Genomic DNA, 276,809 nt, shown 5'->3' with positions numbered 1-276,809 from the left:
AAGCGGTGTACAGTAAACACAAAATAGCCTGATTAGCAGTGATTTTTTTTTTGTAGAAAAAAAGGTGCCGGTACTTATTGTGGGCGGGGTCACCACATATGGCTCCACCCCTATGATAGCCACACCGACATTAGCCAAACCCCTTATACCAGCCATGGCGCATATAAACAGACATCATTGAAAATATTATACTAGTATAGGAGAAAAAAAAATAATGTGATTTTTTTTATTATAAATAATTTCTGTAAACTGTTACAGCTCCAGTATACCCAGTGCAAAATAAGACAGCAGATGTAAATTCTCAAATTGGACATATTCCAAACACTAAAATGAAAATAAAATGATATTTTCTACCTTTGTTGTCTGGTGACTTTGTTTTTCTATCCATATTGGTCCCAGTCTCTGATTCTGCTGCTCTCTATCTGTTCTCTTAACTCCGTTTCCAGGGCTTCCTTTCCATTTATTTCTTTACTTTCCTCCTTTCTTCTTCATTTCTTGCCCTACATCCATAAGTAAAAGCTGGGTCCTCCTCTGTGGAATTGACTGGAGGAGGTATAACGTGGATCCAGCTTTTGCATATTTTCTCCATCCATGTGCAGTTTTTCTCCTCTCTTCCCTTTCCCTCACCTCCATCCATGTGCATCTTCTCCTTTTTTCTTTCCTCCCCTCCATCCACGTCCAGCACCTCTCCTCCCCTCCAGTGACTGGAGGAGTAGCCTAGTGGTTAGTGCAGTGGACTTTGATCCTGGGGAACTGGGTTTGATTCCCACTGCAGCTCCTTGTGACTGTGGGCAAGTCACTTAACCCTCCATTGCCCCAGGTACAAAATAAGTACCTGTATATATATGTAAACTGCTTTGAATGTAGTTGCAAAATACCACAGAAATGCGATACATCAAGTCCCATTTCCCTTCCCTTTCCATCCATGTCCAGCACTTCTCCTCTCTCTTCCCTCCCCTGTATCCATATAAAGCAATAATTCTCTCTCCTCTCTCTTCCATCCATATCCAGCAATTCTCCTCTATCCTCTATCTCCTGCTCTCCTCTCTATCCATTTCCAACATGTCTCCTCTCTCCCCTCCTCTCCCCTCTCATCCATGTCCAGCATATCATCTGCCCCCTGTACTCCCCTGCCATCCATGTCCACCAAATCTCTCTCCCCTGCCCTCGCCTCCCATCCATGTCCAGCAATTCTCCTGTCTCTCCCCTGCCCTCTCCTCCCATCCATGTCCAGCAATTCTCCTGACCTCCCCTCCCATCCATGTCCAGAAATTCTCTCTTCCCTGCCTTCCCGCTCCCTTCCGTTCATGCATCCGTGCTCCCTGACTCAAAATCTTTTGTTTACCCGAAGTCATGGTGAACCGGAAGTAAAAGCAGCAGGCAGGCAGGCACTGGCAGGCAGGCTCGCCTCCTCGTTGCTTCCCTTCCCTCTCAGCGCGTCCCACCCTCGTGGAAAGGAAAATATATCAGAGGAAGGCGGGGCACGCTGAGAGGGAAGGGAAGCGACAAGTAGGCAAGCCTGCCTGCCTGCTGCTTTTACTTCCGGTTCACCGCGACTTTGGATAAACAAAAGAGTTTAAGGCAGGGAGCCCGGGTGCACGAACGGAAGGGAGCGGGCAGGTGTGCCGGACCTCAGGAAAAAGGTGCAGATACAAAAAAAGCACTGCTGATTAGATACAACAAAGAAATGGAAATAGAATCAGTGAACTAAAATTCAGACTGGAAAGGAAGAAAAAAATAAAAAGATCACACTGTTGCTATATCCGCAGATTCTGGCATAACAGTAGCTTTTTCTCCCAAATGCTAGCCAAGATAAACGAGGGCATGGCATTAGCCAAAAGCTTTATAGAAAAGACATGTCTTGAGAGATATTTTGAACGTCTGGATTTTCGAAATCCAGGGGCTGGTGACACTGAACAGGGTATCTAAGAAGTTACAATGGATTGATGGGACTAGTAAAAGACTGTTCTGTGGTGAACAAAAGGGATGCAAAGTAGAGTATGGGATTAAGTAACAAGAAAGGAAAACTGGTTGCTCTTAATAGTGGATTTTTATATTATTAGGATTTTGTATAATATACATAAGTTCTATAGACAGCCACTGTTTTTCAGCAAGTCTACTATTGGAGATGGAAATGAAGAGTGTGGCGGATATTAAAGTATCAATGCTGCTTGCAATGTCACTGATGGGCTCATTTTCAAAACAGAAGGTCATCCATCTTTCGATATAAATCGGAAGATGAATGTCCTTCTCCCAGGGACGTCCAAATCCATATAATCGAAACCCGATTTTGGACGTCTCCAACTGCAGTCCGTCGCAAGGATGTCCAAAGTTCAAGTTCAGAGGCGTAGCGAGGATGGCACTTGGTCTTGCCTAACACTTGGACGTCCTTGACCCATAATCGAAAAAAACAAGGATGTCCCTGACGAATAGTTGGACGTTTTCACCCAGACATGTTTTTCTTATGAATAAGGCACAAAAAGGTGCCCGAAATGACCACCGGAGAGAATCGGGGATGACCTCCCATTACTCCCCCAGTGGTCACTAACCCCCTCCCACCTTCAAAAAGCATGTTCAAAAATGTTGTGCCAGCCTCAGATGACATACTCTGGTCCATGACAGCAGTATGCTGGTCCCTGGAGCAGTTTTAGTGGGTGCAGTGCACTTCAGACAGGCGGACCCAGCCCCATTCCCCCCCTACCTGCTACATTTGTGGAGGAAGCAGGAAGCCCTCCAAAACTCAGCACAAACCCACTGTACCCATATATAGGTGCTCCCCTTCACTCATAAGGGCTATGGTAGTGGTGTATAGTTGTGGGTAGTAGGTTTATTTTTTTTTTTGGGGGGGGGGTTGGGGGGCTCAGCAGACAAGGTAAGGGAGCTATGTTCCTGTGAGTATTTTATGAAGTCCACTGCAGTGCCCCCTAGGGTGCCTGGTTGGTGTCATGGCATGTCAGGGGGACTACTGCACTACAAATGCTGGCTCCTCCCACACCCAAATGGCTTGCATTTGGACGTCTTTGGTTTCGAAAATCGCCGAAAGTCAGAAACATCCATGTCTAGGGGACATCCAATTCTAAGGTATTTGACGGTATTTTCAAAATGAAAAGATGGGCGTCCATCTTGTTTTGAAAATACGGGTTTCCCCACCCCTGGATTTCGCCGTTTTGCAAGGACTTCCAAATCACAACTTGGACGTCCCTTTCGAAAATGCCCTTCTGACTTAACCTGAGAAATAATTTGCTAAATCTATAGCTGTTAAAGTATTTTGGGAATGATTTTTGGATTCAATTTCTAAAGTTTACCAGAATTGGGAGCTTTCTCCGAGTGCTTCTTTGCGTCATATATTTCTTTCTTATATAAGTATGCCATAGATTTGTATCTTTAATATAATTCTTTAGTTCATCGTTTTCTTCACTTACATTCATGGTAAGACAGGGACAGTGTTGGCAGTAATGTATTACTTTTAAAACTAAAGACTAACTGTAATGATTACCTTTCTGCAAATGTAATGAAGAACTCTAATCAGTACTTTTTTCCACTAATGAATAGGGTGAGTTTGGGAGCCATAGGTATGCATTGAAGAAAACAGTACTGGAGTAGCCTGTGTAAGATATGCTAGGTCAGCATCAGGCAGTCAGGTCTCCACTAAACATAGCATATAAGGGGATGGAATTTGATATTCTGCCTTTCTGTGATTACAATCAAAGCAGTTTATATATTATATACAAGTACTTAATTTTGTACCAAGGACGATGGTTTAGTGACTTGCCTAGAGTCACAAGACGCTGCAGTAGGAATCAAACCTGGTTCCCCTGGTTCTCAGGCCACTGCACTAGCAAAGATCCCAAAGCTGGCTCAGAATCAAGCATCTAATTAGAAATTGCTTACCATGAAGGGAGTGTATGTTAAGAAAGGCAATTTGAAGACAGGGCTTTGAAGATTGATTAAAATTAATAAATGGTAAGGGGAATTAAAGTTCTTACCTAAGGGTGAAGAGCAGGAGGACTCAGGTAATCCATGTCCCCAGATTACAGGAATGATGTGCAATGGAGGCATGTAAGACTGGATTCAAATTGTGCTCAAAATTTGACACCCAAAAACATTGACTCTAATTGACAGTATTCTACAGATAGTCACCTAACTCTACGAATAACAACAAAAAAAATCTGAGGGCAGATTGTGAATGTTCCTCCTAATTCTACAGCTAGCTGGTGATATTCTACAGATAGTCACAAAATTCTGAAAAATAACAAAATATCTGTGAGGGGAAGAGTATGGATGCTCCTCCTAACTCTACACACTGGGTTTGTGAAATTCTACAAATAGTCACCAAACTCAATGAATAACCAAACGTTTGCGAGGGCAGAGTATGGATGCTCCTCCTAGCTCTACACCAAGTTGATGATATTCTACAGATAGTCACCAAACTCTACGAATAACAAAAAGTCTGCGAGGGCAGAGTATGGATGCTCCTCCTAACTCTACACACTGGGTTCGTGAAATTCTACAAATAGTCACCAAACTCAACGAATAACCAAAAATTTGCGAGAGCAGAGTATGGCTGCTCCTCCTAACACTGCGTTGAGTTGGTGATATTCTACAGTCACCTAACTCTGCAGATAACAAAGAGTCTCTCCCAGCTGTCTGGATAGCAGCTGAATTTTACCACCCTCTGTATAGCTTGTGCTCGTCACCGCTGACTGGGTATATTCAGCCCTACTACTTCTATAAACAATTTTAGTGCTTGGCTGATGCTTACAACAAACACTGTTTGAATATCGACCCCAATATCTTTGTTGCAATATATTCTAATCGTAGAACATCTTATAATTTAATAACCTTCTCGGAAAATACATAAGAACTGCTTTCTATCACAGAAGAAACGTTTTGCACAAAATGTTGTACTTCACAGATACTGCTTTGTAAGGACAGATCAAATCATATAAATGTTGCATAAATAAACCTCGAACAAGGTGCAGCTACTCAGTTGCATTTACTGGGCAGACGAGATGAAAGTCCCAGAGAAGCCACACGAAGCCAGGCTTATATGTCTCATTTTCTCCCTGTAAATTTGTCCCAGAGGGACATTGTAATCCTTGTATTTTCATATGTCATACATCCTCGGCGAAGGTCTCTGAGAAGTGAAATAGAGGTTATTGGTTCAGTAATCTCCATGTATAATTTGAAACAGTGCTAAGAATTTCACTACTGGACTGTATTTCTGTCTCTTTGACCTTTTCTCTGTAGGCCTCCTGTCCATCTTCTTCTCCCACCCTCCCACAGTTGGAGGGCCTAGTTTCTTCAAAAATCACAACACATTTTCAAAAATATTTGTGTAAAAAATGCTTTACTGTGGAAACCGGCTTGTTGTAAAAGCCCCTATGTAAGCAAAGGGACATGTGCGCATCTTACAGCAGCATACCGTTCCCCAAAATAAGCAAAGGAGTTAGTGGGGAACTAACCGTGGGAGGTCTTATTTGCATGCTTTCTCTTGAGAAGTCATGTGCATGCATCTGAATTAACCCAGAAAAGTGTGTGAAAGATCCAATGTGAACGGAAGCATGTGAAGGGCAGATCTATAACTGAGATCCCACATTCACCCACCCCGTGTGGGCATAAATATACAGAAAGACTGTTACTGACACGCGGACATATATACTTAGACATGAAAGTGACAGTGGGCTGGCTAAGCACTATTCTGTAATTTATTTATTTATTAGGATTTATTTACCAGTTATGCATGCAACATCCAGAATATCGTAAGTTATGCGGGTTGTAAACGGGCCCGCTGCTCCAGTATGGGGGGAGGAAGCCGCATCCCGCGAATAGCTAGATCTTCATAAACTGCCACCAGGGGATACTTCAAAACATTCCTTCATTTTTCAGGTTAATGACCAAAACTTCACTCCAGAGCCCTGGGTTAGGGCTTCTCAGGCAGGGCTAAACACAAAGTCTGTGCCCCCTTCCCTGAGGGGGAGGCAATAGTCCATTTGAAATCCCTCCTTGTTGTCAAAATCAGTATCCATCAACAGAGTTCTACTCCATTCCATCCTCCGTGTGGTTCAGCATATACATTCATATCTCTCTTATTTCTCGACAGAAATAGGACTCCCACTGTTTCGCTGCTTCCTCAGGAGAAAAAAAATAAGAAAGAGTTTTTCTTCTTATCAATGTTTCTTCTTCTTATCAATGTTTGCATTGATAAGATGTCAAAATCAGTAGCAAACAAACAGTACCTGCCCCCAAGCAGGATTTCCCCCCCTTCATAAACAAGCCTTTCAAATTCAACAGAGTTTCTCAAAAAGGTTTGTAATTCTCCCCAGCAAACTTTCCAACAGTCAGGCTTTCTCCCAAAGCAAACAGGTCCCACAAAAGAAAGCAGGCTTCTCTATTTAAGCAGGGTTTAAACCAAAATAAATTCCAAACAATGTAGATTTGCAAACCTTCAGGTGCTGCCCTCCTCAGTGCTCTCAAGCTCCCATTCCATTGAGGTTTCTTCCCCCTGCTCAGCCTGATTAACCCCCTCTTCCATACAATCCATCCAATCCTCCTCCTGGTTCTCACCCCACCCCTCTCTAGTACAGGTGGGCGGCATGATATACTGATTGCGGGTCCAGGGGAACTGGGCTCCTTCATTTTCCCTCCCTCTTGTGGTCGGAGATGGTATATGGCCAGCTTGCCTATCCCCAGGGCTCCCCCTGTTGGGACTGGAAATGCATTCCCTTCTTTCATGATCACCCTCTACCTTCCCTCCTGCAATGACTTCTGTTAGATGTAGTTTAGTGTTTTGCTGTTTCATTCTATACATCTGGGATGTAGCCTTGTCACAGGGTCTCTGCCCCAGGTTTGTGACTGGTGTAAATGTTGACTTGTAAATGTAAAGCACGCTGGTGCTGGGTTCTTGTTAGTATTCTACAAAGGAATATGACATTATAGACCACTTGGCATTGTGAGCTCAATAGGGGCAGAGAAAGTACCTGCTAATATAAACCATTTTGATTATGCCATAGAAAAGGCCATATATCAAATCCATCACCTCGAACATTTAGCTTTTATATCGGTATCTCTATTTTCCCATCACTTGCACAACTCCATGCCCTGTTCTGCATCAACACTATTAAACATAGAAGTTTCCCTATTTTGGGACATTTCCATGTGTATCACCCTTGGCCTGATCTCTGATTTATAGGCCCTTGAACCAAGTGCGAAGCTAGACATTTAAGGAGGAGTGGCCTAGTGGTTAGGGTGGTGGACTTTGGTCCTGGGGAACTGAGGAACTGAGTTCGATTCCCACTTCAGGCACAGGCAGCTCCTTGTGACTCTGGGCAAGTCACTTAACCCTCCATTGCCCCATGTAAGCCGCATTGAGCCTGCCATGAGCAGGAAAGCGCAGGGTACAAATGTAACAAAAATAAATTAGGGCATCTCTATCAGCCACTAATTAGCTCTAAAAATAGTCTACTTAGGTCCATAGAGGGGAACCTACTAATACCATTAAAAAATAACACTAATAAAAAATTAATACTAATAAAATCTTAATATTAGCATAGCTATTCTATAACTAGCAATCTTACTGGACTTTAGTTTGTATATTCCTACTCCATTGGCAACTTAATTACGAAATCACCAATAATAAGATGCAAGCAGCAGTCCAGCAGCTAGATGGGGGCTATCTTGCCTTTTGCACTGAATGTCACATGTTTGATTATCTCCCAGTTGGTGAGAAGTCATATGTGTGTACATGGTGCAAACAGCTCCTAGCACTCAGGGAACGGGTCTGATCTCTGGAGGCTAGAGTAGCAGGTGTGGATAGTATCACACTATAGATATAAACATGGACCCACGCTAATGCAGAACACCTCCAAGGACACTAAGGTCCTCTCAAGGACTATCACTAACTACACCCTCTCTAAAAGACATTACACGATGTGATACCCGCAAGCGAGCCTTCTCTGGAGTAGCCCCCACACTCTGGAATGCACTGCCTGAAAAGCTCCGCTTAACACAAGACTATCTCTACACTAGCGCAGCCCATTTCTTGGTGCATTTTAGTAAAAGGGCCCCTACGTGCTTTGAAAATAAGCTCCACAGTAGCATAAGTGCTGAGCAGGGCTTTTTTTTAAGGGGGTACTTGGGCGTACTGAGTACCGGCACCTTTCCGCTGTCTGCTAAAATTGACCCATGGTCCCAAGATATAATGAAAGAGCTCAAGCTCTACACACCAATTCTGCCTTGTCATAGATTCTGTGACTGGTTGCAGGGGGCCTGGCTATTGTGGGATGGGTCCTTCAGTGACCACCCCACCGTTGAAGGGTGGCCTAGCATTTGAGTACAGGCACCCTCCTCTGACCTACCCACATTCATCCTGTTCACCCTCCTCTCACCTACCCACACCCATCCTGTTAGAATATCAATGAAATGCTTTGATGTCCCCATGCATACCTCCTACCCATTCCCACCCTGTTAGACTGTCAATGAAATGCTTGGATGTTTTACTTATATATACTGTCATCTACCACATTTGCTTATTTCCGATCTGACGAAGAAGGGCAACCTTCGAAAGCTAATCAAGAAATGTATTACGTTATGTCCAATAAAAAAAGGTATCATGTTATTTTCTTTTCCATGTTTTATTTTGAATGATTTCTATTGATAACCTTTAAGAGTGGACTAACACGGCTACCACGCCTCTCTGTTATCTGCTAAAATTGACCCATGGTCCCAAGATATAATGAAAGAGCTCAAGCTCTTCACACCAATTCTGCCTTGTCATAGATTCTGTGACTGTTTGCAGGGGGCCTGGCTATTGTGGGGTGGGTCCCTCAGTGATCACCCCACCCCTGAAGGGTGGCCTCGCATTTGAGTACCGGCACCTTTTCCATTGTCTGCTAAAATCGACCCATGGTCCCCAAGTTTTAATGAAAGAGCTCAGGCTCTACACACCAATTCTGCCTTGTCATAGATTCTGTGACTGGTTGCAGGGGGCCTGGCTATTGTGGGGTGGGTCCCTCAGTGATCGCTCCACCTGGCATTTGAGTACCGGCACCTTTTTTGCTAGAAAAAAATGCACTAGTGCTGAGTCTTGCATTTAACCAGCTATGAGTTAGCCAACTGGTGCCTAGACATGGCCCGGCATTGGACTTCCGGGTTTACCTTCAGCAGCTGAATATCGGACCCAAAGTAACCAGTTTTCTCCAGTCTGACTGAGATTCACCATGACATTCCTTACTTCATCCTTAAGGAAAATAAGAGCAGATGTCTGTTTTTGCATGCAATAATATGCGTTCAAAGACAATTTGGGTCTCTCCTAGTTTAAACAGTCTGAAATCATCTAGAAAATACTACAACACATAAAAGAAAATGAAAGAGTTTTCAATTTAAGCCATATGCTGATGATTTCATTTTAATTGACAAATAGAATGATAGATAAATCACATGACGAGAGGCATTTTGACAGGCAGTGAAAAGGAAAGCAGTCAAACACAGGATAAACGTGGATCTGAGCTTGTAGAAAAATTTAACTTAGCTGAATTCCTTAGTTGTATATCGTATTAACAGTTGAGGGTGGCACAAATTAAATTTCATGGTAAAATTAGATCCACATGGATTTTATACACTCTCATGAGAAGTATGCCAGGGAACGGTCCTTTCGATTATTAAGGACAATTCAGTCCATATGAGGATGATTTCTCCAGCAACTACAGTAAGTTGGATCGCTTGAGGGGGGGGGGGGGGGTGGGGGAGGTCTACCTTGACCTGAAATAAGTCTGTCACAGATCATTGCAGGGCTGGGTCACTCTTCTCTTTCCCAGGTTACTATTTCGGCATCTAATCCTGCATGTAGGAGCAGGACAGCTGGTAAACCTTGTTCACATTTCTAGTGGAGAAGCAGAGCTTAAGACAATGGATTCACTGCTGTTTTCAAAACTTTCTCCCATTCTGTGCCAACGACAAAAACTCAGCTGGTTATCTGATTTTCTTCAAGCAAATACAGTCCCAGTGAATATCAAATCTTTTCTGCTGCAATTCGCAAGTAGTTGGTACATTAAGGAATGTATTATTTATTTATTGGGTGGGGGTGGAGGCTTTTAGTCATTCATTTATAATGCTATCAAACATATAAATGGCGAGTGACCGTACTCACCCGCAAATGCGCAGTAGAGACTTCCCTCTCTGTCCCGCCCCCGCGTCAATACGTGATGACGGGGGCAGGACAGCGAGGGAAACTGCGTGAAGGGGAGGGAGGGAACCGCCGACGTCACTACCGCTCCCCCCCCCCCGAGGTCACCGCTACCGCTCCCCCCACCTGGAGTCGCCGCCGCCATCCCCCCTCCACCCGGCCCGAGCACTCTGTTCGCTATTGAACTTACATCGCCGACACGCAGCAGGCAGATCAGCTGAGCTCCCATCGGCCTTCCTTCCCTGCCTGTGTCCCGCCCTCGCCGACGTTACGTCACACGAGGGCGGGACACAGGCAGAGAAGGAAAGTCGACGGGAGCTTTGCTGATCTGCGTGCTGCATTTCGGCGACATAAGTTCAATAGCGAAGAGAGGAGCCGGGCCGGGTGGAGGGGTGGCAGCGGCGGTGGCGACTCCGGGGTGGGGGGACCGGTAGCGGCGACCTCAGGGGGGGGGCCCTGCAGCAGCGAGGGGAGGGGGCCTTGGAAAAAACCCCATACTAGCCCGTTTTAACGGGCTCAACGGCTAGTACTGTATAATGTACATGCTATATCAATCCGTAATTCTCAGATCCGGAAGTGGCAAACTGTTACTCTGGCATTATGTAAGCCACATTGAGCCTGCAAATAGGTGGGAAAATGTGGGATACAAATGCAACAAATAAATAAATTAATTTATGAATAATGTGTGTGTTCAAAAAGAAGAATGTTAATTTTGTGATCGATAATCAGCCAGCTCAATGTTTTGCTTCTTGCCACCGGCATTCTGCCTGGAAATTCAATGCTGGGCCATGTCCAGGGTTTGGCATTGAATTTTTGGGTTTTCCGAGCCGGCTAAGGGGCCCTTTTACTAAAGAGTTGCTGTGTGGGAACGGGCTTGTTGTGCAGCCACCCAGAATTACTGCCGGCCCAACGCGGCCTCCTGTAGTAGATCCATCTCAAACACACACCATTTCCAGCACAACAAATATATTTTTGTAATTTTTTCCATGCTAACCCGGTGGTAATCGGGCAGCACCGTGCACTGCCTGGTTACCGCATAATCCCTTACCGCCACCTCAGTGGATGGCAGTAGGTGATCTTTGTCGCATGGCCAGATTGTAAGAGTAATATTACCACATGGTCATTTTTGTTTTAACTACAGTGGGTAAAATGCCCCTAAAAGGGCCCTGGCACATGGGAAAAATGCCCCTGCTGCTACTGCAGGGCCCTTTTTACAGCAGCTTGGTAAAAAGACCCCCCCCCCCCCCATGCGATATTCACCCCATAACTGGCTATGGGGCACCACATAAAGATAGGACCGTATAAAAGTCAATCCTATTTATGTAGGTTTCCTCGACTTGTTAAGGCACTTAACCAGCTAAGTCCTGGACTACGTCCCTGGAATGTTCCCAAAATAGCCAGTTTTGAGTTGAGCGTTAACCAACCATTTTCAGTGGCACAAACCAGTTAAGTTCCCAAAACAAGTGATTTAACCAGCCAGGAGCTATTTCTGGCTGGTTAAATCACTTTGAATATCTATTCCCCCCCCCCCCCCCCTTTATTTCTACAGAAATATATAAATCTCTGAACAGTAGCAATCCACAGCTTTCTGCAAACAAATCACACATGGAAAGAATTAGGTTCCTGGTGCTTATGCACTTCATACCTCAAATATCAAACATTTACTGTTTTGCAAAATATGCAGCATTTTGTTCTACTGTTTAACTACTATCAGATACATGAAGCACTGTACAGATTCATCAGAGACACCTTACAGTCTACTCAAGAAAAATATAGATGACAAGAAAACAAATTCTAATAAAAGATGAAAAGATGAAAAGAGGTCACGAGGTAACAGCAACCTCAAAAAGGTTCATTTTACAGGGCCGACGCAACATGGTAAGTGGGGTAAGCATGGCAGGGAGGTGGTAATGTTCAGAGAGTGCCAAAAGCTACCCTGCTTACCTGTTGCACCGACCCTGCATGAGAGCACCATTAGCATAGGAGTGTGTGCTGTTTTTGTTTTCCACCTCCTCCTTCCCCCTCCCCCCATCTACCCTGTAGTTTAAAATCATCTGCAGTGCGATGGGAGCGTCTGTTTTGCTGCCACTGCGCTGCTTGCTTCCCATGGCGTCTGGCTGCTGGCACCACATTAGAGATTACTTGTCTAGGCATTCAGGACTTACACACTAACCACATGCAAATGAAGTTCAATGTTGACAAGTGCAAAGTGATGCATGTGGGTAAGAGGAACCCGAATTACAGCTGTGTCATGCAAGGTTCCGCATTAGGAGTCACAGACCTAGAAAGGGATCTGGGAGTCATCGTTGACAAGACGTTGAAAACTTCTGCTCAGTGTGCTGCGGCGGCCAAGAAAGCACACAGAATGTTGAATATAATTAGGAAAGGGATGGAAAACAAACACGAGGATGTTATAATGCCGTTGTATCACTCCATGGTGCGACTGCACCTCGAATATTGTGTCCAAGTCTGGTCACCGCATCTCAAAAAAGATATAAAGGAATTGGAGAAGGTGCAGAGAAGGGCGACGAAAATGATAAAAGGGATGGAACGACTTCCCTATGAGGAAAGGCTGAGAAGGTTAGGGCTCTTCAGCTTGGAGAAAAGGCAGCTGAGGGGTGATATGATAGAAGCCTACAAGATAATGAGCGGAGTAGAGCGGACAGATGTGAAGCATTTGTTTACACTTTCAAACAATAATAGAACCAGGGGACACAAGATGAAGCTAGAATATGGTAGATTTAAAACAAATAGGAGAAAGGTTTTCTTTACTCAGCGTGTAGTTAGACTCTGGAACTCCTTGCCGGAGAATGTACTGACAGCAGGTGGCCTTATGGAATTTAAAGGGGGTTTGGACAGATTCCTTAAGGAAAAGTTCATTGAACATTATTCATTTTTTTTTTTGGGGGGGGGGGGGGGGGTTGCCAGGTTTTTAAAGCCTGGATTGGCCGCTGTCAGAGACAGGATGCTTGGCTTGATGGACCCTTGGTCCCAGTATGACGGTGCTTATGTGCTAATTGGTAGGTGCACAGAAATGTAGCTGCATCTACTCTTTGCCCCCAAACATTCCCCAGCACTAAAAAAAAAGTATTTTTTAGCACATGCGAAGTGCACACAGATGCCAAAATTACTACAGGACGTCTGAGCGTGCCCCGCAGAAACGCTTACCACAGGTTAATAAAAGGGCCCCAAATTTAGCTAAATTGAGTTGAAAGAGAAATAACTAATACTGGTCATGTGAAGAAAAAGTGGGCACACTAGCACATTTGGGGCAGGGGCCCTTTTGCTAAGGCTTCTAGGCGCCTACACATGTACAACATGTATCAAATTAAAACTATTGATCGGCTACCATGTGCCCCGGGTGGTAATTCCATTTTTGACGTGCGTCCAAAACACGAGGAAGAAATTTTCTACCATGTGGCGCTTATCCGGCGGTAATTGGCAGTGTAGGTATGCTGGCAATTACTGCCCGGTTAATGCGCAAGACCTTACTGCTAAGTCAGTGGGTGGGGGTAATGTCTCATGCCGAAAGTGGACGTGCGCTGGTTTTAATTTTTGCCGCACATCCATTTTTGGCCAGTAAAAAAGGCCTTTTTTGCAGGCACACTGAAAAATGGACCTGTTTCCGTCCAAAACATGTGCCTACACCAGCACAGGCCATTTTTTGGCGCACCTTAGTAAAAGGGCCTCTTAGTATTTGCTTGTATTCATATCAAATTGTTCTGGAGAAAGGTGTGGGTCATCATAAGTCACATTTTTCATATTTATGAACCATTGACTTATAGTATTCTGTTGAGAATACTGACCATTTAACCCTACTCTTGTTTTCTATCCTTTAACCAGTTTTTAATCCTCAATAGAACACTACCTCCTCTTCCATTACTTTCCAATTTCCTGTGGAGTTTTTCATGAGGTACTTTGTGAAACGCTTTTTGAAAATCCATACACAATATCGACTGGCTCACCTTTACCCACATGTTTATTGGGAGTTATGCTTATCTTTAAGATATACTGGTGAACGCAGATTGCATGGTGCACACTATAAGGGAAGGGCTCATAAGACATAGTACTCTGTCTGCCTCTTCTAATTGACGAACATGTCCCACTGGTTCTGGACTGGTCTGGAAGTCTCAAGAAAGAAAATCAACAGGTAGGACCATATCTTTCCTTGCTTTATCTCTTGTTTGTCCTGTTTGTAAGCTCTGTCGAGCAGGGACTGTCTCTTCATGTTCAAGTGTACTGCGCTGCGTACGTCTAGTAGCGCTTTAGAAATGATAAGAAGTAGTAGTAGTAGTTCTGTGATCATTGGGTCTGATAGTGGAGTTAGAAGACCATCAAGGTAAATTGTTTAATCTGCTATTCAAATCATCTTACAACGTTGGAAGGATGCTTCCCAGTTCGATCATATGATATGGTGGAAAACTGTGTGTCTTACAGGGAAATATGAGCAAGGTAAATAAATTGAGGAGATATAACTTCATTTGGGCCCCTTTACAGAGCCTTGATCCTGATGTGTGTGACTTGGGGGGGGGGGGGGCTTTCCATGTAATTTCTGATATTTACTTTGCATTTTGCCAATAACATTGTCTTCTTTTGTTTTGAGCTTCTGTTACTGAGCATGTTATATTGTTCTTTTATTTATTTTTACTTAAAATTGTTAATAAAAAAAGATTGAACTTATAAAACACTAGTGAAACATGCCCGTTTCTTGCGTTAATGAAACGGGCGCTAGCACGGTTTCCTTCCGAACCTCCTCCCCTCCCTCCCTACTCACCCCTTTCGGCGTTTTGATGGCACTGGCTGCCATTGCTGCGGACCTCGGCACGCCACCTTCAATCTGCTGCGTCGTTTGTTGTGAAGCCACTGACGCCATTGCTCCGCCCTCGATGTCATCACGTTTGACGCAAGGGCGGGGCCCAAACACAGTGTTTTCAGTGGCTTCACCACCACGAAGGCTTCAAACCAGAAAGAAGTGCCCGGAGGACCTGACAGTGACGTCAGTGTCCTCAGAACGTTGAGGTTGAGTTTTATTATATAGGATGTCTTCCTAAGTATTGGATAAACACAGTAAATGGTTGAATTCACACAGTTCTGAAGCTGGTGAACAGAGGCACAAAATTTCCAAAGTTTAGCCCCCATTGCACTGTAACTTCTATGTAAGACAAAATTCCAGTATGAAGATTTTTTGAAAAAATAAACCTTGCCATCATCCTGTTTTCTTGAGCTCCTCCTTGTCTGATCCAAGGAAGTCAGGTTATATCAGGCAACGGTGTGGTTCTGCTAAAGGTCTCAGAAGTTGACAAACTGAACATGCAGCTATTGTGAAAATGTATTTGATTTTAAAACCGTTCACGGCATGTGGCAGGACTGCTTATATGAATCTTAAATTAGGAGCTCAAGTAAATGAGAACATTATGTCGTGAAAACCTTCTAGAAATGTGCTGTGCGATTTACTCTGAGCCCTGTCTGACGCCTGCTGAAGTGGTTTTCAAAGTGCTAAAGTGATTGCTGTGGTATAAAGGATTTTCTCATCTCGAACCATTGTATGCTGTAATGCGTTTCACATAAAGTGAAAACAGCTATTGTTGAAGCTGTGTTTGTATGCATGATTGTGTGTGTCTGCATGGGTAAAGCTACGTGGCCATGTACAATCGAAATTCATGTACAATCGAAATTCATGCTTTAAAAAACAAAAAGAGAAGTACAGTTACAATATAGAAAAAGGTTATCAATAGAAATCAAACAAAATAAAACATGGAAAAGAAAATAAGATGATACCTTTTTTATTGGACATAACTTAATACATTTCTTGATTAGCTTTCGAAGGTTGCCCTTCTTCGTCAGTTCGGAAATAAGCAAATGTGCTAGCTGACAGTGTTTTCACTTATATACACTTATATACACTGTCAGCTAGCACATTTGCTTATTTCCGAACTGACGAAGAAGGGCAACCTTCGAAAGCTAATCAAGAAATGTATTAAGTTATGTCCAATAAAAAAGGTATCATCTTATTTTCTTTTCCATGTTTTATTTTGTTTGATTTCTATAGATTCTACATGGAACGTTGCTATTCCACTAGCAACATTCCATGTAGAAGTCGGCCCTTGCAGATCACCAATGTGGCCGTGCAGGCTTCTGCTTCTGTGAGTCTGACTTCCTGGATGTACGTGCAGGACGTCAGACTCACAGAAACAGAAGCCTGCGCAGGAATGTTGCTAGTGGAATAGCAACATTCCATGTAGAATGTCCAATAGTAGCAACATTCCATGTAGAATCTCCAATAGTATCTATTTTACTGTCATAGTAATGCTTGAATGTTTTCACTTATATACACTGTCAGCTAGCACATTTGCTTATTTCCGATCTGAGGAAGAAGGGCAACCTTCGAAAGCTAATCAAGAAATGTATTAAGTTATGTCCAATAAAAAAGGTATCATCTTATTTTCTTTTCCATGTTTTATTTTGTTTGATTTCTATAGATTCTACATGGAATGTTGCTATTCCACTAGCAACATTCCATGTAGAAGTTGGCCCTTGTAGATCACCAATGTGGCCGCGCAGGCTTCTGCTTCTGTGAGTCTGACGTCCTGCACGTACGTGCAGGACGTCAGACTCACAGAAACAGAAGCCTGCGCAGCCTTCTACATGGAATGTTGGACACTAGCAACATTCCATGTAGAATCTCCAATAGTAGCAACATTCCATGTAGAATCTCCAATAGTATCTATTTTACTGTCATAGTAATGCTTGAATGTTTTCACTTATATACACTGTCAGCTAGCACATTTGCTTATTTCCGATCTGACGAAGAAGGGCAACCTTCGAAAGCTAATCAAGAAATGTATTAAGTTATGTCCAATAAAAAAGGTATCATCTTATTTTCTTTTCCATGTTTTATTTTGTTTAATTTCTATTGATAACCTTAAGAGTGGACTAACACGGCTACCACACTCCTCTAATATAGAAAAATAAACATAAAAGCTACAACTGTGATGAAATTTAGAAACATGCAAAACAATCAGCAGTAAAAAAGGTAGGTTTTAAATGTATAACCTAAGGCATCAATGCCAGAGAACAAAATAATGTAATGGATTGCAAGGGAGTCTATAGGACGCTGCCACTTCCTCACAGCGTCAGGGCCATCTTAAAATCTCTGAGCCCGCCTAAGAGGGAAGTGACACGAGAGGGGGTGGAGCCAGGAGGGCATGACCCAGGAAGTATAAAAGGCTGGGACAGAGCTAGGTTAGAGGCCCCAGAAGAAAGCAGCAATGACCACTGCAGATGCCTCCACCCTGAAACTGAGAAACTGCAACAACTATGTTCAGGTAGGATAAGCTCTGCTTGTGTTTTGACCTGGCCAGCTGTAGGCCAGACTTGTGTGCCTGCTGGAGACTGGGCTGGTAACTCTGGAGCCAGAGACCTGGCCAGAGACTAGTAAGAACTGCTGCTGAGGAGAAAACATTCATACATGTTGTGGACTTGCAGGTGCAGGGCCACCCAAAGATGTTGTTGTGCTTATAAAATTACATAGTAACATAGTAGATGATGGCAGAGAAAGACCTGCACAGTCCATCCAGTCTGCCCAACAAGATAAACTCATATGTGTTACTTTTTTGTGTTACCTGACCTTGATTTGTATCTAGATATCGTAATGAAGCTTGTAGAATATCACTTCTGTTTAAACGACCAATCAAATATGAGATATCTACATATATCAATGTGATATGTTCTTTAACGGAGGAAAAGCCTCAACTAACCGCTGGGACACTCCTTTGTTAATGTTAATCAACTCTAAATGAATTTATAAAGAAACTTAGCTTTCCAGCCATCCAGTTGTACATTGAAACTCTACCAACTACCCACAGCTCGACTTTGGCCAAGGTTTCGATCTCTGTTTCAGGGTACCGCGGACTCCAAGTGGTATCTATAAAAGAACATAAGTCAGTCTTATCACAAAGTCTTATCGACATAACCACATTACTACTTCCCTCTTGGCAGTCTATTACTTGTTTAACTGGATCTGTACTCTTGCATCCATCGGGACACACAAGATGGCATGCGATTAAAAAGCTTTTGATCACACGCCTTCGGCTTTTTAATCGCATGCCATCTTGTGTGTCCCGATGGATGCAAGAGTACAGATCCAGTTAAACAGTTTCTTTGTTGTGGTCCATTGTAACGCTGAGTATTTTCAAGCTGTCTGAGATAGGAAGGGTGTGATCTGAGGTGTTGATACTTGTGGGGATGTCTGTGCTGTGTTGGGATGAGAGGATGAGACAATGAGTTTTTTCTTTATTGAGTTTTAGTTGAAATGCATTTGCCCATGAATCCATGATGTTCAAGCTGAGCTTGATTTCATTGGTGATTTCTGTCAGTTTGGTTTTGTAAGGAATGTATATTGTGACCGCAAAACCAAATGGGGTTCACAATGTATATTGTGACATCATCTGCATATATGAAAGGGTTAAGGCCATGGTTGGATAAGGACTTGGCAAGTGGGGTCATCATTAAGTTGAATAGGATCGGTGATAGCAGTGATCCTTGCGGTACACCACAGTCTGCTTTCCATGGTGATGATATGTTTGAATTTGATTTTACTTGATATGTTCTTGTGGTTAGGAAGCCCTTGATCGAGTTAAGTATGTTTCCACCAATCCCATAACTCCCATGCTACTGGGGCAGCTCCACCGGACAGTGCTCCCCTTTCCTGCTGCCGTCTGAGGAACCGGCGGGCGGGCGATGAGGAAGAGCCGGGCGCACGACTGCTTCCACACAGCCCGTGTGGTCCCCCCGTGGGAGAGGCTCGATCGTCTCTCCCTGCTCTGGGTGGACGGGTGGGTGAGGAGGCAGAGTGGGGCGCGCTGCCTCATGCAGTCCCCCGTGGGGAGAGGTTCGGATGCCTCTCCCTGCTCCGAGGGCGACAGCGGAGAGGTTCGGATGCCTCTCCCTGCTCCGAGGGCGACAGCGGTGCCGTTCGCCGGACCTGCATGGGCTCCCTGAGTGCTGTCTGCTGCTTTGTGCAATTCAGACTGGTGACTGATTAACTCAACACAGGGCAGCTGTTTTGCTTAACTTTATGCAATTGTTTAGATGGTAAGTGCAGGCTTGGAATTACTGCAGGCAGTGGAGAGGGGAAGAGGAGAGTATCTGAGAGGTTCAGGAATTTGTAAGACAAAGAGTCTTCATTGACCATAACCATACCTTGGAATGTAGCCAGGGGAAATGCTTAGTAATTTGTTTTTTAAAGTCCAGTATCTAATATTTAGCAGGCACTTCTGTTCATTAAAGACATGCAGCAGATGGATGTGTTTCACTCCTGTGAAATTATTTGGAAGTTTTAATGCTGAGGAAGCTTCAGCAAGATAACAGAGCTTTAGAGGTAGTATAAGTTATAGATATGAACATTAACTCAAAAGTTGTAGTGGTGGTTTTAGTTAGCAGTTTCTGATCCTGGTGTCCTTTCTTCCAATTGATGCAGATCTCTGGAGGTTTTTCAGTTGTAAATCCAGCTTATTTCACAAGCAAAGAGAGTCAAAGATCAAAGGCTTCCAGCAATAGAGAAACAAATGGCTGTACTTAGCACTTCTTTGTGAATTTCTTTGGAAACTTAATGCAGGGGCTGATGGTTGACTTTAATTTTAAGAAATCTAACAGATTCAGAGTTTTAGAAATAGTTATGTGGTTAAAATAAAACTTTAACTCACGGATTGTAGGTATGAACTTTATAGTTTCTGGTTCTGATATCCTTGGATGGTCCAATTGAAGCAGGTTGCTGTAGGCTTTTTCTTTGTTGTCCAGGAGGAGGGTTAGATGTAAATATCGATCCAGTACCGGTCACAGGGCATGAGGAGATTTATTTGCAATATGAAGGGAAGATAAAAGTTCTTTTCTCCAGCCAAAATAAAAGAAAAAGTTCAAAGTAAAATTGAGGACCAGTGCCTCAATACAGACTGCGCAGAAGTCACTAAAAATGTGGGTTGTAAATAAGCAAAAAGTGTATTATTTGCAGAGCCTCATGTGAACCCAGCCACCCAGTCAGGCAGCTTCTTTTCTCTGTTTTACAGCCGTAATGGAAAAAAAAGAAAATTACTAGGGTGAAAACTTCAACGTTTTGGTCCAGACCTGTTTTTCTAACATGACACAGAAAGGTGCCCTAAATGACCAGATGACCACTGGAGGGATCAGGGATTACATCCCAGTGGTCACTGACTCCCTGCCACCCCCCAAAAAAATATGACTAAAAATAGTACTCACCAGCCTCTATAACAACCTCAGATGTTATAGCCAGGTTCATTAGAGCAGTATGTAGGTTCCTGGAGTAGACTAGTGGTGGGTGCAGTGTTCTGTAGACAGGTGGATCCAGGCCCATATCTCCCCCAACCTGTTACACTCGTGGTGGAAACTGTGAACCCTCCAAAACTCACCAGAAACCTGCTGTACCCACATATAGATGCCCCCTTCACCCATAAGGGCTATTGCAGTGGTGTACATTCTGCAATTCAGCGGAATAAGAGTGGTGTTTTTCTGTTTCTATTTTAGATCGATTGTCCAGTGATCCTGAAGCAGAATTTGTAAATTCGAAACGCTGGCCGCCATTCATCACGGTCAATGTTAACAGGAAAACACAGAGATCCACTAAACTAAGCTAATTTAATTATTTTTGGCTGAGTCTAAAGTTGGATATTAAAATAGAGTGGGTTTTTACCCCATATGGAGGTTTTTCTGGTGGATGATGAGGAAGTCCAGCTCCCTATAGACCTTTTTATGTGTCGGGAGGTTTCTCGAGGCCTTTCCTCTGAATATTAACAAGTGTGTTTGCTACACGTACTGAGAAACTCTTATATCAAACATACAAATGGTGAGTGACCGTACTCACATGCAAATGCGCAGTAGAGTCTTCCCTCTCTGTCCCGCCCCCGCGTCAATACGTGATGACGGGGGCGGGACAGAGAGGGAAACTGCGTGAAGGGGAGGGAGGGAACCGCCGACGTCGCTACTGCTCCCCCCCGAGGTCACCGCTACCGCTCCCCCCCCCCACCCGGAGTCGCCGCCCCCCCCTCCACCCGGCCCGAGCACTCGCTTCGGTATTGAACTTACATCGCCAACATGCAGCAGGCAGATCAGCTGAGCTCCCATCGGCCTTCCTTCCCTGCCTGTGTCCCGCCCTCGCCGACGTTACGTCACACGAGGGCGGGACACAGGCAGAGAAGGAAAGCCGACGGGAGCTTTGCTGATCTGCGTGCTGCGTTTCGGCGACGTAAGTTCAATAGTGAAGAGAGGGCCCCGGGCCGGGTTGAGGGGTGGTGGCGGCGGCGGCGACTCTGGGGGGGACCAGCAGCGGTGACCTTGGGGGTGGGGGGGCCTTGCAGCGACGAGGGGAGGGGGCCTTGGAAAAACCCCATACTAGCCTGTTTTAACGGGCTCAACGGCTAGTATATATATATATATATATATATATATATATATATATATATATATATATATATATATATCATTGTACATGAATGTCCATTCCTAAGAAACATAAAGGTGTGGTAGCCGTGTTAGTCCACTCTTAAAGGTTATCAATAGAAATCAAACAAAATAAAACATGGAAAAGAAAATAAGATGATACCTTTTTTATTGGACATAACTTAATACATTTCTTGATTAGCGTTCGAAGGTTGCCATTCTTCGTCAGATCGGAAATAAGCAAATGTGGTAGCTGACAGTGTATATAAGTGAAACATCGAAACATCTAGCAGGGTGGGGGTGGGTATGAGGTATGCATAATAAAAAAGATATCATCTTATTTTCTTTTCCATGTTTTATTTTGTTTGATTGATAACCTAAGACACAGAAGAAATCTGGCCTACCTTGCAGGCATGAACATTTATACCTGATCACAAAGAGGTGTAAATGAACATCCCTAGATTATTCAAGCACTTATTTATTTATTATTTGGATTTTGCTCACATCTTTTTCAGTAGTAGCTCAAGGTGAGTTAACTCCAACTTGACGTGCGTTGGCCGTGCATAGACGCCTACGCGGCTTGTAAAAGGGCCACGATTTGTCTTTATGAAATAAGGTAAAAATAGTCATCTTCTCAACCTTAAAACCTAGGAGACCTTTCATTAAGTTAACCTCCACTTGGTCACTGCTAAATAGAGAACTTCTCTTGAATAGTGGCCCATTTATATCTACTGGCCAGGCAAAGGTCTACTTTCTTTGTTACTCATTGTTTAATTGTAAAATGAACTGAATTTTGGGAGGGTGATAATGTGGGACATAAGAATAAATAAATAAAATAAATCTTCAAAGTAATTGTAAGAAGTGGGAAAATAAAAAAGTAAAAAGTCATCATTAAAAAATCATAAAATTAATGGAATACAATATCCATTCTGGTCTCCGTATCTCAAAAAAGATATAGTAGAATTGGAAAAGGTACAGCGAAGGGCAACGAAAATGATAGTGGGGATGGGACGACTTTCCTATGAAGAGAGGCTGAGAAGGCTAGGGCTTTTCAGCTTGGAGAAGAGACGGCTGAGGGGAGATATGATAGAAGTGTATAAAATAATGAGTGGAATGGATCGGGTGGATGTGAAGCGACTGTTCACGCTATCCAAAAATACTAGGACTAGAGGGCATGAGTTGAAGCTACAGTGTGGTAAATTTAAAACGAATCGGAGAAAATTTTTCTTCACCCAACGTGTAATTAGACTCTGGAATTCATTGCCGGAGAACGTGGTACGGGCGGTTAGCTTGACGGAGTTTAAAAAGGGGTTAGATAGATTCCTAAAGGACAAGTCCATAGACCGCTATTAAATGGACTGGAAAAAGTCCTCATTTTTAGGTATAACTTGTCTGGAATGTTTTTACGTTTGGGGAGCGTGCCAGGTGCCCTTGACCTGGATTGGCCACTGTCGGTGACAGGATGCTGGGCTAGATGGACCTTTGGTCTTTCCCAGTATGGCACTACTTATGTACTTATGTACTTATTCCTTTCATACATGTTTCTTAAATTATATCAAAAGCTCTGTCTCTCTGTTTTGCTTGGCTACGTACATTAGAGGAAGCTGGTTAAATACCTCTTTTTTGTGTTTATTTCCACTAGGTGGCTAGCAAGCACTGTGTTTAACTTACAAATGAGAATGGAAACAGGCAGCCTTTCCCATTTTAAACAGATGATATATAGTAGCACCAGCACTGACCAGCTGAATGTAAGCATTCAAATGTCAACACATAATTTACAACAGGAGGTTCATAAGAGGATTAGGCATAGTTATACAATCAAATCCCTCTCCCCTCCCTCCCCCCAAGCTTATCAGATTAAGAAAAACCTGCAAATGTGGCTCCTTTTCAGCCTGCCCTAAACCCTCTCCATGAAATCCTTAAGGCCATTTCCAGGGACCTGGCATAGGACGCATCTACGATTTCATCAGCATTGGTCCAAAATCTCCAGGCAGAACAATAACACCTGAGTTAAAAAAGCAGAAAACTACATACTGAATTTAGACATATTCTGTGCCAATAACCAAAGAGAGGGTGATTTTCAAAGTGATTCATGCAGATAAAAAGCACTTGTGAAAATTGCCCTGTTTTGAAGTGGTTGGAAGCCCATCTCTTATTCCAAGACCTGTATACTTTTAAATCTATGATTTTTAAATAGATTAAAAAAAAAAACTAAAATAAAAACACACTGAAGTGAGAAGAAGTCTTATATTGGAGGAGGAAAAGTATACACATACCACCAGATTCTATATAGGTCACCCAAATTTGGGTGCAAATTGGTGATTGGCATTCATTTGGGTTTATGCACTGATCTGCCGTGTACCCTAATCTATAAAATATGCACCTAAATTTTATAATGCACAACTCAAAAGAGGGTGTGGCCATGGGAGGGGAATGGATGGGTTAGGGATGTTCTACCCCCATATTCATAGAGGCAGGGTGCATTGTTATATATATATATATTTAATATGTATTGTTTGTATTCAATTGCATTGTCTGTGTATAGATAGCACTGTGTACTGGGGCTTCTCCCCCCCCCCCCCCCCCTATAATTTGCAGTGTCCTGTGATTGACCCCTTGTGAGCGTTCCCTGTTGGCTGTTAGCTCTGATCTAAGGGCAGCCCTCCCTCTCTTCCCCTGGGAGCTGTGTGAGAGTGTCCCAGTGTTCCAAGCATGCCTTTATGATCAGCAGCTGTTCTAGGGGCTGATCCCTCCTGAATCTACTGTGATTCCATCAAAATTATTCACCATTTCCCAGGACATTTTCTCAAGGCGTTTCCTGGGTTATTTTCCCCTTTGAGTATTACAGAATTACCTCTCAGCTGGGCCTTGCCTCGGATGTGACTAGATACAGAATATGTGCAGAAGGCAACAATTCTGTTCAAGCAACTGAATTTTAAGTCGATTTTCTTTGCTTGCTATGATTGCTACATTAAAGAAGAGTTGGATTAAGAATTGAAAGTCTGCTGGTAAAGTTTTTACTTGGGAATGGTTTAGCTGACTGTTGAAGCTTTGTCGCCTCAGCTAGCCTAGAGCAGCGTAGGGGATGTTCCCAGCAATTAGGCACAATGTTATAGAACAGGATCGTTTACATGTCCAACTGACATTCATTGTGCACCAGCATTCACATCAGGTTTCAGAAGGCATAAGACCCACTCCCAAAGTTAGGTGTGAGATCAGTGCTAAGCTAGTATTCTGTAAATGGCGTTCTGTCCATAGCACCCTTTGCAGAACACTGGTTTAGCGTGGATCTTCTCAGTACCTGTGGGAACCAGTTATAGAATTCCTCCTTTAGAGGTCACCTAGGTTTTTGAAATCGATCATGTACCTATTTTATAATAACACATAAGGGACTATCCTGCTTATAATCGAAATAGAAAAACGCCTATATTGTGACCCAAATCGGGAGATAGACGTTTATCTCACAAAAACGAATAAAGCGGTATAATCGAAAGCCGAATTTGGACGTTTTCAACTGCACTCCGTCGCGGATGCGGACAAAGTTGATGGGGGTGTGTCGAAGGCGGAACTGGGGCGTGGTTATCTGCCGATCAGAGATGGGCGCCTTTCGCCGATAATGGAACAAAAATATGCGTTTTTAGCGAGAATTTAGGGCACTTTTCCTGGACCCTGTTTTTCCACGAATAAGGCCCCAAAAAGTGCCCTAAATGACCAGATGACCACTGGAGGGAATCGGGGATGACCTCCCCTGACTCCCCCAGTGGTCACAAACCCCCTCCCACCACAAAATATGCCGTTTCACAACTTTTTATTTTCACCCTCAAATGTCATACCCACCTCCCTGGCAGCAGTATGCAGGTCACTGGAGCAGTGGACTTCAGGCAGGTGGACCCAGGCTCATCCCCCCCCCCCCCCCACCTGTTACACTTGTGCTGGTAAATGGGAGCCCTCCAAACCGCCCCCCAAACCCACTGTACCCACGTGTAGGTGCCCCCCTTCACCCCTTAGGGCTATAGTAATGGTGTAGACTTCTGGGCAGTGGGTTTTGAGGGGGATTTGGGGGGGCTCAACACCCAAGGGAAGGGTGCTATGCACCTGGGAGCTGTTTTACCTTTTTTTTTTTTTTTTGTAAAAGTGCCCCCTAGGGTGCCCGGTTGGTGTCCTGGCATGTGAGGTGGACCGGTGCAGTACGAATCCTGGCCCCTCCCACGAATAAATGTCTTGGAGTTATTCGTTTTTGTGCTGGGCGTTTTCGGTTTCCATTATCGCTGAAAAACAAAAACACCCAGCTCAAAAAAAGATAAATGTCCATGTTTTTTCGAAAATACGATTCGGTCCGCCCCTTCACGGACCCGTTCTCGGAGATAAACGCCCATGGAGATAGGCGTTTCTGTTCGATTATGCCCCTCAATGTGTCCTTACTTAATTACACTACAAAAGCTGCAGAAGTTGTGGCTGTTATAAAGTTGCATACTACCACAGGATCTGGAGAAACGCCCCACTCTTAATTGTGATAAATACTCAATACCAAAACCAGTAGGGTAACATCTATTCACAATTGACCTTATTCCTATTAACTGGAGGTAAAGGCCTCAGTTTCTGCTGAAAATGCATTTTCCTTAATGCTGATACACCTTCTATTCCAGTTTTGAATGCATCCAGCCATCCACTTTCAATTATTGGCCAAAAAGCCACCAGATAGGTCTTAGTTTTCTTATTAATTCTGTCCAAAACTTTTTTTTTAATATACTTTTAATACATTTTTTAATGAAAACCTTTTGTATGTGTGTTAAGATTCCATAAAGCAATCACCACATCTACTTAGCACTTGAACACTTCACTTAGGTATTTACGTACATATTGTCCATTTAATATGCAGAAAGAGAAGCACTTAACTTTCAAAGACGATCCCAATGGGGACCTGTTTCACCCTTAGATTCTTCAGGGGATCTTCCTTCGTGCTTCAACTTTCTCATTTACTTATGTGTCCCGCTTCATGCAAGCTCAAAATGGCGACCACTTATGAATAGGAAAGAGACAGCAAAATTCAGATATAACACAGTAACACAGTGAATGATGGCATTTAAAGACCACAGGGTCCATCCAGTCTGCCAATAAGGTAGCCAGAGCCCCACTCGCCACTCTGTGCAGGTTATAGTCATTCGTGATTAAAGACTGGTTGGCAACCACCTATAGACAGCTAGATATGATGCAGATGTTGCTAATTTCAACATTATGATGTCTTCCCTTCTCACTTGAGATGCATAGTGGCCTACGATAATAAAGTGATATACAATGTACAGATTTTATCTTCATCTGCCTTTTAGCCTTTGCTTCCCCCAGGGGTCTGTGCTGGTACCACTGCTTTTTAACATATTTACAAATGATCTAGAAATCTAGAAATGGGAATAGCTAGTGAGGTAATGAAATTTGCTGATGATACAAAGTTGTTAAATTGGAAGAGGATTGTGAAAAATTGCAAGAAAACCTTACGAGACTAGGAGACTACTAGGGCTAGATATCTCAATGGCAGATGATGTTTATTGTCAGCAAGTGAAAAGTGATGTATGTAGGAAAGAGGAACCCAAATTATAGGTACATGATTCAAGGTTCCACATTAGGAGCCACCACCCAGGAAAAGGATCTAGTGTCATCGTTGATGATACTTGAAACCCTCTGCTCAGTGTGCAGTGGCAGCTAAGAAAGCAAATATGTTAGGAATTTTTAGGAAAGGAATGGAAAACAAAATTGAGAATTTTATAATGCCTTTGTATCACTCCATGGTGCAACCGCACCTTGAATATTGTGTGCAATTCTGGTCACTGCATCTCAAAAAAGATATAGTGGCATTAGAAAAGGTACAGAGAAGGGCAACAAAAATGATAAAGGGGATGGGGTGACTTCCCTATGAGGAAAGGCTAAAGCGGCTAGGGCTTAGGAAAGAGATGGGTGAGGGAAGATATTATAGAGGTCTATAAAATACTGAGTGGAGTGGAAGAGATATAAGTGAATCGCTTGTTTACCTTATCCAAAAATACTATGTCTAGGAGGCATGCAAGGAAGCTACTAAGTAGTAAATTTAAAAGAAACTGGAGAAAGTTTTTTTTTCATTCAACATATAATCAAATTCTGGAATTTCTTGCCTGATAATGTGGTAAAAGCAGTTAGCTTAGCAGGGTTTAAAAAGGGTTTGGACTTAGGAAAATTCACTGCTTATTTCTAGGATAAGCAGCATAAAATCTGTTTTACTGTTCTGTGATCTTGCTAGGTACTTGTGACCTGGATTGGTCACTGTTGGAAACAGGATATTGGGCTTGATGGACCTTCGGTCTGTCCCAGTTCTTTAGAGAGACTGGACATTGTGGTTACTGTATTGTAAGCATTATTGTAAAAAAGCGTTTCTTAAAAGTTCAGCAAACTTCAGGATATGACGGATTAGAATTAATGAGACACCTTAAATGCTACATACTTAAAGGTTGCCTAGGGATTGGCTAGTGGCAAAATAGGAAACAGTGACATTTCACCATGAAAATGTCAAAATTACTTGAGAATTAGTCAAAGGCCTTTTATGGTTGTTACACAGCAGAAAGGTTGCCTTTGGGACTCAGGGTGAAAAGGTTTAAGTAATTGTGAAAGAGTGTTAATTGCTCAAGCACCACACATTCCATGGCTGTCCCAAATAAACTCCATGGAAATCCATTCATAATTGCATGGAATGCTTTTGTGAGCTGAATCCTTTCTTGCATACATTTCAACACTTGTCCACTCATCTCCTGGGACTTGCTCGCCTGGTCAACTGTCGGTGTTATATGTCTGAATAAATACACGGTCACTTTGCTCAGAAGGGTTTTAATCTGTGCGATAAACAGGTGCAAGTGACATTTTCATACATTCATTCTAAAGTACCAAACCTTTGGAAGAAATGATTTTTCAGTTTCATATTATTTGCCTTGGACACAAAAGCTTGTCACAACCGTAAAACCACAGTTCTCAGTAAAAAAAAAATAAAGAGAATATCATGAGCTGCTCTAAATGGAAATAATGTAATATAGAACCAATCTAGACTGACCCAGGAGCGCAAGAAGGAGACCAGGATAAAGTATAGAGAACAGAGAGTAAAGAGAGTAAAGAGACAACAACATTCAGATAAAAATAAATATATGTTTCTTAAAAGAATGACTTATCTACATACAGTTTGCACTTGGCCATTGTAGAAATATCTAGAAGCACGATGTATTGAAGGGAGATCTCTTTACATGTGGGAAAGAGGAACCCGAATTATAGCTATGTCATGCCAGGTTCCACGTTAGGAGTCACGGACCAAGAAAGTGATCTAGGGAAAGGGATCTAGGTGTCGTCGTTGATGATACGTTGAAACCTTCTGCTCAGTGTGCTGCTGCGGCTAAGAAAGCAAATAGAATGTTAGGTATTATTAGGAAAGGAATGGAAAACAAAAATGAGAACATTATAATGCCTTTATATCGTTCCATGGTGCGACCGCACCTCAAATATTGTGTTCAACTTTGGTCACCGTATCTCAAAAAAGATATAGTGGAATTAGAAAAGGTACAGAGAAGGGTGACAAAAATGATAAAGGGGATGGGATGACTTCCCTATGAGGAAAGGCTAAAGCGGCTAGGGCTCTTCAGCTTGGAGAAAAGGCGGCTGAGGAGAGATATGATAGAGGTCTATAAAATGAGTGGAGTTGAACGGGTAGACGTGAAGCGTCTGTTTACACTTTCCAAAAATACTAGGACTAGGACTAGAGGGCATGCGATGAAGCTACAAAGTAGTACATTTAAAACGAATCGGAGAAAACTTTTCTTCACTCAACATGTAATTAAACTCTGGAATTCGTTGCCAGAGAATGTGGTAAAGGCAGATAATTTAGCGGGGTTTAAAAAAGGTTTGGACGGCTTCCTAAAGGAAAAGTCCATAGACCGTTATTAAATGGACTTGGGGAAATCCACTATTTCTGGGATAAGCAGTATAAAATGTTTTGTACATTTTTAGGATCTTGCCGGGTATTTGTGACCTGGATTGGCCACTGTTGGAAACAGGATGCTGGGATCGATGGACCTTTGGTCTTTCCCAGTATGGCAATACTTATGTACTTATATGTACTTTATCTGCCATCTTCTACTACTGATCACCAGAGGAAAAGAGGGAAGGGGAGATGCTTAATGCCCAGGAAGGGAGAGATGCTACACACTATGGGGAAGAGAGAAGGAAAATGAGATGCTGGACTATGGAGAAGTAAGGAAGGGGTGAGGGGAGGGCCTTGAGTCACCCGGGGGGGGGGGGGGGGGGGGGAGCACGGCTGAATGTTTGCCTAGAGCATCAGGTACCCTTGGGTCAGCTCTAGGGTGACCATTTGGGAACACAGCTCAGCCCTTTTAAGATTTGGAGTAATTACATTAGAAGCTATCTGGATGGCAATAATCACACTTATGATGTCTGTCATTAACAGTCTCAAAGATCCAGCATCCATCCACCACAAGCTAAACCCAAATTCTTGAGATGAAGTATAGTCACAAATGAGCAACAATCATGTCTATAAACACAACAATCACACTAATATAACAATTTATGATGTACAGCGCTGCATATGCCTTGTAGCGCTATAGAAATGATAAGTAGTAGTAGTTTCCAACCATGTGTATTTACTTTTAACTTGATTTTCTTGAAGTCAAATTTTAAAAATGTTTAAACTATGATTTGAGAAGCTTCACTATTTACTTGTACTATTAATGAACCACTTGGAATCTTTGGTATTTTTACATAATTAGATGTAATGCATCTAAGCTGCAAAGTACAATTACTTAGAGATTTAACCCTTTTCCTGACTTTTTTCTTTTTTAATGTTGCAAAGTGCCCTCTTTGTCAGAATATATTGCCTAAACGATATATTGTCAGATTTGATAACTGCAGACAATAAACACCCCTTGATTCCTAATTCTCATGGGATGTGCCATGGCTCGAATTGACACAGTCAGCATTGTTCATTTTTCGCAAGTGGCAGAAAATGTATCTGCTGTATAGCAGAGATTATTAGTCATGAAGTTTTCAAAGACTGACAATCGCCTTAGGAGAAATGTCATAAGTCTTGTAGAAAAATAAACAGATATACAGTACCCATAGGAGCAGAAGTTTCATGCAAACATTTTAACATGTTCTAGTTTTGCCAACTTAGGGATATGGTGTAAATCCTGTAATCTTACAGTATATACATATTTTCAGTCCCACCTGTCCATTTACCCATCCCCTCTGGGTGTAACAACCTAAGGCTGGGCCTGCAGCACTTTTGCAGCAAGATGAATTTCCTTTGGATCAGACCTCCTTGTCTGTCCATACTCCTCTCCTTCAAAAGAGTTCCTCTCCGGGATACCACCTTTGGCTCCGAACAGGATCTTTCCTGTTCCTGCTCCCAGGCTGGGATCCCCGACTTCCCACCTGCAGCACTCCTCCACTTCACGGTTAATGCTTTATTGGCAGAAACCTTCCTCTTTGACCAGCCTTAGTTTCTCGAACCCATCCAGGACACCTCCCTCTTTTCAAGGTTCCCCACGGGGGTGGGGGGGTAGAGGCAACCAAAACCTTTCTACAAAGCCCAACACTAATATTTATTAATTCTAAACTCCTCCCCTACTGTCATTCAATAACTGGAAACCTCTCCCTCTGCAACAGGAACCCAGCCTTTACCACTCACAACCTCAGAGCCCTCCCCTCAGTAACTCAGTAACGCATGGGCGTTTCAGGGGCATTCTGAAAAGTCACATGCGTTCTGACAGAATACTGCCTCAATGTACTTATCTTGGGTGCCAGAATTTACACCAGGCTTCAGCAGGTGTAAGTCCTGGTGCAAAAAGTTAGGTACAGGAATTGATGCTAACCCCTGGATTCTCTATAGCACGCCTAGATATTCACGTCAAAATCCAAGCATATTCTGTAGCAATGCGCCTAACTTAATTGGCTTAACAAGCCAATCCGCATTGGTTAACAGCACATAACAAGCAATAATGAGCACTAATTGGCAATAATTAGAATTTATGTGCACAACTTCTAATGTGTGAAGCCAAAAGGGGTATAGTTATGGGCGGGGGAAATGGGCATTTCATGGGCGTTTTAAACTTTACACGTGTAGTTAATGAATATGGCCCACTGCACCTAAATCTATGCGCCGGGATTTACGCCATGTTTTTGTTGGTGTAAATGGACACATGTAGTTTTAGATGCTGGGATATCAACTAAACATTTTCTATGTACAGCGCCTAAATCTAGGTGCCGCTTATAGAATACGCTTAGCGAAAATGTTTTCTGCACTGATTTTTTAGTCACAATTCTAAGCGTGGTTCTATAAAGTGTGCTCACCCTTTATAGAATCGCTCTTGAGCACCATTTATAGAATCCCCCCCCCCCCCCCCCCCCCCCCGCTTTAGACGCCAAGTTATAAAATTTCCCTTCATGTGCTTTGCAATAATGTGCTATTGGGGGACGTCTTTTGCAACAGAACCTCTCGTTGCTCTTGCCTTGATGTCAGAAGTAAATAAAGGCGAGTGGTTAAATAGGCAAATTTGAGGTTTGGCCTTTGCTCACTATTTCAATAACATTTTTGGCATTTCCTAATCCCCCTTTCGATCTTCCAACAACTTAGTGTTGAGATCTACGTTGATACATCTCTAGACCTAATGGACAGATCATATTTCATTGCTTTAATATTAACTGGTTTATTAAATGACTGAACATGCGATAACAAGGTTTGACAGGGGAGATTAAAGCTATACTCACATGTTAAGAGATAGTTAACTAATTGGAAAACACACATCAAAGCAACTTTGTGAAATGATTCCTCCTCCAGCTTGCTGGAGAGCACATTTCTGACCCCTGTTTCAGTCTGTAGCTCTTTGTGAAGTGTGATCTGTACCTTGTACTTAAAACTTGGCTATTACTTTGAATATTGCATAATATTTGACAATCATATAGAACTTCTGTCTGTAGATTTTAAATATTTAAGACTGATAAGTGCTGTAAATGTAGTTATTGAAGATGTGCATAAGGAAGATCTGTCACTAGGATGGATAACACAGATCAACCACACATACTCTATTTTGACCTTAAAATATCAGAGCTGCATTTGATCCACAAAGTCTGTGGTGTAGTGTGAAAGGAGGAGGAAGAGGTGATACAGAAAACTGGACATGATCCTAAACTGCAATGAGAAAATAAAACACGCGTTCCTCATTGTACAATTTAACAAGAATGCAAGGAAAAGCTCTTCATATTTCAGCTAGATGGTTTTTATTTAGTTCTTCGTTCATTTTTAACTAACCATAGAGGGTGGATGTCCACACAAGTCCATTTTACTACTACTAATGAAACATTAGATAAGCACACAATTAGAACATTCAAATGTATACATATAAAGTATCACATACCATGTAAAATGAATTTATCTTCTTGGGCAGACTGGATGGACCGTAAGGTCTTTATCTGCCGTCATTTACTATGTTACTATGTTACTCTTTGGGGTTCTACATGGAATGTTGCTACTAACTGGGATTCCGGAATCTTGTAACTCTTTAGGATTCCAGAATCTTCAGAACTTTTAGGACAAGAACAGTACTGGACAGACCTCTACTGTCTGTGCCCTGAGAAAGACAAGGACAAATCAAGCTCGGGTATACATATAAAGTATCACATACCATATAAAATGAGTTTATCTTCTTGGGCAGACTGGATGGACCGTAAGGTCTTTATCTGCCGTCATTTACTGTGTTACTGTGTGTTACTGTGGACCTTACAAAGTGAGCTTACAAAGGTAACTTAGGGGTACTTTTACGAAGCCTCAACAAAAAGGGGCCTGTGCTGATGTCGGCACGTGTTTTTTGATGTGCGCTGAGACCCCCCTTTTACCACAGCGAGTAAAAGGCAGAGGTTTTTTTTTAAAGAAATGGAGGTACAGCAAGTGAAGTACTTGCCGCGTGCCCGTTTGGGGAGGAAGCACTTACCACCACCCATCGAGGGAGTGGTAAGAACTCCCACGCTACCCCGGCATGACATTACCCGATTACCGTCGAGTACACACTGGCACTACAGAAATATTTTGTAGCACCCGAAATGGTGTGCGCTGGGGGTGGGAACTAACACCTGGCTGCTGCGGTAGACCGGCGGTACTTTCCCTTTTAGCGAGCGGTAAGCTCACGTTGGGCTTACTGCCGCTTTGTAAAAGGGTCCCTTAGAGAGTTGTTGAAAAGAGCAGACAATGACACCGAAAATAAGTAAATCTGCAGGAAACGAGCTGCCTTCCACTGAACTCCGATTATTGGAAGATAATTGTTTGTCATTGTAGGAAGGAATTACTTCAAATTGGTTACTATGAGCAATAAGAACAGGCAGTGACATGTGAATCAAAGCATGCATGTAACATGTTTTCTATTCTATGCAACTCAAAGAGCATCTGAAATGAATCTGAAGGTTTCTGCTTGACCTGTCCTTGCACTTTCCTGATCTTCTGATGATCTCATATGATGTCCATTCTGAGAATAGGCCCACATAATTTACTATCTACCTAGAATATAAATGCCTTAAATAAGCAAATACATACAGCCACAGATAATGTGGTACAGTTAATGTCACCTCAAGAGGTGTAGCTAGCCAACTGCAGTGCAGTTCAAATTCAATAACAAAATGCACTCTATAGTTAATTGCAAGGCAAAATGCTGTGGATGACCTCAGAAGTTCATGAAAAGCTCTTGCAGCCATCAAGTTTGACAATTACTGAAAACCTTTGGCCCTGTCTGCTGCTAACACTATTTAATGAACATTTAAAAGATTTTAATGAATGTTAAATCAATGCTAAAAACGTGAAATGAAACAGTACATTCCTGTGGGAAATTATCGTGAAAAAATGTAGCAAATTACACTTCATCTAAAGTAAGAAGATGGACAGTTCATCATTCCTAACATTAGGATGTTGTGAGGAATATGTCAGGGAAATACCAGTGGTAACATCACACCTGCTATTTGTAGATGACTTGATGCTCTACAGTCCCAGCAACCAACATTTAGCAGACCGATTCTGTTTAGTGAAAATGTTTTTTTTTTCATATGACATCAGGATGACTTTTGGCCTGGACAAATGTGCTGAGGCAACCTTCCTAGGAGGACAATTGAGCAAAACTGAAAACACCTCTCTATGCCATCAGGGATCCTGAACATGGGAAGTGTATATAAATATCTAGAAGTCAAGGACGCAGCAGTCATCCAGCACAAAATACTGAGAAAAAAAATCAGCAAATAAAAACTATGGTAAAAAGCGCTCTAAAATCAAAGAAAAAAAAATACAAGTCATCAACCAGCTTTCCGATTCTTGTACTCTACTACTGCTACTACTACTACTACTATTTAGCATTTCTATAGCGCTACAAGGCGTACGCAGCTTTGCACAAACATAGAAGAAAGACAGTCCCTGCTCAAAGAGCTTACAATCTAATAGACAAAAAATAAATAAAGTAAGCAAATCAAATCAATTAATGTGAACGGGAAGGAAGAGAGGAGGGTAGGTGGAGGCGAGTGGTTACGAGTCAAAAGCAATGTTAAAGAGGTGGGCTTTCAGTCTAGATTTAAAGGTGGCCAAGGATGGGGCAAGACGTAGGGGCTCAAGAAGTTTATTCCAGGCGTAGAGTGCAGCGAGACAGAAGGAGCGAAGTCTGGAGTTGGCAGTAGTGGAGAAGGGAACAGATAAGAAGGATTTATCCATGGAGCGGAGTGCACGGGAAGGGGTGTAGGGAAGGACGAGTGTGGAGAGATACTGGGGAGCAGCAGAGTGAGTACATTTATAGGTTAGTAGAAGAAGTTTGAACAGGATGCGAAAATGGATAGGGAGCCAGTGAAGGGTCTTGAGGAGAGGGGTAGTATGAGTAAAGCGACCCTGGCGGAAGATGAGACGGGCAGCAGAGTTTTGAACCGACTGGAGAGGGGAGAGGTGACTAAGTGGGAGGCCAGCAAGAAGCAGATTGCAGTAGTCTAAACGAGAGGTGACAAGGGTGTGGATGAGGGTTTTGGTAGAGTGCTCGGAAAGAAAGGGGCAGATTTTACGGATGTTGTAAAGAAAGAAACGACTCTCATATAGCTTTGAAGTTGTTTACTGGTCTCTTAAATACTATGAAAAAACTTGAATGCGAGAAGAAGAAAACTACTCCATGCTCACAAAGTAGTCTATAAGAATCAGTATTTGCTGAAACTGTACATCCTTAGAGCCAAAGGAGCCTCTAAGGCTTACCACTCGCTCTTCTGGGACTACCACCGGCCCAACGTGGCCGCCAGTGGTAGTCCTGCTCCAAGCGCACACCATTTCCAGGGGGGAAGGAAAACCCCCATGACTTGCACAGCGGTAACCCGGTGGTAATTGGGCATCGCCACACGCTGCCCGGTTACCACAGGGTTACTGCAGGAGCCCTTGTTGCCACCTCAATGGGTGGCAGTAAGGGTCCCCGTCGCATGGCCATGTGGTAAATGTTTTCTTACCGCATGGCCATATGTGTCTGGGGACTATTTACCGCTGCAGTAAAAAGGGGCCTGGCACGCAGGAAAAACATCCCTCGGCGCTAGTGCAGGGCCCTTTTTCCCATAGCTTAGTGAAAGGACCCCTTATAGAGCTACCATCAGGCCTTCAGACCTATTGAACAACATTAATGGGTCTAAATACACACAATGTTTTGATGTATGAAAGTATATGTCCAGAATCAAGTGCTATCATTAAACGTGCGCTAAATGCTAGAGATGCCAGTGTATTCCTATGGACGTCTCTAGTGTTTTGCATGCACCTATTTTTAGCATGTGCTAAAAATGCTAGCATACCTTAGTTAAAGACCCCCAGACTTGCCCAAGATCACAAGGAGCAGCAGTGGGATTTATTTGTTGCATTTGTATCCCACATTTTCCCACCTATTTGCAGGCTCAATGTGGCTTACATTATGCCGTAGTGGCGATCGCCATTATCGGATTGAAAAATACAGAGTGATATTGCATTAAAGTTCATAAGTGACAGAGTACTTTAAGCAGTCTTTAAGTACTTTGTCCTTGTGCATCTCTGAATGTCAATATGGCTGCTCTAACCACTAGGCTACTCCTCTACTCATCCAACAGTCATTCATCTCATAGCTGGCTGTCAGTCCTGAATGCAGAAACTTTCTATACAGGAAGACACATCTCATTCATTGGAAACTTTGTAAATAATACAACATCACTGTAACGAAAAAAACCCTTGGGATCCTGACCCTAAGTCAATCATGGAGAATGAAGAGGTTAAAAAAAACTGGATACAAGGAAACTGGACATAGTGGTTAAAGGAACAACAACAACAAAAAATCTCCACAAAACAGAACAGCATTGATGTTTGAGGTATCAGCCCCAAGGAACTACTCTGTGAATCATGTAGAGAGACAGAGAAGATCCTCAAGTACCAAGAAATGCAGTATGAAACCAAACAAAGCGTAAAATATATATATTTCCCATTGTTTTAGGTGCCACAGGCTTGATTAAAAAGAATTTGTGAGCATACCTTGAAAAGCTGCCTAAACATGTTATACCCTACACGTTCCAGAGGGAAGCTCTCTTTGGTGCAATGGAGGTAGTGGGTAAGCATTAGCAGTAAATTTAAAAGGCTGTGATCATACTCCACATACCCTGGCTTAGGACAGAGATTTATTACTGTCACAAAATGCACAAAACTAACCCGTTTGGAGAAATTGCCCCTGAGAGAAACTTTATGCTATAGTCTGAATATAAGTACCTAAGTATCTAAGTATTGCGACACTGGGACAGACCAAAGGTCCATCAAGCCCAGCATTCTATTTCCAACAGTGGCCAACCCAGGTCACAAATTCCTGTCAAGATCTGAAAAAAGCTCAATACATTTTATGCTGCTTATCCCAGAAATAAGCAGTGGATTTTCCCCAAGTCAATTTAATATTGGTCTATGGACTTTTCCTTTAGGAAGCCGTCCAGACCCTTTTTAAACTCTGCTATGATAACCGCCTTTACCACATTCTCTGGCAACGAATTCCAGAGTTTAATTATATGTTAACTGAAGAAAAAGTTTCTCCGATTCATATTAAATTTACTGCTTTGTAGTTTCATCACATGCCCCGTAGTCCTTGTATTTGTGGAAAGATTGAACCAATGATTCACGTCTACCACTTATGCTTTCCCTTTTCTGTGGAGTGGAGTGGAGGAGTAGCCTAGTAGTTAGTGCAGTGGACTTTGAGCTTGGGGAACTGAGTTCGATTCCTACTGCAGCTCCTTGTGATTCAGGGCAAGTCACTTAACCCTCCATTGCCCCTGGTACAAAATAAGTACCTTAATATATGCAAACTGCTTTGAATGTAGTTGCAAAAACCTCAGAAAGGCAGTATATCAAGTCCCTTTTCCCTTATGACATCACAACATCAGAAGTGAGCCAAGTATCGGGCAATCAAGCCATTGTGACATCACTGATGAGGTTGGCTCTTATTGGTGGAATGAGTGGAGGAGTAGCCTAGTGGTTAGTGCAGTGGACTTTGATCCTGGGGAACTGGGTTCGATTTCCACTGCAGCACCTTGTGACTCTGGGCAAGTCACTTAACCCTCCATTGCCCCTGGTACAAAATAAGTACCTGAATATATGTAAACCACTTTAAATGTAGTTGCAAAAACCTCAGAAAGGCAGTATATGAAGTACCATTTCCCTTCCCCTTCTGTGGCTAAAGGTTTTAAAACGGAAGGTAGAGCCAGTTTCCACTTATGGAGATTGATGTAACATTCAAAAATTGACTTGCATAAGAATTTTTTATTCCTTCAAACTGAGTTGGCCACCTTCTTTTCTGTATTTCATTCTTCATTAACCACAATTTTTCTGTCCACAAAATTTTAAAATGATCAAACTGTAAAATCCAAAATAGAAGCATAGGATTTTTATCATTACGTTCTAAAATTTGAAGCCTTTCCTTTAAGCAAATATAAACCTGGGAGTCATCCAAAAGACACAACCTGGAGACCTCATTTTTTGCATCATTTCGCTAATCACCAGAAGGACTCATTACTCATCATGTATTAGCTTTGCATTCATGTTTATATACTAAAGAGTTCTGTTAATATTCCTCTGAGTTTTATATACTAAAGGTTTCCATTATTTTACTTTCAAGATACCTTATCTCAGTAGATAAGGGGCTTTTCAGTTTCTTAATTCTCTCTTCTAAATCTTTTATTTGTCTTGAAATCATAAAGCTCTTTATTATTTTTCTAAGAGCTAAATGGATTTTTTTTTTGGTAAATGCCAAGAGATTATTTTTTAATCTCTTGGGTGATACACTATTTATACCCTAATCTTCCCCCATGACTTCTCCGGAGACCAGACTGCCACACATGCTCCTCCAAACTCCATCATCGACTTACTACCTCATTGTCTCAAACAGCTTTACCCACATACTGCAGGCATGTCCGGATCTGAAGTGGAAAAAAAAACCCACAAGAAAATAAACTACATTCAGTGATGTGATTATTGTTGTGGACTCTCCAAATACTGTCATATGTCCAGGCAAATAAAATTTGTTCTTAAAAGTTTGATATGTTATTTTTTTAAACATATTAATGTCAATATGGAAATGCTCAACAGTTGCACCAAGGATTCTGCATTGCCTTGTGCCAGAGTAAATTGCTTAGTCTGTTTGGGAAACAGAATTCACCTGATTTCAGCTCTACCACTGAAGTTAAATTGCACTAGAAGTGTAAGTACTTCCCCAATATGTCCCTTATTCTATGTGCTGGGTGATATATAACCATAGGGCTCCCAAAAGCTGTGAAAACAATCCACGACCACTTGAACTTCAGGAAAACACTAAAAACCAACCTTTTCAAAAAGGCCTACCCCAACGACCCCACGTAACCCTCTTCACCTACCAACACAGCATGACTATGATCGAACAGGACATCACGCAATCTTCATTCATTCCAACCCTCCACTTATACCTCATACGATCACTATACAACTTTGTATTTGTTAACCACCGACTGGGCAAACGCCTTTGACAGTACTATGTAAGCCACATTGAGCCTGCAAATAGGTGGGAAAATGTGGGGTACAAATGCAACAAATAAATAAAATAAATAAATTGAAATTGAAATGTGAGAGCCTGCTATCCAGATAACTGAAGTCTCTGCAAGTAGCACAATGTACTACGGGGTGTGTACTATGTGGATTTTTGATAATTGATAACCCTTGTATTGTAACAACTAAAGAGGAAGGGGAAAGAATAAATGAACTTTCTACCCAGTCTTCAGCTAAAACAAATAATGATTTATTTTTCACTGTAATGTCTATGTTGTACAGAGCTGAGTGTGAATTATTTGCAGGGTTTTTTTTTTAATGCCTACGAAATAATTGTTCATAAAACCTCACTAAACTTACTGCTGGAGGTAGGGTTCTGAGGCTTTTTCTTCTGTTTTATTGTTTAATTTTCACTTTAGCTCTGTCTCTGAATTGTGGTATTAGGCATAATGAATGTGGGCAAATTAATAGGCCCTGCCTAGTTTGCTTTTTGGTGACATTGGGAGAGTTTTCAACATTTGATCACATTTTGATATCTTTATTTATTTATTTAGATTTTGCTCACACCTTTTTCAGTAGTAGCTCAAGGTGAGTTACATTCAGGTACTCTGGATATTTCTCTGTCCCAGGAGGGCTCACAATCTAAGTTTGTACCTGAGGCAATGCAGGGTTAAGTGACTTGCCCAAGATCACAAGGAGCAGCAGTGGGATTTGAACTGGCCACCTCTGGATAGCAAGACCGGTGCTCTAACCACTAGATGCTTGCACTGGTTACCAGTTGAGTATAGAATCCAGTATAAAGTATTATTAGGTTTTTTTTAAAGACTAATGACGGACATAAGAACATAAGAGGAGGTTAGTGGTTACGGTGGTGGACTTTGGTCCTGAGGAACTGAGTTTGATTCCCACTTCAGGCACAGGCAGCTCCTTGTGACTCTGGGCAAGTCACTTAACCCTCCATTGCCCCATGTAAGCCGCATTGAGCCTGCCATGAGTGGGAAAGTGCGGGGTACAAATGTAACAAAAATAAAATAAGAGTAGCCATACTGGGTCAGACCAATAGTCCATCTAGCCCAGTATCCTGCTTCCAACAGTAGCCAAACCAGGTCACAAGTACCTGGCAGAAACCTATGTTAATTTCCTCATGTCATCGTTTATATCAATCATTCAGGTCTTTACGATCAGCCTTTTCAAACGTATTTCTTGTTCTCTCTTTTCAGCTAGTTTGATTAAAGGAATACAGAATTATGCTTTCTACATTGCTGCACAAAGCTCTGGAAGGCCTCACCTTCCTCTTTAAGATCTAGGAGGTCTCTGGATATGTTCAAAAAACATTTCAAGAATGGATAAAATCTGACATCAGATAGTAAGTTTATAATTTTAATTAATAATATTAATATTTTGTGACGTTTTATTTCTTTTTAAGTTTTTATTATATACATATATTTCTTTTTATCAGATGCTGATGATTGTAGATTGAGTGGATTATACATTTTTTTTGAAAGAATGAATAAATAAATAAATAAAGTTTAGCTGGGTCGATCCAGTGATTCTCCAAAGACAAGCAGGCTGATATTCTCACAAGTGGGTGACGCCACGTCGGCCCCGGAGGATTTTAAAGCAAAATCTCAAAATCTCTTTACGGCGTTCCGTCGCGCAAGCGATCATACTGCGCATGTGCGCACACCTATTCCCGCTCGCCGAGCGGACACGCCCCTCAGTTTTTCTTTTTCCGCGTCTGAGGAGACACGGAGTTCGTTAGGGCTTCGTGTTTTCTTCAGGTCTTCGGAGTAAATCTCTTTTTTTATTTTTTCATTTGTACTTTTTATGGCAGGCTCATTGTGGCTTATATATACAGGTATTTTTTGTACCTGAGGCAAGAAAAAATTTAAGTAATTGCCAGAGTCACAAGGGGCTGTGCCTCAACGAAGCATATAAGCTTCTCTTTTTCTTTTTTCTTCAAAAGTGCTGGTATATTGTTATCTGTGGGCTAGCCAGCAAATAAAACAAGCCCACATTTTTTGATCCATTTATTAAAACTTAAACAAATTGCTCTCGAGAGCTGTGAGAGCCTGCTTCAGCACTACTGTCTTTGAGCCTCACAAGTGGTGAAGGTGTATGTCACAGGAAAAACCAGGAACCTAAGCAGGTGCATCCCTGGTTAGCCACTGAATGGGCAGCCTGGTGACACAATATCAGTGGTGTAACCTTTGAAGTGAGTCTCCACCCGTCTCGGCGTCTCCTGCTCTGCAGGTCATTCGGACGCATCGGCGGAAGTGTCTTGGGCCGGATCATCTCCCTGTGAAGCGCAAGTAGTGTCTCAAAGTACCGAGACGTATTCTACTCTGCCAGGGATGCCCAAAGGACCGGATCATCTCCCTGTGAAGCGCAAGTAGTGTCTCAAAGTACCGAGACGTATTCTACTCTGCCAGGGATGTCCAAAGGACCGGATCATCTCCCTGTGAAGCGCAAGTAGTGTCTCAAAGACGAGACTTATGCTACTTGTCAGGGATGCCCAAAGGAGTTTCTGGAGTCCGACAGAGACCGATGCACGCTGGGTATAGTTATGCATCGAGTAGGTCTCCACCTGCCTCTGCGCCTCCTGCTTGGCAGGTCATTCGGGCGCATCAGCGGGTGTCGGTACCATCGGTGCCCAGAGCTTTGCTCCCTCTGTTATGGAGGTATTCGGGCTTCAGACATCAGTCGGTGCCGAGAGCGTTGCTCCCTCTATTATGGAGGTATCCTGGCATTGGACGTCGATACACCGCACCCATGGCGCCCGGTGCCGATGGTGCTCGGCGCCGGCGGTGCCCATGGCGCCCGGTGCCGATGCTCCTCGGTGCCGGCGCGCCGGTGGCATTCCGCGCCCGTGGTGCCGATGGTGCTCGGTGCCAACGGTGCCGGGTGTCGTCAGTGCCGGGTGTCGTGGGTGCCGTCGGTGCCGGGTGTCGTCGGTGCCGGGTGTCATGGGTACCGTCGGTGCCGAGTATCGTCGGTGCCGTGGGTGCCGTCGGTACCGAGTATCATCGGTACCATGGGTGCCGTCGGTGCCGAATGTCACCGGTGCGTCGGTACCGAGGAGTATCGGTACCGGGAACATTGGTACCATGGTCGGTGCCATGGGTCCCGTCGGTACCGGTACCATCGGTACCATGGATTCCGTCGGCACCGGGTATCATCGGTACCATGGGTACCATCGGTGCCGAGTGTCTTCGGTGCATGGGCACTGTCGGCACCAGGTATCACCATCGGCATCAGATATCATGGGCACCATCGATCACAGGTATCATCGCCCATCGGTACCGAGTATCACGAGTACCATCGGTATCGGGTATCGTCGGTACCATGGATAGTTATCATGGATACCGTCGGTACATGAGTACCGTCGATACAAAATATCATGACCAGGTACCATCGGTACCATGGGTGCCATTGGTACCAGGTGTCTTGAGCACCGTCGATACCATGTGTACCATAGGTACTGTCGGTGCTGTTGGTGCCGAATATCATGGGTCCCATCGGTACCACATGTCAAGGGTCCCTTCGGTACTAGGGTATCATGGGTACCATCGATACCAGATATCATGACTATCATCGGTACCAAGTACCATGGGTTCCATTGGTACCGGGGGTCATCGGTCCATGTGTATCATCGGCACCGTCGGTGCCATGAGTACTATCAGTACCATCGGTCACATCTCTGTTATGGAAGTCATCTGGCAGTCTGGTTTCGATTCCCTTGCATTGCCAGATGTTGTCCTAGGCTTCGAGACCATGGGTACCATTGGATGCCATGGATGCTACCGCCTCCCGCGGCATCTAGCTTTTCAACTGGTCTCCTTCACCGATGCTGCCTCTGGTATGGGTGTTCGCTCGTAGAACTTACCGCGCCTCCATACCTTGGCTTCCAGGCCCATAAATGCATGTTAAGAACAGCCATTTTGCTACAGGAGAACATATTTTTCCATAGCTGTTCTGTAGAATTGTATGTATGACAGTTGCTCTATACTGGTCAATGTTTGCATCTGAGCTGCTCTGTTTGAGTAGTTGGCTCAGTTCAATGATGGTTCATCTGATGAACATGAAGGTCATGGGGTTTTCTCTGCTGAGAATCCTCTAGATCCTCTATTTGTCTTGACACATTACAATAGAGATTGTCAATCAGCCCAATGCCAGATGCTCGAGGTCCTGGACTACCATCTTCAACTCAGAACTGATAGCAGTTCTAAGAACTTGCTTCGGCGCCCCCGAGGCCAGAGCATACATCCTTAGCCTCCTTTGGAGAATGGCGTACCAGGCTGGCATGATCGCGTCCAAGACCAAGTCCTGCCAGATCTTTATGAACATTCCCACCGGAGTAGGCTACATCTTTTTTTCCAAGTGTCACAAGTTCCTGTCCAATGACGTTTTCATCACTTGTATTGTAACACCTAGATTTCTGCTCTAGGTATGGTGATGCGCAGACTCTCATGACTGTGTGCCTCTCACCTGGAGGAGGAGACTCAGCAGAAAATTGTTGATATGCTGTGCATACACTTCCTCATCTCGGAACTTCTTTAAAGAGATCAGCACGCTCGTTCTAGTCAGCGGCGTGCACCTAATCAGGCTCCTGCAGCTATTCCGCAGGAACCAGAGAGGGGTTTTGGAGTGGCTCCAATTCAGCATAGCCACTATAAAAAAAAAAAAAAAAAAAAACAACAACAAATGTCCGTACCGGCCAAGCTGCCTGTCGGGGGGAAGTTCAAATATTCTCCACCACAGGTGACTTCTATATCCTCCAACCGGGGGTTTTTTTCAAATAGTCCGGTTAGGATACATTCTCAATCTGGAATCAAACCCTCCACATTGTTCATTGGAAGTTTAATCCTTTAGCTTCCATCAACAGTGAGTACTTGCAGAGGAACACTCTGCCTTTCTCAGTACCAATGCAGTCGAGCCTGTTCCACAAGGGTAAGAAGGATTGAGTTTCTATCCCAGGTCCTTCCTTGTGGGTTCCGTCCCATCATAGACATAAGGGGCAGGATGATTTCCCTGGGCATCCTTCTTCCCATACTTCAGGAAAACGAATGGTTATGCTCTCTGGGCTTACAAGATACTTCTACTCACTTTGCGTCCAGAGTATGTTTTTCCTAGTGCCTAGCTGTTGTTGCAGCGTATCTTCATGGACTGGGAGTGCAAGTGTTCCCTTAACACGTTGATTGCCCGTCTCAACAGATTACAGCACAGTAATATTGAGACTTCTAGACACATGGCTTCCACAGTTCACGTCACTCCCTTGACACTTTTGCACATCTAGAGGATGTAACCCAACTGTTCGCCAGTCTTCGGAATTCCCCTCAGAGGTGGTTAATTCTCTCCATTTTGATTCTCAGGTGTCCAGTCCACCTTACTCAGTCAAAAGCTGCTGACGAAGGTTGCATCCCTCCTGGCTATCCAACCTAATTATTTTAATCAACCACACAATCGGGTTGTGATGTACTCGATAACAAAGGAGTACTGGATCTTGTCCTCTGCGTCAAGATGCCATGCAGATGTAGCGGTGGGCTCGCCAACGCGGCTTGTTTTCTCCAAGCCATTTATCTAATTGGCGTAAACAGCAGTCTGGCCGACAGGCTGAGCAACTTAGTTCAATCACAAAGTCCCTCAGTTCTGTTCCAGGCTGCAGGTTCACGGCAGACTACCATCGGTTGCCTTTCTCCTTCTTTGGGGGACAAGTTTTCTGTATGCGTATCCTACCATACATCTGGTGGAAAAGACTTGCTGATTCTCAAGCAAGATTGTGGAGCCATGATTCTCATTGCTCCTTTCTAGCTACGTCAGATATGATTCCCTCTTCTTCTGGAGTTGGAATGTTTTCCAGCTCTCATTACGCAGAACGAGGGGGCACTTCTACAGTGGGGGAAATAAGTATTTGATCCCTTGCTGATTTTGTAAGTTTGCCCACTGACAAAGACATGAGCAGCCCATAATTGAAGGGTAGGTTATTGGTAACAGTGAGAGATAGCACATCACAAATTAAATCCGGAAAATCACATTGTGGAAAGTATATGAATTTATTTGCATTCTGCAGAGGGAAATAAGTATTTGATCCCCCACCAACCAGTAAGAGATCTGGCCCCTACAGACCAGGTAGATGCTCCAAATCAACTCGTTACCTGCATGACAGACAGCTGTCGGCAATGGTCACCTGTATGAAAGACACCTGTCCACAGACTCAGTGAATCAGTCAGACTCTAACCTCTACAAAATGGCCAAGAGCAAGGAGCTGTCTAAGGATGTCAGGGACAAGATCATACACCTGCACAAGGCTGGAATGGGCTACAAAACCATCAGTAAGACGCTGGGCGAGAAGGAGACAACTGTTGGTGCCATAGTAAGAAAATGGAAGAAGTACAAAATGACTGTCAATCGACAAAGATCTGGGGCTCCACGCAAAATCTCACCTCGTGGGGTATCCTTGATCATGAGGAAGGTTAGAAATCAGTCTACAACTACAAGGGGGGAACTTGTCAATGATCTCAAGGCAGCTGGGACCACTGTCACCACGAAAACCATTGGTAACACATTACGACATAACGGATTGCAATCCTGCAGTGCCCGCAAGGTCCCCCTGCTCCGGAAGGCACATGTGACGGCCCGTCTGAAGTTTGCCAGTGAACACCTGGATGATGCCGAGAGTGATTGGGAGAAGGTGCTGTGGTCAGATGAGACAAAAATTGAGCTCTTTGGCATGAACTCAACTCGCCGTGTTTGGAGGAAGAGAAATGCTGCCTATGACCCAAAGAACACCGTCCCCACTGTCAAGCATGGAGGTGGAAATGTTATGTTTTGGGGGTGTTTCTCTGCTAAGGGCACAGGACTACTTCACCGCATCAATGGGAGAATGGATGGGGCCATGTACCGTACAATTCTGAGTGACAACCTCCTTCCCTCCGCCAGGGCCTTAAAAATGGGTCGTGGCTGGGTCTTCCAGCACGACAATGACCCAAAACATACAGCCAAGGCAACAAAGGAGTGGCTCAGGAAGAAGCACATTAGGGTCATGGAGTGGCCTAGCCAGTCACCAGACCTTAATCCCATTGAAAACTTATGGAGGGAGCTGAAGCTGCGAGTTGCCAAGCGACAGCCCAGAACTCTTAATGATTTAGAGATGATCTGCAAAGAGGAGTGGACCAAAATTCCTCCTGACATGTGTGTAAACCTCATCATCAACTACAGAAGACGTCTGACCGCTGTGCTTGCCAACAAGGGTTTTGCCACCAAGTATTAGGTCTTGTTTGCCAGAGGGATCAAATACTTATTTCCCTCTGCAGAATGCAAATAAATTCATATACTTTCCACAATGTGATTTTCCGGATTTAATTTGTGATGTGCTATCTCTCACTGTTACCAATAACCTACCCTTCAATTATGGGCTGCTCATGTCTTTGTCAGTGGGCAAACTTACAAAATCAGCAAGGGATCAAATACTTATTTCCCCCACTGTACATCCCAACCTCCAATCTATGGCTCACACGGTCTGGATGTTGAGAGTGTAGGTTTCGTTGACTTTTCCAGAAGAGTGTCTCCCGACTCTTGCCTGCTTCCAGAAAAAGATTTCACAAAGAGGTGTTATTCTTTTCATGGAAGAGGTTTACCGTCTGGTGTGACAGCGAGGCCCTAGATCCTGCCTCTAGTCTTATACAGACCTTGCTTGAGTTCTTTCTCCACCTGTCTGAATCTGGTCTCAAGACCAACTCGGTCAGTATTCATCTTCGTGCAATAAGAGCTTATCATCAACGTGTAAAAGGTCAGCCTTTAGCTGTCCACTTCATGACGTTTACTTCTCCCACAGTATTGAGAGAATTCCTTGTATGTGTCTAAGGGGGATTATTTCTGTTGGGCTTAGCACCCCCAATAATTTTTACAGTTGGCTCTTATGCTTCGGTCAGAGCCCCTATCACTCCTTATTCAGTATCTTGGGGTCTCAATGTCGTTTTCATCCAGCTGCTGCAAGCTCAATTCGGGCCACTGGATTCCTGTCATCTGAAGTATTGGACCTGGAAGGTCATTTTCCTTGGTGGCTGTTCCTTCAACTCGAAAGGTCGGTGAGCTTCAGACTCTAGTAGCTCAAGCTCCTTACCTTACTTCTCATCTTAACAGAGTAGTTCTTCGCATGCAGCCAAGGTTCTTACGGGCGCTGGTATCAGAGTACCATCTGATCCAGTCAATTGTCTTGCCAACATGCTTTCTCCCTCATCTTACAAGCCCTGGCGAAAGCAAGCTGCGCACTTTTTGCGTGGAGCAGACGAGCTCCCTCGCAAGGTCCGCCCAGTTGTTTATTTCTTTTAATGCCAGTTGCTGTCGGAAACCGCATCATTTCTTCTTAACTGGCAGATTGCATCTCCTTCATTTTTGTCCAAGCTGGACTGACTCTAGCCATGGCTGAATCGGTGACTAATCTAAAATCAGTCACTATTGAAGGGATCTGCAAAGCTGCGGCGTGGTCATCAGTCCACACATTCACATCTCACTACTGCCTTCAGCAGAATAGCCGACGCGTCAGTCGGTTTTGGGCAGTTGGGGCTGCAGAACTTCTTTGGGGTTTAGAATCCAACTCCAACCCTCCTAAGCCCATGTTTGTTCTGTTCCAGGCTACACTCATTTAGATGTTTCTTCTTTTCAGGTCAATTTTTATTCTGGCCTCGCCGTTGCGAGACTCTATTGACCACTGTTTGTTGTGTAAGCCTGAAAGCTTGGGATACCCCACTTGTGAGAATATCAGCCTGCTTGTCTTTGGAGAAAGAGTAGTTACTTACCTGTAACAGGTGTTCTCCGAAGACAGCAGGCTGCATATTCTCACAAACCCTCCCACCTTCCCCTTTTGGAGTTGTCTCCTCCATCTTTTGGATATAACTGAGGGGCGTGTCCGCTCGGCGAGCGGGAATAGGTGTGCGCACATGCGCAGTACGATCGCTCGCGCGACGGAACGCCGTAAAGAGATTTTGCTTTAAAATCCTCCGGGGTCGACGTGGCGTCACCCACTTGTGAGAATATGCAGCCTGCTGTCTTCGGAGAACACCTGTTACAGGTAAGTAACTACTCTTTTCCAGCCAAGAAGATTTAATATGACAGGAGCCGGCATGACTTCAAAAAGCTGAGGCCATCTCCTCGCCCAGCAGCCATATTGGTACTTCCAAACCAAAAGCAAGGAGGCTTATCAGCTGCTGTATCCACATTGTCATTGTTCATTGTTATTTTATGACAATTATTTTTAGAAACATGCTGGCTTGTGCAGCATACCGAGAGCTGTGAATAAGGACTTATGATGGCAGACCCCAGCCCTACTTCTGGCAGAGGTACAAGTGTAAAGGTACAGGAGGAAAGTGTTGTATCAAAAAATAAATATCAGAGCTCTTTGCTCCTATCCTTGCACTCTTCTTCTCCCTCCCCCCCCAAAGTCAGAGGAAAACTATTGTGTCCTGCCCCGGGTTCTATGGGGTATTAGCAGCACATTCTCGTAGCGCCAACCCTCTTTCTCTTTCCATGCAGTATTTTGAATTCCACATGGAAAATAGTAAAAGACCACTTAAGAAGCTAGATAGCTTTCAAAATTGACGATGTGCACGTCTAAGGTTATGCTAGGTATTTTTGAGCGCTTTGTACCATAAAACTCCATTTACTGTTTAATTGATCTTGAAAAAAACTGGAAGGATTAGATTCATCTGTTTTCCCTTGCTGTTCTGATCCCTGAAATACTTTATTCATCTTCCGTGAATAACACAAAGAGGCTCATTTTCAAAGCACTTAGCCTCCCAAAGTTCCATAGAAACCTATGGAACTTAGCCTCCCAAAGTGCTTTGAAAATATGCCTCAAAGCCTTCATCTAGTTTGAGAACGATTGTCACAAAGGGGTCCCTGGTAAAAGGGGCCCGGTGGTGACATTGGTGCACGGGATTGTCATGAACCGAGGACCCCGTTTACTGCCATTAGTAAAAGGCTTTTATTCTTTTAAGGAAGGAAATGGCTGTGCAGTAAGTTAAACACTTGCAGTAGGGCCATTTCCTGGGGAATCCCTTACTGCCTCCTATTTAGGAGACGGTAGGGGTTCCGGCAGTAGCCCAGCAGTAACCGGGCACTGCCTGGTGCTGTCTGATTACCTCTGGGCATGCCCCCAGCACTAGAACATGAAAACTTGGAGAAGTACTTAGCAGTCCATATTGTAAAGAGTATGTAGGACAGGCCCCAAAGGAACCCTGGGATAGGCCAGAATACCCCCGTTATAGGCAGGCATTCCCCAGGAAAAAACTAGAAATAAAGAACTACAACTCCCAGCATGCCCCAAGGGAGACCGGGAATAAGAGAAACTATGTGCATTCCCAGGAGTCTCCAGAGGAGGGCCGCAGGGGAAGGAATAAGGCTGATTCTCCAACCTGGTGGAAGAGGTGGTGGAACAGGTGGGTGGAGAAAGAAGAGCCACCAAAGAGCTTTAATGAAAGAAAGGGTGAGCAGCTGGGAGAAGGGCGGGGCGAGGAGAATATATATTGGGCTCCTGAGGAAAGAGAGACAGAGAGTGAGCCTTGCCCTATGGAGTTGACTGAACCGGAGAACACCCTGGAAGAGCCGATGGACTTTTCAGCTCTGGCTCAGCGAAAGCCAAGGAAGTAGCGGGGCCAAGCCGGGTCAAGCGGGAGGAGGTCAGGTAGGAGTATGACTGACCAAGAGGGTGGGACCCTAGGCTTTGAGCCCGCGCAGAGCCTCTGTGTTTTGAAAGCCTGGCTAAACTGAGCTGTGTTTTGCAAGCTTGGCTAGAACTGAACTGTGTTTTGAAAGCCTGGCTAAATTGAGCTGTGTTTTGGAAAGCTTGGCTAGAACTGAACTGTGTTTTGAAAGCCTGGCTAAATTGAGCTGTGTTTTGGAAAGCTTGGCTAGAACTGAACTGTATTTTGAAGCTTGGCTAGGAATGAACTGTGTTTTGAAAGCCTGGCTAAACTGAACTGTGTTTTGCAAGCTTGGCTAGAACTGAACTGTGTTTTGAAAGCCTGGCTAAATTGAGCTGTGTTTTGGAAAGCTTGGCTAGAACTGAACTGTATTTTGAAGCTTGGCTAGGAATGAACTGTGTTTTGAAAGCCTGGCTAAACTGAACTGTGTTTTGCAAGCTTGGCTAGAACTGAACTGTGTTTTGAAAGCCTGGCTAAACTGAGCTGTGTTTTGAAAGCTTGGCCTAAAACTGAACTGTGTTTTTTTTTTTTTTGAAAGCCTAGCTGGACTGAGCTATGTTTTTGAAGCTTGGCTAGAACTGAACTGTGTTTTGAAAGCCTAGCTGGACTGAGCTGTGGAAGCCGGGACTGGGAAACTAACCGGCTTGAGAAAGGTGAACAATAACTGTGCTTTATTTTGTGTTTTGGTGCCACAACTGAGGGAAGGAGGGAAACCCCTTTTAGGCACTAAAAAGCTGCATTGTTCTGAGGAGGGAAAAAGGAGCAGTACTGGAAGGTGTTCTTCAGGCTGTGGAGAGCTGCAACCGCCAATTGTAAAGTGGATCCTCTTTTCTCAGCGGTTGCAGCTCTCCACAGCTGCTGCCTCTCCCTCCCTCCTGGGGAAGAGTAGTAGCACATAATGAAAAAAAGAAAGAAAACAAATACCCTGTTCAGTGTAGCGGGTTTTTCCAAAACCCAGTTCAATTTTAGTCAAGCTTTACCAAAACACAGCTCAGTCCAGCTAGGCTTTCAAAACACAGTTCAGTTCTAGCCAAGCTTCAAAAACATAGCTCAGTCCAGCTAGGCTTTCAAAAAAAAAACAGTTCAGTTTTAGGCCAAGCTTTCAATACACAGCTCAGTTTAGCCAGGCTTTCAAAACACAGTTCAGTTCTAGCCAAGCTTGCAAAACACAGTTCAGTTTAGCCAGGCTTTCAAAACACAGTTCATTCCTAGCCAAGCTTCAAAATACAGTTCAGTTCTAGCCAAGCTTTCCAAAACACAGCTCAATTTAGCCAGGCTTTCAAAACACAGTTCAGTTCTAGCCAAGCTTGCAAAACACAGCTCAGTTTAGCCAGGCTTTCAAAACACAGTTCAGTTCTAGCCAAGCTTGCAAAACACAGCTCAGTTTAGCCAGGCTTTCAAAACACAGAGGCTCTGCGCGGGCTCAAAGCCTAGGGTCCCACCCTCTTGGTCAGTCATACTCCTACCTGACCTCCTCCCGCTTGACCCGGCTTGGCCCCGCTACTTCCTTGGCTTTCGCTGAGCCAGAGCTGAAAAGTCCATCGGCTCTTCCAGGGTGTTCTCCGGTTCAGTCAACTCCATAGGGCAAGGCTCACTCTCTGTCTCTCTCTCCTCAGGAGCCCAATCCATATTCTCCTCGCCCCGCCCTTCTCCCAGTTGCTCACCCTTTCTTTCATTAAAGCTCTTTGGTGGCTCTTCTTTCTCCACCCACCTGTTCCACCACCTCTTCCACCAGGTTGGAGAATCAGCCTTATTCCTTCCCCTGCGGCCCTCCTCTGGAGACTCCTGGGAATGCACATAGTTTCTCTTATCCCCGGTCTCCCTTGGGGCATGCTGGGAGTTGTAGTTCTTTATTTCTAGTTTTTTCCTGGGGAATGCCTGCCTATAACGGGGGTATTCTGGCCTATCCCAGGGTTCCTTTGGGGCCTGTCCTACATACTCTTTACAATATTCAGCAGGAGTTAACAGGATAGACCAGCCTTGACCCAGTGGACTCCTGATGACTAACTCCAGGCACTTAACTAACATCTGGTCAGATTGTCCTTGCACTAGCTGGAGCAGTCTGGGGGCAGAACGAGGCAGATATGAAAGCTATTCAGGGACCGCCGATATCGAGCACCAGTACTTAGCTAGCTATCCAGGCAAGTGAACTCGAAGAAGAAGCAGTCCCCAACTTGCCTAGGCAGGTATCTGGGGACTGGTGCTGAATATCGCTGGTCCACAAGGAATTTCTGTTGGCCACTAAAGAATGGGATATTCAGTGCTGGTATCAAGGTACAGGACAGTGCTGATCATGCGGGTCTAGAAACGTCTGCAGCAGCCAAGATCTGATTGATGGGCGGATAGAGTATTATAGTTTTGCTCTGTAACTGGCTACTTTTGGATGTGTAGTTTTGTAAAATTCAACATTTATGCACATGTGTTGCAAAAGAGCCCTTACTTTGGTGGTGGCAAAGATAATGGAGAAGCTGCTGAAGGAAGTGAACTTTCTACAATCCAGCTGGTTGCAAGATCTGAGGCAACATGACTTTACCAGAGGTAGATTGTTCCAAACAAATTAGAAAAGGTACAGAGAAGGGTAACAACAATGATAAAGAGGATGGGACGACTTCTCTGTGAGGAAAGTTTAAAGCGGCTAGGGCTCTTCAGCTTAGAGAAAAGATGGCTGAGGGGAGATATGATAGATGTCTACAAAATAATGAGTGGAGTGGAACAGGTAGACCTAAATCGCTTGTTTACTCTTTCCAAAAATACTTGGAGTAGGGAACATGCAATTAAGTTAAATTTAAAATAAACTGGAGAAAATATTTTTTCACTCAACATGTAATTAGACTCTGGAATTCATTTCCAGAGAATGTGGTAAAAGCAGTTAGCTTAGCAAGGTTTAAAAAAAAGGTTTGGCTAGCTTTCTAAAAGAAAAGTCCAGGGGAAAATCCATTGTTTATTTCTAGGATAAGCAGCATAAAATGTATTGTACTGTTTTGGGACCTTGCCAGGTACTTGTGATGTGGGTTGGCCACTGTTGGAAACAGGATACTGGGTTTGATGGACCTTCAGTCTATCCCAATTTGACAGCACTTAGTTCTTATCTAATTGATTTCTTTGACTGGGTGACAAAAGAAGTAGATCAAAGACATGCACTGGATATGGTGTACTTATATTTTAGCAAAGTATTTGATACCGTTCTTCATATGATGCTCATAAATAAATTGAGCAGCTTGAAGATGGAATCCAAAGTGGTTAACTGGATCAGAAATATGTTGATTGACAGGCAACAAAGGGTAGCGGTAAATGGAATTTGCTGAATACAAAGAAATGTGAGTAATGGAGTACCTCAGGGATTTGTCTTGGGGCCGATTCAATGTTGTTGTTTTCAAATAGCATTGCCGAAGGGTTGGAAGGAAAAGAGTGCCTTTTGCAGATGCCACAAAGATTGGCAACAGAGTGGACACCTCAGAGGGAGTAGAATGCATAAGATGCTATCTACAAAAATTAAGACATGCGGGTGATTGCTTGGCAGTTAAGCTTTAATGTGATGCCTTTGGGGTACAGAAATAGAAAGGAGCTGCATACAGTAAGAAGTGAGAGGCTGATGTTCATTGACCAGGAAAGAGATCTAATGGTGATACTGTCTGAGGATCTCAAGGTGATGAAACAGTGTGGTAAGGTTGTAGCCAAGGCCAGAAAGTTGCTTGACTGCATATAGAAGGGCATAACCAGCAATAAGAAGGAAGTGATAACAGGGGCGTAGCCAGACAACAGATTTTGGGTGGGCCTAGGCAAGAAGTGGGTGGGCACCAAATGTTCTCCTCCCCCCCTCCCCCCCCCCCCCCCCCCCCACCACCAAAAAAATATCTCAGTTGGTGGGAAAACACTTCTTTCCACCTTGGCAATCTGCAGCAGGCATTCGCTGAAAACTGAGTATGTACCGGTATCATGGACAGTAGCATTTTTGTTACCATCAGGGGGAAGTCTTTAGGTGGCAGAGCTTGAGATCCCCACCAGCTACCACTAAATGTGTGCTACCGTTAAGTGGGCCTGAACCCTAAGTAGGTGGGCCCTGGCCCACCTGTAGCTATGCCACTGAGTGATAATACCCCCGAACAAGTCTTTACTAAGACCACACTTGGAGTACCATGTTCAGACCTGGACGCTGTAAGATGTAAAGAGGCTCAAAGAGGTTTAGAGGAAAGTAATCAAAATGGTATGGGGTCGGCAGTAAAACATGTGTGAGAAGAGACTTGGAGGACAGGAGGGAGAAGGGAGAAGGGAGCTATAATACAGATATTTCAATACTTGCAAGGTACAAATGAATAAGCAGTATTTTTTTCGCTCTCCTAACTTTAGTCATTTACCTAACCATTTAGCCTTTTGAATATGGCCAATATCTTGTTAGGCCCCAGTCCCTCCCGTGCTCCAGACAAGCTCCACCCATGGACTTCACTGGCACTAACTGGACAGTGCAAGGGTGGTCCGTGGTGATATTCGTGGCACTGTACAGTTAAATGCTGTTGAATATTAGCATTTAGGCCATAAGATGGCGACTGAACTAGGCAGGAGCCTCTTACCTGTTGTGTATATATGACTTGTGTTTATGCTGTGAAGTTCACATTCAAAAAGATACAGACTGGGAGCATCGGGCTGAATCTTGGTGGCTCGATGCTCCCAGGCCACTGGAATGCTGCTGCTTGATAGGTGTGTCTCAAGCAGGTGACTCCTTTGGTAAATCAAAGTGTGGTAAAAGCCCATCTTTTACCTCACTTTGATAACTTCCTCTTAAATCTCACCCACGATATTTCACCATTATAGCAGTTTTGATATAGATAAAATTAAAACTAATAATGTTAATTAGATGTAACCCCTGTAAAGCAGTACATCAAATCCCATCTTATTTCCATAAAACAATGGCATCATATTCAAAAGGGTACATAAGTACATAAGTAATGCCACACTGGGAAAAGACCAAGAGTCCATCGAGCCCAGCATCCTGTCCACGACAGCGGCCAATCCAGGCCAAGGGCACCTGGTAAGCTTCCCAAATGTTCTATATACGTTATTCCTGGAATTGTGGATTTTTCCAAGTCCATTTAGTAGTGGTTTATGGACTTGTCCTTTAGGAAACCGTCCAACCCCTTTTTAAACTCTGCTAAGCTAACCGCCTTCACCACTTTCTCTGGCAACGAATTCCAGAGTTTAATTACACGTTGGGTGAAGAAAACTTTTCTCCGATTTGTCTTAAATTTACTACACTGTAGTTTCATCGCATGTCCCCTAGTCCTAGTATCTACCCTAGTAAGGGTAGATAACATTATATATTGTAAACCACATTGAGCCTGCAAATAGGTGGGAAAATGTGGGATACAAATGCAACAAACAAATATATATATATATATATATATATATATATATATATATATATATATATATAGTTTCATTATCATACAAGTGAAGACTCAGATTGGTTTGTAATGTAAAATGGTATCTAATGAAAATCTTTCATCATTCACATGTAAAACTTCTTCAGAACAAAAGTATGACAAAGAGCTTCAGTTAATCAAATTTATCCCATAGTCACATCGTTTCATCTTTGTCAGCCATTTTTTCCTCCTACAAGTATATTAGAAGGGGAGATTTAGAAAGGAAATCACTTGGATTCATTACTCCCACCATCATATAAAGGCCTTTCCATTTCTGAAAATAAATAGTCATGCGTTACACTGCCAAGCTTTTAATTCATTTTGTGGGAAAATATCTTTGGTTTTATTCTTTGTCTTCAAAGTTAATTTGAAATAGGAATATGCAAATAAAAGAAACTTTGCACTTGCTAATTTTCAGAAAATAAAGTTTTAAAAGTGAAAACCTGATCCCAAAATGCTTAATGTACTGATAAGATTGGTTTATAGATTTACTTCCTAAATCTCAATCACTATTGATCTACCCAAGAGTCTTATGTAACCTTAATCAGTTTTTTAACAACTGTTGAGTTGACCTGTTTCATTCATCTGTTGACAAGAGATCAAGCCAAAGGCCCTCGACATCAGACCGCATTGAAAGAATCTGAAAAGGACAATTTCCAGTTATGTGTTGCAGGAAAGGATTTGAATAATGCGATAAAAGCCAGGGGTCAAGGGTTAATCCATTCAGATGGATTCTCTCAATTATATACAATTTGCTTTTGAAACTCCCAAGTTAAGATAAGACTGAGATGCTATACAGGTTCTTCTCAGCCACAAAGAGAATTAAGATAGTTAAGAAAGACTGTGGTCACTTTGAGGCCAATTTTAAAGCAATGTAGTCAGGTAAACTGGCCTATCTCAAAGCTGTGAAAAGTATAATTCACAGAGACTATAAAACTAACGATAACATTACTTGTTTATATTCTATTTTAAAACTACACCTACAATGTCACTAAGGTCCTCCCAAGGAGTTTCCCTAACCACACAACCACACCCTATCCAAAAGACATTACACGATGTGATACCCGCAAGTGAGCCTTCTCCAGAGTAGCCCCCACACTCTGGAAGGCTCTGCTTAACACAAGACTACGTCTACTTCAGGAAGCAGGTGAAAGCTTGGCCCTTCCACGAGGCCTTTAACGGAAGACGTAAATGATACCGGCTGCACATATTATAGCAGTATGTGTTTATCGACTCCTACCTTAGCTAAGATAACATTCAAGCACCTTTCTGACCTCATTTGCAACTGTCTTTAATTAGTCCCTTATTTTCTTACTCCTGTTACTCTATCTTATCTGTCTATGTTTCATCTTTGCTTACACCCTATGTTGTCTATTAAAATGTTTTATTATGATGTTGGCATTGTACTTTGTATTGTCTACTGCTTGTGTTTGACTTATTCTTCCTTGAGTGAATTCATTCAAAAAGGTGGTAATTAAATCCTAATAAATAATTGTTGCTAATTAAATTCCCTTGAAGGTCCTGCCATAAGTGAAAATCTGTTATGAATTCCACTCGGAATATATAACAGTCATATACAATCATCAAAATCTTGTACTGACGATCTGACTAGTGACAATCCTGCTTTTGATATAGGTCAACATTTCGCTATAAAGCATCATCGGGAAGACTAACTACCGTAATTGTATCCTTCTTCTCAGCTGCGCTAGAGCAATGCCATCCATGGTCTTCTTCCCTGAACTCCAGGCACCCCCCAAAGCTGTTCACTGTCCAGCTAAAGAATGCAGGACATCAGAAACAGAAGGAAGCCTTTTGCGAGAAGAAGAGGACCTCGGCGGGCGGGGGTTGGGGTTCCCTGCCAGCAAAGGCAGGCGATGGAGGGTTGGCGGTGGGAGGGGGGGTTGGGCGGGTCATCGGCAGGGGGTACAGGGCCAAATCTACGGGGGCCTAGGCCCCCCCAGGCCCCACATAGCTACGCCACTGGTTTAGCCATCTTAGATGTGGCTCTGCTGCTTTTCTGGAGAAAAGGCATGTGTATAATGTATTGTTATGTTGCAGAATTCTCAGGATGAAGAGAGTGGATAAATCAATTTGACAAAATATATTTTGTGGGTTTGTTTACCCTGTAGTTTGACATTAGCTGCATGTAATTAGTAGGTGTGATACTGTGAGGCTCATTTTCAAAAGAGAAAAACATCTATAAAGCGACATAAAACAGCAAATGCCTGTTTTTCTTCACAAAAATGTCCCAAACTGAATTTTCGAAGCCTATTTTTCAGACATTTTTCTATGCTGTTCTTCTGCAGTGTATCCAAATCTCAATGGGGCATGTTAAGGGTGGGATATGATCGTTTTTAAGACTTAGATGTTTTCAGGCATAAAGGAATAAAACAAAACCGTCCAGGACTAAGCCTAAGATGTTTTGAACTAGACCTGTTTTTATAACATATAAGGCACAAAAAGCTGTCCTAAATGACCAGATTGCCACTGGAGGGAATCAGGGATGACCTCCCAATAACCCCCTAGTTGTCATTGACCCCCTCCCACCCACCCCCAGCTTCTATGACAGCCTTAGATGTCAAAGTCAGGTCTATTAGAGCAGCCTGCAGGACCCTGGAGTAGTGGAGTGGTCGATGCAGTGAAGTATGGAGTGGGGGACTCAGATCTCTATCTCCCTCTACCTGTCTGTCACACTTGTGGAAACTATGACCCCTCACTAAATCACCAAAACCCTATTGTACCCACATATAGGTTCCCCTTCATCCATAAGGGCTATTGTAATGGTGTACAGTTGGTGGTAGTGGGTTTTGGAGGGCTCAGGGGACAAGATAAGGGAGCAAAGGTGAGATGTGTACCTGAGAGTGTATTTATGAAGTGAACAGAAGTGCCCCCTAGGGTTCCTCATTACTCTCCTGGGATGTCTGAGGGACCAGTCTACTAAAAATGCTGGCTCCTCCTACATCCCAATGGCATGAATCTCTTCGTTTTGCACTTACCAAATTTTTTTTTCAAAAATGGATCAAAAAACAAAACGTCCAAAGCACAAAACCTTGTTCGAAACAGCATTAAAAAAAAAAAAAAAAGACAGACATTTTTTTCTTTTCCGAAAATGACCTTCTTTCCTATTCAAACTTTGGACGTCCAAAATCAGACTTAGACGTCATATCAAAAATTCCCCTCTGTGTATTACGTTGGCCTTGTTGAACTATTGAACTATGCCTAAACACACTCAGACAACATTGAATATGTACTATGATGGTTTTTTTCTAATGAAGCTCAAATGGACTCTGCTATTTATTCAGAGGATTTTGAGAACTAGTCATAGGTGTTATGATGTTCCTGTAACACTGCATTAATTTCAAAAGTGGACTATGTTATGTACCCAGGGAGTTTTTTTTTTTAGTTCTAATTATGTACTCCTTGACTTTGAATTCAGTGTTATGCTGCCCCTGAGATATAACCAAAGTGGGTCATGCCTTATAATGAAAGTTTTTTTCTCTCTTTAGTGAGACCCAGCGTATAATGTTGCTTCTGTTCCACTGCTGTCCCCTAAGGAAGTCAAATTGCATTTTATTATACTCTGTAATTCTATTCTTTGTTTTCAGTTGTTTGAAACCGGTAGGTGAAATTCGGTGACAACACCTCTGGGGTATGTATTTGTATGTTATACTGATGGTTGGCATTTATTTATGTTTTTGTATATGGTCTGTGTTTATAACTGATATTAATTTGATTTTATTTATACTAATATTTTTTAGATTTTTTTTAAATACTAATATATTTATTGTCAGTTCTGTTGCAAGTCCCTGACGCAGCCCTTCGAGAGGGTGAAACATACTCATGCTGGGCTTTTAGTTATTTATATGTTTATTATTTTAGTGGTGAATAAATTGGACATTCATATATATTTTTTTGGCAGTCTGCTTCTTTTGGCTCCATGCTGGATCTTGTAGATCATCTGCCAACTTGTTTTCTTAAAACAATAGAGGGCATTGGGCTCTGTTTACTAAGCCGTATTAACGTTTTTAGCGTGCGCTAATGCTAGAGACACCCATATATTCCTATGGGTGTCTTTAACATTAGCGTGTACTCATTTTTAGCAAACTCTAGCGCACCTTAGTAAACATTCCCCATTGTCTCTTCTTTAACACTTCAGAACTCATAAACAGTTACACCCTATTGGACTTTGACCATCTACATATTTACCCCTCAAAATAAAGACCCTTTACTAATAAGACCGCAGAATGAATGCATTCAGTAGACTAGTTTAATTCATATCCTGACAGTTGTGAAAAATTGTTACAAACAGAATCCCAGAAACAGTTTGGAACTGGACTGACACCCTTGTTCTATGACACCATTACAAATATTTAAGGTGGAATTCTTTATGCACGATATATCAGTGTCATTGAGTACAGGTCTGTATTTGACAAAGAGAAAATACTGCGCTATGTGAATTAAAGCTTACAGGTCCTACATTTGATAGATAACATCTGCTGTTGGGAGGAGAAATACCAGTTGGCAGCAGAGTCTGTGAGAACCTGAACATATTTTTTGGCTTAACATTTCTTGTGCAGGATAATCATAATTTATCAGAGCGGAGTTGCCTTCTCCATTTTTAAATCGTGTAAAACAAAAACAAATAAAAAGTGTCATATTTTATCCAAGATGATCTGGGGTAAGGATGGATTCAAACATATGTGTCAAAATTATTAATATGTTGTTGATGTTCCCAGTGAGCAGATGTGTATTCAAGTAGCAACTGGTCCTATTTCTAACATTTCTCCACTGACAAGAGAATGGGGAAAACCTTCGGAGAATTTTTATGCTTGAGAACATTTGCTAACTAGATATGTCATACCAAATGTGTCCTTCCGAACATGTAGCTTAACAAAATCCTCTAGAATAGCCGTGATTTTTAGTTCCACCAAGATAAAATTTAGGCCACCACACATGTCAGTGTTGATAGAGAGATTAACTATCCCCTGAGAACGTCACTTTTTGACTTATACCAAGGTTTAGTCAGCTGGAGAAGAGTCGGAGGGTTCACTGTCATGAAACCATATGGGTCTTCTTTAGTAATTCACAACTAACAAACACCACCTCACAAACATGAGGTTACTGTTCTAAACTGGAAAATAGGTGTTCTTAGCGGCCTTCTTACTAAGCCGCATAAGCGTCTATGCGTGCCCAGAACGCGCGCCAAAATGGAGTTACCGCCTGGCTCTTGCAGTAATTTCATTTTTGGCAAGCGTTCGATACGTGCATCTGAAAATCAGACGTGCGTATTGGACATGCGCCAAGTGGCATTTGATTTGTGTAGGTCATTACCACCTAGTTACCGCGTGAGTTTTTACTGTTAGGTCAATGGCTGGCGGTAAGGTCTCAGACCCAAAATAGATGCGCAGCAATTTTGATTTAGCCTCATGTCCATCTTCGGCAACATTTTTAAAAAGGCCTTTTTTTTTTTTTACAGGCGTACTGAAAAATGCATTGACGCGTGCCCAAAAGCCACGCCTACACTACTGCAAGCCATTTTTCAGCACACCTTAGTAAAAGGACTCCTTGGTAAATACTGTTACTTTAAAAATAATGGTTATGGTAGTCAGCCAGCACCGCTCTGGAAAAAGTGGCGCTTCATTAATTCCATATCTGGTGTGCGGCAGTGCTAAATGAAGGTACAATGAGGTCAGCAGGCAGACACTGCTATGACGAAGTTTAAGTTGGACCTGAGGACATGGCTCTTCAGAGAAGCATGTGGGGGATGATTTCCCCCCATCTGTAGTCCCTTCCTTCGCTGGCCTGGGGGGGGGGGGGTGGGGGAGTTTTAGGGTTTCTCAGTATCTCCATGTCTGCTTAACATAATGCTTCTTTTTCCAGTCATTATGTTTATGTTTTATTAAAACTTGATAAACTGCTAAACTTATACAATACACAGCAGTTTACAATACAGATAACAAATCATTAAAAAAAGAACTCCATTAATTCTTTAGGAAAGATGATACACTCATACCAAACACAAAGAAAGCAGAATATAAAATTACTCTAATTTGAGCTTGTGTTCTGCAGATCCGCTGGTAAATGTTCCCCCCGTTATCTAATCACCAAAGTCTTGTAATTCTTTTCTGTGCCTTCCTTCTTTTTTTAAATTTGATAATATAATTGTAAACCACTCAAAATGGTTTCTAATTGAGTGGTGTATTAAACTTGGAAACTTGCTGTTTAGCTGGCCTAAACTAAACAGATAACTTCTCTGGCTAGTGGCTGAATATTACCACTACTAGAGTGATTTCATGGCCCACCCCCTCCCTCTGCTTCTTTCCTATACAGACAGTATGCGATGTCCAGATGGATTTTCGACTAATACTTTCTGTAAAGATGCATAAGTTCACGGACAGGGAAGTGGTGTGTTGACTGGTTGCAGATGAGCAGGTAATATTTTCTAAGCATAAACCTGAATATAAACTACTACTACTACTTAACATTTCTAGAGCGCTACTAGGGTTACGCAGCGTTGTACAGTTTAACAAAGAAGGACAGTCCCTGCTCGAAGGAGCTTACAATCTAAAGGACGAAATGTCAAGTTGGGGCAGTCAAGATTTCCTGAATAGAGGTGTAGTGGTTAGGTGCCGAAGGCGACATCGAAGAGGTGGGTTTCGAGTAGGGATTTGAAGATGGGCAGGGAGGGGGCCTGGGGTATGGTCTCAGGGAGTTTATTCCAAGCATGGGGTGAGGCGAGGCAGAAAGGGCAGAGCCTGGAGTTGGCGGTGGTGGAGAAGGGTACTGAGAGGAGGGATTTGTCCTATGAGCGGAGGTTACGGGTAGCAGCGTAAGGGGAGATGAGGGTAGAGAGGTAATGAGGGGCTGCAGATCGAGTGCATTTGTAGGTTAGTAGGAGAAGCTTGAACTGTATGCGGTACCTGAGCTCAATAATGTTTGTTTTAGCATCAAAACCCACCACTGGGAATTAGTTTCTAGTGAATTTTACAAAAAGTAGGATTTTTAAAAATCTCATTACCAGAATATCTGTATGCTGTTACCTTTTTTTAAAATCACTGTCTATGTCCCGTCTCCTTCACTGTGCCACAGTACCATAAGTTATGATCTGTTTCCATTTTCTACCAACATCATCTTTGCTCTGACCAAATCGTTTTGGCAGTGTTAACTTCCAAAATCTGGTCCAGAAATTATCAATTTTTGAACTTTGAGGCAGGTCAAAGAGAAACTGCCCACAAATCGTCCATTGAAAGGAGAGAGTTGGCAGGTGCAATGAGCGGTGAAGTAAGTCAGCATTTTTTTTTTACCTGAGCAGTTTTCAAATCAATTTCCACTACCGAATAGCATCATTTCCATGGAGGTTTTACTATATATTTATATATTACTCACTGTACACACAGAGTGCAATGTCATTCCTACTTCGAATCACTGGAAGGGGAAGCATTTCTGAGGGTGGATTTTGGGAAGCGTTTTGAATTTTCAAATATACGCATGTATTTTAATGTGGAAAAACCATCTACACCAATTAGTATGTTAATATGTATGTGAGTACATCATTTTCCAAGTGAAAGCATGCTCACACTTTGAAAATTCAGCAATGCCTGAGAAGTGAAAAAATATGCACATTCCATTCACCATACAGGCAGCTACAAAATTACTTCCTGGATATATTAACACCCCAAAAAGATATCAACATTTCGATTTGGTTTGTTGACCTTTATTTCCAACTTTTTCTTTATGAAAATGTCTTTCTGAAAACTATAATAACCCCCTAACTGTATGAAAGTCACCAAAAATTGTGTGTGGAAATTTAATTGAATGAGCTAATTAGTACCAATAATTGGCTTTTTAACAAGCAATTAGCACTAATTAGATTTAATTTACATTTGTGCATGGTTTGATAAAGGGGGCATGGATGTAATGGTGGCATTCCTAAAATTAATTGGCACCACGTTTCAGTTGGTGCAAATGGCCACATGTGCAAAGTTAGGCACAATTCCCAGGCGTAAGCGCTATTCTGTAAAGCACACCTAACTTTAAGCGCAGCTTATAGAATACTGCTTTTTTCAGTGATATATATAGAATCTATCAATAAATGTGTAAGGACCATATGAAGAAGTGAATTGAATTACTCAAAAAATGTGCCAAAGCGACAATATTGTTCAAAACACAGCACTTAACTTACTATTCAACAGGACCACAGTTTCACCCATTTTTCGGCTTCCTCAGAAATTTATGCTGCTTATCACCAGAAATGTGTTTCTAGTTTCGGATGTTCTCTCAAAATGGTGCTGTTTTTGCCTTGCGCTGAGGCCCTTTTTACCACAGCGGGTAAAAAAGCTGAAAAAGAAATGGCCATGAGGTAACATTTCACCTATCGCCTGGCCATATGGGGGGAGGAGCAGGGAGAGCACCTACCACCACCAATTGAAATGGCAATAACCGCCGGGTTAGTGTCTGCACAGATATTTTTAAAAATATTTACGCTAGAACCTGAAATCCCACACGCTGGGGATGGAACTACCTCTGGCACCAACATTGGGCAGTGATAGCTCCAGATTGGCATGCGTTAAGCCCATGGTGGAAGAGGTTCTTGAAAAAAATTAACAAATAAATGGTAGCCCACATTGCAAACTATGCCCGTTAGATGGTTTCCAAATATGCCCATTTACCGTATTTTTCGGACTATAAGACGCACTTTTTCCCCCCCCCAAATTTGGGAGGAAAATGGGGGGTGCGTCTTATAGTCCGAAGGTAGAGATTTGGCTGGCTGGCTGGCAGGCCGCCCGCCCTCCCTCCCTCCGAGTTCGGGATCGCCCTCCCCCCGGCCCTGTCACCACTTCTCCCCTTACTCACGCGATCTTCCCTGGTGGTCTAGTGACGTCGGGGCAGGAAAGAGCCCCCTCTTTCCTGCCCAGCGCGCTGCTCTCCATCCTCCTGTATGCAGCCTGACGGTCTCGGCGAGATTCAAAATGGCCGCCGAGACTTCAATTCTCGGCGTCCATTTTGAATCTCGCCGAGACTGTCAGGCAGCAATGCATACAGGAGGATGGAGAGCAGTGCACTGGGCAGGAAAGAGGGGGCTCTTTCCTGCTCCGACATCACTAGACCACCAGGGAAGATCGCGTGAGTAAGGGGAGAGGTGGTGACAGGGCCGGGGAGGGGGGAGGAGGTAACCCTGAGGGCGATCCCGAACTTGGAGGGAGGGATTCGGACAAGACGCACCGGAGCACCTAGGTTTTAGAGGAGGGAAAAAGCAAATTTTTTTTTTCCTATTTCCCTCCTCTAAAACCTAGGTGCGTCTTATGGTCCGGTGCGTCTTATAGTCCGAAAAATACGGTAGATTGTGCCACTGATTATACTACCTAAGTACCTCTCCACTCTCATCTCTCCCTACGTTCCTCCCCGGGAACTCCGTTCACTGGGTAAATCTCTCTTATCTGCACCCTTCTTCTCCACTGCTAACTCCAGATTCCGTTCCTTTTATCTTGCTGCACCATATGCCTGGAATAGACTTCCTGAGCCGGTATGTCAAGCTCTATCTCTGGCCGTCTTCAAATCAAAGCTAAAAGCCCACCTTTTTGATGCTGCTTTCAACTCTTAACCCTTATTCACTTTGTTCAGAACCCTTATTTTATCATCCTCACTTTAATATTCCCTTATCTCTTGTTTGTCCTGTTTGTCTATCCTAATTAGATTGTAAGCTCTGTTGAGCAGGGACTGTCTGTTCATGTTCAAGTGTACAGCGCTGCGTACGTCTAGTAGCACTTTAGAAATGATAAGTAGTAGTAGTAGATACTTCAAGCTATACCTGCTACTTGCATTGGCCACCTAGATCTATAACTTATATGATTAGTGGTTGACTATCAATATTCAAAAATACAAGTTATGCAGCTAAATGGCACAGCCTCAGGACATCCCAAATCCCACCTACTATTTGCATGGCTAACTTCGGGCACATAGTGATTATACATCCAGAATTCACTGTTCCACTGTCTCAGATTTTAAAACATTACTGCAGTTGGTGCCACCAGTAGCTATGCAACTACTTTTGAAATTCGACAGGAATTGCTGTATGCATGTGTTATGGTATAAGCCAATCATCAGAATTAAATGTGTAGCATGATGTTGTGTTGGATCAGATACATATATATACAACAATATATTTGTGCAGCTTTTAAATATATATATATTTGACAGTGCAGCAGAGAAAATAGTCTCATTCCAAAAGCCCTCTTCCCTCTCCCTTTGGGGAATATTTACAAGACAAAGGTACTGCTGCAGTGGCAGGGACCTCACCTTGCCTTTTCTCATTCCTTAAACAAAAGACTTAAGACTGCTTTAAAGTTTTAAATTGACTCTATTTCTCTGATCAACACAACAAAGATTGGACCTAACCAGAGGATGCAAGGAGACAGGCAGGGAAAGGTGTGAAATCCAACTTAAAGACAAAGGGCACCTGCTGGCTGCCCCAGACAAATCTTATGTATCACAGAGAATCAAGCAGGAAGCCCTGTACATCAAAAGACCATTTGTCAGCAAAATCCAGACAGCAAGTCTCGTGATGTCATAAGACATGAGACCAAGACTCAGGGGTCGTGTGCAAACATGAGACCAGGACTCAGGGGTTGTGTGCAAAAAACCAGGAAGCCAGCAACCAGATGCACATGGCCTGCTTCCCTGCAAAATAAGAGTATAAAAGGACAAGCTGTTTCCCAAGAGTCAGATTCTCTTCAGCTGCAAGCAACTCAGATCCATTCACTGCAGAAGCCCTCCTGTCCTAACCATGTGCTCATCAATCAGCTGGACCACAGCATGCTTGTAACAAGGACTTGTAAGTTAACCTACCTGCTACTTTGTTCTATTTTATGCACAGATTATCTGTAAAGATCTCTTAAAACCTACCTCTCGTGTGCAATTGTATATTAAATCAACCTTTTTGAAGCTAAAAATACGGTCTCTTTGTGTTCTGAGTATATGGTATCTTTTATATATACTTAATTTATTTAATTTATTGCAATTATCACCTTTGGTGATTGGTGGAGAAATTAATATCCTAAAACTTATAAATACAGCACCTGCTCTTAAATTATAAACAGTAGCGAGTGCTCTCTAGAGCTATTTTCCCCAAAATAAATAATTTCTTGTAACACATGCACAAAACAAGGCTTAGTGGAGAAGATCCAGCATAAATTTAAGAATCGAGTTGTGAATTAATAATCTATTTTTACTAACCTATTTGAAGTTATAAGGCAACCATGTGGAGAGGGTGAATTGGTCACCAGGATGTATCTGGATCTGATAAAGTGCATCCGGACAGATGTCTGAGGAAATTAAAAAATCATGAGATAGAAAGCAATGTCCTATGATTGATAACCGGTTAAAGATAGGAAACAGCAGAACTAAACTAAAAACAATCTTGGAGTTATTATTGGAATCCTCAACTCAGTGTACTATGATGATGAAAAGAGCAAATATGATGTTAAGAATTGTTTGGAAAACATAAGAATAGCCAAACTGGGTCAGACCAATGGTCCTTCCAGCCCACTATCCTGTTTCCAACAGTGGCCAATTCAGATCACAAGTACCCAGCAGAAACCCAAGTAGAAGCCAGATTCCATGCCACCAATGTTGGGTACAGCAGTGGATTCCCTCATGTCTATGTTTCAAGGAGTATAGTAAGAATTCCACCTTTTCTGGAACATTAGTCTAAAAGGTGCCACCTGCCTCTGTTACAGCTTTGTGCACAAATATTTTGATTGCATGATGACAGTCTAAAAGATAAACTATGATAATTTTCTAAAACCTTAATTATATTAACAATCCTCATGCTACTTCATTTCAAAGGATGATACTGTGCTACCTTATAATTTAATGAGAAAACAATTAAATAACTGAGAAGACTGTTAGAGGCCCTTTTACAAAGGCACGTTGAAAAATGGCCTGTGCGCAGAATCATTTTTCAGCACACTTGTAAAAAATGCCTTTTTAAAACTTTTGCCGAAAATGGATGTGCGGCAAAATGAAAATTCATGCATGTCCATTTTGGATTTGAGACCTTACCGTCGGCCATTGACGTAGTGGTAAGGTCTCACGCGGTAACTGGGTGATAATGGTCTACGCGCGTAAAATGTCGATTACCACCCGCACACCAGAAAATAAAAATAGTTTCTGGCGCGTGCAGCGGACATGCATCAAAAATGAAATTTCCACAAGGGCCACATGGTAGCTGGGTGGTAGCCCAAAATTGAAGCACGTTGGCACCTACATGGCTTAGCAAAAGGACCCCTCCATGAGGAAAATAGAGAGGGCAAAACTCTTTATTTGCTTGTTTGATTGTGTTCACCATTAAAAAAAGCTGAATACTAGCTGTTTATTTGAATAAAGGAAGGCAGACCCATCATGTTTGCCTTTCTGACTCCCCACAATTCTTCCTGGAACCTCATGGAAACATACTGTAAGGCAGTGTTTCCCAAGTCCAGTCCTGGAGTACCCTTTGCCAGTCAGGTTTTCAGGATATCCACAATGAATGTGTGTGAACTTGATTTGCATACACTGCCTCCATTATATGCAAATCTCTTGCATGCATATTCATTGTGGATATCCTGAAAAGCTGACTGGCAAGGGGTACCCCAGGACTGGACTTGGGGAACACTGGTGTAAGGAAAGCCAGAAGAGCCGACATAAGCTGACCATATTATCTGCCTCATCTTCGGAGCGTGAGAACCTGCCAGTTCAACAACCGTCCCTGTGTCTCACACAATATCCACCTGGCCTATTATCTCCAGATTGTTTTTGCAGACTCTCTTCTGTTTGGTTTTGTGTCAGGAACAAAAACTCATGGGTATTCAGAAAAAATTAGCATTTGTTAAAGGAGAGTTTTAGACAAGTCTTCAATGCAGAAGACAAACATGAACGTCAAGTAGACTTTCTCCTCAGATACAGGAACTTGTTGAGAGTGACGTCCTGTGCTTTCTGAAGTAAGAATGATCAATTTTCTGATCTGTGACTAAGCAATGGAAGTGCCTATTTGTAACTATAAATGGATATTCAGCATTCGTTTAAACACCAGGTGCTCTGGATATTCAGCAGCTGTATCTGCATTTTTTGAGACATTTCTTATACTGCTCTTCATTTACCATATCAGAGCGGTTTGCATAATACAATGTAAAAACTGTAGACTAGTTCTAAGGAACAAATAAACCTGCAGAGGACACACAGTAGGAGGGAATGCTTAGCACATCAATATAAACCAAAAGATATGAAAAAAACTATGACATATAAAGGATTAAAAACGATACTGTGATGTAAACTCATCTACTATAATGTCAACGTCTATAAATTAACATAATAATCAAACGTTTCATTCAATGCTGTGATTCGAAAGCCTGTCCAAACAACCACATTTTCAGTCCTGACTTAAATTTGTATTTATTTTGGTTTTTATTTTGGATATTGGTTGCCCCTGGGTTTAAAAAAGGTTTGGACAAGTTATTGGAGGAAAAGTCTATAGTCTGCTATTGAGATAGGCATGGGAGAGGACACCGCTCGCCCTGGGATTGGTAGCATGGAATGTTACTACTGTCACCCAGGTCTCACCCGGTTCTAGTTCCAGACCTGGGCCACAAAAGAAATTCACTATCTTTCTCACTTCAAACCTCACAGTCTTCACTTTTACAAGGGCCACTCTTACCTCAATTCCAGTCCACTTGCAGTCGAGCTGAGAGTGTGTCAATGGTCCGGAATAGTGAGCCAGGGGTTTGGGAGACACTTTGCAAGTTCAGGGGCTTCACTCAGCTCTTCAGTCCAAGGACCACACAGCACTCCAAAGACTTGATAATAAACTCAAATTTATTGTTAAGTTCTCCAACAGGCAGAAAAAACGTGAATAGATCAACACAGTCAAGGGTATAACTCTCATATAAATTATCCTCTCTTCTGTCATTCTATGAGGAACACCTTTACCACTTTCTTCGCAGGTATATGTACAAGGATATATCAGGACTATTTACATATAGACAAATGCTCCCATCCTGGGAGGCAGTGGTAAATTGCAAAGGCTGTTTTCTCCTCTCTCAATCAATTTTCTCCAGCGGGCTCAAACGACCTTTCTCCAGCGGTGATCCCTCTCTAGATCCACCCTGGACTTGCGATGGAGCTCTCCCTGGCTCTAATCCCACTGCTCCCTGGCTGGGACCCTTCTTTGCCCACCTGTAGTACTATTAATCCTCTGGTTGCCACTTTGTGTAGTAACACCCCCCTCTTTGTCAGCCAAAGGTTCTACTCCTTCCAACAGGAATCCCCTCTCTCCTCTAAATCTATTGGCAGGGGATTTTCAGACAACCAAAAAAACCCAAAGGAACCATGTGCTCTCATATACATTTTATTAACTCCTAACTCCTCACAGACCTGTCACTTACCCCAACATGGGCACTACCTTTTTCCATTTTATTCCATAAACCCTCCCATGGGCTGGACTTCCTCCCACCCAGGGATCTCCCAGCCATTGTCTACCAGGGTTCACTCTTTTCAGTAATCCCAACCTAACCAGGGATTACACTACTCTTTGGGATTCTGTCTGGTACTTTGGCCATTGTTGGAAACAGGATACTGGGCTAGGTGGACCATTGGTCTGATCCAGTATGGCTGTTCAAAAGTTAGATTTAATTATTTATAATCCACCCTTATCCAGGGCAAGGTACATTATACATAAATCAAAGAAAAGAAAACCTATCAAGAAAACAAAAACAGAATCTAACCTACATCAAAGTTCATGGATGGACATTCCAAGATGTTCAAAGTATCACACACAAAGTTTCCGCACACTCACCAGCAGAGTTCACATCACCAACCCATGGCAAATGTTTTTTCGCTAGTTGGTATTATAGAACTGGCCACTCACATGTGCAAATGGCTATTAAAGCAGGTTTCTGCTGCCTAATCTAGGTGGCTTCTGGTACAATTACCTCTATATGTTTAGAATCAGGAGTTGAATCTCATGCCATGACCTAGTCACAGACCCCAGCGTGGAGCCTGTTCAGGTTGATAGCTGTGGCCATATGGCTGCCCCTCTCCCAGAATTCATGAGCAGATGGTGGTGGGTTGGGTGGGGGGGGGGGGGGTAAGAAGGGGTCAGACAGGTGAAATGGGAGAGAACCAGTGGCAGGAATTCTTTCTACCACTGTAGTCATTCATGTGGAGAATGATTCAGTAGTAAGTTTGAAGAATTTCCCCTGAAGCAGAGTGTTTTTGAAACACTAGCCATATCAGAGGGAAGGAAGATTGACATTGTATTTGAGAGATCTTTGCTGCAGTTGCAAGTTTGGTTTTTGTGAAGCTGCTTATTTTGAAGGACTGCTGGCTGCTGATGTATGTTAAATTGAGCAATTGTTATTTCTGAATTCTATTATTGAAGAACATTCAATGGCTGAAATTGCACTTTAAAAATAAAAACATGTTTGGGGGCAAATGATGCATGAATACCTTGTCACAGCTTCATAAATCAGAAACTAAGAGTAATTCTATAAAGCAGGTGCTGACATCAGTGCACCAGTTATGCGCATACGTGTTACTGAAGAAGAGTACATGTAACACACGTATATATGCCACTATCCTATATAACACTCTCATCCTCCCTGTCTCATCTGCTCATAACCTTGGGGTCATATTCGACTCCTCTCTCTCTCTTTCTCTGCACATATTCAGCAGACTGCTAAAACCTGTCGTTTCTTTCTCTATAATATCAGCAAAATTTCCCGTTTCCTTTCTGAGCACACTACCAGAACCCTCATCCACACTCTTATCACCTCTCGCTTAGACTATTGCAACTTGCTTCTCACAGGTCTCCCACTTAGCCATCTCTCTCCTCGTCAATCTGTTCAAAATTCTGCTGCACGACTAATATTCCGCCAGGGTCGTTATTCTCATATAAGCCCTCTCCTCAAGTCACTTCACTGGCTTCCTATCCGTTTCCGCATACAGTTCAAACTCCTCTTGTTGACCTATAAGTGCATTCACTCTGCAGTTCCTCTGTACCTCTCCACTCTCATCTCTCCCTACATTCCTCCCTGGGAACTCCGTTTACTGGGTAAGTCTCTCTTATCTGCACCCTTCTCCTCCACCGCTAACTTGCTGCACCGCCCCAATCTCCCTCATCCTACCTAATGTTTCCCAGTGTATGCACCGTATATGAACCATATTCTACCACAATCACACCTTATACTTGTGCACACTAAATATTTGTTCAGACTGGAACCGGTGAATGCCGCTACGGTACTATGTAAGCCACATTGAGCCTGCAAATAGGTGGGAAAATGTGGGATACAAATGTAACAGATAAATAAATATGCCCGGAATAGACTTCCTGAGCCAGTACGTCAAGCTCCATCTCTGGTTGTCTTCAAATCTAAGCTAAAAGCCCACCTTTTTGATGCTGCTTTTAACTCCTAACCCTTACTCACTTGTTCAGAACCCTTATTTTATCATCCCCAGCTTAGTAATTCCCTTCTCTTATTTGTCCTGTTTGTCTGTCCTAGTTAGATTGTAAGCTCTGTCGAGCAGAGACTGTCTTTTCATGTTCAAATGTACAGCGTCCATGCCTGTTTGATTTGGTTCAGGGTCTTTCTTGTCGGGAGGCAGCAAGAGGTCAAAGTGGGACTCAGATATTGCCTCTGTTTTCTCTAGTAGCAGGTGTGTCCCAAGGTTCTGGGCTGTCAGCTGCACTGTTTAATTTATATCTGGTTCTGTTGTGTTAGCTCTTGAAAGAGCTGGATGTACATTATCGAATGTATGCAGATGACATCCGGTTCTTTTTTCCATTTGACACCACCGTTGAGGAAGTGGAATGCAGGGATGTGAGATCTTTGTGCATATAACTAGCTGGATATATTATAATAAGCTTGCTTTGATTGTTGCTAAAACATAAATCTTACTTGTTAGTCAAAGGCTTTTGTCATCTCCATCCATGCAGATGATGGCCAGATGATTCCTGTCTCTCAGCAGGTTAGATATCTTCAACTTTTGCTGGAATCTGCTCTTATTTTAAAGGCTGATGTGCAGCAACTAGTAAAAAGGTTGTTTGTTTTTCTTTCTTTGCATTTGTTGAGGAAATTGAAGCCAATGTCAGCTGCATTTGATTTTAGAACAGTTGTACAAAGTCTTGTGTTAGCGAAAATTGACTATTGTGATTCACTAATTTTAGGGCTCCCAACAATTACACCATTACAGATTGTACAAAATGCAGCTGAACATTTGATGAGAGCTGTTTCACAGTTCCTTAAAGTGTTACTATTTGAGCATCAAGCATTAAATTAAAAGCACCACATTATCTGATGAAAGTTTGGACTGCTTATACACCAGGACACGCATTGAGAACTGATTACGTCCACTTGTTGGTTTGTTCCTTCTATCAGGAATTTTCATTTTGCAGAGACAAGAAAGTGTACATTTTAATTTGCAGGTCCTGTGAAATGGAATCACCTTGCAGGGTATTTAAGACTGCTGTCAGATACATCTAGCTTTAAAAAAAAAAAAAACACCTTAAAGCTTTGTTATTTATTCAAGCATGTGGTGTAGATGTTTGGAAGATTGTGTTTGGTTATTGCACTTTGCCAATTTCCAGGATGTTTTATAAGTTGTAGTTATTATTGTAATCCTATATAATAAAATGCACCTCCAACGTTCTGAAGCCGAGAAAGTGAAGACTTCAAGCCTTGAAGCTTTCCTGCAATGTTCCGGAATTATGTGTCGTCAATTGAGGAGATGGAGCCTTACAGAGTGCATGAATGCTTCAAGGCTTGAAGGCTTCACTTTCTCGGCTTCAGAACGTCAGAGGTGCATTTTATTATATAGGATGTGCTCGGTGCTTTTCTGTAGCACATAGGGGGAATTTAATATATGCTGATTAAAGTGGAGGAGTGGCTGGAGGGGGAGCAGGGGAGATAGGACAATCGCTGGATGGCTGGAGGGGGGGACAGGGGACACAGGAGAATCGCTGGGTGGCTGGAGGGGCGGCACTGGAGAAGAGAATCGCTGGGTGGCTGGAGGGCGGGGCAGGGGAGAGAGGAGATTCGCTGGGTGGCTGGAGGGGGGGGCAAGGGAAAAAGGAGAATCGCTGGGTGGCTGAAGGGGGTGCAGGGGACACGGGAGATTCACTGGGTGGCTGGAGGGGGGGCAAGGGACACAGGAGAATCGCTGGGTGGATGGAGGGGGGCAGGGGAGATAGCACAATCGCTGGGTGGCTGGAGGGGGGCAGGGGAGGAGAATCGCTGGGTGGCTGGAGGGGGGACAGAGGAGACACACTTTCACCCAGTCTCACTCTCTCTCTCAAAGACACACTCGCACCCAGTCTCACTCTCTCTCGGTCACACATACACACTCGCACATTCACTCTCTCTTTCTCACACAGTCACTCTCACACACATTCTCTCAAACATACACACTCCGAGGAAAACCTTGCTAGCGCCCGTTTCATTTGTGTCAGAAACAGGCCTGTTTTACAAATGTTTTTATAATTGTGAATGTTGTTGATGTATTCCTGCTTAGATAAAAATGAGCTATAAGTAATTTAATAAATAAATACAGTATTCATTGTTATTATTGAAATGGTTTGTTGTAATTGTTCATTGAGTAAAAGTCCTTGAGAATGACCACTCTTGTGTTTTAATATATAGAGAGAGAAACAGATTAAATTCCTGAAGGTTAAAACAATCGATGTAAACCTGGTGGACCCTTGAAATCAACATTAGAAACCAGGCTACAGATAAATGCAAGTGTTTTACCTAAAGAAACAGATTAATTTGGTTTATAGCCCCAGTTGCTACTAACATATTTTAAATAACAACAGACAAGACTTACATCGAATATTACATGGCTCTGAAACTATGAGGGCACGTGAAAATGATTTTGCAACACAATTTGTTTTAATATCTGTGAAAGACAATTTAAAAAATTTGATTCATTTTCCTTCAATCAGCATTGACAGATGGAAGTGGAATTTTGACAGCAAGGTAGGCGCAGCTCATTCACTAAGCAGCGAAAGCTGATGTGATATATAGAGTAGGATCTGGAAGCAATTGTTTTCCAAGAGATGACACTTGAGAAATAACAATCTGTTTTAAGTAGAGCTGAGGATTCATTATTTATAACACATTCTACAACCCATCCTGCACTGTTGGAAAGGTCAAATTCACTTTCGTACAACAAAATGTTAACCGCCACTAAAGCAGACTGTTCTGCCCATCACCACGGCCGCATTCCATACGGGAAAGAAGAAGGAAACAGGAACCAAAGAGAAGTAAAGGATGACACAAATGACGACCAATCAGGGGAGGTGAATGTTAAAAAAGCATGCATTAAAAAAACTATCTACTTGTCAACATATAACACTTGAACTGCTGATGTAAAAAGTGAAGTTAAAACAACACAGGGTCCTTTTACCAAGCTGTGGGAAAAAGGGGTCATGTACTAGTGGTGGGGGCAGTTTTTCCCTCGCACCAAGACCCTTTTTACCACAGTGGTTAAAAAGGCCCCAGACAAACATGGCCACGCAATAAGATAACCCTTACCGTGTAGCTATGTGGCAGGGAACCCTTACCACCAACCACTGAGGTGGTGACAAGGGCTCCCGTGGTAATCCGGTGGTAACATAGAAACATAGTAAATGACGGCAGATAAAGACCTGAACGGTCCATCCAGTCTGCCCAACAAGATAAACTCATTTTACATGGTATGTGATACTTTATATCCGAGTTTGATTTGTCCTTGCCTTTCTCAGGACACAGACTGTAGAAGTCTGCCCAGCACTGTTCTTGTACTAATTTCTGAAGCTAATGTCAAAGCCTCTTAAAGTTTACACTCCAGCCCATCCCTATCTATTCAGTCACGATCAGGGCATAGACCATAGAAGTCTGCCCAGCACCGGTTTTGTTTCCCAATTACCGGCGGCGTCACCTAATCTCCGCTAATATTCCAAAGATCCATTCCTTCTAAACAGGGTTCCTTTGTGTTTATTTTATTTTTTTTATTTTTTGTTATATTTGTACCCCGCGCTTTCCCACTCATGGCAGGCTCAATGCGGCTTACATGGGGCATTGGAGGGTTAAGTGACTTGCCCAGTCACAAGGAGCTGCCTATGCCTGAAGTGGGAATTGAACTCAGTTCCTCAGTTCCCAGGACCAAAGTCCACCACCCTAACCACTAGGCCACTCCTCCTCCCACGCACGTTTGAATTCCATTACCGTTTTCATCTCCACCACCTCCCACGGGAGGGCATTCCACATCCACCACCCTCTCTGTGAAAAAATACTTCCTGACGTTACTCCTGAGTCTGCCCCCCTTCAACCTCAATTCATGTCCTACCACCTTCCAGTCTCCGGAAAAGGTTCGTTTGCGGATTGATACCTTTCAAATATTTGAACGTCTTATCATGTCACCCCTGTTTCTCCTTTCTTCAAAGGTATACATGTTCAGGTCAGCAAGTCTCTCCTCATATGGTTTGTAACTCAAATCCCATACCATTTTTGTAGCTTTTCTTTACACTGCTTCCAATCTTTTTACATCTTTAGCAAGATACGGCCTCCAAAACTGAAAACAATACTCCAAGTGAGGCCTCACCAATGACTTGTAGAGAGACATCAACACTTCCTTTCTTCTGCTGGTTATACCCCTATGCAGCCTAACATCCTTCTGGCCATGGCCATGCCCATCGCCTTGTTGCAATATTTCTTCACTTTCAGATCCTTAGACACCAACACCCCAAGGTCTCTCTCCTGAGTCGAGCTTACTAATCTCTCTCCTCCTATTTGGTATCTCTCTTTCGGGTTTCTGCACCCCAAGTGCATCACTTTACACTTTTTGGCATTAAATGTTAACTGCTAGACCCTCAACCATTCTTCTAAGGTTCGGAAATTCCTTCTCATCATTTCTACTCCCTCCAGGGTATCCACTCTATTGGCCATATTTGTGTCATCCACAAAAAGGCATGCCTTTCCTTCGAACACTTCAGCAATATCTCCCACAAATATATTAAAAAGAATAAGCCCCAGCATACTGCTTGAAATATAATGTGGACTGCTGATTAATATGATATATATATATATATATATATATATATATATATATATACACACATCAACCAAGTCTAAATATCATGCATTCATGGGCAGATGCATTTCAGTTGAAACTCAATGCAGAAAAAACCCAATGCCTAATACTTACCTCTCAACATAACACGAACAAATTCACACCCTAAAAATTCTTGGAGTCACCACTAATCGACACCTGACACTTGAGGGCCACGCGAAAAATACAACCAAGAAGATGTTCCACTCAATGTGGAAATTAAAAAGAGTAAGACCGTTCTTCCCTAGAACTGTCTTCCGTAATTTGGTACAATCAATGGTACTCAGTCATTTAGACTACTGCAACGCAATCTATGCTGGCTGCAAAGAACAAATTATCAAGAAACTTCAGACAGCCCAGAACACGGCAGCCAGACTAATATTCGGTAAAACAAAATATGAAAGTGCTAAACCCCTACGAGAAAAGCTACATTGGCTCCCTCTCAAAGAATGCATCACGTTCAAAATATGCACCCTAGTCCACAAAATCATTCACGGAGATGCTCCAGCATACATGTCAGACCTGATAGACTTACCACCCAGGAATGCTAAAAAATCATCCCACACATTTCTTGATCTTCATTTTCCCAACTGCAAAGGTCTAAAATACAAACTAATGCACGCATCAACCTTTTCCTACTCGAGTACACAATTCTGGAATGCGATACCGCACAAGTTAAGAACAATCTATGAAATAACCAACTTCCGCAAACTACTGAAGACCCATCTCTTCAATAAGGCATACCACACAGACCAATAATTGTGAAACCTCTATATGCTTTTCATTACCATGTTACCAAAATCCTTCTGTAATTACTAAAAGCTATTTCTTATATACCTCCATTATTCATGATAATTGTAAGCCACATTGAGCCTGCAAAGAGGTGGGAAAATGTGGGATACAAATGCAATAAATAAATAAATATTATTGATGGATTTGACAAGTACATAGTTCTTTTAATGCATGTTTTTTTAATGTGTTTGCGTTATATTTATTGATATTTATCCTTTTTGTGTAGTTTTGATTGTGACCCCTGAGGAAATCGGTTGTGTCTGTCAAAAACATGGCCCATGTCAGGTCCACATTCTGGTGCTTTCATTAAAGAACTTTTAAGATTCACCTCCCTGGTTGGTCATCATTTGCATCGGCCTCTAATTCTCCTTGGCTTGTGTTGGATTTCTGTAGAAGTTTCTTCCTATTTGTGAAAATCATGCAAATTATTTGGAAGCATTAATTTGACATTGTCAACGCTCTTCTTTTTCATAATCCATGAGTTATTTCAAATTAATACAAAAAACATTTGTACACACAAAAATACTGGAATTCAATTATGAAAGGTTAAATTCTACATTATGTACTTATTATATATGAATAATCCATCATACTGGATTGGACAGTTGTTATTAAACAAACATGTTTTCCTTAAGCATAGCCAGAGTCAGTAAATGGCAATCCGGTTTAGATGCTAATCACTCTTCTATAAGGGGCACTTCGGGCTGAGCACGCTATAGAACAGAGCTTAGAGAGGATTCCCAGCTGAAACCTAGTGTGAATCCTGGAATGCAAGCAGGGCATGTAACCCCGGTAGTCTAGAACACTGCACCTAAATATCTGGAACACCCCTGACCAACCCATGGCCAACCCATGACCATGCGCATGAGACATTTTGGATGCACAGCATTGTAGAATAGCATGTAGGCAGATGTGTGCATAAATCCAAATTAGTGCTAATTACATAGTAACATAGTAGATGATGGCAGAGAAAGACCTGCACCGTCCCTCCAGTCTGCCCAATTAATTAACCCCAATTAATGTCAATAATTGGTTGTGAGCATTCGATTGACTAATAAGTTTCTGCATGCATAAGAACATAAGAATAGCCATACTGTGTCAGACCAATGGTCAATCTAGCCCAGTATCCTGCTTTCAGCAGTGGCCAATCCAGGTCACAACTACCTGGCAGAAACCCAAATTGAAACAACATTCCAGAACCCCAAAGAGTAACAAAATTCCAGAATCCCAAAGAAGAGCAAGATTGTAGAATGCCAATTAGTAGCAACATTTCATGCTACCAATCCAGGGGCATGCAGTTGCTTCCCCATGGCTATCTCAATAACAGACTATGAACTTTTCCTCCAGGAACTTGTCCAAACCTTTTTAAAAGCCAGATACGCTAATCACTGTTACAACACAAAAAGCCTATGAGCAACACATATAGAGTTCCACAGGTTTTTTCAGGTTGAAGCAATTCGTATATTCTGTGGAAACGTTTTTATGTTTTGTAGTGATCTTTGTTCCTTTACGAACTTTTCTGTCTCTCCTATTTCACCATTTAAATCACTCTTCCCTGTGTATCTGCTCTCACATCTGTTTGTAATACTGGCTACTGGATCTTCACCATCGTTCCCTTCTCTTTTCACTATTTCCTGAAGATTTTCAATTGCTTTCATTAGATGTTGGAACACTGTGTGGTGATTAATTGTATTGCTCCACTGAGGTTTTTAAAATGTTCAACCTCAAGCCGTCAACAGGGAAGGATTAAAGCACAGGTGGGGCAACGGCAAACAAGTGCACTGGGCTCTAAACAAGAACAGAAATGCATTTTTAAATGGCTCTAAACTTGTGGGAACTATTACTTTAGACTCAACATCTAATTATATCACATTAGTGTGCGTGCAGCGCTATAGAATTTGGTATATCTCTGCCTAATTTAATTTACACCAGGGTTATTGGTATAAATCCATACATAGTAACGTGAAAGGGCATATTCGAACGGGGGCACCCATCTCTAAGGATGGCCCCGTAAAGGGGCGTCCCCGACCGTATTATTGGAACAAGATGGGCGGCCATCTTTCGTTTCGATAATACGGACGGGGATGCCCAAATCTCAACATTTGGGTCGACCTTAGAGATGGCCGCCCTTGGTTTTTGCCGAAAATGGAATCCAAAGACGCCCATCTCAAAAACAGCCAAATCCAAGTCATTTGGTCATGGGAGGAGCCAGCATTTGTAGTGCACTGGTCCCTCTCACATGCCAGGACACCAACCGGGCACCCTAGGGGGCACTGCAGTGGACTTCACAAATTGATCCCAGGTGCATAGCTCCCTTACCTTGGGTGCTGAGCCCCCCAACCCTTCCACCCCCCCTAGGTCCGCCTGCCTGAAGTACACTGCACCCACTACAACTGCTCCAGGGACCTGTATAGTACTGTGATGGACCGGAGTATGGCATTTGAGGCTGGCAAAAAAGTATTTTTAACCTGTTTTTATGGTGGGAGGGGGTTAGTGACCACTGGAGGAGTAAGGAGTGATCATCCCCGATTCCCTCCGATGGTCATCTACTCAGTTCAGGCATCTTTTCATGGCTTGGTCATGAAAAAAAATAGACCAAGTAAAGTCAGCCAACTGCTTGTCAGGGCCGCCCTTCTTTTTTCCATTATTGGACGAGGACGCCCATCTCCTAATCACGCCCCAGTCCCGCCTTCGCTACCCTGCCGACACACCCCCATGAACTTTGGTTGTCCCCGCAACGAAAAGCGATCGAGGGTGTCAAAAAAATCGTCTTTCGATTGTGACGATTTTGGCGGCCTTGCGAAAAGGGTGCCCATCTCCTGGATAGTAACATAGTAGATGATGGCAGAGAAAGACCTGCGTGGTCTATCCAGTCTGCCCAACAAGATAAACTCATATGTACTACTTTATGTGTATACCTGACCTTGATTAGTATCTGCCATTTTCACGGCACAGACCGTAGAAGTCTGTCCAGCACTAGCCCCGCTTCCCACCACTGGCTCTGCCACCCAATCCCTGTGCTAAAAAATTAGGCACTGAGCACCATTTCTAGAATAGCAGTCGGTGTGCATTTGTTTGCTGCCCAAATGTGGGCATCATTTACAGAGGCGAGTCCCTTGTGTCTGTATAGCTACACCCTGCTTCCTGCTCCTTAGGGAGCTGCAAGTTTACGTTGGGTGGTTTTGACCCTAGTGGGCCAACAGGGACCAGAAAGCACTGAGAAGCTAGTGAGCAATGGTAGCTAAGAGCGTGCAGTGTTCACGAAGATTGGGCTTCATTGTGTTCTTTTCAAAAGAGTGCATGGTCTTTCCAGATAGTGCACGTGTTTGATGGTTCGTGCACTTTTTCTGAAATAGTCACGCTCTCTTGAGAGAGTTTGCACTCTACTGGAAGAGAGCGCACTATTGACGGACGCAAAAGAATACAAGATCTGGAACTGGATGGGCAGGAACTGTACAGGTAATTCACAATCACTACCAATTAAGTCCTGGGATTATTTATTTATTTCAGCAAGGGCTGCACCTCATTATCTGCCATAACAGGGTGCAGGTACATTGGTGATGTGCAGTATGGCTCTAACCTGTGCTGTAAATGCTGCGCAGATGCCGGGCGTGTTCCTTGCATTTGCCACACAGTATACTTACCACACATTCATTTTGCCTGTTTTTATGCAATAAGTGTAAAACGTATGAGTAGAGGAGTGGCCCAGTGGTTACAGCATCTCTCTTGACATCTTGAAGTGGTTGGTTCAAATCCCACTGCTGCTCCTTGTGACCTTGGGCAAGTCACTTAACCCTCCATTGCCTCAGGTACAAACTTAGATTGTGATCCCTCCAGGGCCAAGGAAATACCTAGTATACCTACATAAGTACATAAGTATTGCCATACTGGGAAAGACCAAAGGTCCATCAAGCCCAGCATCCTGTTTCCAACAGTGGCCAATCCAGGTCACAAATACCCGACAAGATCCCAAAAATGTACAAAACATTTTATACTGCTTATCCCAGAAATAGTGGATTTTCCCCAAGTCTATTTAATAATGATCTATGGACTTTTCCTTTAGGAAGCCGTCCAAACCTTTTTTCAACTCCGCTAAGCTAACCGCCTTTACCACATTCTTTGGCAACAAATTCCAGAGTTTAATTACACGTTGAGTGAAGAAAATTTTTCTCTGATTCATTTTAAATTTACTACATTGTAGCTTCATCGCATGCCCCCTAATCCTAGTATTTTTGGAAAGTGTAAACAGACGCTTCACATCTACCCGTTCAACTCCACTCATTATTTTATAGACCTCTATCATATCTCCCCTCAGCCGCCTTTTCTCCAAGCTGAAGAGCCCTAGCTGCTTTAGCCTTTCCTGGATGTAACTTGCCTTCAGCTACTACAGAAAAGGTGTGAGCAAAATCCAAATAAATACAATAAAACTTACCATACTTTAGCGAGAGGGTCCCTTAGAGTGCTGGACTCACCTAGAAGTTTTTGCTTTAGCTCTGTACAAAAGAAGATTGTAGCATTCCTCTATTTGCATACTAGGCCCCCCCTACCACGCTCCTTGCCTTACTTTATTGTCTGCTTTCAGATTTTCTCTAAGGACATTCTTGTTCCTCTTCCAACTAAACCGTTTCCAACCATTGCTTGCAGGCTTCCTCAGGATTTAACTCTTTATGTATCAGCCTCCAGTTGTAAGGCAACAGAAAACGCATTATTGTTAGAGGAGAGAGAAGTAGCAATGGCAGAAATTTTATATCTGGTGCTGAGTGTCAGGCACTATTTTTGTGTTGAACTTTCAGCGCGGAAAACATTCTAATGGATGCAAGGCGATGAAACGGGACAGAAGTGGCAGATCCACGTGAAAACACAAGCATCCATTTATAGAATAGAGTCTAAGTTTTTCCACATGGATCTGCAAAGGGGGCATGGCCATGGGTGGTTCTGCGGCATTCCCTTAAAATGCCCGCAGTGTTGTAGAATTCAGGGGATCTATGCCCAAGTTTCACGCCAGGATTTAACTCTGCCCCCTCCCTACCCATCTTCAAATCCTTGCTCAAAGCCCACCTCTTCAATGTTGCGTTCGACACCTAACCTTTATACCTTTCAGGAAATCTAGACTGCCCCAATTTGATTGCCCCTACTTGACTGACTGTACATTTGTCCATTAGATTGTAAGCTCTTTGAGCATGGACTGTCCTTCTATGTTAAATTGTACAGCGCTGCGTAACCCTAGTAGCGCTTTAGAAATGTTAAATGGTAGTAGTTGGTAGAACTCCTCTCTCCCAAAGTTGAGAATAGATCCCGGCTTGATGCGTTATTCTATGAAGTACATAAGTACATAAGTAATGCCATACTGGGAAAAGACCAAGGGTCCATCGAGCCCAGCATCCTGTCCACGACAGCGGCCAATCCAGGCCAAGGGCACCTGGCAAGCTTCCCAAACGTACAAACATTCTATACAATCAAGCCATTGTGACATCACTAATGAGGTTGGCTCTTATTGGTGGAATGAGCCACTATGACATCACAATAGGTTAAATCACTGCTCTATGTAATAAAAGTGAGACAAGTAGAGGACATAAGTACATAAGTAATGCCACACTGGGAAAAGACCAAGGGTCCATCGAGCCCAGCATCCTGTCCCCGACAGTGGCCAATCCAGGCCAAGGGCACCTGGTGAGCTTCCCAAACGTACAAACATTCTATACAATCAAGCCATTGTGACATCACTAATGAGGTTGGCTCTTATTGGTGGAATGAGCCACTATGACATCACAATAGGTTAAATCACTGCTCTATGTAATAAAAGTGAGCCAAGTAGAGGACATAAGTACATAAGTAATGCCACACTGGGAAAAGACCAAAGGTCCATCGAGCCCAGCATCCTGTCCACGACAGCGGCCAATCCAGGCCAAGGGCACCTGGCAAGCTTCCCAAACGTACAAACATTCTATACATGTTATTCCTGGGATTTTGAATTTTTCCAAGTCCGTTTAGTAGCGGTTTATGGACTTGTCCTTTAGGAAACCGTCCAACCCCTTTTTAAACTCTGCTAAGCTAACCGCCTTCACCACTTTCTCCGGCAACGAATTCCAGAGGGTGCCAATACTGGAATGCTCACTATGGAATACCGTTCAGCACTGAATTTTGAGCGTCACGTATAGACTTTCCCCTAATATATATTAGAGATAGTTAAAGGGTTCAGTCAACGAAACATAAGCAGCCCAATGTCTCAGACTTTGAGTCTACACATCATGAGCAGGACAAGCAATTATAGCCTGCACAATACTAGCATGAACCTTTGGGGCCCTACCACTAAGGTATGCTGAAAAATGGCCTGCCTTGGTGTATACATGTCTATTGGACGCAGGCAGGTCCATTTTCAGTGTGCCTATAAAAAAGGCCTTTTTTTCCAAAAATGGATGTGCAGCGAAATAAAAATCAGCGCACGTACATTTTGGACCCGAGACCTTACTGCCACCCATTGGCTTAGCGGAAGGGGCGTCCAGAGCCCGAGGTGAAGGGGCACATTTTAGCCTCCCCTGGCACCACCGACTCCCCCACCATTGCCAACACCCCCCCCCCCCCCCCGCTACCACTACCACCAACTTTGACCCCCTCCCCCGCCGCTAACCTGCCATGCAAGACGTCAGACTCAGAAACAGAACGAAGGAAGAAGAGGACCTCGGCTGGAGGGGGTAGAGGTCCCCCACCAGCAAAGGTAGGTGACAGCGGGTTGACGGCAGGAGGGGGGGTCGAGAGGGTCATCAGCAGGGGGGTCCAGGCCCAAATCTACGTGGGCCCAGGTCCCCGTGGCCCCACATGGCTACGCCCCTGCTTAGCGGTAAGGTCTCATGCGTTAAACGCATGGTAATCGTCAGTGCACATACACTGTCGATTACCTCCCAGTTAACACCACAGGCGCCTACAATCCTTAGTAAAAAGGTTGCTTAGTAAGCCTTCTCAAGGTAATTCTGACTCCAAAATGGCCTGCACTTCCTAATGAGCTCCTCCTACCAGTTCTTCAACTGAGGTCTACAGCTGCCCCAAATCTGACTTACTTGCTAAGCCTCACACTCTTTTCTCTGCAGATATGACTTTTAAATGGTCTATGCCCATCAATATTTGTTCATCAAATTCAACTTAAGTTCATGTTGTTCTTCCCTTCATGTGTGCTGGCTCTTTTCTCACTGCTTGGCACCAAAGAACAATGGCATGTACAGCTGCGGACCTGAAATAGAGTAACCAGCTAATGCTGAAGGGAGGGGCTGACTATTATTTCGAAGCTCAACAATGTCCCAGTAACCCCTGGAAAGGCCATACACAGCCTTGAGGAATTTACATAAGGCATACAATCAATAAAAGCATTACCTCTTTCAGATTTCCTATAATTATCTAAGTAATAGCGATAAAATTATAGCATACAGGCTGTGTTTACTGCCAACCAAGAAGAGAAATGGAAATGGAAAATTATAAGACTAAAAACAAACTGTGATATCATCTGTAGACTACTGTAATTATGTAATTACTGCTTTCAAGAGCAAACCTTTCATTTCTAGCATTTTGATGTGGTCAACTGATATTTCTGTTTATGCCCAGGAACTCTATAGTAACAGACTATAGAATCTCTGTTATCACATAGCCTCTTACATGCTTAGAAATTCAATCCATTTCTGCTGAATGTTGAAATCTAGTCCAGATCTTCTAATTTGCTGTGGTCCCAGGAGGTCTGCTGCTGTATGAAGCAATATACACAAAGAAAGAAGTTTGTCTTTTTAGATTGTAAGCTCTTCGAGCAGGGACCGTCCTTCCATGTTAAACTGTACAGCGCTGCGTAACCCTAGTAGAGCTTTAGAAATGTTAAGTAGTAGTAGTAAGTTAGGATGGGATATGCACAGGGAAACAAATTTCATTCTGATTTTGGATTTTGGGCCTATTTTCCTGGTTTTCAGACTTTTCCAGTGAGAGTCCAGATTTAACTTGGAATCTAGTAGAATTGCCTCTGCTACCTCAGATTTGGAAGTTAGGAAACACCATCCAGTATTAGCAAGTCCAAGAAGCTACCAACAATTAATAGCTGGGTTTTATTGTTAACAGAAACTCATTTCCAGACCTCTGCAAGGCAGTCATTTACACTTTGTGTAGTTCTTTCTCAGTTCCTAAACAGAAAAACCTGAATGTTGTCAGCGGAATGCCGGAAACTAGATTTTCTAAAGATACCCATTAAAGGTCAGATTTTCAAGGTATATTTGTTTCTCTACCAGTCTTGGCAGTGGCGTACCAAGGGGGGGGGGGTGGTCCGCCCCGGGTGCACGCCGCTGGGGGGTGCCGCGGCGCGCGCCTGCTCCGAGTTCGCTAAACTTCTTTGCTCGTTCACTGCAGCTCCCTCTGCCCTGGAACACATTACTTCTTGTTCCGGGGTAGAGGGAGCTGTAGCGAACGAGCAAAGAAGTTTAGCGAACTCGGAGCAGGCATGCGCCGCGGCACCCCCTCCCCCAGCAGCGTGCACCCGGGGGGGTGTCATTTCGCCTGAGGGGGTAAGGTGTAATTTAGTGGGGGGGGGCGCTGCACCCGGGGGGGTGCATCGGTGCTCCGCCCCGGGTGCCATCCAGGCAAGGAACGCCACTGGGTCTTGGCAAATGCCTAACGGTCCTATGTAAGCCACATTGAGCCTGCAAATAGGTGGGAAAATGTGGGATACAAATGTAACAAATAAATAAATAAATATGCATAGATCTGAAAGAGTACATATAAGAAATAAAATGCTTGATGCTATCTCCATGTTCACAAAAACCTGGTAATAATTAAAGATAAAAACCTGGGGCAAAGCTGGGTGATCTCAGTAAGCAGTTTTGCTGGTATAACTTGAAGTACATGTAATGCTAAACTACATCAAAATCCCTGCTCTCCGGTGTCAGTTGCCAACCACCTCTTACAAAAGCCCTCTCAAGACCTCCATCTGCTCTCTCACCAGGCTGGCAGCAGTCTTTGACATCCTCCATAAAGAACCTGCACTGCACTCAGCCAGGCTGACTAGATTATATGTCCCTGCTAATTATAGCCTGGAGCTCAATCGCCTCTGGCAGCAGCTCCTGGAGATCAGACACAGGACTGCAAATACCATGTGTACAGAAACAGCAAAACCTAAGGGGTTCTAGAAGCTTTTGCATTTTATATTTCCTACAGGAGCCACGGTTTTAACTATTAACACCTTCAATACAAACACAGTCATCTAAAATCCCCATTCACTCATTTATTTATTGCATTTGTATCCCACATTTTCCCACCTCTTTGCAGGCTCAATGTGGCTTCCAATACGTCATGAATAGTGGAAATAAGAAGGGAATAGACGTTTGGTATTACAGAAGGATTTTGGGTTACATGATAATGAAAAACATGATAGTAATATAACAAGAGAACATTTTAAGACAGTTTTGGATACACGTGGGGGAGTTCACATGTGTTAATCTTTGTGGTATGTCCTGTTAAAGAGATGGATCTTCAGTAGTTCTCTTTCACCCTTCCGTGCATGGCTTTGAATAATCAAAACTGCATATGGTGTTACACGTTCCCCTTTCTCCACTCTAGAAACACCTCTACACAACGCAGAGGAAAACAAACATTGTGGAAGGTGCATACCTCTCCTTTTATGAAAATAGGCAATTTGCATGAGGAAAGGGATCTTTCAACCAGAAAAAAACCCTCTACAGCACAGTTATAGCCCATGAAGCCTGTATCGAATGCCTGTGGATTGGGTTGACCAATCTGTCTGTGCAGAATCAGGTAGTGAGGTCAGAGGGGGCAATTAAAAGAAAGGAAAGGGGATGGAATTTGTTTTACCACCTTTCTGTGGTTACAATCAAACAGTTTACATATTACATAGCAGAGCAGCAAAGAAACCTAATGGTTAGTACATAGCCTGGGGGGGGGGGGGGAGTACGTTCAATTCCCACTGCAGCTCCCCGTGACTGAGGAAATTACCCAACCCTCCATTGACCCAGCTACAAAATACGAACCTGTATATAATACGTAAACTATTTTGACTGTAACCACAGAAAGGAAGTATATCAAGTCCATTCCCCTTTCCCTTTTTTTTAAAGGTACTTATTTTGTACCTGGGGCAATGGGGGGTTAAGTGACTTGCCCAGAGGCACCAGGAGCTGCAGAGGGACTTGCAACGCCGATTTGTAAAAAAGGTTCCAGAGGAGATCCGGGAAATTATAGACCGGTGAGTCTGACGTTGGTGCCGGACAAAATGGTAGAGACTATTATTAAGAACAAAATTACAGAACATATTCAAAAGCATGGATTAATGAGACAAACTCAACATGGATTTCGTGAAGGGAAATCTTGCCTCACCAATCTACTACATTTCTTTGAAGGGGTGAACAAACACGTGGATAAAGGTGAGCCGGTTGATATTGTACATCTGGATTTCCAGAAGGCGTTTGACAAAGTACCTCATGAAAGACTCCAGAGGAAATTAGAAAGTAATGGGATTGGAGGCAATGCCCTATTGTGGATTAAAAACTAGTTAAAAGATAGAGTAGGGTTAAATGGTCAGTATAGTCAATGGAGAAGGATAGTTAGTGGGGTTCCCCAGGGGTCTGTGCTGGGACTGCTGCTTTTTAACAGATTTATAAATGACCTAGAGATGGGAGTAACTAGTGAGGTAATTAAATTTGCTGATAACACAAAGTTATTCAAAGTCATTAAATAGCGGGAAGATTGTGAAAAATTACAAGAGGACTTTACGAGACTGGGAGACTGGGCGTCTCAATGGAGGTGACCTTTAATGTGAGCAAGTGCAAAGTGATGTATGTGGGAAAGAGGAACCCGAATTATAGCTACCTCATGCAAGGTTCCAAGTTAAGAGTCACAGACCAAGAAAGGGATCTAGGTGTCGTCGTTGATACGTTGAAACGTTCTGCTCAGTGTGCTGCTGCGTCTAAGAAAGCAAATAGAATGTTAGGTATTATTAGGAAAGGAATGGAAAAAAAATGAGGATGTTATTATGCCTTTGTATCACTCTATGGTGTGACCGCACCTCAAATATTGTGTTCAATTCTGTTCGCCGCATCTCAAAAAAGATATAGTGGAATTAGAAAAGGTGCAGAGAAAGGCAACGAAAATGATAAAGGGGATGGGAGGACTTCCCTATGAGAAAAGGCTAAAGCGGCTAGGGCTCTTCAGCTTGGAGAAAAAGTGGCTGAAGGGAGATATGATAGAGGTCTATAAAATAATGAGTGGAGTTGAACGGGTAGATGTGAAGCATCTGTTTACACTTCCTAAAAATACTAGGACTAGGGGGGCATGCGATGAAGCTATAATGTAGTAAATTTAAAACAAATCGGAGAAAATGTTTCTTCACCCAACGTGTAATCAAACTCTGGAATTCGTTACCAGAGAATGAGATAAAGGCGGTTAGCTTAGCGGAGTTTAAAAAAGGTTTGGATGGCTTCCTAAAGGAAAAGTCCATAGACCATTATTAAATGGACTTGGGGGAAAACCACTAACACCACCATTTCTGGGATAAGCAGTATAAAATGTTTTGTACATTTTTGGGATCTTGCCAGGTATTTGTGACCTGGATTGGCCACTGTTGGAAACAGGATGCTGGGCTTGATGGACCTTTGGTCTTTCCCAGTATGGCAATAAGTCTATGTACTTATGTAACCCACTCCAAATTACTGGCTAGCAAACAGTAACATTCATGCACCTGCTACTTGTATGGGTGATTGGAGCGAGAGAGGGATGAATTAACCTGCATATTTTAGGAAATCTCTTCTGTGCATACTGATTTACTCCCCCAACTTAAATACACTCCCAAGAATGCCTCCCGTAAGCTCTTGCAGTCCTCCCTTGTTTTTAGGTATTTTCTTTATATTCATATGTAATCGCAGAGCTCCATATTGCAGGAAATAGGCAGTCAGGCCTGCTTTTATTTTCAGTGGATTCTGAAACTCTGTACAATCTCCCCATTCACATTTTATAACTGTGTGCATGCATGAACAGTAAAGGGGTCATTTATAAAAGATTTTCACAAGCAAATGCCAGTAAAAATCCCTGTGATAAAATTACCCCCCCCCCCCCCTCCCTTGTCCCCGTCACAACCCAGGTGTAGGCCTGTTTGCAGAAGTCTGGGTGGAGTGTGAGCATAGCATAGATTTACATTCAGGAGTAATGTCAGAAAATTCTTTTTCACGGAGCGGGTGGTGGATGACTGGAATGGCCTCCCGAGAGAGGTGGTGGAGAAAATAATCTGTGACGGAATTCAAAAAAGCGTGGGATGAACACAAAGGATCTCTAATTAGAAAATAAATGGTATCTCTACATCTTCATAACCTCTTAACCACTAGAAATATGCAAAACAACCTCATAAATGGAAAACTACGATGCATACCTCAATCCCGCAAATACCACCTATCCCCCCTGTATGATATGTAAACATAGTCTATGCTACTACTGATCATTTGTATTAAGTGATACATATCAACAAACCAAAATTCTGTAATCTTCCCTCTTGTACTATGTAAGCCACATTGAACCTACCAAAGGGTGGGAAAATGTGGGATACAAATGCAATAAATAAATAGTATAAAAAACAAATCTTAAAGGGTTGCATATGTGTTTGCATGTCAAGTGGTGCCTCGATGGCAACCCTGGCTGTATCAACTAAGGCCAGTACTGGGCTGGCTTGTACGGACTGAGTCCCACTATTGAAATTTGATTTAGGATGGGCTGGAGAGAGCTTTGATGGGAACTCCAGTAACTTGGAACTTGAGGACAGTGTTGGGCAGAATTTTATAGTCTGTGCCATGCAAATGACAAGACAGATTCAGGTTGGCTGGAGTGGGCTTTGATGGCAACTCCAGTAGTTGGAACGTAAGTACAGAACTGGGTGGACTTCTATGGTCTATGTCCCAGAAGCACCAAAGAAAGATCATGATCAAGTATATAATATCATGTTCATTGTTGATTTAATCATGAACTGATAACGAATTTGACTGTTGGGCAGACTGGATGGATCAATCAGGTCTTTATCTGCCGTCATCTACTATGTTGCTATGTTTAAATATTCCTGAACTGACAGTCCACAGTGAGCAACATTTACAACCCAGGAATCCAGACACTGTAGAGATATGGAGAGACATCCGTTTCAAATTCCTGAGCCTAAGCACAGAATAATCTGCGAAATGAGGCAATTAAACCCTCACATTGTACAATCCTTTATTTCAAAGTACATTTACAGGAATACTTTAGAAAATGCTTAGCTCCAATCTGCAAGTCACAATAATAGTAACTGCTGTTGATTATTTTGGGTGGCTCGAGCCACACCTGGAAAAACCTGTACCTTCAATCCAGAAACAAATGTAGTCTGTCTAAAGAAACTTCTCAAGACATAGGCATAATCCAAATCAAAAACAAAAGTGAACAGTCAGACTTGCAACTTTCCTGATGACTCTGAAAAAAGCACTTCCCTGAGAAAATCCGATTCCCATAACCTAGTTTTTGTTTTAGGTCAGAATAGAGTTAAAATGTAGCTACAAGAGATTTGGCCTCCAAAGGACATTTTAGTATTACCAATAGATAAATATTTCCTTAGCAGAGATTTGTTTCATTTTAGGAACATTTATGAAAACAGCAGTTTTTAGTAAAATTTTCCAAGTTCTCAGTTTTAGTATGAAGAAAAAAAATTATGCTCACTCAAGACCATCTTGTAACACCTTAGTTGTTTTCTCTCCAAAGAGTCCAATCTGTGGTTCCATTTCCTGATTTATCCATGATGGAGAAGTTCAACTTCCAGCCATGGGGACCCAGCTGTGCAGCTAATCCCTTCTCTGGCATGGATGTGCAAGAACGCACTCACAAATAACACGTCAATGATAGTGCTTATGCACGCACTTTATGGACATGTTTATGTTGATGGCCGATGACAGCTTCTCAAAGCTACCGACAGCTACTGACCACTCGTAAAATTAATCACGTTAAAGATGTGCGATCCTTTGTTTGCATCACCCGTAGATGGCTGTGCATCGTGCGTTGCGGTTATTTGAATGAGAACCAGCTAATTGGCACACATCTGCATCATGTTTTCGTTGTGTGGTTGCGAGTGCGGAAAGCTGATCACTGTAAGTCTTTGTGCATTCATCACTGAATACCGTGATCGCTAAACTGGCTGGAACTGGTTGAAAATGATCGTTGCTGGCCCGGTAAGTTTTGTGCATCGTGGACTCTGAGGCCTAGACTTTCCCAGTAACATTCCACGTCTGGAACAGAATTAGGAAGGCTGCCCCAATCAATGGTTTATCAAGAGCTATCCAGATGGCTAAAGAAAGGGGAACACTCTAAATGCATTGCTCCTGTAATGGCAAAAAGGCCAAGAAAACCTGAGTAAAAGAAAAACTCCCATAAATGATGCAGGAAAGGACATGAAACAAATTCTGTGCACATTATCATCTTCAAGGTGCCTTTGGGAGGAGAAGGGGAGTTGTTAAGGTCTGGGGGTATAAAAATGTGTTCACCCAGCATTTACTGTTTCAGGGGCTCTTTAAGGAATTGGACTGCGTACTTTAACATGTCAAAGTTAGTTTCCATTCCAGTTCTTTTACAACTTAGGAGTGCATTTTTTGACTTTGCCAGGAAAATCATGTATGGAAGTTATAAGACACGGATGGAAATTGGCACAGTCCATCTGGTTTCATGGCTCACAGTCCAACAGTGAGGGAGGTGGGTGGTGACTCTCTGCTGTGAAGTGGCCAGCCTGTTTCTTGCTAAGCTACTGGAGCCTGAAGGGATGAGGAGGGAGAGGAGAGGCCTCAAAATTCAACCAACCACCTGTCTGATGAAAACGCAAAGCTTTCCTCTCACACAGAGAACTACCGGAGGCTCTTAGCTCTTTCTGTGTTGCTCACAAGCACAAAATCACTCTTTTCATCTCAGATGTAAGTGCTTGAAATTCGGGCTGTAGCTAAAGACACTTTTGAACGTATACTTTTTCATTCATACTTACATTTCTGAATTATATTTTCTGTTCCTTTTATGCACCATATTGTAATTTGCTTCCTACTTTCTTACATTCACTTTTTTCAGTAACTATGGAAAGTTGAAGTAGAAATAGCATTAGTGTAAATTATAAAGAATGCCTCTGCCTTTCATGGTTTTTGTCTTATCTAACTCCCGGGGAGATATATATTAATCATTTTGTCTGTTTCAAGTATAATCCAAGTATCGTCACAGCAAAAAGTATTCACTCTTCTCGAATGTACATTTGCACAATTCATTGCCAGATAGAATTAGAATAACGTCTTTAAAAAGTAAAATTTCCTCACAGATATATATACTTTTTTATTGTTACATTTGTACCCTGCGCTTTCCCACTCACGGCAGGCTCAATGCAGTAGACAATGGAGAGTTAATTGACTTGCCCAGAGTCACAAGTAGCTGCCTGTGCCAGGAATCGAACTCAGTTCCTCAGGACCAAAGTCCACCACCCTAACCACTAGGCCACTCCTCCACTGCTGCTACTATTTGAGATTCTACATGGAATGTTGCTATTCCACTAGAAGTCGGCCCTTGCAGATCACCAATGTGGCCGCGCAGGCTTCTGCTTCTGTGAGTCTGACGTCCTGCACATACGTGCAGGACGTCAGACTCACAGAAACAGAAGCCTGCGCAGCCTTCTACATGGAATGTTGCTAGTGGAATAGCAACATTCCATGTAGAATCTCCAATAGTAGCAACATTCCATGTAGAATCTCCAATAGTATCTATTTTATTTTTGTTACATTTGTACCCCGCGCTTTCCCACTCATGGCAGGCTCAATGCGGCTTACATGGGGCAATGGAGGGTTAAGTGACTTGCCCAGAGTCACAAGGAGCTGCCTGTGCCTGAAGTGGGAATCAAACTCAGTTCCTCAGGACCAGAGTCCACCACCCTAACCACTATATTTAATTTCTGCTTCAGAATCTACCATCATTTGGCAGATAGAACAATTTTTTATTTACTTAGGACTCCTTTTACTAAGCTGTGATAAAACGGGGCCTCAGCAGGTGTCAAAAAACATATGCTGAGGCCCCCTTTTTCCACAGTGGGTAAAAGGCTGTCTTTCTTCAGGAAAAGAAATGGCCTTGCAGTACGTGAACCACTTGCCATGTGGCCATTTTGGGGGGGGGGGGGGGGGGGGCTCTTACCGCCACCCATTGAGGTGGCAGTAAGGACTCCTGCGTTAACCCGGCGGTAACCAGATTACTGCCAGGTAAGCAGCAGCATTCCTAAATTAAAAATACTTTTGTAGCACCAGAAATGGTCAGACTGGGGGTGGGAACTTCCACTGGACTCCTCCAGTAGCCCGGCGGAGTTCCGGATTGGCACGCAGCAAGCTTGCTGGCACATGCCAACCCTTTAGTTAAAGGACCCCTTAGTTCTCAAAGAAACTTGTCATCAATGAGATACCTGAAGTGTGGTCACGTGAAGGGCAATTTACATGCATGTTACACGTGTAAATGTTCAGACTACTAACACTAACTCTCATATTATCTAATCAAATACTGGTATTTTTATTCCACTTTACCAAAAGAGGTTTCAGGTCGATTCCATCAGAAAAGAGAAGGTCAGTGAGACAATTCCTCATTATTTATTTATTTATTTATTACATCTGTATCCCACATTATCCCACCTCTTTGCAGGCTCAATGTGGCTTACAATTCATCATGGATACTGGAGATAGAAGAGAATATACATTTGGTTTTACAGAGGGTTATGGGTTACATGGGGGTAAGTTACAAGAGAGTGTTAAAGCAAAAGGCATTAAACAACATTTCTGGATATATTAAGGATAGTACAGTTACATGTGTTGATCTTTATGATATATCTTGTCGAAGAGATAAGTTTTCAATAGTTTACGGAAATTGGTCAATTCATAAACCGTTTTCAGGTCACGTGGCAACGCGTTCCAGAATTGCGTGCTCATATAGGAAATGGTAGATGCATGCATTAATTTGTATTTCAGACCTTTACACTTGGGAGGATGCAAATTGAGGAATGCGCGAGAGGATTTTTTTGCGTTCCTGGGTGGTAGTTCTATTAGGTCTGACATGTAGGCTGGGGCGTCACCATGGATGATTTTATGGACTAGGGTGCAAAGTTTGAACGTGATGAGTTTTTTGAGTGGGAGCCAGTGTAGTTTTTCTCGTAGGGGTTTCGCGCTATCGTATTTTGATTTGCCGAATATAAGTCTGGCTGCCGTGTTCTGGGCTGTTTGGAGTTTTTTAAGTATTTGCTCTTTGCAGACAGCATAGAGTGAGTTACAATAGTCCAGATGACTGAGTACTAATCATTGTACCAGGTTGCGGAAGACAGTCCTTGGAAAAAATGGTTTAATTCTTTTTAGTTTCCACATTGAATGAAACATCTTTTTAGTTATGTTTTTCGCATGGTTCTCAAGTGTTAAGTGTCGATCAATGGTGACTCCAAGAATTTTTAGGGTGTCCGAGACCGGTAGATTTAGTTTAGGTGTGTTGATGGTGGTAAATTTATTCTTATTGTATTGCGAGGTGAGTACTAGGCATTGGGTTTTTTCTGCATTAAGTTTCAGCTGAAATGCATCTGCCCAGGAATTCATGATATGTAGGCTTTGCTTGATTTCGTTGGAGATTTCCCTTAGGTCTTGTTTGAATGGGATGAAGATCGTTACATCATCATCATATATATATGGGTTTAGGTTTTGGTTCGATAGTAGTTTGGCCAAGGGTGTCATCATTAGGTTGAATATGGTCGGTGAGAGGGGGGATCCCTGTGGAACTCCGCATTCAGGTGTCCATGTAGCTGATGTAGTCGAATTTGATGTCAGTTGATATGAGTGTGTAGTTAGGAACCCCTTAAACCAATTGAGCACGTTGCCTCCAATTCTGAAGTATTCAAGGATGTGTAATAGAATTCCATGGTCAACCATGTCAAATGCGCTCGACATGTCGAATTGTAACAGTAGTATGTTGTTTCCGTTTGCTATCAATTGTTTGAATTTGGTCATGAGTGTAACTAGTACGGTTTCAGTACTGTGATTAGAGCGAAATCCTGACTGGGAGTCGTGTAAAATTGAGAACTTGTTTAGATACTCTGTGAGTTGTTTGGTCACCATTCCCTCTGTTACTTGAAATTATAAAAAAATACTTCCATAATAATTGTCCTAATTCTGTAAATCAAACCCCTGTCAACTAGAAGATAAAAAGAATCCTTTAAATGCTCTCCTAAAAGCATTGTAACAGGTAACACTTGGAATATTACATGGCAGTTCATTCCAGGACATCAGACCCCTACCAGTTAAAGTTCTTGTTTCGTTGGAATAAACTTGCTTTGTTGAAATACACTGTCTAACTTCCCGAGCAGAGCATAGCACCCTAGAAGGCAAGTAAACAGTGTTTATATCTTGAAGACATTCTGAAGTTAAACCACATAAAATCTTTAAAACAAACATGAACAGAAAATGTATCCGTGCCTTCACTGGCAACCAGTACAATTCTATAAGCATCGGAGTAATATGATCATTGCAATTTCTTCCCTAAAATCAACTTTGCAGCCGCATTCTGTTTAACTTGCAGTCGATGTAATTGTCTTTTCTGGCAATCCTAACAGAACAATATTACAATAATCAATCTATCTTAATACCATAGATTGCATAACATGTCAACAAATGGTTTAATCTGACATAATAATTTCAGTTTTAAAAAGATTTATTGACTATTATATTCACTTGTTTATCCATAGCTACTCCAGAATTTTTACGTCTCTCAGAATTGGAACCTCTGCTAAAGACAGTTTAATTTTCTCTCGTGGCAACTTAGCATCTTTACTTTCTACCCTTAGACTGTTTTGTCTGAGTTAATTTTTAAACCTTTTGCAAGCATCCACATTGAGACTACTACTACTACTACTACTATTTAGCATTTCTATAGCGCTACAAGGCATACGCAGCGCTGCACAAACACAGACTCAAACACCTCCGACATCTGTAACACAGTGTCCTGAAAACTCCTCAGTACTGGAAAGATTAAAGAAATATCGTCTGCTGAAAAAACATACATTACTTCAAAGGAGGTAACCTCATATTGCAGTTCACTCAGATATAAATTAAAAAGGATAGGGGACGACGGTGAGCCTTAAGGGATTCCCCAAATCATTTTCCACTCTGTTGAAAAAGATTTATTCCATACTACTTTTAGGGGTCCTTTTGCTAAGGTGTGGCCTGTGCTGGTGTAAACGTGTGTACTGGACGCGCGCAGATCCATTTTTCATTGCACCTGCAAAAAAGGTCTTTGTTTTGGGCCAAAAATGGACATGCAGCAAAATGAAAATTGGCGCGTGCCCATTTTGGGCCTGAGACCTTACCCACTAGCAGTAAAGTCTCATGCGTTAACTGGGCGGTAATTGTCAGCATGCGTACAATCCTGATTATTGCCCGGTTAGCGCCGCACATCAGACATTTTTCAGAGCACATAGTGGGCACGTGTAAAAAATGAAATTATTGCCCAGGCCACACAGTAGTTCAGAATTGATGCGCATAGAACGCACGTATGCACCTACGCGGCTTAGTAAAAGGGCTCCTTAGAGAACGATACTTCAAAAAACCCCGAAAACCACTGTAAACCAGTGTCTGATATTCCAGTTTGAGGTATTCTATGTAACAAAACATCACAATTGACCAAATTGAATGCAGTTGAAAGATCCAACTGCATAACCAATGTTGGAATAGCCTTATCTAAGTTTATTCTCAAATTTGTCATCAGTGCCAGTAAAACAGTTTCACTACTGTAACTGGGATGAAATCCCGATTGTCTAGGGTCTAGTTTTTGAAACTGAGAAAGATAGTCCTGTAATTGTAGACACAGCACTGCCTCTTATCATTTTAGGCAAAAATGGACTATTGGCTACTGGTTTATAGCTGGAACAAAGATTTTGATTAACATTCGAGCCCTTTAATAAAGGAGTTAATAAAATATGTCCCAATTGAGCTGGTATATCCCCTTCCTTCAAAAATCGATTGATCAATTGAGAAAACAAAAAGTTCCAAATGGGGAGGCAAAGATTTTAAAATTTTAGCAGGGCAGGAGTCCAGTTGACAAGAACCCTTTAGTGAATTTTGCAAGTAGTTTCAGTATAAACACCATCTACAGGAGAAAAAGTATTCCAAACTCTATCAACAGGAATTCCTGCAGCAACTACAGCTCTCTGCTCCCTAATAATCTATCTTTCATTTACAGTATCGCTCTCGATATTATAATGTGTACAAGTACCCACGTATGTGCTAGGGTCTGAATATGGGAAGGGACAGATGTGTCTCGCACTTGCATGGGCAACTTACTGTAAGTTATGCGTGTACTTGCCACATTTAAGCGTCCCTGTGGGAGCCTCAATATTAGACATGCTGATACTGGGTTATGTTACTATTCCATAACACAACATAACGTGCTTAAAATAGACTCCTACTGCCTGCCCTTGGGGCACCTAAATAGAGGTGACTAGTTACAGAATTTCCCCCAAAATGGATGCTATTAGGTGTGACCTTTGAAAGATATAGAAACATAAAAAGACCACACACCCCATCCAGTCTGTCCATACACACCATTCACTATATTTCCTCTCCCTCAGATACCTCTTGCACCCACCCAAAACCCTCCCAAACTCAGACGCAACCCCAATCTTCACTACCTCTACTGAGAAGCTGCCCCATTCATCTACCACATCTTCCACAAAGATGTACCTCCCCAGACCACTCCCAAAATGCTCCACAACAAACGACAGAAGCCTGCCCCTTGCACATCCACGCTATAGAGAGCAGCCATCAAGCTGTGGCACAGCTACAACACACATTATCTGTCAGAGCTTCACATGAGGCATGAAGGCTTCAAGGGGAAAGCTGGAGGATGTTTGTGTTGAACTTGTGACCGCTATGGCATGTGAATGGCCAAATAAGGTGACTGCCATCAGTTTACAGGTACAGGTAAAGGAGAATGTGCATGTCTGTTCTGCCTACCCAGCCCTACACATATATCCTTGCTTAACCTCTGTCTTCTTTGGACATCCATGGCAATGACCAGGAATTGTGTCTTGCTTGATAGCTGGTAATTGCGTTTGGTGTCTATGCAGCTAATTGTGGGGCCCTTTTACTAAGCCGCATAAGACTGTATGCACGCCAAACGCGTGCCAAAATGGAGTTACCGCCTGGCTACCGTGTGGCTCTTGCAGTAATTTCATTTATGGCGTGCATCCGATACAAGTGGCCGAAAAATAATTTTTATTTTCGGACACACATATCGGATGCACGTCGAGTGACATTTGGCACGTGTAGGTCATTACCACATAAGACATAAGCATTGCCACATTGGGACAGACCAAAGGTCCATCTAGCCGAGCACCCTGTCTCCGACAGTGGCCAATCCATATCACAATCACCCAAGATCCACGGAGCAAAGCATTTTGTACTGCTTGTCCCAGGAATAGTGGATTTTTCCCTACATCTATTTAATAACATTCTATGTCCTTTTCCTTCAGGAAGCCGTCCAAACCTTTCTTAAACTCTGCTAAGCTAACCGCCTTAACCACAGTCTCCGGCAACGAATTCCAGAGTTGAATTACTCGCTGAGTAAAGAAATATTTTCTCTTATTTCTTTTAAACTTACTGCAATCCATCTTCATCGCATGCCCCCTTGTCCTAGTATTTTTGGACAGCGTAAACAGACGCTCCACATCTATCTTTTCCACTCCTCTCATTATTTTACCGCATGAGACTTTACTGCTAGGTAAATGGCCAATGGTAAGGTTGCAGACCCAAAATGGACGTGCAGCAATTTTGATTATGCCACACCTCCATTTTTTAAAAGGACTTTTTTAAAGGCATGCTGAAAAATGGATCGGCGCGTGCCCAAAACCCTCACCTACACTACCGCAAGCCATTTTTCAGCACCCCTTAGAAAAAGGACCCCTGTGTTTGAATTTGCATCCATGCTCATTACCCTGACTTGTCAAAGGTTCAGTGCACTTGCACACAGGCCTGATCGTGATTATTTATGTACACAGAGTGCAAATAAAGATCAGGGTAGGTAAATAATGAGGCAGAACAGAAGAAAGAATGAAAACCTAATTTTGTTTAACAGATGTTTCTCCACGGTATGAAAGATGGTTGTCAGAGGAGCTTACAAGTATCAGTTGCAGCAAAGGCTTGAACAGCAGGGGTGGCCCCTTTCGATTCACCTACCTGCAGTAAACCTCTTCATATAGACACCAGACATTGCCCGAGCCCCATCCCCTAAACCACGTTTAGGAAGCCAGACACACACCTGCCGCTGAGGATACAACATCCCCAAGCTCAAAATGTTGGCCCAGGATCTGATCTTTGGACCAGAATCCTCAGTGCTCGATCTGCTGAGGTTGGCTGGCTACTGTGGGCAATAAGCACATATCCCCTAACTCTAATAAATCGGGCAATGAAATTTGTAACTAGCGCACAGATTTGTGTGTTATTTATTGAATATGGTCAGTTACTCATATAAATTAATTTAATAACTAGATGCTAATTGAACTAAACTAACAATTCTTGGCTATAATTGGTTTGGGAAAGTGGCCCTGGAAGAGCTGGGTAGGTTCTCTGATGGGATGTGGGAGCTGAAAAGAACCAAGGAAATCGGTTTTTACTGGTCCATTTCTTTCTTGCACATGCAAGACAAATAGAGTGCAATCACAGGTACGACCCGACACGGACCGTGTTTTGACACTACTGCCTGCGACTCTAGTTGAAAAGAAATATAGAGCAGGTAAAGGTGGTAACTGCAACAACCCCTTCTGTGACAATCTCAAAGCTTTGCATATTTAGGGCCAGGCAAGCTTCTCTCTCAAATGCGGAAGGTGACCTCTATAAACAGCTGAAGAGACCCACACAGCAGCTTCAATTTTACTCTAGCAATAACTGGCATCCATTGCGAGTTAACCTGGCCCCATCTCTTTCCCTCTATCAGGGCACAATAGCAATCATTTCAGAAAGGAGGACTGCAATAATCTAGGCAGCTAATCAGATAAAATAAACAATAATGAAATTTCTCCTCAAACACGCCCTAAGTTGCCCAAAACATCCAAGAACTTCTATGCAAGACATAATGACTAGTATATGTGAAAGAACTATTGTAGTCTGTCTGCCAAGTGGAGAACTGCAAATCTGAAACCATAATTAGAAAGCTATCTGAACTGGCAAAGTCAGTAAATCTGCAGTTCTGGGACCTGCACAGCTCCGTCGCCTGTTTCTGATTTCTTTTTTAAACACGTTTTGCCATAGTGATTTTCCTTAACACAACAAACTCCCTTGAATTGTAGGCCCATGTGTTCAGCTTCAGCTACCTGTGATCTAGGAGTGAACCAGATTTCTCTTTCATGCAGCTGTGATTAATTTTGCTTGCCACAGACCTCAACATTAATTTTTATGACTTGAAATAGAAATAAAAAGATTATTCTCCCCAAAGGCAACTTTCCTATGAACCCCTCAAGACTAAGTAATTCAACAGAAGCACTTGGATGGAAAGCTTATATGGGCATTGCATTGTGCTAATGTTCTAGGAGTTTGCTGAGTTTATTTTGTAGATAAACAACATTCTGTTTAGTCCTACTACTAAACATTTTTAAAGCGCTACCAGGGTTACGCAGCGCTGTACAATTTCAAACACAGAAGGACAGTCCCTGTTCAAAGGAGCTTACAATCTAAAGGACAAGTTATCTAAAGGCAAATGGGGCAGTATAGGTTTCCTGAATAGAGGTAATTGGTTATGTGCCAAAAGCTAGTGAAGAGGTGGGCTTTGAGCAATGATTTGAAAATGGGCAGGGAGGGGGCTTGGCGTATGGGCACAGGAAGTTTATTCCAAGCATAGGGTGAGGCGAGGCAGAAAGGGCGGAGCCTGGAGTTGGTGGTGGTGGAGAAGGGTACTGGTAGGAGGGATTTTTCCTGTGAACGGAGGTTACGGGTAGGAACGTACGGGAAGATGAGGGTAGAGAGGTAATGAGGGGCTGCGGATTGAGTGCATTTGTAGGTTAGTAGGAGAAGCTTGAACTGTATACGGTATCTGATTGGGAGCCAGTGAAGTGACTTGAGGAGAGGGGTGATGTGAGTATAGCGGTCCATGCTATACTCAGTGGGTTTGTAAATAGATTTGACCTAAAAATGTTTGCACAGAAATACATCTCAAACTAGTTTAAAACCAGTACTGCAGGAAAGTTAAATGAAATCTTGAGCATGGCTTAGTGCACTGTGGAGGCCTTTTACAAAGGTACAGGAAGGACCAATGTACGTACACCGTGCGCCATATCAGCACTATTACCCAGCTAGTGCGTGAGCAAGGTGGTAATTCCAAATTTGGCACATACGTAATCCAGGGGTGTAGCCAGACTTTGGTGGGAGGGGGGTCCAGAGCCCGAGGTGAGGGGGCACATTTTAGCCCCCCTCCGGTGCCACCGACCCCCCCACCACCATTGCCGACCCCCGCCGCCACCACCACCACCAACAACTTTGACCCCCCCCCCCCCCGCCGACAGCCCTCTCGACCCCCCCTCCTGCCGCCAACCCTCCCCTGCCGTCGCCTACCTTTGCTGGCCAAAAGGCACGCTCGCACTACTGCAGGCCACTTTTTACATAAGAGTAGTCATACTGGGTCAGACCAGCGGTCCATCTAGCCCAGTATCCTGTTTTCCAAACAGTGGCCAAGGCAGGTCACACATACTTGGCAGAAACCCAAACTGTGGCATAGTAAAAGAACCCCAGTACATCAACAATTGTTAAGAGGCCTTTCAAGCTTTGGTACATAAAACCAGTATGTTCTCAGAATAATTAAAGGTTTACCACAGAATTCAAGCAATGAAGTATTTAGAGAGCTTCTTAGTGTATACAAAGAAAAGTGACATCTAAAGTTTGTCATTCAGAAAAAAAAAACAGTTTAGCAATGATACAAGCCTTAAAATCATTTAGCTGCTTCCTTTACACTCATAAAATATTGTTTATACAATTAAAGTCCCAATAGATATTTTTCCTTGTTACGTTAAAATTTCTGTAGTACATGAAAAGTCATATGGATGCCCCTATGCAGTTTTATTTATCTGTTTTATTTATTTATTTGGTACATTTAATATACACCCAATGGCATACGTGTCGAGGGCCATTGTTGATATGACGTCTAAGTCGGACTTTGCACATTTTGCACTAAACATCCCAAATCTGAATAAGAAATATGGATATTTTCAAAACAGCAAAATATTTATTTATTTTTTTCAAAAATGGCCACATGCAAGATGTTTTTGAGCTCTGTGCGTTTATCTTTTAGGTTATTTTCGAAAAAAAAAGTCCAAGAAAAAAATGTAGAAAATCAAGCCATTGGGACGTAGGAGGAGGCAGTAGTAGACTGGCCACACAGACGTCCCAGGAGAGTAATGGGGCACCTTAGGGGGCACTTCAGTGGACTTCACATAAAGCTCCCAAGTACACATCTTGCCAGTACCCTCTTATACTATACTGTAAAGAATGCACATGTAAATGTGAGCGCTTAGGGTATAGAATTGCTCTTCACATATACAACTACGTGATTTAGGGGACCTTTTATTAAATGTGTTAAAAATGGGCTTAGAAGATGTGAAGAAACTGTGTGTTTTAAGCCTGTAAAATCTATTGGATATTTTCCTGCATTGACTATGTTATGAAGTGTATTTCTCCTATTTGGCCAGCAGGTGGTGTTTCTTTGCTGTAAAGCTGTTACAGAGAACTGAGGGACCCTTTTACTAAGCCGTGTAGCTGCATACACATGTCCTATGCATGTCAAATTTGAACTACTGTCTGGCTACCACTTGGCCCATGCAGTAATTTAATTTTTTATGCATGTCTACTAAGGATGCCGGAAATTTTCTGGTGCACAGCGCTAACCAGGAGGTAATTGCCATTGTACATGCGTAGACTATTACCGCCCGGTTAACGCGTGATATTTTACCACTACATCAATGTGTGGCAGTAAGGTCTCAAACCCAAAATGGATGCACGACAATTTTTATTTTGCCACATGTCTATTTTCGACCAAGAAAGAAGGCCTTTTTTGAAGATGCGCTGAAAAATGTACCAGTTTGCGTCCAATACACACGTCTACACCAGCGCAGGCCATTTTTCAGTGCACCTTAGTAAAAGAACCCCTGAGTGTTTTTTCTTTAGTTTGACACAAACAGGAAGCAAGAAGCATTATATATTTGAAATCTTGTTGACTGGACTCTGTTTGGCCTAAGAGCTCATCTAATTTGGTCTGGTTTTGAGTTCAATCCTAGCCAGGAAGAGAGCAGAATCTCTTTGCTGAGGCTCAGTAAACAAACAGTTATATATCCTGATCTTCCCAGGTACTTTTCTAGGAAGTATGCAAATATTTAGTTAGTATTATAATTGATCCATATTTCAGTTGCCTGTTTGCTAATTGCACATTTTTTGTTCAGTATTCAGTTTTTATGAGAACAAAATTGTTTGTTTGCTCTGCTTGTCTGGACTGATAAGGAATCCTGGTGGTTTGTGTGTTGGGTCTGTGAGTGCTTTCTGGGAACTGGGACAACTAGGAGTGTCACCCAAGTAACCTGGAAATCACTGGGGACAATTTGAGAGCAGGATACTTGCCCAGAGGCGGTTGTGACCCAGTCGATGGGAGGAGGGTACTAGTGTAGAACACAAGTGGCAGGTGCAGACAGACCTGAGCTGTGCTGGGGATAGACCCTCTAAGTGGTCATGGGGTAACCCCATGCAGGTGGCTAGGCATTTCGTGACAGAAGGTTTTAACATTGGACTTTCCCATGTGCTCAGCCCATTTTTGCTGCTGCAAAACAGGGCTTTTTTTCATTTTTATTTTTGCAGGTCCTGTACTAATTTCTCCATTAGCAAGCAAGACCTGCAAAAAATTAAAGTGGGATTTAATTTAGGAGGAGCTAAATGATCCTGCGTTAACTCTGCATTAGCGTGTGCTAATTGGAATGCACTAGCTGGTTAATGCAGACATGTCCAGTCCCCACCCATGGGTGTCCCCCTTCCAAAAGTATAGTTTTTAAATTCAGTAATGCACACTAAGAGGGGCATAATCAAAAGGGACACCCAGGTTTTCCTGAGGATGTCCTCGCAGGACGTCCCGGTGAAGGGACGGGGAAACCCATATTATCGAAACAAGATGCGCGTCCACCTTTCGTTTCGATAATATGGTCGGGGACGCCCAAATCACGAAATTTAGGTCGACCTTAGAGATGGTTGTCCTTAGAGATGGTCGTCCCCGATAATGGAAACGAAGGACTCCCATCTCAGAAACGACCACATCCAAGCCCTTTGGTCATGGGAGGAGCCAGCATTCATAGTGCACTGGTCCCCCTGACATGCCAGGACACCAACCGGGCACCCTAGGGGCACTGTAGTGGACTTCATAAATTGCTCCCAGGTGCATAGCTCCCTTACCTTGTGTGCTGAGCCCCCCAAAACCCACTCCCCACAACTGTACACCACTACCATAGCCCTTAGGGATGAAGGGGGGCACCTACATGTGGGTACAGTGGGTTTCTGGCGAGTTTTTAAGGGCTCACATTTACCTCCACAAGTGTACCAGGTAGGGGGGATGGGTCTGGGTCCACCTGCCTGAAGTGCACTGCAGTACCCACTAAAACTGCTCCAGGGACCTGCATACTGCTGTCATGGATCTGGGTATGATATTTGAGGCTGGCATAGAGGCTGGAAAAAATATTTAAAACATTTGTTTTGAGGTTGGAAGGGGGTTAGTGACCACTGGGGGAGTAAGGGGAGGTCATCCCCGATTCCCTCCAGTGGTCATCTGGTTATTTAGGGCACATTTTTGAGGCTTGATTGTAAGAAAAAAGGACCAGGTAAAATCGTCCAAGTGTTCGTCAGGGGCACCCTTCTTTTTTCCATTATGGGTCGAGGATGCCCATGTGTTAGGCACGCCCCAGTCCTGCCTTCGCTACGCCTCCAACACACCCCCAGGAACTTTGGTCATCCCCGCGACGGAAAGCAGTTGAGGACACCCAAAATTGGCTTTCGATTATGCCGATTTGGGTAACCCTGTGAGAAGGATGCCAATCTTGCGATTTGTGTCGAAAGATGAGCGCCCTTCTCTTTCGAAAATAAGCCTGTAAGTGCCCAGAAAAAATGACATTACTGTAAAAATGCTTCAATGTGCTTTGTGATAAACATTTTCCCACATGCTAAATACACATTAGGGCTTTACACCCTTTAGTAAAAGGGCCCCTTAATTTAGGAGACCTATATATATATTAGCAGCTAAATACGGCCACTGTATATAAAGCTGCCTGCGGTCGGTGGTCTCCATGTACAGTCAGCGCCTCTAGTATACATTTTAAAGAACTCACTGGCCTCCACAGCTGACTATATGCCTGATCGTTGTTATTTAACCTTTAAACCCTCTATATGGACAACATGCTCAGTCTGGCTTTTAAACTACTTAAATACATTTGTAATTTATTTTCCTGCATTAAAAAAAAAAAAATCCTGGTCCTATTACTTTCATACTACAGAGAAATACATTACCCGCTACAATCTAAACAAACCTAAGTTCATATATATATCAAAAAGGGTTTTGTTATTGTGATATTTGATGTAACATATTAGGTGTTTTTTTTTCTTTAAAAGATATACAGAGTGCACGTTTAATGCTCAGCTGAAAGGGGAAAGGCGTTTGGATCTCGCTCATGCAATTTTTTTTTCAGCTGTACCTCAAGGCAAATTACTTTCAAGTAAACTCGGGACATTCCTGTTCTCGAAGGACTTAACAATCTATAAGTTTGTAGCTGAGGCAATGGAGAGTTTATTTATTTATGACATTTATACCCCACAATTTTGAGTTCAATGTCACTAACAAGCTACAAGGATGCATTACAAAATATTAAATAAAATCCAAAATCTCAGATGTATCGATAAAAGAAAGAATCATAAGTACAGATATAATGGAAGGGAGAAACTAGGGCACCAGCATCAACTAAAAGAAAATTTTTAAAAAGGACTGACTTCAAAAACTTGCGGAAAACAAAGTAAACATGCTGGGATGTAATGGATTTTGGCAAGGAATTCCACCACTACGTAATTTGATAAGAAGAAAGCAGCAGACTTGTAGACTACTTTCTTACAGGTAGGAAGATGAAGACGCAGGTAAGGCTGCATTGCGAGAAGGCAAAGTTGCAAAAGGCAACATATAATCAGAGGCAGTACCACATAAAGTCTGAAATATGAGAGCACAGAGCTTGAAACAACCCCGGCCTTAATAGGAAGCCAATGCAAGAGCCCTTCCAACGCATGGCATATGCAGGACAAACCTGGCCACAGTATTCTGGGAAGCTTCCTTAAAATGGAAGCTTCCTTAAAATTCTGGGAAGCTTCCTTAAAATGCATTCTTTGCAACCAGCATAGATACAATTACAATAATCAAATTGGGTCAAGACTAGAGACTTGCCCAAGACCACAAGGAGCAGCACTGGGTTTGCACTACTCTGTCCTGGAAGCATATTTGGCTGTAGCTATAAGCTCAAGCCTTTGCAGCAGTAACTCGATGTGGGTTACATTCAGATGTGTTAGGTATTTTTCTGATTGCAAGGGCTCACAGTCTGACTTTGTACCTGAGACAATGTAAGGTTAAGTGACTTACCCAAGATCACATGGAGTGATTGTGGGATTTGAACCCTCACTTCCTTGGTTATTAGCCTATTCCTCTAACCATCAGGCTATGTTTAAGCTGCAGGGACACGAAACAATGCTGGTGGGGAGCAAGGGCTTTTCCGTTTGTCTTCCGCTCAAAATGGAAGATCTTAACCCCAGTGATTTGCAGCTTTCACCATTAAATACTTATTCTTTAATGCTCAGGAAATCCTAGCATCCAGTCGCAAAGGATTAAAGCTACCATACATGATTTTCCAAGCTGCCAGTAATGAGATCTATGAACTTCAGCAAGTTCCCTCATGGAATGGGTCCATGCATGGAAGCTCCTCACAAAGAGGTGTTTGTTGTGCAAATTCTTCTACCCAGGCTGCAAATATACAGAACATCCAATTATGCCTTACTTAAGGTTTTCCAGAGATCCCTCTCTTTCAGAGATCTTTTGTGGATTTTAAACTCTGCTAATTGTCAAAGGGCAGCTTAAAGTTTAAGCCCTGTACTTAGACTGTATATTATATCAAGTCCCAGGGCAAAGGAAATCAAAGTCCACAAGGCGCGTTCTGTGAGGCCGACAGATTAATGAAAACTCTCAATTTCTTATCTAGGGAGCATCTGATACAAATAAAATGGCACTGTTTGCACATCTGCTTCCTATATACAATATTGTTCACTTTGTGCAAATAATTTTAATGCCACACTCACAACAAAAGAATGCCAAAATGGCATGCACCTGAACACATGAAGCTCGTTACTGACAATGAGAGAATCATAGTGAGAATGTGGGAGGCAAGAAGAAGCACAAAAGAAGCATTTGGGAGTCACGGGTCCAGTTAAATTTTCTGTATTGAAAATAAGCAATTTCATTCTTCTGAAAGTAGTGTTGGCCTCATAGGGCCCTTTTCCTAAGGCGCATTGGTGCCTATGTTCATCCAACGCACGTCAATTTGGAACTACCTACCAGCTATCGCAAGCCCCGGGCTGTAATTCCAATTTTTACATGCATCCAATTCACGCAGCAGAAAATATTTTTTATTTTCTACCGTATGGCGCTAACTGGGCAGTAATTGGCAGTGTACGTGCATTGATGATAACTGCCTGGTTAATGCATGAGACCATTTTGTTAAGTCAATGGGTGGCAGGAAGGTCTAATTGAAGCTATTGCTACACCATGGTGCTCTTCTCTGTTCTGACAGTGACTCCTGAAGAAGGCGCGAGCTAGCGCCGAAACACAGCTGTGTTGAGTCGTCACTTCGCTTGCAAAGAAGAGTTGTTTCTTTATAGACGTCTCCTCCGGTTTTTAGAAGAGTCTACACATTTTAATAAGTATTTCAAACATTCAATATCTGAGATGTTATGTTAACTGAAAAATTCAAAAGAAGTGGCACCATTCTAATCTGCCATTCAACCCTTCTGGCGATAGTTAACATAACATCTCAGATATTGAATGTTTGAAATACTTATTAAAATGTGTCTGTTTAGGAACCTTAGAACTAAATAGTCCATAATTCCACAGTAATGCACTGATTGGCTGAGAATGAGCAAGGCGTCTGACGTAATTAGCCACATAAAAAGCAGCCATTTTCAGATACATTTGCCGTCCAGATAGTCACCCGTGCAGAGGTAGTAAGATCAATTGAAAGGTTGATATTTTTGGATGTCATAGATATGCTCACTAACGCCTGTCCCTTTGCACTAGATTTATGCAGACCACCGGACCCTGAGGCAGGTGTACGAAACACTGGCCATCGTAGGCCGTGGTCAGGAATCGAGGTGTAAGGAAGAGCACAAAGCGAAAGAAAAAGACGACAAATGAGCTAAGTTATTTCTATGCTTATATTGTCCGTTTGAAAGCAATAGAGCTATGTAGCCATTGCGCTTTGAAAAAAGATACAGTATACAATACAAATCTATAGACCTCGAGGTTTTTTGGCCAATGATGAAGCAGTCCAGCCCCCAAAGCTAAAAATCTATTAGCTGGGGGCTTCTTGAGGCCTTTTCCTCATAAAGCGGTATGTATCTATTACTACTGCAGAAGTCCGATACGCCCAATACTTATGCATAGGATCTCCCACAATTTGTAGATATTAGTGTTGAAGGACAGTAGGGGTGGAGTTCAGAGTTAATAAAAGTTATTGTCTTTGGTTGCCTTTGCCCCCACCAGAACCTGTGAGGAAAGGGGGTATCCCAGAAAGGCCAAATAGCCTAAGGCAGAGTAAAGGGGGAGTTATTGTAACCCAAAGGCAGTAACTGTTAAAAAGGAGAGTGCTGGGTGGGCAAGGGAAGCCCAGCTCATGAGCAGGAACAGGGAAGAGCCTGTTCACAGCCAGAAGGTGCAGCTCAGAGAAGTGCACAGCCCAAACGGATGGCTAATGAACTGAAGGAGTTGTAAATTTGTATATATTTCAGAATTTGCTATAAGAAACCATTTAATTAGGGGATAAGACTGTACCCAATAGTCTTGATAGAGAGAAAACCTCTTGAACTAAATGTTGACTGTACACAAGTAATTATGAAGTTTGGATTAACTGCCTAATGCAGAGTTCAGTAAAGTTTTGCTCCTTGGTGTGGTGAGTATTCCTTGAGAGACAGAGAGTGACGAGCTTGCTCCCAGACTGTTTGAAGGTACTTCGGATAAAGCCCAGCTTAACATCCTATGGCCTTCCGGATTTTATCTGGCCACGGCCTGTACCCAAGTTCGAGTGAGAAAGATTGAACTATGTGTGAAGACTGAGGAGTGAGTTACTTTTTTGGCCCAGATCGGACGGAGATGTGCTGGTCGGTGATACCCAGGTTACATTAATGACATACACAGTGTTCTTAATGGAGGTTGGGTTGTTATTCTTGCATCATTAGGTCTCGCTTCCATTTTGGTTGTTTAAGTAGCTGACATTGTTACAATTGTTGTTATTGCCACATTGGCATCCTTTAAGATCTTCAACAGTTTTCTATTTGTCTTTTTCAGGGGTGACGGTCTTTGCCATGCCATCAAGTTTTCCACGATATTTGAGATCTTTACTTTTAATTCTACTTGTCTCTCAGTGATCCAGAGCCCATCATCATTTTGTTCAATGTTCTCAGCCATCACATCTTCAGTGTTTTCCAACTCAACTGGTAATAAAATGCTTTTTACTTCTTTGCATCCTTAGCCAGATTCCATTGAGGATGGTGTGCTGTGATAATGGATGTACATTGCCATTGCATTTCTTGAAATTCTACAGCAGTGAAGACATTAGTACATCGAATAAATTATCATTGATCCATCAGCTATTGTTTGCTGATTTCTGAGTTCAGAAATTTGTTTTTCCAGATTTCATTTGATTTTGAGTAGAGAAGTTTGATTTTGAAAACCCTTGGTGTTAGGGTTTGATTCAAAGTAACATTTCATAATTGTATGATTTTCTTTGATTGTCCATTTTGTCCACTTTGTTGATTCTTCCAGTCACATAGAAACATGACGGCAGATAAGAGCCAAATGACCCATCCAATCTGCCCATCCACAGCAACCACTACCTCCTTCTTTCCCTAACAGATCCCCACATACCTGTCCCACGCTTTCTTAAATTCAGACACAGTCCTCATCTCCACCACCTCCACTGGGAGGCGATTCACACATCCACCGCCCTTGCACTCGTAGTCTGGTCCCTCAAACAAGCTATTGTTGGCTGGCTTCGGAGACCCTCCTGACAGCTACAGTACTGCCAGCATGGCTCTTGGTGTCAATGTGTACAAGCCAACTCATCGTATCAAGGTGGTGGTCCATGAGGGGTATTATTATTATTATTATTATTATTATTATTATTATTATTATTATTATTATATGTGGAAAGAGTGTAAACCAAGAATTCTTAATGTAAGACTCAAAAGTGGTAGTTTCTGGAATACGTAATTCCTTTCAGAAATGGTGGTAGATTGTATGCAATGACCTCCCATTTCTTTGTGTTATCGAAGCACTGTAGTATTTGGGGAGTGGAACCATACTCCTATTTGAATTCCTTAGGTAGTAAAGGTTCACGATTAGAAAGAGTACAGGTGTGGATATTTTCATGTTATGTATCTGTTCATAATATCTATGCAGTATTAAGGTCAGTGAAGTTCATGCTGCAGCTGTGGGACTGTGTATTATTCTTGCAAAATTGAGATTAATGGAAACTTAAATAAACTGAGGTCTGTTTTGATATCTGCAGCAACTGGAATGAGAACAAGATGTCAAACTGTTAAAGTCAGCTCAAAGGGACGTGCAGGTACCTTGTTATTTCTAAAGGGTCATTATTGCATGTTACAGCTTAAGTTCTGTTTATTTAGGAGAGTGTCGAACACACATTTGAAGAGAAAATAACATAATGACTAAATGATCAACAAGTAGCAGATTCAGGGCACTAATTGCTAAGGAGAATAATTTTATATCGGTCATCTAGATGGAGAAAGGGACATAAATGTCAGCCCTTTTAAAAGTATTCAGGTATTTTTTTAAAAGGCTTTCGTGCAGTAAACTGAAGTGGTTTCAATCTTTCTTTACTGATTGTTCATTTAAGGTACATGTAGCTACTTCTTTTTCTGCCTTCTAGTCCTTCATATATGGGGTCCTCAGGGGTCTATTTTTGTAGCTCAAAAATGTTTGTGCTGTATCATTTCACATGTTGTTTAGGGGAATGTTCTTTTTTTTTAGGGTTGTTTGGCATTTTTTGTTACAGAAGAAATGTCATTAAAAGAACATAAAAATAGCCATACTGGGTCGGAGCAATGGTCCATCTAGTCCAGTTATTAAAACACACGTGGACTGTGAAAAATTGCAGGAAGACCTTAGGAAATTGGAGAACAGGGCCAGTGACGGGCAGAGTTCTATGGTCTGTGCCCTGAAAATGGCAATGAGAAATCAGGAATAGACTTCCTGAGCCGGTACGTCAAGCTCCATCTCTGGCCGTCTTCAAATCTAAGCTAAAAGCCCACCTTTTTGATGCTGCTTTTAACTCCTAACCCTTATTCACTTGTTCAGAACCCTTATTTTATCATCCTCACTTTAATATTCCCTTATTTGTCCTGTTTGTCTGTCCTAATTAGATTATAAGCTCTGTCGAGCAGGGACTGTCTCTTCATGTTCAAGTGTACAGCGCTGCGTACATCTAATAGCACTATAGAAATGATAAGTAGTAGTAGTAGTCTTTGGGATTCCGGAATCTTTGCTAGTGTTTGAGATTCTGTACGGAATCTTGCTATTCTTTGGGATTCTAGAATCTTGCTACTCTTTGTCCTTATCCCTTATTTGTCCTGTTTGTCTGTCCTAATTAGATTGTAAGCTCTGTCGAGCAGGGACTGTCTCTTCATGTTCAAGTGTACAGCGCTGCGTACGTCTAATAGCACTATAGAAATGATAAGTAGTAGTAGTAGTACGATCAAGTACACGTATGTAGGATCACATCATACCTTATGCTATGAGTTAATCTTGTTGGGCAGACTGGATCTGCTGTCATCTACTATGTTACTATAGCTGATTTATGCTATCTATAATGGCATTTTGGCACAGAGATGTCATTATGAAATTGGAACTCTGCTCTCAGCATTGGCAAGTCTACCTCGAGATGTCCAGATATAGATTTACTCTCTCAGAAAAAAACGTCATGATTGAACAGATGTAGTTAACCTGTTACAAGTCATGGCAGACATGCATGTATACAAAAGCATTGTTGTTGAGTTTCTGGATGCAGAAAGAGCACAGCAAGCCATCTGCTAAATGAGAACAGATTCCTATGCAAAAGCCATGGCTGATTGTGGCCAGCTGCAACTCTCTGCTACATTTCAGCTGATGGCACAGGAAAAATTTAAAGAAAAATCTCAGAAATATGAATATTAAAATGAAGAGCAAACCATTATAGACAAAACAAGCAGTGAACGGTTTTTTAAGACGTTATAATCATTTAACTCCAAAGAGGTTTTTTTGCAAAGCTGAAAAAATATAGTTAAAAAAAAAAGCCTTAACATGTTTTCAAAAGTTTCCAACAGCATACTGGGTCAGATCAGAGGTCCATCAAACCCAGTGTGCTGTTTCAAACATTTGCCAGTTCAGCTCACAAGTACTTGGAAGGATTCCAAAAACTAGATAGATTCCACACTGCTTACTGCCAGGGATAAACAGTGCATTCTCCACGACTACCTGGTTAAATAATGGGATAAGGGCTTTTCCTCCGGGAACTTGTGCAAAGCATTTTTTTTTTTAACTCAGCTATGGTAAGTGCTTTACCACCTGCCTGCAGCAACAAATTCCAGAGCAAAATTATGCATTTGTGAATGTTGTTCAATATTCACCAGATCCGCTAAACTGAGCAGTAAAAACAGCTTTTTCTGAAATCAAGTTTACCAAACTTTTGCAATTTCACCTGTTAGAGGGAGGAAATCAGAAAAATCAGGCAAAGGGGAAGGGTTATGAAGGACGATCAAATGCACTCAAATTTATGGGAATTTCATGAAAGTAAACTTTTTATTTGGGGGGGGCCAATTAATAAGGGGAGATTCACTGTTTTCTCTGGTTCCTCCCCCATTCTCACTCCACAGTGTCTCCCCACCCAACCATTCCGTCTCCCTTTTTCCTTTTCTCTTTTCTTCTATGCCCTAGTTATTAATTTGTTTTTGTAAACCGCATTGAAGCCTTGACTAGGCCCCACGCGGTATATCAAGCATGTGAAATAAACAAGCAACTAATCAGCGCTGATAATTGGGAGATAATCAATTATCAATACTAATTATCAACACTAATTGGCAATAATTAGGATTTAGGTGCATATCTGATTCTATAACAGATTGCACCCAAATCCTATTGTGCATAACAATTTGGGAGTGTGCTTAGGGGTGTTCCTGGGGGCGTTAGGTATTTTATGCGCATCGATACAGAATCATGCCTAACTTAGGTAACAGCACTTAGGCCTGCAATGAGCTTACTGCTGCTTTGTAAAAGGGTCCCTAAGTGAATGAAGTGCTTGCCTTAGTTTTACAACTTTGTCCGGCTGTGTTATTTTGAAGGCCCACCCTCAACCCTCGCTCACAGTATCACGTCGTTCTAAACTACTCAAGATTTTGTAGACCTCGATCATATTCCCCCCTCAGCCATCTCTTCCAAGCTGAAGAGCCAGAAAATCTTTTTAGCCTTTCCTTATATGACAAAAATTTCATCCCCTTAATCATTTTGGTCACCCTTCTTTGAACCTTTTCTAATTCCACTATATCTTTTGTGAGATATGGCAACCAGGATCGCACACCAGGGGCGTAGCTACGGGTGCCCAGGCCCGCCCAATTTCGGCCCAGACCCACCCACTGAAGCGCACACAGTTGCAGGAGCAGCAGCACGGCACGACGACGGAGGAATCCATTCCAGCCTGATTTCGCTCAGGCCCGCCCCCCGCCCACCACCACCCAAGAGCACACACACACTGCTGCAGTCTGCAGCAGCAGCCCCGTCATGGTAGCCAGGCATCCGCTTAGGTCTTCAGGGTAGGCTCCGAACATCAGCCCACCGACGCCTACCTTCGGGAATGCACTGCAGGGCCGCGCAGGCAGCGCGCCGCGTCGTAGTTTCCCATCATGATTCCATGCGGATCCTACACGGCGGTAGCGGTAGTAGCAGTGGCGCTAATGACTGGACGTGCGCACGTGCATTATGCGAGGCGAGCCTCAGCCTGGCCCTGGACATGGGAATTGGCATCGGAGGACCTGGAAGTTCGCGAGAGATCACTCCAGAAGTTTCAGCAGTAGTGTCTGTCTCCTTAACTTTACTACCAGTGCCAAGGTAAGCAGCAGCTGCCTGCTGCCAGCAGCCCAGCCCAGCCCAGCAGCAGCCAGCAGGTAATAAAATTGCAAAAGCTTTTTTTTTTCCCATTATGATCATCATGTAATTTTTTTTTTTAATTAAGACTAGCTGGGGTCTGGGCACTATTAAAATTTATTGTTGTGGAATTTCTGGGTGGGGTAAACACTTCACTGCCTAGGGCAAAAAAATGTATATATTTAATGATTAAAATATACCTTTTTTTGCCCTGCAGTGAAGAGCCCACCCCGAAGCCCACCACCATGACCTGCCAGCATTTTGATTATTCTTTTGAAATCAAAATGATGGCTGTGGTCTGCTAGTGGGCTTCTGGATGGGGGGGGGGGGGGTAGACGTGCCAGTGTCTAGTGCAATGAGGAGCCCATCCCCACCCAAAAATTCTCCAATGATAAATTTTAATAGTGCCAAGCTAGCTTAATTTTTAAAAAGTTGTCTTTCTCTCATTTTAGTGGGTTTTTGGGTAGGGATGGTCTCTGCAGTGCCTAGTTTAAAATTTATTTATCTATCCATTTATATATATATAGTGCCCACCCATTTTAGCTCTGGGCCCACCCAAAATCTCAGGTCTGGCTACGCCACTGTCGCACACAATACTCAAGGTGAGGTTGCACCATGCAGCAATGAAGAGGCACTATGATATTCTCTCTCTTTTTTCCTATTCCTGTCCTAATAATTCCTAACGTACTGTTTGCTTTCAATGCCACCACACACTGGGCATTTCAGTGTATTGTCTACAAAGAATTTTTTTTTTTTTATTGGATGCTGACTCCTAAGGTGGAACCTATCAAATTCTTATTTTTCTTAATGTGCACCACTTCGTATTTGTCCACATTAAATTTCATCTGCCATTTGGATCCTAAGGTCTTCCTCCAATTTTTTTCACAGTCCGGATGTATTTTAACAATTTTGAATAGTTTCCTCTCTTCTGCAAATTTAATTACCTCATTCATCATTCCCATTTCGAGATCATTTATAAATATGTTAAATAGCACCAGTCCCAGTACAGATCCCTGTGGCACTCCACTATTCACCCTCCTCCATTGAGAGAAATGGCCATTTAACCCTACCCTCTGTTTTCTATGTGTTAACCAGTGCCTAATCCACTACAGAACATTAACTCCTATCCCATGACTTTTCAATTTTCGCAGGAATCTCTCATGCAGGACTTTGTCCAAAGCTTTCTGAAAATCTAGATACACTACATCAAGTGACTGACCTTTATCTACATGTTTATTTACACCTTTAAAGAAATGAAACATATTGGTGAGCCAAGACTTCCCTTGGCTGAACCCATTTATTTATTTATTATTACATTTGTACCCCACGCTTTCCCACTCAAAGCAGGTTCAATGCGGCTTACATAGTAATAGGGATTACAAAATATTGATAGAGAAAATATAAGTTAAGTATAACAGAATAATAAAAGAGAGAGGTAGGTAGAGATGGGCAAGGGTGAAGGGAGTAGGAGAGGTATGAGCAAGGGTAGGTGAGCATTGGAGGAGGGGTAGAGGAGTGCTCCACTTTCCAAAGATTTTAACTTCCTGTGTAGAGTCAATTTATCTCTAATCAGCAAAGATATATTGGAATCCACTTGTTTCATCTTCTCCTCAGTCTCCAATACATGCTTATCCAAACCAGAAGGATCTTGTCTAAACTGAGAAGAATTCCTCAATATCTGAACTACCTGATGAGAAAAAGTTGAAATTTAATCCAACAGGGATTGCTGCAATGTTTCAATGGCTAACCAGCTAGGCCCTAAATTCAACACAGCAGGTAGTTTCACTTCAAAGCAAGAGAAGATGATAATGGTATTGAGGCACTCACAACAGAAAATGTTGGTAGCTTGGTCCATGCACCACATTCATCTGAGATTCCCCCTTTCATTCTGAAAGCTTGAAATTGTGGTATTCCTTTCTGCAACACAGAGCCCTCAGCTTCTACTACCATCCAGGACTCTATCCTATTAAACCATATTTGCTTATGTGTTCAGTAATTTTATTCTTTATAATAGTTTCCACTATTTTGCCCGGCACTGACATCAGGCTTATTGGTCTGCCTGATAACGCTGGGTACACACCGGCGCTACAAAAATAGATATTTTTTGTAGCGCTGGATATGATGACATGCTAGGGGTAGGAGCCCAGCGGTAGTTCATTTTTAGCGAGTGGTAAGCCCACATTGGGGTTCTGAGCCCACTAGGGACAAATAAAGTACCTATATATTATAAATGTAAACCACTTTGGGTGTTCCAGAGAAAGGTGGTATATCAAACCCTTTATCCTTTCATTTTTCTCTTTTTTTTTATTGTGTTGGAAAGTGTCTACTCAATTAACAGCACACACACACACATTCTTCCAGAACAGACCACATTCCTTCAAAAGAGTTGTGTTCTTTCAAAAGCAAGAGGATATCAAGCATAACAAGAATATGAGATGATCTTTTATTAAACCCATGATGTAGACAACAGTAAAGTCTCAATATCATGGTGGAGACAGAAACCAAACTGGAATCTATCAAACAGATCATACACTGTTACAGACTCCTGAAGTTCATTTAAAATGATAATATCCACATTAACACCAATTTTTTTGAAGCCTAAAAGAACCCGTAATCAGTTGGAAATTAAATAAATGTACAAGTTATGAACACCTAAGAATCGAATCCACCATAATTATAATTCAATAATTTCAAGGATGAAAGCCCGGTGTAACAAGCCAGAGGAATGCTGGGAAATTGGGTGGGACGGATGCACGAATACTTTGCACATTAATTGTAGAATACTCTGAATTATGTGAATTAATCTATGTACAAGCATTTACATCAGCTCAATGGCTGGGATAAGTACACATGCATATTTAACTGGTTATACTGGTATTGTATAAACAGAGGTGGGTACTTAATAGGATAGGATCAAACTAGTCAAGAACTGTCCTCCAGAAGCTGTATGGGACAACACTTAGGGCCCCCTTTACTAAAGGGCTGCAGCGTGGCAACCCTGATCTACCACCAGCCCAAAGCAACTGCCGGCGGAAGTCCCTCCCCCAGCATGCAGCAGTTCCAGTGCTGCTGGAAGTTTTGAAAAATTAATACCACAGAGGTTAGCATGGGAACCCTTACCACCACCTCAATGGGTGGCTGTAAGTGCTTCCCCCAAATTAGCTGCTCAGCAAGTGCGAAGTATGTGGGAAATTCCTGCATTTGCAAGCGCTAAGCCCAGCTTTTTCCAGGGCTTAGGAAAAAGGCCCCTTAATGTTTAATTCAGGATATGATATAATGCCTCTTCTGAGCAAGCACATCAAGACACTGTATAATCTACACAAAAAAGAGCGATGAATGCCAATAATATGATTTGACAGGAAAGCAGAGTAAAAGAACAAGGGTATGTTGTATGTTTACTAAGGCACGTTAGCGTTTTTAAAGTGCCTTTAAAATTAAAGAGGGGCATAATCAAAAGGGGCGCCCAAGTTTTCCTGAGGACGTCCTCACAGGACGTCCCGGCGAAGGGGCAGGGAAACCTGTATTATCGAAACAAGATGGGCGTCCATCTTTCATTTTGATAATATGGTCGGGGGCCCCCAAATCTCAACATTTAGGTCGACCTTAGAGATGGTCGTCCCCAATTTTTGGCGATAATGGAAACCGAGGACGCCCATCTCAGACGACCAAATCCAAGCCCTTTGGTCGTGGGAGGAACCAGCATTCGTAGTGCAATGGTCCCCCTGACATGCCAAGACACCAACTGGGCACCCTAGGGGGCACTGCAGTGGACTTCAGAAACTGCTCCCAGGTGCATAGCTCCCTTACCTTGTGTGCAGACCCCCCCAAAACCCACTCCCCACAACTGTATACCACTACCATAGCCCTTATGGGTGAAGGGGGGGCACCTACATGTGGGTACAGTGGGTTTCTGGTGGGTTTTGAAGGGTTCACATTTACCACCACAAGTGTAACAGGTAGGGGGGATGGGCCTGGGTCCGCCTGCCTGAAGTGCACTGCACTTACTAAAACTGCTTCAGGGACCTGCATACTGCTGTCATGGAACTGGGTATGACATTTGAAGCTGGCATAGAGGCTGTAAAAATATTTTTTATTTTTGTTTTGAGGGTGGGAGGGGTTGGTGACCACTGGAGAAGTAAGGGGAGGTCATCCCCGATTCCCTCTGGTGGTCATCTGGTCATTTAGGGCACATTTTTGTGGCTTGGTCATAAGAAAAAAAGGACCAAGTAAAGTCGTCCAAGTGTTCGTCAGGGACGCCCTTCTTTTTTCCATTATGAGTCAAGGAAACCCATGTGTTAGGCATGCCCCAGTCCCATCTTCGCTACGCATCTGACATGCCCCCGTGAACTTTGGTTGTCCCCGCAATGGAAAGCAGTTGAGGATGCCCAAAATTGGCTTTTGTTTATGCTAATTTGGGCGACCCTGTGAGAAGGACGCCCATCTTGCGATTTGTGTTGAAAGGTAGGCGCCCTTCTCTTTTGAAAATAAGCCTCAAAGCCTCAAAGCGCGTTAAAGAAAGATAACATGGAGAAATCAAAAACAGGTGCACAGTCCCAGAGAAAAGGTCTACTCTAGGACTGCCTTTTATTATATTTCTGCTGGAAGAGGCAATAGAGGATTCAGTGACTCGCTAAGATTATGAAGAGCTGTACTGGGCTTTGAACCTAGCTTCTGTGGTTCTCTGGCCACTGCTCTAACTATTAAGCTACTCCTCCACTCCTGACATTGTACTAGCAATGACACTGCAAATTAGGTGGACTTTATGGACCTTTTTCTGTCAAAATTCTATGTTTCAGATCCAAGTCCTGAATCTAGCTGATGCTTGTTGGACTCGTCAGAACTGGGAATGCAATGGAGCCAGCGCTGACAGTCCTTAATAGGTCAGGGGATTGGGGAAAAAGAGAAAAAGACACCATAAAACATTGAAACATACTGACCAGGTGCCTACAAAGAGAGGGAGCTGGAATCATGTTTTCCTTGTTCAAAGATTGTTGCTGAGATGGTTGGGTTAGCACAGAGGAACGAAAATGATTAAACTGAGGAGCAACTTAGGAGACTGCTAATGAAGGCATGCCATCCTAGTCCATAGATACAACTTCTGATTGCCTGAAGTCCAGATGAGAAGGAGGGAGTTGCAAGACTTAAAAAAGTAATATCTGAAGAGGAATTAGAAAAGGTTCAAAGAAGAGCGACCAAAATGGATGGAACTCCTCTCGTATTAGGAAAGGCTAAAGAGGTTAGGGTCTTCAGCTTGGAAAAGAGACGGATGAGGGGAGATATGATTGAGGTCTACAAAATCCTGAGTGGTGTAGAATGAGTAGAAGTAAACTGATTTTTTACTCATTCCAAAAGTACAAAGACAAGGGGACACTCGAGGAAGTTACATGGAAATACTTTTAAAACAAATAGGAGGAAATATATTTGCACTCAATGAATAGTTAAGCTCTGGAACTCTTTGCTGGAGGATGTGGTAACAGTGGTTAGCATATCTGGGTTTAAAAAAAGGTTTGGACAAGTTCCTGGAGCAAAAGTCCATAATTTGCCATTGAGACGGACATGGAGAGGCAGCTGCTTGCCCTGGGATTTGTAGTATAGAGTGTTGCCACGATTTGGGTTTCTGCCAGGTCTTGGCCACGGTTTGGAAAACAGGATACTGGGCTAGATGGACCATTGGTCTGACCCAGTATGGCTACTCTTATGTTCTTATGTAGGAGGTTTCTGGTCTTTGCCTTCACACAACAAGAATATTATACAAAATATGCAAGTACAAAAAGGTGGCATTCTTCAAAGTGTTAGCCTAATGCCGTTTAATGACTTGTAACATCCAAAATAGTGAACACTGATGGAATCAGGTCTTTCAAGAGTGGTAGGTATGTGTGTCTAGACTAACAGATATTTAAAAGACAATTGTAATAATTGAGCCCATCTTTAATTATAAGGGAGGAGAACTAGAATAATCACTTGGTACTTAAGATGGAAATTCTAGGAAGAACGCTAGGAAATTCCAAGTACTCCGTTTGCACAAGCTGAGACTGGTGATCTTGTAGGTGAGGACACAGGAACAGAAATACATGTGATGTATCTCTACTTCATTCTGTTCATTCAGTGTGAATGCGCACAGTTCAAGGTTACTCTTCTATATATATAAAACTCACCCTCAACGTTCTATTTGCTCTGACGTCACTGAAGCCAGTCCGTATGTTCGAAGCTCTGAAGCCACAGAAAATCAGTCTCTGGGCCCCGCCCTCGTGTCAAGCGTTATGACGTTGAGGGCGGAGCACATTCAAGGAGCCAACTGCAAATCCCTAGCCGGAAGCAACCTGCACGTCCCTCCCGGCCGGGTGGCGCGCGGAGTAGTGCGGCGGTTGTGCGCGTGCACGAGGAGCATGCACAGTGGCTGGGGTCCGCAGCAGTAGGTACTGTAGCGCAGGAGAGAGGGCGGGAGGAGGAGGAGGAGCTGTTGGGTAGAAGAGCATGAGCTGCAGCGCGTGTTGTATCCAGTGAGTCCCCCCCCCCCCGGGGGATGTTGTCCTGCGCTGGTCCTACCCCCTCCCCCCCCCCCGGGGATGCTCTCTCCCCAGCCCCCCCCCCCTCCAGGCACCGAGCGATTCCCTGGGTGGATGGAAGGGGAGCAGGGGACAGAGGAGACTCGCTGGGTGGCGGGAGGGGGGCAGGGGAGAGAACAGCATCACTGGGGTGGATACAGGGAGGGGGAACCCTGGCACATACTCTCATTCTCACACACACACTCGCACCCACTCTCACTCTCTCTCTGTCACACACACACACTCGCACATTCACTCTCTCTCACAGTCACTCTCACACACGCTCTCTCAAACATACACACTCCGAGGAAAACCTTGCTAGCGCCCGTTTCCTTTAAAACAGAAACGGGCCTTTTTTTTTACTAGTAATATGATAAAGCACCATGGTTATTCATCCAGTCTGGTTGTTATGACTGACAAACCACCCTTTCTGTAATTCCTGCAGGGCCAGAATATGCAGGGAGCAGTAATTGATATCCCTCTGAGCAAATGTACCTGCGACATTTTAGTTTAAATGAAAAATAATGCTATTTGTTATTTTTAGGTGCTTGAGAATGAGACAAAATGTACTGCTTTGACTGTTCATTTGTCATCGTGGACACAACTCCCTTGTCCCTGCTCAGCTTGTGGTCCCAACCAATACAAAACAGGAGACAGAGGGCAGGTTATCATTTTATAACTCAGTGCAAACCTATCGCTGCTGCCTTTTCAGCAGTGATTGAGTCCAACTGAGCTGGAAGGCCAGAGGAGTGGGAACAAGATCTACTACTACTACTACTACTATTTAGCATTTCTATAGCGCTACAAAGCATATGCAGCGCTGCACAAACATAGAAGAAAGACAGTCCCTGCTCAAAGAGCTTAAAATCTAATAGACAAAAAATAAATAAAGTAAGCAAATCAAATCAATTAATGTGAACGGGAAGGAAGAGAGGAGGGTAGGTGGAGGCGAGTGGTTACAAGTGGTTACGAGTCAAAGGCAATGTTAAAGAGGTGGGCTTTCAGTCTAGATTTAAAGGTGGCCAAGGATGGGGCAAGATGTAGGGGCTCAGGAAGTTTATTCCAGGCGTAGGGTGCAGCGAGACAAAAGGCGCGAAGTCTGGAGTTGGCAGTAGTGGAGAAGGGAACAGATAAGAAGGATTTATCCATGGAGCGGAGTGCACGGGAAGGGGTGTAGGGAAGGACGAGTGTGGAGAGATACTGGGGAGCAGCAGAGTGAGTACATTTATAGGTTAGTAGAAGAAGTTTGAACAGGATGCGAAAACGGATAGGGAGCCAGTGAAGGGTCTTGAGGAGAGGGGTAGTATGAGTAAAGCGACCCTGGCGGAAGATGAGACGGGCAGCAGAGTTTTGAACCGACTGGAGAGGGGAGAGGTGACTAAGTGGGAGGCCAGCAAGAGGATCTAGGCAGATATACATACATACATACATACATGTTTTAAAGTCTGAATGTATTATTAAATAATTATTAAATAATTTAAATAATTGTCATCAACTTTTTCGCATAACTCTGCACAATGTAATCCATAACCAATCTGTAACAAATTGTATTTCTAACATTTAATTCATATTGTAAGCCACACTGAACCTGCAAAAAGGTGGGAAAATGTGGGATACAAATGCAATAAATAAATAAAAAAAAATTCTGCACTAAATTCCCTGTTAGGAAGATGGATTGACCATGAGGTACTGCAAAGAAAAAAAAAAGTCATTAATGCCACATTCCTTGGATACCGTATATATGGCAAAGTTAACGTCCATCTGCAAGAAAAAGCAAACTGATTACTTAATGATGCTGCTCAGACTTTTAATATGACAATTATGAAGGTAAATGGTTTCTGCCTTTAAAGTTTAAGGATGTTCAAACATGTCCTAGATAAGGCCCTTTGAATTGAGCTGGTCCCGTGGACACAGCTTCTTTTCAGAATAACTTTCCCTTTCCTCCTAAGCGAAAGCTGTGCCTCATTTCTTCTGCAAAGCCACACACTAGTCCAAAGGAATTTAAACTCCAAAGACAGCTACTTCCTAAACATTATTTTACAACTGCAGCACTGCACAAGAAGCTCCGTAACAGAAACACTTGTACTGGGACTTGAGGGATCCTTTTACGAAACTGCGGTAAAAGGTGGCCTGCGGTATTGTGGGCCCGTGTTTTTGGCATGTGCGGGGCCATTTCTTTACTGCTGCTGGCAAAAAAAGGCTTTTTTTTTTTTAAATGGGGGGCAGTAAAAGGCCATGTGCTAAAATTAAAAGTAGAGTTTACTGTCTGATCCCTTACTGCTACCCATTGACCTAGCGATAAGGGCTCACGTGCTATCCACACAGTACTCATGCAATGAGCCCAAATGTGGCTGCGCTGCTGATTACCATTGGGAACACCTCCCGCGGTAGAAAGTAGAAGAATATTTTCTACTGCGGAAAAGAGCGCGTGACAACTTCAAAACTACCGCCAGGTCAGTGCGTTAACTGGGCAGTAGTGTTGATTTGTTTGGCGTGCGCTACACAACTGGAGGCTCTACCTCTACTTTGTGAAAGGGCCCCTGAATTCCTTGTCAGCAGATCTCATTGAGACCCTTTTACAATGCCATGCAAATGGCGCGTGGAGATCCAGCTCCACTGCCAGGTTCCCGGGGAGCCTGGCAGTAGTTCCGGTCCCCCCCCCCCCTCCCATCATGTACCACTTCCTGACCGCACACAGTTTTTTTAGCGTGAGCGGCAGGGGTATTCCTGGCAGTAATTGGGTAGTTTTGCGCACTGCCTGGTGACTGCCAGGCTACCATAAGAGCCCTTACCGCCTCCTAAAGGGCTCCAACCAAGGAATGGCCGCACAGCAAGTGTTTCACTTACCACACTAAAGTGCGCACTGGGCAGCACTAAAATGGAGCCTCAGTGCGCGTCAAACCCTTGCATCAACGCCACTGCTTGGTAGAAGTGGCCCATTGTGAGCTCCACTTCCCCCTTCATTCCAAATTAATTCTAAATAATTCAGGGGTCCTTTTTCCAAACTGTGGAAAAAAGGGCCCTGAGGTAGCAACAGGGGCTGTTTTTGCCACACGCTAGGGCCTTTTTTTTTTTTTTACTGCACGGGTAAAAAGCCCCTAAAAAAGACATGGTCATGCGTAAGATTAGTCTTACCATGTGGGCGGAGGGGGAGCAGTTACCACCACCCATTGAGGTGGCAGTAAGGGCTCCTGCGGTAACCCACCACGCTAGAAATTACAGAATTATTATGCTCAAGGCAGAACTATCGCCGGCAGCCATGTTGAGCTGATGGTGGTTCCGAAGGGCATCTCAATTTCTGAATTTTTAATTCCCCTTCCTGAGTTAGTGAGAGTTATTCTTTAGAAAAACGTCTGGTATAAATGACTCAGAGTGAATGATTTAACGCTCTGATTACTTCATGTTCTGTGAGGAAACACAAACATGTTAAATGATGTTCTTTCTTTTACTTCACTAAAATAAATTACTTTGCCTGGATTTATATTTATAAATGCAATTGGGCAAATTGAATTCCACATAATGAGCTTCTGTTTATAACAGTAGACTGTGCTAAATTCCCAGCATCTTCCCCTCCTAAAGGAGTAATTATGCTAAACCACTGGAAAATTACAGGCAAAATGAGGGACATTTCAGGCTCAATTATTGGAGATAATGAGAAAACACAGAGGAGGAGGCTTCCTTTTTCTTTGTCTCTCACTCGTAAAATTCTAGATCCTTCCAGTGTTGATTTCTCTGTTCAAGTAACCCTCGTCTGTCACTCCTGGTTTATTGTCCACTAATTTTTCCCTCAGTAAGGAAGACCTCAGCACAGAACTTCTGATCATCCCCATTCTGGAACATTCACAGGTTGTGTTTATATAAAGAATAGAATTCTTTTCAAAATATTACATAAGAATTGCCATACTGCGTCAGACCGATGGTCCATCCAACCCAGTATCCTGCTTCCAACAGTGGTCAATGCCATATCTACCTAAATAGCAGTTTATGGACTTTTACTCCAGGAACTTGGCCAAATCTTTTTGAAACCCGGAAGTACTGTTGTAAAAGAGCTGCTAAGTCCCTTCTTCAGATATCAGTGGCCAACTGCACAAATCATCAGTCACAGCCAATGAGTCAGTTGGCTGCAGCCCTTGCACAGCCCCTGGACTGATATTGGTCTAAGAATTCCCTTATCTAGTTGGCTATTAGTTACCAGCTTAAAGTTCTTTTTAGGGCTCCTTTTACTAAGCCCCAGTAAAAAGTGGCCGGCGATAGTAAAGGTAGGTGTATTGGGCACACACCAGGCCAGTTTTTACCGCATCTACAAAAAATGGCTTTTTTAATGGGACGGGAAAAGGGCCTGCGGTAAAAATGAAACCAGCATGCGCCCAAAATCAGCCTGAGCCCTTAACGTCACCCATTGATGTAGTGGTAAAAGCTCACACACTGTGTGTGGTGACCTGTTGGCATGAGCCAAGTACCGATTAATGTCAGAACCGGCGTGCGTAGGAGGAAATAGATAAATAATTTATCCACGTGTTATGAGCGCTTGCCAAATCTGAAATTACTGCCTGGTGGTAGTCTCATTTGGGCACATGCTACACACTCGTAGAGTCTACCGCGGCTTAGTGAAAGGGCAACTTAATTAATTTCCTAAGGACTTGGGTCTGCAATTCCCAATCCAAAATCGGTCTAGATTTGCTTAAGTCTTGGCTGACTGACAGCTTATTTAGTCCATCAGTAAATTTATTGTGATATGAACAGGCTTTAATAATGAATTTTAGAGGGTCAGCTAAACCATCTATGCACACTTCCATAAGCATCAAAACGGAGCTTCCAGATGTAACTTTATCCAGATCTACTCTATCACAAATTCCAGATTAAGGGAGTAATTACTAATGTGTGTTAAATGTCAAAATCATAGGACTCAATTCTTTAAATTGCGCCCATCACAAAATGCCTAGTCACCCGCCTGGGGGTTACCCCATGGCCACTTAGAGGGTCTATCCCCATCACAGCTCAGGTCCGCTTGCGCTCTACACCAGCACCCTCCTCCCACCGACTGGGTCACAACTGTCTGTGGGTGAGTCTCCCACTCTCAAATTGTCCCCAATGGTTTCCAGATTACTAGGGCCACACTGTAAGGCAAAACATGCTATAGAATATGCAAATTCATGCAAAACAGCTCATTATTATGCAAATTCTGAATGTGTAGTTAGGTTTCATCCCAGAGCACAGACTTGCTGACAAGGGAACCAGTGATTCCAGGGATAATTTAATGGGGTTGGCAGTAGTGTGGGATTGTTCACATTAGCATCTGCTTTTCATGTTCTGAAAGACACTCTTTCACCTCACCATTAAACCACATTTGGCCTTCTTTTGTCTTTTTTTGTAAAGCAATGTATTTATTGTATTCAGCCATCCATAATATTATTTCTAAACATTCTTCATGCCTCATGCAGACTTTTGACCCTGGCACTCGCTTGTTTTAGTCTTTGATAGTTTCCTCATTTTTTTAATTGGTTCTTATAAATGGTGCAGCAGTGATTTCCTTCAGTGCCCTGCCTCCAATGATGACAAATTTGATTGTATTGTGAACGTTATTAATGATTGGCCTGAATACCATTCCTTCTTACTCCAGAGACTGCAATACAGTAAGGACCAGGACTAGCTGTTCCATGAAGCAGTCATTTGTGGCACCTAAAAATGTTACCTCCCTAGCAAGTACCAATGAGATCTTTATCCAAATGAAGCAAAATTACGTTGTTAATATGTTACCAAGGGCTTCTTTTATAAGGCCACGCTAGCAATAGAAGCCCGTTCAATTCCTATGGGAATTGCTAGCATGGCTTTCTAAAACAAGCCCCAAATTTCTTAGGCTTCCTAATTTCTATTTTCATTATCTGTCTCTTCTTCCCACACAGGTGAACAGGAGTCAACCCCCACCACTATACTTTTCCTCATTACACATGACATGTCTATTCATAAAGATTCTACATCACATTTTGCTTCTTGACGGACATTTATACTTTTTGATTCTATGTCATCCTTATCATATAGTTATTTATTACTGATTTTCTGTAAATATATGATTGTACGATGGCTGAACCTGGTATTGTATCTGTGCTATATGGATGCTAATGTGTTTTTATTTGATTTTACGTGTTTTTTAAATTGTACTCCACCTAGATTCTATATATCATGCCTAAAAAATCAGCGCTAAAAATATGTCTAGGCGTATTCTATACAGTATGCCTAAACGTAAGTGTGCTTTATAGAGTCCACCTAGCCCCCATCCGCATGACTAAATTTAGTCAAGGGTAGTTGTTCCAAGTAAAACTTGGAGTAAATGCTGACACCTAAATTAGGCACAGATCAATGAGCATAGTTTTTAGAAACGCCCATGACCCACTCATTCAACGCCCATGGCCACTCCCCCTTTTCAACTATGCGACTTAGAATGTATGCACATCATGTTACAGAATACAGCTAGACAGTTGTGTGTGTAAATTCTGATTAATGCCTATTAATGTCAATAATTGCTCATTAATTGGCAATTATCGGCCAATATGACCAAATTTGCATGCACAACTTAAGTTGAGCTATATAGAATCCAAGGGAGTATGGGTAATAAATGTTTTAAATAAATAAATAAATATTATTTCAATATAATTTTTAACCTGGTGCAATTCATGGGCTCTCCTTCTTCCACCGGGTCTCTGAGATGCCTGTTATGCCTACATCTTCACACAGAGGCCTTTTTACCAAAGTACAGCAAAAAAAAAAAAAAAAAGGCCTTATCACATCCTTGCATAGGTTATTCCCATGTGCTAAGACCCTTTTTACCACGGGGTAACAAGGCTGTTTTTTTCATTTTCCATATTAATGGCCACAGGCTTAATTTCCCATTGGTGTTTGGCCATTAGCACATGAGTCCCTATCACCACCCATTACGAGAGCAGGAAGGGCTCATGCGCTACCTGACCTGCTTGGGGCTCTCAAAGACCGGAATTGTCTACCCCTATTCTAGCACATTCCACAAAATGAGCTGCAACAAGAGACAGGGGGGCCTTAAATACAGCACATGATTTTAATAGTCCTTCAGAGGTAATAAAGCTGTAGCACTACCCACACTAGTAAGAGCTTTACCAGCATTTATGTGATGAAGTCACTGCTGTTGAGAGCTTTCAAACTGCATTTCTGTCAGATGAAAGATTGGACTTCTTCCCTCACAAGATTTTTGGTTCAATGTTTACTGAGTCTGTGTCAAGAATATGCCACAGTCTGTGGCTACAGTAGCCACATTAGAGATAATTGACATTTCAAACTATGTGAATGAATGAATGACAGATGCTGTGACCGAGGAACTTCATGAATTACTGGCGAGCTCTGCTCTCTAAGATCACAAACTTGGGTGATTATATAATGCATTTTCTGTTTGCAGATTTCTGAGGTTGTCTCCACCTTCTTGAGGAATCTTAATTAGGCTCTCGGAAAGTGGTGAAAAACAGCATTGGATAGCTCTAAATGACGAGGGAATTCACTGGGCAGAACTTCAAGGACCACAGGAATCCCTCCTCCACTCAAACAGATACTAAAAATGCAGCTTCAGACAGTAAGATCTGTAGGACAAGGATTGGAACCAGCCAACCTCAGAGTTTCAAGACAAAGCAGAGTGAAAGAGCAGCCAAAAGGGAAACACTTGCACATTCAAGACACAGTGTTATTAGTCTTGTTGTAAAGGAAGGAAAAAAAAAAAAAGGATCAGTGCTTTTTTTGGCAACTTGCAACCTCACTGGGTTTTGGTAGCTGATTGTGGATTTTGATGATTCTGGCATTATTGCTCACTTTCAGTTTTGTATCAGTAAAAGAAAAATGTGCAGAGATGCAGAATGCAGGAAACATTTCAAAGGGATTCTCTCAGGAAGAGATGTCAGATTAGAGACCTTGTCATCTGGTAATCTTAAGGAACTTTGCCCGCATACATCTTAAAGGTGACTGCACTGGTTGCCAATCGAAGAACGCATTGCATTCAAAATCTGCACCCTGGTTCATAAAATCATCTACGGAGATGCCCCGGGATACACGACAGACCGCATAGACCTACCAACCAGAAACACATCAAGATCAACATGAACATACCTAAATCTCCACCACCCAAGCTGCAAAGGACTCAGATACAAATAAACCTATTCATCCAGCTTTTCCTATATAAGTACACAACTATGGAACGCATTACCAAGCGCCGTGAAGACAACAAATGACCACCTAAACTTCCGGAAACTACTAAAAACTAACTTGTTCAAAAAGGCATACCCTAACGATCCTACTTAAATGCCTCAACCCTGCAACACAACGAAACCAAAGCTCCTACTGGACATAACTCTTCCTCCTTACGATTCCCTAACGTGTCTGTAACAGATGAACTGTACTCTACCACAACATCACTCTGTATTTGTTCATACTGGTATTGGCAATCGCCTTTACGGTACTATGTAAGCCACACTGAGCCTGCAAATAGGTGGGAAAATATTAGATACAAATGTAACAAATAAATAAAATAAATACATATATTTCTGTTTTTAAATCATCTCCTGATTTCCTAGTTTGTCTTCTTGGGCTTTCTCCAACTTCTGAAACATTTTGACTTGTGCTAATCTACGTGTTTTGAATGTCGACCTGCTGCTCCCTGGCCTCTCTCGCTCTGTACCTGTAGAACATCCATTTTCTAGGCATTAGTGGCCTGCATTCATCTAGCTACAGAGGAGAATTTGAACATATCAATACAGAATCCCAATTGCAGCCACATTGAGCCTGCAAATAGGTGGGAAAATGTGGGATACAAGTGCAATAAATAAAATATCACTGTTCAGAGTATACGATGTGCCATATCACACTCCACCACCGCCAACTCCAGGCTCCGCTCATTCTGCCTCGCCTCACCCTATGCCTGGAACAACCTTACGCCAAGCCCCCTCCCTGCCCATCTTCAAGTCTTTGCTCAAAGCCCACCTCTTCAATGCTGCCTTCGGCACCTAACTCTCACCTCTCAGGAAATCAAGACTGCCCCAATTTGACTACCCCTATCGGACTGACTGTTCACTTGTCCTTTAGATTGTAAGCTCTTTGAGCAGGGACTGTCCTTTATGTTAAATTGTACAGCGCTGCGTAACCCTAGTAGCGCTTTAGAAATGTTAAATAGTAGTAGTAGTAGTAGTAGTTATGAGAGGCACCACATGACCTGCAGGGAGGAGGTAATCCAGAGGCAGTAAACCCAGAGGACATCACTCTACGGGCGCATAAGTGGTTTACCGCCAGATTCTATATATCATGTCTAGCATTCCATGCTGAAATCTAAGCATATTCTATAACAACGCAGGTAATTTAATTGGCTTAACAATTGTTTTTAACAGCACTTAACATGCAATAATGAGCACTAATTGGCAATAATTAGAATTTGCAAGCATAACTCGCTAAGCATATTCTGTAATGAACTGTGCTTAAATTCTAAGCTGCATAGTTCAAAAGGGGCGTGGCCATAGGCAGGGAAATGGGCGTTTCATGGGTGTTCCCAAATTTATGCGCGTTATAGAATATGGCCTAGTCCATGTAAATATACGCACAGGGATTTTCGGCATATTTTCATCGGTATAAATTAAGGTGCAGAGTTTTAGGTGCTGGGATATCAAGTAAGCATATTCTATATACTGCACCTAAATCTTATAGAATACACTTAGGTGGAAATGTTTTCCGTGTGGATTTTTTAAGTGCCGTATAAATGCAGCTCCTTGTGACTCTGGGCAAGTCACTTAACCCTTCATTGCCCCAGGTACAAATAAGGACCTGTATATACTATGTAAACCGCTTCGAATGGAGTTGCAAAAACCCCAGAAAGGCAGTATATCAAGTCCCTTTCCCTTTCTCTAATGGAACTTCTAACATGGGACCTGTATGGAGAGATTTTTGAACACCCCCCAGTGGTTGCTCCATTAGAAGTTCCATTAGCCCACAGTAAAATCTCAATTAAGCCACAGGAAATGCAAATTTACCACGGCTTAGTAAAAGGGTCCCTAAATGGAGATTACTGTGTCTTTACCAAGGTGCTTAAATGTTCACAAGACTTGAGATATATACTTTAATGAGATCTTTCCTGTGCTGCCTCTGTCTCTTCCTTCCAGCACATATTTCACGCACTGCACCCAGCGGCTTTAATATTTCCTGCTGATCTGATAATATTTATGGATTAAGAAAACCTTTTCTTTCAGTTTCCTCTCAGAAATGAGGGTCCTTGAACACTTGTCAGCAGAAATTTTGTTTTTTGTTTCCTTAACCCCTACCTCACTTCAGTAGTGGAACCTTCCATCTGTGATTAAATTATCACAGCCCACACTCTATTATCTTCTATCAGGCTACTTCCATTACAGTTTGCTTCATTTATCCTCAGGATCCTACTCTGAAAATGCATCTGTTCCTCTCGGGAACCTCCCAAATTCTTTCTGCTTTCTCTTCGTATGACATTTGTCTCTCTTCTCATCACATACAAGACCTCATGTATAGAGCCCTGTGTCCTCTACAGCAACTAATCAAAGTCATTTCCATAAATCCAGTGAAAGTCTCATCAGGCAACACAGCCCCCCCCCCCCCCCCCACCACACACACAGACATCTTTCTCATAACATTGCCAAGGAGACTGACTGATATGAACATAAGAGTAGCCATACTGGGTCAGACCAATGGTCCATTTAGCCCAGTATCCTGTTTCCAACAGCATAGGAGCTGACTCTGTGGGTGCTTGAGCAACCCCAATATTGAGAACATTACTTGTATGTATCCAGGGAAGGGTTATTTGCACTGGGCTTAGCACCCCCAATAATTTTGAAAAGTTGGCTCCTATGACCATCAGTGGCCAATTCAGGTCACAAGTACCTGACAGAAACCCAAATCATGGAAACACTCCATACTACAAGTCCCAGGGCAAGCAGCTGCTTCTCCATGTCTGTCTCAATAGCAGACTATGGACTTTTCCTCCAGGAATTTATCCAAACCATTTTAAACCCAGATACAGTAACCACTGTTACTATATCCTCGGGCAAAGAGTTCCACAGCTTAACTATTCATTGAGTGAAAAAATATTTCCTCCTATTTGTTTTAAAAGTATGTCTATGTAACTTCCTTGAGTGTCCCCTAGTCTTTGTAGTTTTAGAACAAGTAAAAAAAAAATTTGATTTACTTCTACTCGTTCTACACCACTCAGGATTTTGTAGACCTCAATCATATCTCCCCTCATCTGTCTCTTTCCCAAGCTGAAGAGCCCTAACCTCTTCAGCCTTTCCTCATTCAAGAGGAGTTCCATCCCCTTTATCATTTTGGTTGCTCTTCTTTGAACCTTTTCTAATTCCGCTATATCTTTTTTGGAGATACGGCAACCAGAACTGAACACAATACTCAAGGTAAGGTCACACCATGGAGCAATAAAGAGGTGTTATAACTTTCTTGGTCTTATTCACCATCCCTTTCCTAACAATCCCTAGCAGTCTGTTTGCTTTTTTTGACCACCGCCACACACTGAGTAGAATTCTGGAGACTCCACCTTCAAAATGATATAAACAGGATAGAGTCAGTCCAGATGGCAGCTACTAAAATGGTCAGTGGTCTTTGGCATAAAGTGTATGGGGACAGACTTAAAAATCTTTATATATATACCTTGGAAGAAAGGCAGGAGAGGGGAGATATGATAGAGACCCTTAAATACTTATGTGGCAAAAATGCACAGGAGGTGAGTCAAAGGAATTTCTGGAATGAGGGGGCATAGGATGAAAGTGAAAGGGGATAGACTTAGAAGTAACCTGAGGAAATATTTCTTCATGGAATTGCCTCCTGGTTGAGGTGGTGGAGACAAAAAACAGTATCAAGATTCAAGAAAGCTTGGGACAAGTACGTAGGATCTCTAAGGGAGATTACTACTACTACTACTACTACTACTATTTAGCATTTCTATAGCGCTACAAGGCGTACGCAGCGCTGCACAAACATAGAAGAAAGACAGTCCCTGCTCAAAGAGCTTACAATTGGCATGGATGGGCGGACTGGAAGGGGGTGAAGAAAAGTCTTAACATGTAGACCAGGTGAACTCAAGGGTTTGATATTTTTGTGCCCTTAATCGCTGGTGCCCTGGGTCCAGAGTCTCATCTGGTCCAATAGTTAAGCTGCCCTGTGTGGAGGAGGCAATGTTCATAGCTTGGGGAGGAAAACTCTGTCATTACTTAATATCAGTACTTGGGTGTAAATTACCTGGATTCTGAGTGCAGATATATGTGATAGTCCTTGGCCAAGGGCAGGGCTGTGTGTGAGGAATGGAATAGGGAAATGCCCCAGGTAATTATAGATGAAAGGCTCATGGTGCCATCACCCAGCAGAGGCCATCTAGTTACTTTCTGTATATTAGACCTGGCTTGCTTTGGGATTTAGGGAAAGGTTGATGGGACTTGATAAACCGCTTTTCTGAGGTTTTTGCAACTACATTCAATGTGGTTTTACATATATTCAGGTACTTATTTTGTACCAGGGGCAATGGAGGGTTAAGTGACTTTCCCAGAGTCACAAGGAGCTGCAGTGGGAATCGAACTCAGTTCCCCAGGATCAAAGTCAGTTGCACTAACCACTAGGCTACTCCTCCAATTCCAGTTTCAGGCTGGAGATTTGGGGAAAGTCATAAATTTCTGGTGCATTAGGGGACTTGAGGCACTGATTTTAGGTAGCAGGATCTGGCACTACAAATCCCACACTGCTTTGAGATGTAAATTCAAAACCAGGGCTGGCCGATATGTATTCAGCCTGGAACTGGGTAACAGTGGCAGCTCTGCATAGGAGTCACTGTCAGAGCAGATACAGCTGTTTCCACCCCCCCCCCCCCCCATTAACTGTTCTCCTTTCAAGTAAATGTTAATTTAGAAAATATTTCTGAAATGAGTGACATAATCCCGATTCAATGTTTACCAAGTCCCAGATCAAATAATTCCTGGACTCAGCCCATCTCATGTTAATTTCACAGATAATATTATTATAAACGAAAGAGCAGCTGCACATGGGCTGCAGTGTGGTTCCTTCAGCTCTGCTGCTTATATTCTCTCCTCATGCTTTGAGAAGGGGGGAAAGTGAAGACTTTAAAAAATCTGTTTCCAAGAGTAATCCTGAAAGCAGTTTAAAGCTGTGCCCTGAGCCAGCGCCTGCACCAGGAATCCTCCCTTCCGAGCCCTGCCTCAACTTTTGGCAGTAAACACAGCAGGGTGACAGCTCCACTACCCTGCTGAGGTTGCAGAGAAGGAATGGCATGTGTTGCTTTCAATTTGCAAAGGTGAAAGGGGAAGTACCACTAGCTGCCGGGCAAGTCAGAGCAAAGGGCTGAGTCGTGGAGAAGGGAGGGTCCTTTTCGCAAGACAGATGAAGAAGACAACACCAAAAGGTGGAACCTCGCAATAGAAAGAGGAGCCTGGTGAGCGGGTCTTGGCTGGCATGGCAAGCAGAGGACCAGTGGCACCAGCAACCTGGGCTGCAAGAACTGAAAAGTGACTGCAAAGAAAGTCAAAGCAAGCGGTTATTGGAGCTGAGCTGGCTTTGGGGCAGCATGGTGTCTGTCAGCAGGATCTTAGCCTGGGCACTGTGTGGGCTGGCGCTGGACTTTTGTACTGGACCAGTTGCGTCGGATGCTCAGCAGCCCAGGCTGCGTCTCTCTCACAAAGGTAAGTCGAGCACCACCACCTACTGCTTGGAATAAACTGCTTAGCAGATACCGGAGCAATGGGCAAAGTGATGTGTGTTAAACATTAATGCAGAAAAGGAAAGGTACCGGTGCATTGTTATTAAATTTATAAGCAAGAGAAAAAAAGCCCAGTAAGGCAGCTCTGCAGTCCGTTCTCGGGATGCTACGAAGCCCGTCTGGTCGGTATTCAGTACCTGCACGTGGGGGGGTTACTGCTGTCCTGGGCACATGTTTCAAAGTGCAGTGAAAGATGCTTCCTTTGTGCAGAACTGAATTGTGCAGGAAAATGATTAAGACTTAGGTTATGAACCTCCAGGGACAGAGAAAGACCTACTGTGTACCTCAGTGTATTACTGCTGAAAAAGGCTGGACCCTAATTCCTAACGAATAAAACAGATACAAATTTAGCCCTCAGAGCCCTGAAACACCAGACCCCTGCCCGATCAGCCAGCTTGTTCAACTTCCACAGGAAAGAACCGAAGAACAAAGCTTGTGTTGTTTAATTAATAATAAAAACATGAAGCTGCCCATGCATGCATGCATTTGCTGAAGGATTCTTGAAAAAGACAAAGCAGAAGTTCCCAGGCCATTTGCAAAGCCTCCAGCCTGCACTGCAGTTAGTAAGCTAAGACAGCACGATGACAAGTCAGTTTACACTGCAAGACAGGTTGGCTTGTAAATAGCCAGGCATGTCCCGGTTATTAATGGAGCTGGAAGTGGCTTGCAGTGGGCTGGGCATTTGGGTGCTGCTGGTTGCATCTCCATTTGTAAGGAGCAACCGGGTGGCCACCTGGGAACTAGCCACCCAACCAGCTGGATGAGCTAAGACCAGTGAATTATGGCTTTATAGCCAGGCTGACGGGAGAGAAGCAGAGGTTACCATAAAACAAGAGAAGACAAGTCTGTGCAGAGCTGACTCAGCCCCGGCTTTTACTGGAGTGCTGGTACAGGTGTAATAAATTATTACTAGCATTATCTCTGTGGTTAGTTACAATTACTTTATGTTACTTCCTCCAAGCCTGAAGGCTCTGGAAGTGCTGTACATTTGGGTACAGTAGGCTTTTTTCTGGCCCCAGAGGGCTTGCATCTGAGCTGACACATATTTTGAACATACTGTCTGACGGGAAGAAGGCTTAAAGGCATCATTGTGAGGTTTCCATAGGGCTCTCCTTGCTTTAAAATCTGTGTGTTTGTTGTCCTTTACACACCAGAAATTTATGCTGGGAAGAGCCAGTCCCAGGGTAACTGTTTTTCTAACGGAGTCTTTTACTCAACTGCATTAGCATTTTTAGCTGACGGTAGAAATCAGCTGGCAGTAAATGCCGAGATGGCCATAGGGACATAATGGGTGTCTCAACGTTTACCGTCAGCTGAAAACGCTACTGCGGCTTAGTAAAAGACCCTCTAGGAGAACCTTCAGTCTGTGCCTTTCAAGGGGTGACTCAAGGCCCTACCCTTCCCCCAGGTGGACAGCACCTCCCCTACCCCTCACCCCTGTGACCAGCACTTCATATCCCTGGAGTGGAGGAGTAGCCTAGTGGTTAGTGCAGAGGACTTTGATCCTGGGGAACTGAGTTCAATTCCCACTGCAGCTCCTTGTGACTCTGGGCAAGTCACTTAACCCTCCATTGCCCCCGGTACAAAATAAGTACCTGAATATATGTAAACCGCTTTGAATGTAGTTGCAAAACCTCAGAAAGGTGGTATATCAAGTCCCATTTCCCTTTCCCTATTTAAGATTCTACATGGAATGTTGCTATTCCACTAGCAACATTCCATGTAGAAGGCTGCCCTTGCAGATCAGCAACGCAGCCGCACAGGCTTCTGTTTCTGTGAGTCTGACGTCCTGCACGTACTCAGCAACGTGGCCGCGCAGGCTTCTATTTCTGTGAGTCTGACATCGGGTGGATGAGGGCCAGGGAGATATGCATGGAGACAAGAGGGTGACAAAGGAGTACAATTTTATGGTTTCTAATGGGCTAGAAAATCCAGATCTTTGTTAAGTCCTGTCTTGTGGGTGTCAAAATATTTAATCATTCTGACTTCAAAGGTCTTACGTTCCTGTTATGTTTTAAAGTTCCCTTTCAGGATTCTTACCATGAAATCACTGGTACAGTGTCTCCATGCATATTTCCCTGTCCCTCATCCACCCGACTCTTCCTGTCTCTCACCTACCCACCGCCATCCTGTTAGACTGTCACTGAAATGCTTTGATGTTTCACTTATATATACTGTAATCTACCACATTTGCTTATTTCCGATCTGACGAAGGGCAACCTTTGAAAGCTAATCAAGAAATGTATTAAGTTATGTCCAATAAAAAAGGTATCATCTTATTTTCTTTTCCATGTTTTATTTTGTATCTATTGATTACCTTTAAAAGTGGACTAACACGGCCATAGGAGCCGACTCTGTGGGTGCTGTGGGTGCTTGAGCACCCCCAATATTGAGAAAATTCCTTGTATGTGTCCGGGGAAGAGTTATTTCCACTGGGCTTAGCACCCCCAATAATTTTGAAAAGTTGGCTCCTGTGAACACGGCTACCACACCTCTCTACTGTGAGCTAAAAACGCTACCATGGCTTAGTAAAAGAACCCCTAAGAGTGTATTCTCTTAGTAAAGATTGCACACTGTTGGGTTCTGCTCATTTTTGTTTGTTAATGACATACAACAACCATAGGCGCCCGGTATAAGAGGCTTGGGGAGGCTAAGCCTCCCCAGCCACAAGTGCGCAACAAGCAACAGGGGACCCTACCTTCTTTGCAGGAAGTTACCCCGTCTTTCTCCTCCAGTTCTCTGTTCTTTGCAGCGCCGCGGTTTCTCCTCTCCCCCCCCCCTCGACTACTTTCACTTCAGGGCTGGCATCTCTCCTGCTCGGCTCCCTTAATCGCTACTAGTAGCGGTACTGTAGCGATTACAGCAATGTGCTTCAGCGCCTCAGCCTTCCCTACCACGGCTCCCTCCCATCTCATTTGATGCAACTTCCTGTTCCGCAAAGGCGGTAACGCGTGGGGCCCATCATAGTAGGGAAGGCTGGCTGAGTTTGAATGCTGTTCCCAGTCTTGAATCAAATTGAAAAGAAAATTGTGGCATGTTGGATTTCAGGAGAGGCGCTGAGGCAGATTGCTGATCTCCTTACAGTACTGCTACTGGTAGCAGCATCGATGGTCAACTTCAAGGCAAGTAGAATGCAAGGGATCACTGGGCCATGGGTAGGGCGGGAAAGATAAAGACGCTAGAACCGCGATGGGGGAGGGGAGAGACAAGACCTGGCTGCAGGAACGATGGAGGCTAGAGGGAAAGAGGTGTAGTGTAGGTGCTGCTCCCCTGGACCTTGGGGGGAGGGGGACTTGGACAGATAGAAAGTGCTGTAGGGGGAGGGGAATAATAAATGTTGACCAGCTGGTGGGAGGGGGGAGAGAGGAAGTGTGACTCACAGGAGGAAGCTGGAATGGAACTGCTGGGGAAGGATTGAAGATCAAGATTGGTAAGTGTTCTCAGATCTCTTTTGTTTAAACATAACTAAATGGGCTCTAAGCCCCTAATGCAGTCCATTGGTTTTCTTATATTTTGTTCTTGTGATGACTCATCTCTATCTAGTCGTTAGTAGAAGGAACTCATTGTAAACACTATCCACCCTAATAGGTTGTTTTGTGGCTGTGCATGAGGAATTGTGATATTCTGATCCCTTGTTTCATATTGAAATATTGTTTCATATTGTAAGCCACATTGAGCCTACTGCTATGAGGGAAAATGTGGGATACAAATGTAATAAATAAAAAATATTGTTGATGGTCTGTGTTTACCGTATGGGTGGTGTATTGGTGTATTAGGGTCTGCCCAGTGTAATGTTTACAGTGCTGCCTTTTCATGCATAATGTTACTTCACTAATGTGACCATTTCATTTTGGGATTTTCAATGGATTGAACTAGCAGGGTTTAATAATTGATAACATTTTTGAATAGTATACATTGGTTAATATGTGCTTTGAACAACCACTTTATTCTTTGACATATGATACATATCTAATATCTAAATGTAATAAAAGGTATTAATTGTGAGTATTTTACTTTTACTTATTTTTGTTTTCCTGTGTGTTGTCAGACAATTATGGATATAAGCCCCATCCCCAACTCCGCCCCCTTTAGCCTCCCCAAACAGTTGGGCCACCGACCGCCTATGACAACAACATAGAATATATCATTTCCCATGTCATGACACAAAAGAGTCCTTTTGTACTGTCAGTAGCAGGAAATATCTGAGGGACCCAAACTGCATGAAAATGATGAAACGAAGGGATCTTCTTTAATCTAAAATCAACTCTAGAATTTAACAGCTTGATATAAATTGAGTTCCAGTTAGCCAATCTTAGCTACTGACTCCTACTGCCCCCATATCACATCCTACCTTGTAGTCTTCCTCTGATCTTCCCAATACGTGGTTTAGAAACACAAAAGCCTTAATACAAAACTTTGTGAATCCATCTATCCATTCAAACATTGCCCTTGTACATAATCCAGTTCAGTTTTCTTAGTAGAAACCAATTTTTTTTTTAACAGTGGAACTTCAAGACCCTTAATCAATTTATATGGCCAACCAACAGAAACTCAACTTCTAATCAACTGGTTTGAGTGATTTTCTAAAACTCCGCTATGCTGCCTCCTCAGTTCAGTAACCACTCTCAGATTTTGTATTCATTTGTGCCTCATTATGTAATTTGTCCATGTATATATGGTAATAAAATGCGACAATGGGTTTTTATCTTTCTCTGCGTGAGTTGAATTTGATGGATAGCTTGTTCTGTAGGATGTACATAACTACACCTTAGGAGAAGGTGCTTCTCCAGATTACGCTCTGGGTGAGCTCTTTTGTAACCCTCCAGCTTGTTTTTCTCACAAAGAGTTCCAAGCTAAACCTTATTCAATATATTTTTTTTGTCTCTTGCTGAAACTGTTTACAACTCTAAATCACAAAATATGAATATGACACATATGGTCGCTCCAATATCCATGACATCTCACCCTACTTTCAAAGTAGCAAACCATCTGTTACGGATTGCACATTTTTATTCCATTGGAGTGCTGGATTGTTTGAACTTTATAAATTAAGGATCCATATTATTAATGGGGTTTATGACACAGAAGAAAATCCATCTCTTAAATTAATCCCAGAAGTTGTAAGTTAATAAATATTGTAAAACAGCCTAGTGGAAGAATTAATGCTCTCATTAAATCTGGAGTTCTGCTTTTCATCAGCTAGAGAACCAGGATGAAGCTACGTATTCCTGAGAACTAGACCTACTATGTCATATAGTGAAAGATATGTCTTTAGTTACTGTACTTATCAGTAGCACAAATTGACCCAAAGAACTCAATAATATTTTCAAGACTGTTTTTTAAAATCATATTTAATACGGACTTTATCAAAGCTATGAATCAATTTTGATCGTTAATTTCCCTGTGACTTTGGTTTCATATTTACAGAGACAACAAAGTAGTCTGTAATGAAGAACGAGTATCAGAATTAAGATATTCATGGCTATATTTTCACTATAGAATATTACTTCTCTACAAGATAATGTAAGAACGCAAGCATTGCCATACTGGGAGAGTTCGAAGGTCCATCAAGCCCAGTATCCTGTTTCCAACAGTGGTCAATCCAGGTCACAAGTATCTGTCAAGATCCCAAAAGAGTAAAAACAGATTTTATGCTGCTTATCCTAGAAATACTGTCAAACGTTATTGGCTATGCTCTGCTCTTTTGACTATCGTCCAAACAATCATATAGTATATCCTAGAAATAAGCAGTGCATTTTCCTAAGACCATCTTAATAATGGCTTATGGACTTTTTTTTTAGGAAGCTATCCAAACATTTTTTAAACCCCGCTAAGCTAACTGCTTTTACTACGTTCTCTGGCAACAAATTCCAGAGTTTAATTACACATTGAGTGAAGAAATATTTTCTCTGATTTGTTTTAAATCTACTACTTTGTAGCTTCATTGCGTGCCCCCTAGTCCTAGTATCTTTGGAAAGAGTAAACAAGCGATTCACGACTACCTATTTCATAAAAATTTAAGGAGCAATAACTGTGGAAAATAACTGGGAGCGTAACCATAAACAATTCTGAAAACAGTAGTAAGGAGTTTGAACAAACAACATGCATAAATAGGGAGCCAATGAAGTCTTATCAAATATGGGGCAATGTTTTCATAGCATCACAGTCCAATATTTGAAACCAAGTATAGCCTCAGGAGGTTACAAGAATCAAACAAAGACAGATTGACAGACTAATGTCAACAAAAAGAAATGCTCTTGAGAAAATCAGTGCATAATGGGTTTTAATATTTTTAGTTTATAAAAAAACTGAGAGGCCCTTTTACTAAGGAACATAGGCATCTATGCGTATCAGGGGCGTATCTGGACTCCGGCGGTAGGGGGGGCCAGAGCCAGAGGGAGGGGGCACATTTTAGCCCCCCCCCCACCGCCACCGACCCCCCCGCCATTGTCAGACCCCACCGCCACCAATGACTCTCTCCACCCCCCTCCCGCCACCAACCCTCCCCCGCTGCCGTTGCTTACCTTTGCTGGTGGGGGGGGCCCCAACCCCCGCCAGCTGAGGTCCGCTTCCACCTGCCGCTGCCTTAAAAACAATTTCTTCAGCTGGCAGGGGACCCCAAACCCCCGCCAGCCGCCCCGAGGTGTTTAAAGTTCATCTTCGGCCTCCGTGGCCGTGCTGTTGTTGATAGGAGCTGTTGAATCCAGTTCAGAGTCTGACGTCGCAGCACTTTCTGCTACACGGCGCTAATCAGGCAGTAATCGGCAGTGTACGTGCGCAGATTACCGCCCGGTTAACGCATGAGACCTTACCGCTAAGTCAGTGGGTGGTGGTAAGGTCTCAGACCCAAAATGGACACTCGCCAACTGCATGTCTATTTTTGCCCCCCCCCCCCCCCCAAAGAAGACCTGTTTTTGCAGGCAGGCTGAAAAATGGACCTACGTTCATCCAGAACATGCGCCTACACTACCACAGGCCATTTTTCAGCGCACCTTAGTAAAAGGACCTCTGAAAGAGTTAATTTATTTAACTGAACCCTCATAGTAAGATGGGAATCCAACTATAATGCCCAAAATTCTCAAAGATGGCTCCAACTGCAAAACTGTGCCATTCAATACGGGCAAATTTAAAGAAGATGGTAAAGATGGGGAGCCAAACCAGATGAGCACAGGGGCCCTTTCACTAAGCCGCCTAGGTGGCTATGCACACCCAACCTGCCTCAAATTGGATTTACTGCCCAGTTACCACATGGCCCTTGCGCTAATTTCAATTTTGGTGCGCGTCCGCTACCCACATCTGAGGGGGTAGACATGATAGAGGTATATAAAATAATGAGTGGAGTGGAACAGGTGGATGTGAAGCGTCTGTTCACGCTTTCCAAAAATACTAGGACTAGGGGGCATGCGATGAAACTGCAGTGTAGTAAATTTAAAACAAATCGGGAAAAATATTTCTTCACCCAATGCGTAATTAAACTCTGGAATTCGTTGCCGGAGAACGTGGTGAAGGCGGTTAGCTTAGCAGAGTTTAAAAAGGGGTTGGACGGTTTCCTAAAGGACAAGTCCATAAACCGCTACTAAATGGACTTGGGAAAAATCCACAATTCCAGGAATAACATGTATAGAATGTTTGTACATTTGGGAAGCTTGCCAGGTGCCCTTGGCCTGGATTGGCCGCTGTCGTGGACAGGATGCTGGGCTCAATGGACCCTTGGACTTTTCCCAGTATGGCATTACTTATATGTACTTATGTAAATATTTTTTTATTTTCTGACGCGCAGAAGGTACATGTGTCAAGTGGTATTTGACGAGTAAAGATCATTACCGCCCGGTTACCACGTAAGACCTTACCACTAGGTCAATGGCTTGCGTTAAGGTCTCAGATCCAAAATAGACGCAAGGCAATTTTCATTTTGCCGCACGTCCATTTTCGGCAAAAATTTAAAAAAGGCATTTTTTTGTAGGTGTACTGAAAAATAATTCTGTGTGCCCCCAAAACACGTGTCTATACTACTGCAGGCCATTTTTCAGCATACCTTAGTAAAAGGACCTCTTAGTCTTTTCAGGATTCAATTTCAGATGAGTTAAGGTTGCCCATTCCTCAACCCCAAAACAACAAGATTGCAACTGGGGCGTTATGGCCAGGAGGGAAGAATCAAAAGGGAGTAATACGATAATATAATCAGCATTAGTAAGAGAACCCCTTATCCCTCCACCAATTCCCAAAGGTCACTGTCAGGAGATGGGGAGGGGGAACCAACTCATCCAACTCGGAGAAACACCACCATCTGCTTAACCAACTATGAATGATCACTTAAAAGCCACGAAACCAGGAGAAAATTCTTCCAGAAATACCAATAGAATCTAAAAAATATAACATCAGGCCATGGTCTACCGAGTTGAAAGCAGAAGAAAGATCAAACTGGAATAAGTATCGCTTGATGATCATGAGCTAATTGCATATTCATATCGGCTAATAAAGTTTCAGTACTAAAACCCTTCCAGAAAGCTGACTGCATGAAAAGGACACCTGCTCTTCCAAATAAGCTGATGGCAGTATTTGAGGTGCATTTTTGTTTTCCATTCATAGTAACATAGTAGATGACAGCAGAAAAAGACCTGCATGGTCCATCCAGTCTGCCCAAGACAAACTCATATGTGTATACCTTACCTTGAATTGAATTTGTACCTGTCCTTTTCAGGGCACAGACCGTATAAGTCTGCCCAGCAGTATTTCCCGCCTCCCAACCACCAGTCCCGCCTCCCATCACCGGCGCTGGTACAGACCGTATAAGTCTGCCCTCCCCTATCCTTGCTTCCCAACCACCACCCCCTCTTCCCCCCACCTGCTCCGCCACCCAATTTCAGCTAAGGTTCTGAATAATTCCTAACATTCTATTTGCTTTCTTATTTTATTCACCCCTTCAAAGAAATGTAGAAGATTGGTGAGGCATACATACTGGTTTAGGAGATGTTTAGGCATCAAAGGTTAGAGGTACGTAGAGTCTTTTGTGGTGAAGGAAGAGTTTCAGATCTGTAGCTCATAGGGATGTGCACAGAGCAAAATTGTTCATTTCAGTTCAGCAATTTTCCAGATTTTTCTTTGGATTTTCATGCCTTTGTGTTAATAAAATTTATTTAAGCTGCATATGAATGTTAAATGCAGGCAGTTTTTCTTCTTTTGGATTTAGCTTGCATCTTTCTCAGAAGTTTGAGGCAGTGGCGTAGCTACAGGTGGGCCTGGGTGGGCCGGTGCCCACCCATCTTGGACTCAGGCCCACCCAAAATTGTGGCAGTTACTGTGGCTGACTGGGATCCCTAAACCTTGCCAACTTAATGTTTCCTCCTCCTTGGGCAGCCAGCACTTGCCTCGAGCTGACGCTGACATTGGCCCAACTGGTGGGGTTTGGAGATCCTTACCATCTCAAGTATTTAATATTATGGGTTGGCAGGCGGGTGGAGAGTGGAGCTGGGGGGGGGGGGGAGACAAATTCCATGCCCATCCACCTTGGGCTCAGGCCCACCCAAAATTAGCCATCTGGCTACGCCCCTGGTTTGAGGTGAGTTACATTCAGGTATAGCAGGAATTTTCCTGTCCCCAGAGGATTTGAACCCAAGATCACAAGGTACCACAGTGGGATTTGAACCTGGTATCTCTTGTTCTCTGCACTTCTTTCTAATCACGAGGCTACTTTCCTATACCTTAATTAATAGGCTTTAATCTGTAGATTAAAATATGTTAAGTTGATGTGGAGCGTAATTTTATAATAGCGAATTAACCGACACACAAATAAAACATGTTTAAATGTCTTGAGTAAACATCAATGCTAGATGTACTGTACTATCGGACATTAACATCTATGTGTTAATATGTTTCTCAAAGGCAGTAGGTGTAATTAATTTTCCTCCCAGTGGCCTTTGTTAACTCCCACAGAAGACAATCCTCATACTTCCAAATTAAAATTAAGGCCTAGCAACCTCATCCCAGGATATCAAAGAGCTTATGGGCCACATCCCCCAATATCACTGACACCAAATGGACTAAACTCACCCCTCCAAAGAATTTCCTGAACATTTTCTGATGAAGGGAATTGGCTTCCCTCCTAAACAGAGTAATGCCAGTTGCTTACAACCTGACCTCCCGCCCTCCCCCCATACCAGAGCGCTATTTTGAAATTGGAGGGATGAATTGTGGTGGTGGGGATTAGGATCCGTAGGTCCTGTGATGCCTTGGGGGGAGGAGGAGAATGGTTAGAGACCAAATGTTCTTTGGTGTCTTGGAGGGAGGATGATTAGGTTGAGGGCTTCAGTGCTTGTATTTATCTTTGGGGACCAGGGGTAGCCTTTTCTGCTCCAGCAACTTGCCACTTGTATTAACTGGGCACATTTCTCATGGATGCTTAGCATGAACTACAGGGTGAAATACTAAACATGCTGGTGTCTACCTTTGATTTACTGTGATCACCTTAAAGTCAAAAAGGGGTTTGTTTTTCCTTGGTTTGGTATGTTGGCTGTTGTAGACAGTGTTGCATTTCTGTGATTGTTCTAATTCAGTTTAGTACCTGTCTTTCATCGTCAGCTTTTATCCAGCTTGATACTGATCAGTCTTTCTAAAATAAAGCCCCCTTTTCTTTATGTGAGTCTTCGCAGTTTAAACTGTATTAAATCCAGTCGCGATGAATTCTTTGATCTAACCCATGATTATGTGGTTATTGCTCTGTGTTCAGCTGCAGATGGCTCTCATTTATAGTTTGTCCCCGTTCTCACTCTGTTTATGTAAAACTCTGCACTGGTTCAGATGGGATTTGGATTTAATCCAAACTGCTTCATCCAGTCCCAGTTCGCAAGCTCTTCTTTTATGGCAGTTTCCCCTCCCGTGGCCTAGGAGTGACCTGTAGGATAGACTAGCACTCTTTCATTTTTTAAGACTAAGCAAAAGCTCCAGGGCGCAAGCAGAGAGCAGATCTCCTTTAGGAAGTTAGCTGGACTGGGAAGGAAAATAATACGATTAATTCATATCAATCAGCTTAGAAAGTGAAGCTGAAGAAGGGAAGTGGTGAGTGGGTAGAGAAGTAGGTGATTGATGGCCATTCGTGGTTTCCATCATACGTAGTCCTCCAACCCCCCCCCCCCCCCCCAGATTATATAAACTTGTGCATCTAACTTTATACTTAGCGCAGAAAGTTGTGCATGCAACTTAATAGAATAAGGTCAAATACACGCATAAATTAATGTAATGAGTTGATAATTGATGTTAACAAGTATTAATAGGCTGCAATTGGAACCAGTAAACATTTACGCATGCAATTGCTCTTAGACGGTATTCTAAAACATGTTTGTGCAAATTCTATTGAGTGCCACTAAGGGGTGTGGCCATGGGAGGGGCATGGGCAGTTCAGGGGCAGGCCTAGCAGTTATACACACGTTATAGAATACTAGCATTTATTTTTTATTTTATTTATTTGTTGCATTTGTATCCCACATTTTCCCACCTATTTGCAGGCTCAATGTGGCTTACATGATACGGTGATGGCGATCGCCAATTCCGGTATGAGAAATACAGAGTGGTAATTGCATTAAGGATCAATAAGTGATGGGGTACATTGGGTAGTCAGCAGGGGCGTAGCCAGACAGCAGATTTTGGGTGGTCCTAGACAAGAAGTGGGTGGGCATGTGTTCTCCCCCCTCCCCCACCAACTTAAAAAAATATCTCAGCTGGCAGGAAAACACTGTCAGGAGGAAGTCTTCAGCTGACGGAGCTTGGGATCCCCACCAGCTACCACTAAATGTGTGCTGCTGTTGGGTGGGCCTGAGCCCTAAGGCCCACCCAGGCCCACCTGTGGCTACGCCACTGGTAGTCAGGAGGAAGGGTTAAGTTTTGTCCAGTTCTTGTTTGAGTTTCGTTGTGTTGTGTGGTTCCGGTGTTTAGGTTGGGTCATTATGGTATGTCTTTTTGAACAAATTGGTTCAAAAAGGCATTTATGCACTAAACGCCTACAGATAGGTGCAAGTACTTACACCAGTCTTTCAAAGTTAGGTGTGTATAAGGTGGATTTACAGTAGTATTCTATAGAATCCATTCTTGTGCTGTATCCTGGCACCAAACGTTAGGTGCCCATTCTTTAATTTACCCAATTGTGCCAGAAATGATAGTGTAGATCTTTCTACCTTTCCTATAGGGAGACCTTCTAATGGGTACATTGTGATTTTTCAACACTGTCCAGTATAGCAGAAAACATTAACTTCCCTGCCCTCATACTAACCTGATGAGCCAGTGGCTCCCCAACCTGGTCCTGGAGGCACCTCAGTCAGTCAGGTTTTCAGGATAGCCACAATGAATATTCATGAGAGAGATTTGCATGCACTTCCTCCAACGCATGCAAATTTTTATAGCCATAGCAAGAAACGGCCTCCAAAACGGAACACAATACTCCAAGTGGGGCCTCACCAATGACTTGTACAGGGGCATCAATACCTCCTTTCTTCTGCTGGTTATATCCTTTCTCTATGCATCCTAGCATCCTTCTGGCCGCGGTCACCATCTTCTCGCATTGTTTTGCCACTTTGAGATACTCAGACACTAATACCCCAAGGTCCCTCTCATGAGCTATGGTTATCAATCTCTCTCTTCCTATCTGAGACATATCCTTTGGATTTCTGCATCACTCTCCACTAACTGCCAGACCTTTGATCATTCTTCTAATGTTTGGAGATTTGAACCATATAAATACTGTGCCAACCATACCTGTTTTTGTCTGCTGTATAAGCATGATGCTATGATCCACATGTTGAAGACTACTGAGTAATCATTAGTCCTCGGTCTTTTACAATTTCACTTATGACCTTCCTCTTTTCCCAGACTTACCTAAAGAAGGTTTTGTCACCTTGCTTTACAACTTTGGCCATTTCCTCTTCTATCTTCACTTTTAACTTTCAGATTCCTCTTTTCGTTTCTTTCATCTTGACTTCCTATGTTCCTTTTCAAATGGCAGCCTTTTAGCTCTTAGTTTGTCAGCTATCTCCTTGGAAAACCATAATTGTCATCTCTTCCTTTGGCCTCTATTTACTTTCTTACCATAAACATCCATCAGTGTTTTATAGCTCCTTTCAGTTTACTGCATTGTCCTTCCACTTCCCTTATCCTCTCCCACCCTGCCAGCTCAGCTCCCCTTTTAGGTATTGTCTCATTTTGTTAAAGATGGGCTGGGGGTGGGGTAATAGTGAGCCCACAGCAGTCAGCTTCTGTTTTAAACACTGGCCCTTGTAGGCTAATCAATACCTAGATAATCGGAGCCAGGCTGTACCAGGATCCAGCACTGGAATTAGGCAACCACTGGGAGCTGCCCAGGTATCAACAATATGCAGTGGCAGTGAACTGGTTAACTTATGTAAACTTTTTCCATGCAATGTTAACTGGGAATACCCTGATGCTGCCCAGACAATGTTGAGGCAATCTGCTTGAATTTTCAGTGGCTCTTATCTGGGTAAATGCCACTGAAAATCTGGGTTAGACCTGTTCAGCATGGTTTAACCTGGTAGAATCTCTCCTACCAAGGTGCATTCTTGAAGTCCTGTACTTTCAGCTTGGTGCATCTCCGTACCGGGTTAACTTTGAAATGAAACCATACCAATATGATGATCACTGGTGGCCAGTTGGGCCCCCAATCCAGACATTAGACACACTGGGGAGAATTCTAGAACTTGGTGCCTCCATGCTGTGCATTGAATACCAAGTTTCCAAGTTTAAATTTCCTATCCCACCCACTCTGGACCCACTCTGGGGCGGCTTTACAATCTATCAATAATAGAAGGAGAGAATGCTAAAAATGAGGAAAAGGAATAAAAATAAGTGACAAACAGAGATAGAATTAGAAAGGAGGGAAGAACTGCAATAATTTCAATAGGAAAGGGGGTGGGGCAAAACAGAAGGAAGTGAAAGACTCCGTAGAAAATCAGGATTTCTAGAACTGTGGCATCAATTAACAGAGAATACCAATTCTCCAATGGCATCTTGGCGCCAAGATTTTGCAGTAGAATACTACCGTAAGCTGGAATCGACATGCCTAATTTATTCGCCTCTACTGACAGTGCCTCTGACTTGTACTATTATTCTTCACGCCCATGCCCTGCCCATGCTGCACCCATGCATATGCCCACTTGATCTTATGCACGCCCATATAGAACAGCACATCATGCACCAAGGTGTGTGTAACTGCATGTGTCCAGTTATAGGATTGCCCTGACTGGCTGCATTTGTAAGCACAAGATCAAGCCTGGCACCTTCCTTCCTGGGATCCATCACCATTCGCATGAGTTTACCATGCAACCAAATGACCTGTATTAACAGTAGGGTTAATAATTCTCCATTTAAGCTGATTTTGTAGTTTGGGCAGACATAAGTCTTTAATCAAAGCTTCATAGACCCAGCAGGATCCCGACCGCTGCAGTGAAAACAGCAGGTTGCATGGTGTTGGTTTTCTCATTAAGAAATCGTGAACAATAGCGAGCAGGGATGCCGAAGGCTGCCAACACAGTAAGGCTTTGGCTTCTGTCTCTAAAGCAGAGAATCCCGCTCTCATCATCATTTATCATTTATTCATTTTATATACCGTTTCTTATTGCTATTGCAAAACAGAACGGTTTACATTAAAAAGAAATACTTCTCATACAAAGAAATAAGAACACCAATCGTTGATAGAAAAGCACAGCAACCCCCCAAAAAACCAAAGAAATACATTTGTAGTAGAATCTACTACTCCAAAAAACCCCCACAATTACCTAAAATAAATATAATTTATGAAAACTTCTACACCTTCCCTGCTATCATAAATTCTGTTCAATACAGTTTGTAAAAAGAAGTTTTCGAAAGTGAATGTAGGAATCCTCTAATCTAATCTCTTTTGGAAGTCCATTCCAAAGAGAGGCAGACAGAAAAAAGAACGCCGATGCACGTGTAGATTCCCATCGAGCCTTAGCCGGCGGCAGAATGACTAACCTATTATCTGTTAGCGATCTAAGAGTTTGCATAGGAGAATAGAGAATAGTCAGATTAGATAGGTAACTAGGAGTAAGTAAATGAAAAGCCTTGTGTCAAAATGAGTACTTTAAATTTGACTCTTGCTTCAATCGGAAGCCAATGAAGTTGGTATAATAAAGGTGTTATTCTATCATCCCTCTGAGCCCTACAAATCATGCGAGCCCAGTGGCGTACCAAGGGGGGTGGTGGGAGCGGTCCGCCCCTGGTGCATGCTGCGGGGGGGGGTGCCGCGCGCCGGTCAGCGTCGTTCGTTTCCATGCTCCCTCTGCCCCGGAACAGGAACCTGTTCCGGGGCAGAGGGAGCATGGAAACGAACGACGATGACCGGCGCGCGGCACCCCCCCCCCAGCGGCATGCACCCGGGGGGGGGGTCTTTCGCTGGGGTGGGGGGTGTTCTTTCACCAGGGGGGTCGCGCTGCACCGGGGGGGGGGGGGGCGCTGCACCCGGGGGGTGGGGCACATCGGCGATCCGCCCCGGGTGTCAGCCCCTCTAGGAACGCCACTGTGCGAGCTGCTGTATTTTGTATTCTTTGTATTCTTTTTAGTTGAACTTTAGTGATCCCTGCATAGATAACATTACAATAATCTAAGCGTGATGTAATATGCATGACCGTCAGTGTTTCAAGAGAATCTTTACTTATATTTCTAATTGAACGGAGCTTAAGTGAAAAAAAAGACTTTTTAACTACATCAGATATTTGTTCCTCAAAAGTTAGTGAAGAATCAATAATGACCCCTAAATATCTGAAGGGTTTAACTGTAGGAATGTATTGACCAAATAACAGTCCAGATTTCAAGAATGCATTTCTGAATAAGTTGAGAGGGAAGCCCATTAATTAATTCTTTCCCTAGATGGGCATGCCACCCTTATTTGTGATGCAATGGGATTCAAGGAAATAGATGATGATTTCCTTGCCCGGGGGGGGGGGGGGGGGGGGGGAGGCAGGCACTGTAAAATTGTGCGATATTAATTTACAGTGTGTTTTTCCCCATAGTAATAATTTTAAAGAAGAGCCACAAATTGTTTGGGGTTTTTCAATGTAACAGAAAATTTTCATTTCGTAGCAATTCAATTTGAAGAAAATCAGTATAGGATGTTACCAGTTTTTAAATGAGTTGTTTGATGGTATCTAAAAACTTTTCACAGTAATCTAGATCTAACCCACTACCATTAAACCATGAAATGATTTAGGGAGGAGAATATCACCTAAGATGTCTTATTTTACTGTTGATCCTGGTTATTAGTGTAATAACCCCTTACTGGAAGGTCCTAGATTCAGGGTCTAACCTGGCTGGAACATCCCAAAAGCTGTCGGTCTCTTACTCACTTGGTGCCCAGTGCCTCCACCTGGGGAAGAAAAGTGTTAACGGGTGGGATTACCCTCTTCTCCATCCAAGGACTGAGGTGCTTAGATGGATGTGATTGGAAAGGTGTGATAGGGGTTGTGGGGAAATTGAAGGGCTGTGACCAGGGATTGGAAAGATCAGAGCAGGGCCACTGAGAGGGGGGGCAAAATTCCCCAGGGCCTGGCATCCAAGAGGGGCCTGCTCGGTGTTAGCATTACTTCCTTCATGCCGCGTCCAAATAGCGTCTTTGGATGCAGGAAGAAGGAAGGAAGGATTCTGGTCTGTGGCGCTGCCGTGCACTGGAGCAGGAGTGCAGGACAAGTAAGCGGGACGGCGGCGGGGCGAGTGGTGGGTCCACCCGGAAAGGGGGTGGGCCCAGGGGGGGTGTTTGCCCCGGGCCCAGCTTTATCTCTCAGCAGCCCTGGATCAGAGACATCTGAATAGGGTGAGGGTGGGATGGGGGTGTAGCCAGACTGCCGGTAGCATGGCTGCACTTACCATGACCTGTTCCTGACCATTCTGGAATTATCTGGATAGTGCTGGGCACACTGCAAAAGTGAAGAATGGGTGTTTTACCTAACTTTACAGAAAGTCAGCCATATTTAGCCAGTCATTTAGGACAGCAGAAAGGCTACCCTAACTTCAATCTCATTTACAGAGAGCGAATACATTTTGCCACTTTTCATAGAGCTGGCAGTGGTCACCACCTTCCACATATATACAGCACCTTGTGCTATATAGATGGTAGTGATATATTTAAATTAATTTGACCATGCATGTTTGAATATTGAACCACTCCTGTCTTTAATATATTTCTTCCTTTCTTTACCCCCTTCCCTCTCTGTTTTGAGTTGTGTTATTCCTAAATTTACTACTACTACTTAACATTTCTAGAGCACTACTAGGGTTACGCAGCGCTGTACAAAATAAACAAAGAAGGACAGTCCCTGCTCAAAGGAGCTTACAATCTAAAGAACGAAATGTCAAGTTGGGCAATCTAGATTTCCTGGGTAGAGGTGTAGAGGTTAGGTGCCGAAGGCGACGTTGAAGAGGTGGGCTTTAAGCAGAGATTTGAAGATGGGCAGGGAGGGGGCCTGGCGTATGGCCTCGGGGAGTTTGTTCCACGCGTTGGGTGAGGCAAGACAGAAAGGGCGGAGCCTGGAGTTGGCGGTGGTGGAGAAGGGTACTGAAAGGAGGGATTTGTCTTGAGAGCGGAGGTTACGGGTAGGAACGTAAGGGGAGATGAGGGTTGAGAGGTAAGGAGGGGCTGCAGATCGAGTACATTTGTAGGTTAGTAGCAGAAGCTTGAATTGAATGCGGTACCTGATCGGAAGCCAATGAAGTGACTTGAGGAGAGGGGTGATATGAGTGTATCGGTTCAGGCGGAAGATAAGACGTGCAGCAGAGTTCTGAACGGATTGAAGGGGGGATAGGTGGCTAAGTGGGAGACCAGTGAGGAGTAGGTTGCAGTAGTCAAGGCGAGAGGTAACGAGAGCGTGGAATCTTCCATCATATCAATTTTACATCCGATACTGGCTAATCTCAGAAGTTTGGTTTTGGTCTGGTTTGACCACCAGTTAACAGTGGCACGAGAATTCCACTCCCATTGTTAGAAATGTTTGTTATGCAGAAGGAAGCAATATCCCTTCATAATCAACTACTTAAAGAGTAGTAAATCACCTGGACCTGATGGTATATACCCCGGGATATTGAAAGAACTCAAATATGAAATTGCAGATCTGATGTTAGTGATCTGTAACCTGTCATTAAAATCATCTATAGTACCTGAAGACTGGAGGGTAGCCAATATAAAGCCTAGCTTTAAAAAGAGATGCAGGTGTGATTCGGGAAATTACAGACCACTAATCCTGATGTCAGTGCCAGGCAAAATAGTGGAAAATATTGTAAAGAATAAAATTACTGAACACATACGCACCCATGGTATAATGGGACAGAGTCAACTTGGATTCAGCCAAGGGAAGTCTTACCTCACCAATGTGCTTCATTTCTTTGAAAGCATGAATAAAATTGTGGATAAAGATGTATCTAGATTTTCAGAAAGCATCTGACAAAGTTCCTCATGAGAGACTCCTTAGAAAATTATAAACCCATTGGATAGGGGGCAGTGTTCTGTTGTGGATTAGGAATTGGTTGATGTACAGAAAATAGAGGGTAGGATTAAAGAGACAATTCTCTCAGTGGAGGATGGCGACTAGTGGAGTGCCCCAGGGATCTGTTCTGGTACTGATGCTTTTTAACATATTTATTAACGATCTGGAACTGAGAAAGATGAGTGAGGTGATTAAATTTGCAGATGACACAAAACTATTCAAAGTTCTTGTTAAAACGCTTTCGGATTGTGAAAAATTGCAGGAAGACCTTAGGAAGCTGGAAGACTGGGCATCCAAATGGCAGATGAAATGTAATGTGGACAAATGCAAAGCGATGCACATTGGGAAGAATAATCCAAATCATAGTTATTTGATGCTAATTTCCACCTTAAGAATGAGCACTCAAGAAAAATATCTAGGTGTCACCATGAACAATATGCTGAAATCTTCGTCCAGCGTGTGGAGGTGACGGCCAAAAAAAGCAAACAAAATGCTAGGAATTATTAGGAAAGTGATAGAAAAGATGACAAAGAATATTATAATTCCTCTGTATCGCTCCACGGTATAACCACGCCTTGAGGAATGTGCGAAATTCTGGTCGCCGTACCTCAAAAAAGATACAGCGGAATTAGAAAAGGTTCAAAGAAGAGTGACCAAAATGATTAAGGGGATGGAACTGCTCCCAGATGAGGAAAAGCTTAAGATATTAGAATGTTTCAGCTTGGAAAACAGGGGAAGGGAGGGGTTATGATAGAGGTCTATAATATACCGAGTGGGGTAGAATAGGTAAACATAAATTGATTTTTTTACCCTTTCAAAAAGTAAAAAAAAATGTTTTTTATGGCCTTGGTAAAAATGGTCCCAATGCATGGGAAAGATCTGTGTAAGGGCAGGCTAAGGCGGTTTGTTATTGTAGGCTTAGTAAAAGGACCCCTTGGTTTATTAGTCTGACTTAAAATCACAGCGCACACTAAATAGATTTAGCTGTAAGACACATTTAAACATTTGCATTAAAGCATGAACCAAAATCACATTTGACAACTGGAATAAAAGTATTTCAACCAATATTTAACCTGAGTTGTTCTTCTACCATGATGATGTTGGCCTAGACATTATGGGGCCCAGGGCAGATGCTAGTAAGGAGAAGGTTGCTCGCAGGCTGCAGTTCTTTCAGCTCCCTGAAGGTTTGAGGCCCCCTATGACTCGAGAGCCCAAGTCAGTTGCCATAGTTCTCCCCCGTAACGCCAGCCCTGGGTTGGCCCATTGAGGCTGCTGGGCCAATGGGCCATGTGAATGAATAGAGGTTGCATTTAGATGTATCAGAGCCAGTGCATTTTTTCTAGCAAAAAAGGTGCCGGTACTCAAATGCGAGGCCACCCTTCAGGGGTGGGGTGATCACTGAGGGACTCATCCCACAATAGCCAGGCCCCCTGCAACCAGTCACAGAATCTATGACAAGGCAGAATTGGTGTGTAGAGCCTGAGCTCTTTCATTAAAACTTGGGGACCATGGGTCAATTTTAGCAGACAATGGAAAAGGTGCCGGTACTCAGTACCCCCCCAAGTACCCCCTCAAAAAAAAGTCTTGATCAGAGCCAAGAAAGCAGCCTCGGGCGAGAGCAAGGAAACTTGGTCATTATGCAGTTGCAATGTCTTGCAGCTGGATTTGAGGCCCATGATTTCACGAGGAGCCCTTCTGCCAGGGATGTTGCTGTAAAAAATGCACTAAAATAAGTGTGGAGGGGGAAGGGGGGAGCAATATAAGATAGGGAGAAATCCTCTAGTTCATTGGAAATAAAGGTGCTGACTGAATGACAAACCTAAAGAGCTGGGGAAACTGCCTGACCAAAAATGTTGAAACGAGTTACTTACGTAAACATGGATGTGTGAATGATGGTGTGAGGCAAAGGCCGGCACTGTTTGCCCTCCATTTTTCTGCAAGTCAGGTAAAACACTGCAAGTCCTAGAAGTGCAGATGGAGATTTCAAGTTACTGCACCTACTGTATAAATAAACCCCTAGAAACAGCTACTTGTGAAGGTCCTCCAAGGATTATTATTCAATCAATATCAAGATAAAAGAAAAACTTGAAACGTAACTGATCTGACATTTTGTTTAAATTGTTCTTATCTATACAGCGTAGACGTTTTCTCTCCTGCCCGCAAAAGTAAATGTTTCATTTTCAGAGATGCCCTTGGGAGCTGAAGAGTTTGCAGGAATCTTAAACTGACTCGGTGAAGTGTGAAGGATACAGTGACTATTGAAATTCATTTCTGCTACTTTCAGACAAGTAGTTAACACTTTCTCATTCCGTATGATTAATTCATGCCGTGGCCATGATTTGCAGGTTTGTACAGACTGGAGTGTTGACACAGGGATTATGGGTCTTAGATATCTTGAAATAGTGTTGCTGGTGATTAAAATATATAACACAAGTTGTGATAAATGTGTAAATATCTGCGTGAATCATCTCTGACTGCTAGAGGCGACAGACTGTGGTCCTTCTTCGGGGGTTCGCTTCCGTGACCTGTTTCAGTCTAGACAGGCGGGTCTCAATCCGATCCTCGTGACACACCCAGCCAGTCAGGTTTTCAAGACAGCCACAATAAATATGCGTGGGATATATTTCCGTGGACTGCCTCCATTGGGCAGATTAGTTGTGGATATCTTGAAAAGCATTGATTTTTCCCCCGACTCACTCTTAATTTGTATAGTAGTGGACAGATGAAACAACACTAGGACTCAATCGTATACGGTCAGAAATTCAGCCGGCGCTGTTATCCCCGGAAATCCAGTGCTGGGTCATGTCTGTGCTCTGCCATTGAATTTCCAGGTATATGCAGGCAATGTAAACATAGCTGGTTAAGGGGCGCTTTTACTAAGCCGCGTAGGCACGCCCCCACGCGTTAATTTTGAACTACCGCTCGGCTACCGCATGGCCCAGGCAGTAATTTCATTTTTCTACGTGCACCCACTACGCATGCCGTAAACGGTTCTGGCATGCGGCGCTAACCAGGCAGTAATCTGCATTGTATGCACGCTGACGATTGCTGCCCGGTTAGCATGTGAGACCTTACCGTCTAAGTCAATGAGTGGTGGTAAGGTCTCAGGCCCAAAATGGATGCGCACCAGTTTTCATTTTGCCGCACGTCCATTTTTGGGTAAAAAAAAAAAAGTCTTTTTTGCAGGTGCGCTGAAAAATGGACCTGCGCGTGTCCAATACACGCATCTACACCAGTGCAGGCCATTTTTCGGCGCACCTTAGTAAAGGAACCGTAAGTGCAATATTTTATTTTTGTTACATTTGTACCCCGCGCTTTCCCACTCATGGCAGGCTCAATGCAGCTTACATGGGGCAATGGAGGGTTAAGTGACTTGCCCAGAGTCACAAGGAGCTGCCTGTGCCGGGAATCGAACTCAGTTCCTCAGTTCCCCAGGACCAAAGTCCACCACCCTAACCACTAGGCCACTCCTCCAATATTCAGCACGTAAGTGGTTATGGTGAAACAGATAAAGGTAGGACAGTTCTTCGTGTGGTTCCGCTGAGTCAGTTTTCTTAGCCGGTTAAGAGATGACCATCAGGAGTTAACTGACTCCGGCCCATGAATGCCCACAAACAGGGGCATAGCCTGACCTCATGGTGAGAGAGGGCCAGAGGTGGGGGGGGGGGGCATTTTAGTCTGCCGCCTCGCCTCCCGCCGCCCTTCCGCACCCCACACCAGCAACCCCTGCCAGTAGAAGCCTTCTTCAGCGCCGATGTCCGGCGCTAGCACAGTCGCATTCCCTGCTCTGCTCTTTCTTCCTCTTCATGTCCTGCACGCTCCGGAGACCGGCACTGAAGAAGGCTTCAGCTGGCGGGGGTTGGGGACCCCGCCAGCAAAACCAGGGGCCCAGATGAAATTTGGGGGAGCCCAGGCCCCACCTAGCTACACCACTACCCACAAAATAGTCAGTTCTGGCGTAGGTAGGTGCTAACTGGTTAAGTGCCACTGAATATGCCCAGTTAGTCCCAGACAAGTAAACAGCCAGAAGCCATTTCAATATCTACCCCACATATATTAAAAAGGAAAGTACCCAGTTATCTGTCTAAAAATTGTCCTCCTCCCTCCCCCCAAGCAGGCAAGGGCTCATGTGCTTTTTTCACAGAACCCCAAAGCGTATTCTATAACGTGGTGCACCTGTATTCTAAGTTGCGTAGTTGAAAAGGGGTGTGGCCATTCTAAAATCTATGCGCATTATTATAAAATACACCCACTCATCAGGATTTATGCCAAGTAAAACGTGGCCTAAGTGGATGTGGCCAAATTTGGTCACGTGGAGAGACGCTCGGTGTATTGTATATATTGCACAGAAATTTAAGCCGATTCTATAAAATTTAGGTGTTTTTACAGAATACACGTAGGTGTGTTTTTTTTTACCGCATGGATTTTTTCAGAATCTGGCCCTATGTCCCCTGCTGTACTTATGTGTACCCTCATAGAAAAGTGTCCGGGGTGCTTTTGCATGTTCGTGACAATGGACCCAGCATTTATGCGTGGAAAAGCCCTGTAAGTGTGGATGTGCAGTTACAGAATTGCTCTGAGTGTGTCTTATATTCATAGGCATTCCGGAAAGAGGAGATGGGAAAATACAGGGGCAGGAACAGCACACAGAAGCTGATTCTTATCTGCACGTACACACCATCACATTCTAAATTATCCACCCAATATTCTGCCTGGCCTGTGACGCTCAGCAGTTGTAAAACTGATGACCGGCGCAGGCTGAATTCAAAGCCGGAGCTAAGTATCGACATCTTAAAAATGATACTGCTTTGTCGCTTTCTGACACCCAGGTCTCTCTCCCTGTTTCTTAACCCCACCCCCACCTGTGCTCCTTGACATGTCATTGTGATGTTTTCAGCTTTTACTTAACATATTCTGATATTGTCATCTTTTGCTCATATTGTTCTGACCTGAGGAAGAAGGTTCTGGCCTTTTAATGTTAGTCAAAGAATGTATTTCGTGCAATGGAGAAGGTATCAACTTGTTTTCCATCTGTTGCATTGTTTTATTTCTACTTATTAAGAAATAACTGCAGTCGCTGACCTCCTGTAAGGGCTTTGATTCCCGCACACCTGCTGGAATTTGGAGAATTGAGGTGATGGTTACTGTTCGGATTCTTGCAAATAAAAACCTACAAGTTTCAGTAAACAAACCTGGCTTTACTGCAAAGAAAGCTGCACTCACCATGAACTTAAAATATTGACTTGGCATGATCTGTAGTATTATACAGCCTGCTTAATTGGATACTTTAATTTCTGTGCTTAAAAATGCTGAAAGTACCCACCGAGTCTGCTGCGATTGAAAGCGCTGGCAAAAACAACAAATTACTTCACACAAAGTATATCTGATCCAGCGAGACACCAAAAACTTAGGCCATAAGTACATAAGTAATGCCATACTGGGAAAAGACCAAGGGTCCATCGAGCCCAGCATCTTGTCCACGACAGCGGCCAATCCAGGCCAAGGGCACCTGGCAAGCTTCCCAAACGTACATTCTATACATGTTATTCCCGGAATTGTGGATTTTTCCCAAGTCCATTTAGTAGCGGTTTATGGACTTGTCCTTTAGGAAACCGTCTAACCTCTTTTTAAACTCTGCCAAGCTAACCGCCTTCACCACGTTTTCCGGCAACAAATTCCAGAGTTTAATTATATGTTGGGTGAAGAAAAATTTTCTCCGATTTGTTTTAAATTTACTACACTGTAGTTTCTAGTAAATTTAAAACAAGCCAGTAACGCACCTTTGTAAAAGAAGGAAAAGGGAAAGGGAATAGGACTTTATATACTGCCTTTCTGGGGGTTTCATACTTGCCCATTGTCACAAGGACCTGCAGTGGGAATTGAATGCTGTTGTCCAGGATCAAAGTCCACTGCACTAACCATTAGGCTACTCCTCCACTCCAAAAGGAGGGGTTAGTCTGGCAAATAAGCTAAAATTGCATATGAATATGTAAATTCAGAGTATCAGGCTTTTCAAAAGGTTATTTTTGTTCACTGTCCTACTAGAATGGTTTATAATTCTCTCCACTGAAAATGGGCAAGAGAGAAGGAGTTTTCCTGAGTTGTTTTAAAGGAATTTTTTGCAGGCAAATGCAGACATGCCTACATACAGTCTACACGTGGGACCCTTCCTGGGTGACTCACAGCAATTAACTTCTTTATCAGACTGACAATGTGTTAATGAGGCTGAACACCTGCTGAGTGTAGCAGGGTCTCACTTGCATGAGCTACACAATCTTCCTAATCCCCTTTTGGTACTCCTCCAAAAAGATGATCCACCAGTGCCCAATGTCAGCTCCAATCTAAGATCTGGTTTGATTAAAAAGACCAGACAAGGCAAAAATCTGAAAATATATGACATTAATACAGTATCAAACTGTATCTATTTAAACTTCATTATGTACCAATTTCTTCAAAAAATCAAAAAGGCTTATGATTTTAAACAAAAAACTCCCAGCTCTCCTCTCCCCAATCCCATACTAAGACTAAACATAGTGGGAAGAACCAATCAAGCATCGACACTTGTAAAAAACACTCTTTAAACAAATCTTGATTGTAGCGATAGAATGTGATAACACCCAAAATAATTCTGAGGCAATATGAACGATATCAACTTTATTATAAATGAAGTGGGTTCCATGTTATTTCTTTCATGGTGGTACCTCTGTATATTCAGTGTAGTTACAATGAGACAAAAGAACATTTCTTTGTATGTGTTACTGCAGTGTAACCCAAAAGAATGTAAGACGTACTTGTCCATTAGACCAAAGGTCCACTGAGGTCAGCAACCTGTCTATGACAGTGTCAAACTTGGTAGCATGCAGAGAGCACATCTACTGGTTAACAATGTAAACATAAAGAAAAGAAGATAATCAGTGCCATACTGGGTCAGACCAAAGGCCAATCCAGGTCACAAGTACCTGGTAAGATCCCAGAACAGTGAAACAGATTTTATACTGCTTATCCTAGAAATAAGCAGTGGATTTTCTCATCTTAATATTGGCAAAATCCACCCAATGATTGAGGTAAGTAGTGGCTATTCAAGTCTATAGAGAAATTCTGTAATAGACCACCTAGAAATAGGTTCCCAGAGGACACATGGCAGGAGGCTATTCTCTATTAGATCATAGGTATCTACTTTCCTTTCTAGAATGCGAGCAATACCAGGGTATCTACACACATAACCATACAGCTGGGGTAAAAGTGAGTGTCTACATATGGCAGGTTTTCTGTAAGTTACGCTAACTAGGAAACCCACCTATGCCCCACCCCTGTGCACACCCCCTTGCAAATAGGTGTTATGTAAGTTAAGTGGCTATTTACTGATACATATGCTAATATTCTAAAAATTTGCACAGATTGGTCTGGATTCAGTAAATGGTGCTCAAAAATTTGCACCCAAAAAAAAATGGCGCACAGCGCTATACTATAAAGATCGCTCCAGGCTGAGCGCCCTTTAAAGAATAGCGGATAGCATTGATTCCTTCATCCAAATTTGCTGAAACCCGTGTAATTTCTGTGTCCATCCCTGGTATTCTATAACACTGTGCATGCATTATGGGAATGCCCCTGACCTGCTCATGCTTCTCCCATTGCTCATGCCCCATTTTGGGTTGCACGCTATGGAATAGAATTGCAAATAGCCAAATGCGCATGCTAATCCTAATTAGTGCCAATTAATGTCAATAATTGTTAGTTATGTTATGTTATACAGTTCTTTGATTCTATTATATTCCAAATAGATTCTAAGTGGATCACAAAAATATTTATCCTACACTCTAGGAGAAGTACAATACTCCTTCACATGCACAAAGAATGAGAATAATTATATAGCATTTACTACTACTACTACTTAGCATTTCTATAGCGCTGCCAGGGTTACGCAGCGCTGTACAAGTTTAAACATGGGGAAGGACAGTCCCTGCTCAAGAGAGCTTACAATCTACAAACAGTCTTCCAAACTTTTGTCCTTAAAAAGTAAGTTTAAGAGCCTCTCGAAAGGCAAAATGTCACTTAATTTGTTGGATGCTCAAAGGCAGTAAGTTATTCCAAACTTTCACTCCTTGGTACAGATATGAAGATTCTAAAAATTTACACTGTATATTCTCTGCAGATGGATAATTTAACTTCAAGCACCATTCAATACATGCTGAACAAAAAGCAGTTGGAAAATCCGAATAATAAATTAAATCGCTGGAATTATCTCCATAGAGACACTTAAAAATCAAACAGGCCAGTTTAAACTTTAGCCACATGACAATGGGCAACCAATGTAGTTCTTGCAAAAGTGGTGTAACCCTCTCAAACCTTTCTAACCAAAAAATCAATCTTGCCGCGGTATTCTGCAAAAGCTGTAGCTTATTGATCAATTTACATGTAATCTCTCTATATAAAGAATTACACTAGCCTGTGCTACACTTCTAAAAGCTACAAGGAGATAAAACTGAGGGTATTGCTCTTAACTGTCTTAATCCACAAAAAATATTTTTAACCAAAGCATTTACTTGCAATTCAAATAATAAACATAGTAGCATAGTAACATAGTAGATGAAGGCAGAAAAAGACCTGCACGGTCCATCCAGTCTGCCCAACAAGATAACTCATATTTGCTGCTTTTTGTGTATACCCTACTTTGATTTGTACCTGTGCTCTTCAGGGCACAGACCGTATAAGTCTGCCCAGCACTATCCCCGCCTCCCAACCACCGGCTCTGGCACAGACCGTATAAGTCTGCCCAGCACTACCCCGCCTCCCAACCACCAGTCCCGCTTCCCACCACCGGCTCTGGCACAGACCGTACAAGTCTGCCCAGCCCTATCCCCGCCTCCCAACCACCAGCCCCGCCTCCCGATCTTGACTAAGCTCCCGAGGATTCATTCCTTCGGCACAGGATTCCTTTATGCTTATCCCACGCATGTTTGAATTCCGTTACCGTTTTCATTTCCACGAGTCAAAAATGATCCCCAACACCTTAGAATGATCATCAGTTTGATAACACCTCTCCCATTCTAGATCTAGGTGTTTCCTTTGCAACTGGTCATATGCTGCAAGTCACACGATTTTTGTTTTAAGCCCTTTAGCTTTAGAAAGTTATCTTTTGTGCCACGGTCTTAACTATTACAACTTTTATCCATACCAAGGGATCTTGGCATTTATCTAATGCTGTACATAATAAAAAGATATCATCAAATGCTACAAATAAATAAATGGTCTTAAATAAAAATTTAGTACAAAGTGATCCACAGCACAACACAGAGAGGGTTCAAAGTACAGAACAAAGTCCAAATGTCAAAAGCAACCACCAGGAGCCTTCAAAATTGGGTCATTTTTAGAAGATAGTTGTCCAAGCTGTGTGATTAAAGGAACTTTTGTCCCGATTTTTAAGGGTGCTTTCATAGAAACATGACGGCAGATAAAAGCCATATGACCCATCCAGTCTGCCCATCCTCTGTAACCCCTAATTCTTTCTGTTCCTAAGCGATCCCACATGCTTATCCCATGCCTTTTAAAATTCTGGAACAGTCTTAGACTTCTCCACCTCCACCGGGAGGCCATTCCACGCCTCCACCACCCTTTCTGTGAAATAATACTTCCTTAGGTTACTCCTAAGCCTATTCCCATTATGACATCACAATATGAGCTCTGGTTACCAGAGACTGAAACACACTAAGGGGGGAAAGTAAGCCAAGAATAGGACAATTGAGCCATTGTGACATCACTGATGAGGTTGGCTCTTAGGCATTGGTGGAATAGAAACATAGAAACATGACGGCAGATAAAGGCCATATGACCCATCCAGTCTGCCCATCCTCTGTAACCCCTAATTCTTCCTGTTCCTAAGCGATCCCACATGCGTATCCCATGCCTTTTTAAATTCTGGAACAGTCCTCAACTCCACCACCTCCACCGGGAGGCCATTCCACGCCTCCACCACCCTTTCTGTGAAATACGTTACTCCTAAGCCTATTCCCTCTTAACTTTGTCATATGCCCCCTCATTCCAGAGCTCTCCTTCATTTGGAAAAGGCTCTCTTCCTGTACATAAATGCCCTGGAGATATTTAAGCGTCTCTATCATGTCTCCTCTCTCCCTCCTCTCTTCCAACATATACATGTTGAGGTTCATAAGTCTGTCCCTATAATTTTTGCATTCAAGACCGCTTACTAATTTCATAGACGCCCTCTGGACCGACTCTATCCTGTTTACATAGGCGTAGTTTGACCGTTTCATTTGGGGGGGCAAAAAAATGGGCGGAGCATATTAGCATATCATTTGCATATATACATATGCAAATGAATATGCTAATATGGAGGAAGGAAATGAAATTTACAGGCAAAATATCACAGATGCACATTTCAAAAAGCTGACACATTTCAATTAATAAATTATGAATAAAATAAACTTTTATTTACCTTTGTTGTCTGATCATGTAGTTTTTCTATTCGCTTTGATCCCAGTGTCTTCTGTTTTATGCAGTGTCTTCTTTCCAGTAGGCTTCCCTCTGCTCCCCACCCTCCCAGTCCCATCCATCTCTTGCTCCTTCCCTCTGCTCCCCACCCCTCCCAGTCCCATCCATCTTCTGTTCCTTCCCTCTGCTCACCATCCCTCCGTCCCATCCATCTTCTGCTCCTTCCCTCTGCTGTGCCTGACCTCTCCCAATCCCATCCATCTCCTGGTCCATCCCTCTGCTCCCCACCCCTCGCAGTCCCATCCATCTCTTGCTCCTTCCCTCTGCTCCCCACCCCTCCCAGTCCCAACCATCTCTTGCTCCTTCCCGCTGCTCCCCACCCCTCCCAGTCCCATCCATCTCCTGCTCCTTCCCTCTGCTCACCTCCTTTCCCAGTCCAATCCAATTCCTGGTCCTTCCCTCTGCTCCCTACCCACCCCTCCCAGTCCCATCCATCTCTTGCTCCTTCCCTCTGCTCCCCACCCCTCCCAGTCCCATCCATCTCCTGCTCCTTCCCTCTGCTCCCCACCCACCCCTCCCAGTCCCATCCATCTCCTGCTCCTTCCCTCTGCTCACCTCCTTTCCCAGTCCAATCCAATTCCTGGTCCTTCCCTCTGCTCCCCACCCACCCCTCCCAGTCCCATCCATCTCTTGCTCCTTCCCTCTGCTTCCCACCCTCCCAGTCCCATCCATCTCCTGCTTCTTCCCTCTGCTTCCCACCCTCCCAGTCCCATCCATCTCTTGCTCCTTCCCTCTGCTTCCCACCCCTCCCAGTCCCATCCATCTCCTGCTCCTTCCCTCTGACCTCCTTTCCCAGTCCAGTCCAATCCAATTCCTGGTCCTTCCCTCTGCTCCCCACCCACCCCTCCCAGTCCCATCCATCTCTTGCTCCTTCCCTCTGACCTCCTTTCCCAGTCCAGTCCAATCCAATTCCTGGTCCTTCCCTCTGCTTCCCACCCCTCCCAGTCCCATCCATCTCCTGCTCCTTCCCTCTGACCTCCTTTCCCAGTCCAGTCCAGTCCAATCCAATTCCTGGTCCTTCCCTCTGCTCCCCACCCACCCCTCCCAGTCCCATCCATCTCTTACTCCTTCCCTCTGCTCTCCACCCTCCCAGTCCCATTCATCTTCCCTCTGCTGCCCCCTCCCCCCCCGCGAGGTCCAGGATCGTGACTCCGTTTACCCCCTCTCTTCCTCCCTCCCTCCGGTGCAGGCAGCAGTCTTCTTCAGCCTTTCTGTGTTCCTGGCAGCGGTAGCGACGTACACGCTGCCTTCGGTCTGCCCCGGAAGCCTTCTCTTCAAGTTCCTGTTCCCACCTATGCGGGAACAGGAACTTGAAGAGAAGGCTTCGGGGCAGAGCTGAAGGCAGCGTGTACGTCGCTACCGCTGCCAGGAACAAGAAAGGCTTAGAGAAGATTGGTGCTGCCTGCGCCAGAGGGTAGGAAGAGAGGGGGTAGATTATAGACACGCTCGTCTCCGTCCGCTTCGCTGCTTCCCTGCCCTCTCTGTCTGCGTCCCGCCTTCCTCTGATGTCATTTCCTTTCGGGCGGGACGCAGACAGAGAGGGCAGAGAAGCAGCGAAGCGGACGGAGACGAGCGCGTGCCTGCTTGTTTTTTTGGTTTTTTTTCATTCTAGCGCCAGTCCACGTCATCGTCGTTTGGGGGGGCATTGCCCCCCCTCGCCCCCCCCAGTCTAAGCCTATGCCTGTTTATATCTTTCCGTAGGTGCGGTCTCCAGAACTGCACGCAGTACTCCAAATGAGGCCTCACCAGAGATTTATACAACCCTTTTGACATTTGTACAAAGTGATCCATCCAGATTACCTGCTCCCTTGATTGTTGGCCCACCAAACTGATTCCTCCTCCTCTATTAGTATCAGCTAAAAAAATCTAAAATGTGGCCCTCCTTATGTGTTACTTTATCCCTATCCATCTCTAGATCAAATTGTCCTAAATACTATAATCAGTTGATTCATTCTGGTTCTCTAACTGAATATTCACATCTCCTAAAATAATTCATCTCTTAAATACTAAGGCATAATGGGCTACAATGTCAAAAGGTTTTCCTCTGATTAAACTCCATTTCCTCCAGAGGTTTATAGATTAATAATGTACCTAAATTATCTTTTTCAAAAGAGTCAGAAAGTTGGCAAACCATTTCTTCCAAACCTGGTTCTACAATTTCCTCTAACAATCTAAGCATTAAAAAAAAAAATCTTTATTCACTCCAGCCAGCCCCCCCCCCCCCCCCCCCCTTTTCCTATCTAGCCTTGGGCAATGCAATAATTTATAACCTGACATGATTCCAAGACATGTAGTGAGTTGAGATCTGGTAACCACATCTCTGTTATAAAAGTCAAGCCAACCTGCCTGTCACTAATCAAATCTCTAATTAAAAAGGCCTTATTACATATGGGCCTCACATTAAAATATAGACATTCAATTGAATCAAACTCCTTTTCAATCAATATTAACCTACTTCTTAAAGGATACTCTAAGGACCTTTTTATATCTTTTTACTTTCTTCCTCTTTTTATTGCAATTATTGGCTCATTAACCAATTACGTTCCATGCACATCTCAGGATCATGCCCAAATTTTGGCATACAAATTTGGGTGACCTTTATAGAATCCAGGGGATAATGAACATGTAATTATGGAGGCAATTCTCTAAAGGATGCCAGAACTTAGGCGTCAAGATGCACTAATTCTATAACAACATCTAGGTGCCCAGGTTCTGTTCTAAAATACTAGCCTAAGTCAGCTTTTATGGGCCACGTCAACAGCAGGCATCAATGCACACAGCTAAATGTAACTTAAAGAGTATTCTGCAAGTTACACATATAAATATGGGACTCGCCCTTGTGGAAGTGCAACTGGTTCATTCAGTGTTAAGTGTTTAGCTTTTGCTCTTCTTAGTATGGGGTGATTCTCTTTCAACTTTATTTAATGGAATATTATAGCATCAGATGGTAAGTGGCCCATTAACCTGGAGTGTTACCAACCATAGAGTAGTACAGTGAGCTATTGTTAGCTCCATCAATCTCTGCTGATTTTACACATTGCCCTTATTGTTGCATTCAGTTGAGTCAACGTTTCACATAAAATACCTCTCGAGTTAGGTAATTCTTTAAGAACCCTTCAGCATTATTGGATACATAGAGCATTCACAGATCCATAATGCTCGGGGTCTCTGCTCTTGAACTTGTCTGATCTTAGAAGAATCTAGTTTGAGATGATATTAAAAACGTCTCTCTCTAACTTGATCGTAAATTGTCTTTAGTTATCTGAAATACATGATTTGGATTTTTTAAAAATGAGTTGAATTAACTCTAACCAAATAAACGTGATGCAAATATTTAGAACTAGCAACTTGGATTTGTTGACTTTTCTACCTAAGGATTGTCAGGTGTCATCCACACTATAGGCACCTATGAAAAGGGTTTTTGTGTATGTGTTTTGCAAGAGAGACAGCTGAAACAACTTGATTGAACACATCTGGTTTAGTAGGGAATTATGTCATGTAAATCCTCTAGATAATCTAGAAAGTGATTGAACTATACAGTTGAGGTCATTAATGCACATAGGGAGATCTTTTGATGTGTTTCACATTTTTTGACATACCACACTTCAGCTTACAGGTTAATAGGGTGAGGGTCCTGCGAAGTTCACAGTGAATAAAAAGTATTTTACATACTTCGGTCATGAAACGTTATGTGCCCTGCAGCACCAAAGCATCAGGATTCAAGGTTAAGCATATCTGAGGTCCTCTCAACTGTTTTTATAACTGGGGGAAATGTTCTGGATACTCCAGCTCAGACCTGAAAAAGGGTCCTGGAAATTATTATTGTCAAAAATAATTCTAACAGCCAGAAATTTCTCTCATCTTTTCCATTAGATGAACTTGGAAATTTTGTATCCGCCTGAGTTTCAAATGCAGTTGAGTCAAAGGATTTGAAATATAAATGAAATATATTTTGCAAAGTTATATTAATGGAGAATAGGGGTGTGCAATCAAAAATTAGCATATATCATTTACAGGATTTTTTTGTTTGTTTTATTCAGGGCTATTTTTTTATTGCTTTTCATTTCAGAAGCATCATCAATAGAACCAAAACAACAACAACAAAAAAAGAAGGTAACAATCTGCTTGAGAAAGTAGATGAAGATAAAAAAAAGCAGACTGGTTAAAAAAAAAAAAAAAAAAGTACTTTAATGAAACAAAACCCAGAGGTAGGAGTTAAAACAATACTCGACGTGGACACGTTTTCGCCCTCAGGCTGCGTCAGGGATAAAACTTTTTTAAAAAGGGGTTATGGGAATACACCCCTTAAAAATATATTATCTTAGAGCCTCTACGCTTGTTTCACTGTTCAGCATCCAACACTCCGTGATGCTGTGTGTTTTAACCCCCACCTCTGGGTTTTGTTTCATTACTTTTTTCTATTTTTTAACCAGACTGCTTTTTTAGTCTTCATCAGTATCATCAGTAGTGCAGTCTATTGTTCAAAACAGTGTATGAGTTCACACTAGTATACGATAGTGTGTCCACTGATGAACAATGTTCACCATTAAACCTTCATTCTCATTAATGATTGTGAGAAAGAGAGCAGGGCTTGATGGAGCTTCAGTCTGACCCAGTGGGCTTTGTCTCATGTTTTCCAATAATATAATGTGGACATGAGCATAATTGATTCATTTGAGGGAGGGGCAAAAGGTGGGGCTTGGTACATTTGCATATTCATTTGTATACATGCATCTCATACCTATTCATTATGACTATGTAAAACACACACACACACACCAGAGTAAAACACTGAATATGAAGCCAGCGTATCAAACCAGTGAAAATATATCTTTTTAAAACTGAAACGAGCCAGCACCATGGGAAATTTCTCTCATTGTGCCTCCTCTCACATTCACACAAACTAGCAGGGGGCAGTGCGCTTTTCCTCTCCCCCTCCCTAGGCCTGATACCAGCACCCTCCCATTTTCTCCTTCTGCAAATCCTAGCTCTTTCTCCCTTCCTACATAAGTACATCAGTATTGCCATACTGGGTAAGACCAAAGGTCCATCGAACCCAGCATCCTGTTTCCAACAGTGGCCAATCCAGGTCACAAATACCTGGCAAGATCCCCAAAAAGTACAAAACATTTTATACTGCTTATCCCAGAAATAGTGGATTTTCCCCATCCATTTAATAATGGTCTATGGACTTTTCCTTTAGGAAGCCATCCAAACCTTTTTTAAACTCCGCTAAGCTAACCACCTTTACTATATTCTCTGGCAATGAATTCCAGAGTTTAATTACACATTGAGTGAAGAAAAAATTTCTACGATTCGTTTTAAATTTATTACATTGTAGCTTCATCGCATGCCCCCTAGTCCTAGTATTTTTGGAAAGCGTAAACAGACGCTTCACATATACCCGTTCAACTCCACTCATTATTTTATAGACCTCTATCATATCTCCCCCTCAGCCGCCTTTTCTCCAAGCTGAAGAGCCCTAGCTGCTTTATCGTTTCCTCATAGGGAAGTCGTCCCATCCCCTTTATCATTTTCGTCACCTTTCTCTGCACCTTTTCTAATTCCACTATATCTTTTTTGACATACGATGACCAGAATTGAATGCAATACTCAAGGTGAGGTCGCATCATGGAGCGATACAAAGGCATTATAATATTTTCGGTCTTATTCACCATCCCTCTCCTAATAATTCCTAGCATCCTATTTGCTTTTTTGGCTGCTGCAACACACCGGGCAGAAGATTTAACCATATTGTTTACAAAGACACCTAGATCTTTTTCTTGGGTCTTAACTCCCAAGGTGGAGCCCAGTATCAGGTAACTATGATTCAGATTTTTCTTCCCAATGTGCATCAATTTGCATTTGTCCACATTAAATTTCACCTGCCATTTGGATGCCCAGTCTTCCAATTTCCTAAGGTCTCCCTGCAATTTTTCACAGTACACAAGTGTTTTAACAACTTTGAATATTTTTGTGTCATTTGCAAATGAAATTTAATTTCCTCAGCACATCTCATTACTACTACTTAACATTTCTAAAGCGCTACTAGGGTTACGCAGCGCTGTACAATTTAACATAGAATGACAGTCCCTGCTCAAAGAGCTTACAATCTAAAGGACACGTGAACAGAATCTCATAGATTCTTGCCTTGGCATATGCAGCATGCGATCCCCCCCCCCCCCCCAAAAAAAAAAAAATAGTTCTAATAAACTGATTTAATTGCTCATCTGTAAGAAGTCAAAAAGAGTCTGTTTAAAGCCTGTTTTATAAAGATAACACAAGTATCTATGTGCCTTCATAAACGAGGCTACCAGAGCAATTTGTGAGTAGATGAGTGGATTTCTTGAAATGTGCTCATCAGCATTTCGGTGTACAGGGAACTCTCTATCTTGCTTCTGCAGCACGATATGCAATAAAAGGATTTAAGAACAAACAGCAAAACACTGATAGTCCCACTAGGGCACAAGCTCAGCATTAGGTCACCTAATTTAATTATTAATCATCAAATTTAAAATGTTGAGCTGACCTAGGAAAGGAAGAATAATGTTGTATTTGTGCCTCACAGAGTTAAAAGAACAACTGTATCTCTTTTGCAGACAGTGGTAAGGCAGAACCATACGATTATAAGAACTGAAATGAAAGAGAATTAATGACAGGTGAAAGTAGAGGCAGAATCAGAACCAGCTGTCTGTGATTTGTTTAGTTCCATTAAATTTTCTTCTAAAGATGTTCAACTGATGGGGACAAGATGGCGACGTGAAGGGAACACTGTGTAGTCGCTTTGGTCCTCCAGAACTCTAATTTCTTTGAAGAAATTTTTTTCCTCTTAATTTATGCCGAAACGGAGAGAGAAACAGAGAACCTAACCCTGCAGTTCCTGCTTCCATGATAGTGGGACCTATGGATCGATTTGCGGTTCCAGGCAGTGGTGTGGGGCTTTAGACTTTGCTGCTGGGAAGGTTGGTGGCAGGTGAACCGCCCTTCCCACTTGAAGTGGGTACCACTCTCAGCCCTGAGTTGTTGATTCTTCCAACATTGCCAATAGCAGCTAAGCTTGACATCTGAGCCGGTGATGATGTGGGTTTGACGGTTCTGGAAGTAGGGTCAGACTGAAGCAATCATCAGCCAAGACCGGCCGCTCAGTTAGGAGTGGTTTGGGATGCCAGAGGCATTATGAGTGGATCAGCGGTGCAGGAGCGGCAAGGTGAAGAACCCTTGAAAGGCTTGGTAGCTCACTATAAAGTCCTCATTGCCTGCTCGTCCTTTAACTATTATGTTAGACTCTATTTGGGGCGCTTTGGTCTGCCTGGAATCTTCTGTTTCTCAAAAATGTTCAACGTTGGAGATTCAGAATCAGTCCCTGATGGATTAAGTATCACTTATTGAGCGGAAAGTTTCAACTTTGGAATATCATATAACTTAAACTTCCATAAATGACCTGACACAGGCCGTGTTTCGATGCACAGCGCCTGCGTCAAGGGTCAGATGTGTTATGATGTCTAATTAATACAATGTGCAGTAACAGGAATTCCTCCCTTGCAAATATATTCGGATCGAAGACGGTCATTGATTACAAGGCTAGTGTTGGGTCATTTATGGAAGTTTTATAATTAAAGGTACTTTGTCCCGATGTTGAAGGCTCTTGGGTGCTTTTTTTTGCTATTTGGACTTTGTTCTGTACTTTGGACTCTGTGCTGCTAAATTAAAGAATGGACAATGTGCACTTGTCCAAGAAAATTTATTGCTACAACCAAAGTTAGATTGAAAACACTGTGCTTTATTCATTTCCTGAAACAGGCATCTATCTATAACACCTTTGGTTACATTAAAAAAGCAGCTCAATGAAATTTTGCAGATGCCAGAACAATCATAACCCCCCCCCCCCCCCAAGATATATTATTTGCTGCCTTATGTAAGGAAACCAGTGGAGCAACAGATGACCTAGTGGGGCAGATATTCCTTTTGGTACATTAAGTCTAACTCAAACTATTGAGGATGATAATATTGATACAAACTGATACATTGATTATTGATTTTGTGTTGGAACCTGATCAGGACTGGATTTTGAAAATGTATTTTCCTCACCATCAAGAAACGTTTTTGAATCACAAAATTAGTGTTTTCCCCAGATATCTCTAGGCAGACCTAATGGAGGCGTCAATCCTTTTTGAAGCTTCGTTCAAGGGTCTTGCAGATAAGGGATCATTTTTGGTTTAACTTCCCATAAAAAATGCTGCATAACCACACATAAGTAGCAATCTGTCAAACATGTGTTTTTTTGAACCTGAGTTTTATTTATTTTTTTTTATTTATAACATTGTATCCCACATTTTCCCACCTATTTGCAGGCTCAATGTGGCTTACATAATTCCCTAAGCGGTGATTGCCAGTTCTTTCCTACAGTAACTTACCCCTGCATTTTCTGCTGGTACTGTTTTCAAAATTTGCATGTTTATACCCCCCCTCCCCCACACCCTCTCTTGAGAATGCTTTAAAGAAAATGCTATAGGATGGGCCATGTTCACCCACAGAAACAACCATTTATACAGGAGAGATAAATGACTTTTGGAAAATTACTCACAATAGGTTGGAAAGTCTCCTTTCTCCCAAAGAAAAGTCTAAAGCAGTCTGTACTGAATTAATCCACACTGAACACAACGTGCAGACACATGGGTCATTAGTTTCTGCCAAACTCGTTTCTTTTTCCTGTTTTACCCTGATTTTCTCTCCATTTCATTTTCTTTTCTACCTGGCTTTTATTGATTGATTGGGATTTATTAACCACGTTTATGAAGATTCACCCAAGGTGGTGTACAGTAGGTACAGTTTAGCATAAAACTTAGAATTTTGCTAACAGCATAATAGTAAAGTAACCAAAAATAAACTAAATACAATAAGGGACATGAGACTTGATATACTGCCTGTGGATTTTGCAACTACATATCAAAGTGGTTTGCATAGTATATACAGGTCCTTATTTATACCTGGGGCAATGGAGGGTTAAGTGACTTGCCCAGAGTCACAAAGAGCTGCAGTTGGAATTGAACCCAGCTCCCCAGGATCAAAGTCCACTGCACTAACCACTAGGCTACTCCTCAACTCATTCCACCAATAAGAGCCAACCTCATCAGTGATGTCACAATGGCTTGATTGCCCGATACTTGGCTCAGGTCTTTTTCTGCCCTCATCTACTATGTATGTTACTATGTTATTCTGGCCATTGCTGGTAACAGTATCACAACAATGACAGCGCAAATGTTTCATTTTGATTAGTTTCTTATGCCGTTTACAGTAATTTTCATTTTGTTATTTATATATATATATAATTTTTTTTCATTTTAGGGGTAATATTATTAATAGTTTGCATTCATCAGAAAGAGTGTACATTAGTTCATAATAGTGCGTACTGTGCTTATGCTATTTCCTAGTAGTGTGAGTTCTTTAAGAATAAATAAAAGTGTGCACTATTGAAAAACAGAGTGCACAAAGAATACACATGAAAGAATATAGGAAATGTTTTCCATGAATGCACATCTCTAATGGCAGGATGAGAGCAGGGCCCCCAGAACAGATTTCCCAGCTACCTTCTAAGACAAGCTGGATTTGGGGGAAAAAAAAAATAAGTGATACATCTCAGAATCCAGACAGGTTCTGGTCCAAATATGTGATGCTTTGCCCCATATCAGGTTACTTGTCCCTTCGAAATGATTCATGAATCAAACACCCAGTAGTTTTGAAAGGAGTTTGGATTTAACACAGAACATCTTGTGTTCAGTGTTAACCTGCATCTACTTTATAGGAAAGGATCCATTTATCAGCCTCCCAACCTTAGGTTAGCTACAGAAGCTGCTTAAAAGCAGGGAGACATCATGATAGGAGAAAATGGGGGGGGAGGGGTGTTGAAGGCATATATTTTTTTTATTATAGTTCCTTAAACACATTCTACGACCTTCAACATTATACCTTTTCTTTCCTAAGTATTCCTATTTAAACTTAAAATGATTTGGTTTGATCCCATCTGGAACAGCTTTTATAATTGCATCTCTCTCTCTGATTCATCACTCTACAATTTGGCATATAAAAACAGAAAAATAACATTGACATAGGGTAGTGTTTGGTTTGTACCTTACACGTGCAGATTTTTTAATAATTATTTAAAGCATACAAGAAAACATTTCTGTCTAGGTCAGTTTCTAGAAGGAAATTACTCATATTCACCATAATCCAAGTTTCCAACGTGAAATAAGATGAAACGAGGAGAATTTTATTTCTCTCGGATGGTTCCTTCAGAGTCTTTAGTTATAGCTACATTGCTCCATACAGAGCGTTAGCATTCTGCTGGATATTAGAGTTGACAGGTTGGGGCAGTGAGACGTCTCCTGAACGTATGAGGAATGCAGCAATGAGCGAGATTTGGCTGTGTTTTAAGAGGATACTGCAGTTTGAAAAGGCATTTTTATTTTCTGCTCTGGAACCACATCCCAAGTAAAGTTACCATAGTAGTGAAGAGACCAATCCAGTCACATCCATTACGCATTCTGGTCCATTTCAAAATGAAAATGTTTACAGCTGTTAATACACTGAAATATCAATTTTTAAAGGCATTTATCTGAAAACTTCCCTCTCCAAAACCAGAAAAAAAGTATAAGGGACTGCTACAGTGAGTGGAGTGTTAGCCAAGGGGAAAGAGGGGAGCCCTATGGGTACGTTTAGGTGAAGGAAGGACAGAGCTCCTTCTAAATTATGTCACAGTCGCCTTCGTTCTTACTGGGCACGCTGAAGGAGTCTCGTGGAATGGAAAGATCCTCTGTTCTTGCCCTGCAATGCTGAAACTATGAAATTCTTGCAGCAGGCCCGAGAGTCAGACATTGGGCCACAGACCCCCTTATGCAGCTTAGAAGGATGACAGCGAATGTGTGTGTGTGTGTCACCTGCAAAGATAGCAAGTGGAATATACAGACATACCTTTACCATGCAGGCAGTTTATCTTTGAACACGTTTTTGAAGATCCCACTGAAAAACTGATCGCTCAGTAGCAACTGTATGAGCTCTTTGAAAATTGGCCCTTAAAATGTAAACTTACTGCAAGATACAATGTGAAGTATCACTGTGAAAATAGTATTGCGATGGGATTGACAGCCCCTCCTCTGACGCAGACATTTATGAGGAGGGAGCTGCAATCTGCATACAATGGCCAAGCAAGTTTCTAAGGGGACTTCAATTCCTTCCTTCCAAAAGCTCCCTCCAAGCAATAGAAGGGCCTTGAAAAAGCCAAGCCACAGAGGCAGACGAAGAGGCAGCCAGATAAAACAGAGAGGAAGGAAGCACGGCAGTGTCTGTATCTGTTATATACATAATAAGTCAAATCTAGGATCTGTAACGTTCAGATTAATACTCTACATGTTGCACAGCAGTATAGAGCATTTCTAACAAGTAGATAAAGCACAAGCTTGGACATAACTGACTCCCCACTAATCCTACCCAGCTCCTTTACCTTCGCGACTCCACAGGGCTCTCTACCAGGGGCGTAGCCAGACACCCAACTTTGAGTGGGCCTGGACCCAAGATGGGTGGGCAGAAGAACCCCTCCTTGTCCCACAGGTCATTTGGTCTCTCCTTGTCTCACCTGCATGCAGTGGCGTAGGAAGAGGGGCGGGGGGGCAGTCCGCCCCTGGGTGCACGCCGCTGGGGGGGGTGTCGGCTTTGCTGGTTTACTGCTCTCTCTGCCCTGGAACAGGTTACTTCCTGTTCCGGGGCAGAGAGAGCAGGGAACCAGCGGAGCCGAGGCAGCTCCCAGCGACGATGTGCACTCGGGGCGGAGCGCCAGTGGTAAGAATGCACTCTGAGGGGGGGGGGGGGTGCACCTGCTGCACCTGGGGGGGGTGCGCAGCGGCGACCCACCCCGGGTGTCAGCCGCCCTCGCTACGCCACTGCCTGCATGCCTTCTGCTATTTACAAGGTATGCAGGAGGGACAGCTGTTGGGAGTTTTCAGCTGGTGGGGCTTGGGAATCCCTGCCAGCCACACCATAGGTGTGCTGCTACTGGGTGGGCCTGGTCCCACCCTTGGCTACGCCACTGCTCTCTCCTGCTCCATTCCTGTCTCCTGAAGCCAAACTCTCTCTCTGCACCACGACTCGCCAGAATTGGATTTTATGCTTCAAGTAATCTGGCTCTCAGTTACACGATAGACTGAAGCACCTCCTTTAAACACCACACAATTTAACATCCAAGGTAAATCACTTAGAGCCCTGTTTACTGAGCTGCGCTAGCATTTTTAGCAAGCGCTGAAATTAGCACACCCTAAACTCTAGAATCACCCATATGTTCCTAAGCAGCGTTAAGGGCGTGTTAGCATTTGTAGTGCACGCTAATGATTAAGACGCACTAAAAACGCTAGCGCAGCTTAGTAAACAGGGCCCTTCATATCTATTCAAATTCCTTCACTACTACTACTACTATTTAGCATTTCTATAGCGCTACAAGGCATACGCAGCGCTGCACAAACATAGAAGAAAGACAGTCCCTGCTCAAAGAGCTATGTAATAAAAGTGAGCCAAGTATAGGACAATCAAGCCATTGTGACATCACTGATGAGGTTGGCTCTTATTGGTGGCCTGAGGCATTATGACATCACAATATTAGCTCTGGTTACAAGAGACTACTACTACTACTATTTAGCATTTCTATAGCGCTACGAGGCGTACGCAGCGCTGCACAAATATAGAAGAAAGACAGTCCCTGCTCAAAGAGCTATGTAATAAAAGTGAGCCAAGTATAGGACAATCAAGCCATTGTGACATCACTGATGAGGTTGGCTCTTATTGGTGGCCTGAGGCATTATGACATCACAATATCACCTCTGATTACAAGAGACTACTACTACTACTATTTAGCATTTCTATAGCGCTACAAGGCATACGCAGCGCTGCACAAACATAGAAGAAAGACAGTCCCTGCTCAAAGAGCTATGTAATAAAAGTGAGCCAAGTATAGGACAATCAAGCCATTGTGACATCACTGATGAGGTTGGCTCTTATTGGTGGCCTGAGGCATTATGACATCACAATATCACCTCTGATTACAAGAGACTACTACTACTACTATTTAGCATTTCTATAGCGCTACAAGGCGTTCGCAGCGCTGCACAAACATAGAAGAAAGACAGTCCCGGCTCAAAGAGCTTACAATCTAATAGACAAAAAATAATTTTTTTTTGAAAGATTGGGCAGCAATAGGGAATGAGGGAGGGAGGGAGGAAGGAAGGAAGGAAGGAATATTGCCCCTTTATACCCCAGAACTCTTGTTTCAAACACTAGGTGGCAGAAAGGAGGATGAGAGATAAGAAGGGGTCATTAGCCCCTTCTAATGATATAAATACCCATTTGATTGTATTGTTTAATGTCCCTCCAGGAGTCAGTTACACAAGTAAATTAAGATACTAGACATTCAGATATCCAATGTCAGTTATCTCTAGACATCTCCCTGTGCATCAGATATCTAATTTCAGATATCAGGATATCTCGTGGTATCTCTCTTTTATCTTATATATCCAAATATTTCAGGTGTGTCTCAAGGTGTGCCTGTTTTATTTCAGCATAATATTGAACGGAGAAAATAAATGCAGCTAACTACCTCCTGTTTTGCCAATAATTTTATGACAGGAAGTTATTATGCCACAAACTTGTCATTATATCCCTTAAACTTAATTACTACTTACAGCTTCTGTAATTAAAAATGAATATAATAATTTCATTGCTGAATGATAATTACTGGGTTACGTGGGCCACACTGCATAATTGCATGCCTGGCATGAATAGGTTAGCTAAAAGGCTTTGCTGAGCTTCCGTTAATTTGCATATTTTTAAAACCACCTGATATCTTTGACATAATACCATGCATACTCAGTAACTGGAGTAGTTGATAATATATAATTTTAGTCAAGGACAATTGAACACCTTTATGGGGGTTGGGGAGGCCAAACAAACAAAACTCTGTCCCACCAACGAAGCTGTCAAGATGGCGAAGTCATGTGGGATTGGCCCATAGTCACTGTTCCTTCTCAACCCTGTCCTTGAGTCACACCTTGTCCCATCAGGTTTTCAGGATATCCACAATGAATATGTATGAGATAGATTTGCATACCATGGAGGCAGTGCATGCAAATCTATCTCATGCATATTCACTGTGGATATCCTGAACACCTGGTGGGACTAGGTGTGCCTCAAGGACTGGATTGAGAAGCTCTGCTCTAAGCTGTCTTGGAGTCCTTCAAACTCATTTCAACCAGTGGATGGTGCTGCTTCAATATTGTGTTTTCAATCACTAGAGACAGGAGTCCTGCAGAACTTGCCTGCCCCTTGCTATTGAAAAGGTGATGTTGAGCTGTTCTCAGAGGTTTTGGTTCTATTTCCCCAATAACGTTCTTGTACATTGCTGTATTTACTTGTTCAGCTGATTATATATAATGGACCTTTGGACTGTCCCAGTATGGCAATGCTTATGTTCTTATCTTGAAGCATCACCACCACTGGCAAGAATGTAGGTGAAGGACTCTCTTCACAGCTTAGAGGGAGCAGTGTCCATGGCCCCAGTGGCTTACTTTATTCTCCTACCTATGACTTTGATAGTCTTGGATTTAATGCTAAAAAAATGCAGAGTCATACATTTGGGCTGTAAAAATCTGAAGGAACAGTTCAGTTTTAGGAGGTAAATAATTTTGGGTGTGATTGTATGTGATGATCTTAAGGTGGCCAAAGAGCTAGAAAAGTTGATGTCAATAGCTAGAAGGATGTTTGGATGCATAGGGAGAGGAATGACCAGTAGGAAGAATGAGGTGATGATGCTCCTGTATAACACTCTAGTTAGACCTCATTTAGAATATTGTGTGTAATTCTGGAGACCGCAACTTCAAAAATATATAAACAGGATTGAGTTGGTCCAGAGGCGGCTACTAAAATGGTCAGTGGTCTTTGTCATAAAGCATATGGGGACAGATTTAAAGATCTCAATTTGTATACTTTGAAAGAAAGGCAGGAGAGGGGAGATATGATAGACATTTAAATACCTATGCAGCAGAAATGCATAGGAGGCGAGTCTCTTTCAATCGAGAGGAAGCTCTAGAACGAGGGGGCATAGGATGAAGGTGAAAGGGGATAGAATCAAAAGTAACATGAGGAAATACTTCTTTATGGAAAGGGTGGTGAATTCATGGAATGGCCTCTCAGTTGGAGGTGGTGAAGATAAAAGCAGTACCTAAATTTAAGAGAGCTTGGGTCAAGTACATAGGCTCTCTAAGGGAGTGATAGGGAGAGTAGATGGCATGAATTGGCAGACTGGATAGGCTATATGGTCTTTATCTGTCTACATTTTTCTCTGTTTCTCAGTGTTACTATATAAAGACTATTTGGTTAATTAAGGTTCTTTACATCTGTACTCAGGATCAACTGAAAAAGTAAATACAGCAATGGTTGGGAGCTCATGTTTCATTAATGCTGATATATAGTGGAGCATCTCTAAATGGATAACGCAGAAGATATTAAACGCAACATCACTTTTCTTTCGATTTAATGATCAGTTTCTTGTCTTCCTAGTGATAATTTGTAATATTTAAAACACTGCACAAAATCTAGTTAACAGAGCGTGATTTAACAAAGAAAAGGCTTTCCCTCAATAGCAGTAACCTTTCTGCATCACTGTCAAGATGTTAAAATACACAGGATGAGTGCTTGGGTAGTGATTTAATTAAACTGATTGCAGAAAGAATGTGCATTCAGTCCAGGAGACAAATTCCCATTTAATATTAAATTATTATCAGCAGCATTTCAAAGAGGGGTTTCCTCTTTTACACATCCTGCTGTTCTCCATTTACCCCCGTCATTCATGAGTCCCACATGTTGGGAAACATTTGTACCAGGCAGAACTGGGATAATGTTCAGAATCGCTTCCTTTTCTTCAAAATCTCATTTCTGAAAATTCAAGAGAGTCAGCCCGAGGTGAATTGGAAGTCAATTACTATACAATGTCTCTCTGGAATATTGGATTATGCCTTCCAGCCCCTCTGTGGATTCCAGACTTTTACTCAAAGGCAACCAAAGATATACATCAGGCAAACGGAATGCTCAGAAATATTCACTACTAAAAAAAAACAACCCTTAAAATGCCAGACATTCTTCCCTTCCCTTCCCTCTCCCTCTTCTCCCCTCCGTGGTGCAGGCAAAACCTAACCCTAATTAGATGCTGTTAAACTACACATCTCACTTCATTCCTAAATCAGGAAGTAAGAGAGTTAAGCTTCTTTGTCTTCAAACATTTTCAGTTCATTCAGGTTTCTCAAGTATTGCCTGCCTGCATTTATGTCTCTTCTTGATAGTTTATCTAGAAGATATTTTGCTACCTGTGCAGTTCCATAAGTACATAAGTACATAAGTACATAAGTAGTGCCATACTGGGAAAGACCAAAGGTCCATCTAGCCCAGCATCCTGTCACCGACAGTGGCCAATCCAGGTCAAGGGCACCTGGCACGCTCCCCAAACGTAAAAACATTCCAGACAAGTTATACCTAAAAATGCGGAATTTTTCCAAGTCCATTTAATAGCGGTCTATGGACTTGTCCTTTAGGAATCTATCTAACCCCTTTTTAAACTCCGTCAAGCTAACCGCCCGTACCACGTTCTCCGGCAACGAATTCCAGAGTCTAATTACACGTTGGGTGAAGAAAAATTTTCTCCGATTCGTTTTAAATTTACCACACTGTAGCTTCAACTCATGCCCTCTAGTCCTAATCGTCTTCCTTCCTCCTCACTAAGGTCCCTTTCCGGCCAACTGTGTTGGACTCTGTAACCTCTACTGGAAGTCCATTCCAGCTGTTCCTGCATCTTCTAAAGAGATAAACGTATTATTTCAACTTTCTTTTGATCCCTTCTTCTCTTCAGCTTCTTGGGCTACATTTTTGGATGCTTTGCTGAACCTTGCTATACATTTTAATACTTGTGGTATATCTCCCCTCTTTCTACACATCTAGAGTTCCTTCAGTGTCTTAGGGTATAATGTACGAAGGTTAGATGAAAAGTAATGCCTCACCTCCATAACGTTGGTTTAAAGATATTTTAATGAACAACAAAATGAAAATAATGCTTGAAACATGCTCTTTTATTACGTACATTTAATTTTCTACTTAATTGCCACCATTCATCACACATTTCTACAATGATGGACAAGTCAAGACAAACAGATGTCCCTGAAGGCATTCTTTCAATTTTGGAAAAAGATGGAAATCGCATGGTGCTAAGTCTGGGTTGTATGGCAGATGGGGTAAGATGTGAGACGCGTCTTCATAACTGCATCTGTGGTATTTCGTGTTGTATGAGCCCTAGAATTATGTTACGACAACATTTCCTTGTTGTGCTTCTGAACTCTTCCCAATTGTTCTTTTAAAGTTTTCAGGGTTGCAGTGTAAAACTGTCAGCGATCCTCTGATTGTTATTTTTGAGTTCATCAGTCTTTCTCGTGTGAGAATCATCTGTTGTCCTTTTGTTTAACACACAATCAGCCCTTCCTGATCCATTATCTTTATTTATTTCACTTGTATCCCACATTTTCCCACCTATTTGCAGGCTCAATGTGGCTTACAGAGAACTATCATGGCATAGCCATGTCAGGTTACATCATACAATTGGTGTTACAAAGAAGTTAAAGAAGGCAAGAGGATTTGTTCAAGCATTTGTAGGAAAGTACATTCTGAGTAAAGTTGTAAAGGTGTTGTATTATAGCTAGTTAAGGGTTCTCATGGTAGGCTTTGTTAAAGAGGTAAGTCTTCAAGGCTTTGCGGAAGTTAGTTAATTCATTGATTTTTCTCAGGTGAATTGGGAGTGAATTCCATAGCTGCGTACTCATATAGGAGAAGCTGGTCGAGTGAATTCATTTGTATTTAAGAACTGTGCAGCTGGGGAAGTGTAGGTTGAGATAGGTGCGGGATGATAGCTTAGCATTTCTTGGTAGTAGGTCAATGAGGTCTAGCATGTAGGTCGGGGCATCTCCGTAAATGATTTTTTTTTGTTACATTTGTACCCCGCGCTTTCCCACTCATGGCAGGCTCAATGCGGCTTACATGGGGCAATGGAGGGTTAAGTGACTTGTCCAGAGTCACAAGGAGCTGCCTGTGCCTGAAGTGGGAATCAAACTCAGTTCCTCAGTTCCCCAGGACCAAAGTCCACCAACGTAACCACTAGGCCACTCCTCCACAATCGTGCAAATCTTGAATGTGGTACATTCTTTAAGTGGTAGCCAGTGTAAATTCTTTCTTAGGGGTTTTGCACTTTCATATTTTGTTTTCCCAAATATGAGTCTGGCTGCAGTATTTTGGGCTGTTTGAAGTTTTTTGATGGTTTGTTCTTTGCAGCCGGCGTAACGTGAGTTGCAATAGTCCAGGTGGCTTAGTACCATTGACTGTACCAGGTTCCGAAAAATAGCCCTTGGGAAGTAAGGTTTTACTCTTTTGAGCTTCCACATGGAGTGGAACATTTTCTTAATTGTGTTTTTCACGTAAGTTTCGAGTGTGAGGTTTTGATCAATGGTGACTCCTAGAATTTTCAAGTTGTTTGAAACAGGGAGAGAAAAGTTCATTACTATTCTCCAGAAACAACAGTTTGAAACTTTAACCAAAAGACCTCGTGTATCAAGCATGACAGACTGGCTTCTCTACAGACATGTAGGGATCCACTCCATAGCCAGAGACAGCATTCTTAATAATTCATATGTCCCCATCTTTAATTAAACTTTGACATTTTTGTATATCAGGGAATTTAATGACGTTTTAACTTTGAAATATTTATGGAGCCTCTGGTCTTCACCTGCAATGCATTAGACCTCTTATAGACAAGTTATGGAATGCACTACCAATCAACGTGAAAAAAATGCGAGACCTAATCAACTTTCGGAAATCACTGAAGACCTAACTCTTCAACAAGGCATACCGCAAAGATCCCTCCTACGAACGTTAATGCAATACCGCTTTATCTCCCATTCCAAATTTGAATCTACTATGTCCTCAGCAAGGCATGCTCCAATGATCCATCCTATGAACTTTTATTGGAACACCGCTCTACCTCTTATTCTGAACACGAACTCTTTATACCTGATTGTTTAATCTACTTTGTTATTCATGATCTTCATGTAATACCTCTTGTATTTCTCACTCCGGAATGGCGATTGCCATGACGGAACAATGTAAGCCACATTGATCCTGCAAATAGGTGGAAAATGTGGGATACAAATGCAGTAAACAATAATAATAATAATATTAATAATAATAATGTTGGTTTTCTAAACATGTTCTCATGCTCTCTCTCTCTGCTGGGAAAAGTTCCTTTGAATTCCACAGACTCAACAGACATAAATAACCTTTTTTCATGTGACTAATGTGTTAAATGCTATAACAAGTAGTTTCTACTTCAACAAAATCTTCACCATGGCTTTGATATACACACCAAATGAATTCCTGTTAAGGAGGGTAGCCAGGATCACTTACTCCAGCTCCACCATGCTGCCTGCCAAGGTTACTCACCGATCAGTAATAGAATAATATTGTTTTCAGAATCAGAGGCAACGGTATAATTTTCATGTCTGGGTATAAGTTTTCTCACTCCTCATGGTGAAAGCAACACTTTCAGAGGGAAAGATCAATATCAAGCAATGTTAGTTCAACTTTCATCACTTTGACTTTGGCTGGGATTCAAAGCATATACAGAAGTGTAAAATACATATAGACCACAAGATTTGATTTTCAAAGTCCTCAGACAAAATGAACCAAGAGTGCTTAAAGAACAAGTTAGCCCTCTAAACACCTTACATCTAAAGTCCGCTCAAGGATCATCACTATCTGTACCCTGATCAAAAGATATTGCACATTGTGATACCCTCCAACAAGCCTTCTCAGTAGTAGCCCCCAAGCTCTGGAATTTACTCCCATAGGGGCTATGTCTAATTCGAGAAAGAAGGTGAAAGCCTGGTTCTTCTCTCAAGCCTTTAATACATAAGGTGACTGACTATACACTCACTCCACACCTAGACTAGCTTGCTACACAAACTGTAACTTAGACCAGCTCCTCATATCTTGTTGAACTGTACAAACATTTTGCCTTGAGCTTAGCCACTCATCTGTTTATCCCAGTTGACTCTGCACTACCCATCTTGTTCCCATCTATATATATCTGAACTTGGCCCCTCAGATGCATAGAAAAGCATTAGCATATTATCTATGTAATTGAATGTTCTATTGTGTTGCTTATTAGGTGTTTCATTGCTATTATGCTGACATCATATTATCTCTCTGTTATTTGAAAATTCTTCTGTGCTGTCTATTATGGTATTGCTTGTATTGTAGTGACATCATATTTCCAAGTTTACACCATTTATTTATGTTTATATTTGGTCATTTTACTATTGTTATGTTGTTAACAAAATTCTAAGTTTTATGTTAATCTGGATGTTCTGTACACCACCTTGGGTGAATCTGTTCATAAAGGCGTTAATAAAACCCAATAAATAAATAAAGAGGATCTGAGACTTTTATACAAGTGAGCATTTATTTGAGATGGTTGGTATCACAGAAAAGAGTTAGGAATGTGGACTAATAGTAACATAGTAACATAGTAGATGACAGCAGAAAAAGACCTGCATGGTCCACCCAGTCTGCCCAACAAGATAAACTCACATGTGCCATTTTTGTGTATACCTTACCTTGATTTGTACCTGTCTTTTTCAGGGCACAGACCGTATAAGTCTGCCCAGCACTATCCCCGCTTCCCAACCACCAGCCCCGCCTCCCACCACCGGCTCTGGCACAGACCGTATAAGTCTGCCCAGCACTATCCCTACCTCCCAACCACCAGCCCTGCCTCCCACCACCGGCTAAGCTTCTGGGGATCCCTTCCTTCTGAGCAGGATTCCTTTATGTTTATCCCACGCATGTTTGAATTCCGTTAACGTTTTCCTCTCCACCACCTCCCGCGGGAGGGCACTCCAAGCATCCACCACTCTCTTCATGAAAAAATACTTCCTGACATTTTTCTTGAGTCTGCCCCCCTTCAATCTCATTTCATGTCCTCTAGTTCTACCGCCTTCCCATCTCCGGAAAAGGTTCTTTTGCGGATTAATACCTTTCAAATAATAGCATCAATTCAACACTAGGTGGCAGAAGAGCAGGGATTGATTTCTGAGTAGACAGTGGAATATCGACTTGGCTGGTTGTTTGAACCAGTCAAAAATAAACCAACTATTCAATGTCGGTCACTGGAAATGGCTCAGCATTGACTATCTGGGATTAATGCCGACTGCGAGAGTTAGCCGGGCTAACTCACGCAGTCTGAATATCAGGCCCCATATGGCCTATTCAGTCTGTCCATCCATGCCATCTACCATCCCTTCCTTTCCCCTAGAATTCCTAAGTGGCTCCTTATAGAATTAACCTCTGTGGGTACCTAAAACAAGAGAGCACTCCATGGAACTAACCAGTAGACTGAAAGCAAAGTGTAGAAATTATTATTATTTTTATACAGCACATCATTAAGGTCTGGAATCTGTTGCTGGATTGTTTGGCCAATGTAACCAACATAGTGTGGGTTCAAATGATATTTGGAGAAGATCTTGGAGGAAAGGACCATTAAAAATGATTAGCTGGGTAGACTTGGAAGAGACTTTGCTGGTCCACGGAAATGGAATGATGGAAATAAATCTACTTTTTGGGACACGGTGGGTACTTGTGACCCAGACCAGCCACCATAAGAGACAAGATGCTGGACTTGATGGACCTTCTGACTCAATTATGTTCTTGCCTGAGATGGTAAATAATAAAAGTGATTTGTCCAAGGTTACTGTGAATATCAGTGGGAAAAGTAGGAATAGATTTGGCTTTATGAACTCAGGGAAGCGAGCAAAGGGCTCCATACTCTATCCCCTGGATTCTATATATGGAGTCCAAAGATCAGTCCTGGAATTTACACACAGATCTTTGCAAGTTAATTGGCTAATGGGTCCAATTATTGGTTAATTGGGTCAACTATTTCTGTTATGGGGGTTATGCGTGGATCTCTGATCCACACGCTTCGCTGTTCACTACGCCAAACTGACACATGTGTCTAAAAAGGTGGCCTGACCATGGGAGTAGCATAAGTGGGTCAGGGGTGTTCCCGAGATTTCCACACCCTTTTTCAGATTAATGCCTATCGGTGCCTAATTTAGGGCCCATTTTACCAAGATGCGGCAAAAGGGGGGCCTGTGCTGGCATTGGCATGAGTTTTCCATGTGCGCTGAGGCCCTCTTTTACCACAGCAAGTAAAAGGGAAATCTCTCTTTCCTGCTGGAAATGGCTGTGTGGCAAGTAAAGCACTTGCCACGTGGCCATTTCGAGGGGGAACCCTTACCGCCACCCATTGAGGTGGCAGTAAGGGCTCCCGCTCTAACCCGTCAGTAACTGGGCAGTTTTTGTAGCGCCAGATATGATGGTGCACTAGGGGTGAGAAATACTGCTGGGCTGCTGCAATAGCCTGTGGTGCTTCCTGTTTAGTGAGCGGTAAGTCTGCGTTGCGTTTACTGACGCTTAGTAAAAGGGGCCCTTAGGGTGAAGGACTCCACCTGCTTTTATCAGGCAAGTCCAATGCCGAACATTAGGTGTGACTTGCACGCTGAGATCCTAATTCTATAAAGGTCATGTGACCTTGTAGATTAACACAGCGTGATTTCTTTCCAGCACCAATCTTTCAGCGCCATATACAGAATCCAGCCCTATGTATTTGGAGCGCAGAAGTCTTGGTTTCTTTTCCTGTATATTCTGAATATCTTTTTTCAGGCCTGACAAATATATGTATATATTTCTGCTCAATATCTTGCAAAATGTCTTCTTTTATGAGAGTTGCTATTCAGTGAAATGCAAATATTTTTAATGCTGCACCTCCAGAGGCCAATATGAGTTTAAATAAATCAACCTTGTCGTTCTTATCTTTGGCAAGTCCAAAAATTGTTAAACTTTCCTTAATCCTTATGTTGAAACTGGATGTTATAGGAAGCATTTGAGTAAGAAGAACAAATAGATTTAAGAAAGCAGCAAACATTTGTGCTTCGTCAAGAACACATTGCACATCTGGCTAAGATCCAGATATCAAAAATACGATCGTACTCAATGTGGTTATTTTTTCAGTTAGTTTGCTGGTCCAAGATAACTCTCACTTACTTTTTCACTCCTCAGTTGTCATCTTAAATGAGCAATAACTATTATAAAAATAACATGATGACAGACTAATTAAATTAGCATGGATATGTTGTTTTATTCTCTCCCCATTTTCCTTGTAGATGATAACTTGTAGCAGCCTATACTGTCGGTCTACCTTTTGACCCAAGAAATGAATGTTGTCTACTGCATTAAATGATGAATAAAATACCGTCCAATGCCAGAGCAGAGTCAGTACGATTATAACACTGGTTATTCTTGATTCCAGACGTGCTTGATATTTATGTATTTATTTAATTTATTAGGATTTTCACGTTAATGTCACTCCTAGAGAAAGAGTATTCTACCAGTAGAAAGTGTCAAGGTTCACTGACTATCGCGAGTCACAGTTAAACGATAAAAAAATGTAAAGTAAAAATGGAGAGTAACTAGACCACAAAGGGAAAGAAGATTACATCTCATCAGTGAGAGAAAGGGAAGAAAAAGTGAGAACGAAAGAGTGGATCTCTATGCCAAGCTTTCTACAGGACTCATATGTTGTCTTAAATTGTGTTTTTAATTCAACAAAAAAGAATGTTCCAGCGGGCAGAGCCCACAACAATAAACTACGAGTTCCTTATAAGCTGATACTGAAGCCTCTGTCTCTGAGATTTTACATTAAAAAGTAGGGAAGACAACACAGATCCTTAGAGATAAGGAACACCAGTAAGGATGGGGATGAAATTAGGGGAGGGAGTTGTGGGGTTGGAGGTATTGTGGGGTGGGGTGGGGGGTATGGGGATGGTGGTTTTGTGGTTGGACCAGATGGAAGGGGGTTGGGGTCAGATGATCCAATGGGGATTTTTTTGATTTGGGGGGGGGGGAGAGGAGGCTGGCACGAGGGCATTCTCACGTTATCCAGCTAGCCATTAAGATTAGTGTGGGCTAATTGGATAGTACAGTTAATGCAGGACCAACTAACAGCTCCTAAATACAAGGCAGTAGTTGCTCCTGCATTAAGTCTATGCAGAAACCACACATTAATGGCAACATTAGTGCATGAGTTACAATAAAATATATTTTTTAAAAAACATAAGTGCTGTGTTAAATCTGGATGCCTCCCCATGACCAAGGAAGTATTATTGGTCTACTGGAGTCCAGCAACATGGAGGCTGTCTGGTCAAGGGCCTCCCTGTGCCAGATGCCCAATCCAGGGACACCATGAATCTGGTGTTCCCAAGGTCAAGCTGCTCCCCCTTACCTCAAATGACCCTGCAATTTCTATTCAGCTTGGACTTGAAGTAAACATCCTGTGCTCAAGGGAAAGTAAAAAAAAACCTCTAAAATTCATCACAATTTTTTACATCAGAACATAAGAGTAGCCATACTGGGTCTGACCAATGGTCCATTTAGCCCAGTATCCTGTTTTCCAAACAGTGGCTAAGTCAGGTCACAAGTACGTAGCAGAAACCAAATTAGCAGCAACATTCCATGCTACCAATCCTGGGGCAAACAGTTGCTTCCCATGCCTGTCTCAATAGTAGACTATGGACTTTTCCTCCAGGTACTTGTCCAAACCTTTTTATGTTTCAACGGTTTTTATTGAAAACAGTGTACACTTTTGTCAACATCAAATATTCAATATGTACAACCAGTCATGAAATTCCCTTCTAATCAAACATCAAACAGATCGGGCCTACTGCTTTCACTTTTTATTCCGTTTCTCCACTCCCCCCTCCCTTTCCCTGTTCCCCCCACCCCCTAAAATTCCCCCCCCCCCTCTGTTAACCCTCCTATTCTCTCCCTCCCCACGGAAAACTCACAATCATCTTAAAGAGGAACTGACCCACCCACAACTTCAATATAGTGTCTACAGCACATTAAGCACAAAACTCTTACCCTTAGCTGATAGGGTATCTATATATTTTCCCCAGATCTTCAAAAACTGATTCTTTCGTTTTGGGGATCCTCTGGCTTCTCTTGCCTCCCACATCAGCAGCTGGTGCACCATATTCCGCCAGTGCCAAAATTCTGGTACAGCCTCTGAAGTCCAGTTTTGAAGTATACATTTCTTTGCCAGAAGACACCCCTTACGAAAAAATAATGTTTCCTCTGAGGTATTTCCTCTAAATGACCCATATATATCCAGTAACATCTGTGAGGGGGTTCCTATTATTTCACAAGACAGCAGGTTTGACAGATAGTTGGCCACTCTGGACCAGAGGCCCTGTATGGCTTCACAGCTCCAAAATGCGTGATAGAATGTGTTTTCTGCGATTTTGCACCGCAAGCATATTGCATTTTGTGTTCCCCAAAATTTTGCTAGTTGAACTTGTGTGAAGTAGGCTCTATGAAGTACTCGAAATGCACATTCCCGATATTGGGCTCCACTAACTAAGTTTGCAATACCCTTCACTTGTCTGTTAATGTCCCAGTTGGGGAGGGCTATTCTCAAATCTTTCTCCCACCGTTCTTTAACTGTTTTCTGTCCAAACCTTTTTAAACCCAGATACGCTAACCGCTGTTACCATATCCTATGTCAAAAGTTCGAGCTTAACTATTCATTGAGTGAAAAAAAATCCTCCTGTTTGTTTTAACTTCTTCGAGTGACCCCTAGTCGCTGTACTTTTGGATTTTGTAGGCCTCAATCATATCTCTCCTCATCTATCTCTTTTCGAAGCTGAAGAGCCCTAACCTCTTTAGCCTTTCCTCATGTGAGAGGAGCACCACCCCCTTTTTCATTTTGGTTGCTCTTCTTTGAACCTTTTCTAATTCCGCTATATGTTTTTTGAGATACGGTGACCAGAACTGAACGCAATACTCAAGGTGCAGTAGCACCATGGAGCGATACAGAGGCATTATAGTATTTTCTTTCTTATTCACCATCCCTTTCCTAATAATTCCTAGCCTCCTGTTTGCTTTTTTGGCCGCTGCTGCACACTGAAAAGATTTCAGCGTATTATCTACATTGACACCCAGATCTTTTTCTTGAGTGCTGATCCTCAAGGTGGACCCTAGCATCAGGTAACTATGATTTGGATTTTTCCCAGTTTTGGCAGGTTTGCATGTGATTTACTTGCTCATCAGGGCTACTGTTTAGCACAATGGTTTTACTAAGAATTGTTCTTTCCGATATAACCTTACTATGTTGGGAGTAAGTTTGCCTTGGGAAAATCAAAAATAATTCACCACACCAAAGGATAACACAGCTTGTTATATCATGCCTTTATCAATAAAATTATTGTCAATTTTTATTGATGACTTATGAAAGAAGCCAACACAAGCAGTTAATTAACATTCTAACCATATCACAGAAACTTCACTTATTACTTTCTCTAAACAGCATCATCAACTCTTTTAACATTTTATACCCCCCTCCAGTGGTGTGCTGGAGCAGGCTCTCACAGGCTCGCAAGAGCCGGTTGTTAAGTTTTTAAAAATTTTGGGAGCCGGTTGTTAAAGTAGGGCCCTCCATGGCTACTTTAACAACTGGCTCCCAAAATGTGGGCTTTTACTTTACTGGTGGGGATGCTGAGCCCTGCCAGCCAAGTAAATAGACTACTGCTGCTCCCCGCTCCTTGTTTCCAGCTCTGGGCAGCAGGCTGGGACTTCTCGAGAATGTGAAAGAAGTTCCAGAATGCTGCTCAGAGCAACATGTTGGGAGTGGTGGCAGGCATGCCCACACGAAGGGAGGGAGGAGAGAGAGGCAAGTTTTGCTCTCCACCCCCTCCCCCCAACTGCCCCTGGCCCTTCAGACTGCAGAGCTGGCTACGTCCGGAGAAAGAGCCTGTTTTTAAAAATTTACCAGCACACCCCTGCCCCCCTCCCTTGTTTAACAAGACTTAATATCCAAAAGCAGACATCCGAGTGGGGCGGTCCCGAAGGGTCTGAACTCTGATGGCCCTCCAGGACTCCCCAGTCCGGCACATTATTATCTACGTATTCCCTCCCTCCCATCCCTGTGACTCATTATTTAGTTCTGGAAATGAATGTCCGGGGCTCCACGAGCCAGTCATATGTTCAAGAGGGAACTCTTTATCAATAAAATTAATAGCAACTATTTCACCTAACTACTGATCAGGTTTCAAACACTTTTGGATATACTAGTGGCCATTTCATTATGCAAACTGGCAGCTATGGCAAACTTGTTTTTGGAATATATATGACCACACAATTTAAAGCTTAGAACATTTTCAGGGACTCGGATGTAAATATCACACTGACCAGAGACATTTTGATGCCATGACTGATTGCTTTATCCTTTTTGGCTTTTACTGAAGGTTGGCTTCTAATTTCATCCTGGATAGTTCTCTTTCTGCTTTTCAGCAATTTGCAGTTATAATTCCAGTTAATCCTTTCATTCCTTCAGCGGACTTAGCACGGTCTCTGCGCAGGAGATTCCCAGGATTGAAATAGCTGGAGGTCTTCAGTGTTGCACTGAGCTGAAATCCTATAGCAGCTGTCCTTAGATTTTCCCCATGATTCATTTCCAGTGTTCTCAGATGTTATCAATAGAAATCAAACAAAATAAAACATGGTAAAGAAAATAAGATGATACCTTTTTTATTGGACATAACTTTCTACATTTCTTGATTAGCTTTCGAAGGTTGCCTTTCTTCGTCAGATTATAGAGGAGTGTGGTAGCCGTGTTAGTCCACTCTTAAGGTTATCAATAGAAATCAAACAAAATAAAACATGGTAAAGAAAATAAGATGATACCTTTTTTATTGGACATAACTTAATACATTTCTTGATTAGCTTTCGAAGGTTGCCCTTCTTTGTCAGATTGGAAATAAGCAAATCTTATAAAAACTAATTAGTAAACAAGGGCCTACAGAAGTTTTTTTGTTTTTTTTGCCCATTTGGCTTTTAAGGAAAAATCTGTTTAGGAGGATATATTGGGTCATTCATTATCCAACCTCAACAGTTTTGTAGAGGGTCATAAAGTTAGGTCTAAGATGCTTTAAGCACAACATGAAATGTGTTGAAGGTCTGTGGAAATGACTCTGGGGCTTTAAATACAGACGTTTCGGAGGTTACGAGTTTGATTCTTAGCCAGAATTTACTTAGAAAAGTTGGAATGGATTCAGAATTTACACTGTGACCATCTTAAGTTACCAGCCACGAATATACAGGAAATACCTTAAATATTAGCACAAAGGCGTGATGGAGACCACAGAAAGATGCAGAATGAAGTTAAAAGGGGATAGACTCAGAAGTAATCAAAATTAATGCTTCTTTATGGAAAGGGTGGTGGATGCGTGGAACGACCTCCTGGTGGAGAGAAGGACTGTAACTGAATTCAATAAAGCATGGGATAGGCAAGGGGGGCTCAGGGGGAGGAAGAGATAGTGGATGATATGGATGGGCCATATGGCCTTTATCTGCCATCATTTTCTATGTTTCTATGAATGACTGACACAGAGTGAGAGGGATGGGTGATCAGAGGGCGACAAACCCAGATCCTCTATCACATTATAAACCATAAACTTCTACTGCTTCGTCACCCTCTGATCACCCATCCACCTCTCCCTGTCTTGCACCCACCCATTTCTCCTTGTCTCTCACCTAACCCACCCTCTTCCTGTGAGACTGTCATTGGAATGCGTTCGTGTTTCACTTATATTCTCCGATATTTGGCAACATTTGCTCATTTCTGATCTGAAGAAGAAGGTATTTGACTTCAAAAGCGAATCAAAAACTGTATTGTTAGTCCAATAAAAAAGGTATCGTCTTATTTTTTTTTCTGTGTTTATTTTTTTGTTTCTATTTATTACCTTTAAAAGTGGACTAACATGGCTACCACACTGCTTTAATCTACAAGTAAAATGCACACTCAATATAATAAGTTAGAAGGAAGTTTCACACTCTTTAAACATCTTCAGGGCAATTTTCAAACAATGTAGATATGAGAAAAGTCTATGAGGCTCTTTTGCAAAGCCATGGTAAGCCCAACGCAAGCTTACTGCTCACTAAAAGGAAAGTACGGCCAGGCTACTACACCAGCCCAGCAGTAGTTCCCACCTCCAGCACGTGCCATTTTCGGTTTTTGTAGCGCTGGTATGTACCTGACTGTAATCGGGCAGTGTCGTGCACTACCCGGTTACCGCCCAGGTAGTAAGGGAACCCTGCCACCTCAATGGGTGGCGGCAAGTACTCCCCCCTGAAATCAGCACGTGGCAAGTGGTTCACTTGCCACACATCCATTTCTTTTTTTAAGTACATAAGTAATGCCATACTGGGAAAAGACCAACGGTCCATCGAGCCCAGCATCCTGTCCCCGACAGCAGCCAATCCAGGTCAAGGGCACCTGACAAGCTTCCCAAACGTACAAACATTTTATACAAGTTATTCCTGGAATTGTGGATTTTTCTCAAGTCCATTTAGCTCGGTCTATGGACTTGTCCTTTAGGAAACCGTCCAACCCTTTTTTAAAACTGCCTTTTACCTGCTGGGGTGAAAGGGGTCTCGGCAGGCGTCAAAAACACGTGCTGATGCCAGAGCAGACCCCCTTTTGCCACAGCTTCATAAATGGACCCCTATGCATGTTCTCACAGAGATCCACCCCCACATGTTCTCTCTTTAAAACCTGTGCAAGAAAAAAAAATATCTGCCTGCTTTTTGTCTGGATTATTTTCAACAAAAAGATGTACATGCAATAGGCACATCCATAGGAATATAGAATAATTTTCCAAAATAAAAAGCTCCATTAACACAAATTAGTAAATATTCTTAAAAAGGAATGTCTTAAGAGATTCTTAAAAGAAAAGAAGGAAGAGAATGCTCAAACTGTGCAGCCTGATAAGGAAAAGTAGATTGAAAAATCCTTTTTGATAGGGAATGTAAAATGGTCGTGCCCTTCTAGAATATTACATTTTTTTTTTTTGTTACATTTGTACCCCGCGCTTTCCCACTCTTGGCAGGCTCTGGAGGGTTAAGTGACTTGCCCAGAGTCACAAGGAGCTGCCTGTGCCTGAAGTGGGAATCGAACTCAGTTCCCCAGGACCAAAGTCCACCACCCTAACCACTAGGCCACTCCTCCATGGAGATTCTACATGGAATGTTGCTATTCCACTAGCAACATTCCATGTAGAAGTCGGCCCTTGCAGATCACCAATGTGGCCGCTCAGGCTTCTGTTTCTGTGAGTCTGACGTCCTGCACGGACGTGCAGGACATCAGACTCACAGAAACAGAAGCCTGCGCAGCCTTCTACATGGAATGTTGCTAGTGGAATAGCAACATTCCATGTAGAATCTCCAATAGTAGCAACATTCCATGTAGAATCTCCAATAGTATCTATTTTATTTTTGTTACATTTGTACCCTGCGCTTTCCCACTCATGGCAGGCTCAATGTGGCTTACATGGGGCAATGGAGGGTTAAGTGACTTGCCCAGAGTCACAAGGAGCTGCCTGTGCCTGAAGTGGGAATCGGACTCAGTTCCTCAGGACCAAAGTCCACCACCCTAACCACTAGGCCACTCCTCCACTGTTGCTACTATTTGAGATTCTACATGGAATGTTGCTATTCTACTAGCTATACAACGCTAACACAGATACTCTACAATCAATACAGGTAATCTCAATGTGTATAAAGCAGAGTTATTTGTCTATGAGGGAAAAGTCTCAACCGCTACAGCTACATTATATACACCGAAGTGTTCATTTTATAGACTGTAGAAAAAAGTCATCATAGACTTAAAAACCCTCAATTTTTACTTATATCGAATTTTTTACTTGTATCGAATTTTTATTTATTTTGTTTACTTTATCAAAAAAATAAAATCATCACTTATCTTGCCAAATGTTTCTTTTGAAAAGGCGCTTAGTTCGGTTAAATAATGACAATGCAATGGTTCCTACGGTCCCGTTTCGAGTATCTTCGTCAGGGAACCTCCTTGCACCTAAAAATATTGCGCCAAAATAATTAAATTGAAGGCAGGAAAAATTCAAATTCAAATAGTATCCACTAATATTATAGTGATAATATCTCACAGACAAATCATGTCCTCATACCTTTATTCAAAATCTTTGTTCGAAATCTTCATTGATTTTTCTCTAAGGTAGATCGTGTCTTCTGTAAAGAAATTTGTTGGCGTCCTCACCTGGCTTCGTTGGGCAATTAAAAAGGAGTTCTACCCAATCGAGCATTGGACCGTCATGTACTACACTGCTGACTCAGTCCAATCACGGACTAGAGCGTCACAGCTCAATCGAATAATTTTCATTGGTCAATTTGAAGGGCGCCTTTTTATCCTTTACGGCTTGTGTATAACAAAATATATATATTTCTATGATTGCCGCTGTCCATGGAATTGTAAAATGGAGTAGTGGAGTTACAGAAGACACGATCTACCTTAGAGAAAAATCAATGAAGATTTCGAACAAAGATTTTGAATAAAGGTATGAGGACATGATTTGTCTGTGAGATATTATCACTATAATATTAGTGGATACTATTTGAATTTGAATTTTTCCTGCCTTCAATTTAATTATTTTGGCGCAATATTTTTAGGTGCAAGGAGGTTCCCTGACGAAGATACTCGAAACGGGACCGTAGGAACCATTGCATTGTCATTATTTAACCGAACTAAGCGCCTTTTCAAAAGAAACATTTGGCAAGATAAGTGATGATTTTATTTTTTTGATAAAGTAAACAAAATAAATAAAAATTCGATACAAGTAAAAAATTCGATATAAGTAAAAATTGAGGGTTTTTAAGTCTATGATGACTTTTTTCTACAGTCTATAAAATGAACACTTCGGTGTATATAATGTAGCTGTAGCGGTTGAGACTTTTCCCTCATAGACAAATAACTCTGCTTTATACACATTGCTATTCTACTAGCAACATTCCATGTTGAAGTCAGCCCTTGCAGATCACCAATTTGGCCGCGCAGGCTTCTGCTTCTGTGAGTCTGACGTCCTTCAGGACGTCAGACTCACAGAAACAGAAACCTGCGCAGCCTTCTACATGGAATGTTGCTAGTGGAATAGCAACATTCCATGTAGAATCTCCACTAGTAGCAACATTCCATGTAGAATGTCCAATAGTATCTATTTTATTTTTGTTACATTTGTACCCTGCGCTTTCCCACTCATGGCAGGCTCAATGCGGCTTACATGGGGCAATGGATGGTTAAGTGACTTGCCCAGAGTCACAAGGAGCTGCCTGAAGTGGGAATCAAACTCAGTTCCCCAGGACCAAAGTCCACCACCCTAACCACTAGGCCACTCCTCCACTGATGCTACTATTTGAGATTCTACATGGAATGTTGCTATTTCACTAGCAACATTCCATGTAAAATCTCAGAGTAGCAACATTCCATGTAGAATCTCCAATAGTAGCAACATTCCATGTAGAATGTCCAATAGTATCTATTTTATTTTTGTTACATTTGTACCCTGTGCTTTCCCACTCATGGCAGGCTCAATGCGGCTTACATGGGGCAATGGAAGGTTAAGTGACTTGCCCAGAATCACAAGGAGCTACCTGTGCCTGAAGTGGGAATTGAACTCAGTTCCTCAGGCCCAAACTCCACCACCCTAACCACTAGGCCACTCCTCCACTGTTGCTACTATTTGAGATTCTACATGGAATGTTGCTATTCCACTAGCAACATTCCATGTAAAATCTCAGAGTAGCAACATTCCATGTAGAATGTCCAATAGTATCTATTTTATTTTTGTTACATGTGTACCCCGCGCTTTCCCACTCATGGCAGGCTCAATGCGGCTTACATGGGGCAATGACTTGCCCAGAATCCAATAGTATCTATTTTATTTTTGTTACATGTGTACCCCGCGCTTTCCCACTCATGGCAGGCTCAATGCGGCTTACATGGGGCAATGACTTGCCCAGAATCACAAGGAGCTGCCTGAAGTGGGAATCAAACTCAGTTCCCCAGGACCAAAGTCCACCACCCTAACCACTAGGCCACTCCTCCACTACACACAATTTGCACACACAACTTGAACCGGATGCGAGCTTCCACAGCTAGCCGATGCACGTTCATCAACAAAGGGGTAACCCTTCCTATTTGTGCGGAAAATTTTCTCACAGCAGTGGTGTTCTGTATCAACTGTAATTTCTTTAACAAAGATTTTGAACAACACAAATAAATGATATTACAATAATCCAAACTTTAAAAGTAAGTGCTTATTTTTACTTTAAAAATGCAGCAGCCCATGCAGTGAAAAGTAAGCATTTCCTCTCCACAGGGAGTTAGAATATTAACCCCTGAGCCTCTCAGCAACAGAGAATCCCAAATTCCTGCTGTGAGTCTATATCACAAATTTAGAGGAGGGGCCTATATGAAACTTATAAATTTAGTGTTTCGGTGTGAAAAATAAACCTTAAATCACAGTGAATTCCAAACTGAAATGCTCCAGACGGTATCGCCTTTGAAGTTTGAGGTTGTCATAAAAGTCGAGATTTTGGTTTATAGTTCAAATAATTCTTTCCACTTGCTCCACATTGCGTGTTTTGATCTTGTATCATTCATTGTGGTAGCTGATAAAAGCTGGGTGCAGACCGGAATCACATGTGAGGTTATGGATGAGCAGTGCGTGCACATGGTCTAAATTTACAAGCACTCAATGCATTTCATGGACAAGGACCAGTGAAGTTGCCATTCCACTGAAGTTCAGAGCGTGATCAGTGCTCTAATATCAGAAACAGATTAGTTTATTCAAGGCTCAATATACTGCTATTTAGAAATACTGGCACATTAGTTTACATTGTATAATATATTACATGAGTGACAAAGTAAAGGAAAAAAGGGGAAATTAAATTTACAATCCACATGTACAGGATACATAACATTATAATGTGCTTAGTGCTTAAGAACATAAAAACAGCCATACTGGGTCAGAGCAATGGTCCATCTAGCCCTGTATTCTGCTTCCAACAGTGGCCAATCCAGGTCGAAAGTACCTGACAGAATCCCAAATAAAATCAACATTCCATGCTACCAGTCCCAGGGCAAGCAGTGGCTCACCCCCCCCCCCCCCCCCCCCCCCCCCCCCAATCTCAATAACAGACTATGGACTTTTCCTTCAAGAACTTGTCCAAACCTTTTTTAAACCCAGTTACGCTAACCCCATTAACACATCCTCCGGCAGCGTAACTGGGTAAATCAACTATTCTTTGAGTGAAAAAAAATATTGCCTCCTATTTGTTTTCAGAGTATTTCCATGTAATTTCATTGTGTGTCCCCTAGTGTTTGTACAGTTTTGAAAGAGTGAAAAATCGATTCACTTCTATCCGTTCTACATCACTCAGGATTTTACAGACCTCAGTCATATCCCCCCCCCCCCAACACACCATCTGTATTCCAAGTTGAAGAGCCCTAACCTCTTTAGCCTTTCCTCTTACGGGAGGAGTTCCATCCCCTTTATCATTTTGGTTGCTCTTCTATGAACCTTTTTTAATCCCACTATCAGGCTTATTTTTGAAACAGAAGGGCGCCCATCTTTCGGCACAAATCGGGAGATGGGCGTCCTTCTCCCAGGGTCGCCCAAATCGGCATAATCGAAAGCCGATTTTGGGCGTCCTCAACTGCTTTCCGTCGTGGGGACGACCAAAGTTCATGGGGTGTGTTGGAAGCCTAGTGAAGGTGGGACTGGGGCGTACCTAACACATGGGCGTCCTCGACCGATAATGGAAAAAAGAAGGGCGTGCATGACTAGCACTTGGGCGACTTTACTTGGTCCATTTTTTCTTACAACTAACCCTCAAAAAGCTGCCCGAACTGACCAGATGACCACTGGAGGGAATTGGGGTTGACCTCCCCCTACTCCCCCAGTGGTCACTAACCCCCTCCCACCCTAAAAAAAATTTTTAAATATTTTTTCCAGCCTCTATGCCAGCCTCAAATATCATATCCAGCTCCATGACAGCAGTAGGCAGGTCCCTGGAGCAGTTTTAGTGGGTGCAGTGCACTTCAGGCAGGCAGACCCAGGCCCATCCCGCCCCTTACCTGTTACACTTGTGCTGGTAAATGTGAGACCTCCAAAACCCACCAGAAACCCACTGTACCCACATGTAGGTGCTCCCCCTTCATCCCTTAGAGCTATGGTAGTGTTCTACAGTTGTGGGGTTGGGGGGGTTTGGGAGCACAGCACACAAGGTAAGGGAGCTATGCACCTGGGAGCAATTTGTGAAGTCCACTGGAGTGCCCCCTAGGGTGCCCGGTTGGTGTCCTGACATGTCAAGGGGACCAGTGCACTACGAATGCTGGCTCCTCCCATGACCAAATGGCTTGGATTTGGTCGTTTCTGAGATGGGCGTCCTTGGGTTCCATTATCACCGAAAATCGGGGACAACCATCTCTAAGGTCGACCTAAATTTCCAGATTTGGGCGTCCACGACCGTATTATCGAAACGAAAGATGGACACCCATCTTGTTTTGCTAATACGGGTTTCACCGCCCCTTTGCCGGGACGTCCTGCGAGGACGTCCTCAGAAAAACTTGGGCACTCCTTTCGATTATGCCGCTCCACATCTTTTTTGAGATACGGCAACCAGAATGGAACACAATACTCAAGGTGAGGTCACAACATAGAGCGATTCAGAGACATTATTATATTCTTGGTCTTATTTACCTTCCCTTTCCTGATAATTCCTAGCATCCCGTTTGCTTTTTTGGCTGCCGCCACACACTAGGTAAAAGATTTCAGCATACTGTCTACATTGACATTTAGATCTTTTTCTTGAGTGCTGACTCCTAAGGTGGATCCTAACATCAGGTAACTATGATTCAGATTATTCTTCCCAATGTGCATCACTTTGCATTTGACCACATTCAATTTCGTCTTCCATTTGGATGCTCGGTCCTCCAGTTTCCTAAGGTCTTCCTCAATTTTTAACAATCCACATGACAACTCTGAATAGTTTTGTGTCATCTGCAAATTTAGGGGTCCTTTTACAAAGCTGCGGAAAAAAGGGCCCTGTGCTTACGGTGGGGGTGTTTCACATGCGCCAAGACCCTTCTTACCGCAGCGGGTAAAAAAAAACCCCAGCACACGCAGCCATGCGGTAAGAGAACTGTTGCCACATGGCCATGTGGCGGGAAGCCCTTACCTCCACCCACTGAGGTGGCAATAAGGGCTCCCACGTTAACCCAGCGGTTACCGGGCAGCGTACGGCGATGCCCGATTACCGTCGGGTTATCACCACACAAGCCGTTTCCTAGGGGGGGTCTCCCCAGAGATGGTACATGCTCGGAGCAGGACTACCACTAGCAGTCACGTTGGGCCGACGGTAGTCCTGGAAGAGCAAACGGAAAGCCCATGTTGGGCTTACTGCCGCTCTGTAAAAGGGCTCCTTAATAACCTCACTTTTGTTTTCCAGATCATTTATAAATATGTTAAATAGTACCGGTCCCAGTACAGATCTCTGCAGCACTCCACTATTCACTCTCCTCTGTTGAGAATAATGGCTATTTAACCCTAGCCTCTGTTTTCTGTACAATAACCAAGTCCTTATCCACAGAAGGACATTGCCTCCTATCCCATGACTTTTTACATTTTCTTAGGAGTCTCTCATGAAGAACTTAGTCAAAAGCTTTCCGAAAATCCAGACACACTACATCAACCGGCTCACCTTTATCCATATATTTATTTACGCCTTCAAAGAAATGAAGCAAACTGGTATACCTGAGAAGGCATGAGAAGGCCTAAGATAGTAATATCTGTCTAGTATCACAGGTTACATAGTGGGGTAATTTTATAAATTAAAAAAAAAAAGGTTTGGACAAGTTCCTGGAGGAAAAGTCCACAGTCTGCTATTGAGACAGACATGGGGAAGCAGCTGCTTGCCCTGCAATTGGTAGCATGGAATGCTGCTATGATTTGGGTTTCTGCCAAGTACTACTTGTGACCTGGCTTGGCCACTGCTGGAAACAGGATACCGGGCTAGATGGACCGTTGGTCTCACCCAATATGGCTACTCTTATGTTCTTATGTAACATCATGAGAATTTTAACAACTGTTTGTACTGTTTTAAATTCTCTGTGCTTTGCACAGTCCATTCAGTCCATTAACTTAGTGCTTCTATTGCTGGGCTATGGCAGCCCTGATAGCCAATAGGAAAAAGGTGCCTTCATTTTATCCCAACTCTCATCTTTAGGCTGTTATCCACTCAGCAGATAGACAGCTTGCAGCCAGCTTAAGTTGTGATATTTCTGTGAATTTGTTTTTTTCCTGTTCCAGCAGGGTCAGGAAAACATATGTTCACACTAGAATCTTCTAGAAACTGAAGGAAGGGTAGGAGGGTTTATGATAATTTGGAGAAGGGTCTGGTAGCAGCTGTACTACCCCCCCCCCCCCCCCGCCCAATGTATTATAAGTTCCCTTCTTGCCCGCCAAATTTGTCCCGAGTTCTGTCTCCTACCTTTGACCCATGGTAAAAGGGAGATCCCTTCTGTCCAGCCTGATAAAGAAGTCCTGAATGCAGAATCATCCTGACACACTCCAACAAGTTGGCACTAAAAGGCACTTGCTAAGGACCAAGGGACAAGTAACAGACCTGGAACCTGATTGCTCGCTTGTTTTAGTGGGAAGGTATGGGGAATCTTTCCACCTCTGTGCAGTTCAGGGAAGGAGGAGAAAGGATTTGTTCAAGGTACCTGCTGTGACACCCAGGCATCCTACAACTTCTAACTATAACAAGCAGGAGGAGAAAAGATCTGTTTAACATCTGAAACATTCTTGCTGCAGAGCCACAGTGTCTATCACCTAGATACCAAGGAGCCTGCAAGTGATTACTAACTAATAGACTTTTGATAACAGTTAACAGCTGTTTAAGAGTAACAGCAAGTGAACTGTGCAAGCCAGGCCCTCACCACATGGGCCAGTGCTTTGAGTAATAAGGAGAAGCTGTTTGTAATTTTTATGCTTTTGGAGGAGAGAAGAAAGCTATTGTAAATAGTTGGCCATCTGTGTTGAAATATTGGAAGCTGTACCCTTATCAACGGAAGGACAGGAAAGGTTCTGCTTTCAGCAAAAGAACTAATGTGGTCTCCATCACTGTGTGAAGTGTGAGTAGAGCTTACTCCACCTCCTAGGCATATCCTAGTCCCACCCTGGTCCAGACAAATAAATAATTGTGTGCACCCCTTTTGTCCACCTGTCATGGCCATAATCTAGGCAGCCACCTGGACCAGTGTTTCCCAAGTCAGTCCTGGCGTACCCCCTTGCCAGTCCGGTTTCCAGGATTTCCACAATCAATATGCATGGATGAGATTTGCATACAATGGAGGCAGTATATGCAAATGAATCTCACGCACATTCATTGTAGATACCCTAAAAACCTGACAGGCAAGGGGGTACTCCAGGACCGACTTGGAAACACTAATCTAGAACACCTCCAACAAAGGGGTTACAAGTACATAAGCAAGTGTGTGGAGAAGGGAGAATGAAATATGAGGGATACTGGACAGACGATAGCAGGGATACAGAGAAGGTGGCAGGGCAGAGAGAAGGAGCTTTGTGCAACTCAAATGGCAGATTGGAGGTGATATAGCATGATGGAGGAAGAAAAATGGGGAGATGTTTCAAGGCAGGAAGTAGGATAGGAAGGAGAGATGTTTTAGGGTGGGGAGACCAAAGGAGAGGGAGATTACAGGGCAGGAACCAAAAAGAAAACCAGAGTGGAAGGAGATGTTGCAAGGCAGATGATGGAGGAAACCAGAGGTTGAGATAGTTCAGGGCTGGCAGAAAACTAGGATGAGGGAAGGCATGTAGCCGGTAAGTTTGTGTTCAATTCTGGTCACCGCATCTCAAAAAAGATATAGTGGAATTAGAAAAGGTACAGAGAAGGGCGACAAAAATGATAAAGGGGATGGGACGACCTCCCTATGAGGAAAGGCAAAAGCGGCTGAGGCTCTTCAGCTTGGAGAAAAGATGGCTGAGGGGAGGTATGATAGAGGTCTATAAAATAATGAGTGGAGTGGAACGGGTAGGCGTGACTCATTTGTTTATTCTTTCCAAAAATACTAGGACTAGGGGGCATGCAATGAAGCTACAAAGTAGTAAATTTAATATAAATCAGAGAAAGTTTTTCTTCACTCAAAGTGTAATTAAACTCTGGAATTTGTTGCCAGAGAATGTGGTAATGGCAGTTAGCTTAGCAGGGTTTAAAAAAGGTCTGGATGGCTTCCTAAAGGAAAAGTCCATAGACCATTATTAAATTGACTTGGGAAAAATCCACTGCTTATTTCTGGGATAAGCAACATAAAATGTATTGAACTTTTTCGAGATCTTGCCAGGTATTTCTGACTTGGATTGGCCACTGTTGGAAACAGGGTGCTGGGCTTGATAGACCTTTGGTCTGTCCCAATGTGGCAATATTTATGTAATATTCTCAATGGCTAGTGGGAGGAGGCAGAGAGTTTTTCACCCTTTCATCCATCATTCTAACCCTCATTTTGTTTTCTACTCCTAAACTAAATACTAAAACTATGCCAAAGTATAGTGAGCAATTTTCAGTAAGTCTCAAGCTGGTTTTGCAAAAGAAACAATTTCAAAATTTGCCTGTCAGACATTACCTTGGGTCAGTTTCCCCCATGTAGGGCTTCTTTTACAAAGCTGCACTAGTGATTCCCACGTGGCAAATGAGAGGAAGCCCATAGGAATTGAATGAGCTTCCCTCTCATTTGCTGCACCGAGAATTGGTAGCGCGGCTTTGTAAAAGAGACCCATGGTTTACGGATGCAAAAATATTTATTGCTGCTTATTGTCCCTCTGGGTAACATCCCATTTACCCATGGAAATCTCTCCCTTTCAAAATTGACCTTATGTGCAGTATTTGATGGCCATAGGGTTGGGTTCTTTACGTGGCACCAAAGGAAACACCACCTTGGAATTAACACTCTCGTTAGAGAGCCTCATGCCAGCAGAAGATTTCGAAATAATAGCAATGTTTGGCTATTCAGGGCAGCAGCTGGGTGAGATGGGGAAAGAATGTATGGGCAGCCATACAGGGTGAAAGGATTGTCATTAGCCATTCTCCAAAAGGGGTTCATGGCAGATAATCATTTGTATAGCCTAGTAGTTATTTATTTATTACACTTGTACCCCGCATTTTCCCACACATGGCAGGCTTAATGCGGCTTACACAGTAACAATATGAAGAATTACAAAGTCATAAAAAAGAATATACAATTTGTAGTAAACACAATATTAATGGGGTTAACGGATAAGTAAATTGAACATAGGAGGAATTGGGTGCAGAAGGACATGAGCGTTAGAAGGTAGGCGTAGGAAGATGGCGAGGAAGGGATATGGGATAGCAATAAGGATAATGGAAAACATGGTCAATGTATAACAATTGTCGATAAGAATCATGTGGGCAGGCTTTAGATTAGGTTGAATCGTTAGGGTAGGCTATCTTGAAGAGATGGGTCTTCAGTACTTTCCTGAAGGGCAAAAGGCCATTGATTGTTCGGATGGATCTTGGTAAAGCATTCCAAAGCTGGCTACCTAAAATGGAAAAATTGGATGTGTAGAGGGATTTGTACTTAATACCTGTGCAGTTGGGGAGGTGTAGATTAAGATAAGTATGGGAAGACGTCTCTGATGGGGAGCCAGTGAAGCTTCTCTCGAAGAGGTGTTGCGCTATCGAATCTTGACTTGCCAAAAATAAGTCTGGCTGCCGTGTTTTGGGAAGTCTGGAGCTTTTTCAATCTTAGGAACTCACAACCTATCAGACTGAACCTCTTGTAATCATAGCCAATTCAGGGTATCCTCAGTTAATATGCATGATTAAGATTTGAATCCATTGCCTCCACTGCATTCAAATCTGTCTCATGAATATTCACGGTTGCTATCCTGAAAACCCACACTGACTATAGATACTCAAGCATTTAATACTTGCCAGGGATGGTGACCACACATCAGTAGTGACTATTGTTATACTTTGCTTAATAACAATGTGTCCGTATTTTATCACAGAAAAAGTGCAAATATCAAATATGTAGAGGAGGCATGCAGTGATCCATGGGTCATGGACCTGAGGAGGAGAGTCTAAAACAAACTGTCTCCATAATATTATTTTGAAGGCAGGGTCATCTTCAAAACATGCCAAGTCGTGTTTCCATTGTAATAAATCACTGCCATTCTCTTTCTCTCTGTGATCTGGAAGCTCAGTTCCCATTAAAAGCAAGAGACTGAAGACGTTTTGCCACAGGTAGATCCTAAAACTATAAAAAGTGCTGAAATGCTTAGAGCGTAATCTCATGTTCTTCCTTGACAACTTTTTTTTTTTTAATTGTTATTTGCTTTCAGAACTCTGGGATTTAAATAGGACGTCAGTTTTCCACAGCCCTTCTGGATTCCTTGACCTTCACACCATGCTTTTGGATGATTACCAAGAAAGGCTGTTTGTGGGAGGCAGAGACCGCGTATATTCCCTCAGCTTGGACCAGATCAGTGAGAATTACAGAGAGGTAGGGTCACGGTTTCATACAGGTCTTATTTATTACTTTGGTACATTATCTAAATGTTTCCACCCACGCTTTCCCCAGAGACTGCATCAGCAGCATAAAAATCAAGGACAGGTTCATTATAGATTTATAGTTAGTATCATCCTTCAAGAGGAACCCCCTGCTAATCCATTCCTAGCAGGGGCCTCATATTAGGTGTAGATCCTTGAGAAGGTACAAAGAATTGTATTCATAATAGACTGAACAACCACATTAAAATTAAAAAAAATAAAAAATCACAAGCATTGATAAGGCAGGCAAAGAGAAAATCTGAAAGGAAGCTTGCTGAGGAAATCAATTGGACCATTAGATGAACAAGGAGTAAAACTACTACTACTACTTATCATTTCTATAGCGCTACTAGACGTACGCAGCGCTGTACACTTGAACATGAAGAGACAGTCCCTGCTCGACAGAGCTTATAATCTAATTAGGACAAACAGGACAAATAAGGGATAAGGACAAAGAGAAGCAAGGTTCCGGAATCCCAAAGAGTAGCAGCATTCCGGAATCCCAAAGACTACCACTACTACTTATCATTTCTATAGCACTACTAGACGTACGCAGCGCTGTACACTTGAACATGAAGAGACAGTCCCTGCTCGACAGAGCTTGCAATCTAATTAAGGGTCATTAAGGGAAGACAAGGCCATAGCAGAAGGACTAAATGAATTATTTGCTTTAGTTTTTACTGAGAAAGATATCCATGCCAGAAATAATATTTAAAGTTGATGATTCAGAGGAACTGAAATAAACCTCAGTGAATGAGGATGACTTAGTAGGGCAAACTGGCAAACTGAAGAGTAGCAAATCACTTGCACTGGATGGTATAAATCCCAGAGTTTTGAAAGAACTAAATGAAATTGCATACCTGATCACTCATTTTTAAACTATCATTGAATTCTGACCAACATAATGGTGATGTTTACAAAAGGATCCAGAAATGGTCTGGGAAGCTACAGACATAAGCGCCTAATTTCAGTGCTAGGCAAAAGGACATAAACCGTTATAAAGAACTAAAGGGTGTTAAGCCCTTAATATGTGGTTAACACACGCAAACAGAAAGGCATTAAAGTGTTTTGTCATATTTTCCTGTTTATGTGCACTAACCTGCACATTATCGATTTTTAAAAATATTTTTTGGAGGGGGTATGTCATGGGCAGAGCATGGTTGTGCCCGTGTTGTCCAGTTACTGTGTAATGATTAGTATGCTAACCTAATAAGAGAGGAGTAGCCTAATGGTTAGTGCAGTGGGCTTTGATCTTGGCAACCTGGGTTCACTTCCCACTGCCGCCCCTTGTGACCTTGGGCAAGTCACTTAACCCTCCATTTCCCTATGTACAAAAATGATTGTGAGCCACCTATGGACAGAGAAAGTACCTGCATATGGGGGAAGATTCTATATAATGGTGCCTAAAAATTGATGCGGAAATCAAGGCCAACTAAACGTATTCTATAAGTGACGCCTAGATTTAGGTGTTGAATATAGAATACACCTAGGCAGAAATCACAGCGCCTAAAACTACACGCATCCATTTACACCAACAAAAACATGGCGTACATCCCAGCACATAGATTTAGGCGCACTGGGCCAGATTCTATAACTATGTGTGTAAATTTCACAAAACCCATGAAACGCCTATAACCACACCCCTTTTTGCCTGCATATCTTAGAAGTTAGGTGCACTGCGTTACAGAATGTGTTTAGCGAATTGTGTGTGTAAATTCTAATTATTGCCAATTAGTGTTCATTATTGCTTGTTAAGAGCTGATTAGCTTAAGCCAATTAAATTACGCACGTTGTTATGGAATACACTTGGATTACAGCGCAGATCTCTAGGCACGCTATATAGAATCCAGGGAATAATGTGTACAGTACTGCATACATCTAATATTGCTATAAGAAGTAGTAGTAAACAGGGCCACCGAGAGACTGGGCCGGGCCTGAGGCAAGGCTGCCCCCGGGGCCCCGCCCCTGCTGCCCCAACCCCCCTCCACCCCCCCCAAGGTCGCCACCGCTTCCCCCCGAGATTGCCACAGCCACTGCTCACCCCCTCCACCCCCCTGAGATCGCTGCCGCCGCTCCCCCTCCACCCCCACCCCCCCCCCGAGATCATCGCCACCGCTCCTCCCCTCCATCCACCACTGGGCCGGGCCCCCTGCATTGAAATCGTAGTCTCACCTCTGTGAAAGCAGCGCTGCAGGCAGCAGAACGCCTCCCTTCGGCCCTCCTTCCCTCCTTGTGTCCCGCCCTCGTGGAAGTTACGTCAGACTAGATGGGCCATGCATGTCTTTATCTCCGTGGCACACCAAGGGAGGGGGGATGGGGGTGGTCCACCCTGGGTGCAGGCAGCAAAGGGGTGCGCTGTGCAGTTGTGCAGCTGTCAGAGGGGGCAGGGGACCAGCAGAGCTGACATCAATTTCCTGTTCCGGGGCAGGAGGACCAGCAGAGCCAATAGCTGTGCAACTGCTCATCTCACCCCCTTGCTTGGAAGAGGGAGGGAGGATGCACCTGGAGGAGTGGGTGCTCCGCCCCAGGTAACAACCAAACTAGGTCACTATCCAGTTAAGTGCCGTTGAAAATGCCCGGTTAGCACCGGACAGGCCTCTCCTGGCCATTTAAATTGTTATCAATACTAGACCTTAAATATAAAGAAACCTATCCTCCAACATTCTAAACTGGGAGAAACCTTATTTCTCTCTGCTAAGGCTGTACCTCATGTTGCTTAACTGCTAGTACTTCCACCTAAAACCAACATGTAAATATTTTAACTACCAGAATTTTCTTTTCAAACTTTCCACAACCATAGCATGATTGATTCTTTGTGCTTCTTCTTTATAAGCATGAATTTCTTCAATTAAACACATCTCACAGTGTCCCTAATTACCTTCAGTGGGTCAATTCCATCTTCTATAAAGGATACAAACAATATCCCCGTTAACTAATTTATTTATTTAATTTATTAGGATTTATTTACCGCCTTTTTCATGGAATTCACTCAAGGCAGTGTACAGTAAGAATAGATCAAACATGAGCAATAGGCAATTACAGCTGTAAACTACTACTACTACTACTACTATTTAGCATTTCTATAGCGCTACAAGGCATACGCAGCGCTGCACAAACATAGAAGAAAGACAGTCCCTGCTCAAAGAGCTTACAATCTAATAGACAAAAAATAAATAAAGTAAGCAAATCAAATCAATTAATGTGAACGGGAAGGAAGAGAGGAGGGTAGGTGGAGGCGAGTGGTTACAAGTGGTTACGAGTCAAAAGCAATGTTAAAGAGGTGGGCCTAAATTTTAGTCTAGATTTAAAGGTGGCCAAGGATGGGGCAAGACGTAGGGGCTCAGGAAGTTTATTCCAGGCGTAGGGTGCAGCGAGACAGAAGGCGCGAAGTCTGGAGTTGGCAGTAGTGGAGAAGGGAACAGATAAGAAGGATTTATCCATGGAGCGGAGTGCACGGGAAGGGGTGTAGGGAAGGAGGAGTGTGGAGAGATACTGGGGAGCAGCAGAGTGAGTACATTTATAGGTTAGTAGAAGAAGTTTGAACAGGATGTGAAAACGGATAGGGAGCCAGTGAAGGGTCTTGAGGAGAGGGGTAGTATGAGTAAAGCTGTAAAAATAACAATACAAAATATGGCATGGTATACTACTTGCAATGACAACACAATATGTGCTAGAACATTATAAGTGGAGGAGTGGCCTAGTGGTTAGGGTGGTGGACTTTGGTCCTGGGGAACTGAGTTCGATTCCCGGCCCAGGCAGCTCCTTGTGACTCTGGGCAAGTCACTTAACCCTCCATTGCCTGCCGCATTGAGCCTGCCATGAGTGGGAAAAAGTGCGGGATACAAAAAAAAAAATAAATAAATAATTGGTAGTGAAGGGTAAGGCAAAGTTGTAACATATAGTTGAGTAAAAAAGTAGGAAGAATTAGAAAGTAAGGTGATTGATGTGAAGAAAGTTGCACATGAGGTCAGAGAGATGGTTAAATATTATCTCAGCTAGGGTAGGAGTGGATAAACATGTCAATCCTTGTGTGTGTGAGTGAGACTAACAAGTTAGTTACTTCTTCCATTAAAGGCTTGGTTGAAGAGCCAGGCTTTCACCTGCTTCCTGAAGTAAAGGTAGTCTTGTGTTAAGTTAATTAAAAGTTTTGCTGGACTGGACGGGGTCCGTTCCAAGATAATCAACAGCTTCAGTCTTATCACAAAAGAAAGAAGTACATGGAATTAAAATGCCACCTAAGATTTATGAAGCTTTTTGTACTGTAACTTGATCTTCCACTTAAGCTAAGCACAGTGGCTCTCTTAGCTGTATCGGCTTTACTTGACCTTGCCAATCGTCATATGCCTTTCTGTTGCTGATACAAATAAGACAAAATATTTTGCTTTTTGAAGCATTCTCTTGTCTGAGTAAGACAAAATACAGGCAGACAATTACCATAAACTGATTGCGTTATCTCATAGTGATGCTACATGTGGAACTCAAGTGTCACGCAATGTAACTTTGCAGCCTGGAAGTATTATTTCTAGACATACTGTGCAAAATACAGTTACATCTCCGGACATCCTTTTGGGGATACAGGAAGTTTATTTATTTTAGTTAGTTTATGTATTTAAGCATTTCTAACCACCAATTACCTAGGTGAGGTATTACAAAAGACATACAAAATACACCTAAAAGCAGAGTTAAAACAAACAGCCACAAAACAAAACACGACAACAATAAAAGCCTGGGCAGAAAGGCAATTATGAAACTGCTCTCTCATAAAATATAACAAGTTTGGGCAAAAAAACGTGTCCCAAGCTGCTTTTTAAACAGAGATAGGTCTGGTAGCCGATTCCATAAGAATGAAGTAGAGAGTGTGACACAACCTTCACCACAAGGAGCGTCTATCACAATCCCTTTATTGCGCCAAATGTGTTTTTCGGTGGTAAAGACCGCCTGCCTCAGTGGTCAAAAATACAATATCTGCTACTGAATAAATTAGAAATCAATGATGCCCCCCCCCCCCCACACAAAAAATGCACTGAATACATGCAGTGGCGTAGCAAGGACGGGGCGGTCCGCCCCGGGTGTCAACGGGTGAGGGGCGATCCACTCCGGGTGGCAGCCGCCCTCGCTACGCCACTGAATACATGGATTTCAAATGTATACAGAAAAATGCCTCGATGACAAAAGTGCCACTGCTGCAGTTACATATGAAATCTGTGCATTCAATGAATTTCCTTTTTTTGGGGGTGGGGGGGGTGGGCAACATTGATTTCCAATCCATTCAGTAGCAGATATTGTATTTTTGACCCCGGAGGCTGCAAAACATGGTCCCGTGTCGGTTCTCTGTTTGGTGCACTAAAAGAATTGTGACAGACGTTCCCTGTGTTGAAGCTTGTGTCACAATTTCTACTTCTTCATTCTCATTGGACTTCGCAAAGAGGTGTTTTCCTGTTGTGCTGTGTATTATAGCTGATTCCACAAACCAGGAACTGCAGCATCCCTCGGAAAGCACAACGCACTGCAGAGTGACAAGTAACCAATAAGAGCCCGAGAGCATAACGCTCAACCTAGATGGTGAACCTCAAGAACTTGCTGAAAATAAGACAGAGCTATTCCACGAACCACCTTAAAAACCAACCTCGAAACTTTGAACCAATTCGAAAATTATCCACAGCATAGGAATCTTCGTTTTCATTTATTTATTTATTTTATTACATTTGTACCCCACGCTTTCCCACTCATGGCAGGCTCAATGCGGCTTACATGGGGCAATGGAGGGTTAAGTGACTTGCCCAGAGTCACAAGGAGCTGCCTGTGCCTGCAGTGGGAATCAAACTCAGTTCCCCAGGACCAAAGTCCACCACTCTAACCACTAGGCCACTCCTCCACTCCAGTTTGGTTATAAAGTTTGAATTTGTTGCCTGGTAACATAAAATGTTCTAGTTCTGCAGCAATCATGATTTCATTAGACTCCCAACACAATGAACAGAACAATTTTTTTAAAAATGAGCATTTTCCCTGGACACCCCTAATAAGAATGGGGGTGTCCAGGGAAAATGCTCATTTTTGTTGTTTTTTTTAAGTTCTGCATGTAAATCTTAATGAATGCCAATTAGTGCTAATTGCTTGCTAATATCCGTCAGCTAATTGACCAATTAAGTTGCGTACATTATAATAGAATACGTTTCAATTTCTGCATGGAAATTAAGACGCAACATATAGAACCTGGCAGTGTAAGCATAAATCCACATTGGTGTGTCAACCTTTAGGTGTGGCCACTTATGCCAGGTCAATGGCTGGAGTAAGTTGGCATGCTTAATTGCACCATACAACCCATTTAACTGATAATTGACCTTAGGATGGAGACCTCGGTCTTAAAGCTTTGCAAACTTGGCTATTTAGGTGATTTTTTTTGATTGTTAATGGTTGTAGTTAATGACAATGGGAGTAGCACTTCGGGATGAGTATCCATACTTTTTTCCCTCCTATACGTATTTTCAAAGCACTTAGACGTCATATCGAAAATGCCCCTCATTGTAACCTATGGAACTTTGTCAGTCTAAGTCCGACTTTGGACGTTTTCCAAAAAACGTTCAAAATTTGAATAGGAAAGAAGTTAATTTAAAAAAAAAGAAAAACATCTATTTCTTGTTTTTGAAAATACTGTTTTTAACAAGGTTTGGTGACTTGGACATTTTGCTTTTTGGTCCATTTTCAAACAAAAAACATCCAAGTGCAAAACGCATAAAATCAAGCCATTGGGATATAGGAGGAGCCAGCATTTTTAGTAGACTGGTCCCCCGGACATCCCAGGAAAGCAATAGGGCACCCTAGGGGGGGACTTCAGTGTATTTCATAAAATGCACCCAGGTAGACATCTCATCATTGCTCCTTATCTTGTCTGCTGAGCCTCCCAAAACCCAGCCCCCCCCCCCCAACTGTACACCACTACCATAGCCCTTACGGGTGAAGGGGGCACCTATATGTAGGTACATTCGGTTTCTGGTGAGTTTTGGAGGGCTCACAGTTTCCTTCACAAGTGTAACAGGTAAGGAGAGGTATGAGTCTGGGTCCACCTATCCGCAGTGCACTGTATCCACCACTAGACTATTCCAGGGACCTGTGTGCTGTTCTAATGGACCTGAGTATAACATCTGAGGTTGGCTTAGAGGCTGGTAAGTAATGTTTTTAATCACATTTTTGGGGGTAGGGGTGGGAGGGAGTTAGTGATCACTGGGGTGGTAAGGGGAAATCACCCCTGATTCCCTCCAGTGGTCATCTGGTCATTTAGGGCATCTTTTTCTGCCTTATTCATTATAAAAACAAGTCTAGCTCAAAATGTCTTAGTGTTAGTCTTGGACGGTTTTGTTCTGCTCCATTATGGCTGAAAAACGTCCAAGTGTTAGGAACGCCCAAATCCCACCCTTAACACACCCCTGACACGTCACCTTGTGATTTGAACACACTTCTGACAGACTTCATAGAAAAACGCCTAAAAATTGGTTTTGACAATACCAATTTGGACGTTTTTGTGAGAAAAAATGTCCCAAGTACAGATTCATGTCACTTTTTGGACATTTTTCTCTTTTGAAAATGAGCCCAACTGTAACTTTGTAAGTCTAAGTGCTTTGAAAATGAGCCCCAATATTACGTCATTGCTTGTTGTATGATTTACTGGTTATAGATTGTTGTGTTATTAATATATCCTTCCTTATGTAGCTTATATTCTCTTGGGTTTTTTTTTTCTTTTCTCAGAATGAAGATGTTCATGTATTGTAAACTGCCTTGATATATATTTTTCTGTGAGAGTTGGTACATGAAATTTTGCAAAATAAATAGATTGTTTGGTGACATACCCATGGCCCACCTATGATTCGCTTCTGTGTATACCCCCTCGCACTCACGCAGTATAGCATTTACATGTTGCCCTACAAAATAATGCATAGTGTTCCACTTGTGCATATATGACACATGTAACTATATGAATCCAGTTCTAGAATTGCTCTGTTACTGTATCTGAAGGTAACTTGCCTTGAGCTACTCCTGGAGAAAACAAAAAGCATGAGCTAAATCAAAATCCCTTTGGTAAAAACTGTCAAAATAGGCCAAACGTCTTGTTTCTTCTTCCTTCTGCATTGCATGAATCATGATATAAATGGATACAACATCATTTCAAACCCTCAAAGCTGCCCCTTCCAGGTTTATGCCCCCTTCAGGTTACATGTTATGGATTTTGAATGCACAATTTCTAGAATCCCAATTAAGGGCATTTACATGCACAACAGATAATCTATGCCAATTAACACCAATAATCAGCTAATTATTATATTAAGTTACGCACAACTGACTGCTTGAGCATCTTCAAGGGTTAACCCCCCCCCCCCCCAATTCTATAAAGTCACTAAAAATTGAACATGCAAATTTGTGCACACAATTAAATAATGAACTAATTAGCACCATTGATTCACTTAACCAATTATTGGCACTAATTACATTAAGTGGTGTTTACGCACCTTAATTTTATACACGAGTTGAAAGAGAGAGTCATGAACTGGGGTGTCCTAACATTTACGCATGTTGTTATAGAATAAGGATGAATATGCACTATAAGCATAAGTATATAAGCATCGCCATGGTGGGACAGACCAAGGGTCCATCGAGCCCAGCACCCTGTCACCGACAGCGGCCAAAAGAACAAACAATTTGTCCCGCCCATCCTAGTTTTTGCACTGAAAAATAAAATTACTGGGGTGTGTTTGTGGATGACCTTAGAATGAGATGAAACAGAAACAGGCTCGGTTTCAACTACAACTCTCCATGACCCTGGGCACGTCAGGTAAATCTCCATTACTGCAGACTTCTGACGCGAGCGCTGTGCACCGAAACACGGCTCATGTCAGTTCTATATTGGAATTTTAATTTTGCAAATTAAAGGAAACTGTGTCCGTTTCTGAAGGCTCTTGGTGCTTTTTGTTGCATTGCGGATAAAGAGTGGGCATTGTCATGCGCTCATTAGCGCAGGATTAGCGTGTGAAAAATTACCACCTAGAAAATAGGTGTGGGTAAGTGTTCATGTGCTAATGGCCATGAGCTAAAGGGAAAACTGGCACATGGCCTTTATTGCAGAAATGTCAACATTGCTGGCAGTGCTAAAATGGCCTTAGTGTGCGGGAAAGCGCAGGCCACTTTTTACCACTGCTTAGTTAAAGGGCCCCGTAGTGCATAAAATTGTATTCGCAGATTACAGAACTCCGCCAGTTATGCGCATAACTCAATTGTTCCATTAGGCGCTAATTGGAATTAACCATATTCCAATTAGCTGCATTGGAATTTGGCAGTAATTTGAGGTTACACATGTTGTTATTCTTTTAGTGTGCCACTGCTAGGGGGTGGGACACGGACAGGTCAGAGGTAAATTTCCACCAGCCATTGAGCTAATGTACAATGACTGCTCACACCTAAATTTAGATATGTAACTTCACACTTATGCTAATATTCTGGAATGTCAGTTTCACCTGTAATGGACACATTTTAGGTTCAAATCTTTTGAGAATTTCTCCCATGATGTCTGGAAATTTGAAGACCCAATTCATGAGACTGATGCTTCTTGGGCAAGTCACTCAATTCTCTGTTTCCTCAGGTATGAAACATAGTCTAAGTCCTATGAGAATCAGTGGCGTAGCCAAGGGTGGGTCCGGGTGGGCCCAGGGCCACCCACTTTGGGCCCAGGGCCACCCAGTAGCAGCAGCACACCTATGATGTGGCTGGCAGGGATCCTCAAGCCCCACCAGCCGAAAACTCCCAAGAACTGTCCCTCCTGTTGTAAATAGCAGATCTTTGTCTGCAGCAAACAGTGACTGATATATACCGTTCGCACCGACCCTACAGCCTTCCCTCCGATGTATTCCCGCCTACGTAGAAACAGGAAATTGCACCAGAGGGAAGGCCGTGGGGCCAACATAAGCAGTGTGTATTAGTTGCTGCTCACTGCCAGTGAAAATCTGCTATTTAAAAGGTGGGGGAAGGGGGGGATGTTTGAGAGACCATATGGCATGCAAGCGAGAGAGGGAGAAACCAAATCACTTGTGGGACAAGGCGGAGTTCTTCTGTTCACCCATCTTGGGCCCAGGCCCACCCAAAATTGGGTGTCTGGCTACGCCTCTGATGAGGATACTGAAATGTAGCTAAATATAACTCATCTTGCACTAAATTCTCAATAAATATAGAATACTTTGATAGAGCTACACAATTTAAAACATTGTATATTTCTTTTATGGAACAAACCCCATTTTGAAAGCATTTTAAACAAAAATGTAGGTAGTGTGTTATACTTCACAAATTAGAAGTTTTAAAAAGAATCTCTAACCAACCAGAAGAAAATAGGTGACAAGTGGGTTTCTAGTAAAACTCCTAAACAATTATTATTTGATTTTTTGTTATTCCCATTTTGTTTTATTATTCTGAACATCAATTACATAAATTACATTATAGATAGACTACAAAACAACCCCCATAGACTAATGATTATTTGTATAAGAAATGCTTTCATCATTTGTTGGTCTTGGGAAGGGAGGATGGTAAACTGTATCCTAACTGAAGGAACAGAAGTAAAATGAAGCTATCGCAGGGCCCACAGCAGATGGGAAAACAACACACTTCCTGCTGTAAAATGCATCAGTCCTGCAGATCCAGGGCTTATGGAGGACATCAATACCCCTGGGGTACCCTGTTCACCATTGCTTATGATTATCCGCAGTAAATAAGTAATAGGAATGGATGAAGGTAACATAATTCCAAGAAGCCAGGCTAGGCACCAAGGATCTGTAGCAGTTGAGTGTGAGATCTCCGAGACGCTACAGTGATAGCTACAATGGTTAATTCAGATGGATTTTGTGGTTATTATCTTTGATCAGAATGTGTCTCTCTGGTATAGAATTTCGAAAACCACAATGAATAGTGACAACATTTTTTTTAAACAAGGGTTCATTTTCTCATGAAGCAAGCATGTGGGATTAATACGACTCTCTCATTTCTTTCAGATACCCTGGCCAAGTTCAGCTCAGCAGGTTGAAGACTGTGTAAGAAAAGGGAGAGACAGAGTGAGTGTCACAGATTATATTTTTTTCATGGGTATGAACCAGAAGCACAACCAGACAGCAGATTCTGGGTGGGCCTCCAGAAAACGTGGGTGGACACGTGAAGGGGCATTTTCGAAAGGGACGTCCAAGTTTTGATGATGGCGTCCTCGCAAAACGTCCCCATCCAGGGGCAGGGAAACCCGTATTTTTGAAACAAGATGGACGTCCATCTTTTGTTTCGATAATACAGTCAGGGACGCCCAAGTCCTGAAATTTGGTCGTCCATAGAGATGGTCATCTCTAGACTTGATCGTTTCTGATTTTTGGCGATAATCGAAACCAAGGACGTCCATCTCAGAAACGACCAAATGCAATCCAAATCAAGAAAGACATGTGTAGAGGTGATAAACAGGAGCACCCAGTTTCTACATCATTTACCCCTTTTTGTCTCCAGAGTCTGTGGTCCTTCTCCCGTCTCTAACGATTAGCACGTGCCTAGTTTTAGCGCATGCTATAAACGCTAGCGTGCCTTTCTAAAAGGACCTCTAAGAGTACAAGAATTGGCAATTATGGAAAGAGAAAAGAGACCTAGAAGTATTCTCCATTGATCTGAAAGTTGTCAGTGTGACAGAAGATGAGGTATTGCCAGTAAAGAAGGGACGATCGCATGAATACATTATGGAATACCAGTGAGATTCCACTCCTCCGTCCCCACCATTTGAATACTTTGCTGAATTGTGGCAGCATATCTCTATTTAAAAAAGACTGAAAATGGAAACAGTTCAGAGGAAAGCTACACAGTCAGACTTCGAGATCTCAAAATATTCTCATTAGAAAAGAGAAAGGAGGCACTTGATACAGTGGAAACATATCTAAGCAACATTCGAGAAAGGGTAAGAGAATAGAATTTGCAACAGAAAAATTTCAAGTCAAGGGTTCACGGTATAAAGTTAGAACAAGACAAACTGAAGAAATGTTAAATACTTCTTAAGTAAGAAGCTGGTAGGTGATCGGAGTCACCTACCAAACAATAAAATAATCGAAGCCTGCTTGTAACAGACTCAGACAGCAGTGGTAAGGACAAGAATGAGAGATGACCAGGAACTAAGGAGTATGTTTGTCTATGTTTGTAGGTTCTAACTTGGTGCTGAAGTTACTATATTTCTTGATAATGAACAGCCCCCCCCCCCCCCATTCCCGCTGCAATTCTGCTTTTACCTCTAATGCAGGATGATCTCGGTTTAAGAAGCTCATTTTGTTATTTTCTTTCTTCATTATAGAATGAGTGTGCAAATTTTGTGCGTGTCCTTCATCATTATAACAGAACCCATCTTCTGGCCTGCGGCACTGGAGCTTTTGAACCGGTCTGCGCATTTATCAGAGTTGGACATCGATCACAGGTGAGAATAAATCAAATCACCCAGCAGCAGTCTGAACATAAGAGTAGCCATACTGGGTCAGACCAATGGTCCATCTAACCCAGTATCCTGTTTCCAACAGTGACTAATCCAGGTCACAAGTAACTGGCAGAAACCCAAATAGTAGCAACATTTAAATAATAACAATGAATAGCAGGTATAGGTCATTGCTCACTGGTTACTCAATTTGCTTTTCACAGTGTTAGTTGGGAATAAAGGATAAAGATTTATTTATTTATTTTTATTTGCATTTGTATCCCACATTTTCCCACCTATTTGCAGGCTCAATGTGGCTTACATAGTTTTGTTACGACATTGTTATTCCAGGGTGTCAGATACAATTAATAATGTGCAGAGGTTAAGTAAGGGAAGAAAGAAGGAAGTATTAAGGGGGTAAGTGTAGAAGGTGAACTTTCATATCTGAGTGGGTTGGTGAAGTGGATTAGTAGGTCTGTAGGTTCTCTTTGTAAGCTTTGTTGAAGAAATATGTCTTCACAGATTTGCAAAAGTTGGTTATTTCGTTGATTGTTTTCAAGTCTGTGGGTAATGCATTCCATAAATGCGTGCTCATGTATGAGAAGGTAGTGGCGTGCATCAGCTTGTATTTTAGTCCTTTACAGCTGGGGAAATGCAGGTTGAGAAATTTGCGGGATGACTTTGTGGTGTTTCTGGGAGGTAGGTCCACGAGGTTTAGCATGTAGATTGGGGCATCTGCGTGAATGATTTTGTGTACAATCGTGCAGATCTTGAATGCAATGCGTTCTTTTAGTGGGAGCCAGTGAAGTTTCTCTCTTAGGGGTTTTGCACTTTCGTACTTAGTTTTTCCAAATATGAGTCTGGCAGCAGTGTTCTGGGCTGTTTGGAGTTTTTTGATAGTCTGTTCTATGCAGCCAGCGTACAGTGCGTTACAGTAGTCCAGCTGACTTATTACCATTGACTATAGCAGGGTACGGAAGATGTATCTCGGGAAGAAATGCTCCACAATATGTATAGAAGCTGAATGTTACTAATTGTTAGGAAAGTGTACAAAAAAAAAGTGAAACTGTAAAGCCTCCTGGCAGGATGCTTGCCAAGAATAAAGGAAGACCTGAAAGGTTTTGTCACGTGGCATGCCTGGCACCGTCAGGATTTCCACTAATGCAATTTATATTTACTGTGGTCCATTGATCTAGTCCAGTCATAACTTTCTTCTGCCCTGAACTGTAAATCAATCCATGTGTTAGTTTTGGCTCATTTCTCTACCATTCCAAACTACATGCCAACTTTCAGACCAAAGCTACTTATAATAGGGGTAATTTTAAAAGGATTTCCGTGAGTAAAAGCACATTGTGAAGAGAAATGCAATGTGTGTCCTTAAATTTATGTACATATTCTCTGTATATGCATAAGGTTAGGCACCCTGGGTGGAGCATTCCTAGGGATTTAAATAAATGCTTATAAATGCAAAATTAACTGGCATATTTATGCATGCTAAAGAGCTGGGTTGTGGACTTTCCGTGGGATGATTTTCAGAGGGAGAATGTATGTGTATATTCCTGTAGGAAGCTGGTCAGAGTTTTCCACAATGGGGTCATTCTCTACAGAGAAAGCTAGGTGCTGGGATGAGGCTAAGCACCAATTCTATCATGGCCACAACTTCCAGTGAAAATAAAAAAACACCAAATTCGACATTGTGGAGGTAGATTCTGGAGAGGAATTCTAAGGTCCACTCTGCCATATGTAAAGCCTTTTGTAAAATAAGAGCAGGGGGTGCACGTTTTGGCCCCTCCATGTCCAAAGGGAGCAGCGATTTTAGAAATTTTGGACGTTGACCAAAGCTGTCATGCAACTCGCTTCCATGCCAAGTCACTCAAAGTTACAACTGTTCTCTCCTGTTGAGAAGATTCACCATCTTTCGGAAGTTCTGACTCACATAATCCTTATGATGACACAACCATTCACCCCTCAGCTGTTGTAATTAAACTCTGGAATTCATTGCCAGAGAATGTCGTAAAGGGGGTTAGCTTAGCGGGGTTTAAAACAGGTTTGGGTGGCTTCCTAAAGGAAAAGTCCATAGACCATTATTAAAATGGACTTGGGGAAAATCCACTGTTTATTTCTGGGATAAGCAGTATAGAATGTTTTGTACTTTTTTGGGATCTTGCCAGGTATTTGTGACCGGGATTGGCCACTGTTGGAAACAGGATGCTGGGCTTTAGGGACCTTTGGTCTGTCCCAGTATGGCAATATTTATGTACTTATGCAGTGCCTTCTCTCATGGAGCCACTCTGGCCTCAATGCTCAGAAGTACACTCGGGCACTAGGGGCCATTAGCACTAGATTAGCGCCTGCATTAGTGAGCGCAGAATGCTTAGAGGCTCTAGCGCGGGAAACAATGAGTGCACCAAAGATTAGTGCAAATAGCATGCTAATGTAGTCAAACGGATGTCAATGAGGTCTTTTCCTGTTACCTCCCAATGCTCAGTGAACAAAACAAAGCCGCCCGTACCTCTGAAAAAGTAATGCCAGCTCGGAGCAGGTGTTAGGGTGTTTGAAGAGAGGATTTCTCAAGATTCGCTCTCTAAAATCTGCCAGTTCTTCTTTAAGTTTGAAGCAGAAGGAAGCCCGTGCAAACCCCTAAGCGCTGGTAGAGAGAGAGAGAGACGAATGTGTGTAAGTCCGAGCAAACCCAAATATGAAAACATACATTAGCGTCCATTTCCTGCGTGTAAACATAAGCCTTCCAAGCTAAAAAATGTTGAAAAGCTTACAGTTAAAGGTGCAGAAAACAGATGCAAATGTGTTCTTCACTTTCAGTCCCCCACTCCTTGCTTTCACTTTAAAACTGCAGATTTAATTGCTTTGAACATTGGCAAGCTAAGTTTCTGCACTGTTCCTGCAATATAGTTTTAGCAATGTTAGCTTACACGGGGAGATCTGAGCATTGGGCTATCTGTGTGCTATGCACCACATCTGTAACGGACTCCTCTATCACGGAGTAACGATATGGCCAATGAGGCCCAAGGAAACTTCACGTCCTGGGCAGAGGAAGTTACCACACCTGCATCATTAAATCCCACGAGTGGCATATCAAGTAACTGCTACACAATCTCAGGATTAGCACTCAACAGGGAGGGGAAATCCATTCTTCTTGCTCGTAAGAATTTTCTAACATTGTGGACATTAACAGTGGATAATGAGAGTAAGTTGAAGGTCCCTAAAGCAGAACGCGAAATGGGACACCTCATCGGATCAAGGCTAAAGAGGTCGTCTTCTACTTAAGAAAAATACTTTATTACAAAGAACATTGTATTGAACATTGAATAAGTAGTAGCACTTTTTTATTCTTTGATTTTGGGCAAATTAACACATTTTTTGGGGGAATGACATTGTTGAGTTCATTGAGCACAAGGAGTGAGCTGTGATGTGGTTCATTGCAGTGAGACAAGGAAGCTGTCTCTGACTGTCAATTTGGCGATGGCATTATACATTGCCTTCAACTTGGCCAAGTTAAGATATTAAGCACAGAGTCTCTCCTTTTTATAAAATAAAAAAGTAAATTCATTTATGTAGAAACAAAACAGTTTACTGAACCTGCGTTGTGAGTCCTTTCACATCAAAGAGAGTTTTGTATATAATTGTATGTTGAATATGAAGCAAAATACAACCCATAAAGAGCTTCTGAGTACCGTTGTACTTGCCCAATCTCTATGACATAATTTTGAATTTTCTCCCATGCTGAAGAGCTGAATGTTTTAGATCATCACACTGTAGTAACACAGCGAGAGTTAACAGAAAGGATTAATTAACCCATTCAATGTTCACAGTTACTATTTTTTCCTTACTAAGAAGGATATATCTATACTTCATTACCCAGGAAGCACAGGATTATTCTTTGCTGACCGAGATCGCTTGCATTCTGCACAATCCTCAAGTTCCCAGCTGCCAGCCATACAGTATGACAGCTTGTAAGATGTCAATCCTTCTTTAAGACAGTGTTTTGTCATCTTCTTCTGCTGTAAACTACCAACTTAATCCACTTCTGAGTTCCTTTCTAACAGCCTTTTTCTTCCCATGTCAAACCACATTGAAATGCCTGAACATCTGGTCTCCTAAGAGTCTTTAGCTGTAGCAGATGGAACCCGCCCCACCCACCTCCTACACAATCTAACTGGCCTCTGGAGCATTTTGGTTTTATTTATATAATAGAAAATGTAATAATTGTCAAGAACAACACAGCACACATAACACATTTCTATACGTAATGGCTATTATCCTACTCATTTTGCTTGGAGAACTTGTTGCAGGGCCCAGCAAGGATTTCAAAAGAACAGAGCAGCTTGTTGTAGGACCTGCACGGCTAGAGGAGGACTAGAGCAGCTGGAAGACCCTAGATCATGTCTTTATTAGCAAGTTGACATGACGTAGCAGGAATACTCTACCAGATCTCAAACCAGATTTTATGGAAAGATCCTATTGCTTGGACCTGTACAGAGTGCTGAAATGGGACAAGACTAGAAGTAGTACCAGACTACCAGCATGAAAAACAGTCCACTGGTTGGCCAAGTCTGTTGGGGAGTAAAGAGGAACACCAGTCAATATATACACTCGCTCTCCACCCCCAATCATCAGTGTCAGCATCCTGATGGCACTATGACATAGCCTAAAATATATGGTTTTATTAAAAGACTAGTAAAAAAAAGGCCCGTTTCTGATACAAATGAAACGGGCGCTAGCAAGGTTTTCCTCGGAGTGTGTATGTTTGGGAGAGTGTATGTGAGAGTGACTGTGTGAGAGACAGAGTGAAAGTGTGAGTGTGTGTGTGTGAGAGAGAGAGTGAGTCTGGGTGTGAGTGTGTTTGTGAGAGAGTGTGTGTGTGAGAATGAGAGTGTGTGCAAGTGTGTATGTGAGACACAGTGTGAGAGAGAGTGTGTGTGTGTGTGCGAGAGAGTGTGTGTGAGTGACTGTGTGGCACATAGAGAGCAAATGTGATACAGTGAGAGACAGAGTGTGTGAGAGTGAGAGTCAGAAAGACATTGTATATGAGAGAGAGAGTGTGAGCCCTGCCCTCCCAATCCATGCCCATCTGTCCCCTGCCCCCTCCATTCATCCTTTTCCAGCAATTCCCCTCTCTCCCTGAGCCCTGCCCTCCCAATCCATGCCCATCCATGCTCCTCTGTCCGCTGCCCCCTCCATTCATCCCTTTCCAGCAATTCCCCTCTCTCCCTGAGCCCTGCCCTGCAATCCATATCCATCCATGCTCCTCTTTCCCCTGCCCCCTCCATTCATCCTTTTCCAGCAATTCCCCTCTCTCCCTTCCATGACCCCCCCTTACATCCATGCTCCTCTCTCTCCCATGTCCCAGCCTGCCCCAGCCTGTCCCGCCCTCTTCCACCCCCCCTTCGCATTGATGCCTCCCCCCTTCGCATCCATGCTGTCGTTTCTCCCCTGCCCTCCCGCTCCCATTTTTCAACTTTACTGCCCACCCTCTTCTCTCCCCCCCCAACATCCCTTTTTTTTTTTTAAATTTACCTCCGTGGCGATTCCGGCAGTGCAGTGTCAGGGAAGGAGGCGGCGCTCCCGACGTCTCTAGCCTTCCCTTCGCTGTGTTCCGCCTTCTTCTGACGTCAAGGATGACGTCAGAAGAAGGCGGAACACAGCGAAGGGAAGGCTAGAGACGTCGGGAGCGCCGCCTCCTTCCCTGACGCTGCGCTGCCGGAACCATCACCACGTAGGTAAATCCGTTTGTTTGGTTTTTTTTCCGCCCTCGAAGTCATGACGTTTGACGCGAGTTGCGGGGCAGAGACGGCTGGGTGGCTTCACACCATGAATCCACGAACCCTTCAGGGAGTGTTTGAGTGACTTCAGAACGTTGTCTTCATCAGAACGTTCACGGTGCGTTTTATTATATTAGATAACTGACATGGCCATGTTGGGTACCTTTTAATAAAACTTCATATCTGTTCCATCATCTATGTGTGGGACCTAAAAATCTGTGGGTCAATCTTCAAACCCAACAGTCTCATGGACACACTGAATATAAATCAGGGGATAGGTTTTGTAAAATGTTTCTGCATACGTTGCCTGCTAGAAAATTCTGACCAGCATAACAGTACATTTATTTATTTGTTACATTTTTATCCCACATTTTCCCACCTATTTCCAGGCTCAATGTGGCTTACATAGTACCTTAGTGGCTATCACCAGTATCGGTAGAACAAATACAAGGTGATATGGTAGTAGAGTAAAAGCTCATGTGTGACAGACACATTGGGGAATTATCAGGAGGAGGTTAAGTTATGTCCAGTATGAGCTTTGTGTGTACTTTGCTAGTAGGCATGTACAGGAGCAGAGTTTCAGCAGAGCATGGGCAGAGTTTATGCAGAGCGTGGGCAGAGTTTCTGCAGAGCGTGGGCTGAGATTCTGCAGAGCGTGGGCAGAGTTTCTGCAGAGCATGGGCGGAGTTTCAGTAGAGCATAGGCGGAGTTTCAGTAGAGCATGGGCGGCATTTCAGCAGAGCGTGGGCGGAGTTTATGCAGAGCGTGGGTGGAGTTTATGCAGAGCACAGCTTGACCTTGTAAGTACACATGTAGATTATTAAATACACTGATTTTCATGGATACAATTTAGGGACCATTTACACCTACTTGAGAGAAGTGTAACTGTCCACAACTGCAATGTGCACCCAATTTCTATGCTTGCACTAGTATTTCATAGGTGCCAATATGTCTTTATAAAATCATGTCCAAGTAGACACCTACTCATCCTCTTAAACTAGACACTCTTATAACATAGTAACCACCATCAGCTCTCCTTACAGGGAAGCTATTTAGCCTATGCTTTTACTGTAACCTATGTGGGTAGTTGTGCAGCTTTATTTGTATTCATCTATGATTGATTTCTTTCCTGTTTATTTTGGCATTCCATTTCTTTTCTTTGAATTTATTCATTTTGTACATCACTTTGATTTATTTGTTAAGAAAAGCGATTCATCAAGTGTAAATAAACATAAATGACAATTTTAGTCTGTATATGCATATAAATGCCTCTCATGAAAAGGAGCCAATGTAAAAATATGCATGATCAGGAAAATTCGTATGTTCTTACACAGCTCGGATGTTGTGTTTCAATAATTCCCCTGCTCTCATCTCTGTTTTCTGCTCTGATAGAGAGACTCATCTTTTCAACCATTCAGGTCTTTCTGGTTTTGATTTTTAAAATAATTTTGTAGTCAGGAAAAATATGAAAAATGCTCAAGCAGGGAGAATTACAAGGCACTGTGTACTAATCACACTTATCGTAGCATATAAGAAATACACTCTAAATCGCAAATATGCCCAACAGTACTCTTATGAATGCAAAATATGGTTTCAGCAGTTACAAAACCTGTCTAGCATGTGGTCCATCCCCAAAAGATGTATTTGTAAGTTAGTTGTCAATGTTGAATTATCCACTACAATAGCGATGCCAAAGGTTATGCATCAAATTTCAGGAATAAACAATAAAGGTATCAGCCAGCTTGACATTTTTAGCCCTCAAGATTTATGCATACATTGTTTTGAATAGTGACGTGGAGGGGCATAATCGAACAAGTTTTCCTGAGGGCGTCCTCGCAGGACATCCTCGCAAAGGGGCGGGGAAACCCGTATTATCGAAACAAGATGGGCATCCATCTTTCGTTTCGATAATACGGTCGGGGACGCCCAAATCTCAACATTTAGGTCGACCTTAAAGATGGAAATAATGGAAACCGAGGACGGCCATCTCAGAAATGACAAAATCCAAGCCATTTGACCATGGGAGGAGCCAACATTTGTAGTGCACTGGCCTCCCTCACATGCCAGGACACCAACCGGGCACCCTAGGGGGCACTGCAGTGGACTTCAGAAATTGCTCCCAGATGCATAGCTCCCTTACCTTGGGTACTGAGCCCCCCAACCCCCCCCCCAAAACCCACTACCCACAACTGTACTCCACTACCATAGCCCTAAGGGGTGAAGGGGGGCACCTACATGTGGGTACAGTGGGTTTCTGGTGGGTTTTGAAGGGCTCACATTTACCACCACAAGTGTAACAGGTAGGGGGGATGGGCCTGGGTCTGCCTGTCTGAAGTGCACTGGACCCACTAAAACTGCTCCAGGGACCTGCATACTGCTGTCAGGGAGCTGGGTATGACATTTGAGGCTGCCAAAAAATATTTTAAAAGTTTTTTTTAGGGTGGGAGGGGGTTAGTGACCACTGGGGGAGTAAGTGGAGGTCATTCCCAATTCCCTGCAGTGGTCATCTGGTCAGTTCGGGCACCTTTTTGAGGCTTGGTCACAAGAAAAAGTGGACCAAGTAAAGTTGGCCAAGTGCTCATCAGGGACACCCTTCTTTTTTTCCATTATCGGCCAAGGATGCCCATGTGTTAAACACACCCCAGTCCCACCTTCGCTATGCTTCCGACACGCCCCCGTGAACTTTGGTCATCCCCGCGATGGAAAGCAGTTGAGAATGCCCAAAATCGGCTTTCAATTTCGACGACCCTGGGAGAAGGACGCCCATCTTGTGATTTGTGTCCAAAGATGGGCGCCCTTCTCTTTCGAAAATAAGCCTGATAATAGTCTTTTAAGGCTTGAAAATCAAAATGTGGAAATGGTATCTGTAGGGTGTGATTTTGAGTAGAACAAGAAACTACATCAACCTCAGACACTCCTACAGGCATTGATGCTACACCCCAGTTACCAAATTACAATGACTGCTGACATAATACTGAATGTTGTAATTTTCCTTTTAAAGGAAGACATCTTTCAACTGGAATCTCACAAAATGGAAAGAGGACGGGGAAGATGTCCCTTTGACCCCAGCTCCTCCTTCATCTCCACGTTTATAGGTAATTATCCTCTTTTCACGGCTGTCAAGATGCTATCAACTTCTCCTTTGAAGCTTTTTTTCCTTCAGTTCTGTCAGCACTTCTCTTTCATCTTTAACCTTTTTGCTTTATTTGTAATATATCTGGCAGTCCTAGGATTACATTTCAGGTAGACTTAATCTGAGTAACTCTCTTTCAAATTTTGGAGCAAGTGATGCACAAGAAGGTCTGTTGTGTAACTGGGTCATGTGTATGTATAAATACACAGAATGCCCAACATTTTTGCAGGTAAGAGTACGCTAACGAGGGTAAGTGACAACAGGGCGACTAAGTGCTATTCCATAAGAAAGTGTGGAGTGGAATAGTGTGTAAACGCAAGGGAGCTTTTGGAATATCGTGCCCCTCCCACATTTACACAATTGCAATTATGCCAGGACTACAGGTGGTAACTGTGCGTATATAAATGTTAGGAGCATTAAAGCTGAGTTGTTACACTAGTTTTCTATAATGGAAGCTGGGCACCCAGATATCCTTGTAGAAAAGGCATAAGGGGCATCTAAATGTTGGTTCCAAGTTGCAGAATTTCTCCCTAAGGGTCCTGTTTACTACAGTTTGCCAAGTGTTTTGAATATACAGGTCCATAAGTGCAAATGTAAGCTATGGTAAGTGTATTCAAACAGGTTTACCCGAACGACTTGACCTACCATAAGCAAACATAAGCAACCCATCTACTTACTGGTTCATCTAAAACATTAATAACAATGACTCAGATATCTCCTACCAACCTTCTTACCCTCCATACTCTTCCTCAACTTCTTCTTTATCGCTCCACCTCCTTACCTATCCCTATCCTTTCACTCATACCTCTTTTATCCCATTTACTCCTTGTTTATTTGTCCTATCACATACCTCCTTTGTTGATTTTGATACTATAGATTGTATTCTCTTGTTACTATGTAAGCCGCATTGAGCCTGCGATGAGCAGGAAAGCGCGGGGTACAAATGTAATAAATAAATAAAATAAATAAATAAAGCCTGTGAGTTAGATGCACTTGGTATTGTCAGCATCTACCCCGAATTTACTGCAGAGGGCAGACACTTGCACATGTGCCCAAACTATATTCATCAGTAGATAGAACAGCTGCATCTTTGATACCTGCCAATATATATAACACAGGCCCCATTGTTGCCCAATAATCTACTATAATAAAACTCACCCTCAACGTTCTGAGGACACTGACGTCAGTGAAGCCAAGCCCTGACTTCCTTCAAAAAGGTTCGAAGGTTCGTGGTGGTGAAGCCACCAAAATCGCTCCGGGCCCCGCCCTCGAGGGCAGAGCAATGGCAGAACAACAAAGAGGTTGGCAGGGAGGGAGGCGGGGGGGGGGGAAATCGCTCCGGGCCCCGCCCTCGCGTCAAACATCATGACGTTGGGGGCGGAGCAATGGCAGAACAACGAAGGGGTTGGCCAGGGAGGGAGGGAGGGGGGGGGTGTTGGCGACGAAAACCTTGCTAGCGCCCGTTTCATTTGCTCTGAAACGGGCCTCTTTTACTAGTATATACATATATTTTTTTAAAAACAAAGCTTCTCAGTCAGGGATCCCCACATCCCCAATCCAATTCCAATCCATAAACAATTATATACCCCCTTATCTGGCCCTCCCTCCCTTCTGAATCAAGAGCTCTTTCCTCTTAAGACCTCACAATTGGACAAAGACCTTTCTCAATCCAAGGCTTCCCTGGCAAGGTTGGCATCACTTACCCATGAAATCCCAGATAGTGGTAAGTGCTATGGGAGTTACTTTTTTCCCACGGTAATGAGGATACAGATCTGGCTGCCCCACCTCCCAAACCTACCTTAACTCACCCTGGTGGTCTAGTGGCTTCTCCAGGGCAGGATAGAAGCCCACTGTTTCAACTCTGATTACAGAAGGGGAAGGGATGTCTGTGTCTAAAAAAGATGGACGTTGTTATTTAAACCTAGAATGTGGCACATCCAGGTTACCTTATGTGTTATGTTACATTGAGGGCTTTTTTTGAGGGGGTACTTGGGGATACTGAGTATCAGCACCTTTTCCATTGTCTAAAATTGACCCATGGACCCCAAGCTTTAATGAAAGAGCTCAGACTCTACACACCAATTATGCCTTGTCATAGATTCTGTAATTGGTTGCAGGGGGCCTGGCTATTGTGGGGTGGATCCCTCAGTGATTACCCCACCCTTGAAGGGTGGCCTAGCATTTGAGTACCGTCACCTTTTTTGCTAGAAAAAATGCACTGGTTACATCATGTCTTTGTTGCGGTCCTACCATGAATGTTGCTGTCTGCAGACACCAGGCATCGGGAAATACACCCTCTCCAACGTTCCCAGGAATGCCGCAGGCTCCGTACAGGTGCGCCTCAGATGTCCCCAGGCCTTAGTGAGTCACACGATGCTGAACCTGATATCATCACAGCAGGGGTTTTAATCACCCCAAGCTAGAGCTTCAGCGTCTTTACATCGTCTGACCTGTCTTGCTCCTGAGACTCTTGTTCTTGAGACGCTGAGGCTCTGTCTGTTCCTGCCAAGCTTCTGAGCTGCCTTGATCCTAAGAAGCTGAAGATCTGCCTTGTTCCTGCCAAGCTTCTGACCTGCCTAGCTCCTGAGACACCGAGGCTCTGTCTTGTTCCTGCTAAGCTTCTGAGCTGCCTTGCTCCTGAGATGCTTGTTCCTGAGGTGCTGCCTTGTTCCAGAGATGCTGTGAGACACTGCCTTGTTCCTGACCAGCTATCCTGTTCCTGAGTTGCTGCTTTGTACCTTCCCAGCTCCTGAGCCACTACCCTGTTCCAAAGATGCTGTGTTCCTGACTCGCTGTCCAGTACTTTAGACCACTCCATGGTTGTTCCTGCATATTCTTCAGTCTTGTTCCCCTGCTCAGCCGGAGACTCATCTACCGCAGTTTCCCTACTATGAACTAAGGACTCACTACACCGATCATAACAGTCTTTTATTTCACCACTATCAACCTAGTTCTAGGCAGATCACATCTACAAGAAAATCAGACCAAAATGTCTGGTAATTACAGTACAAACTCAGTAGTGGGCACAATACAGACTGCACATTCAATTCGATTCACTAATATCCAAAAACGTAAGACCAGCTCTATGAAAAAGTGGTCTTCAAGCTTTTTCTGAAATTGAAATAATGTCAACAAATCTCAAAAATAAAGATAAAGAATTCCAGATTGAAACCATTTGATAGTGTAATGAAGAGAAATGTAACAGAAACTGGTTCTGAGGGCTATATTTAGAAGTTGTGCCTTGTAGTAGCATAACTAAAGTCATCATTTAGAAAGGAGCATCACCCAACATAATTTTAAATACTATTATATTCAACTTAAAATGAATACGGGCCATAAATGGTAACCAATACAATGTTAAATAATAGCTCAGAAATGGTGCTCTGATAGGTATTTTTCTGTTCTAGAGGGCTCACCATTAAAAAAAAATTACGAACAGTTGCAATGAGATTTCAACTGGTTCCCCTGATTCCCAGTCTACTGCTCTAACCATTAGGCTTCCCCTTTGCTCAGACCTCTGTGCAGCCAATTTATTTGATGGTCACTCCTTTGCTGCCACACAGAGGTCCATGTCCCTTGGGGGGGGGGGGATTTTCGTTCATATTTTGGACGTTTCAGTTTGTAAAATGGATGTTTATGCTGACTGTTTACAGCACACGTGTACTCTACAACAGGCTATGAGATGGATGCCCTTGCTAAAATGCCACTCTATCTCCCTATCTTTGTCTATTGAAAAGACTAATGAAGCAGGCTCTGAATCAGTGTTCTTCACTGCAAGGCCCCCACTGACCCTGTGCAACCCCCGGCTCTTCCCCCACACATGCTCCAGTGGGAGATAGCAGTACATAAGCGTCACATCATTCCATACCATATCATAATAGTTATTCTGTTTTCTAGTCTGAACTGTGTACTTCCCAAACTCCCTTACTTATCTCATGAGACTGAAAAGCAGTGACGGAATGAAAGCATTGTTCAGTTCAAACTCACTGGAGTCACGAGGTACTGGAATAAATTTGAATACTTGTTGCAGAGGCTAAAACACCTCTACAGAAAATATAGGGGAGATGTACAAACATGGAAATACTTTTAAAATAAATAGGAGAAAATTAATAGTTTAGGAACATTGTCAGAGGATGTGGTATTAGCAGTTGGCGTATTTGGGTTTAAAAGAAATTTGGACAAGTTCATGGAGGAAAAGTCCGTTGTTGATATGGACGTGGGGAAGCCACTACATGCCCTGGAATTTCTAGCATGGTATGTTGCTGCTGGTTGGGTTTCTGCCAGATGCTTGTGACCTGGATTGGCCACTGCTGGAAGCAGGATACTGGGCTAGGTGGACCATTGGTCTGACCCAGTATGGCTATTCATATGTTCTTCTGGAAGAAAGGCCAACTTGAAATGGCTGAGATAGAGGTAGGTTGATAATGACTGACCGGGATTATGGTGAGAAGAATTTAGACTGGTTGGGATTCAGTTGGAGAAGAGCATTCAGTATAGAGGAATTGAAGAACAAACGGGCTGTGGGAAATGGACAGAGACTGGCTATGTTGATGAATTTAGGGAAAGAGAGATGGTGGGGAGTAGACTTTGCTTTAGTTGCACAAGTCACCCTAAATATATTTGTGTCTGTTTTCATTTGATATTCTGCCTTTCTTAGGACAAAACAATGCAGTTCACAAACAACTCAGAAAATAGAAAGGAACTATGAAAGCAGATGAGGAATAAAGCAAACAGAAGGATAAGAAGGCAGATTATTCCTGTGCAAGCTTTCTTTGGCAGGCTGACCACATCATCAGGCCTCTGTCACTGGAAGGGTCTTCCCATCCCCAATGTGCTGTTCCCTATGTCCAATGACGATCTTCATTCTTACATTGACGGTTCCCCCCTCCCCCCAGAGTGGTCCCCACTGGAAAAATAGTGAAGATCATTGCCCTAAATCGTTCATTCTTTAAAGGTTTTCATGTTTGCATTTAAAGAGAGTGACTGAGTGTTGTAAAAGATATGGTTAGATATGGATACTTTTATTTTTCTAAGTCTGTATTTAAACAGCTGCAAAAGGAAGTCTTTTGGCATCTCATAAGACACTAGAATCACCATGGTGATAATGATTTCAGTTTGGAGATATTCTGTTTCCAGGTACTGCAGCTCTTAAAATATACCTCATACATTTCATCTTGCTAAGAATTTCTAACTCAAATGAAGAGGTTATGCTAACATGAAGAATGGAAAGGAAAAAATATGAGAAAGGGGAGAGCAAACGAAGAACGGATCATGAGAGAGAGATCCTAAAGAGAAAGATAAGGAACGGTGCACTTATGTTCTGAAAAGGTATAAAATGCTAAGCCAACAATTTATAAGCTGCAACACTGAACTGGATTTAGTGCATGGATTTGCTGAAACGACCACTCCACAAAAAGCTGATTTTTAAGTTCTGTCATTCGCACTTCACTCAAGAAAAGACCTCCACAACAATAAAATATGCATAAAGTGTAAAATTGATCAGCTTTCTTGGTGTTTGTTTCTTGCTTTCTTTGATTTCTCCCTGTTGAAGCACAAGAGTTGGGTGAGAAATACCCCCCAGAGACCTCTAGCGTCTGTTTGTCACTTTAGACTTTGATGGCAATCTTTGAGCATCAAGCTAAAGATTCATATTTGGGAGCCTCCACTGCTGCAGATTACAGAGCAGCAGACTTGTCATTTAAATCAATGTCATCGCTGTATCTGTGCAGTATGGAGCTATAGCCTGCTAGACCAACCTGCTTCTCTGGAAATCTGTACTGAAGCCTGATACTCCAAGGGAGAAATACCTTCATTGACTGTAATCCCCTCTGTTGCACCTGATGGAATGAACAGTTGAGTTAACTGATGCATTATAAAATAGGAATATAGAGGTAGATATCCGCAACTGGGGTAAGATAAAGTTGGACGTTTTTGTCTAGACCTGTTGCAATCATGACTAACAGGCTTATTTTCGAAAGGGATCACCTGCGATCTTCCGACACAAATCGGGAGATCACCGGCCAAATCGGTATTATCGAAAGCCGATTTTGGCCGTCTTCAACTGCTGTTTCGTTGCGGTGCCGGCCAAACTTCAAGGGGGCGTGTTGGGAGGGTAGCGAAGGCGGGAAGGGAGGCGGGGCAGGGTTACGAGATGGCTGGCTTCATATGCCAGGACACCAACTGGGCACCCTAGGGGGCACTTTTACAAATTAAAAAAAAAATTAAAATAGCTCCCAGGTGCATAGCACCCTTCCCTTGTGTGCTGAGCCCCCCAAATCCCCCCAAAACCCACTGCCCACAAGTCTACACCATTACCATAGCCCTAAGGTGTGCAGGGGGGCACCTACATGTGGGTACAGTGGGTTTTGGGGCGTTTTGCAGGGCTCAACATTAACCAGCACAAGTGGAACAGGTAGGGGAGATGGGCCTGGGTCCGCCTGCCTGATGTCCACTGCACCCACTAACAACTGCTCCAAGGGACCTGCATACAGCTATCAGAGAGCTGGGTATGACATTTGAGGCTCGCATACAGGCTGTCAAAAGTTTTTAAAGTTCTTTTTTTGTGGTGGGAGGGGGTTAGTGACCACTGGGGGAGTCAGGAGAGGTCATCCCCGATTCCCTCCGGTGGTCATCTGGCCAGTTGGGGCACTTTTTTGGTACTTGGGTCGTGAAAAAAAAAGGGTCCAGCAAAAGCGACCCAAATTCTCGCTTCTGCCGCCCTTTTTTTTTTGATTATCAGCCGAAGGCGCCCATCTCTCCTTGGCCAATAAACACGCCCCAGTCCTGCTTCACCACGCCTCCGACATGCCCCCATCAACTTTGTTCATTCCCGCGACAGAGTGCAGTTGAATACGCCCAAAATCGGCTTTCAATTATACCGAGATGGGCGCCCGTCTCCCGATTTGGGTCGAAATATGGGCGTCCATCACTTTCGAAAATAAGGCCGATAGTGATATTAATTTTGCATAGGTTGTCCAGAAAGAACAAGGAATGTGCAAGTTGGGACATTCGAAATGTGAACATACACAGAGCTTTTTATAAAATACATACAAGGCTGTGGAAATATAACCATGTTATAAAGATGCATGTTCTAAAAAGTAGTAGCATAAATGAAATGGATATCTTATCTTTGCAGTATCCTTTTAAGTGGCCCTACAGAAAATACATAGAATGGAGAAGATATCCATTTAACTTTTACCTGATGAAATTTGACCTTACAGAGACCAATATATAAAAGATTTGCAGGGTAACTTAGGAACTACCCTGACAAATCTTAGGTTCTGATAATTTCTGCCAGCAAACCAGTTAAACTGTGTCTGGACAATGTCTTATCCAGACTAAATTTAGCCAGTTAAGTTGGAGGCATGTCGGGTTGTGGTCAAGAACAGGTGTAAATGCATGCATTTCCTGAGGTAGTTTTCAAAGCAGGTGCATATGTACGAGGAGGAGCGGCCTAATGATTGGTACAGTGGCCTGAGAACCAAGGGGGAACTGGGTTCAATTCCCACTGCAGCTCCTTGTGAAACTGGGCAAGTCACTTAACCTTCCATTGCCCCAGGTACAAAACAACGACCACCATTCTAGGGGCCCTTTCATTAAAGGGCTGCAGAGCGGCAACACGCTTGCCACGTGGCAATCCAGAACAACTGCTGACCCAACGTGGCTGACAATGGTAGTTCCATCTCTACCACACGGCATTTCTGGCACTGCTGGAATTTTTGTCACACTGCCTGGTTGCCGCCAGGTTAGCGTAGGAGCCCTTACCGCCACCTCAATGGGTAGCGCTAAGTACTCCTCCAAAATGGCCACACAGCAAGTGAGAACTTACCGCATGGCCATTTCTTTTTTTAGGCTTTTTAACCTGCTGCAGTAAAAAGGGCCTTGGCACGCGATAAAAACAGCCCCCCCCCCCCCCCACCACCACTAGCACAGGGTGCCTTTTACCGCAGCTTAGATTGTGAGCCTACTGGCGACAGAAAAAGTACCACCAGTGGCGTACCAAGGGGGGGCGGTGGGGGCGGTCCGCCCCAGGTGCACGCCGCTGGGGGGTTCCGCGGCGCATGCCTGCTCCGCGTTCGCTAAACTTCTTTGCTAGTTCGCTGCAGCTCCCTCTGCCCAGGAACAGGTTACTTCCTGTTCCGGGGTAGAGGGAGCGTAGCGAACGAGCAAAGACGTTTAGCGAACTCAGAGCAGGCGCGCGCCGCGGCACCTCCCCCCCCCAGCGGCGTGCACCTGGGGGGGGTGTCATTTCACCAGAGAGGGGGAAGGTGTAATTTAGTGGGGGGGGGTGCTCTGCACCCGGGGGGGGGGCGCATCGGCGCTCCGCCCCGGGTGCCATCCAGGCAAGGAACGCCACTGAGTACCACTATGTCAACCACTTTGACTGTACCAGAGAAATGTCTGTATATCCATTTACCTCACACAGGGAAAAGTATACATGTACTTACTAAAACCAATAGTAATATATCACAAAAGAGAAAGAGAACAAAACCACCAAGTAATCAAAAGAAGAGAAAAAAAGCCCTGTGTCACAGCTATTTTTAGAGCTTTCTTCTCCTTTTTTGATTACTTGTACTTTCTAAACATGTTGCTTTATAAAATTGGACACTGAAAGGAAAAAACTGTGGAAGATATTAGGACCATTTATCTGCTTGGTAAATACTTTCCAGCTGAAAAGCTTTCTATGATGGCTCATAAATGTGAACTATTGTAGGCTGAACTCGACACTTCCTGTTCAGTCAGTTCAGATCCCAAAATAGAGGTGCGTCTTAGCAGAATCACATGTGTCTGAAGCATATTTATTTAAAAATGTACTACTCACACACTCATTACAGGTCTAGGCGAGGTACAGAAAAAGAATTTATATATAAAATGACAGACAATAGCGAGATGATGTCAAAGATCAAACACTCAAGCAAACAAGTGAGTTTCAGTTTCTTCCAAATGCATTTAAATTGGTCGACGCTCTCATATCATTAGGAATTACATTCCATAAGTGAGGCACCAACACTGAAAATACCCTTGAACGCATCGTGTGCTTCCTAGTGTTTTGTAATTTATTCTTCTGGCCCAACCTAGGCTTCCTTTTACTAAGTGGTGGTAAGACCAACACGGGCTTACTGCTCGCTATAATGGAAGGACCACCAGGCTACCACTGAAGCCCAGGGGTAATTCCCAGCCCTACCGCACCCTCATTTCCGGCGCTACAAAAATGTATTTATTTTTGTAGCGCCGGACTGTACCCGGTGGTAATTGGGCAGTGCTGCATGCTGCCCGGTTACCACTGGGTTAGCGCGGGACAGTGGCGTAGCTATGTGGGGCCAGGGGGGCCTGGCCCCTGTGGATTTGGCCCTAGACCCCCCTGCCAATGACCCTCTCGACCCAACCTCCCACCAGGGAGGGGGGAAGTTGGTGGTGATGGTGGCGGCGGCGCCGGGGGGGGGGGGCTAAAATGTGTCCCCTCACCTAGGGCTCTGGACCCCCCTCCCGCTGAAGTCTGGCTATGCCCCTGGTGCGGGAGCCCTTACCTCCACCTCAATGGATGGCAGTAAGGGCTCCCCCTGAAATGGCTGTGTGGCAAGTACTTTACTTGTCACCTGGCCATTTCCTGCAGGAAAGCGAGACCTTCCCTTTTTACCAGCTGCAGTAAAAGGGGGCCTCGGTGCGCATGTAAAACATGCGTCGACGCCAATGCCCTTTTGCCACAGCTTGGTAAAAGGGTCCCCTAATTTGCCAAGATGACATATAACAATGTAATAAAGATGATAAATACCAAAAACACAAATCATGAATAGATTTGAAAATCACAAGCATGATTTTGATTTAATGTGGAATTTCACAGGCAAACCAATTGAGCTGTACTAAACAAGGCAAGCTATGATTAAATTTGCAGCTGAGTTTAGAATCATCTGTAATAGTTTTAAGGGTCTCCTTTTGAAGCCCTGAAAATTTAGCATTACCATATTCAACAAAGAAAAGCTAACCAGCCTACAGTACTGTACGAAAATCCGATTCGGATAGGAAAGCATGCAATTATCATTTGGATGAGTGGCATAATCTTGAAATGTACTGAATATATAAAAGTTTAACTAAGTGAAAAACAAGTCTTTCAAAAAAAAAGGTTTGAATAGCTTTCTAAAAGAAAAGTCCATAAGTCATCATTAAAATGGACTTGGGGAAAATCCACTGCTTATTTCTAGGATAATTGAAAAATGTAAATAGACACCGTTAGTCCAAGCACGTCTCAATTGGGGGGGGGGGGGGGGGGGGGGGAGAAAAAGCCTCATCATTCCACACAGGGTTAAAGTCAATAATTCACAGCAAAATCACAACCCTTTTTGTGTTGATTGTAATCATAGACAGAAAAACCCCCTCCTCCAGAAGAATTTCTTTTTTTAACTTTGTCGTTAAATATTTTTACTTCTATTATATACTTATCTAATATAATAATTTCAACATTCCAATGTGTCTCACTGGGATCGTAACCACCTGCTGACGTTGCTCCTCCAACGTTCTCCGTCCCCCCTCCCTCCCAGTTCCATGGGACCCTGGAACTGGGAGGGAGGGACGGAGGGACAGAGGGAGGGAGGACCCTGGAAATGGGAGGGAGGGAGGGGGGCCTGGAACTCGGAGGGAGGTGGAGGGGGCAGGGGAGAGATGCTACACATGGATGGATGGAGAGGGCAGGGCACAGAGGACGTTGCCTGCATATGGATGAATGCAGGGGAGACAGCATAATGCAGGGGAGGGAGGGGACCCTGAAACTCGGAGGGAGGCAGGGAGGGGACAACCCTGGAACTCAGAGGCAGGGAGGGAGGAAGGGGATGACCCTGGAACTCGGAGGGAGGGATGGGGGATGACCCTGGAACTCAGAGGGCAGGAGGGAGGGGGGGCCCTGGAACTGGAAGGGAGGGGGGCCCTGGCACACACTCTCATGCTCACACACACACTCTCAGACACACTCGCACCCAGTCTCACTCTCTGTCACACACACACACACACACACTCACGCATTCACTCTCTCTCTCTCACAGTCACTCTCACACACACTCTCTCAAACATACACACTCCGAGGAAAACCTTGCTAGCGCCCGTTTCATTTGTGTCAGAAACGGGCCTTTTTTACTAGTCAATAAATAAATGGTGAGCTAGATTTGACACTTAGCTTAGGTATTGGCGTTCTCGTTTTGGCGGCTTCTCAGACCTCATGCTAAAAAATCATTTATCTTCGCCACAAAAAAATGTTGGGGATCGAGTTAACCATCTATCCTCAAATGCTGCCATGAACAGATTTGCTACAGACGGATAAGCAGCATAATATGTATTGTACTGTTCTGGGATCTTGCCAGGTACTTGTAGCATAGATGGGCCACTGTTGGAAACAGGATGCTGGGCTTGATGGTCCTTCGGTCTGTCCCACTAAGGAAACACATATGTTCTTATGTAATGAATCGGGTATAACAAAAGAGAGGGAACAAAGTACAAACTAAAGTCCAAACAAAAAAACAGCACCACGGGCCTTTAAAATGGAACAAAGTTCTTTAATGAATGAGCCTTGACCCGACACGGGCCGTGTTTCGGTGACTAGCACCTGCGTCAGGGGTCACAGTGATGACGTGGAAAACTTGGGGAATAACTCGAATATTTTCATCTACAATATTCCTTACCCCACGTCTCACGTAGCAAAAGTTATAAAGCACCAAGGCACCTTCACTTTCTGTATCCAAATGGATGAAAAAAAAATACAGAAAGTGAAGGATTTTATACAACAAATATAGTAACCATTGTCCGTAAGAACTTTTCCTCTTCACAGTTAAGAGGTAGCCAAGCCCATTCCTCTATTATTTTGAAAGATGCTCTTACAGAAGTAAGAGCAGCCCTATGCCCATGTCTGGCAAACGATTGCAAAAGTACTAGACAATGATTGACTTGCTATTTTATTTATAATGCAAAGAAAGGGTCTGTACCAGTAGCTATGAAGTTACAGGGCTGCCACCTAGTGGAAAACAAGCTGTATTATTTTAGGCTTCAGTACTTTGATTACTGTGTTCAATTATATACATGACAACAAAGTCAAAAACAACATTATTAGAGGTCTATGTACCTAGCATCAATAGATAGGTAGATCGATGTGAGGATGCATCATTTGCATTTTAATGGGCTAAAATCTAAAATTAAATTCAAATGTGTAGAAATGATGCAACATGAAACACACTGAATATCTCAATGCTCTTCAGTGTTATTTAGACAGCTGCATATCGTTAGTAAATCATTTCTAATGTAAGATAATAAATATAAGTAAATCAAAACAGAGAAAATAAAATAAGATACCTTTTTTATTGGAATAATGTAACACATTTTTTGATCATCTTTCAAAGGTAACCCTTCTTCATCAGATCAGAAGTGAGCAAATGTTGACAAATATGAGAATATATAAGTGAAACACAAAAGCATTCCAATGACAGTCTCAGAGGAAGAGGGTGGGATGGGTTAGGTGAGAAACTGGGAGAGCCGGGTGGGTGATAAGAAGGTGAGACAAAACAGTATAGTTTAATGGTTTATAATGGGATAGAAAATCCAGATCTTTTTTAAGTCCTGTCTGGTGAGTGTCAACGTATTTTATCATTTTGACTTCAAAGGTCTTATGTTCCTGGATTGTCTTAAATACTAAAAAAAAAAAAAAAAAAAAATCAATCCAGGATCTAAGACCTTTGAAGTCAAAATAATGAAATATTTTCACACCCAGCAGACAGGACTTTACAAAGATCTGGGTTTTCTATCCCATTATAAACCCTAAAACTATACTGCCAGCCATTATTTCACACCCATCTGCACCATTGAGCTACAATGAAGAAAAAACTGTCAGCCTCTGGAAAAATTCTGTTTTTTTATTTATTGTTGTCTCTCTCTTCTAGGTAATGAGCTATTTGTTGGACTCTATAGTGACTATTGGAGAAGAGACAGTGCTATATTTCGCAGTATGGGGCGTCTGCCACAGATTCGAACAGAACATGATGACGAGCGTCTCTTGAAAGGTAAATTGAAACATTTATTGCCGAGACAGATATATAGTCAGTCAAACTCAGAGTTAATGTTCGACCAAGTAATGGTTCTGTGGAATCTTAGCGGAGATTGGGTGGTGACGCCGGTAATTGGAAACAAAAAGGGAGCTGGGTAGACTTTTATGGTCTACGCCCTGATCGTGACTGAATAGATAGGGATGGGCTGGAGTGTAAACTTTAAGAGGCTTTGACATTAGCTTCAGAACTTAGTACAAGAACAGTGCTGGGCAGACTTCTACGGTCTGTGTCCTGAGAAAGGCAAGGACAAATCAAACTCGGATATAAAGTATCACATACCATGTAAAATGAGTTTATCTTGTTGGGCAGACTGGATGGACCGTTCAGGTCTTTATCTGCCGTCATTTACTATGTTACTATGTAAGTATTTCATGTTTGATTACTGCATTGTACATTTTTATGTCATTACTTAGAATTTTCTTGCTACATTTAAACAATTATGGATATATTCCAAAACTGGGAAATGCAATATGAACCACTGTCGCACAATGATTAATGATGTGTCCTTAGTATGTTTGGATAAATATAGGGAAATATGGGCCATTAAAGAATAGCATATTATTATAAGTGATGACATGGATAAAGAGAATAATAATATAGAACAAAAACATTGTCGTACTGCGGCAGACTGAATGTCCATCAAGCCCGTTTTCAACAGTGGCCAATCCAGGTGCAAGTATCTGGCAAGATCTCAAAAGAGTAAAACTTATACTGCTTATCCTAGAAATAAGCAGTAGATTTTTCCCCAAGTCCATCTTAATGATGGTTTATGGACTTTTCTTTTAGGAAATTATCCAAACCTTTTTTTTAACCCCTGCTAAACTAATTGCTTTTACCACATTCTCTGGCAACAAATTCCAGAGTTTATTTACACATTCACCTATGTTTACTAAGGTGCGCTATGGGCACGTTAGCATTAGCACGCGTAAATGGTTTACGAGTGTTAAACACTAACACACCCATTAAATTTAAGGGCGCATTAGAAATGCTAACACACCTTAGTAAACATACCCCATTGAATGAAGAAATATTTTCTCCAATTTGTTTAAAATGTACTATTTAATGGCTTTATTATTGCATTCCCCCCTCGTCCCTGTATTTTTGAAAAGTGTAAACAAGTGATTCACATCTACCCATTCCACTCCATTCAATATTTTGCAGACCTCTATCATATCTCCCCTCAGTCATCTCTTCTCCAAGCTGAAGAGCCCTAGAAACTTTAGCCATTCCTCTTAGGAGAGTCATCCCATCCCTTTTATCATTTTTGTCGCCCTTTGCAGCTGCAATTTAATTGAACGTCAAGCCAATTAGCACTGATAAATTAGAGAAACATAGAAACATGACAGCAGATAAGGGCCAAAATGGCCCATCCATTCTGCCCATTCTCAGCATCCACTATTTCCTCCCATGTACCTGTCCCATGCTTTAATAAATTCAGACACAGTCTTTGTCTCTGCCACCTCCATCAGGAGGCCATTCCACACATCCACTGCCCTTTCCTTGAAAAAGTATTTTCTTAGAAGACCTCTTAACTTCATCTTATGCCCTATCATTTCTAAGTTTTCCTTCGTTTGAAAAATGCTCACTTCCTGTACATTAATACCATGGAAATATTTAAATGTCTCCATCATATCTCCTCTCTCCTGCTTTTCTTCCAGAGTGTATATATATTCAGGTCTATAATTCTGTCCCCATTCTCTTTATGACAGAGATCACTGACCATTTTTTGTAGCCATCCTCTGGATCACTTCTATCTTGTTTATGTCTTTTTGAAACTGCGGTCGTCAGAATTGCACACAGTATTCTAAATGGGGCCTCACCAGAGTCTTATACAAGGGCACTATCACCTCCTTTTTTCTGCTGGCCATTCCTCTCCCTATGTACTGAAGCATCCTTCTGGCTTTGATTGTCACCTTTTCCACCTTAAGATCATCACAAATGATCATCCCTAGGTCCTGCTCTTTTTTTGTACACAGAACTCCCTCCCTTCCAAAATAAGAAGCACACAGGAGTACACCAGATTCCACAAGATCCTAAAATCATTCATTTTCAAACAGTCCCTCACAAAGAATAATGTTTGATTATCTCTGAAATGTTAAACAATCCCGATCTTCTTCACTTGATGTATGTATAATCTTTTCTTGATATGTATTCAAAATGTTGATTCTCTATAGGTTTTACATACATTTACCACATGATATTTTTGAGTTCCCAAACAGGTTACTCTCACCTCATATTTTAAGTATCAGAACATCTCCTTACTTTCTCCAATTACATAACATACCTGGTTTGATGTAATATTTCTTGTAAGCTACACTGAACTCAATTTTGTTTGGGATAATGTGGGATGTAAATGTCATTGTAACCCAAGACGCCCTTTAAGCCATGGTAAAAAGTTCCCCGCGCTAGTTTGGTCATGTAAAATTGCGCTGGGCCAATTTTTTACCGCAGCAAGAAAAAGGCCTTTTAAAAAATGGAGCAGTAAATGGCTGTGCGCTAATATTTATTTAAAAAAATTATAGACTACACTATCTTACTATTTACTGCTTGAGCCCTTACTGCCACCTGTTTAGAAGGTAAGGCTTCACGCACTACCTGTGCGGTTATCAGGCAGCATGCGGCAATGTGGCCATGCCTCCCCTCCCCCCCTGCATGCTCCAACTTCGGAACTACCGCCAGCTGCCTGCGCTACCCCGAAGGTATGGTCAGTTTGGCACGCGCTACTTGTGCGACAGCCCTACTGCGGTTTAGTAAAAGGACCCGAGTGCATAAGCCAGCATTTTTTAGAATTAAATCTTAGTTGCCAATTTCTGGAGCATTCTTCAAGCTTTGCTAGATTCCTCCTCATGCTATGCACAATCTCTGGGGCATCTAAACTATTTGTATTTGTTAACCACCGACTGGGCAAATGCCTTTGACGGTACTATGTAAGCCACATTGAGCCTGCAAATAGGTGGGAAAATATGGGGTACAAATACAACAAATAAATAAATAAAATAAAATTACAGAGTTTGTTATCATCCGCAAAGAGACAAACCTTATCAGACAGTCCTTCCACAATATCACTCACAAAGATGTTGAAAAGATTCAGCCTAAGAACAGATTCATAAGGTAGACCACTTCTCCTCACAGTGAACTCCATTCACCACTACTCTCTGTCTCCTTCCAACTTAACCAGTCTTTAACCTAGTCAGTTAATTTACGGCCCATACCGAAGGCGCTCAGTTTATTTATCAGTTGCCTATGTGGAACCATGTCAAAGGCTTTGCTAAAATCCAAGTATGCCCCATCTAATGCCCCTCCCATATCCAACTGTTTGGTTACCCAGTCAAATAAATGAATCAGATTTGTCAGACAAGATCTGCCTCTGGTGATATTATGCTGCCTCAGGTTCTGCAGTCCATTCAATTCTAGAAACCTTACAATCCTCTACTTTCGAGCTATCAATGATTAGTGCTGTCATGAAATGCCTAGCCACCCACCTGGGGTTACCCCATGGCCACTTAGAGTAGAGAGTCTATCCCCAGCACAGTTCAGGTCTGCCTGCACCTGTCGCTTGCGCTCTACATTAGCACACTCCTCCCACCGACTGGGTCACAATCAACTCTGGGTGAGTCTCCCACTCTCAAATTATCCCCAGTGATTTCTAGGTTACTGGGGTCATACTCCCAGTGGACCCACAGTTCCCAGAAAGCACTCACGGACCCAACACACAAACCACCGGGATTCTTTATCAGTCCAGACAAGCATGGCAAACAAATATGTTTATTCTCAGAACTTGAACAGTGCACAGAAAATGTGCAATCAGCAAATAGTAGCAAGTAACTGAAAAATGGATCAATTAGAAAACTAACTAAACATTGGTATACTGTCTAAACAGAACCTGAGAAGATCAGTACATATAGCTACTCACAAGTTATCAAATATAACGGTTTTACAGGGCCCTAGCAAAGAGATCCCTCTCTCTTTTCTCCCTGGCTAAGACTGGGACAAAAGCCAGTACAATCCCAATGAAATTGAGCTCCTGAGTCAATTAGAGCTCGGACAACAAGTTCGAAAATATACTGCAGACTGCCTTTACAAAAGGCTTAAACAAAGAGAACAGCCTTGGTTCTGCAGCAGCAGCTTCAAAACATAAACATGTACCAGCTGCTGGCTAAAGTAGAGAAACGCACTTCAGGAAATACCTGATACATTTTACAGGCTTAAAACACACTGCTCTGTCAATTAACATTAAAAATTGCATGTGGCTCCAAAAAATGAGCGTGGCTATGGGAGGGACATAGGTGGATCACGGGAATGCCCACAATTTATGCGCTCTGTTATAGAATAAGGCAGAACCACATCTAATTTAGATGCGGGGATTTATACCAAGATTTTGTTGCCTAAATGCAGTCACGGTTCCTGGCGCATAACTTTGAGCGTCGTTTATAGAATAGTACTAAGCACAATTTTTTTCAGCAGTGATCTTTAGGTGCCATTCACTGAGTTTACTCCATATCTTTTTTTGAGATGCAGTGACCAGAATTACACACCATATTTGAGGAGCGGTCGCACCATGTAGCAATACAAAGGCTTTCTAACATTCTCCATTCCTACCATTCTGTTTGCTTTCTTAGCCTCTGTTGTACACCGAGCAGAGAGTTTCAACGTGTCTCCAACAATGACGATTCCTTCTCCAGTGAGGTCACATCTGGAAGCCACATGTAAAATAGTGTTTACTTTTCAGGCCCTGTATCATGGAACTCCCTTCCACACAATTTAAGAACAGGTGTAACTTATTAATCCTAGTTATTTTCTCAGGCTTTGATTCTTGATGGTTGTATAATTCATGTTCTCCTCGAATGGATACTTGCTTTGGCATTGAAGTTGGCCTTTTTACTATGAGGGTCCTTTTATAAAAGTGTGCTAGCGTTTTTATCACGACCTAAAGATAAGCACACGCTAAATGCTAGACAAACCTATGGGAATATATGGGTGTCTCCAGCGTTTAGCACGCACTAAATCCACTAGCTGGCCTTTGTAAAAGATTCCCTATGTTATTATGGCATTGTTATCATTTTAGGTTATTTGTATAGTTATTTTCCTGTGATGCTTCTATACAAAAATGTTGTAGCTGTTTTTGTCAGAACTCATTTTAGTATTGTTTGACCCTGTTATTTGTAACCTGCCTTGACATTTAAACAAAAAGTGTTATATCAGGTTAATAAACTATAAACCCAGGAACTCTTTTAGAGGTCCTTTTACAAAGCTGTGGTAAAAAGTGGCCTGCGATTGTGTGGGCGCATCTTTTTGTCACGCGCTGGGCCACTTTTAACAATAGGTGGGACAAAGGTCGGTTTTTTTTAATGGGCCGGGAAATGGTTGTGTGTAAAAATTAAAAGTAGCATGCACTTATTTGCGGCCTGAATCCTTACTGCCACCCATTGGCCTAGCGGTAAGTGATAACCATGCAGCGTGCTCCAGCGTGGCCGCACTGCTGATTAGCGCTGGGAACACCCCAATGGTAGAAAAATAATTTCTACTGCTGGATTCAGCACACGCCAAACTCAGAATTACCGCCAGGTACAAGGGTTACTCCAGATTTGGCACACACTACCTGCGCTAGCCCTCTTGCGCCTTTGTAAAAGGGCCCCTTAATGTAAAAAAAAAAAATCACTGAGATTTGTATCTGCTTTTTCTGAGTCTACGTTTCCCTTCAAAATAACGTATGTAATTCTGAAAATGCAAAACAACTTGTATTATTGTCTTCGCTGATCTATCATCCTGTGAGGCTGCCCAGAATATCTGTGGCTAAAAGCGAGCATGTCGATTTTCAGACACACTTTTACCCACTGTTATTCAAGGATTCTCAGTCAATTTACCCAGCAAAGGGGGGAGGTGGTAAGATATTATTAGCCCCTGTTATTAGTAACTAGGTCTGATTGCATAAAAAAGAACCCGTGTTAAAAACAGCAGGAGTTAGTGGTATAATAACACTTATTAACGATAACTCACATTGATAACTATGCCCATAAATATTCATTCTAAAAGTCTTTTAAAAATTGTCCTCTGTGAAAGCAATTGTCAAAGGATTTTCAGGTAAACTTATTGCCATCTTTAGAGGCCGGTAGCGCAGCTGTTAAAAAGTAAAGCATCAGGCTGGTACACCCTCTGGCCTTCTGATTTCCCCCCCTCCCAAGGTGAGATCCCCCAGATGTCTTATCCCTCAAATCAACACCCAAACCTCCCCAAAGTTAACACTCCGACACCACCAAGTCAACTCCCTTTCCCTTCTGACCTTACACCTCAACTCCTGACTCCAAACCCTGCCCCCAGGAGCCCCCCTGCCTTCCCTCCACTTTTACCCACCAAATTGTTATGGAGAATTCTCAGCAATTTACCCAACAATGAGGGTAGGTTATTAACCTGGCCAACTGATAAGACATGTTATTTTACTGTTAACCCCAGTTATTAGTAACTAAGTAAGTCTCACTGCATAAAATGGCTCCTATGCTAAAATAGCTCGAGTTAGTGGGAAAACAACACATATTAAAGGTAGCCCACTTTGATAACTATGCCCATAAATATCCATTTTAAAAGTCTTTTAATAACTGTCCTCTAGGGAAGCGATTTTCACGGATTTTCACAGGTTAAATTTACAGAGAAGAGCCTTCTCATGATCTCTAAATAACTGACATTTCTAAAATCCTATCTATTGTTGTTCAAGAGTGCAATAATTTGTTGAATTATTCCATTTTGTATCATCTGAAAAACCTGTTTTATTTTGAAGAACCTAAGTTTGTGAACTCCTACATGATTCCTGACAATGAAGACCGAGATGACAACAAGGTTTACTTCTTCTTTACGGAGAAAGCTCTAGAAACGGACAAAGGAGACCATGCTATTTATGCACGAGTGGGCAGACTCTGTGCGGTAAGGCGACCTCCTTTCCCTAAATTAAAAAAAATATGCGCTCAAACCTCTATTGCGGTATTTTCTTCATCTGTTGATCCACCCAATATGATCGAGCCACATCACTGGAATATAGAACTAAATTCAAGAGCCTCACCCTGGCACACAAGGTGCTTTACACCTCTACTCCTTCCTATCTGGCCACATTGATCATTCCATATCCAGTATTCCATATACTGCAGTCCCTAAGCTAGTTCTGTCCCGCACTTCTAAACCACGATGGGAACCCACTCGCTCTTCTGCTTTTTATTTCCTAGCACCAGCATTATGGAGCTCAATCCCTCAGCATCTTTGATTGGAGAGATCCTATGCACTCTTTTGGGCCTCTCTAAAGACCCACTTATTCCAAATCACGTTTGACACCTAGGGCTGTTTCTTGGTTGGTTCCTGTGACGAGTGGAGCTTTTATTTTCATCTTTGATTGTATTTTACTGAGATTACCTATTTAGAAGTGGCTGAGTGATTGTCTTCTTTTCTGTAAGGGTTGTAGGTTGGTATGATTAATTTCCTCTATTTTTATGACGTTCCTTTCTTGCTTTTACTTAATTTTGACTGTAAACCGCTTCGACTTGCTGAGCAAATAGAAGCTGTATATTAAACTAAAAAACGATAAACAATCTGTATCAATTTTCAAAGAGTAAATATGGAATGTTTCTTCACTTGGAGAAACATTGGAAAACCCATGGGTAAAATGTGTAGAACTACAGAAAATTGCAAATGACAGCAGATAAAAGACCATCTGCCCATCCATAGCAGTTACCAATCTCTACTATCCTTTCCTCTCTGTCAGGGTTCCTTTATGCTTGTCCCATGGTTTCTTGAATTCAGATACAGTTCTCTCCACCACCTCTGTTGGAAGGTGGTTTCACACATCTACCACCCTTTCCTTAGATTACTCCCGAATCTGTCCCTTATTACCTTCATCCTATGCTCCTCATTCCAGTGCTTTCTTTGAATTAAGAGACTTGCCTGCTGTGTGAGGTATTTAAATGTCTATATGATATCTATCCACCTGTCTTCCCACCTACCACACCCCCTTTTTAAACTATGCAACTTACAATATTACATGCATGACGTTATAGATTACGCCTAGAGAGTTCTGAGTGTAAATTCTAATTAATGCCTACTAGTAAGAAGAGTTGCTTGTCGAGTGGCACTAAATGACTTAACTAATTAAATTGTGCGTGCAAATCCAGAATACAACTGGATTTGCGTGTGCGGCTTAAGTTATGCTATATAGAATCCAGGGGAAAACTCCTAGAGACATATGACCAGAGCCTTATACAAAAGGTACTGTCACTTCCTTTTTCCTGTTGGCCATCACTCTTCCAAAGCGCATACGCATCTTTCTTGCTTTTACTGTCACTTTTTTCTACCTGCCTAGTCATCTTCATCAGATATAATCGCCCCCCAGGGGCCGGTTTTCTTTCTTTCACAGAAGTATTTTATCCCTTGGGTTTTTAACAACCCAAATGCATGACCCTGCATTTTTTTAGAACTTATTTTTTCATTTCCAAATTTAGAACATATTTCTGGCTTTACTAAGGGGTCCTTTTACAAAGCTACAGTAAAAAAGGCCCTGCGGTAGCAGTGGCGGCCATTTTGCCGCACGCCAGGGTCCTTTTTACCACAGTGGCTATAAAAGGCTGAAAATCGATTCAGCCATGTAGTAAAATTGCATTTACCATGTAGCCATGTGGGAGGGAGTACTTCCTGCCACCTATTGAGGTGACGGTAAGGGCTCCCGCGGTAACTAGGCAGGGATTGGCGCTGCCTAGGGTTACCATATGTCCGGATTTACCCGGACATGTCATCTTTTTGAGGACATGTCCGGGCAACCGGGCGGGTTTTGCCAATCTGCCCGTTTGTCCGGATTTAATCCGGACAAATGGGCAGATTGCTAGCCTCCCCTCCCTTACTTACTACTTCCCTGGTGGTCTAGTGACCTCTTCCGCCTTTGGGGCAGGAAAGAGCCCCCTCTTTCCTGCCCGGAACGCTGCCCTGCATGCATCCTTCCTGTTCATGATCTCGGCGCCGATTCAAAATGGCCACCGAGAGTTGACGTGACCTCGCAAGACTTCAACTCTCGGCAGCCATTTTGAATCGGCTACGAGATCACGAACAGGAAGGATGCATGCAGGGCAGCACTCCGGGCAGGAAAGTGGGGGCTGTTTCCTTCCCCAGAGAGGTCACTAGACCACCAGGGCAGTAGTAAGGTAAGGGGAGGGGGAGTGACGGGGTGTGTGACAGGGGGCAGGGTGGGGCGTGAAAGGGGGCAGGGCATGTGTCCTCCTTTTTGGAGGACAAAATATGGTAACCCTAGCACTGCCTGATTATCACTGGATTAGTGCCGCACTAATAATTACAGAAAAAAGTTTTCCATACTGCTAGAAATGGCACAGGCTTGAGGCAGAACTACCACCAGCAGCAGTTCTGAGTTGTCAACCAACGACCCTTTAGTAAAAGAAGCCCCTCAATGCCTCCATATAATATTCATACCTTTTACGGTGTTTATGCTGTTGCACTGGCAGGAAGTCTGTTTATTTAATTTTATTTTTATTATCTACTGGTGCTTGTAAGTAGTTTACAGGTCATATGAAAGTAAATAAGGTAAACGAAGATGAGGAAAAGAAGGATGAAGAATAGCTTAATGGTTAGTGAATGGGTTGAGAACCTGGGGAACTGGGTTGAGTTCCTACTGCAGCTCCTTGTGTCCCTAAATAGGTCACTTAACCCTCCATTGCTGCAGGTACAAAAGTCTTTCAGCAAGGTTTGCTTGGTTTTATCAGATGACAAAAAAAAAAGATGGAAGTCATACATTTTAACATACGTCTCAGATTTGGAGTTCAAATCATACAACTTTATCAAAAGGAAATACAGAAACAAAAATAAGGTTAGAACAAAATTAAATGCATGTAGTAATACGGATCAGCAGTTGAGCAAAATTACTACAGAGGGATGAAGGATAAAAGAAGACCTCTCACTTGAGTACTCTTCTAATTGTAAGAGCTTCTGCTTTTAGTGAGAATATTTTTATTTATATCTCTTAATCAAACTTGCCCATTCTTTTTCTTTCTTTCTTTCCAGAATGATGTTGGAGGTCAACGGACATCGGTGAATAAATGGACCACTTTTCTCAAAACTCGATTAATTTGCTCAGTGGCAGGACCAAATGGAATTGACACACATTTTGATGATCTTGGTAAGTTTAATTTAATTTGATTTAATAAAACATTTATAGCCTGTTTAACCCAAAGAGTTCAAGGTGGGTTAATCACATTTCTGACCCAGTTTCCTCATATCACAACCAGGCCCGATCCTGAGGGCCTCTCTCCATGTTCTGAAGGTATTTAAGCAGTTTTATTTGTCTTTGGGAAGAGCCCAGCAGGCTGGTGCTGGGGAAATGAACTGCTTGCATCGTCTATTAATTTGAAACCCATTCAAGTAATTAAAGACTTTAAGTAGACCTTTACTACTTGATTAAAAAAAAATCAAGAGAAAGTGAAAATGCTTATATCTAATATGAGCAGCTGATGGGAATCATTTGATAACCCAACTGAGAGAATCTAGTCAACAATGGAAAAGTCAGAACTGACATTAAGGGCAAAGGGGCAAATAATGTTAAAATATGAATATATATAATTTAAATAAAGATGGAGCATCTATTGGTAACCAATAGATCTTGCCAGGTATTTGTGACCTGGATTGGCCACTGTTAGAAACAGGATGCTGGACTTGATGGACCTTTGGTCTTTTCCAGTACGGCAATACTTATGTACTTATATAATGTAATTGCCACAGAAAAGGAGAAACCCTATCCAATCTATTTGCTTGACATATTAACCTAGCTGAGGTGTTTTGCAATGTCTGCAGGCATTTTCTTGACTTATTAGAGCTGGCCACAAAAGCAAGTTACAATGATTTATTTGACTAATTACAAGGGCATGAACCAGTAAACTACATTAATTGATAGAAAGATATTTACAAATCCTATGAAATTGTTTCAGTTTCCAAAAAATGGTCTTGCTTAATGAGTTAAAATAAGTTTGAAAAGATGGCATTGAGTCTATTAATATCCTTAATATCTTCAACACTGCTTCATTTAGTACAGAGCGATGGTGACATAGTATTAAATCAGGCTGTCCGTGGACATGTACGAGATGTTCTGCATTGCTAAACGTAGAAGGAAGTACTTACAAATAGATCTCATGCATATGTACTGTAGAGGTGTTGAAAACCAGACTGAAAAGTTGGTCTAAAGCAGCTCAGAACATTTCGAACCATCTCAGTAAACAAATATTTTCAATCTCGTTTTTCACAGAGGATGTTTTTCTCTTACAAACTCGAGATAGCAAGAATCCAGAAATATTTGGTCTCTTCAGCACTACAAGGTAAGTTTCTAAAATGCCTGTATTCAAATGGACATTTCCTATAAACAACAAGAAAAGACGTGTTTTCATTATAACAGTGAATCAGATTTTGTTCTCATTTTTCTTTCCATTGCAACTTCACAATCAAACCTGCAAAAATAAAAAAAAATAAAGTTGTCCCCTCATCATCCCCTCTCTCTTTTCAAGTCCTGCAGGGTCCCCACCTCTCTAAATGTACTTAATCCTGGGATCCAAATGATGCATGGAACAAGTCCCATTTTCTCTCCCCCCTCCTCCCCCCCTTGATGCTGTACTTCAAAAGGCAATAATGGGCTTCTCAATTAGTAGCTTGTGATATCCTTTTCAAGGATCTGTATCCCTGGCACTCTCCAGTCTTTGGTAGATTTAAGTCCCACATTTCTATCACCTCATCCCCACATCTCTATCCACTGTTTTTTGGATGACTTCCATTATATCTACTCTCCCATTGTTACACGGCTACACCTACGGTACATAGATAGGTCTTACTGAAGAGCCCCAGCATCTTCAGCCTATCTTGATAGGGAAGCCACCCCATCCCCTGCATCATCTTTGTTGCCCTTCTCTGCACCTTTTCCAATTCCACTATGTCTTTTTTGAGGTGCGGTGACCAGAATTGAACACGAGGTGCGGTCGCACCATGGAGCGATACAATGGCAGAATAATACCCTTATTTTTGTTTTCCATCCCTTTCCTAATGATACTCAACATTCTATTTGCTTTCCTAGCCGCAGCAGCACATTGAGCAGAAGTTTTCAACGTATTATCAACGACGACACCTAGATCCCTTTCTAGGATAATGTTGACCAACTAAGTACTGTGGGATGGCACCGTTTTTGCCCATTCTCTTGGCAGAATACATCAAGTTCTTTCAAAGTGGCCGGGGATCCTCTATAGACTGTAGCCTTCACTGCAGGTTTTTTATTTAATTGAATTCAAACCTGCGCTTTGATGATCATTCTAAGGACATTCACTTTCTTCTTGCTAAGCTACTCCATTTTCGTTTTTACTTTGTGTGTAAGATCATTGTCCTGCTGAAATGTGAGTTTCTCTCCAGTCTTTGGTCTATGGCAGACTGGAATGGATTTTCCTCAAAGATATACCTATACATTGGTCTGTCCATTTTTTCCTTGGTCTTCACAGGCCTTATTTTTATTTTATTCAAGACTTATAGCCCGCTAATACCAATATAGTTCACTGCAGGTTACAAAGTAAGAAATTGAACACAGTGTTCAGAATATAATACAATATACCATAACATATACAAAAATAAAACAACAATTAAAAGACCCCACTACAAACTTCAGTCTTAAGTGACCTTCTGAACATAAGAAAGTCTAAGCTGTGCCTCAGCTCCAAGGGCAGTGAATTCCAAAAATCTGGAGCTTGGTAGGAAAATGAAGATGACAACATTGAGCCTTTAAACAGTCCGACTTTCCCCCTAATAATATGGTCAGAAGGGGCCTCACCCTGCAGCACCTGAAAGACTGTAACACCTAACTTAAAATAAATCTGAGCTTCTACCGGAAGCCAATGCACTTTCAAAAAGTAGGGCAGAGGCTCGAACCTATTCAAAGAATAAATGAAGCCTACAACCTTATTCTGGACTATCTGTCCTCATTGCTATAAAGGATCCCCACACTATGCTTTATTGTTAGGATAATGTTAGCAGAGTGATATGCTGCGTTTGTTTTATGTCACATATTACTTAGCGCCGATACCAGCAGCTCCTTGTGACTCTGGGCAAGTCACTTAACCCTCCATTGTCCCATGTAAGCCGCATTGAGCCTGCCATGAGTGGGAAAGCGCGGGGTACAACTGTAACAAAATAAATAATAAATAAATAAATTACGTGTCGAAATGTGTTATGCGTGCTGTGTTGTTTTTGACAATTATTACATCTTCTATTATATAAATAAAACCAAAATGCTCCAGAGGCCAGTTAGATTGTGTAGGAGGTGGGTGGGGCGGGTTCCATCTGCTATAGCTAAAGACTCTTAGGAGACCAGATGTTCAGGCATGATAGGGGTTAATTTTTAAAATTTTATTTTAATTTCTTATATGCTGCCTACAAGCCTGAAAGTACTTTTATGCAACTATTCAGTTTAAATTTCATAAAACCCAAAGCTCTTTTCAAACAAGGGAGCAATGATTGTTTTATTTCGTCCTTTTGTTTTATAGCAATATATTTAGAGGATACGCAGTGTGTGTCTACCATATGGCTAGCATTCGAGAAGCGTTCAATGGTCCATATGCACATAAAGAAGGGCCCGAATATCACTGGGCAATGTATGAAGGAAAGATACCTTATCCGAGACCAGGTTCGGTAAGTAAATATGCAATATATCTGATACCACAGACTGTACAAGATGATCCATCCTAAATACCCAAAACCGAAACTCATACCAGACCTTGTCGAAACCGAAGTTCTACACCTGACTACCTCAACTACTTTGATGTTTATGAACTTTAACACAATACCACTTTATCTCTCATTCCGGAAATGAACTCTCTGTACTTGACTGCTTAATAATAAGGTTGTAGCCACATTGAGCCTGCAAATAGGTGGGGGAATGTGGGATACAAATGCAATAAATAAATAATAATTACTCTATCACTTATGAACTGTAACGCATTACCACTTTGTATTCCTCAATCCGGTAATGGCAATCGCCATTACGGCATAATGTAAGCCACAATAAGCCTGCAAATAGGTGGGAAAACGTGGGATACAAATGCAACAAATAATAATATTGTGAAACAAATCTGGGAAGCAGTTTTTATTCTGCATTTGCAGGTCCACTGACAGACAGCTGTATTGGTGCCCTTTGATTTAATGTCAAACTACTGTATTGCATTTCCATAAAAATAAGGTGTCAAGTCTCAGGCAAGGCAAAATATTCTAAATCATGATTTTCAACACAGATTGAGCAAGTAAAGTTTTCAATGAAAGACAGTAGTTTTGGTTGGATATACAGTATCCAAAGCTTATTGAACCAAAAGCAATCACTGTCATTTCGTGCATACGTGTGCGATGCGGGTACTTTTATGGAAAGCCATAATGGATATGATAGAGGTCTATAAAATAATGAGTGGAGTTGAATGGGTAGACATGAAGCGTCTGTTTACGCTTTCCAAAGATACTAGGACTAGGGAGGCATGCGATGAAGCTACAAAGTAGTAAATTTAAAACAAATCGGAGAAACTTTTTCTGCACTCAATGTGTAATTTAACTCTGGAATTCGTTGCCAGAGAATGTGGTAAAGGCAGTTAGCATAGCAGAGTTTTAAAAAGGTTTGGACGGCTTCCTAAAGGAAAAGTCCATATATCATTATTAAATTGGACTTGGGGAAAATCCACTATTTCTGGGATAAGTAGTATAAAATGTTTTGTACTTTTTTGGGATCTTGCCAGGATGCTGGGCTTGATGGACCTTTAGTCTGTCCCAGTATGGCAATACTTATGTACTTATGCTTCTGTGAGAAATTATGGAACTCCTCACATTTCCTCCCCAGCATGCATCCCTCTGGCTTTGGGTTGTCTAGGGTGTGACTGACTTTCCCAGGAAAGAGTTTGTATAACGCCTGGTCTTCTATGCTCAGTTCAAGGGTTTCTCCAATGAGCTTTTTACATTATCACATTATGGAGGGCTCTTGCTGCATGAGAAGCTCCTACATTATTCCCAGAGTCATCCTGCATGAATAAGTAAGCCTCCCTCAGTAAATGTGCTTAAGTGTACTTTTCCTCTGCGACTTCTAGAATCCCGGCTCAGGGGGTTTTCTCCTGAGGATCTATCTCTGGTTGCCTCCCTCCACCGATTAATGGGATTTTCTCAGGAATAACTTATGTAACTCTTCCTCAGTATTCACACCAGAGATAACTAGTGGGTTTGGGTTAAGGATGCTTAAGCCTTCAGTGGTGACTTCCTCCCCTTCTACCTCCAGTGACTTCTACTTTAATCATAGGCTTTGTCCAGAGATTCTAAGGGTTCCTAAGGTGCATATGTCACTTTCCCTCAACATAGCCTCCTGTGACACACTATGTGGAGGATTGGCCTAGTGGTTAGAGTGGTGGACTTTGGTCCTGGGGAACTGGATTCAATTCCCACTGCAGGCACAGGCAGCTCCTTGTGACTCTGGGCAAGTCACTTAACCTTCCATTGCCCCAGGTACAAATAAGTACCTGTATATAATATGTAAGCCGCATTGAACCCGCTATGAGTGGGAAAGCGTGGGGTACAAATGTAACAAAAATAACAATACATGCCTTCTTGTCCTCTCAATCTAAGCAACTTTTATAAAATTACCCTTCACTTGTGTAACTAGCATTAGCACATTAGTATATTAGGCCCTATTTGTATCTAATATAACTACTACTACTACTACTTCTAAAAATTTCTGTTGCACTATTACATGTACACAGCACTGTACAAAGACATATAAGAGACCCTGCTCAACAGAAATTACAATCTATTCAAGACAGACAAATAAGTGATTAGAAAATTTCATTTGTTATGGGAATGATTCAAACATTGGGTATTAAACAGGTGAATTAAGGGGCTTTTAGTTGGATTTAAATAGGACTAGAGACGGAGTATGACATATTTGATTTAGGACATCCACTCCATACATATGGCACAGTAAGATGAAAGAAATGGAATCTGGAGATGATGGTGGAGAAGGGCACAGATAAGAGTGACTTCCAGATGAAGGGAGATCCTGGAGAGGGGTGTAGGGAGGGATAGGAAAGGAGAGATACCGAAGAGCAGTAGAAGGAATGTACTTGTAAACCATAAAGAAAATGTTGTACTATATACAGAAATGGATAGCGGCTAGTGAAGTGACTTGAGAGGAGGGGTTGTGTGAGTGTGGTGACACTGGCAGAAGATAAGTTATGCAGCAGAGGCAACAGAGTCAAGTGACTTGCCCAAAGCCACAGGCCATATCAGCAAGATTTGAACCCTGGTTTCCCTGGTTTAACCCGCTGCTCTAGCTACTTTGCTACTCCTCTATGCCTTCTCCCCAATTATAGTGTATACAGCTTGCCCAGATTGGAAGAAATGTAACATAGCTGGCATAATAGCAAGTATTTTGTAATCAGCCCCTGCCTTTGCCTCACTCCTATTCGTATTGATAATAAAGTGAACATATCTGTATTACAGTGTGCAAGCAAGATTAATGGAGGCCACTATGACAGCACCAAAGATTACTCAGATGATGTAGTACGGTTTGCAAGAAGCCACCCACTGATGTATGAGCCTGTTAAACCAGCTCACAAGAGGCCAGTTCTTGTCAAAATTGATGGGAAGTACAATCTGAAGCAAATTGCAGTGGATCGAGTGGAGGCAGAAGATGGGCAATATGATGTCTTGTTTATCGGAACAGGTAAGACTCTCCTGTCCATGCCCCTAGTAGATGGGGAACATCCACTTCCCATGGTGGCTCCCCTCAAGCAACATTTCATCCATGTAGCTGCTTATTGAGGGCACAAGGAAGTTGAGCTGGACAGACAATGCTGTCTATGATGTCCCCAGTTGGAGTAGTCAAATTCATCAGTAGCTTTCTACAGCTCCCTCGTCTACTTTACAAGACGCTTCAAGGAATATGTATCATCAGTATATTTGTTCTGATGTCCAAATCAGTTACAAATATATTAAAAAGCACCAAACCCAGTACAGATCCCTGGGGTGCTCTCCACTTTCCTCCATTTAACTCTATCTTTTAACCAGCTTCCAGTATACAATAGGACATTGCCTCATATCCTATGACTTTTACATTTTCTAAGCAGTAAAAGAAAGAGCATTTCTGAGAAAGCTACTCCTGAGACTCTGGATTTCAACTTTCTATCCGAAATCCTAAATTTGTCTTCTATACCTTATGTCAGCGGTACCTGCAAGGACAATGACAGCCGGCTCTTCCTAAGTACTGTTGGGCCTTGACTTTGTTTTTTGCATTAATCATTTTTTATTTATTTAAACATTATACACCCCACTAGATCACCATAGTTCAGAGCAGATGAGAAAAATGATAAACAAGATCAGATTAAAAAAAAAAAAACACCTTTACTTGCAATAACTTGCAATGGGGGTTGAAGGGATTTGTCAAAGGTCAAAAAGGACATTCGGAGAAAGGAATTTGAGCCTCATCTTTCCTGCTTTTAAGATCACTGCTTTAACCACTAGATTGGTTATCCACTGTAATTATCATGTGCTTAAAAGATCTTAGCAAAATTGTAAGTCTTTTAGGGGGGGTCTTTTACAAAGCGGCAGTAAGCCCAGCGCAGGCTTACTGCTCGTTAAAACGGAAGTACCTCCAGGCGACCACAGCAGGCCTGGTGGTAGCGCCCACCCCCAGCGCACGCCATATTTTTTCGGTCATTCCACGTCAAGTGGTCTGGTGGTCCCTGCGCGACCATCACGGATTTCAATGAAATTTTCTGTGAACATTCATACATGTCCCCAATGAAAACTGGTAAAGTTTTACGTTCGCCGATGCAAACTTGCTGAGATATAGTAATCTGTTTGACCCCATACTGCAGCCTTCACGCAGGGACCACCAGACCACTTGACATGGAATGATCGTTTTGTAGCGCTGGTGTGTACCCAGAATTAATCGGGTAGTGCACGTGCTACTCAGTTACCGCTGGGTTAGCACAGGAGCCCTTACTGCCACTTCAATGGGTGACGGTAAGTGCTCCCCCAAAATTGGTGCACGTCAAGTGCGTCACTTGCTGCACTGCCGTTTCTTTAAAAAAGAAAGATCTGTCTTTTACCCAGTGCTGTGAAAGGGGGGGCCTTGACGCACATCAAAAACATGCACCGATGCTAGTGCAGGCCTCCTTTTGCTGCAGCTTCGTAAAAGGACCCCTGAATTTTCTATGAAGTGAAAAAAATTCAAACATACCAATAACTGTTATGCAGAAAATTAAGAAACATTGAAAATGTGGGAGGCCCTTTGAATCTACAGTTTCACGATGGACTCTTCTTTTAATGTTCTTTCAGATAATGGCATTGTGCTTAAAATCATTACAATATACAACAAGGACACTGAATCAACAGAGGAAGTGATTCTGGAAGAGCTGCAAGTCTTTAAAGTAAGTCTTATGCATAACTGGAAAGACACTACCTCTATCGAGTTAGAGATCTGACAAGTGAACCTCTAACCTGTACAGAAAAGGAACTTCCCAAATTATAGGAAGATAAGATATTCCATACTGGGTCAAACCATGAATTCATCAAACCCATCATCCTGTCGCTGATGGTGGCCAATTCAGATTCCAAGTAACCAGCAGGATGCCAAGGAGTAGACTTATTCCGTATTATTCATGCTCAGACTGAAGTGGTGACTTCTTAAGCCTACAGGGCAATTAATCATTCATAGATTTCCTACCGTTCCAGCCCTTACAGGACCCCAACCCCTGAGTTTTGAATCATTTGTTATGAATAGTTTGGTGATGCATTTGATAGAAACATCAAACCACTGAGTAGCGTATTGTCAGCAAGCACAAAACACGCACCTAAAGCTTCTCAAGGGTGCTTAGCAGTCCATTTGCCTCGAAATCTGATTGGATGCAATAATTAAATTAAAGGGAAAGCTACTTGGTAAGTGTAGAAAGTATATTTGGTAATGGTTGTTAGAAAGAGGAGAAAACGAAGAAGGGCTATTGCAGGACTTCACTTTTCAAATCATACTGATGTATCCTGATCATATTTAAAGATCACAAGGCCCATCACTCTAGTGTTCAAACACAAAGAACGCATGTATATCCTTATACAATTGAAGTTTAAGATCACAAGGAGGGGTGGTGCGATATGAACCTGGGCTTTCCTGGTTCACAACCCACTGCTCTAAATTATTTATTAGCCACCTCCTCTGGGGTTTTAGTTACTGGATGTTATCAGTTTATTCTGCTGTTTTCAATGACAGGGCACATCTTGGCTTGCTTTATTTTTTCTGAGTAAGTACTTCCTCTTAATGACATTGATTTCTGTCAAAATGAATTTATAGAATAGTTCATATTTACAAAATATAGTTCATCAGAAGTACATACATTAACCTTGTTAAAGCAGATGGACTCTTGCACATTGACAGCAACTATAAATACAGAGCTACATCAGTGTCTGCTACAAGTTTCACTCTTAATCTCTTTCTCTTTAGGTCTTGGTTCCTATTATTTCTATGGATATCTCGGTTAAAAGGGTAAGTCTATTATCTATGTTCTCTCATTACTGAGCATTTTTATAAATATTGGACTCAGGTTGAAGGACATGGCCTATTTGATGGGATATCAATTAAATATTCCAATAGAAAGTATGTGGTGTCATACCCCAAATTCAAGTTTGTTTATTTGATTTACCTCTATGCGTCCATAAGACTTCTAAGCGGTTTACAATTCAAATCAATGAGAATGGGGATGAAGATATATCAAAACCAAAGAATACAACGAGGCAAAAATTAAAGTAACACATAATAGACAAAACATAATAGATACACAGAGTCTGAAATTCATAGACCAGCTACACTTCTGATAAGCAAAATATAGGCAAATCCAAAGTAGGGCGAACCACAAAGACTGTCACAGCCAAATAAATCTTTATTAAGCACCCCTCGCACAGCTGACCTGACATGGGGCCATGTTTCGATGGGAAACACCCGTCTGCCTCAGGGGTCATACACTCTGGAAGATCAAAAAATGTTATGAGTTGGTGCAGAAACAAAACAGTGAAATACCAAAAATCTATACCACTGCAAATACTCCAATTCCCGCAAAGAGATGCCATCAAGCCCGCCAACTCATAGCATTTTTTTTTGCTGTTCCAGAGTGTATGACCCCTGGGTACAAATGTAACAAAAATAAACTATCTAGGGACATTGAGGTTGGGGTGTGTACAATTTCCCAAAAGGCTCAATGAACATGGAACGTTTTGTGAAATATGCATAAGGATGCCTGGAAATACACATTCAAGTTGTGGCATGTCGCATGGCAACAGCCGTTCTAATAATAAACATGTAGAGCAAAGAAAAGCATCACTCAGGATCTGAATGTATAAGAGCTGATTTTACAACACGTACAAGCATATGTGCTGGATTTTATAAACAAACTCCTGAGAGGTAAGCTGAATTACTGGTACAGATTCCAAGTCCAGATCAGCAGTTGACGGATACTAAAGCCAGCTAGCAGGAGCTACAGCTGCTGATTGTCTTAACATTTTTAGTGTGTGTGCATTGCTGTAAAGTTGAAAATACATGCTTATTTCTTTGGTCTAGCCAAACACAACCACATGAACTGCTGTGACCTGTTTTGAGCTTGATGGAGTTTTACTCGGTGCATTTTTGCTCGCAAAAAAAGGTTCCAGTACTCAAATGCTAGGCCATCCTTCAAGGGTGGGGTAATCACTGAGGGACCCATCCCACAATAGCCTGGCCCCCTGCAACCAGTCACAGAACCTATGACAAGGCAGAATTGGTGTGGAGAGCCTGAGCTCTTTCATTAAAACTCGGGGCCCGTGGAAAAGGTGCCGGTACTCAGTACCCCCAAGTACCCCCTCACAAAAAAAGCCCTGGTTTTACTAAACGTATGCAAGAACGACCATGACGTGTCCCCGTAATCATTAACCATTTAAAGTGGCCTCTATATTGCCATAATTTACTGTGTAGTTCAAAGGTATGGAAAAGCCCTCTTTAAAAAGTGTCCCACCCACAGGGAAAAGGTGCAGCACTGGGCACAGTGCCAGGGCCGGCTGGCAAATGCAACCATTGTGAATTCCTTGCAACTGATGTGTGAAGCTTCTTTTAGCAGCTTTGCATCATCGTAGAAAATATTAATAACAAGTGTTATATTCATTAGCGGTATTTATGGTATGTTAATTCCTAACAAATCAAGTTAGGGATGTTTTCTTTTGAAACAGGATAGGTTATAAAAAAACAAAAAAGAAGCCTATTTATAGATCGAAAACACAATTGAAAACAAAAATAATTAATAAAGCCTGCACACTCGTATTGAAAAGAGAAATGGATACTCAGAATTAGCCATCTTATTAGCGAGCCAGGTTATAAAGACGAGTTATGAACTATGAGACGGACCAAGGTATATTTTCAAAGCACTTGCAAAGTTCTATAGGTTAGTATATGTAACTTTGTAAGTCTAAGTGCTTTGAAAATAAGCCATGATAATGTGTCTTATTGATCACTTCATGCTGCAACTCCAAATGCCGGTTCTGGGCCATGTAAAGATGAGGGTGCAACTTTGATTTTTAGTTCCTGTGAGTTGTTTCTCCAAAATACCAGCTGACATTTCTATTTTCTACCCAAATTCATAGTTGCCTATGATCAATCACCAGGGCTGCCGAAAGAATAGGCCGGGCCCGGGGCAAAGCCGCCCCGCCTCTGCCCCACCACCGTTGCTCCCCCTGCCGCTGCCGTCCCCTGTCGCTCCAGTCCCCGGTCTCACCTGCCTGCCTCCACGGCTCCGGGCCCCCTGCATTCGAAGCAGCAGTCGCAGATCGCTTCTCTTCTGGCCTTCCCTCCCTGTATCCCGCCCTCATTTGATGTAACTTACGGTTTCCGTGAGGGCGGGACACAGGGAGGGAAGGCCCGAAGGGAGGCGATCTGTGGCAGCCGCTTCGAATGCAGGAGGCCCGGAGCTGAGGAGACAGGCAGGTGAGACCAGAGACTGCAGCGCTGGAGGCCTGACCGTGGCGCCGGGCCCCCTTGGAGGCCCAGGCCCGGGGAAGTTTGTCCCCCCTGCTCCCCCCCCCCTCTCAGCAGCCCTGTCAATCAGTCATTGATTTTAAGTTGCTTTTAAAACCATTAGCAAGAGTTTCCCTTTATTTTATGAAGACTCACCGTAGGTATAAAAGTACAGTAGCCAAGCAGTGTGGGAAACACCCCTGCTGTGTTTTATAAAATAAAACAGCTGTAAGAGCATAGTATTAGTGAGGGCATTAAGATTCTTCTTTTTTTTTTTTCTATTCAAAACTTTACATTAACAGTTTGATGGACATCGGATCATGTGATGGTAGAAATTCATTGTGAAGGTTTTTTCAGGCATTATGTTCTTTATCATTAGGCCTAAAGCGTATACTTAGAAATGTTATATTTATTTATTTGTAGCATTTATATCCCAAATTTTCCCACCTATTTGCAGGCTCAATGTGGCTTACAATTGTTCCGTAATGGTGATCACCAATTCCGGAAAAGAGAATTACATAGTTAAAATATGGAGGTGACAGAGTGGAATTAGCTAGTCAAATAAATAAAGTTCATTTTCTTAATAAGAAATAAAAGATAATAGTAACATAGTAGATGACGGCAGAAAAAGACCTGCACGGTCCATCCAGTCTGCCCAACAAGATAAACTCACATGTGCTACTTTTTGTGTATACCTTACCTTGATTTGTACCTGTCCTTTTCAGGGCACAGACCATATAAGTCTGCCCAGCACTATCCCCGCCTCCCAACCACCAGCCCCACCTCCCACCACTGGTTCTGGCACAGACCGTATAAGTCTGCCCAGCACCATCTCCGTCTCCCGCCACCGGCTTTGCCACCCAATCTCGTCTAAGCTCCTTAGGATCCATTCCTTCTGAGCAGGATTCCTTTATGTTTATCCCACGCATGTTTAAATTCCGTTACCGTTTTCACCACCTCCCGCGGGAGGGCATTCCAAGCAGCCACTACTCTCTCCGTGAAAAAAATACTTCCTGACATTTTTCTTGAGGCTGCCCCCCTTCAATCTCATTTCATGTCTGCTCGTTCTACTGCCTTCGCATCTCCGGAAAAGGTTAGTTTGCAGATTAATACCTTTCAAATATTTGAACGTCTGTATCATATCACCCCTGTTTCTCCTTTCCTCCAGAGTATACATGTTCAGGTCCGCAAGTCTCTCCTCATACGTCTTGTAATGCAAATCCCATACCATTCTCGTAGCTTTTCTTTGCCCTCTTCAATTTTTTTTACATCCTTAACAAGATACAGCCTCCAGAACTGAACACAATACTCCAGGTGGGGCCTCACCAATGACTTATACAGGGGCATCAACACCCCCTTTCTTCTGCTGGTCACATCTCTCTCTATACAGCCTAACAACCTTCTAGCTAGGGCCACCGCCTTGTCACACTGTTTCGTCGCCTTCAAATCCTCAGATACTATCACCCCAAGATCCCTCTCCCCGCCTAACACATACGTCTCCCGTGGATTTCTACTCCCTAAATGCATCACTTTGCATTTCTTCGCATTGAATTTTAATTGCCAAACCTTAAGACCATTCTTTTAGCTTCCGTAGGTCCTTTTTCATGTTTTCCACTCCCTCCAGGGTGTCCACTCTGTTACAGATCTTAGTATCATCCGCAAATAGACAAACTTTACCTTCTAACTCTTCGGCAATGTCACTCACAAATATATTGAACATAATTGGATAAAACTTCAATCGTAGTAGATTAGACTTGAACAATCAGGAATAAAGAGTTACGTTTTGTGTAGTTCTGGTGTAAATTTTGTTATTGGTATTTAGGATGGATCTTTGTGGTAAGCCTTATTGAATAGGTTGGTTTTCAGTAATTTTCAGAAATTATTTATGTCGTGTGTTGTTTTTATTGATTTTGGTAATTCATTCCATATTTGCGTGCTTATATAAGAGAAACTGGATACATATGTTGATTTATATTTTAGTCCTTTACAGTTGGGGTAGTGGAGATTCAGGAACGTACCTAAAAGAGTCCTCTGCCAAAACTTTGTGCACACTAAACATATGTATTGTACCTTCCACAGCAACAGCTATATATTGGAACTAAGTCTGGCATATCCCAAGTAAAGTTTCATCAGTGTGATATGTATGGCAAAGCCTGTGCCGACTGCTGCCTCGCTAGAGACCCCTATTGTGCCTGGGATGGCATCTCTTGTTCCAGGTACTACCCATCAGGAACACAGGCAAAGAGGTAATTACGTCAACGTCTTACCAACAATGTGGGTCCTATTTTCAAACAAGTTGTGCCATAAAAATAGAAAGAGACCCCGAGGTCTGTTGCAACTGATGCAAAATAAAAATTGAAAACCTTAACCCTGGACTTTTGCTACCCCCCTTTTCTACCCTCTCTGCCTTCCCAAAGGAAATATCAGGAAGCTTGAGCCCCGCCATCCCTGTAGGCTGTCCTGTGCCTACCTTTGCTGGTCTCTGACGGTCTAGGGGGACAAGGGCAGGAGTGACACCCACTTGGGTCCTGCCCAGCACTGCCTCTTCTTCAAAATGGCTGCTGCGCCTCTAGGTACTACAGTACTTGAAGTACTGTGAGGCTGTTGCTAGGACTGCGGCAGCCCAGTGGCGTACCAAGGGGGGGGGGCAGTGGGGGCGGTCCGCCCCGGGTGCACGCTGCTGGGGGGGTGCCGTGGGGCAAACTCAGAGGGAGCAGTGAACACATGCGAATTGCAAACTTGGAGACAGGGCAACAGGCGCGCGCTGCGGCACCCCCCCCCCCCCAGCGGCGTGCACCCGGGGGGGGAGAGATGTAATTTCGCCGGGGGGGGGGCGCATCGGCGATCCGCCCCGGGTGTCAGCTAGGGTCGGAACGCCACTGCGGCAGCCATTTTCTCCCTAGACCCCTAGGGAGCAGCAAGGTAGGTCCAAGGGGCCTGCAGGGATGATGGGGCTTGGGCCTCCTGATATTTTCTTTGGGGGATGGAGGGAGGGAGGATCAGAAAGGGGGGACACAGAAGCACATGTGCAATGAATCAGGGGTTAACTGGGCAGTGGCTGTTATTCACACCAGTGCACAGTTAACTTTCACACAGAAAGTTAAGACATCCTTTTTACTGTCCTACCTTTATGCAGTTACCTAGTTGGTTAGCAGGCTGAATATTGCCGCACACCAGCTAGGTCACCGTTCTGCCGTAACTCCATCCCTGGCCCGCCCATAACCTCACCAGTTAGGAAAAGGCCATATAGCGGGGAGGAGCGGCCTAATGGTTACTGCAACAGGTTGCAGACCTGGGGAACTGGTTTCAACTCCTGTTGCTACCTGGGTTGAGATCCTGAGGAGCCATGTTCAGTTTCCCTCTGCAGCTCCATGTGACAATGATGGCAATGAGACGGAGGACCATACCCTATTAACTATTGCCTTCTCCTCGCCGCCCCCCGAACCATAAGATCATTACTGCTAAATATGCTTTAAGAGCGAGAGACTGAGATGTATTAGAGTGTATGATAACTGTTGGATGAGGTGAAGAAAATGACTGCAGTGTCCATTTACATTATTCAGTGAATAACTGATGCTAAATGATCTGTATGAAAGACCGCACAACAGTACTATTGATTAATTTCTGTAGCATGGTAATCAGGAAGCAGAAGAAAAAGCATGTTCCAGTTAAAGTGTGTTATTGATAACCTTCATTACAGCACTGTCTGATCATTTGCTATTTTTCATCTGCTTTAAGAAATCCCTTTGCCCCACCCAATCTTCTCCCTTTTCAAACTTTGCACATTACTTACAGCTCTACCATCACTATACGTTTTGGATAAATGTGTTTACGATTGAATGAAATGACTTTAAATTCTCATCACGGAGTAATTTATTAAACTGCAGTAAAGGTTTGGCATTTATCACTTATTAGTTGCAAAAATTAACATGCAGTAAATGCAGTGCCTGTGTGTTAACTGTTTGCAGTACCTGAGGGAGTGATTCTGTAACACCATATATGACAGCCATTTTAAGCATACTTTATAACAGGGATGGACATTCGTTTGTAATGACATATCCCACATTTTGCATGTTATCAAACAAAAACAAGCAAGCAGAAAAACACATGAAAGTATGTGTCTGCCGATAATAGCCCTCCCTCTTTCTAGGGTGTGCGTTGTTTGTAAAGAGGGTGTCCGTTGTGCATGTGCGATCACACATGTACAAACCACTGTACATGTGCTCACAGTGGACATTCTTTCAGAAAAAGTGTGCAATAAAAGTTTTCAAGAGCTAATTCATTTGATAACTGCTTAATATACATTAGTAACCAAACCTCATTGATTGACTAAATATAATTAGTGTCTGTCACACTTTTGTCCTTTACTTCTCTTTTGGGCTCATTTTTGAAAGAGAAGGGCGCCATCTTTCGACACAAATCGGGAGATGGGCGTCCTCTCAGGATCGCCCAAATTGGCATAATCGAAAGCTGATTTTGGGCGCCCTCAACAGCGTTCCATCGTGGGGATGACCAAAGTTCCTGGGGGCATTTCGGAAGCGTAGCAAAGGCGGGACTAGAGCGTGCTTAACACATGGGTGTCCTCGGCCGATAATGGAAAAAAGAAGGGGGTCCCTGATGAACACTTGGCCGACTTTACTTGGTCCATTTTTTGTTACGACCAAGCCAAAAAAATGTGCCCTAAATGACCAGATCACCACCGGATGGAATCGGGGATGACCTCCCCTTACTCCCCCAGTGGTCACTAACCCCCTCCCACCCTTAAAAAAAAAAAAAAAAAAAAAAACTTTAAAATATTTTTTCCCTGCCTCTATGCCAGCCTCAAATATCATACCCAGCTCCATGACAGCAGTATGCAGGTCCCTGGAGCAGTTTTAGTGGGTGCAGTGCACGTCAAGTAGGCGGACCGAGGCCCATCCCCCCTACCCGTTAAACTTGTGGTGGTAAATGTGAGCCGTCCAAAACCCACCACAAACCCACTGTACCCAAATCTAGGTGCCACCTTTCATCCCTAAGGGCTATGGTAGTGGTGTAGAGTTGTGGGGAGTGGGTTTTGTTTGGGGGGGGGGTTGGGGGGCTTCGCACACAAGGTAAGGGAGCTATGCATCTGGGATTTTTTTTCTGAAGTCCACTGCAATGCCCCCTAGGGTGCTCAGTTGGTGTCTTGGCATGTGAGGGGGACCAGTGCACTACGAATGCTGGCTCCTCCCACGACCAAAGGGCTTAGATTTGGTTGTTTCTGAGATGGGCGTCCTCGGTTTCCATTATCGCTGAAAACTGGGGACGACCATCTCTAGGGATGACGATCTCTAAGGTCAACCTAAATATGGAGATTTGGGCATCCCCGACCGTATTATCGAAATGAAAGATGGCCACCCATCTTGTTTTGATAATACGGGTTTCCCCGCCCCTTCGCGGGGACATCCTGCAAGAACGCCCTCAGAAAAACTTGGGCGCCCCATTCGATTATGCCCCTCTTTGTGTGTCAACTTGTCATAAGCTTTTTTTTTTTCCCCCAATACTGATACAAATTTTTAGAATATTGTGAACTAGCTTGTTTTCAAGAGAAATTTCTTTTTGTGTTTCTCAGGCGTTTTCGTAGGCAAGATGTCCGGCATGGAAATGCTATTCAGCAGTGCCTGGGTCAGCAGTTCACTGGTAAGGACGTGCAAGCCGCAACCTAAAACAATGTCATGGCCTAGTGGTTAGGGTGGTGGACTTTGGTCCTGAGGAACTGAGTTCGATTCCCGGCACAGGCAGCTCCTTGTGACTCTGGGCAAGTCACTTAACCCTCCATTGCCTGCCGCATTGAGCCTGCCATGAAGTGCGGGGTACAAATGTAACAAAAAAATAAAATAAAATATTGGCTAAAAGTGGCTGATGTATTATCAAACATGATCGTTGGCTGGCGTATTCTTGATATCCACAATATTTAAGTATGCTAATATTGAACTGCTGGTACCTGAGTTTTCCAGTTTGAGTTTCCTATGTTCTGTGGCTTGATTTACTTGCATTGCTACTCTCAAGTTGTAATGAGTGCTTGTTAAGTTTTCATTTCGCCAGTTATCAAATTTGCCCGAGACTTCTAGAAATTCAGTCTAGTGTCCTCACTGCAGTGCTCCAGGGATTGCTGGGCTTTTTTTCAGTGTCTACACTACAAGGTCTTTCTGTATCCACTATATCAGAACCTCCTCGTGGAAGCTTGGGTTTCTCTGTAGGGTTTTTAATTTGGGGGGGGGGGGGGGAGAAGAATCCCTTCCTAAGCAACCATTCAAAACAAGCTATTTGACTGATTAAGACTCTAATATTGAAGTTCTCTGGACTGTTTGTACTATGTATTACTTTTATAATACTGGGAGTAATGCAAAACATTTACATGGTTATATGGATTTTTATAAATTTTCTTGGGCAATTAGATACAGTTTGATTCTACTATGGAGGCAATTCTATAACTGGGCACTTCCAAGGTCAGGCAATGGAATCACTGTGCATAACATTTAGGGGAAAGTACTTATGCCAGCCATAGAGGTAGGGTGTGAACAGCTAAATGCAGCAGGAACATGAGCAACCTATGGGATTCTGTAATTTACATGCGTAAGTGGGAGCCCCACCCCTCTCTACACCCTCTTGCCAATATATTTTAACATGCCCATATGTCAGTAATCTAAATGTTTATGTACACATTGGACAGGCAAATGTTAACAGTTCATTTACAGAGCTCTCCTCTAAGAAAGCAATTCCATGAAAGGCAATCAAATACCCTGGCTTGCCCAAAAACGGCCCCTAACTAGGTATATGGTAGTATTTTATAAAATGCACATTGGTGGGCATCACGTTAGAAAGCAGATGTGTGCAAGAGGCCATAAGTGCACAACCACTTGTACCAGGCCACCTATACATCTGCATGCACTTCCATATCTGCACATAAGTGTATCATGAGTGCTGATGTGGCAGGAGCAGGGCATTCCCAAAATGGCATCCAGAGCCCCTAGGTCACATTTTGGCAGGGAAAACACGCCTTCTTCACCAGGCCCATGCTGTAGCAAAAGAACTCGCTGCTTCTAGTGCCTGTCCATAAGAGGGAGAGAGTGGAAGAATGTGCCGGGCCTGTGAAAGGCTGACCAGCCTTTTAACAAGTGAGTTTCCTACTCTAGGGAGGAAACTGCCCATAGGGGGCTGATCTGGGAAGCATAGACTCTGTGAGAATCCCATTCTAAACAATAAGACGTTTCAGACAGCGTTTTCCTTGTTAAAAAAAAGTTCCACATGGAAGTGATGTACCGTTGTCTCATAGAAAAGAAAACATCACCATCATCACTTACTAATCCAGGATCCCACTAGGGCTAGTAAGTCACTAATCTGTATGACACTCCTATCTCAGAGGACATTGCACTCTTCATGGGAGGCTAGGTGAACGGGGAGCACAGGTAGGTCTAGGAAGGATATACATTAAAGGAACAAAGAAGCTACTCAATGAAAGACCCAGGTGCCAACCTATATCCTACATCATGACATCATCTAACTTTGTATCGTGTAGGAACTGTAGACAGGACCCATATGAGATGCCATGGAAAGGAGACAGGAAAGGAAGTGGTTGGTATGTTGCAACTATACAAGGATAGAGAAGACCTGAAGAAATGGCAGGACATAAAAATCCAACAAAACAAATAGGCAATCAATCTACAAGATCTGTCCTTAGAAGCACCACCACTGGAATTTGTTTCAAGCCCCTGATGCCCCCCTTTGAGAGGGTGAAACATGGCCGTGTCAGGCTTTTAATTATGTATTTATTATTTTATTGGCGAATAAATTGAACATTTTCTACATCTTGGAGTTTTATTTTTTTGTTTGTTTGTTTTTTTTAGATCTACTATTTCTTTTTCCATGCTAGGACTTGAAAATCCACTAGGAATTTGTCCAAACCTTTTTTTAAACCTAGCTACATTAACCGCTTTTACCACCTGCTTTGGCAAAGAGTTCCAGAGCTTAACTATACATTGACTGGCTAATATTCAAAACAATTTAATTGGCCGGGAAATGGCCGCTGACCAGTTAAATTGCTTGTTTGCATTTATCCGGTGATCAACCAGTTATCTCAAGTGAAAATGACAGGTTAGCGCCAAATTCAATAGCATATAACTTGTGGGCATTACAGGGGTGGAGTTGGATTAAATGCCAATATTCAGCCCTCATTGCATAAGTAAAACACTTAAATTGGGTCACTTAAATAACATTGGTGCAAATGGCAGTGCCTACATTTATGCGTGACTCTTTGCTTAAGCCATATTCTTTCTTTCTTTCTTTATTATGATTTATTTACCACCTTTTTGAAGGAATTCACTCAAGGAGGTGTACAATAAGAATGCAATAGACAATTCCAGTATACTACTTACAATGTCGACACAATATGTAATAAAACAGTGTACAGTGTAGGGTATAAGCAAAGATGAAACATAGAGATAAGTAAGAGTGTAAGAAGAGTTAGAAAATAAGGGGACTAATTTAAAGAAAGTTGCACATGAGGTCAGAGAGATGGTTGACATATAGATAGTACTAAATGTTCTAATTCAACCTTCATGCTACTACTACTAGTACTAAACATTTCTAAAGCGCTACTAGGGTGACGCAGCGCTGTACAATTTAACAAAGAGGGACGGTTCCTGCTCAAAGAGCTTACAATCTAAGAGACAAGTGAACGGTCAGTCTGATAGGGGCGGTCAAATGTATTTACTGAAAGGTAAGAGTTAGGTGCCGAACGCAGCATTGAAGAGGTGGGCTGTAAGCAAAGACTTGAAGACGGGCAGGGAGGGGGCTTGGCATAAGGGCTCAGGAAGGTTGTTCCAAGCATAGGGTGAGGCGAGGCAGAATGAGCGGAGCCTGGAGTTGGCGGTGGTGGAGAAGGGTACAGAGAGGAGGGTTATGTCTCTCATCTACATCAAGCCTTTCTAAACCATGCAGGTATTTGAAATTTAAAAAAAGCTGAGAATCACAACAATTATTTTCTCTGCAGGCGAAACATTTGAGAAGACTGAGGAGCAACTGGTTTATGGTGTGGAGAACAACAGCACCCTGCTAGAATGCTCTCCACGCTCCTTACAAGCAAAGGTCCTGTGGTTTGTGCAGAGAGCAAATGAAGCAAGGGCAGAGGAGGTACGTTGCCATCCATTTTCCTTCTAGAACTTGGAAATAAATAATGAAACCTTCCCTGTCTTAAACTGAAAATAGGTCAGAACTAAGGGCTGATTATGGAGTATGTAGGAGATTGTAGAGCAGCCCCGTATGTACACGTTAGAGGTTAAGGAGGGATATTTAATTTAAAATGAAAGGATTGAAAAAACATAGAAATAGGAAATCACAGCAGATAAAAAAAAAAACCATATGGCCTATCTGGTCTGCTCTTTCTTGCTATCTACTATCCCTTCTACTCCCTTAGAGACCCTCTATGACAGGGACACAGCCACATGGGGTCCTCAGGGGCCCAGGCCCTCCATTCTTTGCCCAGTTTCCCCCAATGGCACTGTCCAGCCCCCATCCCCAAATTAGAAGGCTGGCTACACCACTGCTCTGCGCATCTCTCATGCTTTCTTGAGTTTGGATACAATCCTCAACTCCACCACCTCTACTGGGAGACCATTTCACGTATCCACCACCCTCTTCCCATGAAGAAGTATTTCCTCAGACTCCTAGCACTTCCTCTTTTCCTTTATCTACAACCTTCTCCAATTGCGGCTGCCAGTGCTGGCTCTGGGTTCAAAACAGTAGCCGCGATCTCTAGTAGTAGTCTTGCAAGACCACCATTAGAGGCCATGGCTGCCATTTTAAACCCGGACATGACATTACATAAAAATCATTTAAAAGAAAACTAAACATTCAAAACATATAGAAGTAAATTTTACTATCCAAACATTGCATGCATGGCGATATTACAATACTGTGTTTTAAAAGATTTCATGTTCATCTTTTTTTATTATTCATTTTTCTTTTCATTGTAGTGTAAGATATGTTGACACTTCATCTTATACTTTTCTTGTTTGTCTGAATGATTTATTTGATTATGTATGTTTTTATAGACTCCTGATGCAGGCCTGAGGGCCGAAACACAACAGTTGTGTCGAGTCTTTTCAGCAATAAAGAAGTTTTTAAGACATTGTTTCCAGGATTTGTATTTCCTTGGTCAAAACATCCCACTTTTACTTTTCTCTTTGTGTTTTCCCGTGGGGCATTCGAGTTCTCCGCTTTGTTGCGGATTTTTTGGGGAATATAACATTAACTGATTCGCCTTTATTCTCGTGTTTATTCCCTTCTCCCTTCTCCACTACTGCCAACTCCAGACTTCGCGCCTTCTGTCTCGCTGCACCCTACGCCTGGAATAAACTTCCTGAGCCCCTACGTCTTGCCCCATCCTTGGCCACCTTTAAATCTAGACTGAAAGCCCACCTCTTTAACATTGCTTTTGACTCGTAACCACTTGTAACCACTCGCCTCCACCTACCCTCCTCTCTTCCTTCCCATTCACATTAATTGATTTGATTTGCTTACTTTATTTATTTTTTGTCTATTAGATTGTAAGCTCTTTGAGCAGGGACTGTCTTTCTTCTATGTTTGTGCAGCGCTGCGTATGCCTTGTAGCGCTATAGAAATGCTAAATAGTAGTAGTAGTAGTAGTTTATTCACACCATCAAAGAAATGAAGCAAATTGGTGAAACAAGTTTTCCCTTGGCTGAACCCATGCTGACTTTGTCCCATTAAGCCATGTTTGTCCATTTGTTCTGCAATTTTATTCTTAATAATGGTTTCCACTATTTTGCCTGACACTGATGTCACACTTACCATTCTGTAATTTCCCAGATCACCCCGGAGCCCTTTTAAAAAATTGGCCAGTCTCCAATCTTCAGGTAATATGGAAAATTTTAACAACAGGATACAGATCACTAACAGCAGATCAGCAATTTTATGTTTAAGTTCTTTCAGTACCCTGGGGTGTATACCATCTGGTCCAGGTGATTTATCGCTCATGTGGTTTCATCAAATGTCAAACCCTAAAATCAGACACAGTAAGGTTTAGAAAGATTAAATCAGATAACTGCATGCTGTTAATTTTATTCCATGGCTTCGATTCTGAAATCATAACAATGATTTCTTGGTTTAGTAAAATTATATCTTGTTTAGAAATGTTTTACTGATACAGTTTATGCATTTTTTTCAGGTCAGGGCAGATGACAGAATGAGGAAAATGGACCTCGGCCTCCTCATCCTGAAATTGCAACGCACAGACGCAGGGCTTTATTTTTGTCAAGCAGTAGAACATGGTTTCAGCCACACCATCAGGAAAATCACACTGGAGGTGGTGGAAGAAGAGCGTGTCGATGAAATGTTCCACAAAGAGGAAGACGAGGACACGGCTCACAAAATGCCCTGTCCTGTGCAGAGCAGTATCCCACAGGCCTCCAGACCCTGGTACAAGGACTTCCTGCAGCTCATTGGCTACAGCAATTTCCAGAGGGTAGAGGAGTACTGTGAAAGAGTGTGGTGCACAGACAAGAGAAGGAAAAAGTTAAAGATGCTCCCATCAAAGTGGAAGCATGTTAGTCCACAGGAGAGGAAGGCAAAAGCCAAACCGGAGCACCACCGTGCACCTAGACATGTACCAGGCTTCTGATGATGGATGTTTTCTGATGTTACAGAAGAAGAACTCGTTATATTATTATTGCAACCTTTATACAGTTCTCTAAACAGAGATACAACAAATCCTTCCCTCTGAAAGTTTAAAACCTTAGTGGTACTTAAGACATGGGACAAAACTGACTTGCCCAAGGTCTCAGTGGGTATTGGTGGCAGAAACAGTTATTATTTGAACTACAAGTCCACTTCCTCTATCCATAATGCACCTCCACACAGAAGGAAAATAATTGTTCTCAGGTACCCAAACAAGTTTTTCTAGGCCTAGAAACTTAAACCGGACTGGGAAAAGAGGAGAAGTGTTTTGGTAACCTGTAGCCCTGGTCTCTGTCATTTGTCATCCACATTTACACTACTAAACTGGTTTTTCTTACATATTTTATATATTTTTCCAGTTATAGACAATAAAATATTCCATTTTCTGCAATTTCAGACAGATTTACCTAGAATAAGAGCGTATGTAAGTATTCAGGGTGACTAGCAGGCTTATTTTCGAAAGAGAAGGCCGCCCATCTTTCGACACAAATCGGGAGATGGGCGTCCTTCTCTCAGGGTTGCCCAAATCGGCATAATCGAAAGCCAATTTTGGGCATCCCCAACTGCTTCCCGTCGCGGGGATGACCAAAGTTCCCGGGGGCGTGTCGCAGGCATGGCAAAGGCGGGACTGGGGCGTGCCTAACAGATTGGTGTCCTCGAGCGTTAATGGAAAAAAAGAAGGGCGTCCCTGAGGAGCACTTGAGCGACTTTACTTGGTCCATTTTTTCTTACGACCAAGCCTCAAAAAGGTGCCCAAAATGACCAGATGACCAGACTCCCCCAGTGGTTACTAACTCCCTCCCACCCTGAAAAAAATAACTTAAAAAATTTTTTTTGCCAGCCTGAAATGTCATTCTCAGGTCCATCGAAGCAGTATGCAGGTCCCTGGGGGGGAGGTATGTGTGTGTGTCAGCGAAGGCATAGCGAAGGCATGGACGTCCTTCTTTCAAACCTTTTGGACGTCCTGAACTGCCCCCCCACCCCCCACACAGGGACAGCCAAATTTCAAGGTAGTGGAGTGGAAGAGTGGCCTAGTGGTTAGAGCACTGGTCTTGCAATCCAGAGGTGGCCAGTTCAAATCCCACTGCTGCTACTTGTGATCCAAAATCCAAATAAAGGGGATGTCAGAGGCATAGCAAAGGCATGGATATCCTTCTCACAGAAAACATTCAAATTTTGGACATCCTCAACTGCCGTCGCAGGGACGGAGGCATAGCAAAGGACGTCCTTCACCCATAATCTAAAAAAAAAAAAAAAAGGCGTCCCTGACGAGCACTTGGACGTTTTCACCTGGACTTGTGCTTTTCTAAGGTTGTAGTCGGCTATTATACACGCAGCTTGTCTGCATGTATGAAGCCGTCTTTGGCATGCACAGAGCAGCCACGCATAATGCTTGGCTGCTCTGCACTGGCTTCCCCTCCTTAGGAAGGAAATCATGTGCAAATGATGCATGCATGCCCGTTCCTTTCTGAATCGCTAAGGGATCAGTAAGGGGAGGGCTTTTTCCGTTCAGTTAGTGCATCTAGCTGAAGGTAAGGGAGTTATGCACCTGGGATCAATTTGTGAAGTCCACTGCGGTGTCCCCTAGGGTGCCCGGTTGGTGTCCTGGCATGTCAGGGGGATCAGTGCACTACGAATGCTGGCTCCTCCCACGACCAAATGGCTTGGATTTGGTCATTTCTAAGATGGGCGTCCTCGCTTTCCATTATCGTTGAAAATCAGAAATGACCAAGTCCTGGGGACGACCATCTCTAAGGTCGACCTAAATTTGCTGATTTGGGCATCCCCGACCGTATTATCGAAAGAAAGATGGACGCCCATCTTGTTTCGATAATACTGGTTTCCCCACCCCTTGCTGGAGCCGTCCTGCGAGGACGTCCCCAGGAAAACGTGGGCGTCCCTTTTGATTATGCCCCTCCATGACTGTCAGCCCTTCTGAATGGGGGGGGGGGGGTTCTGCCTTGCATGTTTCAAAATAGAGTCAATGGGGATAATTCAATAAGGTACCTTTACAAAGTTGGAGCCAAAGTGGCCTTAGTGCGCCCTTACGTGGGTCTTTGCCACACGCTAAGGTCACTTTGTGCCATGGCCAGAAAATGGCCGATTTTCTATTTTCAGCATTAATGGCTATGCACTAATGTTGCCTTTAGCCAATGGGACTTACTGCCACCCATTTTGTAGGTGGTAAAAGCTCACACAGTAATCACGTGCTAATCAGTTAATGCGCAGCAATGTGGCTGTTATTAAGACTGACATGGGGAAGCCACTGCTTGCCCTGGGATTGGTAG

At 42.8% G+C, this 276,809-nt stretch overlaps 1 protein-coding gene across 1 annotated transcript; it reads left to right on the top strand.

The window, feature by feature from the left end:
* Positions 1–134,980: 134,980 nt before the first annotated feature.
* On the top strand, positions 134,981–274,951 carry SEMA3E (semaphorin 3E). The gene is made up of 17 exons (XM_030216644.1): positions 134,981–135,526; positions 206,096–206,256; positions 217,331–217,390; positions 218,650–218,769; positions 227,545–227,638; positions 240,591–240,710; positions 247,528–247,670; positions 250,797–250,911; positions 252,031–252,100; positions 254,300–254,444; positions 257,280–257,502; positions 259,119–259,210; positions 260,275–260,316; positions 264,886–265,052; positions 268,397–268,464; positions 271,817–271,956; positions 274,013–274,951. Exons 1-17 carry the CDS (start codon positions 135,412–135,414, stop codon positions 274,463–274,465), a joined length of 2,328 nt encoding a protein of 775 aa, XP_030072504.1. The 5' UTR covers positions 134,981–135,411; the 3' UTR covers positions 274,466–274,951.
* The last annotated feature ends 1,858 nt before the right edge of the window (positions 274,952–276,809 follow it).

Source organism: Microcaecilia unicolor, chromosome 10, assembly GCF_901765095.1.
Source record: "Microcaecilia unicolor chromosome 10, aMicUni1.1, whole genome shotgun sequence".
Classification (NCBI taxonomy): Eukaryota; Metazoa; Chordata; class Amphibia; order Gymnophiona; family Siphonopidae; genus Microcaecilia; species Microcaecilia unicolor.
This window is presented reverse-complemented; position numbering and strand designations above follow the sequence as displayed.

Excerpts from the sequence above, each read along its gene's own strand:
- SEMA3E (XM_030216644.1), top strand. The coding sequence starts at position 135,412 with ATGGTGTCTGTCAGCAGGATCTTAGCCTGGGCACTGTGTGGGCTGGCG. Across the intron at positions 259,211-260,274 it reads AAGAGCTGCAAGTCTTTAAA|GTCTTGGTTCCTATTATTTC; the intron begins GTAAGTCTTATG and ends CTTTCTCTTTAG. Across the intron at positions 265,053-268,396 it reads TCAGGAACACAGGCAAAGAG|GCGTTTTCGTAGGCAAGATG; the intron begins GTAATTACGTCA and ends TGTGTTTCTCAG.